Source organism: Columba livia, chromosome 5, assembly GCF_036013475.1.
Source record: "Columba livia isolate bColLiv1 breed racing homer chromosome 5, bColLiv1.pat.W.v2, whole genome shotgun sequence".
Lineage (NCBI taxonomy): Eukaryota > Metazoa > Chordata > Aves > Columbiformes > Columbidae > Columba > Columba livia.
The window spans coordinates 63,556,211-63,844,568 of NC_088606.1; the positions used below are offsets into that span (position 1 = coordinate 63,556,211).

Consider the following 288,358-nt stretch of genomic DNA (forward strand, 5'->3'; position numbering starts at 1 on the left):
ACCAACTGATGTGTCTCATTAGGTACATCTACATCAGCATTTTAGTTCACATCAGTACTATAACATTAACATGAATCTCTGAATCACCTGCCATCATGCTGCGTAGTTGACATAGCAGTGTCATCCTCAAACATAACAGCTGGATTCAATTTGGATGAAACTAAATAATGGTATTTCTCCAAAGGAGGCACGTGCTGTCCCCAACTGCTGATGAGAATTCACTTCATAAGATCAGGTAGAGATAAACCAAAATACAGTACCTGAAATGCATTTGGAGTGGATGAAGTCACGCCAACATTGGCATGATAATCTGCACTCCTGCTTTGATAGGTGCTTGTATCGAAGCTTCAGAGGTACATAAGGAACTTCATACTGGACTCCAGGAGTGATCCACCCAAAGCCTCTTATTGTAGATATGGACCTCCCCGTGCCTGTGACATCCCTTAATGATGACTTCTACACACAAGTGTAGTACATCCATTAATGGGCAAGCAGAGGAGAGGGTGCCAGTGCATATGCTTGTCCAGCATTAGTATACATCACAATTTTGAGGGAAATAGGTAAAAAAATTGCATGGAAAAAAGAGGAGGAATATTTGTTCCAAGTTTTACCAACTCTAATTCAAGAAAAGTGCCTGCAGGAGCTCTTGGTAACAGAAAGCAAGCAATGAATATGTTTCTTAGCTGAATGCACTGGAATCCATAATGCACAGAGTGTAAGATCAAGAGTTGGCTGTGGGAGGTATATTTAGACAAGTTTGAAGCAAAGAATTTACTTGATAATTTAGAACAAGATGATTAGAAAGTACAACTGAGCTTGGAAACTGAGAAAAATTTGTCAGTTAATGTAAACATTCATTATTTCCCTTGATGATTAACTTCTTGCAAAAGCTGACTATGAATACCAAGGTATCTACATAAATGTGGAAAATATATATTGTTTTGGGTTTTTTGTTTGTGTTTTGTTGTGGTTTTTGTTTGTTTGTTTGTTTGTTTCACAAGCACTGAGTAATTTGGTAATAAAACAGTAATACATAGGGGAAAATAAATTCATCTTTCTTTGTTCATTGATGACTATAAATCTACACAGACCAAAAAAAATGTTCCCTAGTAAAAAAAACCTCTAATAACATGGTAGCTGACAAGTAAATGTACATCCTCTGGGTTTAAAATGCAATTTAATAAAAAGAAAAAAAAAATGCTTGGAGAGACTTAATTGTCATTTGAACTACACTATTAACATTTACCATGTAATTGATTTGACAGTATAGTGACACGCCGTTCTCTGAAATCCTTTCCTTAGGACTCTCCCATGGTTATGAATTCTGATCTGCAGACCATACTTCAGCAAACTTTTTGATGTCCATGTTTACGTTGCCAATGAAAAGACTGTGTAAAAGGTGGTGGAAAGATTAGAGTCAAGATAGTAAGAATACCAGGGTGAGAGATGAGGGATTTGAGCTAAAACATCTAACTTTCCTGGCCACTAAAGTAAAAAAAAAAACCATGATGCAACTGATCCCCAGCTCTCACCCTCTTCACTCTTGCTAGAAATGTCAAATGGAAACAAACTGTTGCCTTCATATTTCCAACTTCATTTCACATGGACACGAGAAAACCAAAAGCTTTACTTCAGGTCAAAAGCAAACTGACATAAAGAAATAAACATCATATGACCATGTTGCCAGAATGTTCAATGGTGTTTAACTGCAGTGGTCGTATCCAAACAACAGATGAAGTTTTGAAATACTGCACAAATGTTTTCACCCTATCTAAGAAATCACCTTTTACCGCAAGCTGTAGAGTTTGTCCATTAGGTTTTGGATTATCAAAAGCAGGACATTTCTGGTTATGTGTATATTTTAGACTTCCACACGTCTTCTCTCCTCTTCTTTATTTGTTCCTTTCCCTTCCCATGCCAGAACTCAGCTCAAAAGAAAAAACAAATTATTCATTATAGCATCAAACCCAAGAAAGCCTGGTTGCCTTGGGATCTGAATTTGAAAACTATTTGACCTCTGAGTACAATACGGTGCAAGCTCCCATTTAACTTCTTCTTTTGGGACACTTAGAGAATTCTGAAGAGATTTTGGGGAGAGAGGCATCAAGGCCCTGTGAACATTTTTAGACTTTCCCTGCTGTATCAACTGATTATTTTCCTGACACTTACAGAAGCTTTGAATATCTGAGTCCTTGACTTCTCCAACAAATGCGTCTGAAATGGGGCAACAGGACTTCAGTATTCTTCAGCAGATACATACAGAGATGCAAAAGCGCACTCCACAAAAACAGCTCAATACCTGGCAATATACAATATTTTGTCTATTTTTTAATAAGAAAAATAAATACTTTCATGTCATAGAATCACAGAATGTCAGGGATTGGAAGGGACCTCGAAAGCTCATCCAGTGCAATCCCCCTGCTGGAGCAGGAACACCCAGATGAGGTTACACAGGAAGGTGTCCAGGTGGGTTGGAATGTCTGCAGAGAAGGAGACTCCACAACCTCCCTGGGCAGCCTGGTCCAGTGTCTGTCACCCTCACTGAGAAGAAGTTTCTTCTCAAATTTAAGTGGAACCTCTTTTGTTCCTGTAAACACTTTAGATGAAAATTAAGAAATTTGAAAAAGAAACCCTAATTTCTTCACTTTCCTTTTTCTTTTTTTATTCTTAAGAAATTACCAAGTAACAAAGGTAAGTTCAAAGAAAACAGTTCTGCACTACCTATCTTATAAAACAGGAGCACAAATATTTAATGAGATGGGAACATAGATGATTTAAAACTTGAACAAATGAATAAAGTATGTTTAAAGTTTATAGATTATCTGTGAGGTAAAAATGTTTAGTGGAATGGAACCAAGATTTACTCTGGTATTTACAAACAGATATTCTTTTGCATTCAATTAAACTACAAAGTAAAATCAGAATACTCATAGTTATAATAGAAAATTCTCTTTTTTCCCCAAGAATTTAGCTCAAATTAAAATTTCTGGTGATAAAAGGCAAGCAAGAGCTTTGGAAATAGTATTAAATCTTATTTCAAGGTTCAAACAAATCTTTGACAACTGATAGCAGAGGATTATCTAAAAATGTAGGAATTTCCACAGAGAAATACTATATAAAAATCCGTTGTCCTGTTCTTTGAAGTCTCTGATTATGACCTTTTGTTATTGACAGTAGTTTGTGACAATGAAGGATGCTGAAAATATAATCCATAGTAGCTCTCTGCTCCTTCAAATATCATTCCCTCCCCGCAGTGGGCCCATTAAATATAACCTTGAAAAAAATCAAAGGTATTGTTGCAAAATTCCTCATCCAGCCAGTGCTGCTGGCCCGGACCATCTGACCAAGACATTAATTTTTGTGAAACGCCTGATGTGTGCATTGGGAAATTGTATAGAATATCTCCACAGCTGTGCATGTTCTCTCTGATAACATGCTGTCAACCTTTTGCTAGCATTTGTACTACAAAAATACAGCTATTTTTATATCTAGAACTCAGAGGAAAACAGGGATAAATATAACAGATGTAATGCTTATTTCCCAATATATAATCAAGATGGGCTGTTATTATAATTGTCACAGTTTCTCTTCAAAAATATTTCACATTCAGTCCTGAGCACTATAGACTCTGAAGTGCTGACAGGATAAAACTTAATTATTAATGTTGCAAAATGCCACATAAACCAAGACAAGCTCAGCCCTCCTAACATGCCATTTGAGGTGTAGAAACAGCAAATTCCAGGTACTTTGACTGCCACAAAAAGTAAAAGTTGTTGTATCAGAAAGGGAAGAGTGCATGAATTACCGGTGAGCCTGTATACTCTTCAACTGCGTGGTTTCTTCCTCACTGGTATGTGCAACACATGGTAATTTCCTATTCTTTCCCCACTTCCTTTGCTTAATTAACATGAAAAAGATGTTTGTTTTCGTTACTGAGAATATTCTTTGCTTCTATAGATGAGACTGTAATTAACGAGACTGCAAGAAAGGAGAAAAACAAGATGAGTCCTAAATTAATGAGGTATTACAGATATTATGGATTAGAGCTGTTCAGCCTTACCATATAGAATAATAGCAGGGAGACAATGTCTGCAGTCTTCTACTCACATTTAAACCATTTTTAATTAAAAGAAACAGTTTGAGTGGAGAAAGCGGCTTTTCTTTTATTCTGTCTCCAGTAACCTATGATTTGGGGATCTTTTTTCCTTTTTCTGCTCAAGATGACACAAAGGATGTTTGCCTAGCAATGCAATTGGAGGTGACAGGAGAAAGCTGGCACTCAAAATTACTGGGTTTGACTTTTTCCTGCATTTCGTTGTAACATCAGTCACAAGCTACCTTCCAAACCTCTGCTTAACCCCCCAAAAAATGTATAGCTGGTTTCACAGGTGCTTTCACCTCTTCCCCAGCACAGAGGTGGTGGAAAGCAGAAGAAAGTCGGTTCCCCATACGTGCTGGGTGGCAGCATCCCACCAGCTGAGCCATCCTTTAATTTGGAGACATACATCCTAGGACAGCAACCAATTTAAAAAAGCTCTTCCTGACTACCACAGGTGGTGAAAGATAAATAGAGAAGCAGGGTGTGCGTAAAAGCGCCTTGAAAAATGTCAGGGGAGCTTGCTTCTGATGTACGGACGTCCTGGGAAACGACAGCGTGAATCACCTTGCGGTTCTTCTGCAGACTGAGAAACACGAAAAAAATATAAAACAGATTCTTCAAACATGCAGGATGAATATGAAGAAAGACACTGACACCTGGTTAAAATGTCTCATTGAATGGTAATGATAAGCATTGGACTACAAAACCAGGATATTCTTTTTACCATGTGGAGATATATTTTTTTTTTAAACTTATTTCTCATCTTCTCTATATTCTTCCCATGTGTATCATGCTCCCCAAGACTCTTTTACTGCGCAACTGACAACAAGCCTATTACTACAGCAGGTCAAATCTCTTGCTTCTTGACTAAGAAATCCCAAGCGTAACCTGAGGAAAGCATTTTGCAAGGTTGCCAACCCTCATAGTTGAAGACAGCGAAATTCCCTGGAAAGAAATATCCAAAGCACACAAGTTGATTCCTCTCTCAAACGTATCCTACTGTAGGGTTTTTGATGTGGGTTTTTTTGTTTGTTTCTTTGCTTTTTTTCTTTGTTTTGCTATCATTATTGTTGGTTGTTTGTTTTCCTCCCTCCCCTTTTTTAAATACTTAAGGATCGGGAAAAAAAAAACACAAATGTTCTCCTTTTTCCTTTATATTTGGACTTCCCAAGACTGCTGAAAGGTCTAATTTGGCCTACAAACTCAAAAGAAAACGTTCTTATTTTAAGAACTGCATATTCTGAAAAGGGTGTTGAAATGCTGAGGACACCATTGCCAACTGCTAGAAGAGCAACACACACGCTTTATCCTCATTGCCACGACGCAGTGTTCTCCTTACCTGGTTGCACGCTAGAAGGACTAGACCTGTATCAATTGACAAAACAAACACTTTTTTCTCAAAATCACCATTCCAATTATTTTCCTTGGTTTCCACTGTGAAAACAAAAGGCAAAACAACTCCATGAAATGAATCCAAACTCATTATATTTCATTTCTGTCATAACAAAACAACTGGATCACTGAGTCGTCGTCCAGATTTTCTCTCCTTCACTGTTCCTCATTCAGCAGTTAAAATTTGGGTTTGTGAAAGTTTTGCAGACCCAGGGATATAGAAATATTTTCTCAGCTATTTTTTTGGTTTTGCTCTGGCAGGTTTTACTGAGTTAGTGAATTATTTTTCTCTACATAATAATTCAAACCAGTCAGTTTCTGAGAGGATGTTAATTTCTTTTGTTTTTAAGCACATTTTTCTCCTAGTTAAAATGGTATTTAAAAGAGAGAAAAGGAAATGAGCAAAGGAATGAGACAGATGTATCAATCGCTGAACAGTATTAAAGAGTACCTACTCCATTATTTCCAACAATATATTATGTCCTGATTCAGGAATGATAAGAAAACAGATCTCACATATTATGCAGGAAATAAATCCAGCTTCAACCTCTGTTTTGACTGCCCAGGTCCATCAGGAGATGAGAAGGGTGCAAAGGAGTAAGAAAGTACCTTCAGGGTACAAATGCAAAACAACATACGAACTCAAAAATCAGGCTTATTTCAACAGACTTCATAATAGAGAGTTGTCATTTACGCACCAAGGACCGGCAATGAAAAATTCATTTCTTATACAGTACCATTTGCCCCAGGAAAGGCAGTCCTATGATATTAAGGTTATTATACCCCAAGAACAAGACCCAGCTGGCACCAGTAAATTAAGCTGAACATTAAGCCATGTGGGAATTTCTTACAGATGGCAGAATCTCATCTGTGCCGGAAAAGGTAAAAGCAACATAATTTCCTTGCTTGCAGTGAGCCTTTGTCTGCCACATCTGCAGGGCAATGACACCACAAGAAAAACTTTTGAAGTGTTAGATTTTGCTCAAATAACATATAATGGCTTCATTCTGCATGTGAATAACCTAAGAAATAGGTCAGTTTATCAGCAGCTAAAGCCCATACATTTGAGAGACTTAACTTTGTAGAAGTAATAGATGTTTTATTATTAGCAATCACAAACATTATCAGAGCTGTAAAGCCACTATTTAGCTTAGCACTGTTCATTAAGAAGGACTTTTAATTAAAATTACCAAAATCCTGGTCTCCTTCGTTAGCGACATAATGGAAATAAGATGAAAAAGGGGTCAATTTGGGGATTATTTTGTGAGTAATAATTAATCCTATACATATAATTAGATATATATTTATATAGATATATAAAGAAAAAATCTTGTTGCTATACACTATGTAAGACTATATTGTGTATCTATTACAACCGTATATATTGCCAATAAAATAATACAAATTATGGGTGGACATATGTATTATTGTAAATATGTAACTGTTATGTACAATATAAATTATGGATCTTATATAAATACTACGTATGATAGTATGATGTGTATATATATATTACATATAAATGTGATATGTATGTTAATGCTAATTTCAATGCTTGTACTTCCCTTCAGGTCATCACATAATGTTTGTTCCCAGAAACTTCACTGAAATTATATGGTTAAGATATAATCTGGCCCAGGAATCCTAAAATGATCTTGAATTTTAGCACCTACCTTATACAGGTTCCATTTCAATCAGTAATCAAGTCTTTTCTTGATATCAATAAATATAGATTTTGTTTGGGTTTTTTCTTGTTTTGTTTAGTTTTAGTCTGTTTTACAATTTTTATTCTTTTAGATGATATCTTCCACTGCATATCTCAAAAATTCACTAGCTTGACTGTCAGCCAAAGCTGTGATGAATTGCAGATCCATAAAACCAAGAGTAAGTCAATAATACTTTTTAAACAGCGTGTTTTCCCATATCACAGGAAAGATGTAAATAAGGTCTGCTAGTTTAATAGGCACTAAAGAAAGTGTGTTGAACACTTTTTGTTATATTTGCCAAGGTTTACAACTCTGAAACAGGCAGTTATGCTTGCTATAATTTTCAAGGCTTTCATGAAAATGATAACATGGTAACTACTGTTTACCATGTCCAATTCAGTTTACCGTCGTCTTTAATTACAGTTCAGTGACCTGAGGAATATGAATAAATGGAGAGGCAGAAAATACCCTTTCTCCATGGGATGTGACCAGTGTGTCGTGTTAGCATCTACGGTAGATGGATTTAACAGCAATAAAATCCTTGAAGCCAACACTTCAGCCAACAGGTTGATAGTATAAAAGACAGAAAGACGGGGACAAAGAAAGTGCTTGGTCAACTTTAAAAAGAAACACAAAAAGTAAAATAAACCAGCAACTACCAAGTAGGATTGTAAATACAGACTTTGTTATCTATTTTCATCACAAAATGGTTTTCTTTTCCATTTTTAAGTGGAGTCAAAATAGGAATTTTTCTTACAGACACTTTGTCGACATATAGAGAAAAAAAGAATGCTTAAAATACATAAAATAGAAGACAGACAAAAAAAATAGGTATTTCTAGCTATTATTAACTGTTTTGAGACTTTTCCAGAAATCCACCCATTTCTGAGGCTTACCTTCAAGTAACCAAATTTGAAGTTTTTTTCAATAAGCAAAGGAAATGTGCTAATATTTCATATGCTTGTATAACCTTTTTCAATCTGAGGATCTGAGTTTAAAAAATAAAAGCACATTATCCAATACCGAAAAATTCACATTATAGAAAGCAGTGCATTGCATAATTTGTACTGAAGTACTTACAGAAGCAAGAGTGAAACAGCTTTCCCAAAGCCACAAGGCCAGGCAGAGACATGGAACTCAACGCATCTTCAGTTTAATGTTCTAAGACTCCGTAAGAGCATCATCTGTTCATATTCTAAGAAATTCTCATTTAAATAGAAAAGTCAGCCCTCCTGTCCACTTTGTAACACATGCCTCTGCCATTGTAATTTTTGGCTTCTCATAGCCATTTTTTTCATTACTGAAAAAAAAATATGAACTTCACAGCTTATTGTGTAACTGAGTGAAAAATGCTGACTGAAAAGTTAACAATGGACTGGATTTCACTCTTAATTCTTAAGTGGTGAAGCACCAAGATATCCTAATGATTAAAACAGAAATCACATCTAATAAAATACATGTGTTCCACCATGTTCTACTGGAAAAAATTACCCATTTTAAACACAAATAGGCACAAACACCTCTGTAGCTTCTCAAAAAGAAAATCAAAGGAATTTAGTATTATATATTTATATAGAGTCATTGCCTTTCTCTTTGTCATTTTGGTTATGTGAACGTATCTTAGTTACAACTTTTATAATGTAAGGTAGTATCTGGCCACATATTAAATTTCATTACAGAATATTTAATTTACATACACACTCATATGCATATTTACAAGTAAATTTATGTATATACATATATATATAATATGCATGTATGCTTACAAATACATATGCACATAGACACAGATGAATAGAGAGAGTAATTCAGAGAAGTCTGTTATGTAAAAGGAAAATTGAAATGTAAGTTTAAAGTTTGAAACAATCTAAAATCCATCTCATACTCTTAAAAATGAGAATGTTTGGCCTGCTCTTAAACTGGAAATTGAATTACTTTTAACTCCTAAACTTCGGAATATGTAATAGAAAAGCACTTTATCTCCTTTGTGTAATAGGAGGAAGGATATGGTCCATGACCTGGTTGCCAGGCAACTCCACGAAATTACAAAACATTTTCTGAAGATGCGCTGCCCCAAGGTTCGATGAGTCCACGTGGGGAAACAGACCCTGTGACACGGTTCTCTCTGAACCTGATCATAAAAGCATTTGAGAGTATTCTAGTGAGACCAAATAAGTGCGAATGTGACTTAAATTGTATAAACTGGAGTTCCTTTATGACCATGTTCTTTATAATGTTGAGTAACTACAGATCAGAGGAAACAGGCAGGTCTGTTTAGCTTCATCCCAGTGCCAAAATGTGAAACTACTCAGACTTAAGGTTGGAAAGAAAGAATTGTTATTGATCCACTGAGGGAAAATATACACACCTTTGCTGGTCGCAAGGAATGTTAATACTTGGAAGCATTATTATGAAGGGTTTTTTTATTTCTTTTCAAAATCCTTGACTTTTATCATGCAACTCTTATGAATTCCAATGTCCTTTCTAAAACATTTATTTCTTTTTTCCACATATAAATTGAAGTTTCCTCTCAAACTGAAAAGATGTTAATATGCTTCTGAACTGTAGTTCTCTGAGATACAAACATCAAGGACAGATTTCACCAACCTCTTGGTATAAGACTAGAATCTTCAGAATAGCAATATTTGTTAAGCCATACCTACAATATACATCAGATATACCTAAACAGCTAAAAGATTAATTTGTACATAATTATTTTTCTTAATTCTTTATCATTATGTGGATTATTCAAAAAATAGTAGGTAGGAAGACAAACAGGGATTCCCTCAGTTACCGTCTTTAAGAAGTGAAACTGTTAATCACACTGAAAACAAACGGCAATCCATGTCCCACCTGAATGTAGTCATGTAATCCTCAGACTAGACATTGTTTTCTACATCTTTAATCTAAACAGAAGGATTAATTCTCCCCACCAACATGGCTTTACTCAGATCTATCTGATCTGGTCTGCACCACCACTTAGGAAAAGAGACATACATGAGAGCATAGGTACAAACATAGCCCAGATCATGCTCTCGTGGCTAGAGGAGAGCTTCTAACAACAAACCATTTGGAAAGAAAACAAAAAATAACCTCATAAACACACCACCTATTCAGATATTTTGTGGTGTTGTTCTGATAGCAAACAGATTTGTGACATTAATTACGTCGTGGTGAAATGCCAATTAAATGATGCACATCCCCGGAAAGCAGAGGGCTGCTCAACCATTCACTGATTTCACATATGTTATTAAAAACCCCCAACACTGTATTGTTACTGACTTATAAGGCATAGTTCTTTCACGTTGTGGACACCAACCCCAGGCCATCTCGACACAGCAGCAGTAAGCAGTTACAAGAGCAGTGGATGTATTGTCAGCACTGCTGAAGTCTTCAGAAAAGTGAAACAAATGCTGAGTAGGACAGCTCACCCCCTTCCTCTGGGGCACATACACAAAGATCCATGTCCTTTCTAGACAGATGACTGAAACAGTCTCAGTGACCTTTTCAGCCCATACCTTAGATATTTCAATTAAGGTCTGTCATTTGCAAAGAAATGTTGGTTTCGACATAACAAGAAATTAGAGCCAGCTGCAGATATAACAGGATCACTAGTATCTTGCACACTGAAAATGTGGCCTACATGTGCCTGAAACAAATTCATATTGTATTTGATAGGCATGATTTGATGGTGAATGATGGTGAATGATGGTGAATTAAGAAAAGCCACATCTCTTCTCATTATTTGTCTGGCCAGGATTTCACTTCTTTTAACACTTAACATGGATAATCTTTTGTCCAACAGTAGTGAATTTTGCCGAGCAGTATTTTGACATCATTTGGTCAGCTTATGAGTTTCTTTTCTTTCTAAAATTGTTGAAATTTTTCCTGGCAGAGAAACCTACCATTCCACAATAGTTACCTTCGAGTAGAGGAACATGTACAAAACATCAGTGTGAAATATTCACCCCAGCAAGAAACAGCTATAGGATGAGACTATCGAAGGACATGTAAAATCTTAAAAGCTAAAAGAGAAACAGAGAGCACCACTAAACAAAATAAGAATTTGTGTATTAGCTTTTCAAATTGGTTCAAAAGCAGGGCAAAGCAAATGAATATAAGTAAACTGCTTTCAATCTAGTAATAGTTGTAATGTGCTGCTGTGCCTAGTAAGAGAAAGGTGGGAGTTTACAAGTTACAACTGCTTAAAACACAATGCAAGATGAAAGTATAAAAGCATTGCATCAGGCAATTAACTGTTCCTCAGGCACTAGTTCTTGAAAGGTTTGCATCTCAACAAGACGAGACATATGAATTCCTAAATCAGACCAACAATAACATACACACAAAGAAGCAAAAGCATCCTCTTTCTTCTCCTCCCTTCTTTTCTGCTTTCTTGTCATAGAGTAGGTGACCCATAAGAAACTAGAACCACCCCAGGAGTCACCGAGGTTACCCCAATCAAAATGCTCCTCTCTGCTGTAGTGACCAAAGGCCATCTGTAGTGAGCAAACTGGGTTTTTACCATTTAAAGTGTATTTATCCTCTTGAGATGAGAGCAAATACAAGGGATGGCACTGACTTCCCATGACTGGTACCCAAGCTATACAATTTTAACTCATTTCCACCTGCAAAAAGTTTTGCTTGGATTCTTAAAGCTATGACTTTCTCTATCTCCAGCCCTTTAACTCTGCATTTCTGTCAATGCTTCAGTGCTTAAAAATGGACCAGTTGTGATAGCATTTAGAAAAAAAGAAACAACCAACCAAATATCTTTTATTGTTTGAGTAAGCAGATTTGAAATGTTATTACTGAAAGGTAAGTATACATGGATCCCTACTGCTCTGTTTTTACAGTTACTCTTACGAGTTGCGTTGTACTTAAACTATGTTTACACAAATATTTCCCCCCTCATTACCTGCCCCTTAATTCTTAATTTCATTTAGAACCTAACCTGTCATAAAGGTACATGAAATAGAACAGACTGAGAAAATACTTGATAATGGCTGTTGTTCATGAAGAAACTAATTCATAGTATGCAGTTACTAATCAGGTAGAGCCAGAGTTCAAAAACTGGACTGTATTACAATGCATTTCTCCAAACATCCATTTTGGATTATTGCTGAAAGGTACTAATTGGTCTATTCTAGACTAATTTACAAACATTCATAAAATATTGAAAAATGCATGCTTTAGAAACCTGATACAATTCATGCCCCTGAACTAAAAAAATATGACGATGGAAGCAAGAGACGGGCATTTTTAATGTAGATTAGTAGTGCTTATATTTTTTTTTCCTTTGTACTAAAAGACTCTTCAAATTTTTTCTCATTTCTTTCAGGTGATTTTTTGTCGTCAGATTTAGTCCACGGAGGGCTGTGCAACTTCTGTTGAAGGTGAAAATAGCATCAGTGTGAGCATTGCATACACAATATGCACATACATAAGCAAATAAAATACAATAATCCATGGCAATAATGTACACGGAGCTGTATTTCTGTTAAATCAATGTACTAGTCAAACTAGTATAACAGAATACAATATTCACCAACTGTACTAGAAAAGGATTCTGATCTCCACTAAAGGACGCATATTTAACAATCTCTGATAGTGCAAAACCATACAAGTCTGATGCTCCTTTATAATTATAGTGATTTTTATCTTTTTCTCTCAGTCTATCAAAGGAAAAGCTCAGGAGCACAACTTGCTGAAGACTTTTCTGTCAGTAACATGGCTGCAAACAGCTTTGCATAAATGCAAATATATAATGACTTTGGAAATCTCTCCCTTCTCTTCCAAATATTATAGATATCACGTTATCAAATTAAGTTATTTGGCTACTAGGACAATCCAGTTCTTCAAGTGTTAAATGCTTTTGTAAATTATCACCAAGCAAAAGTAATTTTGAGCAGATGAGCTGAAATCAGGTGCAGTGTAAATCCGAACTGAGGAAGCAGTTCTGTCTCAAAAGCATTAGTGTGGAATGCATAAACATGCTGCAAGTATTCACATGCTTCTTTACAAAAACTTTTAATAAAAACTCAAGAATATCTCAGAAACAGAATACCTGAAAACTTGTCTCTGTCTCTGCTGTCTTCAAACGCAATGTTGAATTATTGCGATTTCCCAAACACGTCTTGCCAACCTGTCAACACAAATGGCAGAGATAACTACTTTGTATTTTTTTCTAAAATATTCATAGTTCTCCTAAAAAAAACCCCAACACAGTGGCTTTTTAGCTTCATTGATGAAATAGAACAAAACAACCATATCATACTTAAGTGAATCCCATACTTCCATCATTCCTATATTAGTCACATGTGCCTACAAATTTAACAACCTAATGTTTGTTTTGGTTTTTTGTTTTGTGTTTGTTTTGTGGGTTTTTTTTGTTTGTTTGTTTATTCCTACAGTGATCTCAAGGAACAGATAAGTAATTATAATTGTCTGTTATGGGTGAGGAAATAGTAACAAAGAGCTGAAAACTAGAATTACAATTAGGACTTCTCTATTACAATTCACTTGTCTAAACTGCTAGATCTCTTACGTATAATAATCCCTGAGTGGGGATTTGTATAATAATTCCCTGAAGGAGATTTCAGATGACTCTCAAGGTACGGAAAAGCTTGTTAGATTCATTGCTGTCATTTTATTCCAGCAATAATGTCATTTTCTTTGCCAATATGCTTTTTAGTATGAGGGAAAACTGTGTTGAACAGCATAAATAAAATTAATTACACAGTAGATTTTTGAACCAAGGAGATCTCATGTTATGAGTCTTAAGCAGAGATTTACCCAGCAGTGAAATTTCTGCTGTAATTAAATTAAAGTCCCTTCAGGAGTGGGATTAATGATGCCACAGGTGAAGAAATTAAAAGGTGAAAAACAGTAAAATATTGATAATCTTTGGTCATTACTTTAAAATGTGTTCACACTGGAATTTCTCTACTTGTTTTGCTACGAAAACTGTTGCATTCAAATGGAGTGGAAATAAATGTAGGGTGTTTTTAAGTCATCAAGACTCTTTCCAACATAACAGTAATTTTGTTTATTTAAATTTTAACATAACTCTTCCTCTGAAATATTTCTTGTTTAGCATAAGACCTTGAAGATTTCCAAAGCTAAGCCAAGCCTACATAGAATATTCTTTACACATCAGACATAATCCAATATATGAGTGAAAAAATGTGGAAAAGTCATCAGTATACAGCTTTGCTTGTAGAAATATGAATATGAAAAAGCCTTCAACAAGAAACTCCTAATAATATCCACTACAAAGTTTGCTGACACTTCTGCATTTTAATTTTATATATATATCTATATAACGGTTAATAATATTGGTCCTGGATAGAATAAGCTATTTGTGTCTAGGAGAACAAAGAAATCATGAACAAAAAGAGGAAAAAAAAACACCTTTAAATGGTATGTTTTGAGGCATTTTTTGGAGCAGAGTTTCTTAAGAAAGTGGAAAGCAGATCTGAATTCATCCTATAGCAGCTTGAATCACAATACAATAAAAACCACCTCACTCAGCAAAGAACACTGAAAATAAACACCCTAACATCCAAATTAAATATCAGGAAAATTTATAAATATCCTTTCAGTAGAAATGACATTAGACTGGAGTTAATTAAAAATTAAGATATTGACAAGGGGGAAGAAAATTCATTAAGTTGTTGCACTTGAGAAATTCTGACAGTCCCTTGCCTGTAACAAAGTTGATCTATGAACAGGTGTGAATACAGAAATGAAACATGTTATTAAGAAAACCACTTGGAGAGGAGACAGCTGCCTCCCTCCCGAAAGGTTCTAGAGAACTGGCGGTGCTGCCAAGGATTTTATGGCACTTCAGGAGTTTTTAGCCATGTTGAAGCTACTGGAGTTTTTTAGCCATGTTGTAGCTACTGGAGTGAGCCTGAAATACAATTGAAGTGATTGATGGTGGGGACTGTCTTTCCAATTTTTCCTACTATACAAAAGAGCTAATAAAAGTTGGATTAATATTATGTAATAGGGAATAGGATTGATTAAAAAAAAATCTATTAATGAAGCATCTACATTCAAGTGTGTTTGGTAGCTGGTCGTGCCATTTCTCCATTTTCACTGTTAACTCTTTTCAAATTACACGGTTTCTTCTTAACGAGTCCTTAAAACTTAGCTTGGTCAACATTTACAGTTTTTATGACTAAGCACAAGAGAAGTCTCATTATAATTTTCTTGTATATGGTAGAGAAACAGACCAAATTTAGTGGTGTTGAATGCTTGTTATTTGTTCTACACAAACTTTAAGAAACACATCCATGATCTATTTGTGTTTGTAGAATAAAAAATTCATACAACAAGTGTATTCTGCCTTAAGCAATACATTTTGCATATAAAAGAGAAAAAATATCTAGCACACTAAATGAGAAATTTAACAAGAGAGGGAAACTGAGGTGGGGCATGTGTCTTGAAAGACTGTGCTGCCTTTATCAGCTTAGTGTGTGCTTTGATTAACAAAGTATCTTCCTGTGAATTCTGATTGTAAAATATGCAGCTTGATCAGTAAAGCATGCAGAATTTCAGGAGTTATGGTATTCAGTTCATCTCGTGAATTATACAGCAGAGCTGGAGAGGTTCATGGCTGGAAGTATAAATTATAAAGGTGGATCAGCCAAGTGTGCATCTTCATTTAAAAAGAATTTTCAAAAAGCCAGTTAAAATTCAGCATGTCCCTTGGCTATTAAACTATGCAATTTGATCTGTAAGCCATGGAACAATATAACTGGAAGGGTATTTCACTGCATCAATGCAGTAAATAAGAATTTGCTTTATTGCTCAAATAAGCATCCAACATATCACAAGTGGACAGGAAATAAAGACGTTTAAATAAGTTACATTACATTATATTCAACTTTTAAAGTTGGAAAATAATTCAGCTGGTGCATCATACAGATTTAGTATTAGTAGACCAAAAATTGCAGATTCAGCATTCCATCACATAGCTACAGCCCTTCTTTTTGCTTCAGTAGGCACTAAGCAGAAATGCAGGATGTTTGCAGAGTACAATGGAGGAGAAAGGACTGACCTAGTTCTGAAGAAACTAAACCAGGTACAGGACGAAAGGGTGGCACAGTTAGGTCAGCTGAAAAACTACACATCCTAGTGAAAGTGGTACCAGAGGTATTCATTCCTATTGTCACAAGTTGGTCTCCTCAGCTCCACAAAGCACTGGCTCTGCTATGGGCAAAAGAAGAACCTTGATTTGTTCACTTATGATGTCAATGATTAGCTTAAACCAGTGTAACTCTCTTTGTGTAGCAGAAAAAGAAGTTTAACACCATTGAATTTTGACTATATTCAAATGACCTGAAAAATTGGCTAGACAAACTTAGTTCAAGTTAGCTAGAACCTTCATATTGAAACTAAATAAAAGTGAAAGAACTTGAACAACTTGTATTTAAAATGGGGAAAGGCTATATTTCTTCATCAGACAAAAGCTACAAGTTCTATCAAAGTTTCGCAATGGATGTGATGTTTGAATTGTTATTAAACCCTACTCTGTCAATAACCACATGTGCCTGTTGCTGTACTATATATGCCACAGAACGCTCATGTTTTAAGAAGGCTAAGTTCTACTTGATCATATAAAAAAATTGTCACTACCTGTACCCCAGAATGACTGAAACTCTTAGTGAGATTTTAGCTCTTTACTACATGAAGCACGCACTTCTCTGATGTGTTTTTTTCCTACCCAGACTGAACAGATCTTTTGATTTTTTTATATTACTTCTTCCCCCCATCCCAACAATACAAATTCTTTATTTCTGAAGTTATCTATTACCAAGCTGAGACTTTGGAAATGACGATTTTGTACTACCATATAACAATATATAACTACCATATAACCATATAACAGTATCGATTAAATCAATGGTCTGTGTGCAGTTATATCCACCATTGAATATGACTTGATGTTTTATTCATTTTTTTTTTTACTCCTGTCAATTATTCCCATACTTCCAAGAAATATTTCCTTAATAGTTTACTTTTACATTTACCATTTACAAATATGCAGAATACATGATGTTTGACTAAAATACCATTCTGCAGCGAAAATAACATCACTATCTAAGTTAGGTCCTTAGTTTATTCAAGGACCTGTTGTACCAGATCTGCTCATTAATTTCTAAGAGATCTGTATTTCAATCTCCTTTGATCCTCATTGTTTAGATGAAAGATATGGAGAAAGGTATGTGAAGTGTACATATATGTTTATGTAAGACACCTGTACAGTTCTTCATATCCCTCTCTTATTTTAGAGCACAGCATATTGAGTGGATGGTTAAACTAAGTTGATGCAACGTCTTATGACCTTCATAGTCCTTGTTTAGGGAACAAAATGACCAAATTCACATTTCAAGAATTTCATCAGGTTGAAGTTAAAATTATTATTTCTTTTTCTTTTATATTCCTCAGTCCCTTCGGAGAGTAATAGGAGAGTACAATGTGATCAAAGCTCTGCAATTGAAACTGATAGAGAAAAATGAAGCAAAATGCTGTGGTTGCTTAGAAACATGCACAAGTTTTTCTCCAATACTCAGTGTCATTTGTCACTGAACGATTAATGAACATGCAGTGTTTGTTTACTGCAGGAAATTAAGGCAGTAAATAAAAGCACTATCACTTTCATTTATCAGAGAAGACTACAAGGACAAGGAGCAGGAAATCAAAGATGAGAACAGACAACAAAGAATCGCTTTATAAATTGTTTGATGTTTTAGCACTACCAAATAGGTGGCTTTAAATGACCGGTTACACACATAAGAATTATTAGATATGAAAAAAAGCTTTTTGGAAGAGTTAGAAGGGACATGATAAAGGGAAACAATCTCCATAGAACTCTAGTTCTACAATGAGACTTTCAGGAGCCAGCCATAGGGAAAACATCTCTGGACAAGGCTAAGAATAAAAACAGTATTAACAAGATTTCTCTAATATAATAATAATCTAAACAATGGAAACTTTAAAAAGAAAACTGAAGTTAAGATCTTTTTAATCTTGGACAAATTTCAGATGATTTGAAAGAATGAAGATCACATATTACAGGATATCCTACCTACTTCTGGCTCCTACAGGTCCCATGTCCAATTTCATGGCAGTTAAGGTATCAGCAGTATTGAATTTCAAAATTTGCCAATATAATTTGGCCTGTCTGCATCCCATTTCTAAATAAATCTTCATTTGTATTCATTCCAATGTAAACCACATTATTATGAACACGTGTAAAACCATAAAGAATTGCAGTATGATTTCAAATTTGAGAAGGAGGGATGCTTAGACATAGAGACTAAAAATTACCAGTTGAGACAAGTAACTAGATATTTCCATTTACGTTTTGCCTTTGCATCTGAAATATTGCATGTTCTTCTCTAGTCAGTCTTTACTTTACTGCAGTAATTCTTCCAAAATATAAATCATGTTTATCAGAGACACAATCAGAGGGTCTTTGTAAAGTTCTGATAAAGTGTTGCTGAAATATTAGGTTTCTTAGCAACAGTTTTAAGCATATTTTTGATCTTATGTTAGCAGACATATATATATTTTAGAGAGAGGGAAGAACATAAATTTCCACAATTAGCCCTCATATGATGCCTTTAGATGATACCACTTTAAATCCTGAAAGAACTAGAAGCAATTTATTTTCCTAAGGGTTCATTTCCTTTGGGAAAATATATATCTGCTAACATAGCATCAAAAATAACAATAAAAGTGGTGTAGAGGTTGCTAGCCCAGTATCATCATCTGCGCTATTATGTTCCATGCAGCCCACATTCCAGTGAAAGAGAAAGAAAACAAGTTTCAAATTAAACAACAACCAGGGAAATTACTTTACTCACCACTGAGAGCAACCCACAGGACAAAAAGTGATCAAGGTAAGTCCTTAGACTTGTAAAATAGGTGGAACAATTGTGAGAAATACATTTTAATGCTTTATCTCTCTTTGAAAAATTTACTACCTTTCCTTAATCAATTCTTGGGTTTACGAGAAAACATAAACATTTTCATAATTGAAATTTGTGTGGTAGTTAAAGTGAAATCAGGAGATTCTGATAAACCGGGATGTTCTGTTCTCCCATGATAGGCTACAAATGAGCCACTATTCAAAATTCAAGTGTAGTCCTGTGAGTGTGGACAGACTTGTCATAAAACTTCACAGCTCAGTGTGGGGATGATAGCATAGAAATGGAGAAAATTCTCTAAGGAAATAATTATTCTTGCCTTTGGCAAGAAAATCCAGTACTTTTAGTGCAGCCACAATTTGAAAAGAAGCATTTCTGTAAAATATTATGTATATTGTGTATTACCTGAGCTATATTTGTAGACCTATTCTTTCATTTTTAGGACAGGGCTGTTGCAGTTTGTCCGGTGTGGCAGAGGCCACGCTGCTGCACTATGCAGGCTGTTTTGCAGCTATTTCCTCAAAGAACTAACTCCTGAAATTGTATTTGAATCAAATCAATCAATCGTTTCTATTAAAAAAAAAAAAAAAAAAAGCTAGCTGAACAGCTTTTATTTCCAATGAACATGGTGATGTATAATAAACAGACATATTTTAAGAGCCCATTTAATGTAAACAGAACATGAGGAAAGGCTGAGGGAGCTTGGTCTCTTTAGCTTGGAGAAGAGGAGACTGGGGGGTGACCTCATTAACGTTTACAAATATATAAAGGGTGAGTGTCAGGAGGATGGAGCCAGGCTCTTCTCGGTGACAACCAATGATAGGACAGGGTTAATGGGTTCAAACTGGAACACAAGAGGTTCCACTTAAATTTGAGAAGAAACTTCTTCTCGGTGAGGGTGACAGACACTGGACCAGGCTGCCCAGGGGGCTGTGGAGTCTCCCACTCTGGAGACATTCAAACCCGCCTGGACACCTTCCTGTGTAACCTCATCTGGGTGTTCCTGCTCCATGGGGGGATTGCACTGGATGAGCTTTTCAGCTCCCTTCCAATCCCTGACATTCTGTGATTCTATGAAAAGCAAGATAAGACTGATAAAGCTATTGCCTGCTTAATTTTTCAATGAGGAATATTATCTAGCAAAGCACGGTGTATTTGAATATCCCTATGATATGCCTTCTTTAATTTTTTTTGTCAAATGCAGATTTAGCAAACCTTAATGATTTAAAATTTAAAGGAAATGTGAATCCCACAGAATACAGAATTGGTCTTAAAATGTGATAATTGGGAGATTAAATGATATAAAACTGAATCCTATTACTCAAATTTAGATATATAGCCTAATTTCTTTTAATTTGAATTATAATGCTGCTTAGAAGGCGGCAGGGAACAGGGTTAGATTTTAATTTAATTTAAATGATGAAAAATAGTTGGAGTCCTCAAGACTTCTTACTCCAGTTAGAGTTGTCTTCTGCTTTCTCAGACAAGTTTTTCATACTAAGAAGCACACAATGCTGACCAAATGGCTAAAAATACTAGTTGCCTGAAGCACAAAAAGACACCACCACTCCCTAATCAAAATAATTAAATGCTTGAGTTTATGGAAAAGTGCATCTTTTATGTGTCTTTCATTGCATTGCTTGATAGACAAATTAAATACACTCTTGATTTGTGAAAGGCGTTAACAACTTTTTTTTCCCTTGGCTCTAATGTATTTGCTGCTGTAAAAAGTTACTTGAACCTCTTTGCACAAATATTCAGCTTCATACAATTCAGCCTTTACCAAAATTAACCTCTAGTCCATCAAAGTTTCCATAACTTTCCTAGACGATAACCAATCTCTAGGCTTAATCTAAATGGAGTTCGCTCCAACTTCAGAATTTTACATCTTATTCTTTATTCTCCTCCTTCGAATTTTATTAATAAGGAATGAAGTTTCTTTCATCTTTAAGGTGCAACAGCAAACTGTGCACTCTCCTCCCAAATAGACAGTTTCTCCTTGGCTCTGCCCCCTGCTAGAATATGCAGCAGAAGGGAAGTAATTTATAATTAATAAAACTAGTAACATATTTGTAATAAATAGATAAGATATACAGCTTCTTACGTTTGTCAGATACAGAATTATCTAAGGTTTGGTTTCCAAACTTTTCTTCATATAGCTATACATTGCTATGATCACTACCAGCAAGCTACCCTGTTACCTCTACAGGAGTTATATTTGGAGGAAGACAGTATGTTCAGTAGTTCATTCAAGAGCCATTGTGACAGTCTTTTTCCTGCTGTCTTCTGTATTTCACCTGCAAATTAGTCAAGGTGGCACTGTATTTTTTGGAATACTGAGCAGAGAATAGATTCTCTCAACAAATCTTGTCTCTTTTTTTTTTTTCCCTGTTTTATTTGTACCATTATAATTACAACCTTAATACATGCATTTGGAATTTCTGTGAACAGCCACCACCATGATGTTTGAATGAGAGTTTTACCTCAGTAAAAGCAGCAGATTAAGCTTTCTGTCAAACGTGGCATAAGAAAAACACAGCTTGCAGCTTTCCTAGACTGGCAGTGGATGAGATTACAGGCTTTCAACTATTACGCTGTCACCTTGTACATCTCGCTTAGGTTCTGTTTTATGAAACGAAGCATCTGTGGCAGCTGTGCCTGACTATTAGTAGAAATATGTAAACAAGGTTCTGCGTCTTGTTGTAATGCAGCAGCTCTCCAACCAGGAACAAACCAATTCCTGAAATGATTAAACATCAAATGGCATTTTTTCCACTGCTCTTTTCCCCACAACAGCTCTACAAGTTCTATTAAGTAGTCTTTAAAAGAAACACAGAGAGAATACCTGCATAGACTGACAGCAACGAACATTTCCTCCTCAGTATTTATAATGCAGAATTATAGCTGGCTTGACTAGGAAAAGTAAGTCACATTGATAATTACCTAAGGCATCAGTATTTACATACAATCTAGATTAGACTCTGATTTCTAGGTAAACTAAGCTTACATCTTGAGAATCGCACTCCTGGATGCTCTGATTTTCTTCCTTTCTTGAGGCCACATGAAGATTCTCTTTCTCTGCTGAAGCATTTCTCTGGTCATAGGAAATAATTAAAAAAAAAGTAAAATAAAACAGTTAATATAAATAAAATTTCAGAAAGGCCACATTTGAAAAATCAGGATAAAGACAAGAAACCTAAAGGTCATATATTGCAGACTTATGTACTTTATACATTTTCAGCAAAATTTGTAAAGGGAATGTTTTAATATTCATCCTGAATAAAGTCCTCTCTCGTAAAGGATGACTTCTATATAAGTTAATCAAGACTTTCTGCCTGAAAACTGAACACACAAAAGTGACTTCTTGGTATATTTTTTGTATATTAAGCCAAACCAAATGAAGTACAAATTAAACCACATTTTCTTTTGTGCAAACTTTTCAATGGGGAGGTAAAGGAGGAAAAAATAAGGGCATTTTCTCCAACTCTTGTGGATTCTGGGAAAGATTTCAGCTGAAACTGTTCATGAACTGCTTTACTTACTTCAATTGTCTACAGTCTGTCCCTGCTGGGACCTCACATCACTGCAAGCTGGCAAAACGTGTTTCATTTCATGCCCTTCGCTCATCTCCTTACACTCCAAATGGACTATTATCTGGGGCAGGTACAGTGCATTTCCTTCCACTGAAATTTAGGGCAGTTTTAGGCATGTTTTTCCATATTTCTTGCAACTTTTAAGATTCATTTGGACATGAACAGAAAGAATGTGCACTGGGTTTCTATATAGAGCCTGCACTGTATTTAAACCTCAGTAATTCTTAATTTAGCTTGATAACTTCACAGTTTTGTGGCCTTAGATACTAGGTCATGGCATAACACAGCAAGGAATTATTTCAAAAAGAAATTATCCACAAAATCTGGAAAATGTGTTACTAAAGTAACTGGATATCCTCATCATTGCCTGTACAACTGCACATTCTGCTGAGACACAAAGTAGCTGAAACTTCTGGGTGCACCATAATTTTCTGATAGTCATGAGATGATTGTTATGACCATCTTGTTATTAGTTCTGCTAAAACATTTGTTTAAAAAGCATTCATCTTCCAGTGTCTAGTTCAAAATCCACTGAAATGCGTGGAAGGAACCTAAATTAAGGAAGATTTATAAGTATTTCTGAAATATAACTTAAAAACAAAAAGGGAGAAAAAAACCCATGAAAAACCCAACCCAAGACAAACAGAAAACCAACAAAAATGAAACCAAAAAACACCAACAACCAACCAAACAAAAAATACACAAACAAAAAAAACCCAAACAAGCCCAACTCAAAACGTAATGACATTCTTACTCTGATAAAATATATTCCCAGAAAATAATAACATATAACTGATGAGCACTGATGAGCCTCTCTTTTTGTTATAAGTTTCAGATCTCAAGGGATCTGGCTTCCATCAAATTGCCTGCAAGGCATCTTGAAACTCTTTGGGGGAACGGGAATGGGGAACAAATCAAACTAACTTCTCTGCAAAGAAAAGTTAGAATTTCAGACACCCATTTTGAAAGCTTGAACCACCCGTTCCTCATGTCTCTTATACTGCACTGAATTACTAATGGATACAAAGTTTTCAAAAATGACAGAGAGTAGGAGAAAACAAACCTGGCTGGTTATTATTTGCCATATAATCTCTGTTTAACAGCTCTTCAGTGAGGAATTGTTGGTTTTACAGAGCAATTGTCTACTAGAAAAAGTGACGAGGAGATGAACAGATTAAAAAAATCAATGTAAATAATTGTTTTGTTAAATAATGATTGACATTTCATATCCGTATTGAATGATTTGCCTGTTTGGACTGGAAGAATTATTACAGTTCTGCAAACTTAAATTTCTTCCTGTTGTATAAGAGAAGCATATGCACGGTGACTGATAGTACACACATCCACCTGATTTCTTGACTACTTGAAACTGTAAATCCGTGTGGGATGACAGGAAAATCAGGCAGCTTGAAGCCCTATTAAACCAGGAGAATAAATGTGCATAATACCTCTAGTTTCAGAATTGGATTCCTGTTCAAGATTGTTCCACAGCAAATTATAGATGCAGTATATATACCAAATTTCTCAGCACGTTGTACTCATTTCTACAGAAAAAGGGGAAGTTTGCGATATTTAGATGAGGCTGTAATCAAGAAAAGACTTTCCCAGCGTCATGTTTTCAAATGCTTATGTCATTTCCTACCTCTAGGAAAATGGAAAACAGCAAAACAGAAACCAGGAAAATTTCCAATATTCAAAGTAGTCAAGTGAAATATTGTATCCTAGAAGTCTTCCCCTTGCTACTCTCCCAAAACAAGATATAACATTTTTCAAAGTGTTTCAGTTTTCATACAATTGTCTTAACCAGCAGGACCAGATTTTGTAGCGGCCTTTAAAAATCCCTTGCCAGAGCTGCGCTGCTCAGATCCCGGCCAAGTTGGGAGCAGCTTCATTCCCCGTCTGGTTTCTAATTGATAAACATCGCATCACTTCAGCTATTGCAAAACTACCATCTCTGATTATTTTTCCACATTGTCACCCTAAGCTGACATGGATCTGCATATCCTGAGTTCTAGTTTAAAACCCAATCACGCTGCTTGGAGTGGCCCATGGAGGACAGCAGAACAGAGAGCAAGCCTGGCTGGGTCCTGCGGATTTGATTTCTGTCCTGGCCAGAATGCCACAGGCCTTTCTTCCACTTTATGGAGGTAATTTTAACCTGTATCATTTCGATACTGACTTCTTACATGGAAAAAAAATTCAAAGGCCTGTCTGTTTGCTCATGATGGGAGAGTCTTTGAGGCAGACTTTGCAAACAAGATGCTTTGTTATTGAAAATAATCCCTCCTAATAAAAAATGAATATGCTATTATTTGTCTGAATGAAGTCTATTTACTAGACTGACAGCTTACCTAATAAAAAAGCCATCAAGTGTTCCAGAGTGAAACAGTTTGGAAACAGTTTCTGAACTACTTCCCAGGTTGCTTAAAGCTTTTTGAACCCTCCTCAAATCTTTTCAATACAGAATTTTACATCCAAACATTTTTTTCAAGGATCATCAACCCTTTTATCTTTTTTCTTTGAAATAACTCAGAAATTACAGCATCTTCCTGGTGAGACCTTACAAGCTGAACTAAAACCCAAGCTTTGCATTGCAGATAGTTGAAATAAGCAAAATTGTTTACAATGCGTTTAACGTAAATTCTTGCAGACAAAACTAAACTTCACTTGTGTGCACTTTGCTTGCAGCAAAACTTGCAGAATACTTATGATAGAGAAGCAAGCCAAACTCATAATTTCTTTGAGTTCTCTTGCATAGTCTGCACTGGCATAAATGACAGAGCCCAATTCTGCCTCATACCTTTGAAATTTCAGTTATGCTTTATACAGTTTTCACTTCTAATATCAAACCCATTCTCTTCTCAACACGTGCATTGTTATTATAATATCCTCAATAGCTAAATAAAATTGCAAACTTAGGTCAACTGAATTCCATCTTTCAAAAGTGGTGGTTTTTTGTTTAAATTTTGATATGTAGCTCAATTCTTTCCTACATTAGAAATAGTCTTGTAGGATCTTTCTTCTTCCCACGTGTTTTTTTGGCATGACTGTCAAGTCAGCATTTGCTCATGCGAGATGCCAGAATGCTATTGACAGGACCACTTGTCAGTTGACCTGCCAACACAAATATTGGTTCCATTAATGTCTTTTTTTCCTTTTACTTAAGACTGTCACAGATCACTCTTTTCTGCACTAAGGGTTTCTAGTGATATTCAATTTCCACGTTAAAAAGTACATATTTAAGGATACTCATTCTGATCTAACAAGAAGATTGCACAGCACTTTGAATGTAAGCAAACAAACCAAGCAATTTTTGGCAGAGTGCAAGTTCATAATACGCAAGCACCGAAAAAAAAAAAAAAAAAACCACAACCAGTTCTACGATGATTTTCCTCTAATGATGGACAATGTCCTGATATGCATATTCATAGCCTGTGTTGATAAACTTTAAACGCAGAAAACATTGGAATTTGCCCAGAAACACCTATTTTGCTACTGGTCCAATCTACAAACATTCAAAAACCACCTTCAGCAAAGACTTGCCAGCCCATCTCTGGTGTGGCTGATGTCACTTTGTGACATTCATCTGGCACCTTGAGCGAGGGCAAACTCAGAGGTCCCCCGGGCTGGGGGCTACTTGGTCTGCAAAGGGGCTACAGATGGGAAATAACCCCGGCCTGAGCCATTCCCACTTCTCAGCGCACTCAGTTTGTATTTCTCTGGGAGATGTCTTATTCCTTTGGGATGGAAATGATGTGCTGTCATGTCTGGGAAACCCAAAATTGCTCAAGGATTTGTAGGACTTACTGTGAAAAACCAGAGCAGTTTTCTATGTAGCAGGTAGATGAAGTTGTCAGAGCTTTTCTGGGCAAAGTGCACAGTGCAGGAGCCAGAAATATCTCCTTTTCAAAGCCAGTTCTGTCTGACTGCTCCTGGAAACCAGGGACCTTGTCTGTATATCACACACACACACAGGCCAACTGCCACATAATGCCTCACATATTTATTTCAATCACCTTTTCCTGTCCCCCTCTTTTTTGAATAGCACTATTTGCAATTACAGAAGTTCACGGGGGCATTTTGGATTGTACGACAGACTTTTGACTCACCCTCCTAGCCCTACAAATTTCAGACATTTTAAATTAATTATCTATTATATCTTTCTACAATAGAAATCACAGATAAATATTTATCAATATGTATGCATAGTATAAAGGAAACCATGGTATCACATTTAAAATCTTGCACAGTGTAACTCACATGCAGAGATAAATGAGAAGTCCAATCCTAAAAAAATTAATCACCCTATATATTTTTATGAGAGAAGAGGTAACTATTTTTTCTCTTTAGGACAGTGAATATTATTCAACAATAAGTGGGAAAGACATAGTTCAGCTTTCACTTCTATTTAATGTACATCTACTGTTACATTTATATAGGGCAATTCTTCTCAAAGGACTGCAAATCCTACAATGTGCCAGATCTTTAAACTTCTACATCCAGTTTCTTAAGTAAACAGAATTGCCCTTGATTATTTATTTATGTATTTATTTGATTTGCACTGTACTCAAATATCTTTAAGGTGGAAAATAGCTGCTTACTGGTATACATTATGCTAACACTGAGCCTTGAGCACAACAATCAGAAGCTTTGCAAGTAATCCTGGAGAACCTCACCCCTACTAGAAGCAAAAATTGTTGGGAAATCTTTAATATCAATACCAAAAGACCAGAGCATATTTTCTTTTCTCCACATCTCACATACATTTGTGTTGGTTGTAGTGGAATTTCTCCAAGATGAACAATCACAATAACTTGAAATGGCTGAACATTTATCAGAGGGAAAGGATTTGTTCTTTCAAATAGATCGTTTGGTATGATAGATGACATATTTAGACATTAATTTCCTGAATCATCCTTTTCATAACGTTGCTACAAGTGCAGAATTTTCCCTCACGCATGCAACTGCCTCCCAGCAGTATATTATGTTGGACATAATATGTACATTATTGTTTTAAAATTTTTCTTTATTAAGTGTTCTGCAGTCCTTTCACTCTTGAAGAAACTACTCTAAAATTTAAAAAGAGCTAGGGAAGATAGGAAGTTTTCAAGCGCTGTTTGTAATATTACCTCCTACACAATTAGTCCAGTTAAAGTCAAGCTTCCTGGGAAAAAACTAGTTACCAACCACCTCAAACCAGTGCAACTCATCTCTGTTGGAACATCATTTCTACACAACAGCCAGTACGGTGCTGCCTGAACCCCAGAGACCAGAGCAAAGCACCCTCTCCAGAGCAGCCTGGCATGATGCGTAGCCAACTCACAAATATGCTTAAAGGTAAGAAAGAAATACAAAAACGGAAGATAAAAAGAATAAGAGGTCACCTTCCTCTGGTAATATGCAAAATGTATTTGCATTTACAGAATGGAGTGGAACTCCAGTGACTGTGCTCAGGCATCTAGTGTTTCAGTTGATATCCAACTGCCTCCAAGAGCTCTTCCAGGACATCCACATAGAAATAGATGCCAATTTAAAGCAATTCTCTAAATACCTAGCTAGGCACAAATAAAAAGAAGCCACATCTGTTTATCATTGTGCTCCAAATTCTGACTTTTTTTTTTTTTTCCAATACAGCTTAAAGTGTCACGTATTTCAGATAATTTAAATACATGTTTCCTAGTTGAATCCTAAACCAACACTTTCAGCTGCCTCATACCTTACCTTGTAACAATTGCAGTTTCTTATTTATACTTACATGCAATTGAAGGGGAAAAAACCCTCATGAAAATGTATGTAATCAGTTTTCTCAGGATCAATAAGAGCTCTGCGATGATTCATTGAATCTCAGTTTTCAGCAGAGTCAAAATTACATATTTACTTATATTTAACTGCAAACAAGATAGAGGATATGTAAGTCACATGCTTTGAGAAGATTAAGCAAAAGTAAACAAAACAAAATTCTGGTAAGATTACATGAGAGGGTGCTAAAATTCCCTAAATTAACTGAAAAACAGAACTTAGAAATACTTTTCCTTGTACTGACCTTGTGAAACCCATAAATAATAGTCTACATTAAGCTGAGGACAGAACATCACCATCTCCTTGTCACATAGCAGACATGTACATGTCTGGATGAAATATATGAGACAATGAAAAACTAAAATTATTGGTGTCAGCTGTTAGGTAGGCTGCTCAGGAAAATTAAACACTAGAGAACTCCATATATCACACAATTTTGGAACCTAGTGAGGCTAAACATTTGCAGTCCAAATTATAATTTAATCAATAATGACCATCATAAAACAATCTAAGTAGTTCTAATTAGTGCTTAGTGCACACATACCTCACATGTGTGCAGATACAATTTTATATAATTTATAATATCTAATATATAGCATGATATATAATCTTGATATAAATAACATATTAATTTAGATATAAATGTGTGTGCACAAGCATGACAGAAGGAAGAGATAGCACGAGACTGAGATCAAATATCACCAGCCTAATTACAAAATTAATTTTTTAATCAGGTCATGCTCATGTCCTGGTTCTTATTCTTCCTCACTAAAAAGATATTAAGAAAATTCAATAAACTATGATACTGAGAGGTATGTTTCCAATATTTAAGGAAAAAGCAATCTGATGATTTTATAAGTCCCACAAGGTGACAGTTTCATAAGGGTCAGAGAAAGTGATGGGTTTTTTTTCTTTTTTGTATGTGTTTTCCTACATTCTCTTCCAGAAGACACAGTTAACGTTGAGCAAACTGTTATTACACTTGCTGATACATTTTGATTTGAAGGTCATTGTAATTTCTCTAGAGTATGCATTACTCTTTTGTGGAGTTTGGGTTTATTTCTACAGTGCCCATTTTGTATTTTCCAATACGCTGGTTATCAGAGTAGACATTCACTTGCATAAAGGACAGTAAGTAAGCAACTTTCAGCCTTAAATGGCTCTTATGTCTGAAAATATTTCTTATTAACAATAATAGCAGCAAGAAAAATACTAATTCTAGGTGGTTCTTGATGGCTTACAGGAAAAAAAACAGAAAAATTCATCAAATAAACTATTCACTGTGAAGCACTTGTTCCCTTCTGAAGTCGTACATGTCTTGAATAGCCTCCGCAGTAGTGTCCAAAGTAGATATTTGAAATGCCCAGGCTATCAAGTGCTCTAAATATAAATAAAGCAGAGAAAAGAATGAATAACTATCCTACTCTCCTCTTTGTAGAGGTTGGAACAATAGGATTGATACAGATGCTTTTTGAGTTTATATAAACGTGCCACAATCTGAGAGCAGGGCTTTAAAAGCTACTTGATTACCTACAACTTTTTTAGCTTCTGTTGGTTCACTGGAGTCTTTTGTATGAAAAAAAGTGAGAAAGTTAAAACAATCAAGGTATTTTAACCTTGGATAAAATGGTGTCTTGGAGTTTACATCTGTTATTATCACTAAAACTGCAGATACCTCCATATACCACCTCTCCCCAAAACATTGTTTATGCTTGGACCAATTTTACTTCATTCTCACATCAATAGGGTGGAGAAAAATCACCACAGGATGAAGAACAGCCTGAAGTCTAGAACTAATCAGACAGCAATTCCTTAAGGCTCTCACAGCCAGGGAAATCTTTAGTAACTCCCATTAGATCTATATAAGACCTAACAAAAACCTAGAAAAATTTCAGTTTGGGTACATTGTGACAAGCTAATTTTACCCTCTAAAATCATTCTGGCTGCCAGATTTCTTTAGCTTGCATATTTTTGCAATGTATCTCCTTAAGACATAAAACTAAACTAAACAACAACAAAAATCATTTAAAGTGCAGCTTTATAGATAAGAGAACTAACCAGTGTAAGTCTAAAATTTATTAGTAGCTGACTATGGAGGATATTCAAGCATGTCTGGTGTACAGGGCAATGCTTCTATTACCACCCACTTTTGTATGATGAGAACTTGGAATGAGACAATTCTTAATAAAAAAGACATTTGTCATTTTCTGCAGGTAATATAACTGAAATCTGCAGCTATGTACGTACAGAAGTTTGATGTAAGAAAATAGTGAAATGTGAGGACAGATGGGAGTGTGACATTACTCGAAATGGCACTGCATCATAACAATACCACAAAAAACAGCTATTCAACTTTGAGGGTCACTGAACAATAACATTTTCCAAATGAATCCCAATTACAAAAGCACCTGTGCCCAGTAATTTTATGCTAATCCAATGAAAAATGCAACGTATTTAGTGTCATGAGCCTCCATAATTTCTAATTTATTACCTGTAGTAAGTTAGTCTATTGTTTACCTGCTCTATTTTAGTAAAGGACATAACTGCAAAGTGAATTTAAAGGACACTTGGCTTACATTCTGCCAAAACTAAACAAGTCTGTCTTTGCTAAAACTATCCAAACTTGTTATTTGTATAGCAAACTTAAAAGTATGCGAACACAAATAGCAGGCTAGAATTTGTATATATGTAAGAATCTGTAAAATGAGCCCATGGAAATGGAAATTACATCTTGTCAATAAAAAGCAATACAGGATTTCAGTATTATCAGTAAGTGACACTGCATTCTGCAAGAGAACACAGGAGAATGGGTAAAATATTTGCTTTACATGATTATCTGTAGGGATTTTGTTGTAACCAGGTAGGTGTTCCCATAGCTGTCTACAGCATCTGTCTCATTTTAATCATTTGGCTGATATGTAAAGAGCAGAGAAATATCTTTTGAAAAGCATCTCCTATTTTATGAGCATATATATGAAAGTTTCTGCCTTGAAGAACAAAAACTAAATTACACCTCATATAATCCAGTTAGGAAATTTAACAAGTCCTGGATCTCTTCTACTCCACCTGTAGGCGTAGCTTTTGTTCATCCTGACTTTTGCAAGTGAGAGAAATGCTCTATTGCTGTACAATTTGGTGTCTTTGAAGTCGACTGGGCTAATGATATGAACATTTTCTGAAGGCTGGTGCTGCCTCTAATGATGCAGTGGAGTGTGAGCTGCATAATATTGTGTATTTTGAGGACAGCTGAGTGCTGGGGGGGAGCTATTGATAACATCGCATCAGGGGGTTGGTCCTGCAAACTCCTGGGCACCACCAGAGCAATTTAAATGGAAGCTGAGCAGGCTCAGCATCTTACAAAAAAAGGGCAGAATTCCTGTAACACATCCCTTGCCTCTATTTTTTTTTTTTTGATGCCCAAACACAGCCTTTTTCTGTGACTTTTGTGGTCTGAGATTTACCTTAGATTAATTTCCTATTCTGTCACAGATTCTAAATAAAATGTTTGTGTAGTACTACAGGATTTCAGTCCTGAGTTCAGATCTCACGGTACTACACTTATATCACTGGTTTACCATAAAGTTACGCTGCAGACATTTTTATAATTCATCTGATAGTATGTTGTTAAGGTCCACAGACAGCCTTTGCATAAATATCTCAAGAGAAGTAGATCCTAAACCCTTTATTTATATCATATACGCATGTATATGTCGTTGGATATATTTAAGAGCATAAAAGTATCAACACTAAACTGCTTTCAAGGCAATTTATTGCACCCAATACGCCTAAACCTATACTACCTAGATAAAAGGAAAAGTAGAATGACCTCTAAAATGGCCAAGAATTACATTTATTACTGAAGGGTCTGTGTAGTTGGCCTAGAAATATGACTGGATTTCCCAGGTAGCACATCGAGATTTTCTTGAGTTACTGTGCTGTTAAAGGACTTAGTAATGTACTTCTGGTATCCATAACATCAATCAATGGATTTCAATTAAAAAGTTTTAATTTGTTTCTCTAAGTCAAGCAAAAGAATTGAGGACAACGTGAGAAATAACTAGGTTTGGACATAGTAAAAGCTTATCTACTTTTCATATGCCATAATTATTCAAAGGATCAGTTCTGTAGAATATAATTTTTGTTACAGAGCTGATGCAAAGCACATAGATATCAATAATTTTCTAATAATTTTTTAAAGGCAGGATTAGCTCTGCTATGTCTTGCTGCCTTACACTAACAAAAGCGTCCTTCAAATCTGATTTCTGAATACATTTTTGAAATATAAGAGAGAGCAAACTTCAGCATGACTTTCAGGGTCTTCTATGACTCCCTGGCAACATATTACATGAACTTTATTTCCAGGATACCTTTCTAAGTATAAACAACAGACTTTAAAATATTTTTCCCCAGTACACCTTGAAGACAATAGTCTGAGTGTGCGACTTGAGGATGCAGAATCCCTGATGCCTCCTCTCTGTATTGCCAGAACACTCTGCTTCTGGATGTTTTACTTTCTACCTACTTGTACTGTCACCTGTAAAGACCAACCCAGATTCATAAGCAATTTAGCAGTCGGAGTAGCTGAAGAGTAACAAAGGCAGAGATACACAGCACTATCTGACTAACCTACGCAAATCAGAGCCTCAGGGTAGCTGAACATTCGTCATCTAGATAATGTTGCTCATTAAAAACAAAAGAAAAAACACAACCAAGCCAAAACAAAAGACAAAAGCCCCCAAAATAGCAGTCAATTTAATTTAATAATATTGTGGTAAAATACAGAAATAATTCTATCTCTATACAAAGGCCAATATGTTTTTACGTTCTAAGCATTTGAAGTGACTGAATACGTTTTAGACTTCCCGAGACTCCACTTGTATTTAAAATACAAAGTTTGAAGCAGATATAAATCAGGAGGGCAAGCAAACTGCAGTTTACATTCTGCATAGGAATATAAAAAAATTAGAAATATGGTATATGAAAAAGTTAAAAAAATTGAATAATCCAACTGCAGAGCACAGAATGTACATCATTTGTACAAGTGCTATATAACTACTATACTGGGACTGTCATTTGTATTATGCACTAAGATATCTACCACATCAGCATTCTGCATTTCTATAGAACTCCTAGTCATCTACTAATCTGCACTTTTCAAAGTGGAAACAGTCAAAACTTCTTCAATAAATAATATATACATTTTAATCTCTAAATTATGTATTTGGAGAAAAGCTGGGCTTTTTTAATGTCTTTCTAATAGCGATTTAGGCTCGCCTGCTGTGATTGAAGATCTCAGATCAGCATGTGTGATACAATACACTGAGTATACTGCAAATATCCAAGCACAGTGTTATTGTTTGAGGATGAGGGGTCACCTTGACCAAGTTTAATTGCTTTTGGCACTTATGTAGCACTTTACTGCCTTTCAACAGAATTTTTATGCAAGTAACTTTGCTTTGTAGATTATTTCAAACAAAAGAGAGCTTATTTGCTCCTTCTGCTATTTTTGGTTATAAATTTATATTGAAACAATTTTATGCAACTCTGCTGAGGCTCATCTAATCTTAAAATCATGCATTTGAGACGTTGTGTTTTCACTTTTTTCTCCCACTTGATTTGCAGCAGGAGTTAGATGTTGTTTTCTATCTTTGCAGTTCTCTAGGTCACTGTTGTGTCACGTCATGACAGAAACATGAAGGAAGATGAACCATAGAATCACCAAATTGCATAAGTTTTTTTTCAAATGTCTCATAATTTGGAACTATAGTTGTGCAAAACGCCAAGATAGTCCAAACTATGATATTACATTCACAACTAGAAAAGGAGGGGAAAAGGGAAGGTGGTTAATTACTCCAAGCTTAACGTTTGCACAACTGAGCTCAAGTTCTTGCCCAAGTACTGAGCTAGAAGTACTCTGACATTTGTAATTTTTTGGATGGGAGAGGATGCCAACATGTAAATAATTAATTTGTAAGGTACTTTATAATCACTGTATCACCCTGCACGCCTTTGGTATTCACTCAATAGTACAGCAATTTAAAATGAATAAACAACAGAGAACCATTGGTTAACCTCTGCAAAAAAAAAGATGAGTGTGAGATGCTACTAAAGATTTCCTTTTGAATCTTTGAAGAGAAAACAACAGCTATAAAGCCATTTTAGAGTACAGACAAATGAAGAGTTGCTTCTTTTGCACCCACACTTTCAGTTGATCTGTGTCAGAAATGTAATAGTTGTTCCACTTTGTTCTGAGCAAGACCTGAACCTGCATAATTGCTTAAGAGTTGGAACAATCATAAGTTATTCTGACTTGGATCTTTAATAAAGAAATAACCAGTCACCTACACAAAGGAATATTTATATGAATTGGCTGACTCATATTACTCCACCATGGTATTAGAGACTGGGGACAGGCAGCAGAAATTTTTTCAGTGGCCCAGTTACTCATTAACACTTATGTCTAATGCCAGAATGCAATTAGTGCACTTGATATCAATTATTTCACTTCAAATTTCTTCTAATAACCATTCGTTCAGAGTAATTCTGGATATCTATTGTAAATATATCTGTAGCTAAAACAACAAGAAAAGGAAATAGAATTAATTAGGTTTGAAAGCCAGAAGTTTTTGTTGGATCATCATACATATAATAAGTATTATTACCAAAAATACACGTTAATATATATACACAAATCAATTACCTATATTACATTATATCTAAACCTGTAATTTCACATCTCCTTAATGACGGCTAAATTTTACCATCATTTTTACTTACAGAGTGGGCAAGTTTGAATACTTAACATTTTGTAGCATGTAAAGTCCAAAGATGGGTAACGAGATGGATATGTAATCAAGAGTACAACTACATGCATAAATACACCTTCTACTTATTTTCATTTTTCCACCATTTCTAGAGTTTTAAAACAGGCTATCCTTCACCGCAAAGGAGATGATATCAAAACTTTGTTTTATAAAACTGTTAAGATACATAAGCATCTTAAGGTGGGGTTGGTTTGTGGCGTTTTTTTGACTGAAACAACCAAACATATTGCTTCAGTAACAGTCTTTTCTATAGCCGTCATAAAGGAAAAAGCAATTAGCTGTGAGGTAATGAACATTGTAGAACACTTCATATACTTCAGAGCAGCAATAATACACACTGTCAGAACATGCTTTATAGGCAATTACAGGCTGCCCAGATGAACAAAGCAGCTACTGAAGTTACAGTCACAGATGTGAACATCTGTATTTTCAGGAAGACAAAACCAAAGATGCCCAGCCCTGGAAGAGTTACAGACCCCAGGAGGACCAACTCAGTAGAGCTGGAACTCCTGCTTTGAGCCACGAGTTGGGCTTCATACATGATGGAACTTAAACAAATGTTTTTCCTTCTGAGACTTTGACCTTCTTTCCCCAATCATGTCTTAAAAGAGGCTTTCTCATTGATTTAAGAAAAGGTAGGAATGCTGGTAGAGGAAGATTTTCCAAAATAAACTCTGCTTCTAATTATGTGTTTCTTTAAGTCCCTTCTTATAAAAACACTTGTTCTTACACAAAAAAAACCCTGACAATATGATTACCATCATGACCACAGTTCAACAAAGAGAAATGAGGCCTATTACTTTTCAAAACATATGAGAAAACATGAGTCTATAAATAATCTGTAAAGTACCTCAAAATATTTAATAATAAAAAAGATTCAATAGTAATTTATAATATGGCTCAATTTTTTATCACTTCAAACATTCAATTTAAGCACCATTCATTTAAATTTTAGGGATTTGAACAAACACGGGCTTGATACTAAAAGTGTGTTTGATTTAATTGAATGTCTGCTTCTCCATTATATGAGAAGCACTTTCCTTCAGACAATGTTACTTTCTCATTGGCAATAAAATAACATTTTATTTTTTAATTTACATTTTATTTATTATTATTTTAATGTAAAATAATAAATTTAGAATAAGGTGATGCTTAGCAATTCTGGAAGACAATGAGACGTCAAGTGTAGGTCAGTAAGTGATTTCTTAAAGTGCTCAAGAATAATTTGACGTTGAATGCCTTGGGTTTATCACCAGTCCATTCTGAATTTCTTATGTTTTACAATTCAATGCAACGTTTTCAATTGAATTGCTAAAAAATTCCTACTAATAACCAAAATGTCTAGAGCAAATTGACATTTTCTTTGGATTTTCCAAATCACATCTTTGCTCAAATCAAAGGAAAAGATTACTTAACTATATCTAACATTTTCCACTTGGTTCGGTACACCGGTATGAAGTGATACTTTGTAACAGCAGATTAGTTACATATATTGTACACAGGATACCTGCATTAATAATTTTCAAATAAATCTTTAATATATCCTTGGGTAGCAAAATTCCCTTGGGAGCACTTTCACAATTATATTCAAGTTTGTAAGCCAGCTAAAATTATTGATTAGATGCTCTGCAGATTTCTTGTCTTTTTTAACACATGCTAATATTAACAAATCTTAAAATAGGTTTACTAGTGTGCAACTGCAAAGGCACATAAATTCAGTTTTGTTTTCATTGTTCACATGCACATACTCTTTGACACGATAAGTAACGAACTCCTCAGCTGGGAAAGTCACAAGATAAAACAACATGTTGCTATTTTTCTGCTAAACACAACTCTAACTAAAACCAGAAATACGTTACATTTCCCCAGTCATTTGCACCATCACCAGGGAGAAAGGAAGAGAGAGAAAAACATTTTAAAAAAACCTGTACTTGATATGAGATATAAGCAGGTGAGGAAAGATCTCTTGAAAATAATAACATCTGAAAAGTAATTACATCTTCTCTTTCTCCATTCTGATAGAGAAAAAGACAAGTGAGCTTGTCCAGAAGCTGCTGAACATCCCAGCCTGAGGATGCTCTCGCATGGGGGGCTGGCTTAGACTGAAGCACAGTATCAGAAGATTGATGTAAACCATCTCTGCTAATCCTCAGGTCCACACAAGACCAGTAACCATACCCCAAAATAGTTATTTTATTTTATTTTAGTTAAAATATGCCTTAAGAAATTTGAATTTTCTGTACTGCGGTGACCCACAGTATTTTTCAGAGCTATTATATACTAGATTGTGGGAGACTTTATAGAAACGTCTGATAAGACATTAATTAAAAAAGATATTTGGAGTGAGACTTGAGAGTATTCTTCATACACAGGCAAACTGACCTTCAGTTAACAGCCACAAAAAGTGCAGTAATAAGTGGTTACCAGTTACCTCTTCAGCTCATTAGCCCGTTGCTAATTGCAGAGTTGAACCCAGGGGTAATGGGCCAGTCCAGCTACTTACACTCCGTAACAAAGAGGAGTGAGGTCAAACAGTTAATAAGTGAAGACAATAATAAAGATTATGTCACTAAAACTTAAAGGGATTATGATATTGTATTGGGGTTACGGACTAAATAAGAGATGCCAGGTGCTTTTTTTCCAATTTCCCTTGATTGCACTCAGTGGAAAAAAAAAATCTCCTAAACTAATTTACTATTGAGATAATGTGTTAATAATGAAGACTTCTTTAAAGTAAGTAATAAAAGCAAAGAGCTTCAGCTTTCAATTTAATGATCTCTGGTGTTAAACATTTTCCAGCATGTAATAAAATTTTATTAAAAATTAGTCACTGAAGAAATAGGGCTGTAGAAAAAGCTCCATGGAAGTTTTCTGAGGCAACAGCAAAAACGTACTCAATCTGAAGGAAATTCTGGAAATAAAAGATATGAGGAAGAGTTGCAATAGTCCTATAAATCATCATTAACAATAATACAAAACTATGGTTGGCATCTAGTTGATCATAATGAGAATAAAAGTCTATAAGCCCAAAGAGAGCTATAAACAGCAGAATAGGAGAAACTAGGTCATGCTAGTCATTCTTCTGCAATTAAATTACCTCTTATATTTTTAAAAACCAAGTTTCTTACCACTTTAGCCTTACAGATGCTCACAGTACCTGAGATTTCTATTGGTAAGTACCTAAAGAGACACGCATTCCTTACTCTCTTTGAAATTAAATTATAAAACAATGGATAGTGTCATTTTTCAATGCTATTTTATTCTCATAATGTTTATGTGTCAGGAAAGTGTTATATGATTGCACATCATTACTGTATGTTATAAAATGTGGCTGACTCTGCATTTAGTAATTGCCTTTTTCTCCTTTTTTTTTTTTTTTTAATTATGGTTTTCCAATCCCTGTGCTGAATGCAATGATCTACAGGTCACTGAAACTGCAGGTGTCAGTGATATCTCATTAACTCTGGCAGAAGCAGAGTTTGATACAACAGAAGTAGAAAATCACTGAGGTACCACAGAGGCCAAATTCCTACGGCTTTAATGGAGCACTAATCTATTCACTGCCCCCAGTGCTATTGCTGTTCGCTTATAACTGACCACAGATATTATATTTTGTACCCTGAGGTTCAACCTCTGCTTCCTCTGATAAAGTTATGAGGATGCACATTATTTTTTTCCCTCAACTGTGAGCATACAATTAATTTCCAAATAAATCCGAGCATGTTGTGCTATATCTATGTTGGCTTATAATATCCTGGAGCTCAATGAAATTAAAAGTTTTGCTCTATGTGTTTTTCACAATTACATAGAATTCTCATTTACCATAGCAGTCAACAAAACAGGGTTAATTTTAGTTTAAAACCTCTCATTGTTCCAGGTCTAACCTGATATTTTGCAGTTTTTTTGAAGCAGACCCTTTAAAAAAGCTGCCTCAGACAATACTGGATCCTCTGCTCTCTACATGGTCATTTTATAGGAAAAGGAATAGCATAATGAGCTTTCTTAAGCTTAAAGAAGGACTAGATTTCAGAAGGGAATACTATGCTAGACAGAATGAGAGAATAATGCTGAAAAGTGGTAAGTTAGGAGAAATGATGAGGAGTATTTAGCAACAAAGAACAGGAGAATGAAAGAAAGCAGGGAAAAAGAGAAAAAAAAACCCTGACTACTGGGGTCTCTGCCCTCATGGTCTGAAAATACCAGACAGATGCAGAGAATGATTCAGGCAACATCAAGGAACTATGCAGCAAAAAATGAATGGAAGATTGGAAAAGAACAATCACTAATATTTTACATTATAAAGCTTTGTTTTTCCAAATTTACAAAACAGAGAATATGTTACCAAGAAGCATATACATATTGTCAATTTCAGATGCCTGATTCATTTCATTAATATCTTTTAAAATTCAGACTAGCATATTTCATTTTTCAGAAGCCTATTGGCCCATCTTTCTGCCTCTTGGGTAGGGTTATTACACACAAGATTTGGAGTGCTTCCTGACATAATGCCATAACGTCAGTTTGAACTGTAATTCCTAAAGAAAAATAACTTCTAAGTTATGTTTCCAGCAGGTTATACAGAGGTCACCCTGAGTGAAAATAATCAGACACATGAGAAAAGCTTTCAGTGTCTTTATCTTAACTCTAAGGACAAAAACATGTCCATAATTATATTTGTGTTGTTTCACAGGTTCTTGAGCAAAAACTTCCTGATTGCTTTGTTCAAAGGGTCAGAACCTTCATTTACACTGGAATATTATGATAAATTATATACATGGTAATAGCTCTGATTTTAGAAAACTGAAATTATTTCCTTAAGTAATTTGTTCCGAGTTATGTATTTCTCTTGACCTACAAAAGGAGAGAGATGAGATGATACATGGCTACATTCAGCTGGTTAATTTTTCATGAATCTGAAGCTACGCTGTTAGTTTTCTGGGATCTACAAAAACACTCTTAGAAGACAATTAGAAAAAACTTTCTTCAGTCATCATAAACATGGACCCAGTCCAACCTACACATTCCAGACATTTCTTCACTCCTTCAAAATGTATTTGTGTATTTTGAAAAAATGTACACGATTTTTTTTGGTCAAATTTCTAGTCAATCATGTAATTATAATATCTTACAGTTTCATAATTAATATAAATTCATAACTAATATTTAGTACAAATAATTAACTACTGTATTATTTTATATAAACATTTATATTAATAATTTCTACTGTCGCAGAATGAAATGCATAAGGACTAAAGCTTAAGATAGATTCTGGCTTCCTAGATATATCATAGAACCTTTATAAATAGGTTTCCCCCCATCATTTATAATATTCTATCTTGCTACCGGAAATAGACTTTTCTTCTACTTCACTTCTGATTTTGGTTTACCATTAATTTTCCACAGCGTTACCAAAGCTTATTTTGTTGCTTTTGGAGCACAGGTGTATTTACACTGCGCAGTCAAATATATTTGAATGATAAGTGTTATATTTTTTTTTAAAGTATAAAGTTAACCTTTTTCAGAAAGAGGAATTTGAAAAATGGAGTAAGAATACATTCCATCTACTAACTCCATATAAATTCACAGTTGTTTATTATGCCAAGATACAGTAAGTGCAGAAAATTCCTCAATAGGAATTTAGTACCAGTGCTGTGATTGATGGATTATACCAGCCCACATTTCCCACAGCAGGTAGTAGCTTAGTAAATGTTACCATTTCCATCCATTAACAGTACTTTTTAAGAACCCAGGTCCTTAGGCACTCATCTGGAGATTAAAAAGGAAAGGGGAGTTTGTGTGTTCCTCTTCATTTTTCTCTTTCCTCATGACCTCTGTAACAGGATTGAGGCAAGGAAATTGCTACAGCAAAAGCCAGATCCGACAGCTAGAGTAGTTTGAAAGCATTTTCCACTGGCAGAATACAGAATGGTTATTACTGTGACACTATAGGACAAAATAGATTACGTAATAAAAATCATTGTCAACAATCTAGCAGGTTAAAGAACTCATAGTTCAGGATTAATGACCAGCCTTCTGGTTATTCTTGGTTTTATTGAGTTGTTAGTGTCATTGAACTCATATGCACCGAACCTTCAATCTATTTGTAAAAGCCAATGAAACCACCGTCATCAGTATTATGACGTTTACGTGACAGGTAAAATAGGTTTGGTCTGAGATATTAGTGACAATTCAAATGGTAGATTCTGTATTTTATATTCTTGTACATTGTAAATATTAACTCATTTAACACATTCCAAAACTGATCACTTTAAGGGAAACTTTTCTATGGCTTATTAATAAATGCCCCATTACTACTCACTCTTCCAAATTCCTGAACTATTCAGGATAACAGCTTTATTATTTTTTTTTTGCACTACTTTAGGCACTTCTATGCACCGATTTGCACTGATTTTTTAAAATCTGTTTTGTTTCTTTATGTCACAGACTATAGAAAGACTAAAATACCTCACTAGGAAATAAATTTTTAAAATGAAACTTCATCGGAAATTTGGCACTTTACTTTCATACTTACCCTTTCTACACTATGTTCTTAAGTTAAATATAATTTCTAAGAAGCACTCAGGTATTATGGTTACCAATTATGAATTCTAATATACAACCTACTTACTTGCAACTTTAACATAGAAAGGCAGGAAGCACCCCAATCAATAATTGTGCCAAAGTGATATAGATATCGTACAGTTTATGATGTACCCTTCAACGGGTTTAAAATAAGTTTGACATTTTTAGAAAGTAATCTTTAGGCTGGATGAGAATATGTTTAAAATAAGATTTTTGCCAGACAAATCATCATTTCTTTCCTGAACTGCTCTTTATCAGACACGACACGACGCGTAAGAGCTGCTCATCTGAAGTTCCCATTTGTACACATTTAAGTAATCACACACATTTATATTCACCAAAATATACTAGCCTGCTATTTTGAAATGTTTATGCAAACCTAATTTTTTATAAAAAAAGAAAGACATACATCTATATGTTAGAGTTAGTTGGTTTGAAAGAGGAAGAAAAAGCCATGGAAAGATATGTAAGAATTGATATTATTTGTTTTTTTTTTTTAAAAAGGGCCTTCTATAATACAGCTGAAGTGTAGAGCGTATTTATTCTGGACTGACTATGATTCTTTGACAACCTGTTTCACAGTATCAGATTTTGGTGGTTTTATAATCAGAGATAATGCACAGATTTATAATAATGAGGTGTCAATGTGTGGAAGAACAGGATTGCAGACCATTATTTTCTCAGACATTTTCATGGCATATGCCAAGCGCAGAGAAATGTGAGCAACGTCTATGAAAGAGGCGGTTTAAGTTATTCAAGCACTTTGGGATACAGAGGACTAAATGCCGGTTCTCAAAAGGCTGGAGCACAGAAATACTGCTACATTTTACAAACAGGAACATTAAACACAAAATCTATATGATGATGGGAAAAAAAAAGGAAGAGTATTCTGTGTTTTAATCAAATGCAGAACACAGAACCAAGTGATCTTAATCTAAATGAGCATTAATATCCCCATGTGCCACTACAATTAATACACTGCTTTGTCTCCAGAGGTAATAATCATTAGGAATGAAGGTTTCTTCCTATAAAACAGTTATTAAGGAACAGACAATCATTATTTTCTCACTAGCAATGTGAGATCCAGTTTTATAATGATATTCTGCTTTCTGGGATTGTATTTCAATTCTAATTATATACAGAATGATTTCTAATTTTTGGCTTCAGCCTCTGTACTAATAGTGAATATCAACTGCTGACGTAAAAATTACAAAGTGGCTACGACTTAGCAATTCCTGTTTATACTTCAGCAAAGAGTTTTGGAATTTAGGGAAGACATTAAAATGTCCTTCTGTCATTCTTCTGTAGAACTTCCTTTTTAATTGAAATCACAGATTTCTTTTATATCTATTGAATCAGTGGAATACGTGAGCAAAATGCAACTCCAGAAATTAAAATTACCAGAACAGCTGTTAATCTCTGAAAGTCTTGACTGTATTAAAATGCTTGAATCCATTGTATCAAAACACTTTTCAGCAATATTTCTTTTTAATGTTTCCTCCTAAACTGCCCTTCCCATCTCTGGGGCAACTTGCATGATTGCAATATTCCCTGTGGCATATTATCAGTTCCATAGATCCCTTTTGGGCAATTTGATTTGGGTGGCCCATACTATTTTATGGTATCATTAAAGTCTTTTTAACTGAAAAAAAGACATGGTAAGCAAAAACTGCCCTACTGTTTAGTGCTATATTACTACAAATGCACTATCAGTGCCTGGCAGGTAAATAATCCTATGAATTGGCATCCTGATTTATTTTAGATGCAAACCCATCTTCCTTGTAGATTTGTTATGCAGACATGGTCCATTTAACAAGCAATGGACAGAATTTTGTTCCTCGGCAAAAGAAGCTGCTTTAAACTTTAAAAAAAAAAGTTTATTGACATCAGAAACAGGCTTAGAATTATGCTCAAAATTCATCCTAATCTTTCAATGAATTTAAAATCCTCCTTAGTTCCAGTTGGATGCTCTTACAGGACAAACTTTCAAAGATGTTTGGGGAAAAAAAAATAAAAAGAGAGAGATAGAAACCATACCTTGGCGCCTGTCACTTGAAATGGAACTTTAGAGCCCTTTGTAAGCGGGGATGTCAGCTTCTCCGCTGGTTTTGAAGGGATTAGGTTCGTAGCGGGCGGCTGACTGTGCAGAACGGCAGAGAGGCAAAGCTGCACGGTCTCCTTCAGAGCTTTCAGCTGTGACTCCTGGGGAACATAAGAAATCATCAGTTCTTTTAGATGTGTTATTATGAACAGAATTGCTTGCTTTCTCTCCCTGCATTAAACCAAACATTTACGAGCAGCTGCTGCTTTTTCTTATTAACGGAAGAAATTAAGGCTATTTAGAGTAGTTTTTTTCAATATGATTAGGTTACTGTGCATTACGCACCAAACTGCCTAGAAAGTCATTGCACTTTTCCCTTTCCTCCATGCAGTTTTATCTACCTTGATTATTGCAAATAATTATTAGATGTTATTTTATCTGAGAAGAAATAAAAATACAATCTACCAAATACCATACAGTGACCAGACTTTTACATATAATAGTTACAGAGAAGTAAATATTCAGAAGTACTGCAAAAACACAGACTTTGGATGGACATTTATTTGTAATGCTCAGAAGAATCGGTATTTTTCCACAAGTTACAAACATTGATTTTAATCCAATAAAGATGATTTCTCTTATGAGCATATTGTGCTGTGGCACTGCACAGTGTTGAAGTGCTTGCAACTCATCTTACAACACTCTCTTTACTCACTGGAATACAGATGGACGGATTAATGAAAAGTCTGTCACTAAAATAAGCTGAGACAGTAAGAACAGTGAGATAACTATGGCACCGAGGAAATCTCATTTTAAGTCTTTGCTTTGACATGTGAAGTCAAATATTAGATATTGAGGTAACTTCCTGATACTAATTTCAGGCAGAGTTAGGCAGCATTTGGCCTTTCATAATAATAATAATAATAATAATAATAATAATAATAATAATAATAATAATAATAATAATAACAATCATCATCATCTTGCTCTTATTCTTTCTATTAAGAATGTGCCTATAAATACAGGCTACACCAGCACACTTCAACTTTCAAAGATGTTGTTTTGAAGATGCATAAGTCAAGGTATACCGTGGCAAAAGTTGATGGAAAATATCCACATAAGTAACATTACACACTATTTCTATGTATGTGCAATATTACATATACAATACAAAAGTATTTCACAGTTACACACATCCAAAGTAATGGCATTGGGCATCTATCACTTTGTTTTAGTTCATATGCTAAACAAGTATTTTTCAGAACACGACAAATATTCCCTGGTTTACACCAATAAATTTCCCCTGAACTGGAACCAGGGAATTTATCTTGTAACGGTGTATCTCATAAAGTGTTTCTTTAAAAATAAACAAATAAAAATAGTTAGTAGGATATATTTCAATGGCAGGATTAAAAACAACTATAAAAAGACTATTAATAAACAGCACAATAAGGAAAAGTAAGAAATAGGAGGTGGAAGAGAGTTTGGTTTGTTTGCAAATAGACAAAATTGAATGTGTTTCCCCTGAGATGTGTGCAGTGAGGAGGAATACTACATTATCAAAGAGGACAGCATTTTATATGAATTACTTATTAAAATGTATGAACCTTGAGCCAGACTGATATGTCTCTGACCTAATGGCAGTGTAAAAGGGAAAGGATTACTTTATCCATCTGACTCAGGGACTTCTAATTTCTAATTGACAACAGAAGATCTAAGCACACTTCTATTCATGTAATATGTCTTTTCCTCTACCTTTACAAGAATTGACTGCACAGAGAACATAAATCACCATTTGACACAGTCAAAACAAACTCAGACACCAAACTGGCAGAGGGAGCAGACTGTCTAATTTTGCTTGAAGATACGGACCCCGCCATTATAGCCCTACATCAGCCTTGTGCTCCCTGCAAATCACACGGATCTAACACCACACTCCTCCCATCTGGAAATCCCTCTGGATAATTTCTCATCCTCTCCTTTCCCACCCCTGCCATCCAGGGCTTGTCCTGCCTTGGCTAGAGCCAGCCATGTTGCCATTCCAAAGGGAAAAGCAGAATAGAGTTTCAATTTTGACTTTGATGATGGGAGATGTATAAATGGGCAGCAGCAGAGCACAACTTAAGGAACACTATTGGAACCAGGGATGCCATTCGACACAGTTCTCAATAACCTTACATAGATGTGATTGTGGTCAAAATAGGCTGCTTGCTGGTCAAAATACTGTCAACATTTGATGCATGTCTTCAGACTTCCCAGATCTGTTTATACTCTTTTCACGTGGTTGGAATTCAATATAGAATTATTTGGGCTGTGGTAATGCAAAATTTGTCAGTCTTCCAAGGGTCCATCACAGGACCTAGAAAAGTGCTGTAGTGTAAATAGACTTACGAGAGACACTAAGTCCACTGCCAGCACAAACTAATATTTAATAGAAAAGTCTGATACCCTCCCAAAGGCAAAATACAAATTAATGCCTATTTATAGGTACAGTTTGAGATCTGATCACTCAATTATTCATTTCAAATACAGCTCATTTTCCAAAAATGCACTTTGCTTTATGCATTACTTCCATTCCTCCAGCTGAGAGTATGTGTGCTAACATTATCAGAAGAGTTAAGGCCAAGTCTTCACTGAAGACACAGATGGACCATTGTCTGTCTCTAACTCTTTTCAGTTCATAGTTCATACAGAAAAGCTCTTAAGCAGGGGAATAAGGTATCTACAACTTAAATGGCCTTATGCTCTCCAGTTAGAACTTGTCCATCACGGGTATTTTCAGTCTTACAAAACTGTCTTACAATTTCACTGGCATGAACTTCATCTTTTTCCTTCATTTGCACTGCTTTTTTCACTCCTGCTTACCATTTCCACTCTACCTTTGCCTCGCGTAAGCAATGACACCATCCAAAGATTCTCTCAATGACAGTTTTCAAGAAGATGGCACTGGTCTTCTGGTAAGCCTACAGAACCACAACTGAGCCCTAAATTAAAATTCTATAGTATTTAACAGGAAAGAAATGGAGGGTCAGAGAAGTCAGTTCGGTGTGCTGCAAATCCCCTTCTAATTTGCAAACAGAATCCTGTACTAGCATTCTCATTAAAAGTTCCTGAAGTCAAATGTTCTTTGCTTTCTCCTTCACAACTGTCTGCATTATAATGAATAACTGCATTTCAAAGATATTTACAGCAAGTATTGCTGCTCTCTTGCCAATGCCACAGACAGTATATTGGCACTAGTGAGAGACCATGTCTGTCAGTGTTATACGAGCAAGGAAAGAACATGCATCATTTTTAAATTAATATGTGGAGCAGTTGAGTTCAGCGCACTAACAAAAAAAACCATGATGTATCACCAGATGCACACATATGTTTGAATAATGCTACTGTGAGCACTGCTTGCAAGGATGACATTTTGCAATGCTGGATGCAAATCCTGGCTCAAGAGGATGATTTCAGAGATTGCAATATTGAAGATTAATGAAAACTGGTTTTAGTGCAAGAGGCATACTTCTAAAAAAATGTCTCACAGAATATGAAAATACTAGAAAACCAAACCAAAACAGTAGGTTTTGATAGTGTATCAAAGTATTTTCCTTCCTGATGAACTGCTTCCCTACTGCATGATATTTTTTTTCCCAGCTACCTTAAATCTAGAAGAAATTTCTGCTGTTGCACAGGTGACAGGAATGAAGGTGTCCTGCTTTGTCTCCTTCCTGGGATTCCCCACAGCCTCCCTGACATGGAGAATTAGCTTTGTCACATCAGTCCCACACTAACAAGGAACTGACCCACTTCTACATCACATTCTACTTGGAACTATGACTAAACAAGAGATAAGAACTGTATCTTTTACAGGCACATTCTTGTTAGTGTACATTTGCACATAAAGAATTGTAGCATTTGGCTTTCCATGGGTTTTTGAGATGTTTCTTTCTAATTTGATTGCCCTCCTCTTAAGTAACTTTGCAGCTGTACTTAACTTCATGCATCATAATTAGTTTCACTGATTTCAGTAGCATTATTCCCAGGTACATGCAATTAAATATGCATCTAAATCATTGCAAGACTTTATTTCTGTCAAATTACATTGAAACACTCACAAATGATAGAGATAAACATGCTTACATCACATTAATTTCTTACTTTGTCAAGAGCTGCCTTTTCCAATTCATCTTTTGCAACAGCTAGTTTTTGCTCCAGATCTGTTAACTGTTGTGCCTGTGGGAATAAAGAAGAAAAAGGTAATGAAATCTACAATGCACTTTTTCCTGTAATTTTTCATGCAGTGCCTGTGAGGGAGAAAAGGATATAAATTTTACAAGTAATACATATGAATTGGGTCAGAACCGCTTGCAAAAAGACCAAGCCTCAAGCCTCAAGGGATGGATTTTTTGTTTCATTGGTTTTGGTTTGTTTTATTTGTTTTTTTTTTTCCCTGAGAAAAAAAAAATATATTCTTATGTCAACACTGGGCTCAAATCTGCTTCATTTATGTGAATGTAAGTTTACTCTAATTTCAATGTCAACCACAATTAGTTCTGTACTATAAAGTATTCACAATTATGCCATAATATCCTTGTGGTATATTCAAAATATTCAAGCACCTTTTGTTAGTTTGTTTGTTTATCTGACTTCTGTTTGCAATTTGAAATACTATTTTGTAGTTTCAAACACTGAGATGCTAAGATTAGTGTTAACTTGGCGTAAACAGCAATATTAGAAAACACTCAAATGTTCGTGCATGTAGGCACCTTACAAAATGCTACTATCTGCTGGCATAGAATGGGTTAACTCCAGATTTGTTTCTCAGTCTCCTTCCCTGCACATCCGAAAGGAAAAGTCACAAGAATAGCTAGTTATGCAGCTACATAGTAAGTAAGAATTTGGGGAGATTTGTGTTTGAAGCCAGCAAGCAGCCCACACCCTCCGCAGATGGACTGTTGGCTTTTTATATGACATAACATTATTTTCCTGCATTGTCCTTCAGGAGGAGGTCTGTCTTTTTACAATTTATATGCGATATATTGAGCGCACATGTTCAGAAGATGCTTTTAAATACTTGGTAAATAAAGACAATTATTTTCTCTTCCTTTCCCTAGGAATAAGGTACCGGTTTCTTTTACTGCTGTATTTGCAAAAAGAACCCACTAGTTGCTTCCTCTGTTTAGGAACGGAACCATAAGGAAAGACACTAGACTAACCAGTTATCTTTCCGTTCTGAAATTCTAATTAGGTAATGCATGAGTTTTGCATACAGAATAACTGGAAAAAGTTCTTGTTTCTCAGGTAAAGAGCAACACATTTTAATTTTGGCCAAATGTTTGCAAGCACCTTTTCCCTCAGCACCACCCTGTGCTCACCAGGTTTCTGATGTTCAACCCCAGCCAGATACTATTTTCTTGCCAGACTTTTCAAGATCACATGCACTTTGCTGAATGCAGCACAATTTGATTTAGAGCCACACAACACAGATGCTTTTTAGCATAAACCCTACAAAATGTGGTTGACTTTGTGTTGGGGCAATGACTGCACTTCCAGCACATATCATAGAATGGTCTGTGTTGGAAGAGATCTTAATGGTCACCTCGTTTCAACCCTACTGCCATGGGTAGGGACACCTTCCAGTAGACCAGGCTGCTCAAAGCCCTGTCCAACCTGACCATGAACAGTTCCAGGGATGGGACATCCACAGCTTCTCTGGGCAGCCTGTTCCAGTGCCTCACCATCCTTATGGTGAACAATTTTTCCCTTATATCTAATCTAAATCTACTTTCTTTCAGTTTAAAGCCATTAGCCCTTGTCCTATCACTACATGCCCTTGTAAAAAGTCCCTCTCCAGCTCTCATGTAGGTCACCTTCACATCCTGGAAGGCTGCTATAAGGTCTTCCATGGAGCCTTCTTTTTTCCAGGCCAAACAACCCCAGCTCTCTCAGCCTGTCCTCACAGGAGAGATGCTCCAGTCCTCTGATCATCTTCATGGCTCTTCTCTGAACTCACTCCAACAGGCTCATGTCCTTCTAATGTTGGGGCCACAGAGCTGAACTCAGCAGATGTGTATTAGTTTAGGCCAACCTGTAGTCCTCAGCATTGACCTCAAGTGATGTTTATTAGCATTAAGCACGGGCCACAGGAGCTGATAAAATGGCAGAAGCCTGGAATTTTCAGTTCCCTGCTCATGTTAAGAACTGCCTAGTCCCATTTTAAATCAGGATTAGTCATTTATCTGTGGATTTATCAGAGCAGCCACAGTTTCATTGGTCAAAACCATGTAGGATTAGGCAATCTTGCTTCAAAGCAGAAGTCAACTGCTTGCTCAGATGCGGGGCAGTCTCTTGTGAATGCAATCCCTAATTTCTACTGCATCATGTTTCTTACACATGATACCAGTGACTGTCATACACAAAACACAGACCAGACCACTGGTTTAGTTGCTCAGGCTGGCAACAGAGCATCAAATAGAAAAAGAATCCTTCAGTCTCATTAGAATTTGCAAAATTTAGCTGTATTTATCACTGGCTTATTACAGAAAAAAGTAACATAAGATTTTTGCTGGAATTCAGTAACATTTGCATTTTTTTACTAAATATAGTGCATAATATCACTCACAATAAATGTGGTCCTAGTCAACGTCTGAAACATTCAGTTTGGCTCTATCTGATGCAGAGACAATTCTCATTAGATACTAGAATTAGACCAAGTTATTTCTCACATCATTAGCATTCTAATTACTGCTACTCATGAAACTATTTTTACAGTACAGTTATACAAATTGAAACATTTTCAATTAATGAGAACCAAGATTTGAGAAACAATATATGTAATTAAATATGTGTTGCCATTAAAAAGGAAATTACACAAAATAATGTTTAGATGATAAATGAGAGGCCGAGATGGCACCTCCGATGGTGTGCATTGCTAAATGACTAAAATCCAATGGAAGATGATGGAATGTGTACGGTGTGAGCCAGACAACGAGACAACTTCTCCATTCAGCACCATCTGTGTTATAGTTTCAATCAGTGGAATACCAGAGCTAAAATTATGAATTTCATTATGTCTGGTTTTCTTCAACACATGCATTATGTTGGCATCCAAAAATCCACGTAGTTGATAGGAAGAAGGTAACAGTGGTTACAGGTGACTGCTGATTCTTTCCTGGCAGGGGAATATCTGGCACCATATAATACATTGTACTCAATGAAACTGCAGCCATATAAAAAAAAAATCAAGTAGCTTGAAAAGCCTATACTTTCTTAAATTGCTGCCCACCATTAGAAATAATTAGTTAATCTAATGCATTGTAATAACAATGCTCACATCAAGTAAAGCATTTATAGCTCATGGTGAAGCAGTATTCTTCCAAAAGACAGGCTTATATGTATTAAGAAATTCATTTGGCATGCACCATTTATCAAGCCTTATTCTCATTCTCGTAATATTGACACATTTTGATGGACTAACTTTTTCTGTCACTTTCATTTATATTTATTTTATTTCACAGATTACTGAGCCAATAGGCCAGAGATATCAATCCAACTGACATTAAGTGAGAATAAAATCCTAGCATTAAAAACGCATTTTTGATGAAGCACTCACTTGAAAGCAGTGATATTTATTTACATCCTGGTCCCAAAACTGCAGAATTATCATTTTTTTCCCAAAACATTTTGTCTATTAAGACTAAATTCCTATTGCGATAGTTTCACCGCTGTTTTAATTTAGAAGTTTTTTAGGCGGCCAAATTAAATTAAAGTGGCTTGGATACTGAATAAAGAGAAATACCAGGAGGACTACACAAGGCAAATTCAGATAAGGAGTAAATGCCTTTAAAAAGCATAGCCTGGAAAAACTTACAAATTTTCAGTATGTCTTAAGCATTCTTGGTCTTACAGAGGAAACAGTGAGATAAATCATTTTTTCATGCTCTGAAAGAGTGTACTGAGCAATTACTGTCAGTGAAGTCCACTTTTCTAACTCATTTAAATGAATGTTCTTACCTTTACTCATTGTGATTTACATTATACAAAATGCCTACATTTAAATTCTTCCAGGCATAAATATAAAAAGCAAAACACTAATCTGATTTCAAGTAGACAAACCCAATTTGTTATAGAATTTTATATAATAAGTAATTGATACTAGAGAGAATTTCTGCCTATACATAAAAAAAAAAAAAGTGAAGGCAACGCCTACATGTCTTGGGGATATTGACTTTGAATGTCCAAGAATTTATAACTGTCATATCAGTATAATGCAAGTAGTGGAGAAGTTTGTATTCTTTAAAGTCACACAAAAGCAACAAGGGGTGAGAGAGAAGGTTTGTAATCTGGAAAAGCAGTGGCTAGGAGCTTTACACTTCTTGCTTCCTTAGTCACACTAGAAGGAATAAACCACATTCTCTTTTCACTGATCTTTCTTGAGACAAACATCTCCATGTGAATACAATTAATAAGTTACTGCGGGATTATTTATTTTTGATAACAATGTGGTACTTTACAAATAAGCTCCAAATACAGTTCCTTTATGTGTTCATGTTGGTATTTTACCCTGAAGCGGTAGATCTGAATTTGCTTCCCAAAGCTGGCAAGTCCATAGGCTTTTTAGCATTTGTATCCCAGAAACCTTTTACAGAACATCAATGTGGAATATAAAGTATGTAGTAATGGTGGTTGTTGTTGTTTTAAACTTGTAACTGCTTAAAATATTCAGGAAAAAAAATACTTCATTCTCTTTATTTTGCCTACACATAATTTCAAATATTATTTTATCAGAAAAGGCTAGGTTTTGTCTTCACATTATAAGGATTACTCACATATGCAGAAATAAACATGACATGACTCTGTTTTCTTCGCTTCCAGACATGATAAATTGGGATTTTATTTGGTCATTACAAAACTTTTTAAGGATGTATAGTATTTCATACCAAGAATTGTTGTTTATTGAGGACAACATTATCACACATTCTACTTAATTAGAAAACATGACTGACTAAGTGATGTTTAATCACACGTTAAATAGATTGGATATTCTAAATTCCATTTTTTCCCATATAGTCCTTAAATATGGGCCTTAAGAAAAAAGATTAAATTTTTACTGTACAACTTCTTATTTTATAATTGATTATAGTTTCTAACTAGGACAACTTTTTAATTGGAAACCACTTAACCGTAAATTTGAATACATTATCTCGTAAACACAATTCTGCTGTGCTTATTCTGTAAGCATTATTTGTATCTCAGAAAAGGAGGCTTGTGCTTCTAAATTGTACTGTTTATTGCAGCACAAGGTGTTAAATGTAACTGAGAATAACACTTTTTGGCAGCTATTCCATTTAGTCAGACATGCAGCAAAACCCAGACATTCAGCAACATCTGCATTATATTTCAAAGCACTTGCAACAAGAAGTCAGTTTAAAGCATAATTTCTGCAAAGACTCGCAGCTTGTACATTTTCTTAATGCTCATTATTGCCACAATGCTTTTATCTCTCATTTGTGACTATTCTGGATGTACATTAAATAATTTTTTTTTTTTTTAATTTAAAAAAGGAAATAAGACCTTTGTGCTTTTTATTAGGTGAAATTTCACTTTTCCTTCACCAACCCTCATGCTTTTCCTTCACACAAAACTCATTACAATGAAAGCAAACCAGCAGTTTGCTGGGGATTTAGTAAAGAACTCATCCTCTAACTAAAGGAAAAAACCGTTTTTCTGCAGAAACAGGCCCAGATGATGCATACGAAGAGAAGAGCCACATCAGTCACCTTTGGGCTTGGTTTGCCTTTAGATCTCCCGCAGGGGATTCTCCTCCCTTCAAAGCAGGCCAGAGCACCTAAGGTTTTAGCACCAATTGTTATTTCTGATGGATAACTGATCCACATAATTACAACAACCTGCTGCTCTTTCTTTTCTAAGCCAGACTTCTTTAAACAATTGTCTTGCTTATTTTAGCAATAAGAGAACAAACACTGAGGGGCTTTAGTTTGCATCTTGCCCCAAGCTTCAGCTTTTTGGTTTGGAGGCTTCTTTCTAAGATTTGACCATTCCAGTCAAGAGTATAATTCAGCCAGGAAAATACAATCAAAGAAAACAAAACCAGTATTTCTCAAAATATCACTTAACTCAAAACTGTTTTTCAAGAGATAACTATCTTAAATTTTCCATTTTGAAAACATTACCTCATATTCAGCTGATGATTAAAGTAAAACCTAAAACATCCAACACCTACAGTACTCATTACTGTGAAGTGCTTCCAAATCAGCCAACAATGAGTAATACAGAAATTTCAAAAACCCTCCCATAATGTAGATTAAATTTATTGTATTTATTTTGAGAACTTCATACTGCAGAACATCACGTAGATGGCTCTGAATTGGCTGTCAACAATATCCCAGAAAACAGGATCAAACCAGGAGGAGACAGGATGAAGCCAGAAGGTGACCCTCAATTTTTATTTGTCTGATTTGAAACAAATGTTGGGGCATTCAGAATTGCCTCTACTAGGAAGCACACCCAAATTGGGACATGCATGTCGCTGTGCCCCAAAATGGTGGAGCTGGGTGATCTCCCAAGCAATTACCCTACAGCACAGTTCTTCAAGGAGCCCCAGGGCCAGGTCAGAGACTGGTTCTGGATTTCAACTGTGCCAGGTGCCACCAAGGACGTGCTGCCCAAGGTACCACCTTGGCTGCTCCTCCAGGTTCTCCAGTTCCAGGGAAAGCCAATGAGTGTGGGCACCATGGCTGGCACCTGCTCTTCATTTGCACAATTTGTCGTGTTTTTATCTGACCATTGCCTGGAGGATAACAGCACACCGTGTCCTAATATCCTCAGCATAAAATGTCTCCAGTTCTCATGTTTCAGAAAAATACATTTTTCTTAGCAATTTCTACAACACCTGCCACCACAGAAGCTTAAATGTTGAAATAAAATGATTGTGCCAAAACAGTTGATCTCAAAGTGTGCTTCTGGAACCGGCATTACTCATACATCATCTTGCCCCTTTTGACATATAGCACACATGGATCCAGGCCATAGTTTTCATGGAAAACCTTCTCTCTTTTTCCATCTACACAAGATGAAGCTAGGACTCATCTGTCAGCTTCTTATATGTCTTTCGCTCAGCTCATTTTTTTCTCTCATCTTTAAGCAGTTCAGAATTTTTCAATACTTTACGTGACAAAGTTTTTAAATATTTCGACCCTACTGGTCACACTCAAAATCATTATTATAATTAAACTATGTGGAAAACGTCACTCAAAGTCCCAATCAATTCCAATTTTATATCAATACCAAACCTCTCCTCATTTTAGCAGGAGCTGGATCAGGTCTGTAAGTTGATTGAATAGCTGTACGCTGCCAGTTAAATGTGGAACAGCTGCTGCTAGATTTAAATAACCTTGTCTCACACTGGCTATTGACTGGTCTTGTCTCACCCAGTTACTCAGACTAGGTATTTAAGACTGTATTATCATCTACTGCAAGTCCATATCCTGAAGGCTACATCCTCAGTGACATATACAAACTTTTAATATTGGATTTTTCAGTTCATTAAAAAAAGTTAGAGCAATTTTTCATGCTCAAAACTGTGCTGTAAAAAAATGTAACTGACAATAAGCTAATACACTGAATTACTAAACGACAGTCACATTTCACAAATCTGTAATTGCCAAAACTGCAGGAATCCATTAAAAAAAAAATAGCAGAAAGAGTTTTGTTTCAATAAGGATATCAATGAATTATGTTAATACATAATCCAATGTCTTTACTGGGAAACATAGAAGATGACATCCTTTCACCTGTTTGTGTATCCCTTATCTCTTACTATTAAAAAAATCCCCACGTCTCCAAATAACTTGCGGGTGTTTTTCAGCAAAATTCAACTAATTCTGTCTGGATCTTCAGGCCCCTCCCTGTGTTGCGAACATAATATGCTAACCTTAACACATTACTAATTACTATAACATCACAGCAACAATACACAAAATGTTAAAATATGGCATTTGAAATGGAAACTATATGCCAGGTAAAAGATGGCAAGGTAAACAGTGACATCTACTTCCTAAGCAAAACAGATGTAATCTAGATCAGACCTTCTATTATACACACATTTTTGTCAATGTTAAGAAAATACACTGTATCACCACTCTGGAAAACCAAAACACAACCAATCAACCAACCAACACCTACTGCTTTTTTACCATACAGTGATAAAAGGCCATGTAATAGAAAATGACAAAATGGTCCCTATGTCAACTATATTATCTCAACAAGACAGCTATCTGAAAAATAACCATGCCATCTCTTACCACCCAAACACCAAGCACAGATATTTATGCAGCAGCTCTAACATCTTTTACAAAAATCAAATAAGCAAATTTTAATTTCCTGTCTCTCCCAGAAGCCTCAGCTTCGACTGAGAAAAGCAACTCAATATCCTGTTTTAAAGCATTTTTCTACATGCAGTAAGTAGACAGATCCAATCACAAACAACTGATAACCTGAAAACCAATATTATACATCCAACAGTAGGGAGCATCCAAATACATATAAGCTTTCTCACCTGGCAAGAAAAAGCAAAATCTAGGAGTTTCTATAACCGAACTACCACATGCATCCTAAACAACGAAGACTAAGTCCAACACTCACTATCTCAGTATACTACAAAGCAGAAATACCTCAAGGAAGATCCCACAGTCTCTTAGGACTCAAAGAAAACACCAGTTCTCACTCACAACATATTAACTCATAAAACCCCGCAGAGCTGAGCCCATTAGTCATCCACCTCAGGATGCCACCTGCCAGATTTGTCAGCAGAAGAAAGATAGCACAAAGTTCATATTCAACAGTATTATTCTCAAAACAGCAAAAACTGAAGTCTGTAAAATTATCACTTTCTAGAAATCCACAGATCAACAGAATAATCTTCTAGCATCTTCTCTAACAAAGTGCTCCTGGCTATTATACATCACCAGATACAGCAACTGCTGCAAAAGAGCTTTAATTACTGATTAAGCTATTAAACATATAACTTTACTGATTTTGTAATTATCTTGTATTGAAAATACTTTGAAGGAAAATATCATCAATCTTTGCATAAACCAATGAATATAAACAGAACCAGAGCATGAAATGCAAACCAGCCCAAACATTCTGGGCTGATCTACAGGTATAATATAACCATCAAATCAGTGCATCTATTACTCACAAATGTGCAGTAATACTAGCACAAAGCTGGTAATTCCTGAGCTAAAGATGAAGAAAAGCATTTTGCAAACTTGTAGCCATGATGCTGTCTCCTGCACTCAAAGACCTTTGTTACAAGAGAACAAATTGTGATTTGAAAAAATCACTCAAAATAATAGTACTCAGGTCATCTCTCAAGGTCTGGGGCAAATTCCATGTGTTATCTTTGACACAAAGTACTATTTAGTCTTTCTTCTCTGGGCCCCGCAGTTCCAGAAGGACAGGGAACTGCTGGAGAGAGTCCAGAGCAGGGCAACTAAGATGATGAAGGGAGTGGAGCATCTCCTGTGTGAGGAAAGGCTGAGGGAGCTGGGGCTCTGGAGCTTGGAGGAGACTGAGGGGTGACCTCATTAATGTTTACAAATATACAAAGGGTGAGTGTCAGGAGGATGGAGCCAGGCTCTTCTCGGTGACAACCAATGATAGGACAAGGGGTAATGGGTTCAAACAAGAGGTTCCACTTATATTTGAGAAGAAACTTCTTCTCAGTGAGGGTGCCAGAGCCTGGCCCAGGCTGCCCAGGGAGGTTGTGGAGTCTCCTTCTCTGCAGATGTTCAAACCCGCCTGGACACCTTCCTGTGCAACCTCGTCTGGGTGTTCCTGCTCTGGCAAGGGGATTGGACTGGGTGGTCTTTTGAGGGCCCTTCCAATCCCTGACATTCTGTGATTCTGTGATTCTCTGAATTACTTAATTGTTATTGTGTGGGTTGATGTATAAAAGTATAAAATATGTATAAAAGAGGTCATGTCTTTTAGATCTATTAGTACAACATTCATTTTTGGAAAAGTACTGAAAGGAATCATCAGACTACCTCTCTAGGGGACAGATTTTTGTTTGCTATATGTATCTTTCAAGAACTGAAGAGTGAACCAAACATATACTCATTAAATATTCTGATGACATCAAGCCAGAACTCTGTGTGTCATAGAAGAAGGGTTTTATCTAAATTTATCCTGACAAACTGGAAAAAATAGGATGACATTCACTAAAGATAAGTATAAGATGCTAAATACAGACAGGAATAATAATCAAAACAAATAGAGAATATAGAACAGTACGGATGAATGACTCAAGATGATATCACCACTGAGTATGCCATCTTTTTGTAGAAAAGGCAAAGAACACTGTGGATACAGACTCCAAAAATACTTTTGCTTTGCTCATCATGAGTAAAATGTCCAGCTGGTCTTCAGTGTCCATTTTAGGGCACTGCAAATAGAGAACACTGCGAGAAATGCTCCAAGTCTATAGGAGATAGCATTATAACAAATTGGCTTCAATTTCAGTAAGGTTCAAGACATACAAGGAAACATTTTCTATTACTAAGGCTAATAGACTAGAATACATCAAAGTAGCAGAAATACAGAGTTTGAACTGCTGCAGGTCTTAAAAAAAAATTCGATGAGCATTGTGAAAGAATAACATGCATATAAATGAACCATCTGTGGAGTCAGAGAATATGGAGCATCCTTTCTATTTTCTACAGTCTCCTAAGAAAACAGCTTTTGCCAAAACAGAACCAGTGCTGATGGGATTGCCACAAATGTATAAGATTTTTTGATCTCAGTAAATATGATGTAGCTTTTCTTATTTATGTATTTAAAAAGAAAAGTCCGTAAGAATATTGTCAGACTTTTCCTTTCATCATTTACCAGACTCATCTCTATTGTGAGCACTTTTCCTTTCATCTTCATCCTTTGTATGAAAAGTAAAGGCTTACAGAAAAAATAAACTCAATCCAAAGAAAAACAACCTCTTTTTGCTAATAAAATCATCAAAGAATAACATACAAGACACAACAGACCAATAAGATTAAATTTATCAAATAGGAAACATCATTAAATAAATAAAAATATGGCTAAAAGGAGGTTCACTTTGCTACTTTCATTCATAGTATCATTTCTGGCAGAGTCCAGGGAAACCTTTTAGAGAACATTTTCTTCTTTGAAGACTTTGATAGTTATTCTCTCAAAATAAGATGCTTAAAAATGCTATACATTAAATGAGCAATAACCACAAAGTCTCCTCCTTCAGACTCTTCTCAGTTGTTATGCAATGTGCTGAAGTGAGCCTGTAGCTTATAGAACTTACCCCTTATCAAGCCACTGGCTTAAAATCTCTAAAAAAAACCCCAAGCAAACAAATTGCACAAAATAATAATAATAAAAAAAAAACCTCTAAAATTTTGCTTTAAATTTATGTATATAACTGATATTTTATAATAGTTTTGTTGTTGTTGTTGTTTTGTTTTTCCTAAGCAGCATTGCTAAATTTCCCAAGGGAGGTCGCAGAAGATCCAGATGTGGAGGAAACACATTGGATGAATAAACACACTACAGGCTACAGATCCGTCTGAAAGAGAGATGAGCTGCAGTGTTCGCTCAGGGAAGCTGATATGACAGGCCCATAGGAAACTGTCCTCAGTTTTCACTTATCATCTCCTCTTAACACTGAGCTACATAAGTTACATTTAGCATTACAGGCCAATGTAAAAGCAACAGCAAAGATAAGAGCATCCTTTCTGTGCTAGAAAAAAAAATGGTTTTTTGGAAAGCTTTCTTCAAGGAAGGGAGTTGTTTTATGGTACTTTGGACGTAATGAAGAATCCTTTAAAATGTGTAAAAATAGATTTATTTTTCAAACATGCAAGGTCAGATGAATTCTGCAGTTGATAGCAATTTTAATACAAGCAGGTGAATGTACATTTATGAAATGACTGGATTTGTGTCAAGCCTGATTTCCTACTGCATACAAATATCAAAATAGTATTGGAAAACCTGAAACTTTCGCATCTTCTTACATGTGCAAATACACAAAACACTTCTGTGAAAGGTTATCAAAGAATTAAAATTCTGTAATCAATTATTTCAAAGCCCAGACAACAAGGTCATTTATAATTCAATGTTTAACACAAATTCTCTGCTAAGTCAGTCTTCAGTGGTTTTGTGGCGGTTGTTTGTTTGTTTTTCTTTAATCATTTCACCTCTTTCTCTGTAGGGAATGTGGAATCTCATAGTCTGCATCACAGAAATAAATACTTTGCAAGTCTGGGAAAAAGGTTTACTGTGGCATGTAATTAACTACTGCTAATAAGGAGGAAGACACATATGGTGGCATCAACCTTACTTCAGAGGGAGGAATGGCATAAATATTTACCACAACCAGTCAGGATGATGTGAAAGCAATTTCACATAATTTTGATATTCTTTGACCCTATTTACCATAGCAAATGCATAGTTTAAAATTAGTTTCTAAATAATGAACTCATTGGTGTAGCAGTATGTTTTTCAAATAATTTGGAAAATGGTTTGACTACAAATGTCAGACTTTTAAACACATGTCCTTTGCCCTTTTACATATAAGGCAATTCAGGTGTTTCCCAGACAGAAATACTTAATTGAAACAAGTCCTTGAAACACAAAATCCACTGTTTTTAAAGCTGCCTTCTCTTTCTTCAAGTCTGTGTAAGCAGTTCTAACACAAGCCTAAATTTGAGAAGCTGATATGGTATTGCCTAGTTCTTTAGGGGCATTAGAGTGCTCAGTACCTGAAATACTATTTAGGAGCATAACAGAGAACTAGAATGTCAATCTTACTCTTAATTTGTGCTACTGCACTTGACAGAGATGTGTGGGGTTCAACATTACCACCATGGAAACAAGCTGGACCACTGTGAGGAGCAGCAGAGGTTATCAAGTACTAGGATTAAGACTGTCTTCTTCCTTGCCTCCCTCATCCTCTCTCCCAGTCTCTCCCAATAACGTCCCCCTCGTCGCCTTCTTCTCCTTTCTTTCCCTCTCTGTTTGAGCACCTCTGTCTTTGCTTCCTGATGTCACTCAGCTCCCAGCCCCATATTTATCTTCTCAGATATTGCAGAAACATAGAATCATTTCAGTTGGAAGAGATCCTTAAGCTCATCAAATCCAACCATTGACACTTGCACTAAACCATGTCCCTAAGAACCTCATCTACATGTCTCTAAAACACCTCCAGGGATGGTGATTTAAACACATCCCTGGGCATCCTGTTCGTATGCCTGACAACCTTTTCCACTAATATATGTTTCCTAATATCCAATCTGAACCTTTCCTTGTGCAACTTGAGGCCATTTCCTCTCGTCCTATCGCTTGTTACCTGGGAGAAGAGACCAACACCCTACATGCTCCAACCTCCTTTCAGGTAGTTGTAGAGAGTGAGCAGGTCACCCCTCAGCCTCCTTTTTTCTTCAAGCATAAACAGCCCCAGTTCCTTCGGCTGCTCCTCAAAGGATGAACTGATAGTGAAAGTTATAGCTGAATTCGTTTTCAGACATACACATTTGTTTTTCATGAACAACAAAAAAAACAAATTACTTTTAATTCTTTCCTAAATATAGTAAAATGTGTGACTTCTATGATAGCATAGCCAAATGATGGGAAGACAGTTAATGAAGGAGTAATTTGAAAACAAGTAGTTATGAATGCCTGAAACAAACGTGGACCTCATGTTTAAATGCTTTGCTAAATCAAGAGTACTTCACTGAATCAGAGTTTTAGGACCATAAATGAATTATTGTAATTAAGAGCAGACTCATTCAGAACTATTAAGTACCTACTCACAAAGGCAACTATGAAATTAAGAAACTTGAGTTAAAATTTCGATTAATCATGCCTTATTTTTCTCATTATAACACACAGCAAATGCCAATGTTTATCAACTTTTTAAAGATAGTGTGCTGAGGTTTAAGGGACTGAAGTCTGATAATGAGGACATCAAATTCTAATCTCAGTAGAGATACTGACAACCTCTGTAGCCTTGAGTGCATCACTTAATTTCTGTGACTCTCACTGCTTCTCTCTCATATGGGATTATATCACATATCTAGAGAGACGGCAAAATATAAATATGCATACACACAAGCCACATAATTAATCAGCTAGATTAAAAACCACTGTGAAGACATAAGAGTAAATACATGCCAAATACGATGAACTCTTATTTACTACCACTTGTTGAGTTACTGTCACACAATGTTAAAGTAGATATAATTTACCAATTCACTAGAGTATTAAAGGAAAACCTGTATTTTTGCCCACCCACCACCCTTCTTCCTCTCCCACTTAATCCCCAGAGCTCTAGTCAGTACAGAGTTGTTGATAACAATGGTTATCAGAATTTGAAAACTTGTTTCTCAATGTTGATCACGCAAAACAAAAAGCAAACACCCCCACACACACCTTACTTCACATGTATCTTCATTATTAATTCCACCACAAAAAGCAACAGTTTAATGGGCACAGATTGAAGCATTCCCTCGTACCCTTTAGAAATCTAATAAGAAGTTTACATCCTTCTGGTGAACTGCCAGGAGAAGCTCGCAACCTTCAGAGCTACACAGAGAACAGAATTCCCTGAAGTCCTTGGCAAGGCACGCAGAAAAACAAGGTTTAGTGGGGTGGGAATGGGGAAAAGGGCAGAAGTCCTGCAAGATGACAGTAACTAGCAGGAGATGATCACACACACCACTCAAGCTCTGTGCTGCCAGGAGACTGTCCACCCACTGTTTGGATCTTTTATCAGAAAGAATCAGAACTTTACAAAACATGAAACATCAGACCTGTCTGGTTTCTAGTATCAAAGCAACTAGAAATGAAATACCACCTGTTCTTGTCCAAACCTAGTGGGGTGTCTCTCTCATCAGACATTTAAAAAGCTGTTTGCCCTGTACCAACACCAAATTACTTCTGCTCTATTCAGTATGTCTGTGTTCAGACTTGAAATACACTCAAAACAGCACACTGAACCCCATCTCACATGAGTATTTAGGACGATAGCATAAGTTTGCTGTTCCCTTTTCTCCATAAACCAAACTTCCTTTACTCAGGAAAGGACCAACAAATAAACCTGAGAAGAATATTTCTGACTACACATAAAAGATACATCAAATTAGCAAATCAGGCAGTCAATCACATACAGATATGCACACAGTCAAGTTTCACGTATTTGCACATGTAGGTCCCAGTATGTGGGACTTTGTAATCCATTTCACAATTCATTAACATCATCCATCTGAAGCTCTCGAAGTGTTTTAAATTATATAAGTTCATAATTTCCCTAAAAGGCAAATAGCGTTTGTTGTAACACAAGTAAACTCCCTCCCCTCCACCACAAAACTCTGATCTTTACATCTACACCTTAACCACTAAATTGTCATTGTTGAGGAAAAATTCTCTAAATAGTTTACTGAACTAGGACGAAGGGAAAGTGGATTTAATTTTTTGCATGCCAGACAGACTTCTAATTTTGTTCACTTTCTAATGCTTGTGTTTTCCTTCTCTGCTTCTGTAAACTGTTTTCAGGTGGGCAGCTTAGGGTATGAATGTGTTCCCTTGCCGAGCATTACTACATAACCTAATAACTCAGATTCATTTTGGGGATCACTGTGTATTAGCATAATGAAAACAACAAGTAGACAGCACTGAAAATCCTCCTGTCTCAGCCAAAGAAAACAAGCTTTTGCACCCACTCAACTTTAGAAGCTATAATAATTTTCTCTTTTCAAACTCTCAATTATAGGTAAACCAAATCTGAATTTCTGTTCATTCTCGCTGGTGTTAAAATTCTACTGCCTTGACTTACAATATGTTTTGGTTTTATCTCTAAATCTGTTCCCCTTGATTTAAGTCTTATAATGACCAGAAACAATTGTTCCTGAAAAGCTTTGGAATCAACTTGTGCATGAGAAGCTTAAAAAAAATAAAATAAAATAAATAAATCACACAAATCACACTGCATATTTTAAATGGTCTACATTATTTCATCTTTACAATACTACGCATACAATAGATATACAGTAGAGAGAGTTAAATACTTGCAGAAGGCAATTTAGACCTCATATTGAGATGAATGACTTTGTAAGTAATTCTAGCTCTAGTCTCTTTGAAGACAACTACTTATCTTCATCCTTTATGCCGGCAATAAAAGCACTAAATCAGCAGCCTCTAGTCAGGTGACTTGAATCTTTCTCCTCCTTTAATAGGGATTAACTTCTCCCTGTGTTAACAAAGACTCCATGTCCTTCAGCAAAATGTCTCTATGTGTTGTCCTTACCCTCTCAGTGTTCATGGGGTTTTTGCTTTGTGTTTGTTTGTTTTTCAAATATACTAGCTAAATAGCCTATTCATTTGGATTGTATAAGCCACAAATGTTTCATTTTATTTTATCCTGGAAGCTTCAGTTTTCGTAAAGATGTTTCAGCCTATAACAAGACTTTGAATGCAGGGATCTAAGGAACATTTTACTGCTCAAGCTTATCACAAAGATTTGCTTTAAGCGTTAGCAATAATTGACATTGCCATGAAGGACTGCTAATCAAAGAAAAACCAAAAACTATCTCAAAAGTATTCTATCATTCAGTTAAAAAGAAGAAAAATGTTTTACAGAATCTATGGAATAGAGCAACAGGTTTTGGTCACCAGTAGGAAACAAGAACATTACTTCAAGTGAGTGTGTAAATGCAGATATTCATAAACTAAATACTTTCCACTGCTTTTGTTTATTGAAGAACAAAGACACCAGGCAACTTTTTAGGCTTTGAATCTTTCCTTCTTTAGCCCTGAAAGCAATTTAATAAAAAGCACTGCTACTGTCAGAGTGCTTTGCAGAAAAAAGCAGTGGAAATAGGTATTTCTGAGATTGCGTTATTGTATTACGTCTGTCTGTGGTGTTTTGAGATCTTTTCAGTATGATGAGAAGGAAATAATTCCTTAGAACTACAGTAATAAAGGCAGTTACTCTTACATTACTTCAATATTATATTAACTAATATTTTAGCTAACTATAGTGAAATAAAACTTACCTTAAAAATCAAATCCTTTTTTCCATAACGAAGCTCTTTCAGCTGCGCTTGGATCTTTTTTGACTGAAAGTAAGGATAAGATCAATGGAGTTTTTATTTTAAATATTTGCTTTTAGGATTAGAAAAGGAAAAAAAACTAGCAAGTACAGACAACAGCAGAAACTAGATCAGCTTTAAAATGCAGAAAAATAACCAAAATAAATTGTTTTTACAGGGTAGCATGTCTATATCAGGCAAAAGTATCAAGGAAAACATAAAATGGCACTCACCTGAAGAATACAAATGAGTTAGTACTATTGCGAATAATTAGTTTACACATTTTACACATGAGATGTTACTAATACTTTCCACAAAGCATAACTGAAGGCATCACATTCAAAGCAAAGAATCTTCTTTTTCTTAGAGGGAAAGGTTTCCATAGCATTGTATAGGTTCTTCTTTGTAATGACCAGGGAGTTCCAGATAGCATCTAAATGAACTAGGTTCTCACTTTATGACCTTGTCACATAAACTAGGCATAGTTGTGTTAATTTATATCAGCTGAGGCTGATATTTATTTTAAATATTGTTAAATTTACCCTTAAAATATTTTTAAGTAACGGTCTATACACTTTTTAATTTAAGCATGTAATAGCATTTTTTATATATACTACACCCAACTATCCAAAGAGCGTTATTTCACTCTTTATTTAAGAATCTTGTCAAAATAATACTTTCTTTTTAACAAAAGCCACAGTCTCAACTGATATTTGGTACGTTTTCTCACATTAATTAATGCCAACTGTTTAGAACTTCTTGGAATGGATTATAAGTCAATTCCACATTTACTGAAACTGCACATCCATAAACATAACGTATTACAGATGGTAGCATATCTTTCATAAATTGAAGCTTTCAGAAAGATCTGATGTTTTTCCAATTGGTGCAGTCAAATTCAGTGACAGACTTTTGGGAAGGATGAATGAATCTAAAGATAAAATTTTAGAACTTTCTTTAAATATTTGAGAACTACGGCCAAATTGGTTATTGTATTCCACAAAATCTGAAACAAATAGCCAAGATCAATTCAGTTCACTTCTTTCTTCTGTAACTCTGTTCTTATGTCATCTACACAGCAGAACATGCAAATAGCACTGTCCTCTGATCTGGAAAATGCAACTGGAAGAGCTGTGGAACATATTCCACATCAACTAAATTCCAGTGAGAAAACCTTAACCAGCTTTAATTATTCTGTCCATTGTGCCTAAGAAAGTATTACAGTCTCTGTGACACACAGGGTACCCAAAATGGCTATAGAGGAATCTAAGAGTTACGATTCATAGAATCATAGAGTAGTTCGGGTTGGAAGGGACCTTCAAAGCTACTCTAGTCCAGCTCCTGCCATGAGCAGGGACATCTTCACCCAGCTCAGGTTGCTCAGAGCCCAGTCCAGCCTGGCCTGGGATGGGGACACTCATTTGCTAAATCACAATGATAAAATAAAGAGTTAGGAAGCTAAATGCATTCAGTGCATAATAGAAGTGAGTTAAAAGCACATTTATGACCTGCAATTTGTTTGGTGTGTGGTTTTCCTGTGACTCTAAGGATAGGACATACAAAACCGGTCAGTAGATAAGATCCATCATTAGACACAGGGTGATAATGATCTCTACACCACAGCACCTGGGAATATTTCCCTGCCACATGTGCCTATTTCCTGGGCAGCCACCCTGACTTCCCCCGTCCAGGGCTCTGAATTCCTGGAGAAGAAAAGCCAACCATATAAACTGTATAGCATGACCTGTCTGTGTAACTGGACAACAAAGAATCACAGGGCACACTGAAACTGTCTGCATGCAGTCAGAAAGCAGAATAGAGCAGAAGCTTCCTGGTAGGCAATTCTATTCATGGAGGGTATTTGATCTGATAACTAAAAGGAAAGTGATTTCACACCGTTGTTATGTTTGGTGAGAATAGTATTTAATTAAAGAGCAGAAAATACACTGTGTTTCTCTGGCTGACACCAACAAAAAAAAAAAGGGATGCTCCTGTAGCATCTTTGCTTACTCCAATGGCACTAACCCACTTAAAAACCACAAATTTGCCAGGATGATTCATAAAGTCTGAGATTCTTACGGTTTAAAATACACTCCCAATCTGCTGCCTTGAGAGTTAGCTAGCTTACATTTAGTTTTCTGAAATTCTCTGACAGAAAGGCTTGTCACACTACACTAAATTTAATTTAATCTTAGGCTTTGCGTTTAGATCTAGAGACATTTATGTTGCAAATATTAAAGGAGAGATAATCAGGGAAAAGATCTTCAAGTTAATTACCAAACATTCAAGATGTTATGCAGCCAGGAAAAACAAACTTGAAAAAGAGGGGAAAACAGAAAGCTCTATTCCACACACTGCCAATTTTTTTAAAGTGGTAAACAAGGAAAAAAAAATATGTTTGTACTCATATACTGTGGGCATGTTTGAAAGCAAAAATGGTGATATAGGAAGATAACATACATTTTGACAAGCTAGCAAATAAAAACAAACCCAAAACTATATTATTTCATACTATTGAGGATTTCTCATAAACAGTGGTTGCAGAACTTCGGTTAGGCTAAATAGCTAATATGACTAGAAAATGCTACTTTGACCTCCTGAGTTTTGACCTCTAAGTTTAGAAGTAGAGTCTTTAATGAAGAAAACATGTTCAACCATAATTATGAAAATCATAGTCAGGAAGAAAAGTGTTACACTTCTGTTTCATTTTGGTGAGATGCAATAACTGTCACAGAAATTATATATGCAAAAAATCATGACTGGAATAATGTAAATGAGTAAAGCAGATTCATACGTAGTAATAACCTCCTCCGCAAAAAGTTAAAAAGCTAAAGGGACTGCTTGCATGAATGTAGTCACTTGTACTTTTATGTGTTTGGAAAAAAACAGGGCTTCTGTATCATTGACTATCTTTGCTAGCTCCCTCTTCAGTAGGGGGCAGATATCTTTACCTGTATTTTATAAAAGGACCCTTTTTTCCTTGAAGTAATGAAACATTCTTGCAGTCAAAAATAATAAATCTTTCCTTTCCCTATAAACTATTTTTAAAAGGCATTTAGCTGTTCCTCTCTTATTCTAGGCATGGATATTATGGAAATAAAATCATAACATACATCTACAGAGCCATATACACTTTCCATAAGCATTCTCAAACTTCATTTTAGTTGTCTAAAACTTGAGTTTGCAGCTCACCTTCTAATACAGTTGAGTTGCTTCTAGTGAAGTCACAGAATTGAGATGAGAGAGCTTTAGGAACACTCACCATACATGCATAATACATAATCTATACCAGAATCTTAGTACAAAAGACTTTTGATGGAAGCTTCTTTTGGGCACGTTATATCGAATAGAGAGGAACCTTACTTACCTCTTCTGCATGAATACCACAAAGCTTATTTCCTGACAAGAGCTTGTTTTTGAGGCTTTTGTTCTGAGAGGGGAAGAAAAAAAAACACACAACAGTTTTATTACTGAGGGTTACTGAAATATTAAGGGACCCTTTAAATATTTGATCATACTGGTTTTATTTTATAGATGAATAACACCTTTAAGTCACCAGAAAAGACACAAATAAGAAGACAAGGTAGATGCATCAGGACACAATATCCTTTCTTATAGAATTCTAAAAGGCTATGACTTTGCATTAAAACCTGCTTTCACAGGAACAGGACTGCACACAGAAACCTTCCAAAACACTCTTGCAACTGAAACCAATTTAGATTGGATATGCTGAGGTAAAAAAGGAAAACAAAAAAAACCAAAACAAAACCACAAAAACAAACAAAACAAAACCAAGAAGAACAAAGAAAACCCCACCAGCCTCTAATCCTTATCATGTGTCAACTGCATAGCTCAATATAATTTTCAGTAAATCATTATAACTGAGTAACAGGGCCAAGATCTCATCCCTAGACCTTGATGGTCACATTCATGGGGTCTTTTTGCTACATTTCATAATTTAAAACTTCAGGTAATCAAATACGTTAGAAGGTTAGCTACCTGATAGCATTTTGCCCACTCAGTATGCTTTTTGATGTAGGAGTTTTAATCATATTTCTCCTCATTTTCAGGGAAAATAATAAACCTTGCTAAAATTAATTTTCAATAGTCTGGTAATTATTTCTGCACTCCTCACTCATATTTTCCTATAATTGACAGTCAAGGGTAAAGATTTCTCTGCAGTGCAGACATCTTTCAGAACTGTTCAGAAACATAAGTATTCAGTGAGCAGAACTTCAAGCCTGGACATGTAATAACATGGTTACACTAAAAAGAAATGAAAATAACACCAAAACCAACTTCTCCTGTGCTAGCAAATGGTAAACATACACAAAGAAACCCAGCCCACCATATCTTAGACATGTGTATCTATTACTGAATAGCAATATTTTTTTTGAATATTATGCATAAAACCAAGCTGACATTAGAGAAAAAAGGGTAATTCCATCCAGGACACCACTTCAAATTTAGGTCCACATCCCATTGAGACACTGGAAGCTTTATTCCCACAATAAGAAGCTCAGAGCTTTCCTTTAAATAAAACCTTTCTTACTAAAGTGAATGCAAATGAACTAAAATTCTATTTGCAACCTCCTTTGCACAATTCCAAAATAAGGAGAAGACACATCATTTCACAAGTTTCATTCTTGCTATTTACTGTGCACCAATACACACTACTGCAGAAACAATAAATCATGTCCAGCTGATTGACACAGGCACCCACAGCTCTGTAATGGAATAAAAAGGAGTTGGGATGTTACTTTGGATGAGACCACCAGATTCTGCCTCACAAAATCTGATTAGCAAAGGGCTGAGTGTGTAGGGAGGGAAAACAAATGAAGTTCTCACATGTCTCACAGTTGATTACTTTTTGTTCTTTATTTGGAAATGATATTGTAGCTCAACACAGAGCAGCACCTTATCGTACTAACCACTGTGGAAATACAGAAGACATGTGGCTCTGCAAAATGGGAATGGGGTAGAAAATACAAGCTGAATAAAGATAAACCAAATAGAAACCAAAGAGGTGCAGCACACCCAGCACATCTATTGCTCCCCAGGGTTACATCTAAAGAGCAATGTTGTACTGTGATCACACAGTTGGTGAGGCTGGTTTCACATAAAAGACCAGCACAACCTCTTGGGGTGATAGCCAGCTGTGCCAAAGGCACCGCTTCATTAGGGAATTGCACTTAATTAACTTGGCAAGTCAATCACTTTGTTTTGAATAACTAGTATCATTATCCTCCAGTCCACCTTCAGCCTGACGATAGTTTAGGTATCAGACTCTGCACCTATTTCAGAACCAACGAATGAGTTGTAATCCTTACATTTCTACTCATTTCCTTTTGCCAAGTATAAACTACTATAAAAAATACTTCTATTAATACACGAACAGTTTGTAAGTAACTTCCACATGTGCTGGTTTGAGGGGGCTCTGCTGGAACCCAGAATGTGAAGAGCTGAATTCCTAACACCTCAAAAGGACAGACATTATGTTAGATGGTTGCCACAACTTCCACATTTTGTGCAAAAATAAAATAGTGCAAAACCAAAACTTGCTGAAAATAATTTGAGTGGGACTCCGTTTTTGAGATTTAGCTAGGTTTAACAGGAGTTACCAATCCTGTCTCATTATCCAGCCTACTAGCAATGAAATAACCCCAGGGTTACTGGAATGCAGGCAAAACAGTCATAATTTAATCTGCACTTAATAATGTTTTCAGAAAGGAGAGCAAGCATTAAAAGGTTACAAGTATCAAGAGCAAAATAAGTAGGAGCTTGTCAGAGGTAGGTGACACTTCTTGCTTAAAATTTGAGTCATTTTATGTTACTTAGGAAATCACATGTCACTGTCAAATATAGGGATTAATAGTGTTAATTTTCTCTAGTAGAATGTGAAGTATATCATGGAAAGTATAACAGAGCCTGATTTGATCACGATTTCAAAGCAAATATTTTGAAATGAAGAGTCTGATCAGGTACATATTCTGTAAACTCACTAGAAAGGAGCTATTTAAAATAAGATAAATTAAGCAGGGAGATTTTTAGATTACAAATGCTAAGTGAATCAGGACAGAATTTCTGACTTTTAAGTCTTAAATGTGGATTCAAGTCTTATTTTCCTATTAAGCATCCTTCAAAGAACAAAAACAAATAAGATATAACTAGAATTTTATACAGTTTTTGTTTCAAACTTTTTTGTTGTTGTTGGAAAAGGACTTGGACATTTCAAGTTTAAAAACCAATATCAGTTTAAGGAATGAATTTAGTATCTGTAAACATGTATTTAATAGGCTTTTAAAATTATATAGAATAATGACTTTAATTAGACATGGCCTTTTAGCTTTGGAGAAAGGATACCATTATATTACAATTAAATAGATATTTTAATGTATTTTAACATCTTGGAAAGCTTATGGCACAGACTGTTAGCTGGAGCATTTGCATGTAATCATATCATTAAGCCAAGTTACTGTAGCATCTAACTCAATTTACTAAATCTTTTAACTCATTTCCACCAGTAGTTTCAGTGAATCCCTGAACTCAGGTGCAGAAAATTGTTGTCAGTAGTTGTCACATGCACAAGAACATCATTATCTCTTCCAATGCAGCCAATACGTGCTGTCCTGGCACCTATACTCAAGAAGTAGCACCACACGTGAGTACAGTGTCTATTGGTGTCCTCCAAAAAAGTGAGAACACTCATTGACAACTTGTCAGATTTGTTAACATATTCTGCACAGAGCTTCCATATTGAATATAAAAAGCTTTCTGCCTCATTCCTAAATAGATCTGTCAGTCAGTCTCTGGGCATTTTTTTTTTCCTCTTATACCAATATAACGTTTGCATATTTTGTTTGATTTTATTTTTGATATGTGAGACCAGGCTCAAAGGAAGCTGAATTCACTCTATGGATATTGACAGTAACCCTATATTTAGGTTGCCTTTCTCACTGACTAGGTGGATATATATTCCTTTCCATTCCTAAAGTTTGAAAATAATTCCTTCACTTCAGTCACTGATTCTCCTGAATCAAAGGCCAGTAGTGGGCCAAAATGATCACTAAACATCTAGAGAGATGCACCCATGTTAATACAAAAGCTGCAATTCATATCGTGACTGACTGAGCACAACAGCTCTCCAGAGGAGGAAGAGAAAGAGAAGAAAAATACAGAGATATAAGAATACCTTAGTATTCTTAGAAACAATAACCATGATGCCAATGGCCCTGTCTTTTCATAATGTTAAAAAATTTTTACTAACTTTTATCTCAATAAAATTCAGGTCTTTTTCCCTCTGCTATATCCTCCCTGCAATATCAATGCATAACAATGGAAAGATGTGACAGGGATATTTTAGTGTTTGTTTTTTTGTTTGTTGTTGGTTGTTCTGTTTGTTTGTTAATTCTCATCTCCCTGTTAGAAAGCTTCAACAACGACTTACAAAAGAAAAGCAAAAATAAACACTAAAAAAAAAAAAAAAAAAAAAGGCACTTTTACAGTTGCAGGTTTAGTTCCTTTTCCACAAATTTGCTTTATTAAAATAATTAATTATATAGCTGTGTATTGTATTTTTCATAACATCCCCTCCTCATCTAGCATGTACAATAAATACCTCATGAGGTAAAAGTCATGGTTTCATGGTTTATAAGCACTGATAAATCTGACAAACTATCGCTGGGTCCAGTTTAAAGGGGTTTATTATTATCATAAATCTGAAGTTATGGGGATTAACTATTATCTGATGAATCATATATTCTACATACAGAAAGGTAAAGTGATGCCACCGATGTAAAAGGCACAAATTTTCAGATGCCATTTCTTAAATTAAGTTACCTTGAATACTGGCCACACAGACTAGTGCTTCAATACTCTCGTATTTGTGTTTCATAATTCGAAACACACATATTATCTCTTTGAAACAGCATCAGGATCTCAACCCAGGATGAGCAATACAATGTAGACATCATCAGTACAAAACAAGTTTAGTTTGCCTACCAGCCTTTGAAAGCATGAGCACACAAACTGTGTTCAAGGAAAGAAAATCACTTCCTCTCTCAGAAAATTATTCCCAGTAATCAGCTTCGATTCAGACATTTTATCTGAGCTCTGACAGCAGTTGTTTGTTGTATACAAGATAAACTTGGCTCTGCCTCCCCTTGGTGAATAGCACAAATCAGACCATGCTGAGCCCCTGCTCATCATTGGAACATTTCTCTCTTATGGGCATCCTACTGAAAAAAAATAAATAAATAAGCAACCAGACACAAAAAAGAACAATAACAATCCCTGGACTCTGCTCAGCAGGACTGTCAGGGCCAGTTGCCAAGATGAACTGCTCTCCACCTCCTGTTCAACCAAAGCGGTTCCCTGTGCCCTTAGGAGGGAAATCAGAAGACAGCAACAGACCAAAATCAAATATCTGGATTTATCTGATATCACAATGTGTTGGTACCCGTTTTGCTCTGGATATTAGCTTTATGTTTCACAATGATGAAAAATGTTTTATATAGCATGAAACAGCATGACTGCTTTAATCCCAGTAGGGTTGGCTCAGCCCTTCATCTTTCTGAGACAGATAAATTGAGTTTCCTGCACTCCACTATGTGAAGTTTTTCAGATAAGACCTTAAAAACTGCAGTGCTACTTTTCCTTCATGGGCAATGAAGACATTGTGATCTTTTGTAGGAGGAGGAGTTCGCCTTGAAATTCTTGAGGCTGTTTGAGCCTCTTTTCCCTTCAGTTTTCAGGGGTCAAGTGTGTCAAACAGCTGAAGGACTTTGCCCCATCAGTGTATTTTAGTACTGATGATACATACATGACCTGTACATTTTTCAGATCTGTCTGGATCTAAACTTAGAAAGCACTGTTGTCCTTCCAGCTCTGAATTCCTGGGAGAAGCCCATTTTATTTGGACTTTTAAAGTCATGTTTTGTTGGTTTTTGTGTAACATGTCCCCCTGTCTTACACTCTTACATTACAGATAAAGGCACATAAGAGCAAGCTTCCCCAAACAAGTGGGATATGGTGTTCGGGGTTTTTTTGTTTTATTTTATTTTTTCCTCCGAATATCTGTCCCTTTCAGATAAAATCTGCTGATTTTTCTCCTGAATTTCAGGTAGTCCATCTGAGCTGAAGGAGTTGATAAGCAACACACAAGTATCTTCTATTTGAGCTTTGAGCTGGGTGCCACAGGTGCAACTATTTAGAAGCACACCGATTCCAGGAATGCCCAGGCATTCAATGAAAGTGACACCACACACTTCTAGTGAACTGAGCGTAGACTTTTCACATATAGTTGAGAAGTGCTGTGTCCAAAATTTCTTCCAAATATTAATCTGGAATAACTCGTGCTCCAAGGGAGCACACAGATAAAAGGAGGGGCAGAGTCAGAAAGTACAGCCAGACACATAGAGCTCCCTCTTGAAAACACAGGTTTGTATACCTTCATCTTTGATACCTTCATCAACTACGCATAGCAGTAGCCTAATTTTATATGAAAGCCTCTACCAAACAAGCAATTGGACTAGATGATCTTTCGAGGTCCCTTCCAATCCCTAACATTCTGTGATTCTGTGATTCCTTATGTCCAAGGCAGAGTATGTCCTGCAGTTGTGCCCCATACATTAAATGAACTAGAGTAAGGAGATAGAGAATAGCAATAACAGTAATAAAAAGTATACTTTTTGAATGTGTGGGTTGTGGTTTTTTTTCTCCTCAATCTCATGATCTCTTTCTCTAAATATAAACATGCGAAGACAAATATACATATATATACTTAAAGCCATAACAAGCTAACACATTGCAGCATGTTGGATTGGATCCATCACAGACAGTAAATTTTCAGTCACATTCCCACCTGTTCATGCAAAAAAAAAAAACCTTGGAAGTCTAATAAAGGAAAAAAAACCTGTAGCACACATTGAGATTTGACTGCATCCTAACTGTGGAACAAATTGGGGTGTAAATGTGAGCCTGTCTAGCACTCAAAAGGCAAGAGCAGCTTAGAAGCAGTGAAAAGTTACTATAGCTAAAAAATGCATTTAAACTGTTGCAAAACAATATTGTTAACACAGAGTAACTCACATTTGATCTAGCCTTCCTCACACACACGCTCATCTCAGAATTTTTTCATATATTTTAACTTTTTGATGTTTCAACACAGAAAGTCTAAACACAAGCTTCTCCATTAAAGCTCAACCCCACAAAAATTCATGGTTTGAGTGGAACTTGTATCTCTAAAGCACAAAACATTTCATTGAGATTGTTTAATGTTAACATTAAATTAGTTAAGAGGAAGGTTTAATTCACAGTGTAGTTGCAACAAGTATTTGTATTTGCATCACTCAACCGTCTAGATAACTTGTTGCAGACCAAACACCAGTCATCCATAGATACATGGGGGCTTGTTGTGTCTGAGACTTCATTCAGAACACAAATGAGCCCTGGAATATCACACTGTGTGAGACTATTCTCCTCTGCCCAAAATGAAGTGTTTAAGTGCTCTTCAAAGGCAGTTGGACTGTGAGTCTCTGACAAACCATTGGCATTCTGAGCAAGACTAGAGAGCTGCTGCTGTGTTTTAAAACTTTAACGCTTATACAGAATGAGTTAAGATGCTGATTTTCCATAGCAGTCTTTTGTATTACAAATGTGCGATGGGATCTAAGGAATAAAGTCACTTTAGGGCTCAATCATTCACGATTGTTAGTAGAAATACTTGTGCTTTGAATTCAAGAGATATTCATAATGCAGTTGCTCAGTCATCAGCTGTCTGGCAGTCTCTGGGACTGCTCTTCTTCAGGTAAAAACTGGCTGAAAAGCTCTTTAAAATTTTTGATCCAATTAGAGACAATTTTAGTAATGACTTCTACATTTAAAATACATCTAAATTATTTGTGCTACATGTAAAGATGTGGGGTTTGTTTTCCATCCCTTTTAGCCTGTATTTTTGAATTCCATGTCTTCATTTCACAATAGTATTTTAGAAAAATAAAGCAAGTTCCTGAATGACTATTGTTGTTTATACAGTTATGATACAATATCAAATGTTGGTACATGTAATCTTTTCGATGTGAGTTTAAATAGCTCAGTGGGGAAAAAAAGATCTCTCAATCTCTCATCACTCTGAGGATTTTTATGTTACAGCAATGAATTGGTGTAGTGGATTTTTTTTCCATTTTTGGATGGCAAGAGGTCAGGGACATTTATTTTCCTTATCTCTGAGTAAAGATAGCTCATGGTGGGAAGATGATACAAAACAATATTTATTGGAGTGCTTTAATTTTCTGTTACACCTTTCTGTCATTTCAACAGGACTTTGTTATGGGAAAGCAAATGTTATTTCTAATTCTTCCCATGCCAGATATTTTAATTAAAAACATAGCAGCATATTAAACACAGGATCCCATTTTTCAGAATTTCTATCTGAAACGAAGGGTAACGGCCTGTGCCATGCAGGATTAACTAGAGAAGAAACCTGACGATTCTTTGATCTTTCCCTTTGGTAGAGGTGGCTGAGTGCCCTGGGGATGGTTTGTGGGATCAGTAAAGCAGAACACCTGGTGAGGTAGATGTTAGCCTGAAGCTCCTTCTTTTCATTTGTTTGACATTTGTGAACAGAATGGCGAAAAGCAGCTGGTGCTGCTGCAAGCTGCAGGTTAGGCTTAAAAAACAGAAAAGCTGAGTGAGAACTCTATTAATAAAGGCAATGTGGCAGAAATGAAAAGAGCATGCTGAATGTGACCCAGTATGTAAATATCTAAAAATAAAATGCATTTCTGACTTTCAAAAAAACAAGCTCTTCTATCACTATAAGAGCAAAGGGTCACACTGGTTATATTCTGCTTTACAACTTCACTTTTTCTGCTGTACCAGCAGCAGGGAACGAAATGCTGCATTAAGGCATATTTTAGATCCTGGCACATTTGCATCCCAGAATTGTCAACATCTGTCTTAAAACATAAACGGCATAGTTATGAAAGGAGAAGAGTGGGAGATGACTAAGGAATACATTTTTGCTGCTCTCTGTGGAGTCATATAGCTGAGGTTTGCTTTAATATTAATAGGCTCAGTCTCCTGAATTCTCTTAGTAGCAGTGCACTGAGTATTTGTCATTACAGAACTTTTTGCCCTATATATTTAATTTTTAAAAGTAGTTTTGCAAGTACCATCTACAGACATCTAAAATATACACCAGCCATTTTAAAGAAGCTACTTCAATATCTTTCAATCAGGAAATAGATATCCCTGAGGCAGTTTTACTGGATTGATTCACATATTAAACATATTTCCACCACGCTGAGCTTATTCAATATACTGAGAGACTTTCACGTTAGGATATTTCAGCACTTACTAAAACACTATTTTTAATTCACAAATTCTATGCAGGCACTATCACCAGGGCTATGAGGTTTGAAACTCAGGACATCAGTAAAGGTAGAGTTCACACCAGGAGGCGATACAATGCTGGCTCCATTGTTGAAACAGATGAAGAAGAAAAGAGTTCACATGATCTTACATCTTGATAAGCAAACCACGGTAGCGATAGTCACAGCCAGCATATGTGTAGCAAAACCATAAGCCACATCCATCTATCTCCAAAACATCAGGAGTGTAACCCAAACACCGTCCACTGTCCTGCTATATCAGGCACAGGCAGCAATAGAAGCTCTACCCATGTTTGAAGCTGTCAGGACATGAGGTTTCTTCAGCCTTGAAGTGCCCTGGTCACATTAGCAGAGGGACCGTGCCATCTATAAGCACCATGGAATAAATCAGTAAATAGCCCACTTAACATAAACGTAAGCCCAGGACATTTTGAAATAGACAATCAATGTAACAATTTAATAAAACAATGTAACAATTTAACAAAAAAATAAACATTTTCTTAGGACAACACAAAGATAACAGCCATTTTTAGCAGTGTTCCATATGGTATTGAAAAGTTCTTTGAAATCATTCCCATAAAACATATTTATTTGTAGATAAACTATCACATTTTTTCATGCTGATGACTCAATTCACTATTGATGTTCAGCAAAGGTCAAAGGGAATTTGTTGATCATCTACCTCAGACAATATTTAAATGATAAAGGTTGTACTGTGTAATTACACTGACCACAATTCTGAACTATAATCAAAAGGACAAAGCCCCAAATATTTAAAGTATCAAAGCATATGTGTTGTTTTCCACTCTGAATCTATGCCCAATAGGCTATAACATTTGGCAAAGATATCTCCAAAATTTGGCAAACGGTGAACTGTGCCTACAAAAGAAAAGCAAGTGCTTCCTTTTTCAGAAAAATCCATTATTAGTACTTTGCTATGTCTCTCAATATACACTGAAAAGTAAGGCAGTATTTAAAAGAATTATTTTCCTCTGTAGCCAGACTGTTATTCTTTACTGTTATCTCCTGGCATCCTGATTTTGTGCACTTTCGAAATGTCATCTATTATTGATAATATTCTCTGAACAGCTGCATTGATGCACAAGCTGCGAAAAGTAATTTGACTCAACGTGCTGGAGACATTTACTGTATTTAAATGTCAAAAAAGTACTCTATAATTCTTGATTAACTTCATATTTTGTTCCACATTGTTACTGCAACAAAACAAGCTTCAGAATGCTTCATACCAAAACTTCCACTAAATGTATTTTCATAAGTTAAGTCACAATTTATTCAGTTCAAGTTACTATTAGCATTATATGTCAGAACCTCAGCCATGAGTCCAGCTATTTTGCAGTGCTTAACATGCCAACATCCCTAAGCCAGCATCTTGCCTTTACTTGCCATACTTTCATGTTCCCACAGCACTGAATAAATGACAGAACATATTTCATTCTGACCTATATTAACTCTGCTTTGATAAGATTGACTGGTCTCAATTAGACAAAAAACACTACATTTTTAGGGAAATTTTCAAAAGAAAAATATAGTGTTTCAGACAGTCTACTATAGTAGCTTTACGTTGCTGATAGGTCAAGTGTAAACACATACGTTGCATTTTGTAAATAGTAATGTATGTAGTTACACTACAAAAGGCATCATAAAGGAAAACGATGAATTAGAAAGAACAAGCTCATGGTATCAGTGATAAACTGTATCTGTTCAACTCCATACACACACAAAGGAGACACTAGATGGGAAAAGCTCAGCCTATCTTAACCTCACAGACCATGTACTAATCGTCTGACAGATGTAAAGATCTGTACAGCCTAAATGCATCAAGACAAAAATGTGTTTTTAAATAGAAAGCAAACATAGCCATGAATAAACTGAAGTTGGATCTGCAATCTTGCAATTACACGGTTATGCTGTACAGATCACATAAATCACACCTTGTTGCCAAGCTATAATTTCAACAAGGGAAGACTCAGACATTTCTGATGAGAGCCACCACTTAGTCAAACAGACTGCTGAGCATTCCCAGATACTTTATCTGCCCACGATATATTCATGGCCACCATGAGCACCTGTAAAGGAGATTTTCCCTTGATGCTACTGTTTTTTTCCCCTCCCTTCCTTCAGAAATCCAAGTAAAAGCCATTTGGAGAGCGTGGCAACGCCTAATAACAGAGGACAGAACATGCACGTCAGTGGAAGTTCTAGGATTTACTGAGTGTTCACCTCCCGACAACAGCCAGTATATGTGATGTAGATCTAAGGAATTATTCCTTTTATGTCAGTTAGTAATGAAAAGATCTTGCTTTTTCAAGGCCTGACTTTGAAAGATGTGTTAGCAAAGTATTTAAAATCTCTGAATAAAGTGGAAATGAACTGCATGATTTTACATCTGTTCTTGAATGGCATCACAGTTTAAAATATTTAGCACACAAAGCATACTTGGGTAAATAATACAGCCAGAAAAAGGATGTTATGCTCTTACCTTCTGGACTAGAGACTGCTCTGGCTTTTAAGCACATGAGAGTGTTTTGCAGATGGAAACTTTCTCTAAGTCTATTTTTCCTTACTTTAATCATTGCAGAAAAGGCAGTATCAGCTGTCAATACTTTATCATTCAAAAGTCTTTTTAACTCTATAGTTTGATAAACGATATTTACAAAATATATTTGGCTGTGTTCTTTATAGCTTAAGTGTGCTCTATGTATATTGGCAAGACATTTTTAGGACCGGAAACAGAGACTTGCCATTTTCTAGATTTATGATCTTTATTATTTTGCTGGGTAGAATATGGGCATATTAATCATAACAGCAATTAATATTGAGTCAACTAAATGTTCTCAGGATCTTTCATGCTAAAAATAGAACAAAAAAAATTGTCGAGTAAGAAAGAGATAGCCTTTCACTTCCCCTATCTCAACATCAAAGCCACTAAAATATTCAGTGCATTATGAATGTGCATAAGGAATGTTTATATTCCTGCTTGAGATGATCATGATGCAAAATATTTTGCTGGATGTGGTAACTGATGCATAAAATTGTATCAGAATTAATGCTTAGTTGCACTTATTCCTTCTGGATTCAGAACTAAGATGGGAAAACTACATGCTAATGGATTGGAAAAACTGAAGAAAGCTCATGCATCTGGAGAGCTATCACGAATGCTATAAAAACCTCATCTGGTTGGGACTAAAATGTTGCACATCCCAAAATAAAAAGAAGACAACAAATCTATCCCAAGAATACCCAGGAAAAGCAGAAGAGTCTCAGCCAGATATTCTGTCCTTTGTGGACTGACTGCATCAGTCTGTGCAATGTCCTTCATGAGTTGAATGTCCCCATACCCCCAGACACCAGTCAGCAGCACTGAGTAACCACACTGAGTATCACACTGACACTTAAGTGATGACAAAGCCACTTATAAAACAAAATAAAACTATAAGAGGAAAAGGAGGGGAGGGGAAGTAATTTGTATCTGGTCTTTTAAGATGACTATGCACAAAGTCCATAAATCCTGTGTAGAGCCTTGAATTAAAAAAAACACTGAAATTTTCATGCAGCGGCATGAAATTTATGACTCAGCCTGAGATTTCCATGCTGGGAGACCTGGCAAATGCAGCTATAACCATGGAGAACATTGTCGTAGATTCTCCCAGCACCAAAGGTTTCACAATCCTGAAGGGGCCTGCTATCTGAATAAGGTACCAGGAAATGCAGAAAAGCAAAATAAATGACAAATACACTTTACTTATCTCTACAATACATTAAAAAGGCCTATGTCCAGACACAGAAGTAAAAGATATAAATGATACCTCCTCTACAAAGGCAGGGAGGGGTAAATGGTGTAGAACAGCCCAGTACTATCTACTGCTCCCATAAGAATAAAAAGCTTACACAGAAAGCAAAAGGCCAAGCGTGTCAACTATGTGCTCATTAGATGCAGAACCTGGAGTGACATGAAAACTGTGACATAAGCTAATAAGAGTAGAGAAAAAATAACAAGCACAAAAACAATGCAAGAGATCCATATTTTCTTCAATATGGATCCAAATAGCTGCTGGAAAGTCACGTAGACTCACTGAAATTACTGAACTGAATTATACTGATTTAATGCTAAGCAGCTGCCAGACAACAGGTCTTATTGGTGTTTGTGGTTTTCAACAGTGTATAAAATCCAAGTTGCAAACACATCACACACAAAGACCTGCAACCACACAGGTAAATCCTTAAAATACATAAATGAGAGACTCTGCTCTCTAGTCCTTCAGTCCACAGTATTAAAACCTCAGGTGACTAACACGGTGCTTCTGGGCAGGTTTCAGCATCTCACCTTTACCTCCATAGACTCACAAACCCAGAGCCGACCTGTTGCATCTCACTGAAGTTGGGGAAGATCTAAGGCTGGCTTCTTTCTTAATGAGGGCAGATCCAATGCTCAACTACCTGTCCTTTCCTAGGGGTGCTCTAATCCCAGAATTGTTGGCATTGTAAAGTCATGGAAGGAAAAATATAAGAATTTTAATCCCCTCTATAAAAATGTTTCCACTTTGCAGTAAACATATAAACATTCAGGACACTTATTCTTAAGATTGTACCCACAAAAATCTGTGCAGGATTAATTTATTTTTTTTTCAAATTCAACCTATAATTGATATTTCAATACCTGTTACATTTTTCCTTTGTATTTTAGTTGAAACTAAGTGTTAATAGGTTTGGACAAGAAAGAAAATTTGACAGTCAGCAGATCTCACATTAATACTTGTCTTGGAAAAGAAAGGATGTAAAAATGTAATTTACCCAATCCCATGATATTAAATAGAATATTGGTCTGTCAGTCACAGGCAGGCAATCTAAGTAATGCATCTGCCCACAAAATTTAATAACTTCTATGCTCATATACTTTTCAGAAATATCCGCGAGATCTAGCTCTAGGTCACAGAAGGTGCACTGCTCAGAAATTCTTAAAGTTACAACCGACTACACATACTATTTAAAAGTAGTATGTTTTTATCTGTAAAATATATTTCAATATTTCCGAATGCAGCTGGATTTTCAGAGGAACACTTTTAATGAACTTACACTCAACAGCTGCATGTCTTGAATCCATAATTATTTCTCAAAATCCAAATCCCACATTGGTGATAAAGCTGTGTCATTCCAAATTCCCAGAAGTTCGGGATTTAAATTCATACATTTGTAGACTCATATTTCTGGCAAGTATGAGTAAATATGCTTTGAAATACTAACAGTGCCAAGGTATGACATAAACATGACGTAGACTTATAATCTACCAAGCCAAACAGGTATGTGATCCTATTCCCAATTATTATATTTAACACAATTGATATTATCTTGTTTTACTTTGTTTAAGAAGTAGTCCAAATGATTGTTCCTTGGACTAATTGATTAACCCAAGAAATAATGTTATTTGGCAAGTAAAGAAAGAGGAAAATAAGGCACAGAACAAACAGAATCCTGATTAGGGGCTAGTGAAGAACAGTCGACCGAGCCATCGCCACCCGTGCTGCAGCAAAGGCATCCAGCTTCGGGGTGATGCTGATACTGATACCAGGGCTTAACCAGATGGGAGAATCAAAACACACTCATGTGCTTTAGGGATCCTGATGCAAAGCTCAACAGATGAAACTGAATCGCTCTAATTGTCCAAATGCTTCACAAACTTCTGTTGGGACTTTGAGATGGCTGAATCACCGAATTACCTCTGCTGAGGCTTGAAAGCAGAAGAGTTATACAGCTGTTTATTTGATCAGTGGTTTGTTAAGATTATCAGTACAAAGCCCAGTTCCAGAGATTGGAAAACAAACAAAAAAAAAAAAAAAAGAGAGAGGAAGTTAAACTTTTACTTTAGGAATCACAAAATAAATGCACTAATGTGGTTAAAAAAATTTCCTTAAGATTTCTCCAAGTCTCTATAAAAGACACATTTCTCACTCTAAATCACCTACCAAACAGCAATATTCTCTTTCTTTTAAACAAAAGGTCTTGAATTCTCTCTACGAACATATAGTTCTGCTAAGAAGCTTACAAAGACAAACAATATTCTCGTTACAGTGTTGAGTGTCCTGTCTGGCTCCTCCACTCACCTTTGCAAGTAAGAGAGTTACAGTGTGAAAAAAATGCAGAACACTATTTTAAGGTCAACCTTAATAAAATTAATATGTAAAGAATGTTTTTAATTTAAATGTACATGCAAATATATAAAAATACACAGACGCACACACACAAGACCAGGACATGTTTAAGGATTAAATTTATAGTTAGAAATATTTCTGAATACCTACTTTACATTTGAAAGCAAGTCATCACAATATGTTAATCACAATACATTAAAGGACAGCACAGCTTGTGGATGAACCACAATATTCTCACATTTTTACTGGTTTTTTCATTCATGCAGATCTTTCCTGAGTTCATGTAGTTATTTGATACAATACTACTCAAAAATCCTTGTTCAAGAAAGAAAATCAAGATAAGACAACACCTTCCAGAATACTTCAAGCAGCACCTGCTTGATTAAACCCTTATAATTTCACTTAAGAAACATTTCCATACCTGTTAAACTCTGTGTGTATTAAATTATTTACAAGACAGAGAACATTTTTTAAAGGGAGCAATTCAAGTATAATTGTAGTTGTCATTTCATTTTTAAACATTTTTGGTTATAAAAATTGTGAAATCAAGTTCTGAAGAAGATTCGTTCCATGGAAAGTCTTCTATAGGTAAACTTGACAAATGGGTAGATCGGCAAAGCAACTTTGAGGCAGTCTAATGAAAACCATGTTTTTAAATTATAGCATAGCTACAAAACCTGCTTTCTTTAGTTAAATGACAACTAAACAAAATCAATACAACTCCAGTTATTATGCCTAACGTTAGCAACAAGTTGACTGATCTGTTTAATATTTCCTTCTCCAATAACATCTGCAGCCCCAAATATGGTTGAACAGTGTTCAAAAGGGAATGTGAGAGAGAAGATTCCACAGCTAAGCCTTTTAAAACGTTTCTGGATAACAGAATTTTTGTCCTAGAATAGCACCATTTCTACATTTAAGACTTGGTATGAGGTTGACTGGACACTGAGGGTGAACTATTTCCTATCACTAGAGTAATATAAAGTGAATTGCTGCAGTGATTTTCTAGGAAGAGGACAGTCACATTTGAGAGTGTTTTGTTCCCACTGCACAATGTTTTCACGTTTTTAAGTCAAACAATTCACTAGCAAGGCTGAGATATTCATTAGAAAATGTGATACAAAAGCTGAACAAATATGAATATCCCTCCTAAGCCTGCTGAATTTTTTTGCAGGGACAAACATTTCTGCATTTGAAAATATTCCAGGGTTTCAGGCTGAAATAGATTTAAAGAAGGTGAGAAACAATTCTTTTTGCTGGCAAGAAAAAAAAACCTTCACGTGCTTCTACTTCTTTTAGAAGAACATGGTGGGGTCACACTATGGCTGAAGAGCTTATACAGACACCTTAGCTCAGGTAGTAACATGACTGACAATTTAGGAATTTTACATGAGGTTTTTTTCCTGAATAATTTTAACTTGAATTCCAATTAAGTATTTTATTTCTGTTACTTTTTAAAAAATCTTTGAATATACAGACATTATTGAAATTATAATTGATCAAATTATGACTAGAGGATAATGAGTCGTGGGAAAGGACGATAATCTTCATAAAGTCAAAGGCTATTAACCCTCAGTTGAAAAATACTTTACTGTATGAAGGTGACATTTTCCAGCTACACCTCATCTTGATTAAAAACTAGAAAACAACAGCAGTCAAGTTGAATTAAACCTCTACATAGCAAAAAGTAGTTTTAAAAATCACACTCTGCTCCTGATGAAGTGAGCAAATAAACTTCTCTGTATTCAACAGTATGATCCTGAATAAAATGCAAACACTCCAAGCCTTCTCCCTTGAAATCAATGGAAGTTTCGTATGGTGCACCATAATACGATCAATTCGGGGTTCACCAGTCTTTTTTCTCTAAATTCTCATTGACTTCCATGGAAATCTAGTTAGAACTATGAGAGCCATGTCCCTGCCAACTAATCTAGTAGTTTGAGCTTCATAGCCTCTGGAGAGCTCTCAGCCCAGAACAGGAGCATTCCAGGTGCAAAATAACTTTATTAAGCAACTTTTTAAATTAATAAGCCAAGTGCATTTTCATGTCGCAAATACCTTTATAAATTCTTATGCCATTAAGTCCTGTGTGATGTTCTCAGAGGCAAAGAATACTCTAATCCTAAATCTGGATGACTCAGAGCTCATCAGGGATGATCTCTCTTTTTTGATCCTAAGTGACAAATATAAGTAACTGACAGCATTATTTGTAATGTAGAAATCAGCAGCTCACCTTCTCTTTCCTTATGAACCATGGAAATTTGATTATTAAATGCTCTTTTATTATTTCATCTAAGGATAAAAATCAATAGTGTCTACTCAAGATTTTGAAGTATCAATTCACATTATTTTTTTTAACCACAGATACCATTGTTACTTCCTCTCAATTGTTCTGTCCACTGGGTAATTACAGAATCACAAAATGTCAGGGACTGGAAGGGACCTCAAAAGCTCAACCAGTCCAATCCCCCTGCCAGAGCAGGAACACCCAGATGAGGTTACACAGGAAGGTGTCCAGGCGGGTTTGAATGTCTCCAGAGTAGGAGACTCCACAACCTCCCTGGGCAGCCTGGGCCAGGCTCTGGCACCCTCACTGAGAAATTTCTTCTCAAATTTAAGAGGAACCTCTTGTGTTCCAGTTTGAACCCATTACCCCTTGTCCTATCATTGGTTGTCACTGAGAAGAGCCTGGCTCCATCCTCCTGACGCTCACCCTTTACATATCTGTAAATATTAATGAGGTCACCCCTCAGTCTCTTCTTCTCCAAGCTCCAGAGCCCCAGCTCCCTCAGCCTTTCCTCATAAGGGAGCTCCACTCCCTTCATCATCTTTGTTGCCCTAATTTTAACACTTTGGTACTAAACACAAACTTCTCCACTTGTCTGCATAACATGAATAAATAAGATCAGTGCTTTTCTTCTCCTGTTTGGCAAAACTTACACTAGCTTCAGAGAAAGTTTTACATTAATTGTAAAATGTCATCTGTGCTTAAAGTTCTTTGGAGCTTGGCTCTGAGCCACCTCGCCCTTGAGATCTGTAATGCTGAAAACACTGATTGGGATAACATGAAGATTCACAAAACTGTCTGCACAAGTTCAGAGATGAAAGATTTTAATTAGGTTTTACGCTGCCCCTGTTGCCTGGCAGAGCTGCAACAGATGTTATTAGGAGCCAGCTCTGCAAAGGACAGAATACAGCTCTTTTAAACTTTGCTATTCAAGGTAACCTCTTATAATTCATGTTTTGCTGCCTTTTTGAAATAAGATGTAGTGAAGGATCTACTAGGACTTCCTATTCTTAACCCTCAGTTTCAAACGTACTGGCTATACTTGCATAAAAATAAGACAAAATGAATCAAAGAATACTTGCACCTCTCTTATCCTAACAGCCTAATCAATCTGATCTTTGAAATGCTTATAGAAGTTTACCTTATACACTACTGCATTACGAAGCATCAGTATCTAGGAGTACTAATTACCAGTAGCAATTTCCTATGAAAGGAAATGAAGGCACAGATTGGAAATTGCTCCTTCTTTTCTCCACAGATGATATTTTGCTACAAATGACAACTGAAAATGCTAAGCTTCAAGGATAAAAAGCCTGTTACACAGGTTTGAGACTAGATGAGTAAGAAAAATGTAGAATTCAGACCCGTTTTAGAACTTTGGATTAATGAGGGAGGATGTCAGAAATAAGAATTTAACACAGTGTCCTGGGCAGTATGGAAAAATTAAGTAAAGACATCAGAATAACTTCAGCAGGATTACAAAAGTAAACTGCTATGATCTCGTATACTGTCCCCTAAGAGCCATTTTCTACTGATTAAACCTCTTTTTCCACCTTTTCCTTAGCATTTACAGTAAAAAATCCTCATAGAACAAGTTTGAGAATATATATACATGTATTTTTTTTCAAATAGAATTTTATTTTTACTTCAAAAGAAGCTATAAAGAAGCTATAATCAATTGAGAAACACTGAGTTCAAAGTCCTTTAGCAGAATGATATCTGCCCCTGTGCTCTTTCTGCTCATTCACCTTTCCCTGGGCAGTGCCCCTACTTCTGACACTTGTGAATGTTTTCTTCTGAATTGTAGAACCAATGCAGTGCCCAAAGATTCCTCTTTACTTTACCCAATTTTCTTCTCAGGAGGACAGACAAAAAGTTTTACCTGCAGAACACAGAGAGTAAAGAACTACAATATCCCTCTTTATAGAACAGTATCAGCATACAGTCTCAAAGCCTAAAAATTTAATTTCTGCTTCACTAAGGGAGGTTTCTAGGTTTGTTGGTTTCGTTTTTTTCCCCACCATAATTCAACACAATTTGATTGAATTCACCCTACAGGGCATGAAATTCTCAATAGATCAGGTGAGACTCTAAACTGCTGTGACTTTACCTTTTATTAGTGCAGCTAAGCACAAAGAGATTGGAGAAAATTCTGCTTTAGGATGATTTACTCGACACTAAAGCTATAACCACAATTTTTACACGAAAAGAGCAAAAGTATTGTTTACAAGGTAGTTATTTAAAACTGTGCTTCTTAGCAAAAAGAACACATATTATTGAGAGCTACAGTAAAATTCATTTTCCACTCCTGTTTTATTTTGTATTGCCTGCACTACTATATATATTTTATGTAATTCATGTTTAACAAAGTTCTGCCACAGCCTAAACAGCAAAGAAATATATTGACCGATATAAACCACTGGATCAGCTTCATAAAAATATGGGATGGTTGTAAATCTGTAAAAATATTAACATATAATACCTTCATGTAGATATACACAGAGTTATTGTAAAACACTTTGGCCAAATATGTGATAAGGTAAACAGTTATCTCTTATCTAATCAAATGTAACTAAATGGCTTAAATAGGAGTAAACTTTATACACACGCGTAAGTCTAATGTGAGGTAACTATAGCATCCATGTGACAATGCTGAATAACATTTCACTACCTTTCAGTAGAGAATATACACCTTTTATTAACTTTTAGGAAAAATTCCTGACTCATTTATCTGAAGAAAATTGCATATAAGCATACATCAGCTAGGGCACTATAACTGAAGATGGCTTTTGTACCAGTAGGATATGAATGGTAAACTAGCAAAATGCACAACACACAATATAGAAAAGATATTCATTTAAGAAATTAATCCATCATGTACGTGCATATTCAGAGCTATGCCAAAAACAGGCGGTTTTGAATGCCAAATAGCAATTGTTAAGGTCCATGATTTTTCTTATATAAACACGGGTTAACACAGCATCCTGCTTTAGCTTCATTTTTAGAGCAGTTTTGGCATAATTCTTCAGAAGTGATGTATGACGGCCATGGCAGAAGGGAGCTGCACGCTCTGTAATAGGCCATTTCCAAAAGTGAAAATTTTCAAAGTATTTTATGCATATTCTATTTTAGTCTGCATTTTTGCCAAGTTTCTTAGCTCCACCAGCACTTCTGAATTTCTAAGCCCCTTGGTTTCTTTGTCAATAGTAGATACACTTCTCAAAATAAGACCCTATCTGTTTACATGTCAATCCTTTATTAGACTACATTAGCTCAATCCACACAATGTTACAGCTGGAAGTCTGACAGATTTTTTTCTGGTATTGCAGGAAGCACTCAGAAACCTCTGAAAAAGAGACTTTTTAGACACATAATCCCTATGCGCTGGATCTGGCACATTTTTTCCTCTACCCCACGGACTATTTTTGTTGTCAACTGGTGGGTTTTTTTTTTCAAAGCCATGAATAGCCTGAAAATTGCCTTTCTGTACAATGTCCTCTTCTCACATACTACATCACAGCTGCTGCATTCAGTTGGAAGGGTGTCATTGTCTATTCCTATCCCTGAATTGCAGAGCTGAATGGCAGCAGGGCATGTGCTGAAAGAACAAAACTAAACGTGGAATTATTTTTACAGTCACGGAAGAGCCATTTCAAAATTCACAATTTGACAATATAAACTGAGGGTGAAAGGACAAAAGTAGCTATGAAAGGAAGTCCATTTTCATTATCTGTCTCTATCTATCTGTATGCAGACAACACTTGTAAAAATATATATATAAAATGCTGTCAATTATTTAAACATATAGCATATCCAATCTTACAAACAGGATTTTTTTAAAGCATACTGTACATTCAGTGAGTGGAGGCAGAACCTAGGTAACACAATGTTCTCTCAAAATCATACCATTTAATTTCAATCAAATCTTTGTCAAAATAAGACGACCTTATTTAGGCCCACAAAAACAATTACTGAAATTCCAGAAAAACTTTTATTAATGGACTTACTTTTAGGAAATTGGCAAACATAGTGCAGAAGTTGAACAAAAAGCCATTAGGTAGGTATAGCTATCAGTTCCCTGTCCACACAGTAGCTGATGCACAGAAGGACTGAGCAATTCTCTCAAACCAAATTTTTCTCAAGACAAGTCTAGTTGACTGAGCCAAGAACAGTATGTTGGAGCTTCTCAAGTCCAGGGCATGCTAGGACACTATTATTTCGTTAACCACAAGTACCATCCTGTGTTTCCACCTGAAATATGTGCCAAATAAAGAGTGCCCACAGTCTTTTCCCACAGCTCTTGCAGCATCTTGCAAGATGTCAACATAAAATTTGAAATGTTTCAGGTAATTTTATTAAATGAGAAACAAGAGAAGTTTCCAGTATTTATCTAAGTGAATGTGTTTGGATAGGGTGGCAACAAAAGAATGGCAGATCCATCATTTGAATGGAAACCCTGGGGGGGAAGCCCTACAGGGTGGTTTGTGAGGAGAGGCAGTCAATTCTCATCTAATTTTGAAAACCCAGAAGATCAAATCTTTATTGCATTTTTTTTCTACATCTCATTTACTCTTTGCTTCATATGAGATTAAGTCTCTTTCCCTTAGTCATGTCTTTGTTATTATATTCATTCTGCAAGATTTAATCCTTTTATTCCCACACCAAATTTGAAACATTTGTATTAAGTACTGGAAGGTTCCGTAGTTCCATTTAGAGCATCTAGACATTAATTCTCTATTTCCCTAGAGATTAATGTAGCTTTTTTCTTCTCTTCAGTAAAACTTTTTTCCTCTTTTTAATTTTACGATCTAAAAGAGATGAATAATACAAATCAGACGGATCTTCTTGAATAATTTCAGTTGAATGGTAATGAAATCCTATGTAATTTGGACACGTGGAGAAGGAGGAGGTAAACCAGAGTAGAAGATGCATCACTGAAGGTTTCAGGAAACCGAAAAGTTATTTTATTCACCTGGTATTTTTTCCTTCTCACCTAGACCATTATCTCTAATCACTGCTCTCCCTCAAAGGTTAGCTACCATTTTTCAATATGCTATTTCTTTTTGCTTTCTGAGAAATCCCAATTATAGATGCCCCAAATAACACTTATACAGAATAGAAACTGTTCACTCAGTGACTCATAAAATCCCTATCCACCTTCTCTGCTGCTTTCTAGTCAAAATACTGCCCTAACAACTCAAAGACACAACCAGGTGTGACAGGATAGTAGAGATATGAAAAATACTTCTTAAATATTTATGATCCTATAAATGTCAACCACTCAGTTTACACATATATATTTTCCCGTGTGTTTATCTATTGTCCAATAATTTGCCAAGATACTAAAGAGAAATCATTTTTTTTTCATTCTTCATGCAGTTTAGAGACCCCAACCAGACTGAAACTTCATTTAGCCCCAGACATATGCAATGTGACTGAAAAAAGCTACACAGTAAACAACCCAGTAAATGACTGAATCCAGCCCTGCAGCCTCCAAGAAAAGACATTATTCTGGTTTGTTTTCAAGGGCTTCCTTGGGGTCAGTCGAAGAGGAACTAATAGCAGACTGTTTGCAACTGCTAACAAAGGGCAATAAAGGGCATTAGTGTAGCAGGACAGCAAAACACACGTAGATCCAGTGTGTAGACACAGACATTGAATCTCATGAAAGATTGACACATAACTGGAATAATAAAATTGTAGGTATTCATATTAGATATTTCTCTGATGGGCCCCGTGATAGGCCTAAACTGCTTGCAACTTCGGTACATCAAATTTACCTGGTCAGCTCTTGCAATTTCAGACAGGAGGTTATCAGGAAATAAAGTGTTGCTGAATCATTCCATCTTTAAACTAAGACACACTTTCAGTGCCAAAAACAGAGATTGCTTTCATAGCAGACTTCCAAAATGTGCTATAAATACACTAAATATCACAGATATCTACTGACCTACCTAAGAAAATCATTAAGAGTCAGATGGTTTGAATGTTGACTAATGAAGTATGCCTGAAGTGTGCAATAAGAGACAGGATTTTTTTATGGTTGGTCAATAGGATTGTGCTGATACGATTTATTAGAATTAACAGGCTCAATTGAAAAGCATCCAGTGATCACAGGTGGGAAAAGAAAGCACAGCGGTTGACACCGTAGATGAAGATAACTGAGAACGTGGCTTAAATAACGTGAGCAACTGAAAGAGATAATATTTCCTTTGTGAGCTAAAAAGTAACATGCATTTTTTTTCAGACTGACCAAAGACAGATCACTGTTTAAATAAGTGCTTTAAAGAGATTAAGTTTTCATAAACATCAAACTCAGAATAGTTTAAAAAAGAAGAACGTAAGAAGTGAACAGAAGAGATACAGGCAGGAAGCCTAATTAGTAAGAGAACAAGAGATCATCTGAATAAAATGTTTTCCAGTGCAAAGCCCTTTGCAAAATGAAGCAATGGGAAGGAAAACTATAACCTGATTTAAACCAATTGTTTGGGAAAAAAAGATAAGGAAGAAAAAATGTGATACTACTCAAATGTTTTTAAGTTTTGATTCCAAGACCAAATTTCAAAATGAATTCAGTTTAATACTAAAACAAAACAAACAAAAACCCCAACAAACAAATAAACAACAATCAAAAACCACACAACAACCAACCAAACAAAACAAAACAAAAATCACCCCAAAACATGTTTTATTTGGGATTTTGGGATCAGTTTGGGATTACTATTCATGACAGACAAAGCATAAGAAAACATTTTAGGAGTGTGGGTTTTTTTTAAGTTTTATTAAGAATCTCAGTTCTGAGACTGCATTTCCTTTCTCCCCCTCTTGCTGTTTATTTGTAAAGCAGGTAATAACACTGGAGAAAGTTTCACTGTGTATCAAAATAATCTACAGAACTGAATTAAGTATTCCTTTCTGAAAAAGCACAACTCATAAGTACAGTAAAAGTTACAGAGCTGTACTACGGACCTATGCACCAGTAACAAAGAATTGACAGCTGTGTTCAATAAAATACTATTTCTAAATGCACAGCATCATTCTTGTTTGTTTTTGTTTTTAGAGTATTTCACTTGAGTTTTATCTTTCCACCACAACAATATCTGTTTCAAGTAAGAAGCAAAACCATAATCTCTCTCAGTGTAAACTCTGAAAGGTGATGACAATCAAATGTTCCTCTTACCTCATTTTGGAGGTCACGGATCATTTTGCTCTTCCTTTCCATTTCGGTCTTCAAGAAGTTAATCTAGAGGTTTGAAGAAACATTGAGTGAGAGTTGTTAAAATGTACGTAACATCAGTTCCACCATTAACTGTTGTTTTACTCCACTAACAGCTTTGAAAAATCAAAACAAAACAAAAACAACAGACACACAAAAGAGCACACCACCACCCTGCATGTGTTTCTAGTAACAAGTTATCTTAAAAGATTTCTGCTTACATACCAAATTGGTATAGGCCACAGCTGGGTATTTTCTAGATATACAAACATTTAGCATGGTACTTACTAGGAAAATTATAAACAATAGAAGAAAAATCACTGTACATAAGTAGGTTTACTTTACTTTTGCACCAGTAGATACGGCTTTTATGCATTGCAATGAAGTCCCACATGGTCTTCAGAGAACTAAGGATTTTTGCAGCAATAGTAACTAATTTTATGATCTAAAAACTTTTTAACTCTCTTAGAACATAACACCTACCACAGTAGGTTTCTTACACAGTTATTTGATTTGATTTCCACAGCACTGGTCCTAATGAGATAAACCCCTTGATTCTGATCAGACCCATCCATGGAATAAACTGTATTATATGTGAAAGCATTCAAATTCAGTCTTTAGTTCCTATTTAATTCAATGACTTGCTTTGGAAAGTAGAAATTCCAATTTTAGTTTTAAGATTGATTTAAATCAAACACAATTTAAAGGATTATTTTTGCAACTCAGTCTGAGTTTCTTTCAGTAATTGAGCTTTCCTCCTGGCTTATGGAACATAATAGGAGAAAGAAGGATTTAATTAAAACTACTAGGATTAAAAGAACACATTCTTTTCACTTTGAAGGAGGATGATCTTGGATACCTTAATTAGCAAAATACTCATCCCTATATACCTAATGCCCCATGCCGCGTTCTCTCCCCCATTGACACATAATTCGACCCACGTTCCATGGGAAACTACATTTGTTGTGACATTGCAGCAGACTTGCTAAGGAAAACAAAACCTCTGTAAGAAAAGAGATTTAGATTATAGAGACGTTGACCTAAAGATTAATGGTTTGGTTGTCATGCAAATAAAAAATGACAGTGAATCTGCCTGATGTGACAGCTGTTCTTAGAATCATGTCCACACTCAAGGAGACAGATGTCAGTAATCTAAAAACCATTACCGGACTTGACATCACTTTTATCTGTATCAAAGGAGAAGCCATGGAACGCTACCTTCACTTAAGAGAGAAAAGTAGGTAGAGGTTCTATGAAACCAGTGCCACCTGACACGTTGTCCTGGTTTTGTTAAAAACAAGTTTCTCTTTTAGTGAATTTGCCTGTCAGCTAAAGCTTCATATTAGCTGCATTTTCCTGGAGAACCAGACACATGTTTTGGTAAACCTAGCAATGGAATGCAAACTTATGGACATCTCACAAGAGGGGCAACAAGAAACAAGTGACCAAGAAACTGACCAACTGTGTATAACATTCCATTCACGTGAATACTTCATATAAAAGTGCGAGATCACGAGGATCTCGTCCCTTCTGCTTATGGCCGAAATTAGGAGAGGACCTTGCTAGTCATCCCTGCAAACTGAGGCCTAGTGACAGACTGAATCCAGCTCCGGTTGGCTGCAGAGTCCAATCCAGGACTTCGGGTGCCGGCTCTGCAGTTGCTGAGACTTTCAAGATTGGTTTTGTATATTTTGTATTATTTTCTGTATTCTTACTAGTAGCATTAGTAAAACACCTTCAATTTTTTCCAACTCTCTTCTCTCTGTCCTTCTTTTCCTCCCGATCACCTGTTCTGAGTGGGAAGGGGAGAGAGGGAGGGGCAAAAGGGGGAAGTGGGGGGGAGAGGAGGTTAACAATTTATCTGCCAGGGTTTTATTGTCACCCCGCAATCTAAACCCTCAACACACGTATAAATGGAACATCTTTTGGAAACTCTTCCAAAATTTAGTCTAAGTGGCTTAGTTGTGGAAATACTAACTGTGTATTCAGTTATCACTGAGGGTGTTGTTTTAGTGGAAGATGAATATATTAAACACTTGCTAACAATCATGTCAACAAATACTGAAATGTCACCCACATACAGTGTACAATACATATGAAGATTTTGCACAACAAAAAAATAAAGGTCACAATCAAAACATTATATGGGGGGGGAAAGTAAAATAACTATTTACATGGTGAATTCTGGTTGTTCAGCTGCTCAAAAGATTTACCAGCTACCGTTAAATACTGAGAAACATAATACAATGATCTCTGTTAAAGAGCATTCCCTTTTTTGGTCCTAACTCTCAAGAGAATATTTATACTCCTTCAAAGCACTTCACGTCCAAATCCAAAGCTATATGAAATAATTAAGAGATATGATATCAAAATTATTATCTGTGTGCTCTCTATACATTGCTTGTAAATATCAGCTGGGATCTTCTAGGGGAGAGATATTTAAGACACCACAGTTCTGTTATTTTAACCTGCAGCCTGTGTTAGCTAAACCAGTAAGTTTTGTTAATTACCTTTTACATATACATGCATCTGATATCACTGATATGGACATATTAAATAGTGCAGACTTACTGCTTTAACTTATCTAAATAATTAAAATATTTTTTCATCTCTTTCTTTTTTTAAAGCAATATCAATATTAATGAAGTCATTCATTTTTTTGCTTTCATATTGTAACAGCATTTTTAAAGCTCTTCCACTAAATCTCTAACAACTGAAGAACCACTTAGTCATAAAGTACGTCCATAGAGAGCTACACAGGAGGAATTTATATGGCTTGTCTACTGGAGCTAATGTAGAGATAACCCCATCTATCCATTTATGTGCATCTATGTCTGTAATTTCATGCTTTAAGGCAGATCAGTGTGTATCAGACCCTTTGCATGATGCTTTTAGTCAGTCTCAAGGACAAGGCATAATATAATTTTCCAGGAGATGTAAAAATTATACTTTCAGTCACCAAATCCTGCTAGCATAATAAACAAGAATGGATATGTATGCCCAGCTCTAAATTAAAAGGCAGAGAAATTGAAAAATTGAAACAACGAAACTTTCTACTTCTCTTCCTCCTTTCTCCTCGCTCTTTGTTCTTGTTTGACATTCATGTCTTTCCACACGTTGGCCGCCTTTAATTACTATCTAGCTGTAATTATGAAAATACATAATGAAAATATATTGTTCTAAGGCTGAACTTTACAATATTAAGCAAGGACACTGCTTCTGTCTCAGGGAGACAGACATCCAAGGTACTCAGAGCTCTGTGTGTTTCAGAGCTCATTACGTTTATTAAAGGCAACAGCTTCCATCCAGTGGCCTCTACTCACAGCAGTTTGTGACCTTGAAATGTTCAAATTAAATTTTCCCCCATTGAAACACAGAATGCCTTAGCAGATGGCAGTGATCTAATTTTAAGAGTCAGACAATAGTTAGTTATTCACTACAGATGAAGGACAGAAGAATCCCAATCTAACATCATTACCACACAGTCAAAGCTCAGCTGTACGTGTATTTGCTTACCTCCAGACTTCTTGTGTCTTGCTTGGACCAAGCCATGAGCAATTAAGATGGGATTGGAATATACTCATTAACACCTAACTATTTGGGCAATATCTGGAAACCATAACATTGTCAGTAGTAATTTTCATGGTCTCATTTTCAAGTTATGGCATAGGAATTGACCCCAAAAGCCAGGGAAAACTGGTTAGGTTATTACCTAAAACATAGGAAATATTCTGTTCTTTGGGAAAAAGTGTTCTACAAAGTGTTAAATACTCTTAAAAGCAAAGCTAAATATATTTCTACCTACTAGGACTTCTTAGATGAATACAACTTCTAAGTTGTAAGTTATATTTTAATTCATAAAACCAATCTTTGTCAAAGACACATTCAGGACTTTGGTAACAGACCTTATGGCAGGTCCTAAACAAAATAAACATTTCTGAAGTGAAATGAACATTAAAAAAAAAAAAAAAAACAAACTATTGCAGGCATCAGTTTGTGATGTTTTTTGAGATTCTTATTTGGTGGTGGATATCTCTGAATAGACTCTCCATATCTATTAGTCTTTTATTACTAAGAAAAACTCTACTGATTTCAAAATAACCATATTGTTTATTTTTACAAGTCATACATAATGTGTTTCTTAATTCTCAGTTTTCATAATGAACACTGAGCAACTGGGAAAAAGGTATTTACAGAGACATATTTCCTCCTTTATTTTGACAGACTACTATAATTGTCTTGTCAAACAATTCTATCACCATGTCTTTTTAAAAATCATCAGCACAATATAAAACACAAACAAGAACAGAAAGTAAAAGGCAGACTAAGCTTACTGAGTAAAACTACTTTGAGCATTTCTCTGTTTAATTCTTTATTGTCTCTCTCATCCAGAGCTATCCAGCTCTTTCTATAAACTTTTACTGCAGTTACTGGGAGACAACTTTTAAACCTCAAGGTTACTTCCTCAAAAAATAACTATTTCTTAAGATACAAGCAGTTAGCATCAAGTACAGTCAAGTGAAAAGCCCTTCTCCAAAAAGCTATAAGAGCCTGTTAACCTAATGCAGAGATAGAGAATCACTATTTACGCTATTTATTCAAATTCACTAGAAAAAAAAAAACACTTCCAAGATATGTGTGACATTTGCACTCTGCCTTTTTGCTAATGAAAGTGAAAATTAGTCCACAGTCGCTAATTCTGTTTCTGGAAGAAGTGGTTCCACTTCACATTTAGAGACCTAGCTTGACATTATTATACATTTTTTTTCACCACATAACAACCTACTATAAATTGCTTAGGTATTTGATATTAAATGCAGAACAAAAAGCTCTGTCAACCTATATCAACTGTTAAAGAGCACAACAGGTTATTTGGAATTATACCTTACACATTTTATATACGTGTAGTGTAATTAAACCCAGTGTGGCGCTCCTACCTAGCAAGCTTCATCTACTAAGAAATGCTTTCTGATACACAAAGAATCCACAGTTCTAGTGTGAGATGGTTTGTAGAGAAGCTCCCTCATAACCTAAGGCTTTCTGGAAGCCTATATCTGACCTTGAACTTTGCAACATAGAGCTAGTCTAAAATTTAATCCTTCCTTACAATAACTAGTATTCCTCTGCAGATTTTAGTAACCCAGATAGAGCAACTGAAACAAGAGGCATAAATTTATCCAAGGTCTGCCATATATTTTCAAGACAAGACCTGTCCCAAGGCGGACTGCTGCTGTTCTTCATATGTTGGTGGACTCTATGATCTTGAGGGTCTCTTCCAACCAAAATGATTTTATGTCAGTGCTACAGATGCAGAAGACAAAGAGCCCAGAAAGGGAGTGCTCACTCCTGCTAAGGGCCCCCAGGTCAGTCCTCAGTGTGATTAGTACTGTAAAGCACAGGAATGTCTTCACATCTTTTTTGTGTTTGTTTCCTCAAGCCTGAGTTGCTGTTTCTACTCTCAGAAATCTGTTATTACCTGCAGCAGCTCCCCTGGCTGCTCTCGGAGAGACTGTACCCACCAACACTTGAGCAGATCCTCAGATCAACAAGTTTTAACTGCCTACCATTCTTGGCTTCTCTCCTCAAGGGTCAAAAAATGGATAAGCATACACAATAAGGTTCATAACATTGTTTCTGATGAATCATTTGTGCAGCTGATGGTGAAGAGTCTTGCCGTACATTGCCCAAGACGTGCATGCAAAGTGTAATGAATTGCTGTGGTGTTTCCTTTGTTCTTTTGGTTTGGTCAGAGTCCTTGAATACAACCCATTTTATTTTTCATGTAATTTGACTTAATTCTTATAAATTCTTACTCATACTTTTGCATTACCTAATAAAAAACACCTTCAGGCAGGTGTTCCCTGTTGAATATATCCAGCCAATTAACATACAGTAAGCATTGCACTGTGCCTCCTTTGCAAGTGCAGCAAAGACATATGTATTTCCAACCCCGCTCCAGTGTTATATTCGTTTGGCTTTCAGAAATGTAATTCTATTCTTATTTACTCTGATGAAAATCAAGATTTACTTCACCAAATCTTGCAGAATAAAATGTGCTTAAATTGGATTAGAAACAAGACTCACAATTCATTAAATTAGAATTAAATTTAAGCTCCCATCACCTCGCTAGGCTTGCCTCAAAGTACCTAGACTTTCTTTCATAGCATTCATATTGTTTTCAGAAAAACATGAAACACATGGAGAAACCAAGTGTTAAGTAACCCTGTGTGACAGTAATAATATTTATTTCCATTTCTATTGCAGCTTTTACCTGAGGATCCCGAAGGATTTTTTGAATATTCGTTCAGTCTCACCGTACTTGTGAGCTTCATTATGTACATTGTACCCTCAGGTATAAAGAAATAAATGCCACAAGCCAAGGACATAGTTCTGCTTTCCTTAAAAATCAGTGGCAAACTTAATATCCTATTATTAGTAAGTTTTAGGATGCAGCTCAAGAATTCAGTTTCTCTAAGCAGCTGACACCACTCCAAGCCAAGTTCTGTTATAAACTCCAAAGGGTTTTTCTTGGTTTCTGCACAAGGTAATATTTTTGCTTATAGTTAACTGTAGACTTTGTTTGACTTGTGTAGAACAAATATTGTGCTCTTCCCCAGTGCTAGGCTCTGGACTGAGTTTAAATAAAGCAGTGCTGTGCAAGTTAAAATAGCATCATAACTCAAGGAACAACAAGGAGCAAATAATCCAATCACTACATCTGCGATGTATTTAGTCCACAGCTGAATTACTCTTGAATATAAAAATCTAATACAGAGATTAAATAAGAAATATGTTTTCCACCTTTAATTTGTAGGACTAGAATTTGTTGTGCCAATAAAGCTGGTGGGAATGTCTCCGTGCACCTGAAAAATTGCCACCTTTGGCCAGCGTGTTCTGAGTACTTGGCAGAGATAACTACGTTCTCATTTTTTCTTTTATCAAGACTATATATCTCACCTCAGTGCAAAACCATCTTAAAACAACTGTAGATCTTTTTCTGGATATATATGCTGCCTTGGCTATTGAGAAAGACTTCAAAAACATGTTATTCATTTCAAGTTCAACACAGCATTCAGCTTGTTTCTTTCCTCCCCTCAAGAACAAAAGAGGTTTTTTGTTCTCTAGACAAAATCACAAGTAACAAAAATCCAGTAAGTATATGTAGTGAGAGACACAAGAATAGGTAAAACAGCCTCTTTACCCTTCGGACAACTGAGCAACTGCCTGAAATACAGTAAAACATTACTCAATAAACCAGTAGTTATTCAGTATTAAAGTAAAAATAGATTTATAAGCCCTTCTAGCAGCTTGTTTTCAAGTCAAGCATTAGAATCACAGAATACTTGAAGTTTGAAGGGACCTCTTAGAGACTAGTCATTTTATGATCAGTGATGTTCGTGTTATGGGAATACTACTAATCAACATAGGAAAATTTTCCTTTTTGCACCTTAGAATTAAAAAGAAAATATGATTCTACATCTTTTTTTTTCTGCAATAGCAAAACATGGCTATTTATGCCTCAGAGCATCACAGTGCTACACAAAAATCCAACCCATTGCACAGTTTATCCAGAAACAGAATTTCATTAAAGCATGAAATCTTAATGGGACTTAATGCCTTCCTATAGTGATAATTAGATCTACTACGGTCAAAATCAGACACTCCGCTATGCTTCTATGATTCTATTTTGTTGCTGAAAATCAGCAGTGGCTCCAAAAAACTCAGTGGATGTACGACCATGCACGTTGGTATAGATGAGACGTGAGGGCCCATAAAGATGATTTAATCAGGGAAAGGACTTAGGTCCAAGTCTCCAGGCCCAAATCTCCAAAAGTGGACACGCACATCTAAATCCCACAGAAATTGGTAAAGACGGGGATCTTAGCATTTTTGAACATGTACAATTTTTTCAGGTCCTTTCTTCCGAAGCTTATAGAGTACACAGACTTGAAATCCAAGCTTTTTACATGCAAAGTTAGTTGAGATAATGACAAATTCTCAAGGCAGAAAGATTAAAAAGAAGAAACAAACAAAAATAATGAAAGAGGGACAGGGAATCACTCACAGTCGCCTGCTGTTTTTCTGCTTTCTCAGCTGCCTCATTAAGCTGCTTTTGAAAGGCCTCCTGGAGAGATTTCATTTCTTCCCTAGTTTGTTAAAAACACAGAACACAAACTTCATCACAAGTGTCCGTTAAGAAATAGTTCTTCAGAGTCAAGAAAAGGCACATTTAATTATTCAGATTAACAGACAGATGTACTGTGTCTATGTGTCTCGCCAGTAAAATTATAATGCCCATGTGAACTATAGTGCCAACGCAAGACAAAAATAATCTACGATGGAAACTGGCCACCTTTTACATCAACTGAGTAGCCTGCTGTGCAAAACATCTGCCAGTGTATAATTTCTAGCAAAAAGGATTGGCACCAAAAAAGCAAGTAAAGTGGGCTACTGAAAATGCACCGAAATGGAGTCACACTATTAGCAATAAGAACCAGTTTATACCTATTTTAAAATAAATAGGTAGGTAAGTAAATAAATAAATAAATGATGCTCCGATAAAATTTAACCTTCTCCTGGCTCTTTCTGGAGATGAGCAACACAAAAATCAGTAGAAGATTCTGGCATGCAACTGGGTAAGAAAAAACAAACAAAACAAGAGCATGATTGTTTGGATTGGGCTTTATTTGAATCAAATAAGCTTTCACACTACTGATGCTCTCAGAGAATTTCTCCAGTTGAGAGAATTGCAGGGGGCTGAGATCCTCCATGGGCCACCTCTTTCTACCCACGGCATGAGACACACTTTGGAGCTGTGGCAAAGCAGAACAGTGACATATTTCGGAACAGCTGCAGAGCTTTTTCAAGCCTGTTGCTTGCACAGATAAACCTTCTCAGAAGACCAACTTAGAACTGGGTTTACACACAGATAATAATTTAGCTCATTGAAAATTCAACTGGAATGGAAACCATCTAGTTTATACGGGAACAGAACTTGTGAGCTGCTACATCATCTAGCTCGTTAGCCTATAACTCTACTATTTTTATCAGTTTTGGCAACACTAGTAGAGAATAGATTTAATTGAAATAGCGATTGAGCAGCATGAAACCAAGGCACCATCAGCACAATACAGCTTCCCTTATCGGATAAACAGATGTGATCATTTCAAAGCGCTGATGGTGCATGGAACAAAACTTGAGGCATCATAGTAAGTGACCACGTTTTACTTGCAACTTGGGGAGTACTGAAGAATTCACACAAGAGAGATTAAAAAAAAAAAAACAACTAATTTAAAGTCAATAGAACTACACCTACTTACACAAGCCAAGATTCCAGCACTCTAAACTTTACTGTGCCATGCATCATGGCAGAGAATAATCAAAGTCGTGCTCACAGACAGGTCACGTTTGTCAAAAGAAAGTAGATCATAAGATTAATATCAGGATCTATTTAGAATTTGGGTTCAAACACAACAAATTTAAGCATAACAGTATGTTTCCTGTTCTTTGCTTGCTCCAGATGAAGTACAGCCTGAGGCTTCAAGCAAATAAGCTGCGACCCTTACTTAGGGAAATTCTTTGAGGGGGATTCCCTGGCACTTTTTCAACACCTGCATCCTGCACTCAGCTTATACACCTCTCTGGAAGTAAAATCCAGTCAGCCTGTAAACCGCTGCCAAGTACCTGCAGCAGCTCCAGGGCATTTTCTCAGAGTGTATTGTAAAAGCCTTTTCTCTTCTGAAGGAGGGTGAGGGCTGCTCAGCAGCACAGTGCATACTGCACCCAGCCAGGGTCCACCTCTGGGAAGTGCTGTGGTGTGGTACACTCCATAGCTGAAACTCTCAGAAGATCTATATACTACAGTCCATTAATACCTTTAATCAATCTTTTTATTTCCTACAAGCTGCTCAACAATCAAACCACTATAAAAACACATTCACGCAGCTATGACGCTGAGATGCACACCTTGAGTTCCACCCAAGCCATATAAAATATAAGTATTTAAATCGGATATCAGCTGAAGTCTTGCTTGCATCATCTAATAGATTTGTCTGGAATACCGGAAAGACTCTCGAGTATCTGGTTCTTCCCTATCAAAGTAAAACTTAGAACTTCTATAGGTATTCTATTATGTATCTTATTTGCTGTGTATTGAAGAACTGAAGGGGTTTTTTCAGTCTGGAAATGGAAAGAGAAGGAAGTGAGGTCTTACCTTTGCTTTTGTCCCATTTCCAGAAGTTTCTGCACATCACTTTTGGCTGATGCTTCATCATTTTTCAAAGACTGATAGCAAAGGAAGAAATCTATTATCAAAGAGATCTTTAATGTTATTCATCTGTGAAATGATTAATTTGGTCCTCGTTCATAAAATACTTCTGGTGAATTACAAATATTACCACTTGAGAGAAACAGAGGAATACCCTGACTTTTCTTTTACCGTAACTAACTGTACATAGCTGTTTTTCAAGTATTAAATGAGAGGTGATCAAATAAAACAAGTAGATTTACAAATTAGTAAAAACATTAGGATTGTATGACAAAGATAAATGTGTATATACAGAAGACAATACTACAGCTCTTTGCCTATATCTGGATGTCTGCAGTGTTGAGTCTAATACGTCTGATAGTATATTTTCGTTCAGTACTGCTTTCAACTGTGCTGCATAAGAAACGTCATTCTCAAATAACTTGGTTGCAAGGAGAAGCACATTTCCCTAAAAAGAAAACACCTACAGTAATAAAGAATGCTAAAAAAGTAGCGGAGAAAGGTTCAATAGGCCACAGTTCATATTAATTAGAACTAGAGAAGTCTGAAATATAAGACAATATAATAATGAAATATATCGCACACTCTTGAGACACAATACCAGAATTCTCCTTTGAATAGACATAGGAATGCTACATCTTATATTTTTCTCATCTAGCTTACATCAACATGACAATAAATACGCAAAGTCAGGAAAATGTCATCTGTTAAAATAACATGACATACAGAGACAAATCTCAAGCGATAATGAGTCTGTATGTTTTTACCAGACCAACAGACCATCTGCGAAAGACAGACGTGCTCTTAAGTGATTTCAGGTTCTCCAACCCAGAGCACTGGATTTTTAATCTGCTTTTTGCTCTGAGGAGCTAATTTGATTCCAGAGTTAATTGACTATTGCCCTTTCAGCTTACCCATAATACCTAAAAGTTAAATGCAGGTGTCTCAGCTCCAGCTGTAGGCACATCTAGCACAATTTGTCAGCTAAACTTGTAAAGTAGTGCCCTGTAGTAAATCCAGTCAGTCCGTGTAGATGGCATGTCAGGCAGGTCAAGTGAGCAGCTAAACTAAGCTCAGTTATCTGTAACTCATCAGCAAAGATGCAACCTGCAGCAGCAAAGGAAATCCATTTACAGTAGCTGCCATGACAAATGTGTGGTAACTCCACTAAGACAGCTTATTTTTTTTTCCTTTCCTTCCTTGTTTTTTCCACTACGTTCTATTTTCAGATTTTCGTTATGAGCAAAAGGCCTAACTCATGAGGATTACATTTTCCATTAAAACATCAGGTTTATGCTAACTACATGATCAACAAAATATTAACCACATATTGAAAAAAAAATCACATTTTTGTAATAAATATATATGAATATATATATTAAAAAAAAAAAAATTCAAAGTAATTAATTGTACAGATATCAAGACATAGCCTAACCTGGAGGTTTACTTTAATTCCCTCAAGTTCTTTAGAAGTCTTCGACAGTTGACGAAGAATATTACTCCTCTCCTTAAAGACTTCTTTCAGCTGCCTTTCCAGTTCTTCGTAGCCCTGTCTAACACAGAAAATAAGAGAATGAGATCCTCTCAAAACTCAATGCATTAGAAAACAGTCTTACTTAATCCAAATTTAATTAATTCCAACACTATTTATGGATTGCAAATTGGAGTGTGGGAAGGTCCCCTGTTCACCTATATAATAACTTTGTTCTCCTAATGTAGATAAATAGATGTTTTATATGTCAAAAGGATGTTCTGCATCTGAGTATACAAATTATGAGACTAAACCACAGCAAATGGTGTATTGTCTGTGATGAAAAGGAAACTTGATTTATTTAACATGAGTGATGGTACATAGTGTGAGATTTTCCTTATTTCAAAGATATTCCATGCAAGATACCAAGCAAAACTTTAGAAGTATGGAGTTTTGTGGCACCCAGTAATTTGAGGGATGATTCAGGTCTATTTTAACTTCATAAAATTTATTTCATTCCACATTTCCCCCTCACTTAAACCTCCTTACAATATAAACTAGAGCTAATAAATATGCTGGCAGAAATCAAACCTAATTATGAATTAGTGGATAAGTCAAAATATTCCATCCCTTTCAAAATGTTAATTTGTACTTGGAAAGTAACTATACGTTTCAAAGTTTCCGTAAAATCCACAATGAAATAAATCCAACACAGATTGTTTTAGGTTGAATGAAATACGGTCCAACTCTCACAGTTCAAGCAAAAAGCAAACTGTTCAGTTAATTCTAAAACAGCATACTTTTTAATTTAATGTTGTCATTTTGAGTATGACTCATCAGTGAATTGAAACACCCATTCCTTCTACAATTTAAGTTTATTTTAATTTTTTTTCCATCTTGCTATACCTCTGGTTCTAAGAAGGAGAATAAAGAACCCCAACACTGCAACACATCAGTTCTACTGATCCATGACCCTGAAGTTAAACAGGAATCTTAATGCTCCTTTAAAGCATTTTGAATACGCATTTTAGCAAAGAAACTCAGTAAAGCAAATTAAATATGCTATCTAATATCAGACAGCTCACAAAATATGATGGATTTATGAAAGAAAATCGTTCTATATAAAATGATACTTTGGATATGTAGAAGAAATGAAAGTGAATAAAATGCCTCTTTCATCAACAGAAGACTTTAGGCAAAGGATCTTAACATTATATTGAAGTTTCAGCAATAATCATATACAGAATGTTGCAAAATAAAAATCGTAGAGGTGTTTCAGTTTGCATCTCTAGTGAAACACGAAAACTTCTCCAACTTCTGCTTGCAAAAAATCTTAAGTTTTCCCAGCACGGCAAAATAAAAAGTATAATCTTTCTAATAAATTCCATAGCTGGTAGACAAAAAGCTTCAGCTGTCAGTAAAATATTTTATTGTCTTTGTAACTTTTGCTTTTTCATTCAATTTGTAAGTGAACTTTATTTCAAGAAACTGTGGTTTCAGACCATTTTGATTATGTCCATCCACCAAGGGAAAGGAAAAACTGCAGATCTAGTGGAGAAACAAGAAGTACCACTGAGAATGACAGTAGGAGACATAGGGCAAAGTCAATGTAAAGAGATAATGCCAGGACTCAGCTATTGTACCTACTCGTAACTGCACAGCACTCACACATAATCTGGTTAGCCTTGATGCAGATAACTAGTGCTACCAAAATATAGCTCAAATAGAGGTTATAGAGGCAAACTCATCATGGGTTTCCAGGAAAATCCATATGCTAAGATTAAAAACCTTCAAGAATTTGGCATTATTTTGACTGAGGTTTTGGTTCAAATTTTTCTATCAAATTAAATGAAGGAACTTGCATGAATTAAATCTGGCCAGTGCTAGAATACTTCATGAATATTAGCATTTTGCTTGTTACATGCAATGTAAAGAAAATCTCATACATCAAGTATAATACAGAAACACCTATAGTTTTTTATGCGGCTATGCGTGATTTTAATCAAGGTATATATACATCACTGTAAAAGAGCTGGCTCACCTCGGCGGTACTGACAGCATTATGTGTAATCAGCCTGACAAGCTTCAGAGAATAGTCCCATTTTAATTTGCTGGTGAACAGAGGTCAAGGAGGAATTTCCTCCCGCTAAAGTAATCAGGTAGTTTCAGAAAGGTCATCGCTTCCATTTCTCTTTTAGCATCACAAAGAGAGTGTTAGACTTGATGGTCTCTTTTGCCATTGAAATGTCGTGGTTTTGTTTAAAGTTAAACTGCATTTAAAAACGATTACCTGCTAGCGGTAACACTGTCTTAACGATCACTTTACCACCACCGCCCCTAATTCCAGTTTAGCTGGAGCATTTAAAGGCCACTTGTCCTAATCAGTCAGTTACTCTGCCCCATGGGCATTCACTTGGCACTGGCTTCACTCTGCCTTATAAATGTTGATATCTATCAGTTTGCATAAACCAGGGCATTTACCGAATTTTTAAACTTAATTCAATACAAACTGTGCATGCAATTATATTTTCTTTTGTATTATATTTTGTAACACACTGGGCAGGGAGGAGACCAAAAGCCAACAACAAATTTACCACAGAGAGTCACTAAACAAACTAAACCCTCAGAACTGTTGGAAGAGTATTTTAAAAAATGAAAGAAGACTGAAGATATAAGATATAGCTATCAGATTTATTAGCTATTAGGTCCTCAAAGGTTTTTAATTCTGGACAATATTATCTCTGGTATCAAGCTTTGACTCTTAGCATTGTGTCCAAGAACGGTGCCCATGTTTTGAAGACAGTAAAATCCAACTCTGCACCTGTGTGATAGCCAACAAATCCTTGGATCAGCCCATCTGTCTTTGAGATCTCAATTTCTACATTGCAAACTTGTGTCTTTTAGACCAACAAAGTGCAATTCAAGAGGAAAAAAAAAAAAAAAAAGGTAAATCGGTAAATACAGTGGTCTAATCATTAATCAGATTACTTAATAATTCCTATATTCTTCCACAAAACTGAATATACCTTCACTTTTATACTTAATATCAACAAAATTCTCTGGATTGGGCTTAAGCAAAGATCCATCGTCAATTGGTTTTCTTATTCTTCCCCTATTGAATTCTAAATAACCACGTATTTGATAAGCACACACATACACACATATATGCAATAGAATTGTAGGTATGGATAGGCAGGCCATCCTAGAAGAAGTCACTTTTCCACATCAGCACACCCATACTCCGCAGCTGCGCTATTATATGAAAAGCATAGTGTTTTGTTTTTTTAATATAAATATATTTCCACCATGGCATAGTAACATTTCGTTCATATTTGAAAACACATAAATTACAAAATATATAATCATAAATACAGAATTTTGTCCTGATGAATATCAGCAAACTCCTCTGAATTTGATTAACTAACAAGATTATTTGTCTAATTAAGAAAAAAATGCAAGAGGTACAGTAATTGGACCTGATATCAATAAGACTTAATCAGCATAATTCCTCTGAATTCTGAGATTTCAATTGAAAGAACACCTAATCTATATCTAAGAACCTGAATGAAACACTGTTCTTTAGGAAGGACGGCATCATCCATTACTGTGTGTGAGAAAGTAAAAGAAGAAACTTCAGTAGGAAAACAGTGAAATTATAAACTCAATGACAAATTATGTGGGTGTGGAGAGAGAGCAGATTCTTGCAGACAGGACAATTTGCTTCTGCTGAACTTGGACACCAGTCTGATCCCCAAAAAGTGTCAGGGTTCTCTATTCATGTTGCAGTATAATTATATGTGGCCACAATAAGTTAAACACACTCCTAGAAAACTCCACTATGTAATGATACACAGATTAAATCTGTTCTCTGAATATTACATTATGTCAGTTACACCATCCTGCAAAGTAAAGTGTCATTATCATCATTTCCACCTAGGATTAAAATTAGTATTTACCATTTTAGTACATGCATGTGCTTTTACAAATGTTCACTATCAAACAGAACAATTTAGCAATATACTGCCTGTTAAGGTCATCTGTAGTACTTTAATTGCAAGTTGTTCTGCTTTTACCATCAGCCTATTGATGTAGTGTCAGTATAAATTCTGTATCATTTGTTTTCAGGGAATGATGTTCACTTATAGTTTTAAGCTTAGTCAGCTGTTTTGACTCTTCTATTATTCTTACTGACATGATTTAATAGATTATAGTAAACATTTCAGCAGATTCTAATTTTCAGTATGCGATAGAGACAAATGCCTAGTAACCCGAAAGACTTAACACCCCAGAGATCACTCTGCCTCTTGACTGTTGTTTTCTGAAATATTAAAGTTAAGCTTTTAGGCTTCAAAATAAGGCCTGAGATTATTTCTCACTAAATAAAAAGTACTATGTCAGGACAAAGCAAAATTTATTTTGTTTTAACAGTAGGTTTGCAAAGTGTGTCTTTGAAATAAAACTTTTATAAAGATTTCGATTATTGACAGTACATAAATGTCCCTGACTGAAAGAAAAAGAAAAAAAATAAATAAAAAACCACTTAAAACAAAGGAGAAAATTGAAACACGGTCGGTAGTTTAAGACAAACTTAGACAGATGTGTCTTTCAGCAAATCTGTTGTCAGTTATTGCTCTTTAAGCCACTCTTTTTAACAAACTTTTCTGCTCTAATAGTTTAGGTCCTTCTGCCATAAATTCTAAGAAAATTAGGTGAGATTATAAGAAGGTCACAGCCTCAAGGTTTGGCAATTTTTTTTAAAGCAGCCATAGTTAAGAGTATCCTGTATCCCTTTTCATGCATCATAAACAGTAAATGGTGCTTACAGAGTACACTTGCGAAGTGTGTGATCGCAGATGTGTAAACATGTATGTGGTTGATACTCAAGTGACAAAAAGATTCATCACAATTCTAAACCAACTTTACTGGAAGTTGAAGATAAGGATCTTTATATTACAAAATAGGTAAATTAATGTTTACAGATATATAAAGGGTGGGTGTCAGGAGGATGGAGCCAGGCTTTTCTCGGTGACAACCAATGACAGGACAAAGGGTAATGGGTTCAAACTGGAGCACAAGAGGTTTCACTTAAATTTGAGAAGAAACTTCTCAGTGAGGGTGCCAGAGCCTGGCCCAGGCTGCCCAGGGGGGTTGTGGAGTCTCCTTCTCTGGACACATTCAAACCTGCCTGGACACCTTCCTGTGTAACCTCATCTGGGTGTTCCTGCTCCAGCAGGGGGATTGGACTGGATGAGCTTTCGAGGTCCCTTCCAATCCCTGATATTCTGAGATTCTGTGATGACTGCTTAACTAGACCTACATTGCTAAACTATTTTAAACTAATGGCCCACAAAATGATAGCAGTGCTGATGCATTTTATCTGGTTTCTACACAGCTAGAGAATCAGGCCTCTTGCATCTATTTCCTTGTATTTTTTAATGCACTCATTGTAAATAAGCCAAAACCATCTGGCATCTTTTTGGCAAACTCTTGGTTGTGTAGAATCACTGACTCATCAGAGAAAAGATGCAACTGTCAGTTCCCATCAATGAGTAAAGGAGCAAAAGGAGATTTCTGAAAACTCGCAGCTGGCTTCGATACCTGGCCCCAGGAAATGAAACAGCAAGTTCAATCACCATGTGCAACGTGATACTGAAAATAATGAGCCAAAGAAAAATAAAACTTGTATTCATCCACTGAAAAGTGCACAGGCCACAATCGTAAAGAATTAACATCACAAGGAAGGATTGTACAGAACCCCCTGACTGACCCTACAGAAAAATCACTGCTTCTCCCAAACATTCAGTAGTCGCTCTACCTAGAGCAATGAATCCTTACTGGATTTACACAGTTGCATAGGGAACAGACATCTTCCAAAAAGGAAGTTATTAAACACTTTACAACTATTCAAATATAGGCTGCATAAATATGGACTCCTCTATATATAGAGTTGACTTTTCACATCAGTTCTATCAAAACCATTCTTTTTCGGATAGCTAACAATACCCTTTTCAGTTCTGATATTCTTCATCACTTATGTCCATAATACTGCCTTTGGTCTGATTTTCTACTGCACACCTAAAACTTCTCACTATGACTTCAGTGTTATTACCCTCAAAATACAGCACTGCTACACTAGTCTCCTCAGATAACCGGCAATGCTTTTTTCCAGCATCTCCTACAATACAGCCAGGGTAACATTTCTGTCTCAGCTACCTGTGTAATTTAAACTTGTAGTTGTTTTGGAATTTTACATTTAATTCTGCTGTTTAATAAAATAAATTTTTTAAAAAAGAAATGCAAAATAAAGGGACATAAAAGCAGAACTGCTTCTCTAACACTTACTAAAATATTGCAAATTTGTATAACGGAGATACAGCCTTGTCAAATTTAACCATAAAGTTATCCAGAAATAGCTGTATACAGAAAACATTGCAATATATTGTAGTATCTATCCGCTTCGTGGCTCTTTCAACAGATGATATACAGAGCTAAGTATATTATTTCAATACTTCTTTATCCTGTGAAATGCTTCTGTTTGCCTCAAAAATGTACTGAAACTCCAGTTCAAAAACAAAAAAAAAAGTAATACATACAAAGTTAACAGCTGCTATTCCCATTGGACCAATACCTAAAGCCATACTGATTTTTCTCTTTATAAAGCCTGTATGAAGTTAGTCTTTGTACAATTAGGCTTGATAACAATGTAATTGTCTAATCAAAAGTGACTGTGATAATTATAGCTTGACCATTCATCAGTAATATATCTGAAAAAACAGAATAATGCGTGAACAGTTAGACTCTAATGGACAACGTGATAGAACAGGACAGCAAATGATACTGTGGACATAGTTTTCAGCAGTTTCAGGCATTATTTTGCTGCTATTTCTTGATCTACAGACAATACTAAGGCACATCACCCTTGGTGCCTATTTGCATTGTCCTGTTTGCCAGGGCTCACTACTCAACTCTCGATCAAGAGAAGGTCATGATGCTCCTGTGACAAGGAGAAAAGGAAAACTAAAGATAAACTACAGGGGAATGCCAATGCTTTCAAGTGGACACTGATTCCATAGCCACTTCATCTTTAAATGACTTGAACAGTGAGAAAATATCACTAACTTCAAACTTTTCCCTTTACTTCTTAGAGACTCTGTGGGAACTAGAGATATCTGAGAAGTTTTTCAAGTGTCACAGCAGAGTTTATAATAGAAAGCATTATTGAGTGCAAATATAAATGTTTCTATTCTTTCCCAGTATAATCTTTTTAATTCATTGAAAAAACTTTTTTTTTTTCTGAATACACCATAATAAGAATTACATGGGGAGGGAAGAAACAGCTAAATTTACCACATACAGAATACAAATCAAGCACTGAAGAACAATATTCTTATCAAGTTTCATGCAAATTTGTGTTTGCTGTTAAGAAAATCCTTCTGGATAGCTGAAATTAAGCTATGTTAATAAGCAGATATAAAAAGTAAATGCTGAAAACAAATGCCTGTGTCACTTAGTATCCAAGAGAAGGAAAAGTCTGTGCAAAGTCTTCCCTCGGCATATGCCTCTGTTAGCACCCAGCACCTGCTATGTCTTCCTGATGGAACAAGAAGTACCTCTTAACTTCAGTCCAAAGATTTTATTTTTAGCAGTTTCCCAGTGACATTAACACTTCTTCAGCTGCATCAAGAACTATGTGAACCAAACCTGCTCAGAGAATATTGAATTGGCATAGAACAGCTGTGACTGTACATGTGTTTTTTCCTCTCATTTCGTATCTACTTTGAGTGACATTTCCATTTTAAATTCAGTGCTATATAGCGAACTTTGTCAATACACTCCGTAAGATCAAAAGTTTCTTTCCAAGAACAGTACATGAACCTGCCTGAAATCTGCAATATATGCAAATCAAGGAGGTTGGTTCAATTTATTTGGTATAAATTCTCAAACCCAAATAAACCTCTGTATTCAGCCCATTTTTACTAGATCAGAAGTGAGCCAGACGTCACTTCATTAAATTGTCTATACTTGTAATTTTTCTTTGCATGACTATTTTTCTAGATTTTGCATTGTCTTTTGTGATCCTCAGTCAAGTCATCTCCAAAACAACCATATCAAAATTGGAAAGAATGGGCTGTAGCACTACTATAACTCACTGTGATTATGTAAATTCATACCTCTCCTGCTGCAGAGATTTCCCAAGTTATCAGCATTCTAATCTATACGTGCTGTCCAACTTCCAGTCTACAAATATTACCTCAGAATCTAAATTTTTCTACATGCCCACAGTATCCAAACAGATTCCACCATTTCATTCAGATGATTACTCATTTTCGAATATAAAATTAATATAATGAAAAGTAAAGAGTTAAATTCCAAAACTGTTCAGAAATTAAAATCTAAAAACTCTAGGCACAACGTAAAAATAATCCCAAGGAAGATAAAGCTAATGGAAATATCTAAGACAGCTAGTTTGCACATACCCTCATCTCTCTGAACACTGCGCTCCTGTGCAGTTGCTGTACAAGGATTTATCTACATAATGAAAAGAAGTGAAAGTCAAACTGCACTTGGGTATCTCTTGTCAGTTAAGTAACTTAAACAACGTCAGTTAGTTTAAACACATACTCAACTTCTCTCTGAGAATGGCTGACTATTGAGGGAGTTCAAAATGTTAATTGTTTCCCTGGAAACATCGATAACTTGAAGCAACTGAGCTTTTTTTTTGCTGGTCCTGGACCTCAGATAATGCAGACAAAGTCTTGGGGAAGATCCTACCCCCCAGTATAAGTACTTGATTTGAAAAAAACCTTCCTATTGCACTTGGAAGTATGGCTGAAGAGTAGTTTGACTGTGAGAAACAATCCAAACTTTAGCAGAGATTAGTTACGAATTCCCAGAATCCAAGTGAACAGTAGTCAGTCTTTCAGAAGGCCGTAAAGGTGACACTTCTATTTACCACTACACATTCCAAGAAGGTTAGAAAATGAGTATGACCTATATAACCCAACAGCAATTTAAAGGGTTTATTGATTTAGCTTGTACCTGAACTGTAGAATGGTTTTCTCAAGGGGAATTACAATATGAGATCACTTACCAAGGACAAGTCGGCTCTTTTTCAGAGTGATGTATTTTGCCTTGTAGTATTTAGACCCAGATGTTTAACTAAAGCAAATATGCATGAAGGGTTTTAATTATACTGAATTATGGTGTTACTAGATATGAGAAAGGATTAGTTGCTTACAGGGTAAGAGTTGTATTTAACAGATCCATTTAAAGATTTATGCTGACTACAAAATCTGTGGTATTGACTTGCTGATAATTCTATCATCATTCGCTCCCACCCTCAGTGAAGGGTTTACTATTCTGAAAAATAATACAAAAAAAATCAGAAAGTGACAGCTACATTTTCAGAGCAATTTCTCCTTCTGCCTGGTGTACTTTCTTACATGAAACCAGGAAAGCAATTGTACACAGGAGAAAAAGCCTTTTGCACATACAAGTGTACCTATTTATATCTAAATATGTATTGAGCCAAAATACAAGCTATTTTCCTCTATAGTTTTTTTTTCTTGAAGACCAAAGTAAAAACTCTTGTGATTTTACAAAAAACATGCTTTTCTAGTTATATGTACTATTCACAATCATGAGAAGACTGCCGAACTTATTTTGGTAACTTCAGAAAAGCAAAGGTGATGTAGAGCCTTGATGATGTATTTACGCATTCCCAGTTGGGAGAATTTAGAAAAAATGCCTGCATGTACAAATTTTCACATTCCTATGTGGCTCTGAAATCAAAACTGATATTTGTGATAAAGGACTTCAGATAGTCACACTACAAACTCCCAAGCTTCACACATCCATTTCTGTTACAAGCAACACCCAACACAACTATGCCCTCACATATGTGCAGAAATACCAGAGTTAGGAGGCATCACCTCCAAAGCATCATTAAGATCAAAACCTGAAGAATTCAATTCTTACAGGCTTGCTCAGAACCCAACAGACCTTTCACCTGTATTTTTTATTCCCTGTTCTTTTTGCAAGACTTGGCCTATACCCACAACATGTTTCAGGAAGAAATCATCAGGCTTGTCTGTAAGAGCTTATTTATGGCATGCAGTGCAATTACCAATAGTAGTATTAAGATCAAATAACTAAAGCAAAACAGTAGCAAAAAGAGGTGACAGACCATCCCAGGGCACCAGGACTAATTATACTTATTTGCATACAGTGCATCCTTACCCATATGACACGTTCTCAAAGACTATGCAAACGTTAGAATAGGAAAAGATGATGCAGCCCATTAATTGTAGTGACGAGGCCAACTTAACCATAAGGTCAACAGAGTGGTTGACACTGACCTCAGTAGAAGCTACATTAGGAGCTATATAATGATCTATGTCTTTCTGTTTGGATGAATACTTACGTGTCAATAATTTGTGTTCACTTAGTATTAAAAGTGGTTATTAATTAATACCAAAAGTCAGGCTGTAATGTCAAAGTTGCCTGGGCATTACACCCTCATAACAAATATTCTGGGCCAATCATTGCAATGGAAACTCTTTGGTATGAGTCAAGAGCTTCTACTCTAAGAGGAAAAATCCCAGATAATGCAACGTATTACAAGAAACAGGATTCTAAATATCTTAATGGAGCTCTACAGAAATTATGCTATGTATAAAACCTCACATTTTTCCAGTAACAAAATTAGACAAACTGAATTTTAGGTACACATCTTGTAGACATGAAAGGACAGCAGTCCCTTTTGAAATCTACTTCAGTGAAACAGATGTTTGGTAGCATAAGATTTAGTGTTTACAGTATAAACCTAGTAGCAAACTCACCAAAATTTACATGGTCATTACACAACCCTGTGATTGCTGTTTATCTTACTATCTTTTGTGTATACTATAAACAAAAATTTGCAATTCTTATGTTTAAGCTTCTTTTGTGAAGTATTTTATGAAGGAGAGAAAACAGTAACAATTTTAAGATTCAATCATGAGATGAAATGGTGGTTAGAAGTGCACCTTCCTCTATCAGCTACACAGGTTTAACTTCATGAACCCAAAATATCGTGGCAATGCACTTGCTTTCCTCACACATCCCATTAAATTAAAGCATGTAAGACTAAATGGCGGTCTTGTCTTAAACAGGAAACTACTAATTTCTAATTATTTATATCTGAAGTAGCCTTATTGTTACTAAAGCCATTCTCACTATTATTAAGCTGCATGTGCATACACAAATCAGGGACTGACATTCTGTCGTGTTGCATCACTAGAATTTTTCCAAAGAGAAGAACATGCTGCCCTCATCTTCTGAAGTTATCTGGATTTTTACTTCAAACAGGGAAAAAATATGAGAGGAGTGAGAGCTCAATACTGAATGATGCCATTTTAATAATTTCAAAAATATTTTCATTTAATCTGATTTACAAAGTGGCTCTTGCTGGAAGGAAAAAGTAGCAATGAATCTACAGAAGCGAAGAGAGAAGAAGTACAAGCCCCAATTTCAACAGTCCAAATATTAGTAAGTAGGAGAGTTTGCTTCATATTTTCAACTACTTTAGCTCTTATCTCTGCCACTATGTAAAGCAAGTAGGTTTTAAAGCACTTGGAGGTGATGCAGCAGCTCTTGCTTGCCTTGCTCATGTTGTTCACACATCACAGAGAATTCAGCATTCATCATGGTAGAAGTACAACAATCCCATCCCTCACGTTAATGATTCTTTCAAGAAGAAAAAAAAAAGAACCATTGTCAATGTATCAGCCTATTTTGTACAAAGTCTAAAAGCTATAAATAAATGGGATTGATAGGTACATCACCTTCTCACCTTTCCAAGTAACTGATTAGCTTCATATTTCATATATTAAACTTGAAAGGTAGTACAAACTCACAGCTTGTATAACACAGAGAACATTTCAGGGATTTTGTAACGCTGGAGAGGGGGAGGTTAGAAAAAAAAGAAACATAATTTATGTGAATGTTGTTGTTTGACTCATGAATCAAAAATAATTATTCTGCCTCACTACTTTTAACCCATATTGAAAAGTTTATGTTTAAAAATATGAGATGTTTAATATAGTTTACTAGTTGTAAAAAAACCTAACCCTAGAAAGGAGTCCTTTCTGGCTCTGAAGACTGTTTGTTTTGACACATATGTTTCATTGCAAGTGGTAACAACCAAGAATCCAATGTACCTTCAGGGCAAGAACAACAAATGTCACTATTTGGCTGATAAATAATTGGGCTCAATCACCTTCCTCTCTTTAGGCAAGTAAGACTGGAAAAAACTTTTAAGAAGCCAACTCAGTAGATCCTGCACAACATTTCTGAGGAAATGAGAAAGAATCTTGGCTCCCTAAAACCACATTTGTTATAAAGGCAGTCGGTAACAATACGTGGGACACTGCTAATGTCTCTCTGAGAAACAAGTGTAGCAGTAATGCTAATTCCTCCTCAGGATACTCACTAGACAAACTGCTGGAAAATGATCATGTTGGCATTTTGTGCCAGTGTTTTACATCAGCCCTAAGGCAAGACCACCCACTAACATAAGACAGCACAGCTCTATTGAAGGCAACGCTTTTGACCAAAAGTTTTTCATATAAGATAAGTCATTTTTAATGTTCTTTTCAAATTAGTTCACCCTTGCTGCTTAGCTATAGAAGACTAAGGAGGAGAAAGGACAGGTGGACTGGGAGCAGTCAATTATTTTGTGTTTGCAGCCTGATGTCTATTTATGCTTGCAAGCCTGCAGCAAGAATTCTTCTTCAACTGCAGCTCATTTCTTAGTACACACTGCTTTTACAGGGTCACTTGCAACTATCATCACTATGACAAGCATTTGAAAAACAATCACATATTGATAACAAATGCAAAAGAAAATTTAATTTTATAAAGTTATTTTTCTGTTCCTCTTCAACATTTTTATGATTGTTATTTTATTCCCAAATTTTGGAGGTATTGAAGATGTTCCAGGCAAGCATCTACCCCAAACAGACAAGGGGATTCTGAGAAGAAACCAAGTGCAAACCAGCACTCTTTATGTCTGGTTTTCAATTGTAGGACAATCTGATAAGCTTCCTAGTGAAATACAATTCTCTTCTACCTCAGCAAATTAAGTGTTTAAGTTCAGAAAACACTATTCTATACCTAGATCTACAAACTAGAAAGAAAATTGCTCATTTTTCATTAATTAACAGCTACAGGAGAGCAATATTTGAAGCTGATGTCTGTCATAAAATCAGCAAACTGGATCTTGGTATAGTTCAGAATTGGCCATAAAATTGTAACCTTCACCTTCTGTAAAAGACACTGAATGAGTCCCTCACATGTGTTTTCTTAGATAGCTCCTCCAATGTAATTTATACAGCATATAGATTTCTTTGGGGAATGAAAGCCTGACATTGATTGTAATAAGCACTCTGTTCCCAGCAATATACCAGCATTTTTAAATTCTGTACAAAAGGGATTCACTATTATCAAATTTTCGTAACACTTTCAGGATATCTTTGGCTAATATCACACATACATAAATTAGAGAAGGGGTGCAGAAGAGTGTTTTGTTTTTAAGAGGAGGACAGATGTAAGGAGTTAATCTCTATTTTAACTTCCCATGTACTTTATCCAAGTCTTACAACCTTTTCTATAGTGCTGCATTCAGAAAGCTTATATACTTCCCTGAGAGATCTTTGAATAGTTCCCTACTGCCAGTTTCCAAGGATATATTAAATCCTCATCCATTATCATTCATATTAGATTGAGTTTTTAAAGTCCAGTATTAAGTTCATATAGCCTAGTTAATGTAGCCAGACTGAAGAAATTATGATCACTGGACCCTAGGTGTTCAAAAACTGATGCCTAATTCATTATTCATGGTTCATTTTCTACTGCATAGGTTGAAATAACTTGTGAAGCTCAGGCTCTTCAGCAAACATGGTTCAGAGAAAAGAAAGGAAAGGAAAAAACAGTACTAGTACAGCTCTTTTTTCTCTGGTGGGGAAGGCAGGGAGATGTCTTTTCTTTCTAACGAAAACCATTCCAATAGTCTAGTTAACTGAAACTCTCCCTGATAATTGCTATGTTCTCCTTTACACATTTAAGCTTTGCCCTGTAAAACCTGTTTACAATTTACGCTTAAGCTATCTTTGGCAAAGCTGTCTATTTACCTTATGGAGTAGTAGGTTTTTAATTAGAACAGCACGAAAAATATTTACATTAAATAGACAAAACTGAGTGAAAAAATAAAAAAGGAAGCATCTGAATCTAATGGCTTTAATGGTGGAATTTTAACATAGAATATATTAACACAGAAATTGCTTTTGTTCAATTAAACAAAGAACAAGCTTCCTTTGCTCTGTCATAGATAAATATCGAATGCAAGACAGAACCTATCCTTGATTCTATAAATTTTTGTTAAGCTTACTATACATATATATACCTATATAGATCTAGATCTAGATATAGGTATTTTTTTTCCTACATTTGACCTACAGAACCTTCACAGTCATCCAAATCCAGTGAATCAGCCTGTGTCAAGTCAGTCCACCCATCGTGCTTTCCTATCATCTTTTCAAATGCTTTCTCTGAAAGTTGAAAACTGACAAAGGGTAGGAAAAGCATCATATTTACTGTACATGGAAGGATGATACCTCCAGAAAACAGAACCATAATGCCTGGGGGCCTTTTTTGCAGCTACTCTCTTTACACACCAGTGGAGCAGAACAGTGACTACCAAGGCAAATCCCCAAAGTCAACACCATGGAAGACACAGAAAAATGAACCCTCGTTCAAACAACAATGTGATGTCTGGCTCTTTTTAGCAAACATGGTCCATTTTACTTTCATAATCCCCAGGGTGCAATGCTGTTGTCAATCCCAAAAATACATTTAGAGACTGATAGATGATCTAGTATTATGCGAAGCTGGTTTTCTCCACTTTCTTTTTGATGTACTCAGTTCACACATGTGCTCTGCTGTCCACAGCCCACTCAGGAAGGTACATAACACCACCAATATATGGAAATCAGCTGAACTCAGGGTTTTGGCAGCCAAACAAAAAATAAAAATGCACTCTACCCAGGAGCTAGGAACTTATTATCAGTAGCTTTTGATGCCGTAAACTGTAATTTAATGATCCAGACCCTGTTTGTCGAATAGTTTTTACATAAACCTAATCCAGACGTTCTCAGCCTGCAGGTTTCTGGTAGTCAAGCAGCTTGTCTCCTAAGGTACAAGCAGACCGTTTTTATTGCCATTATAATTAGTATTCCAAGTACACTGGGCAAACATAGATCGACATCTGATATGAATTGTATGAGTAATTTAAACCTCAAGGAACTTATTTTTATGTTCTGTACAGCAATTAGCCTGAAAACAGACTATGTTGTCATTTCCATGGTAATGAATCATACTTTCAGAGAACTACCGAGCATAATCAAGGAGACTAACATGATACTACGCAAATTATGGATCTATAAGCCTACTTTAAGATGAAGCGATTATGGTGAGGACAAAGGTATGAAATATAAATACGTATCATTTTCAATATCTTTTTTTTTTACTTTGAAAACTGTAGATTGACAGCAGGAAGAAAGGTAGGAAGTATTATTTCAGTCTCTAAAAATGGTATAACCACTTGTTTCCAAATAAAAGTGAAGGAAGATCCAACAGAGAATAGCAAGCACTACTAAAATGACAGTCAAACTCAGTACTTTGATCAAGGAGTACACAAATTTTACTGAACTATAGCAGATTTCTGAGGTGCACATAAACTCTGAACTAAGGAGAGTGTAAATTTGTCAGTTATGCTGTTACAGATCTGTAACCTGTAACAAAAACCCTCTCTATCCCAATATTGACCTATAAGCATTTATTTAAATTACCATCTATCTTCCAATTTAATCTTTATTTTCTACTCCATACTGAATACACATAGTACTTATTAACTGGAAAGAGGAGCATCATCTGTCAGGTAATCAATTAAAAGAAAGCAAACTAAAAGAAGGCAGAAGCAGGAGCAGAATAACACTTAGTTAACACTTTTAACACTTAGTTAAAAGGAAAAGTGTTTCATCTCCCCTCAAAAACGTTCTAATTTATTGCAGTGTCTCCTAAGTGAAGAAAAAATTTGAGTACAAATATCCCTCTTATTTATAGTACTCTCATCCTTGTCTTTGAGCAAGAGACAGAGGAAACCATCATTTATGGAAATACCTAAGGAGACCATAGGTAGTGTTTCAGTTCAAGGGCACCCACCAACCAGTAATGAGACACTAAAATTCACATGCAGAAGGAAGGAAGGAAAATCTAAAATAGAGAAACACTAGACTAAACAAAAAAAACCCCAACACCTAAACCCACAATGTAGAGTACACTGAGGTTTGATTACTTAGCTCAAGAAGTTCATTAGAATTAGATGAAGCAACCCAGCTTGTCAGACTTTTTCAAAGCCTTGCCAGGTGCCGCAGTAAGGAGCTGCCTTTACAAACACAAGATTTTATCAATTTCTTTCAAATACTACCTACCTGTCCTATCCCTAATGAGTAAATCTGATTATCAATGATATGATAAACCTCAAAGAGAATCAGATGAAGTGTATGAAGTTTGACATCCAGAACTATCCTCTCTCCCAAGCCTCCCAACCCTCAGGGACTGGGACAGAACCATAAGAACAAACGAACAGATTTTTATCAGCTTCTTAATTCAATTGGTCCAGAAATTATATAGGACATATATAAAGCTTCATTTAATGAATTCTAGCTGAAATCCTATTAATTTCCCCCTCCCACTGTCATATTTTCCCCCTTTCACCTATTGTTTTTGTTCAAAAAGTCTCCCCAAAACACTAATCATAACATTTACCACACTAAAATAAATTGGATGCTTATAATATCCATGTGATGCCACATATTCCTGATTTCTCTCAATTAAACAGTGAAGGGAAACAGCTGCCTTTGAGAAAACTGAGAACCAAGTTGCAAGGTAAATAAGTATTTGTTTCTTTTACCCATTTTTGGCCAGGTAATTTATTTTTCTTTTAAGTACAGAAGAACTGACATGCACTGGAAATGACAACATATTGGTACCACATTCCTATAGCATGCTGTAAAGGAAAAAATCTGTCCCGATTCTACTCTGCTCTATGCTAGAATAGAATGACTACTAAGTCAAGGAATGTGCACCAGAATTAAACTGATATATAAGATAATCAGGACTAAACCATATATAAGACTGATAGTTGAATACTTTTTGTAAGTACGATCATCAAGCCCACCAAGTCACCACAGGGAAGTTTAATCTACAAAGCTACGTAAACCAGCACATATTTTCTCTGACAGGTAAAATAGTTAGTTCCTTTAAAAATAAAAATAAAGTCATCATGCTAAGACTCAGTATATAAGAACCAGTCTTTTAACACTTTTCAATGCCTTTGTATATAAATTTAAGAATGAAAGATACACCAGTAATGTTTCATCATCATTAAATTATCATATCCTATTCCTCTATTCCCCTGGCATGAGTAATATCAATGTTAGATGTATATGAACAGTAACTCCTATATAACCGTCCTTGCAGATTTCTGCAACTGTAAGATGAGGTTAAGGGGCTAAATTGAAGTTCAACAGCAATATCTTTTCTGAAAATCACTGTAAAGTTAAGAGCTATCAAACTGACCTCGATCTATTGTACAGATTAAAGAATCTGATGGGGTTTCTTTCCACACAGCACTTGGCCCCTGAAAATTGAAGCATCTTTGGATGATTCAAGAACACACTGAAGCAGAGACACTCTCAAATTCAATAATGAAAACATCGGCAGAAGTACTTAAGTTCACCTATGTTGATTCTCACTTACAAATAAAACATTTGGATATGCATAAAAAGTTTACAGTTTTTTCTGTTAGTCCAGTCAACAGGATACTAATGTATATTCTGGGTTTCCACAGAGAATCTTGTTTGTTTTGAAGTATTTTTGAAGTGTCATCCTTGCTATCACATACTTCCCATCCAACTGTCTTAAATGTTTTTATTGTTTCTGCACTGATTTTTAGAAGATCAGATATTGCTAATGTTTTGGGTTTTTTTTTCTATAACCATACTATTCCTGTCTGTCTATTTCCAGTTTAAAAAACTATAGAGACAAACTACCATATAGGCAGTTTCAGACAAGCAACCATTAAGCATTTGCTTACATTAACCAGTCGTTTCTATACACATATTAGTCTTTTCATACCTCCTCATGCACAAGAAAATGCTCTCACAGTATCACAGTATGTTTGGAATTGGAAGGGACCTCAAAAGATCATCTAGTCCAATCCCCCTGCTGGAGCAGGAACACCTAAGTGAGGTCGCACAGGAACATGTCCAGGCAGGTTTCAATGTCTCCAGAGAAGGAGACTCCACAACCTCCCTGGGCAGCCTGTTCCAGTGTTCTGTCACCCTTACTGAGAAGTTTTTTCTCAAAGCCCTGATGTCTCACTCCTTCCTTGAAATCACAATCTGTAAAATAATGCTTATTTATAAAATTTCTAGGAAGGGTGGACACCAACGGTGGACCAGATTTTCAACTCACATTACCCATTTAAGTGAAATCTGTTTCTTAACATTTGCCTTAAAAGCTGTGGTAAACACCAAACAAGTATTTCAAAATAATATAGACAATATGATTTTACTTACAAAAATAAGTATTTTGAGAGATTTGAATCTGACTGACTTTCCTATTAGCTACAATATGTCTTTCAGCTGTTGTCTTTACAATTATGAAATAAGTCCTACAAACAACCTGTCTTTCAGTAGAATAACATTTGAAAAGAAAAACCCACAACAGTGTTTGTATTGATCCACCATTATTGAAAGGTCACATTATAATACAAAAATAAAAATGCACACACAATAGAAAAATATTACATATAATGAATGGAAAAAATAGAATGACACAATTTTTTTTGGTACTTTTCAGCATCAGTTCACACATTTGTGTTTCATCATGGAAATTAAGAACTTCCAGAAAGGTGACTTGACTCAAAAAACCATGGATTTCAAGGGCATTAGTCATTTATCATTTAGCTTGACTGGGATCTTGGATTTCAACTCAGAATTTTCCTTTTAAACCAGGTTTCATTATATAACAGTATTTTGACAGCTGCCCTTTATATAGAATGCTTTTGTACAAGTATGAATGTATCACCTCTTTCAAGAATCGCATTAGAAGTCAAATGTTTTACATCTCATGAGTTTTCTTCAGGTTAAGTAAATAAATTGAAACAGAAATTGAACTGAAAGCTTGACCTTGAAGTTGGCTTTTCATTTCCACAGCTCTCCACAGCTCTCTCAAAGGTACCAGAGTATCAATAATTTTCTTGCTTAGATGTAAGTCAGGAATAGCTGCATGTTCATTCAGTAAAGAATCTGGGAACTCCACTTCTGAAGTAACTGAATCAAAGAGTTGCTGCTTCTTTTACCAGGGGTTTTCATGAACAAAACTCTCTCAGCCTGGGAAATTTTTACATAATTTATTGATAGTCAACACCAACTTCTGATCACTGATTTGGATATTGGGAAAAGAAGGGAACAACCACTTGAATAAATATTCTTCTTTCCTTTCCCCCGCATCTCATCTCAACTTTCCCTATGTGTATGACAGGTTACTTTTGAGCCATCCCAGGAGACTGGGGCAGCATGGAGCAGTTTTCCTCTGCTGCTCTTTACGTCTTGGTGCTTTTCCTCTGCTCCCGCATCAGTCCTCCATGGGTTTCAGTCAATCAGAGGTGTCCCTGCCCTGGCACATGTGGCCCACACCGGCTGCCATCCCTTGAGGGTGTCCCTGCCCTGGTGTGGGTGACACACTGCTCCAGCCCCTTCAGAAGTGCCCTCCTTTGACACTGAAAACCCCCTTCCAAAGAGCACATTTCCAGCCATCTTCACAACAGCATATCTTCCATGATGAACTTCCAAGACCATCTCCTCCACATCTTCAACAGCATCTTCCTGACCCTCTTTCTGAAATACCCCTGCACCAGGACACCTGATAGGCTACAGTGTTGGCATCCGATGGGGTTTTTACATCCATCTTGGAAATAACTGGAACCAGCAAAAGCAGCACACAGGAGCTCGTGGCCTCCTCCCATGCAGGGGACTCCCACAGAGCCCTTTTACCAGAACCCTGCCAAATACACCCAGAGAACCTGGGAAGAGTTTAATAAATGTTCACTAAAAATCGGTTTGCAATTTGTTTAAACATATGCACACACAACGTCCCTCTGAAGCATACTTATAATATAATACAACAGATAACATGCATTTTGCTAGTTTGCTTTACGGAGGTGCAATAGAAGTTACAGACAGTGGCTGTAAACTGAAGCTGCGTCCCCTGCAACCAGTTAAATCAGTAAGAGGCCCTGGGTAGAGTTTGCTCAAGTCCTTCATGTTGCCTAGTAGGCAAGGCAACATGCCAGCTTCAATTAAGCAATTAACGGTTAAGCCTAGAATACATTATTTTGAACTTTCAGTATCCCACATCTCTTTTTTTTTTTTTTCCTCCCTGAAAGTCAAAACCCTTCTAGATTTTGAAGAAAATTAAGATTCCTCTTGATTCCCCACACACACCCATTTATTCCACCAGCATATATCAGCAAGACCATCTCTGACACATTCATTTACAATAGTTACAGTATGTAAATGACTGATTATTTTACATATTTCACCTGCCTTCAAAATCAAACTAGAGAAAAATATAGCATTTTTTAGACTGGTTCAGCATGTTTTAAGAAAAAAATGGTGTAAGGTTTTACAGAGTGGAAAAGTATTGTTCTACTCAGAATTGTACAAGCCTCTATTTTCATCATATTCTTGCTCTCACATTTTATGCTGTTCCCAAAAGTTCAGTGATTGGTAAAAATACAGAAAAAACTAAATGGATTAGAATATCTGAATTCAAAGTAAAGCAATGATTACAATTATTTTATTCTGCATATCTGCACAGATACTCCTTCCTCTGAAATAGCCACCACCAAGACCACAGGACTAAATGCATCTCAGCATCTTTACAAAATGGCAATTTCTACCTTCTCATATTAACTTCTCATATCCGGGACTTCAGGCCAGAATTTTAGAAGACACTGCAAGGTGACACTTGAGCAGATGCTCAGATCCTTAACTGTTCTGTATCTCCTATATGTAAATACACTTAATGATGATCAGCTCTAGATTGAGGGTATAATTATTCCACTGATTAAAAATTAAAACAACAATTAAAAATTAGCAGTTAACATTTCTCAGTATGTCAAGACATAAGACGCATTATCGGTGTCACTGCAGTCATAACCCAGCAATACCTGCAGCAAGCGCAGAAGAGGTCAAGAACTTATAAAACACGCTTAGCAGTTTATTCCAAGAACAACTGATTTACTGCCATCTGATTTAATTGCTTGTTTATATTCAGTTAAGAACTGGAGTGCACTTCTTCATACTTGCATTCCCTAAAGAAAGTGCTATAAGTTATCAAAGTATGCAAATGTAAATGAGATACCTGGATGATATATATATTTTTTTTAATATGTAATCTTAAATACCAATATACTGTTGATATTCAGAAAAAGAGGTGGTTAGAAATGCCAGAACAAACTTTGGATGGGATTATCTTTGATTCTCTAAAAAAAGAGCTGAAAATAGGAGACAATATCACAAGGCCCAGTAGAGAACATGTGCTGGGGCCAGGCCTTAAAGTGAGAAGGTGAATATTGCAGGATTCACAGCCACCAGTTCAGTGCCTCACAGGACCCTCTTGAATAGGTCATCATAAGTGACAGTCACCAGATGCTGTATTAAAAGGTGCACCCCTGACGAGTGCAGCATACCAGCCATGTTTATTAATGCTGACTAAAATGAGATGTAGTATTATTTCAGCCCTTTGAAGCAATCGTTTTTTACTTAGTAAGAAGAATACAGGCCAGCAACTAAATGGCAACTACAGGAAGAAAATGGATAAAAAAAATAATTCTTTTGAAGAAAGATTTTAGAAAACATTTGAAATTTTTCTAGACATTTCATATAAAACAAGAATCAACCAGATTTATAATAAGTAAAAATTATCGAGAAATTCAGCCATCATGCTTGACATTGGAAACAACATAAGAAAATTTCAACTGCTTTTCACGATTCCTAACTCCTTGTAAGACCTGTTGATAAATTTAATGTTTGCACTGTCCCTCATCATAAGAAGGACATTGAAATAATAGAGAGAGTGCAAAGGAGGCATTGAAGCTGGTGAGGGGCTGATGAGGAGCAGCTGAGGGAACTGGGGCTGTTCAGCCTGGAGAACAGGAGGCTGAGGGGAGACCTTATTGCTGTCTACAAGTACCTGAAAGGAGGTTGGAGCATGGAGGTTGTTGGTCTCTTCTCCCAAGTAGCAAATGATAGGACAAGAGGAAGTGGCCTCGGATTGTGCCAGGGGAGGCTTAGATTGGATATTAGGAAAAAATTCTTCACTAAAGGGGTTGTCACGCATTGGAACAGGCTGCCCAGGGCAGTGGTGGAGTCACCATCCCTGGAGGGGTTTAAACGGTGTTTAGATGAGGTTCTTGGGAACACGGTTTAGTGCCAGAGTTAGGTTATGGTTGGACTCGATGATCCTGAAAGTCTCTTCCAACTGAAATGATTCTATGATTCTACGTTTTCCTGAGTAGGTTGATTTCCAGAATTGTTACTTAAGGTAAACTCAAAGCAAATGTCATCAGTTCCCTCTGTGTGAAGAGGGAACATCAAAATTCAGGATTTCTTGTCTTTTGTGAAGAAGGTTGAAAAGTAGCCAGCTGGAAAGCAGCTTTGCAGAACAAGACCTGGGAGTCCTGATGGACACCAAATGTTGATCACAAGCCAGCAACGTGTCCTTAAGGCAAAGACAGCCAACAACATCCTGGGCTGCATTTGGAAGAGTGCCACCAGCAGGATGATGCTACTCAGTACTGGTGAGATGCAGCTGGCATGCTGGGCTTCCAAGTACAGGAGTGACATGGACATACTTTGTAATCGCAAGATCAGGTTGCCAGAGAGTCTGTGGAATCTCCATCCTTGGAGATATTCAAAACAGCCATGAGCAACCTACTCCAGCTGACCTTGCTTTGACCAAGACATTGGACAAAGGCCATGACCAGACGTCCCTTCCAACCTCAGCCACTGTGATTCTGTAAATACTCTCAAGGAGATAAAGAATCTACTCATTTTCATAAGATTTTACAGAATTCATCACAACAACTCAGCAAACAAATTCGAGAAAGGATTTCCTACTGCCATATATCCTGTTAATTTTCACACACATGCAGAGTTTGAAGAAGTGCTCACAGAACAGATTCCCTCCTCCATAAATTACAATACCCTAGAGCCTTACTTTGAGGATTTCTATATTCACTTCATTTTTATGCATTGTTTCAACTAAGCAGATATGCTTTCACATAAGTGAAAGACTTAAGACACTATTAAAATTGTATTTCTACTACAGTAGGAAATCAGTGTCTTACACAATTTACTTTGATGGAATTTATTGATGTGAAAAGATCTACACTTGATTTCCACTTGAATAACAACAATAACAACAAAACCAAAAACAAACAAACAAAACCACACACACACACACAAAAAACAATTACCAAAGCAAACAAACAAAACACAAAAAACAACAAAAACACCACCCAGAGCCAAGATATGAAACACAAAATACAGACAGAAAACACAAGTAGATAGTCGAGGAAGTGAGGAAAGAAAAAAAAAAAATAAGGTAAAGTTTTTGCTTGCTAATTTATTTTTATCTGTACAGAAACAGACACTTTCCCCGACCTAAAGATTAAGAAGTAATTTTGCAGAGAATGTTGAAAAAATCCTTGGCAGTTTTCCTCATTTAGAGAGGAAAAAAAATTAACACTTCCTCGAACATTACAATTTAGTTAATAAAGGATACATTAATCTTCCTGAAACACTTGGCAAAAGGAAAAATATACAGAAATGTCAGTCCTTGGTCATTTGAATGTGATTTTCCATCAGTGACTGACTTACTGCAAATACAAGCCAACCATGTTCATACAATTGCCTGCAGTCATAACCTATAATACATACACTGTGTTTTAAACTGATATACTGATTTATTCCATATTATTCAAACACTAATGACAATATCTTTTCTTCCTTCATGATACAGCCACAATAAGCACCGCATTTACATAATTCTTCTGCCATCTGATTTAATTGCTTGTTTATATTCAGTTAAGAACTGGAGTGCACTTCTTCATACTTGCATTCCCTAAAGAAAGTGCTATAAGTTATCAAAGTATGCAAATGTAAATGAGATACCTGGATGATATATATATTTTTTTTAATATGTAATCTTAAATACCAATATACTGTTGATATTCAGAAAAAGAGGTGGTTAGAAATGCCAGAACAAACTTTGGATGGGATTATCTTTGATTCTCTAAAAAAAGAGCTGAAAATAGGAGACAATATCACAAGGCCCAGTAGAGAACATGTGCTGGGGCCAGGCCTTAAAGTGAGAAGGTGAATATTGCAGGATTCACAGCCACCAGTTCAGTGCCTCACAGGACCCCCTTGAATAGGTCATCATAAGTGACAGTCACCAGATGCTGTATTAAAAGGTGCACCCCTGACGAGTGCAGCATACCAGCCATGTTTATTAATGCTGACTAAAATGAGATGTAGTATTATTTCAGCCCTTTGAAGCAATCGTTTTTTACTTAGTAAGAAGAATACAGGCCAGCAACTAAATGGCAACTACAGGAAGAAAATGGATAAAAAAAATAATTCTTTTGAAGAAAGATTTTAGAAAACATTTGAAATTTTTCTAGACATTTCATATAAAACAAGAATCAACCAGATTTATAATAAGTAAAAATTATCGAGAAATTCAGCCATCATGCTTGATAAATTGCTTCAGATAAATTGTCCTAGTGCACTACATTTTCACCTATTTAAATGGATCATTGACTTTTAAGAAGTCAGGAGTTTCATGTATGTTTTAATTGACTTTGCTTGCTCCCCAGATAAAAGAACCACCAAATACTTTAAGGCAACTTCGATAGATGTCTGCTTTGGCTCAGTGTGATGCTTTGAAAAAAGTTGTAAGAAAATCATGCTGTTCTTTGCAAATATCCTCACTATTCAAACCCTTCAAGAAAGCTAAGCAAATATGTAACTATTTTCAAATCAAAGGTTTTCTGATGGACCCAGTCTTTTTCCAGACACATGCTACTTCTGACTCTCTTTAACAGCAATCAAAAAATGTTATGACTATGAGGGAGAAACACTTTGTCACACTTATTTATAATAATCTCATAAATCCTCAAAAAATTATAGCGTGTATGGAAAAACAAATTGTGGACACACATACCTAGAGTTACTGATTTCATTTTCTTCAAGTTTCTCTCCCTTTTTAGTTTGTTAGAAGTCTGATTTATGAAGTTTCAGTTGACATTTCAGATTTGATCAGAGGCAAATTCATATTTCTCAAGTTTTAGAGGACTTGCTAAAGGCAAGTGAAAGAGAAAAGCCTATGAAGAGCTTTCAACATTACTATGGTTCAGACAAGCTCTATATTATGAAAACCCAAGTAATAAAACCATTTGTCCAAAAGCATTAACAATATAAAAGTAAAGCGAATAAAAGGATTAAGCCAAAACCATGAACAATACTAAGAACCCCAAAAAGGAGGTGGTGGTGTTTGGTTTTTTTTGTTTCGTGTTTTTTTTTTTTTGTTGGTGGTGGTGGTGTTTTTTGGGTTTGTTTGTTTAAGCAAGATTGTACATAGATATCTCTAAATATTTTCTCCTAGAGATAACAGTCTACATCCTCACCCATGTACCAGTACAGCCATCCAACCTAACACTCCCCACAAATTTCAAAAGATAGGATAGATAGGACAACTTTTACAGGATTCTAATATTTTTTCTTTGACACTTTGGGCAGTGACAACCTTAACAGACCAAGCCTTACACCACACAACCAATGACACTACTTCATGCTGATGCCTCCTTCTCCTCTTAGGGAAGCAAAGATGTGCTAATTATATCTGGAGCTATTTATAACTCATGATCCTTTCCTAGGAAGCTCATCAAGCACATGACTGAGCTGTAGCACCCTCTCAAGCTCTGTGCCAAGGTTATATTCAAGCTGGTTGGTGCCCCCTGCTCAAGAAACAACCAAAGTCAACCAGAACATCCTGACACCCTAGAAATCAATGATCCATTTTAGGCAAATAAAAATCTACTGTGGTTTGACAAATTAAGGAGTTGTATGAATTCTGACTAACACACTACAACTGTATTATAAATGAAGAAAGGATACTTTTATTATTTTAAAAACAAACAGAAAAATCTAACTGGTTAGGAGGTAAAGTGCATTGAGGATCTCACTCCTAAGTCATCTGATTATCTTAGAGCTCATACATACCAGAACACACACATTCCCACATATAGATCCTACAGCCTGGGAGCTTGTTTCTTGTTTCCTAGTCTTGCCCACTTGCTCTGAAAAATAGACTCTTTCTAAAAATACAATGCAGATGATTCCTCAAGAATTCTCTGCTATTTTTTGTTAAATGGCAGATGGCTCTCACAACTGATAAGTCCTCTGCAGAGTTAAACTTCTTCTACTTTTATACTAAAATACAACAGATACATAGCAGGATATCTTCAGAACGGAAGTTTCAACAAGTTCCTTTTTTTTTTTTTTGTCTCCTGTTAAGAACTTAGGGTTTTTTCCTGGTTTAAGAAAAACATTTCTAAATATCAGCACAATACCCATAAAGGCTGTAAACTTCAGAGCTTCTCAAGTCCCTCTAGTTTTCACAATTATGACAACTTCTAATATGCACTTAAGCCCTTGCTAATCCTCTATTTTTAATATTTTATATTTCCCCAGATAAACAAATCTAAGAGATAATGTACACCTTTTCATCAATTAAAAACCCAAGTACTATGTATTAGGCACAAGTCCATATTCTTCCACTAATTTGAATATCAACAGTAGACATATTTCCTGCTGTATTTAACATTTTACTTGCAATCCAGCTACTTCATCCATTAGCTAGCATTTCATTCCATTACACAAATGCAGTCAATATAAAGCCACGTCTGCTTTGAGAGTTAATCATTTTGGCTCATATCTCACTCCTATAGTATCAACGGCTACAGCACAAAACCAGTTGCATCATTTACTATTCAGCATTACTCATTTCTTAATGCCTCTTCTGAAATAAGCAATACATTTTTGAACACATGCTGGATAAAGCAAACAAAAAAAACTGTTGCCTGAAGTAACAATGCTTTGACAGTTTTCCTATTAACACTCAAGAAGCGTTTAAGCTATATTAACCTTGCTAAGCTAATGACAATCTCAACACATGCCACCCTGTGTACAACAGACTACATGGCTTGTAACACTGTGGGTTAAAGATGGGTCAGAATGCTTGAGAACATCATGCAAACTGCTCCTCATAACAAAATTACTATGTAATGAGGCCAGAGGATGCTACAATCCAGACATTTATTTAAATTCCCTATAAATTGAAGTAATTATACTACCATTCCGGCTGGTTATTTCCAATCTGTGACATCGTTTTGGTTAGAGGCATTAACCGTGATAAGTTCATGAAAATGAACAACCTTTGAAAAATTAATACTTTTCCATTTAAAAAAAAAAAAAAAAAAGTGAAATAATCTTTTAAGTCTTCTGAGAGCAAATTCCTATAGAGTTACAAATAGTGACTCCTATTTTGTCTTAAATAACTGTTCTATCAGCAGTGACAGTGACACAACACCATTAGAGGGCACGGGCAGTGCTATGTAAGAACGACCAGGCCCCAAATCTGTTTCCTTCAATTTTCAAGACAGAATTGACCTATTACTTGTCCAATACAAAAGCAGTGAAAATATTTGACACCCACAAGACATAAGGTCACGCTCTGAGGAATTTCCATCCAAAGCTGTTATAGCCATAAGTGAACAGGGACTCTGTACGCTATGTAGACTGAAATAATGTTCTTCCCATTTTAATAAAAGTAAGTTCAATGGGTCAATAGAAGAGTAAAGATGGAAGCAATGGCATAGGTAAAACTTCAAGAATAGAATGGAGTTCAATATTGTATTTCATAATGACATTCACAAAAAGCCATAGAACCCTAGATTTTGCTGCTGTGCGCTTGCACCTATTAAAAAGTACATAAACCACCCCATACACACTACTGAAGTACCAGCATTAGACCGTATTTGCCAACATTTTAAATATAAACCACAGCTAAGAAAATACGTATAAACACACATGTAATCAAGCTATATTTAGTGTTAAAAATATTTATATAATTTACAACAAAAAGAAAATGCAAATGTTACAAGTTTGTGACTTTAGTAATGATTAAATGATTCTGGCTTTCACACAGTATTTTGTTTCAAAAATAGATTTCTGTAAGAAAAAGTGGTGTATGTAACACTTGAACAAAATTAAATGACAGTACATTAACGATTTTTTCCTGCTACTAGTTTAACGCACTTGACAGCCTAAGGCAGTAGATCCCTTTTGGAGATACTTTAACCATGTAAATGGACAATGCTATCACAACAGTGTTCCCCTCAGAAGCGTAGCTTTTAAGCAAATATCACTAAATATCATAAGCATTGTTTTTTTTAAAAAAAGTCCTTGGTTTTAAACTGAGCATCCATTTAAAAGCAAGTGTTAAACTGTAAAGCTCTGATTAGTGTGAAATCCCGTGAACTGAGTGTGTTCGTTATCTCTAGACACACAAGACATCTCTGTGTGGAATTACTCTCGTCACTTCAGTAAAGACATGCTCAGTGATCATATAATAAAAATAACAAGGTTAATATCTTCATCTCTGAATTTTTGTAACTTATGGTCTAACTCTGCATCTAGTCACGCCAGATTTATGACAGGCTGTACATGACGTGATTTCAGAAGTACTAATGTAATCAATTACTGTTCTGACACATCTTAGTCTTCTTGTGTTGGTGTCAACAGAACTTCAATAACAGTAGGGTAAAATACCATCTTACAGAAGGCAGTCTGGTTTCACTTATAGTGACTTTGCCTATACTGAATATTAATTGGAAATTACTCTTAAATAAGTCTATTGGCCAAAATAGGGATTTGCCCAAGTGTTGCTTGCACAGCGATGAGCACCTGAGAGTCAGAATAATGAAAAACCTGCCATGTGAAGAGCTCTTGTTAAGGCTTTTTATATTAAAAGCTGGATATTGAGTACACACGTATGCAAGCATCCTTCAGCCAATCATGATGGTTGCATATTTTCATATTATTTTTAAAAGTAACTAAAAATACAACCATCTAGGTGTACATGCAATAGAAAATAGTATAGTAGAATTCAAACACTTTAATATGTTTCACTAACAACTAAAGTCAGAAAAGCTCACTGAATTATCCTTAAAAAGTTTCCCAGGTTTCTTTGGTTTTAATTGGTTATTTCGCTTTGTAAACATAATCTGAGAACTTTGTATCAATATTTATGAAATTCCTGTTGACATTAATATACATGCAGGACAATAAAAACCTTGTCAAATTATCACCTGGAGAAACAGAAGAGATCTTTGACATTCTTTATGTGTCAGCTAAAGATCTTCTACACCTAAGTTAATGAAAAACAACAATATACAGGAAATGTCATTCTTTCCAGCGCAAGAACATGACATAATTAACAATATCTTGCAACTGTTTTTAGATCATGTATATCCAGGAGCTGCCTAGTTGCAGCAACAATCCATGACCCAGTATCAACAATTTAGGTCAGAGTTGTAAAGTACCAGATATTTGACACACAAATAAGTAGCTGTTGAATACTCTGTTACACTTGACCACCCTATAACTAAAAGGTAAAGTGTAATGGACTGTGAGTCTGTAAATAAGTACAAAAATCATCCCCATAAAAACAGACATCTTTTCTTCTGGGAAGCTATAAATTTTCAACCTCATGTTTGATTAGGATTACCATTTAAAAGACAGACAGTGAGTTAATACAGATATGGTAACATAGATTGAGCAGTACAGCAATGCCAAAAAGCACCAAAGGAGAGTAAAAGGGGAGACATTCTACAGGACAAACTTGAGGGGTCCTTGTGGTTTCGAGGGGTTCGAAAACTATTTTCCTCTGCAAGCACGTACCTCTTATCAATGCAGAAATTTGAAGATAATGCCTTAGGAAACAAGTGTTTCAATTGCCATCCTATTGGTCTCGTTGATCAGTATTTCCATGAATTTACAGGAGAAACAAGAAACAACGATAGAACAACTAGAGCAGAAAAGAACTGCAAGTCCCTTTAACAGATTTTAGCCATTAAGTATCTTGGAATTTTAAAAGTGTTGGGTTTATGACTACAAAACAGAGTTTGGCTCAAAAATATCTGTCTTCAATATTTAATCATTCAAGAAAATAAGCAGGGCAGAAAACTAGGATACAAAAATAAATCAAGAAAGCAATGTTCCTGATCCAAATGGAAGTTTTAAAAATATTCCATAACACCATATTTTTATTTCTGCTCTCAGTGATCACTCACATCTCACAGCTTGTTTCTGAGAAACTTTTCCTCAGAACAGGATAAAAAAAGGAAAATATTGGAAGTACAGAGACTCATACTGAATTTGTTTTCATGCATCACTAAAAAATTGGTAGACATTTTAATTTTGCCTAAAAGTTGGTTTGTATAATAATTTTATCCCACTCTGAGGGTATATAGCCTACATGTGAACTTTAACCAAAGGTGTATTTGCTCATATTTCTCAAAGCTGAGTGATAGGAATGCACAGCACTCTGCATTTTATCTTTGGAAGAAACTCAGGAAAAGTTCCTTGGGTACAGGTCTGAAAAAGTTGACATTTCTTTTGCAGATAGACATCTCTTCTGCAGAATGGGGATGGCATAGTGGAAACAGAAAAGGTTACTAAAAAGGTCTCAGTAAATCACTGGGAAATAAATGAGGAGGAAGACAATTTCCACTGTTCTCTACCTTGTGCAATCAGTTATACACCTGTACAAGGAGAATTTCTGTAGTTTTTAATCAGTCTAGATTTATACATACTTAGAGCTGACACAAAACCCAAGGGCTGGGGCTAATATTGTCATACATAAATCACATTAGTAACAGAAGCAACTAAGTCTTTCCCTCTTCCACACACTCACTTTGTCTTGAATTCTTCATTCATTTTAATAAAGGGATTACAACAAAAATAAACCCACTGAAAAATGCATTCTGCATAAATCAAAAGATCCAAGTTTTCTAAGTAAATCAGGATACAGACATTTTCTTTCCGTGGTATTCTCACTTCATTGCAGTGCATGAGTGCAAAACCTCTTTCCTGAAGTACAAATTTATTTTTCTAAAGAACTTTGTTTATCATTACTTCCCCCAACAAACACCACCATAAAAAGTGGTTAAAAATATATGTTATTACAATAACCTATCATCTAGATAAGATCTTCACTTAAAATTTCTCATCTGAGGAGCTCATACCTACCACTTTGTCTCACACTAAAAAACATAGAATAAGTTTGCCCAAGCATAGCAGCATTGCCTTTCTTCCAACATATGAGCTATCAACATTATATATAGTCTATGGAGTAGACTGTATTGTTTGGGTTTTTTTTTTTAAACGTTTTCATATAAATTCAAGCATGGCCTCGGAGTAACATACAGCAGCAGAGTAACTATAGATGGACATTTTTCTATTATTCATTTAAAACTAAAACAATAACTCCAGTCTTTCCAGAAAATAACAGCTAAAGTGTAATACCAGCATCAACAGATAAAATGAGTTCTCTCGTTCACTTTGGTGCTCTCAACTACCCCAGAACTGATAGTTCTGAGTGAGTAGCTAAATGAGCTAATGGAAAAATAGCACTTACAAGGAAAGAATCATTTCCCAAAGGTATCAAAGCAAGGAAGCCACATATATTAAATGTTAAACTTACCTGAATGAAGCTTTTCATTTTGGTTAAAAGACTGAAGTAAAATTTTTAGCATTTCTGATTCAGCAGTTCCTGACATTTTGTTGTTCAATTAGTCTAGTTTGATTTATTTTTGCTCTAGAAACAGCAACAAAGCAATAGCAGAAATACTGAGCCAACCAGTGAATGCAAATCCCTGGTTTTAAACACACTTTTTGAACTACATGAATGATAAATGTTCATATGATTTAGAGCCAAATGAACAAAATGAGGGAGGTTTGATGATTTCTTTTTTCTGCTCTCGCACTTAATAATTCCTCATGTGCAGTTTCCGGCAAATTTTCAGATTCAAATTATTTGTGTTTGATTGACATGAATAAAAATACTGCAAGTGGGAAGCACCTCAATGTTCTTCTCAAACTCGGGTATCCTCTTCAATGAAAACGGCTCCCACAAGCATCAGTATGCAAATATATACATACCTGTTACCATCTACTGCATAAAAAACCTCAGTAATTTGACTATATTGCTCTGGAATGTGATTGTCTGAGCCTTTTGACATGTGGGCTGGGTGCCAGTTCAGATACCTGTCTGTAAACCACTAATGATGTTCCCATGAGTCCCTGGACACAGAGAATATGATACCCAGGTATGCCAAAAAAAAATAGAGCCCTCATGTCAAGAATACAGAGCACAGTATTAGGTGGTAATGTGACCTACATGTCCTGGAAAAGCAAGGCAACTTTTACTGGAGAAAAGATTCAGATGTACTAAAATAATAGGAAGACTACGGAGAGAATGAAAGAAGCCAAAACAAAGGCGAAGTTATTCATATTTCTACTCAGGTAATTACAGTGGAAATAGGCATGCACAGTAAATGTTTTCAGTTGGTCAAGTTCTGCCATATATACTAAGCTATACAGAAAACAAACAAAACAAAACAACCCCACCACTATAAAGGAGGAGAAACATAAACGAAAAGCAGCTGCAAAAATGTCCTGAGCACCCTGAAAATACTGAAGATTATTCTTTCTTCCAGGCAGGAATGTGCAACACTGTTCTCTCTTACTAATCACAACCCTTTTCTTTTGGTTGGCTAGCACAACAGATAATGATACAAATATAACTGACCCCAAACAAAACAGGGAAAAAAATCATAGGAATAGAGGAATGATTAAAAAAGGTCTAGCCTTCAGGAAAAACATGTTAAAAAAATCAAGACAGAAATGGGAAAAAAGTCTAAAAAATTGTCTCTATTGGTATACTACTTTGGCAAATTGCTGTTTTATGGCAACTTTTTTATCAGTGATGGCAACTTGTACCAAGCCTTCACCCTAACATAACCTGCACATTGACATATTGTCATACATATTCTCCACAACAGTGGAGAAGGGAATACATGCTCAGAAGTGTTGGTTCATTTGAGGTACTTGGTCTCTAGGTGCTACTAGAAAACTCCCCCAAAACACACCAAACTCCAGGAGATCCAGAGTCTTTTCATCTGCAGAAGCCACTTGGATGGAACGGGTCTAATTCCCTCTGCACAAAGGTGTCCCCAAAACACCATGAAAGTTGCAACAACTTTAGGCATCTCCTTTAATGTTTCCCCAGTACCATTTACCGCAAGTGAAAGAAATTTGATATTGTGTCAGAGTATTGTAAACTGAACTTAACACTCTAACCTACATTTCATTGCAATGTTTAAGGAAGTGTTTTTTTTTTTTCCCTGAAGAGTGTGGAAAAGTTGTATAATCATCCGAGTATAACCTTCTTCAAAGAGATGAAAAAATAACATAATTACACCATACCTAGGTCATTTTGAAAATTATAAGTGAATTTAAAACAGTAATAACGAATAATTAAAATACATTAAGTGTATAAAGTACAAAAGAAGATAGGTTTTAAAGCCTTTTGAGAAAATGAATGCCCTTTCTTCTGTTACATTAATATAATTTAGAGGAGCAAAGGGTTGTGCTTTTCATGGCTCGATTCATTTACATGAGAAGTTACAGTCCAGGGAAACTGCAAATCAAATTTTACCAACAGAGCTCAATCTCACCTCTGTTACCAGCCTTATAAATGAGAGCAGCATTTCGTTTTTCTGGGAAGAAGGGGAAACCTGGTATCAGTGACTAAATTGTATCATTTTCTCATCCAAGTAACACATAGTGTAGGTGAAAAAAAAATTTAAACAGCAAACTGTGATGACTTGAAGCAAATCCACAGGCTTCTCCTGTATAGTTACTATCCAAAGAGCATTAGAAATAAGAGATGCCTCAGCGTGTGCTCTGAATTCTGCAAAGAACAAAGACAGGACTGGAAGTTCCCTGTGTCCTCTGCACACTCAATGCAAATTCTGTACAGTCAGGCCCCCAACATGCTCGAAATGGAAAAGGATTCGTTTTCATTTTGTAAGAAGTAGTTCTAGTTCCAGTATAAGTTGGGGAATGACCTTCTAGAGAGCAGTACAGGGGAAAGGGACCTGGGGGTCCTGGTGGACAGCAGGATGACCATGAACCAGCACTGTGCCCTTGTGGCCTGGAAGGCACATGGCATCCTGGGGTGTATTAGAAGGGGGGTGGTCAGTAGGTCAGAGAGGTTCTCCTGCCCCTCTGCTCTGCCCTGGGAAGATCCCATCTGGAATATTGTGTCCAGTTCTGGGCCCCTCAGTTCCAGAAGGACAGGGAACTGCTGGAGAGAGTCCAGCGCAGGGCAACAAAGATGATGAAGGGAGTGGAGCATCTCCCGTGTGAGGAAAGGCTGAGGGAGCTGGGGCTCTTTAGCTTGGAGAGGAGGAGACATTAATGTTTACAGATATATAAAGAGTGAGTGTCACAAGGATGGAGCCAGGCTCTTCTCTGTGACAACCAATGATAGAACAAGGGGTAATGGGTACAAACTGGAACACAAGAGGTTCCACTTAAATTTGAGAAGAAATTTCTTCTTAGTAAGGGTGACAGACACTGGACCAGGCTGCCCAGGGAGGTTGTGGAGTCTCCTACTCTGGACACATTCAAACCCACCTGGACACCTTCCTGTGTAACCTCATCTGGGTGTTCCTGCTGCGGCAGGGGGATTGGACTGCATGATCTTTTGAGGTCCCTTCCAGTCCTTAACATTCTGTGATTCTGTATGTTCTGATTCCCAGGCACTTATTTTTTGTGTTTTCTTTTTCCATGTCTGTGAACTGCAGAAGAGCAAGTTTACTCAGAAGTTCATGGTTTTAATCTCAGGAAAACACTATTTTTCTGGGAGTCTTGGCTTCAGAAGGTTGCTTTCATTTTTTGTCTGATGGTGTGCAAGTGAATCAAACATGGGAAAGAGAGTAAATTCAAAGAGGAAATGGAAATAACAGTGCCTTCTGAACGGGACAATGGATCTGCATTTCAAAGAAATGGCTGCAATGCCTGGGCTGTTCCCACTCAATGCTTTGACCCTGTGTATTTATCTCAAAAGTTCCAGAACACCCAGTAGAACTTCAAGTTTTGCCAAAGTAAGTACTGCTTTATATTCAGCTCTGATTTCATCCTTTCCAAATGCTTAACTCCAGGGTGAAAGTGTTTCTTCTCCTAAATATTACCTTCTATGTATTTTTGTGAAGTTGATTGCCTGTAATTTTCAAGAAGACACGAGAGCAGTTCCTCTGCAGCACACTCGAGCATCAGTCTCCTTTTTGAAGGACAGCACTGAGGTGTAGTGAGATGTGTTGGCTTCGTGCAGGAGCACCTCACTCATCTGTTAGCTTAAAATAGTGCTGAGCTTTGAAACCAGGCTCTGGTTGTCTAAAAACTTTCATATCAAACCACTGGAAAGTGACCTTGAAGAATACTCCTATTCTATGAAAAACAACTCGTATTTACAAGATAGATTCTCAAAGAACTTGAAGCATATTTTAAAGGAAGGAAAAGTAGTGTAGCCAAAAGTAGCCAAAGAAAGCTGGACGTGTTTTGATTATTTAGTTACACCACGATTTGGGGTATTTCATTCATTTCCTGCTTTAAGATTATATATATAATCTCTTGCTAAAGTTTATATAAGTTTCTTTTCTAAACACCTGTGTACCTGGAGGTTACAGGTACAAATATTTTTGAAGAATGAAGTTTTCTGAAAAGAATCACTGTTTTGAAACAGATCACCACTTATCTCAAAATTTATATAGAAAATTCTGTAATTTCTTAGTCATAGTTAATTATTTTAATCTTTACCCCAAAGATGCCACGAAATCTAGGAACTAAACCCATGTGGTTTAAACAAACGATCACACAAGTAGCAAAAGCTGGACAATAGAAAAATAAAACAGAAAGTCTTAACTTTCCAGGCTCTTTATAATTGGCATGTAGATGCATTTCTTGGAAAGACAAGTGTTCAGAATAATGAAACATTACAGTTTAAGAACTGTAAAGGTAGCACTGGGACTGTTGATGTGCATTTCACACAGCAAAAAAGTTGGCAAGTAATTCTGTGAATACGTAACATGTCTTCACAGACAGGAATCAGGACTGTTTTGGGAATATTTCAGAAGTGGCTGTAATTCTAATGAGCAAAACTCTTATTGAACTTCGGGTGCAGTACTGCAGATAGAATGAAGCAAGCTACATTCATGAGAATACTGCAGGAGATCTTTGGATCTTTTAATATACATACTAAAAACAAACAAATCCCACGCTATGCAGGAAATCATTGGTTTGTACAACGAAGCTTGAATTTAGATGTTCAGTGATGAAGACATCTAATCTCAATGCCATACAAATGAGATCAAGAATTTTAACAGCCTTGGTGCCTTTAAAATATTTATAATAAGGAACAATAATTTCAGCTAATGATTACAGTCAATAGATGAAGAATACAAGACTGATATTTAAGAGCTTGTACCTACAGTGCTTTGATTAATTAAATCCTTGCTTAACCTACTATTCCCCTTTCCCATCCACCCAATGAAAATGATTAAGTTCCAGAAAAAGGAAGAATCTTAAGTATTTTGAAAACTATTAAAAGTCTCATATCTAATTAGCAAAACTAAAGGTAAGTGATAGAAAGAAGGGGTGGTGGGGAAAGATATTCCAGAAATACCCACTTGGCTGTAAAAAGAGAGAAAAAAGTTTCTAAACATGACCTTATTACTCTTCAGAAAAATGTTGAGCTCCTATTCTTTTCCCCTGAATTCGTATGAATAAGCTATTTTGAAGGCATTGTTTAATAATACAGAACAGTCATGTGTCTAAGAACTTCTCCTTCCACTCCACTGACAAAATGGAAAAAGAAAACAGAACCAGGAGAAAAACACCTATGGAAGGGACAAAGATTATGGAATCCCCCAAGGAAACATTGCTCACAACACAGGGAGCCCTGGATTCAGAACAACCACAAACCAGAGAAACAAACTCTAAATGAGAAAATCTTCTGTTTATGTGAGTGATGCTGTGCAATGCGCAATGACAGCAAATCTTAGCAGTAGTATTTAATTTGATTTTGATTCTCACTACTGATTCACAAGCAAGCTCTTAGTTTGATTTGCATACATCCAATGAAAGTAAATCTGAGCAAATACAGCTGTATGAGCTACACAAATTATCTTGTTTTTTCACACCTGTACGCACTTCTTCACATTTCAGATAAATATAGACAGTCATCCTTTATGGAAATGAAAAATCTCTTCTGTTACATGTGTACATGCAATTTTCAATTTAGACTGGATTTATTTTCACTGTAATCTAAGTTATATTCAAATCCCCAGTTAAACCATTCACACTAAATCTCAGGTCAGCAAAATAATAAGCATATGGTTAATCTGTCAGAACATCCCAGTTAGCACATGCTTAGTTGTGCTCTTACCAAATATCAGGGCATGTTACAAGCGACAAATTTGCCTTAATTCACATTCCCTATGTAGCACATCCTAGTAATTATGAGTGCCCTAATGGTAGAGAAACATATGCTAAAAAAAAATAGAGGCCATACCAAATAGAGGATGTGGAACTGTCAGAGGAAATGGGGTTCTGCTCCCATCTCTAAATTATGTTTTAGGAGTTATTTTATTGTGCTTATTTCCTTCCTCACCATTTACAAACACATGGAGTGTTTACAAACCCTAACTAACTTACTGAGACAAATTTATGCAATAACATACGGGCTGTACTATTTCAGACATTCACTAAAACTGGAACACCAGTGTGGAACTTTGAAAAGCTACACTGTGTTATTAAAATACTTTTGATACTTCATCTTTCCATGAACAAGTATAATTACATGGAACACAAGGTCTTTGCTGTTTATGTTCTCTTAGAGGTAGTAGTGGGAGCAAGTTTGTCAAATTAGACCTGTTGGAACTGATAGAAGATTAAAAGTACAGATTTACTTTAAGATTACATTAACAGTAACCTTTCCAACATTACAAATAACTTGGATTTTAAAATGGCCATTTTCTAATATGGCCTATATGTGAACGTGTATGACTTATATGCCCGAAGAGCAAAAGAAAATAACATCTATAAAACCAATATAATGAGTTTCCTTTACACACTTCAGACAAGAGAGATTCAAGTCGCTCCATAAGGTGGCAAAAAAGAAGACAAAAAATACCATTTCTAGTCCCTTGATACTACAATAAGGGCCCAGAGAATCCCACTGAGAAAGTCAAGGCATGTTCTGAGAAAATGGGGTTTCTGCTACACTGGGGAAGTAGCATCCTAAGAAAGGACTTCTGTCCCTTCAGAAATTTGTCATTCAATGCAGCAATATGAAGAACTTGGTATCTTCAAGCTGGAAGGAAAAGGAAGAACCTACAACTGGTTCCAATAGTCCTGAACACTAAATACATCTGGAGGAGAACTTGGAAAATGGGAGTCAAAATAATCCCATTTATCCTCCTCACAAATTAGCAAACTAGTTAAATAATTTTAGTCCATAGGAAAAAAAAGTTTATTTCTGTATCACTGAAGTAATAAATCAATGAATAGAGAAGAAATAGTGCCATTATTAGTTAGAGATAATATACTGAGGAATATATTTTGCTAATGAAGCCTTTTCAATTAATAAGTATGCAAGAAATAGTACAATTTAGTATGGGAAGTCAAATTAGAAAAGCTCATTAAAACCTGTAAATCTGTTACAGACATGTAGTGTTGAATAATTCATTGACTGTTTAACACATTTACTAAAAAAACATGTAAATTACTTTTATGACTGGCCTAATTCTAATTTTTTGTTTTGTGAAGGGATTCTTTTTTCTAGCACAAGTCTGAAAGTTTAATTGCAAATTGATTAACATGGAGCTTTGCTAATTAAATCAGCTGAAGGAGATTTAGGCTGACACTATGCTAGGTGCTCAAATTAAGGGACTGTCCCATTGCATTAAATATAGTGCATTTATCATAGATAAACTAACATGCTGTTAATTTGAGCTGACAGATAATGGAGAAGGAAAATGAATCTTTACAGTATTGTGTGTAATAGAAACACAGCTCTTTTACTACTAATTGTAGCTTTACAGGTTTCTGAACAATTAGAAAGGGTTTTAATTTTTATTCTTTTCATTTCAAACTGAAAAAAGTCCTTCACTAACACTTTGCTTATGTGACAGTATCAGTCCAAAGATCTTCACATACAACAGCGTTTATAGGCTGTTAGGAAGAAACCTTAGAAAAATCCATTTAAGTTTAAAAACCTTTGACTGGAGGGTGTTAATAAAACTAAAGAAATTGGCTGTATAGTACCTAAATGAAAGCTTATCTCTAAATAAATCCATGTTACCTGGGCATTATCATCTAGATGGTGGTATTCAGTTAAAGTGTACAAGTTTTATTAATTCAGTTGCAAGGTTCTCTAGTTTTCAAAGTTCCTTGGCACTGCCAAATCTCATATCATTCTGTTTTCAAAGTTCTCTATACGAAATATTATCAAGTCAATTAATAACAGATGTCTAGGAATTCTACTTCAGTTTCTCCCCTGGAGCTCCAAATCCCACCTAAAGAGATAGCCAGGAAAGTAAAAATACTTCATTGGTGCACATTGCAAACACTCGTTGCTGCAATCGAGCAGAGCCACCAGAGAAGCTCATGACCCAGAGACAATTCACAGAGACCCCACACCTGAACACACAGCAGATACAGAAAGGACTAAAACACGCTAAACACATCTTGAAGGTTTTTGCCTCTCTCAGTTCAGCTAACATACATCACAACATGCAGCACTGGAAATATATTTGGAATATTTTTGTCGGCTCCATACACAGAAATGAATGCTTAACTGATAAGCTTAGCTAATTAAAGACAACAGCAAGGAATACCTTTTCCTCTCCTTTTACCCTGTTTAAGGCAGTCACCACACAACCCTCTCTCCTTGTACATGCCAGCATCCCTGATTCTGTAGTCAGTCACATAGAAAGAGCATCAGGGTTTGGATAAAGCTCCAGCAAGATCAGTTCCTCGATACGTCTCATAAGCAAGGACACTAATGCATATGTAAGGAAATTCACATCCGAAAATAGGAGAAGCACAACATTGTTTTGATACCTGATTAAGTGCTGGCTGCTCACAAAAATCACTGACTCAAAATAACAGCACCACTACTACCCAAGTAATTTTAATCAAAATAGCTGTCCGTTCACTTGAAAAACAAATCAGATAAAACAAGAGCAGTCAGTGTAGAGTATATGACAAATCATCACATTTGTATGGAATAAAAATCTCTTGTTCTCCTCACTTTCTTTCTCAATGACTGGAAGAAAACAGAGAACAAAATCCCAACCGTGCTCTTAGACTGAGAGTAGATATTAGTAAGGATATTAATATAATTAAGACTAAAAAATAAGAATCTGTATCTGAAATGAATAATACTTAATCATTACATTTTACCTATATTTTATGATACTGATGCAAGGCGTAATCTCATACACATTGACTCAGCCAGCTGCATTACATAGTCATTACAGAACGCTTCTGAATTATTAAAGCTCCATAGTTAATTCCGCATGAGTTGCTGTCAATACACTTCAAAAGGGTTATCAGCAGAAGGTAAAATAATTGCATGCTTGCTTATGAGCAAGAAAAGAAAAAATTATTTGGCTAAGAATGCACTATAAATTTTCAAGAAAGGTCAGAGACCTTTTCAAGACCACACTTACCATTAAAACCCAAATACATTATTGTGCTAAACTTGACAACTCACGCTCCATGGAACTCTTAATACCCAGGATAAACTGCTACCTGCCTAGTTTTCAGGTTTATAAGCACTTACTTGTTGTAGTTAATTGATTAAGCTTGCAATAATTATTCATTATTATTGTTATCAGCTGGACAAAACTTCAAAGCCATCCTCAGTAAAGAATATATCTTTCAATCAAAACAGCTCTTCACTCCTTTAAAAATAAACTAAATAAATACCAGCTAAATGTTAACTGCACTTGTAAACATCTACTGCCCTTCTATGCATCACTGCGACATGCAACTACAAAATTATTAAGTTTTTCTGGGCTTTATGCAAACTTGTTACAAGATGACAGTGATTCCAGCTTTCAAATGGTATAGAGACAAACCACCAGATATTGGGAAAATGGTATGCGCCTGGAAATTCTCCTAAAGCTTCCACTCCCTTTTCCACTGGCCACAGAAAAATGTTATCATGCGTCATAGATGGTCACACTGAGTTTTCTTAGAAGAGCTTTTAGCGGACGATAAGGCATTCCGGTAAGAAAAGATCTGCAAACTTACCGTGAAATTAAACAAATTGGACCTTTGGGAGAGATCCAGCATTTACAGAAATAGTTCACAAGTTCTGACTTGCTTACTCTCCATAAGCTGTGTTTTGCAGTATGCACGTACAGAAATAAAACAAGCCATTATAATTTGCAGAAGTGAGTAAAATGTTATTGATGGATTTCACCCAATAAGTGATGTTTTTTTTCAAAAAATAATAAACATCCATGTGAAAATGAAGAGTTGATGCTTTTTCAAAGTTATTATTTTGCTGGAAATGCAGAGAAAATCTCTTCCTTGAAGAAATCTTCAAGGTTTATCATGCCATAAACTAGCACTAAGTTTCCAAAATTCATGCATACACAAAATCTGAGATGTGACAAAATACCCGTAGGGGACCCTAACACATGAAGGCAAAAGAGCAAGCAAACAAAAACAAACAAACAAACCCAAACACACACTAATCTTCAGACTGAAAGGACGACTTGGTAGTTTGGTATAAATTTGCTGGCAGTATTTATACTTTTCATAGTTATTCAGCCCTATACATTTATGCTTCCACAATATCAATTCTCCTGATACTTATTTACACAAGTGTGTGATTATTAGTAGGACAGACTTCTCCTTTCACTGTTTTTTTCCCTCTCCTCATGCTATTAACTTTTAATATTCTTAAACAAAGATAAATTAAGACATTAATATTGTTAATGAACTACTAACATTTGGTCAAATGTTAAAAACAGGCACCTTGTGCTTTTAAATCCAGACTGTCTGACTTTGACTTTTTAATTCCTTTACAGTAATAAACTGATGCCTTCTCTCTTCCCTATTTTAAGAATTTTAATATTTCTTTAGACACCTTTTTCAGATGGCTCATGTAGTTTATCTCCTGCATGTGTCAATTTCGGCAATGTCTGGTTCTGGATGCACTGTTCCGTTATGCTCATTAATTGCTTACTGATCACAAAGCAGCACATTCTGAGCTCTTACCTTTATCTGTTTTCCCCATTCTTCACCTGTGCTACTCAGAGCATTGCTCTTCACTTCCAATCTTTACTGAACTTTTCAGTGTTTCAGGCCTGTGACTCAGGATGCAACTGCACAACTTTTATTTTCGTTAGCAAACAACCTCCGTTTCAGATAATCTCACAGACACAGCATCACTAACAATCCAGCAATGTGAGCTGCATGTTTTTTGTAGCTATTTTTCTTGCTATACTAAACTTCTGCTGTTTTTCTCCCTTTTAAAACCAGGCTGGATAAAAACCACACAGCAGTCTCAGCCACCTACTATTACAATCATCTTGCTCACAAACAATCTTTTGTGCTGCCTTAGTTTTGTGCTGCAACTGGATTCACCTGAAGTTTTCTGTCACCTAAGTGACAGGTAGCACAGACTTAGGCTCTTCACTACCATGTTGTATTAAGTTTGTGTATGTTATTTCCCCCTGCTCTCACTCAAGAATATTGAGAACAAAGTGACCAAAGACTTGGCAGCCTTGGTGTGCTCATGCAGAAGGTGTCTAATGATATCCTGAGAGAGAAAATACACATCAGAGAAGACCTCAGAGTAAACAAGAACTTTCTGCTACTTACTGATTGCTTTGTCTAAGGAATTTTTGTATTAATAATTTGATGTAGGCAGTATAGAGTATGCAGCAGAATAACCAGGAAATAGGACAGACCTTCAATTTAAGGAGAGTTTAAAATAAAAATTATGTATTATTATACACCTGTAGAGGGAAATCTGCTTCTATAATTGTGACTAAATGAGAATAATTTTACTAAGAGGGAAACAGCACTACCTGTAGTAACACTCAAACATTTAGATCCCAAAAAAATGGTTGGAACTTCATCAGGACAAATCCATAAAGAAGTTGTACTAATCTCTAAACTATAAAAACGTCCATTAAAATTTGTTACTAAGGAAGTACCACAGTTAACTACTTCCCACTACTATTATTACATTAGTTTTACCAATCAACCAGCTTGTATTTAAAACAATCACTTGCTAGAAGTCAAATAGTTTTCAAGATATTCTGTTGAAGAAATACAGTAATATAACAAGAAAACATTCAGTGTACGCTGAAAACATATTCTGAGTTTTCACAGAATCACAGTAGTACAGTTTTCAACCCTTTTAATGAGTTTGTGTTTCATAAAGCTGAGAACAAAGTGCAGTTATAACTACAGCTGAGCTTGTCTAGTCTATGATTTAAGATAAGCAAAGTTTAAACTGTTTCCAAAGATAAGCAAAATCTAATTGGACAAACACAGCCCAATCATCAACAAAATAACGTGCCTCATTGATAAATGTTTCATTATTTCCAAGCCTTAGAGATTAAAGCCATTAATTTCTGATTTTGTTTTTTTCTATAATCAAGGTTTTCAGATAATCAGGTGGAAGAGAACTATTTCTAATACTCACAGTAAAAGCAAGATAAAGGCTCTATTATCACTCCTTGCTAAAAACTAACAGCTCAGGTATTCTTTCTGCTTTACAATCTAAAATTCAATTATTATTGTCTATTATTTATTTGTGCAACAGTAGTGCCCAGAGGACTGAAGTACTGACATTGATATTGAGGCCATCATGTGAAAGGCACAACTCCAATTACTATGGAAAAGTAACTATTTCTGCCCTGTGTTGCTTAACAGACAAATCAAAAATTACAAGCGGGGCAAGAAAGTCATGGACAAGTGCAGCAACTTGCCCAAGGTCAGATGGGAGGCCCATAGTAGAGCTAAGAATAGGAATGAGGTCTCTTGATATCAACTAGAGTACCCTATTTACTAAAACAAGCAATCAAGTGTGATAAAAAGGATATGTCCTTTTCACAATGAAATTCTTGGTAAGTAGATAAACATTTCAACAGTATGTTTATGATTAGTAATCATTCCACAGCATTTAAAAGCTGAGAGCTCCACTACATAAATGTCTTCTCTATCATAAAGCAGGTACAAAAAATACAGTTCCCTTACACAGGAAAGGTCATTGACTTCTGAAAATAATTTCATTGCAGAAGACTACTAATTAGTAACTTTGCCACCAAAACCCATACATTATCCTTACTGAATGGTACACCTAGAATCTCAGGTTTTATATCTTCCTGTATACTAGTATTATACAGGACATTACTTTAATGAACTAACATTTCTAGTACTTTGGAGCAGAAGATATTACCTGACTGCAACAGCATTTTAATTAGGTGTCAGTTACATCCCCAGGTACTGTACTAATACTTCAGAGCATTGCTTCTCCACTGAGATCACAAGCTAAACAGAAAAAGAAACTACCTCAGTTGTACTACCTACCTGAAAACTAACATCCATATTAGCAGTTACTAAGGTTTTATCTGAGACACTGAAGTTGAGATAAAGAGGGGGAAAGCAAACAAAGATAATATGGGTGAGCTTTCTGGAAGCCCAGATTACTTAGATTGCTTTTCTATTAGAAGATACTCAGCTGGAATTAGGTCTTGTGTCTCAGCCAGCACAGCAGCTTGCTCAGTATAGTTTTATTGGGAGTCAGGTACTTAAAGCATAAAACCTTTAATTTATGTATGACACAGCCAACTTCTTATTTAAGGGGACACATTCCTATATAGCAGTAAGCTTTAACTCCACAACTCTCAGTATCTACCCAAAAAGAGCCTCTCTAGTCCAACTATACCGATACCTAAATGCCTTTTTACACAGAATGTGGTTTGAGTTTTTATTGGTAGTGTCTACATAATATAGGAGAAATGGATGTCCCGACAACTGCTTTAAAGCCATCTCAAAACAGATTCTGAAATTTTGAGCATTGCTAAGAATGTTCTCTCCTAACCCGTGTTTGATTTATAGCATGACCTGCCTCTATAGCTCTGTGAATCTGTTCTCTCCACAAAGGTTAAAACATAAAACGAAAAATGGATGTGCAAACATTATGTATAGTTTTTTACATTACATTCTCTTAGCTGTGATTTGTACTTGTTAAAGCTTTCTTATCTCTGCTTCACTGAGCCTGAAAAAAAAAAATGTTAGAAGTCTATTCTAATGTTTCATCACACGGTACTTCATTTTTATAACGCGGGTACTAGATAAAGAGATATAAGACCCCTGTGGATGAGGACAATTCCACTGACATCAGTAAGAGCAAACTTGAGCAAAGGAGAGTCGTAACATTTTTTAATTCCTGTTTTATTCTACCATTTTATCTAATAATTAATTACAGGTTCGTGTTTGTTACTCACGCTACAGATTTCTCTCTACAACTGATGAAAAAAAATATTATATTTTCCTTTGAGAATGCCCTCCAGGGAATAATAAGTTTTCAAAAACTTAAGTGCATACAAAGCCAGTGTAAACTGTAAACATATGAGAAGTTAAAAAAAAAAAAAAAACAAAAAAAAAACAAAAAACAAACAACCAAAAAAACCAACCAAAAACCAAAAAAACAAACCTTGGTGTCAACTCACACAATTAGTGTTCTTGTTTACATTCCTATTTTTGTTCTACAGTTCTCATTTTGTCTGCCTTCCTAAACAGCACATGATTTAGGAACCTACTTAATTATGCCAAATACCAGCATTATTCATTCCTTCCTACAGAACAGCCCTGAACAGCCAGACTGCTTGTGTGGATTTTGCCACCATTTGCTTGCCTGTTCCAGCGATACCTCCCTGTGTGCTAGAGAGTCATCTGAATGCAAAGCGCTTTCCCTTCTCTATGTAACACTGTAAGAATCAGGACTCCTTTTTTTTACTAAAACACAGAGTACAATTGCTGTAACCCCTAGCAGCCTCTGTCAGCATGAAGACCAAAAAAAAACCCCAAATGACTAAAACAACGGCAGCAAAACACCCATAAAAAACATCATTTCAGATGTGCTAGTGGAAAGGCAGGTGTGCAGGTTGGGGGGGTGTGTGTGTGTTTACAACACGCATTTGCTTACAATGTGCTCTAAAGTTACAAAACATTACAAGTCACAAGATATTTTTTACAAGGAGATAAGCAAGGATGGTAAAACATTGTCCCAGGTTGCCCAGAGAGGTGTTGGATGCCCCATCCCTGGAGACATCTCAGGCCAGGCTGGACAGGGCTCTGAGCAACCTAAGGTGGGTGAAGATGTCCCTGCTCATGGAAGGGTTTGGACTGGATGAGCTTTGAAGGTCCCATCCAATGCAAACTATTCTATGATCCTATGACTTCTACTCCTCCATCTCTCTGTTCCATCTACTCCCCCCGGCATAGGGCTTTTTGTGTTTAAACATGTGGCAGCCCATCCATATCAAGTTCTTTCCTGACAAGCTGTGCTTAACTTAGTTTAAGGGTCCACTCACATTGGTAGATAAAACCTGTGCAGATACTGCACAGATACCAAACAATGCTACTAAAAATTCTGCCATACTTGCATTTTTTGTGTGTGTCTATATGTAGCTCTACAGGGTCACACAATCTGAACGTCCTGGTCCCCAAAACAGGTAGGGTGGCTCACTAGGCAAGTATTTGCACATCATTTACTTTGAAATCTTGACTATTTCTAACTTCTTCCACCTTCATACAGGGAGCAAAACCATGAGCACAAGAAACTCCACAAGTAGACAGGGACTCATGTCATTTTTCTAGTTATTTCTCCCATCAGTACATTTGTGACTTTCTGTTGACAGAAAACTTGGTAGCACATTAAGGACCCTCCTTAATAGCTAACCAATATAATACACTACTAAAATGAACCATAGAAGCCACCAAGAGCTGGAAACCAATACATGTAATCAAAACTGTATCTAGTAAATATATATGTATCATCCTAATTAACCTGCTCAATATGCTAATAGCAATTCCTAAAGTACAGTCATGACATCTGACACCTTCTGTGTGAGGGGAAAAAATATAACACTTAGTAAGGCATATAAAAGATGCCTTTTCAAAAGATGAGATGTTTGAAATCAGCAGTCAAGCCACAATATTTTTAATACTGCACTTGAAAAACAAGGTTAGAACTAAAATGAACAGGCAAATTTAGCTGGCATCTGAAAACACTCCATGAGATAAAAATCTATTTTTTATTAATTTATCTGCGTGTTGTTTTTGGTTTGGGTTGGTTGGTTGTTGTTTGTTTTTGGGGGGTACGGGGGAGATTGGTGGTGGGGTTTGGGGTTTGGTTTTATGAGTTTTTTGGTTGGTTGGGTTTTGTTTGTTTTTATTTTGGTGGTGGTTGTTTGTTTGGGTTGGTTTGTTTGTTTGTTGGGGGGATGTTTTTTGTGTGGTTTGGTTTTTATTGCTGTTGTCTTTCCCTCCCCCTTAACAGTTTATGAACAAGAATGGCTCAAGGCTCAAACAGGCCCCGACTGTAGACCTCTAGATCAGAAAGTTACTTGTACTTATCAGAAGTTCTTACTGAAAGCTGTGCTAGAGAAAATAAATGAAGTTAGTGTTTTACCTCAGATTAAACCACAAAAATCCTTGCTATCTTCCAGATTCCGGACTGGCTGCATCTCCTAGATAAGCCACCTGAATGGTGAGAATAAATGCTTTTTGTAGAGTACAGACCTGTGAGCCACAGCACATTGCTCTGATGTATTCATCCATCTAACCTATAAACATACTTTTTTAATTATTCATTGAGAAGAAAGGGGGGAAAAGGAGCTGGAAGGTGTTTTTACATCAAGTAAGTATGTTAAGATTCAAGAGATACCAGAAAATGTGGTATTCAACTATATATATGTGGTATTGTAGTGCTAAATTCATCATAGATGGATATTGCAGCAAATAACTGAGTGATTTCTGCCTTTCAGGAAATTATTTAGAACATAATCCTTTCTCACATTCAAGCCTAAACCACCTTAAAAGTACATTACTAGAATACATGGCATGCCTTAATTATCACTTTTTTTCCTAAGAGCCAAGTAGTCCACTTAAAAAAGCTTTGGGTCCAGTGACCATATGCACTTAAATCAGAGGAAATCCAGTCAATTCTATGTAGAGAATTGAATTGTTACCAAATCTCTGTATTTCCAACAAAATTCTTCTTTCAGTTCCTTACAAATACACAGTGATTCATCTGTCAAAATGAGCCTTCAAACTTATTTTCAGTAATTCACATCTAATTACAGAAAGTTGTCTCTTAACATCTACCTAGACTAAAAGTTTACAGGATTTATAGGTAGACAATTTCTGCTTGAAGAGCAAGGATCAGGATAAAGAGGGGATTTTGCATACTTACATGAATCAGATTTCTAATTATATTTCTGCATTAGCTGAGGTTTCATAAAGTGAAGATTTCAGAATGCAATATGACACTAAGGAAGAATTCAACAACTGAAACAAATTAACGGGTTTGGAGGTTTGGGGGGACCAGAGTTTTGTTTTTACTTTGTATTTAATCACTTTTCTAAGTATAGTCATTGAACAAATTACTATGTACTACAGTACACATTCTCAACATTTTTAATCTTACTAAGTACTTTTAGCTTTATTTGCTGATTTTCTTTGTCAAAAACCTCCAGTCCACACTGAATTTTAAACATCACTGGTTTTCCACTTTTTGAAATTATAATAAAAAAAAATTCAAGGTGAATGCCTTAAATTTAGCATGTCTCTGACCAATACATTTACATTTGTAGTCATTACTCATGCCATCTGCCTGATGTGCTCATTAATAAATGAAAAAAATTCCATTGCATTATTGATTTTAGATGGTTGATGACTTTCTTCTCCCTAAAACTATCAATGTCATACCTTTCCACTTCATATTTGAGAGTCATTGCCAGCTATTGACACATAAATCTTATTTTTTGTGTGTTCCAGCTTACTTGTTTGACTCTAATACAGAATTCACACTGTTTAAGAAGAGTTTAGAAAGCAGTCTGCTCTATTTCATCACAAGTTCCTGCTGTCAAAAGCAACAAATGTGCAGAGTTACTTCTACTTTGCTGCACTGTCACTTATCATTAACGTGTTTTCCTATGCTTAGAGCATTTCTTCTAGCTAGCACGGGGGTATACATTATTCATATAACGTATAAACTACCTAAATATCCTTCAGCTGGTAGAACTGTGGAAGAAAGCTTGCAATGTGCTTATTTCATGGGATGGTTTGGTGATATCCTTTGGTTTTGACAGCAGTACCGTTCCATATTTTAAATATTTCTAACTGTTTCACAATGTGGTTTCAACAAATTAACACCAGGAAACTGAAGTGGCTTCAGTACTTCAACTTGACAATGAGTTTTCTCCTAAGAAAATCGTAAAACATAAGAGGTTGCCTTTTTTTTATTCTTTTCTTAGACTCACCACACTTCACTGGCTTCCACAATCAAATTGTACTCAATATGTTAATTTTCAAACAAAAAAATACAAGCTCTTTCTCATTTCAGGTTTTATATTTGGATTTATTATGTATTTCTATTAATGGAAAAAGCATTGCACCGGCTGTTATGAATAGAGTGAAGTAAGTTTCTGGAGGCTTGATGTTTTTGTTTATCCCTTCTATATAATATACACACATACAAAGTAAACCAACTGTTACATGGCTTTGAGTACTTCCTTAAGAAAGCATAAATAATTTGATTTCCTACCTACATTCATTAAAAAAAAAAGGAAACCTTCACTTTTTATGGTTCCAAAATTGAATTTCTGAACAGTTTGTTACATTTCAAGTCTCAAAATATTGTTGAGCAACAATTCCACCTACTCAGCAAACTCTTTATATGAAGGTCTTTAAAACACATTTGTATGGAGAATATTACAGGTCTCATTTTTAAAGCAAACTGCTTGCATAATTGTGAGCTTTATGCCAGGTGGGTAATTGTGCTTTCATACTTCTCTCTGTATGAAGAGAACAACTGACCATTCTGCTCAGATGCACTAATGTTCTCACTATTATTTCAATCCAAATATATTCTAAAAGTGCTGGGAATGGATTCTGGACTAGAAACAACCATTTTTCTGTGGTAGAATATAGGGATTTCAAATTAACCCTGAACTGAAGAGCAACTTGATTCTAGTGCTGCAATCAGCCTACTGTCTCTCATGTAGTTTTATAGCTCAATTTTCAACTGGCCCGCTAAGCTCATGTTTTACCTTTATAACACAAAACAACTTGATATTTTTTCCTGTACTATATTATTCTCTCATGCGATTAAAACACCCGCAGTCCCTTATGCAGTTAATTTTATCCAGGGTGGTTTTCTGAAAAGATGTACAAAAGAGCAGCACAGGATGAAACAAGTGAAAACAAAACTGGCTGCCTGGCCTTTTATAATTTCTCATATATGAATTTGAAAGCCTAAGCACATTTTACATTAATAGCATGTTCTTATAGTAAAATTAAAGCTAATGTGGAAGACATATAAAAGATGAAATGACACACAAAAAGCTAAAGGAACTGCAAGGTGCCACCAGAGAATCACAACACATGAACACTTCCAGTACTTCAAATGTACAAAAACAACACAAGTACCTAAACAGTTTCAATTCTATTTTCTAGCATCATTTCACCAATTCAAGTCAAGTTGCTAAAGCTTTCAATAAGGGCCTTATATATACTTGGCCTTATACTAACTCTCAAACAACACATCTTCGGTTTAGAAGTAAGTATCCTAATAGTAACTAGGAAATAGTTCTTCAAAAAGAAGCAAGAATTATTCAACCAAATGATTAGGCACCAAGTAGAGAGGAAGAAGGTGTCTTGGAAAAACCTGTTTATCTACATCATGCCTGTCTTGTAACATGTCAGAATTGCCATTTAAACTTTCAGTACGCTCATAGCATATATCTAGAAACAGTTAATTTTATATAATCCAGCACTTTTTCTCGTCCTGTCTCCTCCAAAACTGGTTGATTAAGAAACATAGGAACAGAAGAATATGATGCATGTTATTTGCAAGAGTCAATCTGTTCTACAACTTTGACGGGAAAAGGATTAGAGCTGACCCAGTTTGTAATGAAGAAAAGCAGCACTCGTACATTTCTATACCATGGCAACCATAATCTGCGTTACCTACTTATAAAAAATAAATAGCAAGTACCCATTGGAAGTTAATACCCTTATTAATATGCTATTAATAAAAATGCTTGCTAATGCATAAAAAACTTCTGCACATTTATCCTTGCTTTCAGGTCAATCTCTGCTCCCATTAGAGATAAGAGCATTAACAAAACCTGACAAGGAGAGCTACTCAATGCAGTTATGAATTGTTCCAGTAGTTTGAACACTTATTTAATTCTCAACATGTTTCAATATGGACACTTTCATAGACAAAATTAAAGACAAATTTTTATTCCAAAGCAGAAGAAAAAGTTAATACCTGCCCCTCAAAAGTGATAATTAAAAGCAGCAGCCAAATCCACTGTGCAGCAGAAAGAGCAACATTTTGCTTCAAGACAAGCGATGTACTGACCAAAATAACCAAGCATCCAACAGTAACAAGCAGAACTTCTCATCTTTATGTAGTCTTCATGTTTTCTTTCTTCAACTTTTAAGTACTCTCCATAATTTCTCTTCAAGAATTTGCATATATTTAATACTTTCTCCTCTAGATAATAAATACATTTAGACAGGAATCCACTATGAAAACAGCATGGAGGAAAGGAAATAAGTCTTCTTCAGTAATTTGCTTTCATAAATAAGGGGTCTAAACCAAATCACATTTCAAAGTAAGGCATTCTCTCATAGCATCCTCCAAAGACTGCAATCTTGATAACTACTTAATAATAAAAAGTTATTAAACAAAAATTGACTGAGCACACTTTTAAGTCTAGCAAGTTGCTTCTGCTTGATGCTGAAGAGGCAGGCAATGTAACTGCTCAGTCAATACCAAATCCAGTATGGCAATGATGGGACTTTAAACCTGACAACTACTTTATCCTTGCGCACATAAGCCAAAATCTTTATGTTCTGTATTAAATGGCACAATGACAACTACCTGTTAAGATACCAAAGATTTGTTCTCCCTGGCTCTTGGGTGGTTAACAGTTTTAGTAGGAAATCAACACTAAATATTGTAATATGTTTAGTCATGTTCATTTGCAACCCTCATATAACATATATGTGATTTACCAGCACTCTCAGTACATAGCACCACTAGGCAAGAGGTAGAACAGGGTTGAAGATGCCGCCACAGCTACTGAGACAGGCAAATGCTTGTGGTAAATATATAGTACAAATTCCAACGCATATTTATATGAGAATGGATCTGTAGAAAGGTTTTCTAGATAGAAGTTAATAAAATCTAGCTCTTAAAATCTTAACTAAATCTTCATAAAATGCATGCTACTAACTCTTCATAATTTTGATCCTCAGATAATATTGAAACTACTTCTAAAGGATCTCTGATGCAAAGGAGACTTATGAAGCATAAGGAATGTATTTTTCAACTTTGCTTTTTTTAATACTTTTAATTAGTTAATTATATTAGTTATTATTATTAGTTATATTAGTTATATTTACTTTTAGCAGTCTAGAGGAACTACATGTGCATATCACACAGGATTCCTATACAATAGAATGAATGGAACTAGAGTCAAACAAAATTGAAAGCCTATGTTGAAATAGTTTTTAAAAATGTTCTAATTAATTTGATCTCACCTACAGCTTATCAAGTTATTTGTCACCTAAGACTGTACAAATAACTTGTAACACAGTTTATGATTCTGAAATTATGGTTTACAATACATTTTTGACATTAAAAAACCAGAAGGATGTTAATTCGTGTTACGGTTTCTACAAAAGCAAACTTCTTACTTTCTGGAAAATTCTAGATTAACTATGCAAGGCCAAGCCCAGGAAACGAAATAAAACATCTAATTGATGTTTTATGATTAATCATTTGGTTTAATGTTTCCATGAATTGTCTTTATCAAAACCACCCAATCTGACAGTTATTTTTATCTGAGGTTTCTATGTGCTTGTCTACATATAACTCTGCTCCTGCCTGGACTTCTGTGATGTGTGTTGTGAGCCCTTCAATGGAGTTGACTAAGACTGTAAAAACAGGCATTCCGTATTATGCTTAACTAGCGAATAACTTAACAGAGGCATTGCAAGTGAAGCACAAAAGCGGCAGAAGAGGAAAGCAGTCAGGTTTTAGGACAAATAAATATGAGTGAAAATAACAAGAGCGTAAACAAATCTTTATATGATATGAAAAGAAGCAGCTGGAGAAGACCAACATCAGACATCAGCTGCGCACAAGTGCCGGTACCTCTCTGAGGTGTTACAGAATCCCATCAATACTCACATCATGAAAATATCTGTCACAGTCTGGAATGCAGGAAATGGACTTACATCTACGCATATAATATTTTTTAACTATCATTCTGTGCTTATATGCAAAAAAGCAATTTAATCATTATTCCTGTTGTCAATAGAAGTTAATTTGCTTTGTTTCATGCTTGTATATACTCTGTAGTGTGCAATATACAATTTGAACCTGTCCTAAATGATTTGAAAAAGTCCTACCTTGATTAATTAGTCCTGTCCCATGACCTAGGGTAGTCTACAGCCTGATTTGGGATCTCCAGTAATGTACAATTTCACAATAACAACCCACAATCCTGTCCAGAGCCTCCACAGTACTGTACACTCCAACCATCTCATGTTTACCTTCACAGTCTCAAGTACGTGAGAGGACCCTCAGGGAGAGCTGAAAGCTCATTTCCACTATGTCCATTTATTTCTCAGAGGTAGTGAGTCCCATTTATTTCACACACCACTATCACTCCATTTCTCTCCATGCAGTAGATGCACAAGTACATTTACAGTTCAGACAAGAAAAAAAAAAAAAAACATTCGTGTTAAGGCTCTTCTCCTTCTGACTACATTAGAATAATTCTTACTCTAGTTCTCCATTGCAAATGTTCACAGAGAATGTATTTTATATTTATATCCTCTGTAAATTTTGTTTTACATAAGCAGTAGTACTAGTAAAAATAGTTCTAAAAATAATAATAAAAAGAGATCATTCATAATTGTGATGAAGGAAAATTCAATCAACAATTCACAGAATTATGTGGGTGACTTAGGGTCTGTGTTCCTCCATAAATAAAACCACAGGGAGCAAAATCCTATTGCAAATATCTGTGGTTATCATGTCTTACTGATGTGAAGGAGGACTATTCTCATTTGACATATCTCTGGTGCCAGTCAAGTTCTGTGATCGGGAGCTGAAATCAAGTTATATCTTCCTCCCACTGTTCCCCAAAGTCTGTTATGAATCTTGTGCAGAAATGTGTGAAGCCAAATCAGTCTCAGCGACATGATTTGAACACCTTTGGTCACAATATATGTGACTTTGCAATCCTGCTTTGGAAAAAGTCCTTTCAAATGTTTCAACTGTAAGTGGAAGAGGCCACAGAGAATAATGCACTGAAAGAAATAGAACACAATCCTCTCTCCTTTAACTGTAGGAGCTGCTAAAGCTATTCCGTGTGACTAAATTCCTCAAGAGCAGACACAGAAGACTGTGGTTAGGTCCCAAACAGAAAATTTATTTTTAAGCCCATTTATCGTTCACTAAAATTAGTCTTCCTTGAAGTTAAGTGGTTTTTAGTAGATAAAACCAAGCAAACTGCCACTGGTCTGGGATGTTACAATCACTTTCTAGCGGTTTTCTACAGCTGCAATAATAGGGTTTCATAGAAGTAAGGCAATAAAATTGGGTTTACTATTTATTTTACTTGCTAGTGTTCCTGGCAATCAATAAAGAGCAATCCTTTTAGAGTTCTCATCTGCTATACTTGTATCCAACAGATTATTTATAAAAATAACTGTGCACATTTTAACAATATAGAAACAATCTATGCTGGCTTTAATTGTTTTATATTTCCTAACTCACTAGACATTCATATTAGTCTATTCATGCTACTTCAAAAGTTTGCTCAGTACAGAAAAGCCACCTACACTATTTGGTAAGAGAGAACTATTAATTTCAATTAGATAATTTTTTTTTTCCTAAAATCAGAATGCAGTTTCTGAAAAGTAGAAAACAAATCAATTTCTTTTGCGTTGATAGTATAGGTGGATACAATAGATTTAGGCACACACCTTTAAGATATCAAGTAAAAACAGCAAAATAGTCTTCTGCTACTCTGTCTATTCTACTGATAAAAAAAAGTTGAAACAAGTACTTTTTCTTGCCATGAATTCTTAACCTCAAGTTTTACCTCCATTTGACTTCAAATTTATAGCCAGATCCCTGCCCAATATTAGCTGAATAACTTTGTGATCAAATAATTTGCCTGTAACAAGTATGATATTTTCCAATATAATTTAAGTCCATGTTGAAATGGAAAGCAGTAAGAAAGTCCAGCTCATACAGTCCTTTAAATAGTAACTATATATTTCTACTGAACAAATACAACTCATCGATCTAATCGCATATTACTCAAGAAAATACAAATATATTTTCCTTGATTTTTTTTTTCAAGCTAAATGTAACTACAGCTCTGACTTACATCTAGAAAGAAAGAGATGAAAAATAGCTTTGATGTGACATTAGAAAGTAAAAAAGAGGGAACAAGTGACTCATATTTAGTCATTGTTTTATTTCCACTGGATGGACACCTATGTCATGATTTTAAATCCTTAAGAAAAGGAATTATTCTACTCATTAGAAAAAAAAAAAAATCCAATTACTTGCACTGCACATAGTAAATCTAAAGCTAATTTGCTAACATCAAAGATTATTAACCATATGCCAAGTCCAAAACCAAAGGGCTCCTAATTAATGCCAAAAACCTGAGAAAGCCGGTCTGAGCTACTCTTCCATATGACAGCAGCCTGAAAATTCACAGTGCATAATTCTGCTTTTGTCACTCAGTTTTCCATTTACTTGTCGTAGGAGAAGCTGTTTAATGCGCACTGTTACATATGCAGTATTAATAGCAATTGAACTTGAAAATGTATCCTTTCTGACTGCTGGCTATTTTGCTGGGATGTGTCTGTATTTAAATCAAGCAGGAGAGCAAGTGATTTAAAAATTCCTGCATTCCTGGGTTTAAAAGGCAGACTTATCCACGGCAAACTCACTTCAAAGGCTTAGCCCAGCCTCATTACTGCATGAATTCTGTGCAGGTTAAATGCACAGCACAAGCATTAGTTCAAATGATCTGCTATATTTTTTCCTCAACTTGACCTCTGTAGCAATTTCACAGGTCTAAATCTATACTGTTAATTAAAAATTATACAGGCTATACACCTAAGTTTGACAACTGCATCTGCAGACCGTTAGTATGTTGTCAATTATTTTTCCTCTTTCAAACAGTAAGGTCTCTCATTTAACAGCGATGCCTCAAATATATTTACAGTTATTTTCTTTAAAGAAACAATTTTGTAAAAGACTTGTAGCCAGACTACAACATTATGAAGATTATATGTATAAAAGATTGAAGTGAATTATGTACTCCCATCAGAAGGAGATATGTATTAAGTCCTAAAGGCTACATTATGGGACCATCAACCATTTGGCTTGTTTGTTTGGGGATTTTTTTTAGTAGTTGTTTGTTGTGGGGTTTTTTGGGGGGTGGGTTGTTTGTTAGTTTTTCTGGTTTGTTGCTGGTTTTTGATTGGTTTTGTTTTGTTTTAATTTCGGGAAATACTGTGCCCCCTATTACCAAGTCAATGAATCACGCCACAGAAAAGCAGCAAGTGATGGAATCTTAAAAGTTGTACCGATGCGATCATTCAACACTTCACAATCTTGTGTTCCTGTAGTAACAATGTAAATGTTTCACCAGAGAGCCTACAAAGAGAAAATTAGAAGATGTACTACAACTGCAACACCTTACTTTAAAAGTACAAACAGATCATATTTAATAAACTAAGATGAACAAAGCCATGTTCAATACAGGATCAGGTCCCACCTTTTCCTATGCATTCATAACCACATTTATTTTATATTTCTAATTTACCATTACACTATTATTTGAAACTATCTCTTGTTTAGTGAAATATTGAATTGAGTGCAGCAGCTCGACAAGAATGGTGACTTTTTGTTTTTTATTTTTAATAGGTGGTTCATAACAGCTTAAAAGCAGCAAGATTTTGAACTACAAAACTCCAGGGGTAATTCTGATCTTATGTAAGCAGCAGCTAATACATTACCAATTTCTACAACTACACCAGCTAAGTAAAAATAATTATGTAATTTTCATTCACAACATGATTCTTTCTAACACAACATTTTGTCCTGAAAATTTTATGTTTAATCTAAATTGTCTCTAAATCTCAACTGACAAGTTGCAGAAAACTTACAGGATAACACCACATGGTAATGGCTGCAAAATTGCTTCCTGTGTGAGAAATGTTTACCGAGTTTTTTTAAGAAAGAATTCAACAGTAACTTACTATCTCCAGATTTCATCAGAAGCTACGCTTCACTAACACATGTTGTGCATTAGTGTTTTTTAAAAGCACACATTATTAAACTATTTGAATCCACTGATTTAAACTGGAGGCTGCAGGAATGAGTGCGTGAACAATCAAACGTTTGTGATTGATTAGGAGAAGTGGGTTGTGGTTCTTTCTGGATTTTACACCAGGCTGCAGGTCACTCTCTGTCATTGTGCCTCAGCTTCCTATTGAATCTTCAAAAAGAAATACCTCAAGAGAAAAAATCCTTAGGGCTGAAGGAAAAAGCCATTTGTTTTGAAATGTAAATTAGCTGCTATCTCATTATCACCTACTTCAGTGGAATCAGATTATCAAAACTTGGAAAAGCTAACTATTGATTTTTCAATTTTTTAAAACCTCCGGTTACTCAGTTAAGCATCATAACACTGTAATGTAAATTATGATCCACAGCTACAAACACTACACTCCCTTGTGTATATATAAAATGACATAAAGAGACACAGATGAGGTAAGTAGTATATCTTTCAGAAAGATACACATAATTTCAATCTAAAGTCACCTAGTGTTCTTCAGGAAGAACAAGGGCAATTCAAAACATATCTCAGATATCTAATTCTTCTTTGTAACTCAAAGGAAACACCCCTTGAGGAATGCTGGTTTTAAGGAATAACCAATGACTGAATTCATACTACATTTTATACTCCCAAAATAAGAGATTCTTAATACTGCTAACAATTCTAAATTAGAAATATTTATTATTTTTCCCCCTAGAAGAAGCTTTCACTAATCAGTATTTAAAATTGTATTGGTTGGAGACCACAGTCTGTTTTCAGTGTCTGCTATTTTTTACTTTATACAGTGGAAGTATTAACTTCAACATGCTCAGCCCTTCAAGAGGATGGTCCATGAAAAGCACCAGGTACTGGCTGTATTTCCAGCAGTGTCAACAGCAACACATCCCGTTATTTTAGCTGAACACAGGGAATTATAAAGACGGATGAACAGATTTTCTTGGAAATATTCCCTACAAAGACACATCAGTACCTGAAAGGCACCACTTCAGCTATACCATTGCCCCAACAACACTCTCCAAAAAATGCAGACTCAACTGGTGCAAAGACTTTCTGAAAAGTGTAAAACTACATCCTTCAATTATTGCACAGGCTTTCATGATGAAGTAGTTGAAGAGTAACAGCTGCTTTTGTTTTGTCACAGGAGGATTGCAACTGTGTTGGATCTTTGGGGGGTGACAGGGTGCAAGGATAGAAGGGGTCTGCACCTGGAGTGGGTTTTGACTTTAGCATAATGCTGAGAAACGTAATCAGCAGGCAAATACTCACTGGCCACTTCTTCCTGGTTTCACCCAGGCAGGCATTGCTCAGGCAGTACTGCCAACTGTTGAAAATGCCATGGAGTAACAGCCTCCTCAACATGATATTATGTGTACGTTTGATTCCAGGTCCATTTAAAATGCAGCATCTATCTGTTCTTCAGTTACTTTCTGTAGATCATGCCCCTAATCTTTTAATCTCCAATTACAAGGCCATAATTTTCTTTTTTTCTGCTTCTAAAGAGCATAACTTTTGATGCCTTGCTCTCCACAAATTTTGGTCGTTATCCTTCAAAGCACAGCTTTAATGAAACTTCTCAGATTGTTCTGTCAGCATTTACTATAAATCGTTTAGAAAGGTTATTTCCTAAAGCCAGTAGAATAATCCAAAAAGCAAACAAGGATTTCATCAGCATGTCCCTCTCAGTATTTTTATGATAGGGTCCATCATTTCCATCACACATTCTGCTCATCCAGAACCTTTATCCCTCATCCTCTTTCCATATATTCCTTTAGAGGGAAAAACAGCAGCATGACATTAAATGTCATAAGTATAATAGGGATTCCAGTGCAGACAGACAAACTTAAGACCATCTGACAAGTTGGAGCACAGCAAAATAAATATATGGGGTACAAGATCCAGTTCCCTTGGATCAGTTGCATTTGCATGACTCTGATTGGGTTGAAATCCATTCAGACAACGCTCTATAGCTCAGACAAGTAAATTTCTGACCTGATACTTCAATAGTAGTAAAGTATAGAAAGTAGTAAACTGACTGTTATGCCATTTTTATTGGAAAACTTAAGGCATTCCTTCATTATTTGAATTAGAAAAACACCTGCATATGACTCATGTTTCAGTTCTTCCTCTTATTTCTATGGCTCTTCCTATAAATGTTATGGTCAGTCTCAAAGTAAACTCTAATATAATAATCCTTATACAAAAAATCACTTGTTTCCAGATCTCTGTTTTTCTGTCAAGCAATGTGCCTCTTCATCCTTCACAACTTATCAGTTCCTCCAGAAGTGCTACTGCACTTTGTCTCTGTTACCTGTTGGAAACAATTCCACTCCATGACAACAGCTGTATTCTATAAGTCACATTTTCAGCACCACTTTCTTTCCCAGGCAGCATCTGAACAGATCTTTCACAGCCACTGTTGAGCATCTCCAAATACACAGGTCCTCGACATGCTGCTTCTCTTCCGAGCTGCATAAACCATCAAGTTTAAACCACGGGAGAGCAACAATCAGCACATACATTCCTTTGCATCCCCGTTGCTTCAGCTGTGCTTCATTTATCATGTTCTTCAACAATACATGCTTCAGTTCATACAGGAATTAAAAGCCAAAGTTACAGTCTTTCCTTCAGAGAAAAACATTTGTTCCATTCTTAATGCAGTGTGTCCAACATACGTTAGTCATCTAGTGCAATCATGTGAATCTTTTCTGACACTAGTATTTAATACAAATGACATCACTGAGTATCATAGCACTGTTAGAGAAATAAATGGAATTTCAATCTCGGTGTTTCTCACTCCATTACCTACCTTCTCTCCTCATCTTTCACAAAGCTGAACTAATCTTCTATCCATATTCCTTTCATCCTATAATGAAAGCTAAAGCAGAATTATTTTCATCTCAGTTCCCTGAATGCAAGACGATTGAATGATGCAGTTCTTTCCCATACATTTTCCAGGACCCACAGATTTGAAGCGTTCAATACTGCCTACTACACTGGGGGGGTGAGGGGCAGGGCACACACACAAAAAGTTCCTTCTCCCCAAAGCTAGGTCTGAAGGCAGAGGCGCCCATGCTGAATCTAATATAGAACAGAGCTGAGCAAGGACTGCAAGGCGGCACAAAGGTAGTTCTGCAGTACTGTTGCACTGTAACGTTTTTACTATATACTACATCCCAACTACCTCCCATCCTACCTTATATTTCCTCTCAAGCACTGCATGTTATATCTACATTTCACTATCCCTGATATATCTGTATCTGACACTGCTAGGTGAGAATTGTTCTTTTCACATGGCATCACAAAGCTATGTTTTTAATTACAAGAGTACACTCTCTTTCCCAATGCTCAAAGGGCAGGCATGGCAACAATCGCAAGGACATCTGACTGAAAACTAACACCGAATCAGTCATAATATTTTCACAAAGAAAGGCAGAAGCCATCTGACCGCAATACCTATAAGCTTAAGTATGCACAAATCACTCAGAGAAATGCAGTCTATTAGCTCCTTTAGGCAGGAACTAAGTGATTACAAAATAAAAAAGATACCAAGCCTAAAAGAGATGAGCCTTAAGAGAGATCTTACTGGCCATTAGAGAACGGGGGTGAAACAGTATGTGGTAAAACAAAGCCTCACTTCTATCTTTAAACCACGTTCAATACAGAGTGCTACAACCCTGTTTGTTTAGTCACTGCTTCATTAGCAGCAAACATTAAGCATTCAATACAACATGTAAAGTAAGTTCAGAAAACATTGAAGACTGTTTTAGAGCTCAATATATTATAAACAGTAAGAGCAATAACCGATTATAAAGCAAATTACTCTTTATTTTGGAGTCTTTACACCATTTGCTGGAATAAACAGAAATGGATTTCCACCTAAATCACCTTAAAGTTGTCAAGATAAATGCTTGCTCCTAGTGCTTTCCAACTTCTTCACCACTGATTCAGCACCAGGGAATAATCCTGAGAGCCTAACCATGTTTCCAGATTCTGCAAATACTTAAGCAGGTAAAGGGAAAATAAAGCATCACCCACAAAAGTAGTCTCAGGTACTACAGGTAACTTTAACAACCTAGTCTTAGCACAAATTCGCTTTATTAGTTAAAGATCATGAGCAAATAGAAAGAGATGTATTAGATATCATTATATCTCACAAAAAACACCTGATTTGCTCTTCTCTATCTCCATGTCTTCCGCCTACTGCAGGAGAAATATGGAACCTTTTGGAAGTGGCTGTGCAGGTGAGTAAGAAAGAAGGTAGGTTGGCACTAGACTGAACTATATCACACAAAATTAATCCAGTCTGGAAGAGTGGAAACCTGCACGCAGGCTAGAACATACTCCTGCATGAGGAGTCCAGAGGAAGCTCCATTTTATATGCTGCAGTTATCTCAAAGGGGCTAGTATAGTTTTGGAAACAAGAGGTCATCTAATACTATTATTTTTATCTCAAATGGGCTAGTTTAGCTTTGGAAACAAGAGGTCATCTAATACTATTATTTTTCATGTTTGACGTTAAACACTGGCTGTTCTGACCCAGCTCAGCCTAAGAATCAAGTCTTAAATACCAATTTGGATCAAAATGTTGAAAGTGCTAATTGAACTGGCAAAGACACAATGCTCACAATTAAAAGATGTCTTAATTTGATTAGTGGCCAGATCCATAGCTGGAATAAAGTTGCAGATGCCAGCTGATGATCTGAGCCAGTTCCACTCTCAAACACAGTACTGCATTTCTTTCTTATGCATTGGAAGGAACTAAAGTAGCCACTGACCTCAGATAGTGGCTCTTCAATGGGGAGTACTGTTTTATTCTTTTCTCAGTGGCACAGATCCAGTCACAATTTAAACATTAAAATATCTAGATTCAGTTTTCAACAGAGCCATCCTTCAGCTCTGATGTACAACTCTTCCTGTTGACGTGCAATATCCAATTACTTAGAGATACACACTTTATTCTTTTGAGTTGCCTATTGAATTCCAAGGTAAATTGAAGTACAGCCTTGCCATGCCTGTATTCTTCAGTTTTGCACATTAGAAAGTACATTATTAAGGTGATCGGTTCTAATTTGATAAGTGCCGGAACGTTCTGTGTCGTCGTTTTCACTACTCATGCAGAGGACTAGTAATATCCTACAAATCATTCTCAATAGCAAACGTCAAGAAAAATAAAAGGAAAACAACTTTTAAAGCATGAAAGTCTTAAAATATTCAAGAGACAAACTAGAGCTCTTAAAGATGTATCTAGAACACTCTAGATTTCATAGGTGTCTCACAACTACTATAATACCCATTCAATAACCATTAAGAGCAGACATTTCAGATAGTAATAAATGTCATTCGGAAAATAAAAAGAAACCCGCCCCAAACTTGAAAGCACAAAGTTTTTGATTTCCCATCTTTCTCAGAGAAAGATGAAAGGAAGTTGAGTCAGGTTGCTCAGTATCCCTGAGTGACTTTGTGTTTGGCAGGAGAATGGGACTGTGAGAACATACAGTTAATTTCTGTACCTTTTTATGCAAATAGAAAGTTATAAAGCTGCTGAAGAACGGTATCCTTCAGGACACCAAAATTAAAGGGGAAGTGGGCAAAGCCTGAAAGATTACTCACAGGATTAGGACAAGGGACAGTCTCTCTGATTTGAATCAAGAGTTTGACTTCTCATAACCCCAGAATCATGCAGACAAGATCCATGAACTTCTTCCATAGATCCTGAATCAAGAACAGCAAAGTAAATATGCTAGCAGGCTGTAAACCAAGAAACTTGAACAAAAAAGAGGAGACAGATCTGTATATTATGCATTCCACCTTTACTGAGGTTCCATAGACTCTAAAATGAGTAGTAAATCAGGTGTGCATTAGGGAAAAAAGGCTTTAAAGAAAGAAATAAAAAGTAGGATTCACTGTATGTCAGTATTCGAAGTATCTAAATCATGAAGTAAATTTAAGTAAAACCTCATACTTATGTTCTTCTCGTGGGGGATAACTGAAAACAAGAAGAATTAAAAAAACAACCATCTTTCACACAAGAAGCCTTAACCCAGTGACATTTTCTATTTTAGAGGCATTAGAGCTAAGCATCAAAGACCAAACTGAAAAATAATCTGTAGCCATCTTGTCTATAAATAAAATCAGAATTCTCCATCCAAAAAAAATCTTTGAGTGTTGCCTTCGCTAAACTGAGTACCAATTTCTTACTCTCTTCCTTATTCTCTTTCCATACGTGCTAGGAGGGTGTCCTTGGGAACTTTATATTATTCCAAGAGTCCTGGTGATTCAGTGAAGTCAGTGGATGGTACAAGGACTCCAACGGCGTCAAATGGGTTGTTTCATTAGTAATTACTGAAGGTGATCAAATGATCGATTTAAAGCTACAGTCTGTTACGAGTTTTACTCCAGTGAAATCCTGCCAAGTCAGTTAATATTCCCAGAGCTACGTGTCTGCTGAACAAGGCAAAATTTTACGACCTTGACCCACAGAGACTGCGAAACAATAAAACTGATGATGGTTTTGGGTTTTTTTTAAGCTAAAAAACTCAGTCCATGGTCCTCCCTCAATGGTAAGATAGAGCTACAAATCTGTTGCTTTTAATTGAGAAAGTTCTATGCTGTTTGTTCAACTAGTATTTTGAAACCAGGTATCAAACTCAGCCTTACATACACTATAATACAGGCACTTGAGCTGCTCCAAATGGTTTCTGTATATAAAAGGAGGTCCTTTACTCAGTAGCACAAAAATAGTAATTCAAACCAGAAGTGGGCAAAGGGCTGGTGTGGTGTCAGGGTCTATAAATGGATTCACTTAAGGTTCAAAGTTTATTTACTCTGAAATCGATTTAATTGAAGTATCCCATGGTCACATAGGAAGAGGTCTATAGTTGTGAACGCAGTGGTTTTGTGAACACAGCCTGAAGTTTTTAAATGTTTAAGCTATTGTTAAGCAAACAATTGGGTGAAACAGAACACACTTCCAACACTGTAATATCCATATAACTAATCACTGCATTTTTAAGGTGTCTGAGTTTCTGGGCAGTTTTTTTTATGCTGTTTTCTTGTTGTTTTTTATTTTCTTAAGATCTAACTTTAAAAGACTGTATCTTGATGTTCACTATGAATACATATACACTATATTTTCATATACTGCTGAAAGAGGTATTTTCTTCTGTTATTCCTGTTTCAACATCTGGAAGACAACTGAACCTCCAAAACCAATCTCTGCTCCTTATACGTATCCTAGGTTGTAGCAACAAACATTGATTGTACAGGTTTAACCAAGGAGAATTTCAGTCTAGTTTGCTCAGAAATGTACCAAAACTGCCAGTTCATTTGTTTTTTAAGCATTCATTTTTTCCCAATACTCCAAATGAAACTGTAATGGGAATCCAGATATTCTCAGTATTTTAAGAAACAGGTACTTACACGAGCACATTAAGAATGATCCTTGGACTAGTACCAAGCTGAAAACCTAAATCAAAGGAAGCAGTAGTGACCCTGAGCATATCCAAAACACCCATGGGTGTCCTTTACGAAGGCAGGATTTCATCCCTTTTTCCACTTAAATCAAGTTTCACATCTTAATTCGCACACAAGCTTTTGAAGGAAGAAAATAAAGAAAAGCAAACAGAAAAAGAAATCTTCCCACTTTTCTCCTCCACACAAATAAGCATTTGAAGCCTAACACAGAGCACTTCATCAATTCCAAATTGACTCAATTGAAAACGATGCTGCAAGGCATAGTAATGATGGTAAAAGAAGGAACACTGTTCTTTGCTCCAGTCACCTGCCTTGCAGAAGTGACTACTACTGTTGTTGGATACAATTTTATAGATCGATATCTTCTAATCCCAGTGGTTTCTGCAAGTATATATCCTAATTGTTGACTGAAAGCTCCCATTACTTTACTGTCTCTCTTTGAGGAACAGCGTGCTGTTACATGGGTCGAAAGGCTAAAGTACTGCAAGCAGAAAATAATCATTAAAACACCCATTCAAAGAGCATTAAATCCTCAGCCATCGTAGATCAGCATAAATGCAAACATATTAATCATAACAGGTTACTATTTCTACTGTTTCTGTAATTATAGTATGACTACAGTATGGCAAGAGCAGCAACTCTCAAGAAAGTAAATAGTGAAATACATGTTGTTTAAACGTGAGAGTTACCAATTGATGTCTGTCTGAAGGAGAATAGATTGCCTAACTTTTTTTTCCGTAATACCATTGTCATGTCATTTATGTAGTTCTGTATCCATGATCACAGTTCACTTTTTTTAATGCCTTGTTGACTCTGTAAAAATTGTACACAGACTGACATTTTCATTCATTACTAAAGGGAATACAGAGATACATTGAAGCCCAGCTACTCCAAGTAGTGGAAGCATGGAGGGTTTTTTTAATATTTTGGCTCAGTTTCTTTCTAATTATTATTACTCAACAGCGGATGTAGGATTCTGCTTATCCCACCTATTGGCCCAATCATGCTTGAAATCCAATTTTACAAGTCCAGTAATTTTCAAAAGAACAACTAACATTTTTAGCATGGATTTAGAGATTGTACAAAACGCTGCCAGTTCGCAAAAGGATTCGAGGTCTGGAAAGATTCAGATCTTTCTCTGAAGTAGATTTGGATGGGTACCTGCCATGCAAACTTTGCAAAAGCCTCAGAGCCAGCTGAGATATGCAAAAGCATCCACTGTTCCATGTACATAAGGGAGCTGCTTGGAACTGCCCTCGGGATGTGTCAGATGCTGCTGCAACAGGAGATGACACTGATAACCCAGCCGAGCTGGGACAAACCCACCAAGATAACAGATTGCTGAGTAAGCACTGAACACAAAACCAATTCCCTCAAGCTACTTTTTCAGCAGCGTTAGAGTTATGCCATAATGTCAGCAAATAATGAGCATTATCAACGTAAAGAAAATATTCTGTTGAAATACTAGGAATCTACAGAAAGTTTTCATTTTTACACCGAAGTGCAAGACTGTCCAATTGAAAGACTGAAAAAATGAAAGCAAATAATTACAGATTAACATATTTGCCAGAAAAAAAATGCTTGTCTCCAGTATAATTTCTTGCACTTGGAGGAAGTGGCAGGATACAAAAAATTAGAGCCCAATGTTATTTGTAAAAAACAAAAACCACCCACCACAGCTGTTTTAAAGCATTTCACTCTATACAAGCAGAAGCATACAGATCTATTCAAGTCACTGAGAAAAGATAGCCAAAAATCAATTTTTCATACTTCATTATGTGCCTACAACTAGAAATCCTTTACACAGAGGCACAAATACTATACATATTTATGTATTTTACCTTTGAGCAAAAGAGATCTTTTTACATTAAAAAAAATACACTAGTGGTATAGGATGCAATTTTGCAGCCTTTAGTTTCTTTTTATCAGCACCCACAATGATGTTTTGCACCTCTCCAGATGAGGATAATTTCCCTCTGCCACTCTTTTGCATTAAATTAACATGAAACAGGTAAGAATTCTCATTAGTACGTGGTAAGTAATAAGCACTAAGGAGATTTATGCACACACACGGGCAATCTACAAAACAGTGTTCTCTATACAACACTGAAAGATTTACCCTTAAATTAGAATTAGGTGTACATCACTTATGAGGTTTAAAGTCCATGGAGTGTAGGTACCTGTAGCACAAGAGGAACCTGTTATATTGCCCTAGGATTCAGGTGGAAGTGCTAGCCTTTTACCATTTGCTTATTGGGAGACTTTTAAGCCATATTTTAAAATAATTTTTAAGCTTTTATTTTACAGAATTAAACCTAATCCAATACCCTAATTTCTAAACCACAAGCAGTTACAAGCAGAGCAGAATAAGTCCCCTTCCCTCCATGTTTGCTCACATTCTACATACATAGCTCTGCATACAGTGAGTAGCACTGGTAAGCCCCTGGTAAGATATAGGTAAGTAGAGTATCTCCAGAATAGTATCAATATTCCATCTATTCATTCACCATTTAATGTCCCTTTTCATCTGCCTCCTTCTAACAGACATAAAAATCAGTCTGCATTCACATCATCTCCCCCTGACACTGTATCTCATTCTATTAGGTTGCAGAATGGCTGTGGCAGTTTCTCAGTTCTGGCTTTGTATTAGCAAAGCTTGCCCACAGTTTCCCTGAAATCAGGCAGTTGGAGGATTGCTTGGATATGTACATTTGTCTCCAGTTTGGTCAACAACTGAACTGTTGAATACACATCTACTTAATTCTCCAGATGGGTCCTTGCAAGCATTCACAAGAACAAAGATTCTATTACCTGTCTGAACAGTCTTTCTACAGGAGTGGCTCATGCTACCTTAAGGACATTTCATTCCCTAGAACATGCAAAGATTTAAAGCAGATTAAATTATTCCATTCCACTTCTTCCAAGGTTTTTCCACCATCCACTGGCAGTCAACACCATATTGTTCTACAAGTTTAATCCAATGCAAAAAAAACTTCATTTTCCTGTAATGACTAAAGGTTATTGGGAAAGGTTTTCCATTGCACATAAAAGTACCATTTTACCATGTGATATAATCATCAAGCTTAAGCAACAAAGAAACATATGATTTCCTTACAGTAAAGCAGAGAGTATGCTGTAATATTTAACCCTGACTGCAGTATCACCTATTTGATGGAAATGGGTTAAGCCTTTCAGATTATGTTTTATAAGGCAGCGATGGGGGATTCACCTCATACAAGGGAACATATAATATTCGTGAAACATTTAGTTCTGCTATACATATCCTTTATTGTTTCCTATTTCAGAAGCTACTTAATTTTTGTTAGTCTAGGTATGTATGAAAAAGACAATACCATGTACTATCACATTAAAACGGACAGAAATGCAAGTTTTTCAGAGTCCATTTGAAGAACGGATTATTATTTCTTTAAAACAGGTTTTATTAATTAGTTTTTACAGCAATTTCATTCTTTCTGCTTCCAGGAACAGATAACGATCTTCCCTTGAGCCAAAAGAGCTCCAACTGACTAAAAATTAGGGAAGAAACTCGGATGTTTGAAACAGGGACAAAGAGAGGGGTGTGAGTTAAAGAAAAATATTAAATTAAATGCCTGCTTTCATAAGCTTTCCTGTGCCAAATAACAGCACATCTGTGTATACCGAACAGCAGATAGTTGTTTTACAAGTAAATAAAAAAGCAACTGCAGAGAAGTCTCTATTCACTCTCTGTGCACCTGAGGAGTGTATTTTTCTTTTCATACATCATTCATGTATGAATGCAGAGATTTCATGGAAAACAGTATTTGAGACTGATTTTTCACCAAATTAAAGAGCACAGGCTGCCCTGATTGCAAAGTTAGATATGCTTAATGAAGGAATCAGAAGGGAAGCAGCAATGCTGCCGTGGGTTCTGACCCCCCCCTCACCCCATTGTCATCGAGGCACCATGACTACAGGTTCATTCCCCAAGCCTTATCATTTGCATTAGGCCAAATAAATAACCTTATTCCTCAACTGAGAGTGAAACAAAGCAAGCTAAAAGGACTTTCTAAAAGAGGTTCAGGATGTATTTCTAATAATCATGACTATTCAGTATACCCCATACACACCAGAAACTAAATAACGGTCTAATTTTCAAAGCATATCACTCTCGTTTATGTTCAGATTTTCACAAGGTTAGTGCAGCCAACACGCTGCCTGCTTTTAACATTCAAAAGCCATCATATTAAACTCGTTCATCTCACTTAAATGAAATCCACTGCAGAGTATAGGCACTAAGCCTTTCTGAAATGTGTGGTCCCTTGGAAAATCCTGGCTCCCTTCATGGGAGGAAGAAGAAAACAGAACAAAACCAAGAAAACAGCCACAGTGCCTATTTTCAGAGGAGCACATGCCAGAAACTTGTGTACCCTTCGTAGAACAGAGGGGTGTATCTGCAGTGGAGTTGATGGACTCTGCCAGTCATGAATAAGTGGTAAGAATACAATGGCTATATTGCATCTTTTGGCGTAGAAAATACAAATTAATCAGCAACTGATCGGTTTCAGCAAAGCAGCTCCAAGGTTCAGCTACTTATTATACTAAACACAGTTGTTTGATTTCCACCCTGCCTGAGGTTCACCCCCATCCTGAAAAATATTTCTTTACAAAAACGCTGTAAGTGAAGCAGTAGTAAAATTGATTTTATTTCTCCATTTGCAAGAGGGACATTCTCTCTTTGCACATTGAGCACACATTTCATTACGCTGCGTCAGGAGGAAGAAACCCCCTCAACAGATAATCTAATGCCACCCAGAGCACGTCTGCTTTTCAGTCTTGTCAGTTCAATTCTTCCACACATTATTTTTTACTCTTCTCTTCCATGTTTCAGTAAAACCACACTTCTTTCTTTTCCTTGTTTGCTGCCAAAGGCTACTCTGAAACAAACACATGACTGAAAAAATCATTTGGACATGATGAGGATGGCATACACCAGATGGACAAAGTGTATTGCTGTGCTTATCATCACTCTCGGTCCCCCGGTTTGCCAAGCAATTTGGAGGTACAATGTCACAATTCCTACTTCTGTAGTCATCCCATCAACTAATGACAGAAAGTGATTGAGAATCCAACAACTATATGGTACTGGTAAACAACCATGATTTCTTTACCACTTACAGCACAAAGTAATGTGTCTTCCCTTTTTCCACAACCAAATAAAGTTTTATAACAACCCCTAACATCTACTGAAAATATGTTAAAAGGTTACATTATAGTCAAATTAGAGAGACTGTATCCTACCACGAATCTCTGCCTGTCCCATCACAGAAGGTGTTTTGAAGGTCTCTACGTGAGAAGACAGTAGCAAAGCCATTGAGAACACAAACATGCAAAGTTTGTGTGAAGTTAGAAGGATGTTCTGCTGCGGCTCCATCTTCAGCTAAAAGGGAAAGGTCTTAGTTCTGCAATTACATAGTATTCAGCAAATATGTGCTTGGTTTTCTAAGTGCTGCAATTTGTATGACAGTGGGTAAAATCTGTTTTTTTAACCAGCTTCCACTTTCTTTCTCAGCAAATGAGAAGCAAACCTATTTCACACAAGAAAATTGTGACCATAAATTAACAAAATACGAGCATTCATAAATGACAACAATAAGAATATGTAAGCGGCTGGAAAAATTTACAGTATGGGTAAAATACACCAGCTAACAGCATACTAGTCTTATCTATATAGTAGATATAGACAAAACACACCAGAATTTCTGACATTTCTCTACTCCTTTGCACAGAAGATATCAATCAATATCGACAAGTAAGACATTGAGAAATTCCATACACACCTATTTTTTCAGCTTGTGAGAGTCATACACATTGATTTCTCTCCTGATTCATTGAAGTATTGTTTGCTTCAAATACAGCAGAGGTTTCAGAGTGAACACTACAAAAAGCATTGCTAAGATAATGTGCAGTAAAAGTAAGGATTAATAAACATAGGAGTGATATGAAGTAAGGGGTAAGATGAGTAAGTAATAGCACAGGAAGACAGGGAGAAAAATCTGTAGTGTCACACAAAAACTGCTATTTGATACAATGCCATATTTATTCTTCAGTATTTCTAAAAGGTATTTGCCACTCTGATGTGTTTGAAATAGCAAATATAACAATGCACATCTTAAACCTTCCCACAATATTAAGATGGAAGGATGGTATGCAATGTCTTTATCCTTTCTGACAAACACATTACTTGTCTTCAATACCAAGAATACTTACAGATCTGACCCCTACAAGGCAGCTGGCGCACCCATTGTGCAAAACTAGATAATGAGAAGAAACACTGTTTTTGACAAGTGGCATAAATGAGATTTATTTGTCTGCAGAGCGGTACATCAGAGGAATTACTATCTGTGAACAGGCTACTGTTAAATATAGAAAATAATATCGAACACACAATCTCACAGAAAGAGGTATTACAAGTTTAGGTTAAGATATCGTTATATTCTACCCTAGCTATAAATTAATAAATGAGAAAGAAACAGGAAAGTGTTGGCATTTTAACTTCTGTAAACACAAAGAATACATTAAAATGTCAAAAGTAACTCCGCGGCAAGTCTCCTGGGCAGAAGTGGATTATACATAGCATAACAAGCATAATTCCAGCTGTTCCATTACATTAATACCTGATTCTACAGATTCTCGAGATTTACCTGAGATCACAAGGAACTTCAAGAATATTTTAACTGTAAATCAGATCAAATCTAAAATAAGTCTTTCCTGAAGGTTACAACAGATTTTAGCAGCATCCTTTCTTTCCCTCATTTTTTTTTTCCTTCTTCCTTTCAGACTCCAGAAATCAGAAACAACAATGACAAAACATCACAAAATAATCTATTTTAGTATTTCTGGCCAAACTGAGACAGACTTATTTTCGGGGTTTCTAATTTAGGTTGCTGAGCTTAAATTTGTGGAGCACTTTTAAACTTTTTAGCCCAGATAATACAATAACATAGCAGGTGTACCACTTCCAAGGGCATCAATCTTAACCAAAAATTAGCCCCATCATAACAGCAGAAAATCCCATAAAATTTAAAACTTTTGACCAAAAAAGAGGTCTCCTCCCCCCTGCAAGTGCAAGACAAACAAGCAGAATAAACGTGTGGCTGCCCTATTACAGAAGGGCTGCAAACACCAAGAAGCAAAACCTATTACATGAGCCTAGCATTAAGAATATATGTGTATATTCACACACGTATTCCTATATGCATATATAGTGCAGTTCAAGTACAGGGATTCCCAAATTAGCTTTAAGCAAAGTCATTCTGATGCCAAAGGAGTCCACTCACAGCAGGTTTTGGTTTACTTTTCTGCTTCGTGCAGAGGGGAGAAGTAGAAGTAGCTCCTCCTGCCCACACATCTGGTGCTTTGGTTTAGTTGGTTTGTTTGTTGTCTTTTTGTATTTGTTTGGTTTGGTGAGGATTTTTGTTTGTTTGGGGAAGTGGTGGTTGTTTTTTGTTTTTTTAAAATACATCAGTGGAGCTCAGAACTTTTCTCCCCGAAGAAGGAAAAGCTTTTGTTTCACCTAGTAGCTTCTAGTTTGCTTTATTAGGCACTTGCTTATAAGTCATCAAAATAAAGCCATCAAGCTAAATACATTCCTTGAAATAATGGAGCTGTGACACTAGTAAATTTGTCCCATTATGTTTAAACACAGTTTACAATAAAGCTTATAGCTTCTTCAGGTATAGTAAGGTTGCAAGCCATATGCTAAATGCCACTTCTGTACCTCAAACATAAGTCCTTACAAGCCATTAACCAAACATGCATCATCATCCACATTGATAGAAATCAGAAAGCTTTCACGGCCCAGAAAACTCAGACAGCAAAAGTAAGTGTGAAAGGAATTCTAAGCAGGAGACAAATAGTTGAGTTAACGTCCCTGCATTTCTGGAAGAATTCAGAAAGCACAGTATTAAGACAGTCTCCATTATCCACCAAACCAACAGCAAAAATGCATCATCTTTTTTGGCTAATGAAGTCTGCTACCACTCTGCAGTGTTCCCCCTCAGACACGGGGAAAAGGAGGGATGCTGCTTGAGGTCTCAGAACTGAGAACAGCTTTTGGCTGCCTGCTGGAGCACCCAATGGCACTGGGGCTCCACCACAGCGCAGCGCCGCACACGGAGCCTTGTTCTTCCACCTCCAAGTCTCAGAAGGACCAGGGTTCCCTCTACTCTCAAATTAGTCTAAATGATAAACAGTTACTTTGATTATAGACCAAAAAGTGTTTCTAAGGTGGGAAAAGACTTAAGAACCAGAAACAAGGATTTTCAACATTATCCTCCCTCACCCCAGTGTAATAATAGAATCATTTCAGTTGGAAAAGACCCTCAGGATCATCAAGTCCAATCATAACCTAACTTGGGCACTAAAACATATCCCTAAGAACCTTGTCTAAATGCCTTTTAAACATCTCCAGGGATGGTGACTCCACCACTGCCCTGGGCAGCCTGTTCCAATGCCTGACAACCCTTTTCAGGAACAACTTTTTTTTTCTAATAACCGATCTAAACCTCCCCTGGCACAACTTGAGGCCATTTCCTCTTGTCCTATCACAAAGATGTTCCTCTTTATCTTTCCTTATGTCTCAGACCGAGTCCTTCACACACCGTTATCCAAGAGGTGGAAAAGATATTAGTATTTTTCATATTCCTTAAAAAATAATTACCTAAACCAACAAACAAAGAAAATCAGTCGACCTTGAAAATGCATCCACGGGAAAAAAAGCAAGCATTAAAATTAGGATCCTGTGTTTAATAAATTAAGCAAATTCTTTATATTTCTTTCACTTCCAACAACAGACATACACTAGATCAACAACCATACCTTTGTTAAGCAACATCCACCTCCCAAAAATGAGCACACTATTTTTATCCTGCCATAAAACACAGAGGTAGCATTCTTCACAAGCCAAGGACTTACAGATTGCTTTGTAACCTCAGTGTAGTAAGATAGCCAGAGAACTGCACTTTTTAGAGAAGAATGACAGCCAGTCATTTCTCTGCCATTAAAATAAGTTCTGCCTTTTACAGCCCTGTTTGCGCATCCATTTAATGAGTTGCTGTAGTAGCAATATTATTGTTGTCTTTAAAGTGTACCTTGTTTGGTTTATCACCCTGTTCTCTGCTATAAAGCATTCTATTTCAACCAAATTATTCAACGTCTTGCACCTTTGACACATTTCATACATATACAAAAAAGAATTTGCCGTCACAGAAGGAAAGGAAAGCTTTGTTTCACATCAAACTGCTACTAAAGAGTCAAATTTTTGCCATTTGGAGAAGAAAATATTTTGGTGAGTGGAGATTAAAGTACCCCGCCATTGAGTAGCAATGTTGAATTAACATTCAGAAGACTCTCCTTTTGGATAAAAGCAAGCGTCATTAGACAAGGTAATCAGGACTGCAGATCTTAGTTACTGGTGCCAATGACTGACTTCATACGAGTATTGCCTTCTACAAATAGTTTTCTAGTTGGAATAATCAGGTGTCTGGGGACACAAAAGCACCCCAAGTAGCTGCAGAATCAGACCCTGAGTCTATTGTACATTATGTGCACTCGCTGAGCGCTCAGTGCAGCGGGACTCATTTCTGAATTAGGTCTCTCCAGCTTAGGATGAGACAATAACATGTACACAACCATCTCATTAGATCTGCCTATACCAAGCAGTCCAAGGAAATATAAAAGTAGACAGGAAAACACCAGCGTCAGAATAGTTTTACCAAGTTAACTTCACCTTCAAAAACTTGTTTCCCTTTTAATGGGACTGACTTTAGAGCAGTAATTTTTACTTATTCCATCAAAACATACATAGTTAACTGGACAGGTAAATACACCTCAATCTTGTTATCTCCTTGACAACACAACCAACTGGTAATAGGCTTAAGAGTTATCATTGTGTCTCAAAAATGCACCAAAACCAAGTTCAGGTAAAACAGAAAAGACCGTTCATTTCAAAAACATCACTTTTCTGTAAATTGATAGGCATTTGGTTCATGCATATGATTTTAGATCATGCTGAGAAGTTACCTGCATACAATTCTGCAAATCAAAAGCTAATATTGAATGCAATCTTAAAAATAGTAGCTGTATTTTTTAAATGATGCTATAAAACAAGAAAAGACAACATGCTGTGTTAACAGAGTTGAACCGATCAATTCCTATTTGTTTATAATTAGCCTTAAAGGCATGCTGGGGTCTTCCAAAATTGTCCCCATGACATGGCGCACAGAAGGTAGCATCACCACAAGACAAGGTGCAAAAAAGCAGCAGCTGTCCACCTCTGCAGCATGTCCTGTGCTCAGCGATTTCAGCACCACTTTATGAAGTGGAGATACCATGCTTCTGTACAAACTTAAAAATAAATCCTCAAGATTGAAAACTTTCTGCTCCACACAGTTTATGCTTTGCCTTAGCTAAGCAATTTCCCACAGCAAGATATTAGACCCTGCTTTTTGCAAACACAACTAGTTCTGCAAGTCTACTCTGTTTGGGTCCAACCAATGAATTAACCATATGTTTTCAAGAAATACTAGCTGCCACAGACAGAATTGCCTTCTGCTGAGGGAGATTAAAGCATAATTTCTTTCCAGTAGATGGCATATTGATAGCACTGTATCATTTTTTAAACTTCCATCATGTGCTCTTGAAAAATTACTCTATGTTCCACACAACCAGTTAAAAATAAAGTGACTGAAAGCAACTGCTGAAAAGAGTAGTCCAGGACTTCTATAAATCTCCAACTCTACAGCATAGTTTCAGTCTCCTTTTTAACAGGAGGACCAACCTGCTATCAAAAGTAAAACTCCACTTTGCAACACGTATGGCACTTGGGTGGAATTTTAACTTGAATTTCTCTCACATGGATCATTTTCATCCCTCAATTACATAAGAACATAAATCATCATGTGCCACAAGATTATATGCTTATAAGAATATATCCACTCCTCAGAGTCATACTGTTCATAATTAGTATTCACATGACAACTCCATCATCTTCATATTTAGTATTCACATGCCAACTTCAACTTTTTCATATTCTGTCCAATCATTTTTTGAAAGGTGGGAAGGAACTTAAATTTCTTCACAATCATCAAGAATGAGCTACAGTTCATTTTTCTTACAGGTAATATCTTCTCAAGAAGATAAGGCACGTACTTTTAGGGCTTTACACTAGATACTTTGTTCCAGTTTAGTCCCCTGAATGTTCAAGTAGGTTTTAAGACACTTTATAAAAACAATCAAATAAAAAATTTAGAATAGTTTTCCACATCACTCTTTACTACAGTTTAACCTGCACAAGCACATGCAAGTTTCAAACCCGCATCTACAAAAACTGTCTGGGTGCTTCCTCCCCTTTTTTAAATCTGGCATAATTTAGCAATGATTGTATCACTCTATGCATAAAATTACTAATCAGAATTGATAATAACTTTCACACTCGACTACTAGTGCATGTTTCCTCAGACCACTTCTTAAATCAGAGGAATAATTATTGAATCACAACACACCACAATTTCCCTCTAAGCGTTGTATTTCAAAGAGCATTGGAGTGATTCGTATGGACTGGCACGGCAGAGTCCCTAAATCAGAAGTGCTACAAAAAGTACCCACTTCCCTCGACAATAACAACCCCGTCCAAAGGACTAAAGTAACTGAATAACGGAAACATTTGATATTCCCGATCTCTCCCTGCCTTCGGGCCTTTTCCTATTCAGGGATTTTCACAGTGATCACTTGTCTGTGTTCCAGTAGTACAGACATGTGCTCCTGCTGGACCTGACTTTGAGTACTTAGCAGGTATACCTTTATTTATTTATTTTAATTCCCAGTGAGCATTTAAGGCTTAAAACATGCAGTGTTTTCTGCAGAAAGCTGCTTCAATGCTCATTTTGCATGAGGAGACCAAGAATAAAGGGAAAGGCACATTTCCCTGACAAATATATCCTCTGATAACACGCTTTACAGACTTATTATAAGTACCCTATAAACTTCTAACGCAGCAGAGAAATACCACAGTCAAATTTGAGCTTGATTTTCTGACAAGAAACTGAAAGTTAAGAAGCCTGCACTGAAAGCAATGTCATTACAACAGATCTGCTCTGTACCCAGCATTAACTTTCCATCTGTGTACATCAAGACAACGGGATAGAGCATCTCAGCCTTATCTTTTCTTTGCTGAACATGCTGTGTCTACAGCATGGAGAATACACTATCTCCGAGCAACGGAGCAATATACATTATCTTATTACAACACTACATGGTCAGAACAGGTTTCATTTTTGAGCTGCAAGAGATTTTTTTTTTTAATCACATTTTCTCAGTGATTATACTTGTACAGAAAGGAGTGTTTCTAGATTGCAGCAACTTTTTAACACGTTTCCTGGCATTGCGATAACACTGCAACATCTCACCTGCATTTCACAGCAAAAAAGCCCCAGGTCTGTGCTCAGATATAAAAACCTAAACCGAGATGAGATTGTTTCAGTGTTTATACTTTTACACTTTATAAGGGAAAATCTCAGCACGTTCTCAGTTTCAGCTGTTTGGCTTCCTTATTTCCAATGAAGCTGAGTCTATCTGCTATTACTACTATATGTATAAAGCTTTATTTGTTACTGTCTTGCTACATCACATGAGCAACTTGCACCGGAGCAGCTGTTCTACATCATTACAAAAAAAAGCCTAGAAATACCGAGGCAATAATCAGTATCTTTTAGAGGACTGGAAGGGGGAGAGATAAGAATCGGAGAAGCTATCTGCTCTAAACTTACCAGCCCAGTAAAAGCTGAAATCTGGATTATTTCTACTGGAAGTACTGAATCTAAAAGAGCAAACGAGGGAACTCCGAGCAAAATAGCTCTCGGTACTCACCTAGCGCTGAAGACCAGTGCAGGAAAGAGAGGCAGCAAGTAGTAAGCAGAGAGGAATCTCATCCTGGAGCTGCTCTGGTGTGTTCCGTTCCTCACTATCCCCCTCGCACCGACCCTTCCCTCCTCCCTCCGAATCTTCCTCCAGCAGCTCCCGAGCTCGCCTCGCCCGGGGAGGCTCCGAGCTCCTCCGGAGCAGACAGACCGCTGGAACGAGTGAGGAAAGGAGCTCCGAGTGGGATGGGAGCTCCAGGAGTGATGTCACGAAGCACAACGAGCTGCTGCTGCTGCCGCCGCTGCCAACACAGAGAACCCGCCCGGCCCCGACCCGCCTCCTCCTGCCGGCCCCGGCCGGGCGGGTGCGCAGGTCCCCCCGCCCCGGGGGCGGGATGGGCAGGGGGCGCCTGGAGCTGCGCTCCGAGGTTACGGCACAACATCGCTGAGAAATCCTGCCTGGAGGAAAAATAATAATAATAACACTACAATGAAACCACCACCAACATTCTGTAATTAGCATCTTTCTTTGAACTGCATCTAGACAAGATCGATGATACAAGATGCGAGTCGGGGGCAAGTTGCGGGTCAGCCTGCCACCGCCTCTGGAAAACTGTCATTTCTGCCAGCTCATAAGTTATTATTTCAATTAGGTGTTCGTTCAGCCCTGCCCCACATCCAGCTGAAGGTAAGTGCAGACAATAGCTTCCAGAACAGTGTTTTGAAACATTGATGTAATCCCCAAAAGCTCTTCATCACCTGAAGCAACTGGGAAGACCTTCAGAGCAATTAAGACTGTTTACCCACCTTCCGTGTTTGTGTTTCACCTGATCTTAATATTGATTTAAATAAGTGAGTGTTGGTTAAAGATGTTTACAGAAAAGAGGTATTCCCTACCTTGCAACAAGTGAAGCTCATCTCACGACAAATCACATGAAAGTACACCATTTAGCCAAGAATCACATTTTACCCAATACAAAAAGAGTAAAAAGTTATCTACAAGTGAATGAAGTGTGATCATTGCAAGAAGTAGTTTTGGTTATCTTTGTGCTTGTCTGGTTATATGAAAGGCATCCAGAAACTACATTATACATCACACGCGTAAAATGAAAGTTTCCATAGTTTAAGCTGGTGCGTCACAGGATTCAATTATTTAGTAAGGAGTAATTTTGGAGTCTATCAAAGCAAATAGAAACTCACTGCTTGAAATGAATTGAAACCTTTTTGTAATTAATATCAAACCTTAATAAGACATTCACATGGCATACAAATACAATTAATAAATTAAATTCTTGGTTACATTCTTCAGTAAGAAAGTGAGAGGGAGAGGAGAGAAAATAAGAGGGAAAAAAAAAAGCAATGTACATAGCCAAAAAGGAATAAAATAATGTAATTCTGACTCTTCTTCCTTGTGTCCCAACTCTGGTATCTTTTTTCAGCACACCTGGCAGCAAGTCCTATTCAACCACATTAATTTAAATCAGCATTTATCGTTATTTTGATGCTACATACCAGCATGAAAGAAACAGTCATGTTACCATGGATACTTATGATAGAGTAGTAAAAAGGTCATAAAAAGTACAGTCAGCTTGTCATTTTCTCTTCCAGAAAAAGCCAACCTTCCCAGTCACATACCCACAGATAATAGTACTTCTATCTGTAATGTGCACACAAATGGGGTGGAATTTGGGGGAAGGCATTGGTGTATCATGGCAGAAAATGATCCCTGATGATGCTGTGTGAGCTTAAGAAAACTGAGGAAATTCTGCAACTTGAGGAATTATTTTTTAATTGTGATACTACTATTTGTCAGCGATGGAATAGAGAAGCCTACTACTAATTCTGGGGTTTATCTTCTGAAGGATTTTACCATGAGAGAACATCTGCACAAGCGGTTTGGTGTCTCCAGTACCGCTACTCCGCAGCTATAATAGTGCTGTATCACTCCTATATCACATTTGCAACCCGAAATGTTGTGATACACACAGGTAAAATTGTGTTATTGTGAAGAAAAATGATCAGGGGTGAATGCAAGTAGGACAAAAGGAAAACCTGCATTTTTAGAGGCAAATTTCTGCAGCTAAGGACTGGGCACTTAATCTTAAATGCTACTCGTCAGACTTGATTGTGCTCAAATTGTTTCCCTGAAGACATAAAAAAGCATCCTTTTTCCTCCTGACTCTTAACTGACCTTCATCTGGAGCTTTCTATTGTTTTGAAGGGTTTAGGGGTTTGGTTTGGTTTTGGTTGTTTGGGGTTTTTGTTTGTTTGTTTTGATTAGATGTATTTTACCAGTGTAATGTGCATCTTAAGAATAATATTTATACGAAAATATAGGAGAGAACTGTTTGTATATTTTCTTAGACTTAGGCTGTATGCTCAATTTGTTTAGTGCTGCATACACTTAAAGGTAGATCAAATATTAATGTATAACAACTTCAAAGACCTTGGATAGAAATATTCCATGTAAATACATTAGACATGCAGAACTTTTAAGAAATGTCTTTTCCCTTCTATAATTAAAAGCTTTCCCTTTCTTGGCTCAAATTTATTGACAGTCTTATTAAATAAATAATTACTCCTAGCTTAGGAAGCAGAAGAAAGGTGATTACATATGCTCTTTTATAAATAGCCATACACAGAAAATATAAATAAGAATAAAACAATGGAAAACTGCATAATTCTAAGGCATTTCAAACACTAGTTGTCACACAGGGTCTTGTAAGTTTCACACTGATAGTTCAAGAATATCATTGCCTATTTTAGAGAGGAAAATGGATCAACTGCCTTCCTTTGCAAAATACAGCACGAGCAGAAAGACATCCACTCATGCCTGTATTTATGTAGTAACTACTGTAGCAGGAGTCCTAATTTTACTTCCATTCTTTGGAAATAATGGTAGTAAAAAAAAAAAGAATCATGGACTGATGTCATATATTGTATTCAGTTTTTTTGAATGCATATGTGTTAATAGAGAGATATTTCTATAAATACACTTATCAAAACAGACCATTCATGTGTCTTGCCGTTGAATATTAAAATTCTAAGTGTTCAAGCCTTCGCAACACTTCGCACAAAAGACTTTCAGAAGAATAAAGGCACAACCATTGGAAAAATGTAATGCATTTTATTTAAGGGTGCTTTATAAATGCAATTTGTAAATTTTCATGGGTGAAAATTTCATGTTTATCTCTGTGAAGCAGACTACACTATGATGTAGGTATTGTATCACCACTGCAGTGCAGAGAATGCCGGCCTTTTTACATGTTTTTGTATATATATGTGTGTGTGTGAATACACGTGTACATACACATGTATGTATATTTTTGTTGAACTGAATCACCGTTTAAGATAACTAGAACAGTAACTTGATACATTTTTACACTCTACACAACATACTGCATTTCTATGTCTTAAAAAGACTAGCTAGACACACTGAGCTCCCGAGTAATAATATATAATCTCTGAAATAGTGTATGATAAATAGCATCTTAAATAAAGGAGGAAGTGCAAAAACATAGACATCAGTACTCTTTTCTTAAGGGAAAGTGTTGTGAGCTATTGAATACATATGTTGCATTCCTCAGTGGTGCAAAATGTGTGTGAGTGCAGCTCCGAGACTACAGCCCTGGTTGAGCAGGAGCAGAAGGGACAAGTGACTTACAGGAGACACTTCTTTAGCTCTAAATCCTATTCCTCTCTCCCATCAAAGAAAGATTTCATTTTAACTTCAAAAATAGATGTAATATTCTTTTTCCTAATTTTTCTCCTGCTTTTGCCACTCCATCTTCTCATTCCACCTCCCCCGGCAGAGTTTCTTTGCCTTTAGAAATGTACCTTGTTTTAAATAAACTCTTAACAAATCCATTCATCTACCTAAGTGCAAAACATTCTTACCAAAATAGGCAAAGCTTATGTCTCAGGGTGAAGTATTTCAATATACTGGGACTAATCTTTCATATCCACATGTACAAACACAAACAGTGCAAACACACACATAGAATTAATGCATGCGGCTTATTACTTCTCTTGATTGAAACCTGACATATTTAACACCACCACTTGGTGAGATAATAGTTTTGGGGTGACTGATTCCCAACTCAATCTTCAACACGGGGGCTTTTATAAGCCCTGTGGGAATCCGCTTGCTGTGAACGGTGAAGCCCTGGAGACTTGGCTGCACAGCAAAGGAAGGGTCACGAGTGACAAAAGTGTGCAAAAAGCGTGGAAGAGTTTCTAGCAGTGTCTTCTTCAGGAGTCTGTATTTCATTTTCATTTAAAAGTATGTATTTTGTGTGAGACAGGGTATTTTTGTAAGTATTCCAATTACCACAGCGCTGGAATTATGGCTTAAACATCAGAGTTGAGTAAAAGCTGCTACAGAGGTCCCTTTGAAGGTCATTTTGAACTTTGTAAGAGATTTGCAAGGTAGCCCTTTTTAAATCTAAGTACCAGCCAATTCAGAAGCAAGTTCATTAAAATAAAAAAGAAGTAAATTTGACCTTATTGTTAATCCTACTTTTAACAGGTTAGGAGTCTAATTCAAATTCTCGTTTGAACTGTAGCAAATATGTAGCCCACATAGGTTTGCTGTTAAAGTACAGAGAAATTAGCAATTTCATGAGCTTGTGATTACAGAAAAGAGTTTCATTTAATTCTACAAAACACCTCTTTTTTTCCACTGTCCACACCAGGAATGATTATGTATTTAATATTTAACATATCTGGACTGCCCACCTTCATTCCACACTGGAGGCCTACATTTTATATAATATTACAACTCCAGTAACTCTGGTAGTGACGACAAGACTTGATCCAACCACTACATACATGATAAGAAGCAACTTTGGGATCTCAGAAAATGGAACAAAACCATCTCACGAATTTCTGGACTTAACTATGTTGGCCACAGAGTCAGCAGTGCTGAACCTCTTCATCCATCAATTTACATTTCAACTTGTATGTTGCAGAGGAAAGGGAGGAGGAGAAGAAAACAACATAAGGGGGATCCAATCCTCTGCTTCTCACTGCACAAGTTGTGCAAGAACAAGAACGAGGATCAGGCCTCAACAACATATTAATTGGTAGTAGGAAACTTGAAACAATTTTCTTTGTAGAAGCGTCTGTTTCAGAAGCTGTTACAAATGTCCCTCCTTATACACCTAAAACAAGTCATCCCTGATAACTTGTAGATGCTGTCATATGTGGTGGTGCTTATTTAGACTCCACTGTACCAAGGACTACGAGTCCAAGGTTTCAGAGAAACCACTTTTATTTTGTAGCTGACACATACATCAAATATGCCACCAGGTTCACCAAGGTCACACACAAAAGAAGAGCAGTTAAGGCATCTTGAGAAAGTGTTTCAGTCAGCAGTCATTAACATGAAAACGCCTTTTTTAGCATCTTGGAGCTGAGGTTTGCTTATATCCAGCAGTTGCCTCAGGGCAAATCTGCCTTCTCATACCAAAATCTTCTCTGCAAAAGTCAGCGTTCATTCAGAACTGAAGGCAGGGGAAAAACAATGTGCCTACTAAGGTGGTTCGACAATCTATATACTGGTCCATTAAAGAACTGTTTATTGTTCCACTCTGAAATAATCTCTTGTTTAATTTAATAAATATTGTATGATTTCAGATAAGTTTGACTTCTATAAAACAAAAGCTACTTGATAATGCCTCCAGACAAAATAAAAATCAAGTGTCAGAAAAGACTTTTTTTGTCTCAGTTTTTGTGAGACCAATTGGTTTAAAAACTGAAAGGGCTACGCAACAGTGTTTTAATAACATTTGTAGCAAAACAATTAAAGAATAATAAATTTCAGTCACGTCTGAGTAGCCCTGGAGAGGTCAGGAATCATTGCTATTGGTTGCACAGTGGATGGATTTATTCTGGGTCTGAGGTTCAGCAGACTTCAGAGTATGCTAAAAACTCTTTAAGGACTTGTTTCCATTTTAAATTTCTCTCTGGTTTTGTTTGTTTATTTTAAATCAGTTTGGAGTTCAAAAGGACTTTTCTAGTGCTTTTTTGGTACCTCAAATAAACTTGAAGTTGTTTGATAATAAATGATTATTTTTACTATGGAATTAAGTAATTTGAATAATTGTTTCCTTTTCGTCAACATATAGAATATTTAGCACCAATTGTCTACTTTTAGTCATTTTAGTCATTTAAAAACTCTGCTCCCTGCTTTCCTTCTCTCCTCCTTAATTTAAAACAGTGAAGGTAGCCAGTACCTGTGCTTAGATGTAGGGGAGATGATTCCTCCCTGTATATTTGGATCTTAACTGTCCACCACTTTTAAAAACAAAGCAGAAACAGAGGCATGTTTAGAAATAAATTAAAGCCAATTAAATCAGTTATAAAGCATTTGGTCTTCTACAGCTATAATGAGATTGAATGTGATCCAAGAGAGAATTATTACAACGAATTCATTAGAATATTTCAGTCTTGAATTTTACAAACATCCCGATCCAGATGATCCAAATATCGGAGCTGGTACCTGCACTACTCAAATTCCTACACCCAAAGTACTTAAGCATTTTTGATAAATCCACATATAATTTGATCACCATTTGCCTGGTGGGAAGCTATAGTATAAAATAATTTGAGACACTTCGGGAGGAAATTACAGAGAGAAGCTACTGTTGATAAGCTGCTCATAAGGAATCCTTGCACTAATAACAAGTATTTCTGCCTGCATCTTAAATAACATCAGGAGTAGTCTCTCAAAATTATAAATAGGCAGATAACATGCAATATAATGACTAGTAGCATGGAAGATACACGCAGAAACCATATCTGTACTGTGTCATTCTGAAACTGCTATAGCTATTTATGATGGTCATAAGTATATTTTCCACTTAATTATATATATGGTTTGCTTTACTCTGTTGTTTCATAGCATACAGTTATAGTGTTTTTATGGCCAAATAGACATGACCATAAGAGACTGTGAGCAAATGTTCCACGGTTTCTTTACACAGCTAAAACTAGATGATATTGCATGCTCTTGTTCACACCAGTGATATACATGTGCCTTGTCCTCTGCATAAAGAAGTGTGCTAAACTTTTATTAAGAAAGTAGGAATGTAACACTTAACTGATAGCTATATTTCCCTGATGAAATAATGAGAATTTCCTAATATTTGGACCTGTTTTCTGCTGTAACCTATTAAAAACCTGATTTTCGAAAAGCTAGCAGAAGTATGGCTCTATTTCAGAATTTATTAGATATGACATGCATTAAGATTATCCTATCAAGATCATATCAAAATGTCATTAATACAGAATTAATTGGAACTCAGTGAAAACTGCTACATTACATCAACAGTGCGATTGTCACAATATTATAATGGCATAGTTAGAAAATCTCACAGATCTCTCTGCATTATAATGAAACAATTGCACTTCTTTAAAAAAATAGAGTTTGAAGTAATCATGTCAGACTACCATGTCATTATATATAATTACATATTAACTGTATACACGTTTAGCACAGGTCTCATTAATGGTCTACAACATACAGTCCACATAAATCCATGGTAATGAACAGAGTGAAGTATCAGTCAAGCAAACGAGTATGACCAGGACACTTTCATTGTGTTTACCTGAAAAACTTCAGCTGTCTTTTTTCTCCTCACACAGTGCTGGGAATCACAGCAGGAAAACAGCATCTGAACTTCTCCCCAGCCATCTGTGATCCCTTCTCCAGTGAAAACTGAACCACGCCATGAAAAGTCAGCTCAGAGCTGAGATAGTGAGCTCATGAGAACCCCACTAACTTCAGAAAAACCACTATTTTATATTTTCTCAAAACATGGCCTAAAAAGCTTTCATGACACTTAAGAATTATCTCGTGTTCTCTTTACTGATCTTCACTTTCAAATTAAAGCCAGTGTGTATATCAAATTAGGCACCCAAGTGGCAAACCTAAGTCACATTTTAAAAGTACTACTACAAAAAAATTGAGCAATCTTTTTAAAATTCAAACATTAAGATGGTTTAGGAATCTTCCACTATTGCAGTTTTTCAACACCGCCAAAAAAACAAACAAGCAAACAAAACTGTTACGAAGTGGGGGGGAAATGACCTTGAATAACCACAAGATTTTCCTCACTACTGAAAGCAGCAAAATAAAAAAAGGTTATAGTAGTCCTTATTGGATATTTGCCTTACAAAAATTATTTCTCCATCTTAAAAAGAAAAAAAGAAGTCAAACAGGATTTCCACACAGTGGCATAGTGTAAGATCTCTTGTTCTGTTCACCTTTTGAAGCCATTGCTAGATTTCATAGAATGCACCATTTTATCATCATTCTTAGAAATGTCATCAAGTATAGGGTGTGCCATATGTCACCTATGAGGTGAGCTGAATTCAACGAGTGGATTTCAGCAGAGCCCAGAGGCTAAAACCTTAAACTCCCTGTTTTTCCAGCTCACTTTGCCACCAAAGTGATATGGGAGTTTTGAACATGCTTCCAAACTATATTCCCCAATTTCTTTTCTTTAGATGGAGTAGAATGTAAAATTGTGTTCACATAAATACAAAACCTGTTATAAAGGAAAAAGAAAGAAAAAAAAAGTCTAATAAGCTTGCTTTTAGGGTAGCTGAAAAACCTGAAAGACTAATGTGGACAAACGTAATGAAAAAATCAAAGGGAAGAGCCCTTTCCTGCCATGTGGAGATTGCTGCAGGACAGGAAGACATTCAGAAGTTTGAAAACACCCTCCCATGCACACTCATTTTGTGAAAACTTAAACAGGCAAAATAGGCAAGATATCAGAGTTCAGACTTATTTTCCAAAACCCAGCTGGAATTCCTGTGCTTAAACAGATACTGAATCACTGCAACATAAATCCTATGGTAACCAACCACACAGATATACAGGGATTTGATTGTTTTGTTTGGTTGTTTTTTTGTTTGTTGTTTTCCCTAGATAGATACATTTTCTTTCTACAGGAAGAATTTGCTTTATTACTTTTGTTCATAAGTATGAGTTTTCCCTCATTCATAAGCTGTCCTTTCAGATTTTAGGAGAACTATCTATCCAAATAGTCACGTGTGAATCACTGAACAGAAACAACACTTATCTCTACAGATCTTTTGTCCACTTCCATCTCTTCTGGCTAATCTAGTTTTTTTACCAGCAGATGCAAATGGAAAACGAACCAGTACTAATGGCTGAAAAGCTCAACTGGAGAAACAAAGAACACAAGGACCTGTCAGACAAGGCACAGAGCTACAAGTCAACCTCTGTTCAGTCACCATATGGTTGGATCCATTGCTGCTTTTCTTTCAGGAGTTGTGGATCATTGCAATGGAGAATCCATCTAACAGCTATTCTTGTTGAATACCCACTGGCTAGAAGGTTGGAAGAAGGGATATGATTTTTTGTCATAGCGATGAGCTGGGTCACAAAAAGCTCATGCAATGAAGATTGGCATTAAAGCACAGCATGCAACGTGGCATCTACACACATAACTATGAAGGTTTCAAATCCCATTCTTTAACCACAATAGGTTCTGTGGAAAAGTTGTTTATTTGAACTCTGCATGAGGTAGGACGATTTGGCCCTAAGTACACTGACATTTCAATAAAACCCTCTATAAAAAGCACTTTACAATGTAACTCACTAGAAAAACTGAGTCCTCATTCTGGCCTAAGCTGAGAAAAACCAGCAAGTATCTCTCATGATATAGAGCGCTATATGTTAAGGGCACCTGAGACATTTAAGCCATCTCTATCTAAAAAGAGAGACCAAAGGCATTCAGACAGAACTTCAAAGGTGACAATACTTTGCTAAACTCACTGATACTGAGCTTTCTAAAGGTCTGCTTAGAAACATGTCAGCTTCTGCAAGTGTTAAATACATCATATGCAATTATGAAATCATGTGTTCAGAACTATCTGCTCCTATCTTTTCACCTGAATTTGTGGTTATATTCACTTTTTAACATCCTTAAAAAGACACCAAAAGAGATCAACCTTTTCTCTGACATATCTAGCTTTGTATTTTCAAAGTTGTATTCTGTGTCTTTCACATTGTCTGCAAACCTATTGTGACATATTTCTGATCATCTTCTAGTCTTGTATACTGTCTATGCTGGAAGGTGGGGTTTTGTTTGTTTGTTTGTTTTTAAAATAAAGCAGCCATTAGGGAAGGAGGTAGCTGAGATTCTTGGAGATTAAGGTTGAAGTATGATGTTATTGTAGCCTTAAAGTTAAACAGCACAGTCTCTGTATCCCTTCTCAAATATTAGATTCATAGCTATAGTGTCAGCAAAACTAATTTTTCATTTGTGACTCTCCAAAGGGTAGGTCTATTATCAAGATTATGCAAATCAATGTATACAGCAATATATTAGTGTCCAATAAAGGGATAGGAAGTGATAAAAGGATTTGTTTACCATTTCTGAAATATAAAAGAATTATCAGCATGTAATTTGTACCGCACAGAGATTTTCTTGGCTCGTGATTTTTTACCCATAACAGAACAGACGTGACTGAAAGATTAACCCACTCAATACGTGATTTGAGCGTTTCCACTGAGATGTGTCATTAATCTAGGACAAATCATGACATTTTAAATCTTCACTCTGGCTACACTGTACAACCTAAGAAATTACATCTTAGCTTATGAATTTTTTTTATAATCCTTCAGCTAATTACTTTTCATTAGCTAGTGAAGGCCAATGTATAAAAGTGCTTATTTTTTAAATCAAAATGGGAACTGCCATAAATGCTAGGAATAACTTTAAAAATTGGTATGTATCAACAAAATGCAAATTAATACCTTGGGTTGTTCTTTGATTTACTCATTCCCTAAAGAAATACCATAACTTACTCCACATTAAGTAGTTAAATCCTCTCCAACCAACTTTCCTATATTTTCTTTGATCTTTAATGCTGTGGTAATAAGTGACCTTTAATATTTGATGGTTCAAGACTTTCCTATTGTAGTCCTTTAATTTGGGCTTGGTTGTGTCACAGATTTTAACAGAAAGAAGAGGTTTTGCAGGTCACAAACAAGGCATATAATTATCTGCTTTGCCCTGCCATCTCCAGCTGTCTGGCAACTGACTTTTAAACCATCGTGGCCTTCTCCCCATCTGCATCTTCCACACATTGAACTGCTCAGCCTGCTTCAGAATCCTTAATAGTACTGAGCACGAAAGTCTTCAAAACATATTTTTATGGTTACAGATTGTCTTCAATACACAATACTATATCATTGTTTCTCCTCAACCTTGGGCAAACTTTTAGAAGCATAATTTCAGTAGGCTTGACTGAACCTGACTGCAGAAATTATCTGAGGCAAGTAAATATTAGATAGCTTGGGCAACCACAGTGGCATTTATATAACAGGAGACAGAACTAGTGTACTCATTCCATTCTTCCATTCTATCTATTTAAATATATGCTTACACTGAGTATAATTACTGTGTCTTAAAAACCAACCAGCTCAACCTTGCTATTATGCTATTCTACTTTTAAGGAACACTTAATTCCACTCCAATAAAAAGTGAGATTTTGTGAATTAAACTATTTTTCTTATGAAGCAAGTGAGAAAAATAAACTAATATAAAAATGCAATAAACTAAGCTACATGCGGTGGCGCTTTGATCTCTTGAGTAGTTTGTAACACTGAAGCCAATCGACGGTGACAAGTGATCCAGCCCTTCACAAAGAAGGTCATACACAGTACGAACATTGCTTATAATACAAGTGTCTGTAATTTAGGTTTGACATTCCTTCACACTTTTATTTCATTTTGAAAGTCCTTTCTGAAACCACCCATCCACTTAGCTCAAATTTCTACATATTTTCCCATCACCTGCAGGATAGTACCCTGGTTGGACTTCAGGCTTTTAAGTCCACAGTTCTTGCTAGAAGAGAAGAGGGCTGAGAAATATCCTAAGTCTAATATCTACTTTAGACGTTGTGTACCTATGTGTTCTTCACTTAGAAAAACAGGAGGCAGGCAGGCAGCATCCATTGAAACAGCAGTCACAGCCCCAAATGAAGCAGTTGGCAGGGTTACATCGCATATCAAACTCGTGAACAATTTTAACACCATCTCTCTTGTAACAATAAGAGCATATCAACATTTCCATAGTTCAGAAGCTATCTAATTAAGGCGGTGGGCAGGCAAAGAAGACAACTTCAAGAAAGGGATAGATTTTGAAGTAACACCTTAAAAAGGACAAAATCTGTGGAGAAGCCCAGTGATCCCCATATGTAGCCATTGTTAAATTATGTATTAAAAACCTGGCACTTTATGCCTTAATTAAACTCTTTATAGGAATGCATATTGCAGAAGTTAATTTTGAATAAGGCGATCCTGCTTATATTTTCCATACAGCCTTGCGACACACCTTCCAAACCCAGCTAACATATTACTGATTACAGAAGGTAAGTCTGTGTATGTGATCTATGCCTTTTTTTCCCCCCTTCCTTAGCCATTCTCTTTTTTGGACATTTACTCTCCTCAGCCACGTACCCACTATATGTCTTTCTGCTCACAAAGCAGCAGGTGGTGATGAATAAACACTGCTGCGTAACTTCCTCGGAAGAGGCATAGCTCTGTACTAGACATCTGCACAAAAATCTCATTGTAAATAGCATCTAAGTCAGCAACAGATGTTTTAGTGTAACTAGACTATCAGGGCAGCATACAGCTTTTCTTCCCCCACCCACATGCCAATTTAGCTTTTTGAGGCTGTACTACCACAAATACAGCTTCATCAAATGTCAGCATAATTGCCTGTCAATTCTTCCCTCCTCCTCCTCTTCCATTTATTCTGCCCATGTGTGTCCTGTTCCACACTCCCATCCCTTCCCCAGCAGATAAATAATTCCTAGGAAGATTTTGTCAAAGAACTAATTTCCTTTATAAGCTTAGAAAATGTACAGAAAGCATTTGGTACTTTGCGAAAACATAGAAAGTAACAATTAGTGAGACTATCACATATATATAAAAAGATATTCTGTGTATCAATCTAAAAGATCTAATGCTGTATATCCTCTCTGCTGCAGCACCTTACAATGGCCAAACATTAACACACGCAAGATGAAAATCAAATTGAACCCATTATCCAGGATTTTGCAAGCTTGAAATTGCAGTAGAGTGTAATCTGTTGTCACAGAATTTAAAAACATATGTATCGATGCAGCATATATTTAGAAACACTCTTGATCGCAAATATGGACTAGTCCCAGAGGTGATGCTCTTCACTTCAGCTTCATTTTTCAAACTTATTCTCAGAGTCAGAAACTATAAGACAACAGTTCCTAATACAGGAACATAAAAACGTTGTTTAGGTAAGATTGGTATAGACTAATCTTTGGACAGTTGCTTCTCTGGATTATTTCAAAGGAATATTCAGGAATCCCCATGCAGGATTCCTTGGCAGGTTAATTTCAATTAACAGTTAATTGCCTTTCTGGGCTTTACTGTTTATGTTCAAGTAAAACAAACTTGAAAACCTGTACTTATTTTTCTTAAACTATTCCAATAACAGCTACATTCATTCATGCCGAAACCTTTTTTTTTTTTTTTTCCCTAATCAATTCCTTAAAATCTGACATTGTGCAGAAATCAGTTCTATTTTAAAAAGGTTGTATAAAGAAAAAAAAAACTCATTAAATGAGTATTTAAACTCAAACTCACTTATTTTTCATCTATTTGATTTACTATTCTTACGATGTGTCAAGGAGTAGCATAGGTGTACTCCCCCTATAATTCTTATAAAGTAATTTTCATTATTTAAATGATTTTTTTTTTCATTTACATCCATTCCTTGTTTTCTGGGGGACTGCTGAGCAGTTGAGATGATTACTGCTCCCTTACAGTACCTCTCTTCCTTGTACTTAGTTTCAGACCTACCAGCTTAAGAGTTTATAAAATTTTACCATGCAGATTTTGATCTCTCTTTGTCAACCCTAAACCCGCCAGTTATCTGCTCCTGTTGAGTTCTTCTGGAATAGTTTCCTGTGCTTTCCAAATGGACTCTCACCTACTGTGACAGTTTTTCCATCATCCATTAATACACTTCCTTAAGTCGGTAATAAATTTATCTTTGCATTCTAAGTCTTATCCCAAAATATTTTTTCCCATGCTGTAACCAGCTGTTTGTATTTTTTTTTAAATCTTTTTCCTCTTAGCTTGCTTTTGATCCATGAAATTTACCTACCATTCACATAAGAGCAATTTATTTCCCCCCTTGCTCCCCTTTAAAGCCACTTGGAGGGATTTTGCTAAATACTTTTTGAAAATTGAGAGTTCATTTATCTCCTGCTCTTTTTAATAGCCCAGGAAAGGAATGCCGATGTGACTTCTCCACTTACTGATCCTGAGGCTGAACCAATGTAATTTAAAGGCACTCAAGAACTAGAGCTGAGACAGAGACTCATGGCCACATTCTCTGCAAGAGAGGTTGGGAGAAAGACAGAAATCTGTCTCTATACCTTCAAAGTGCATTTTATGGGGATGTTCACGCTTTATGTTGAACCCTCAACAATCCAGGTCTTTCAATCACATAAGAAATAGCCACCAAAAACTAACATAACTTAAAATTCCTAGACTGACTACCATACAATATTTCACCCTTGAATTCCAACATGAATTATCGTACCAGGATTTGCAAATGCCTTCCTATCAATGCAAGACAAAAACCACTAATTATAGAACATCCCTAGGTTTCTAATAGTGAAAAATCCTGAAAATACATTCAATATCCAGATTTTAAGGGCATTCTTCTTTGTAGAAGCGTACATTGAGATTTCATGAAACTACAGTAACCAGCAGCAATGCTGGATATTTAGCTTCACAAGGTAACAGATTCCAGTAGCACAAGTCACGTCTGTATTCATGGGCCACAGCTACACAGTGAAAGAAGAGTAGGATGAGTTCATCCCTGACATTTCTGTAACCTTGTTTCTCAGTCCACCTTAAATCATCAAGAGATGGAAAAATGTATTTTCCTGATTATTCTGGCAATTCTCAAACCCAATAATAAAACTGTTTTCCCATTCTTAGATGTGGAAAAAAGATCAGTAATTCACAGCATGTGAATCACAAGGTTAACATGCCTTATGTTTACAGAGAAAGATATCCCGCATTTTTGAACTAAGCAACCTTCTTTTATTAATATAATTTTATTATTAGTTCAAGCCGCTTCATCTACAAGATGTTATGAGGAATTTAATTGGTTATTATTTCTGGCAGGTTCACGCATTCACAGGCTAGTTTGATCCTTGTCACACAACACAAACATAAGCATTACGCTTTTTATTAGATATAATCATCAGGTGTGTGTTTTTCGAGCACAGACTGGCACACTGCAGAGAAGGTTGCGTGTTTAAGGTATTCAAAGGGTAGCTTTGATTACCATTTTGTGGGTCTTATTTGTAACTTATTACCATCATGCTGCAAAGAACAGTGTTGGGGAATCTTTCTCATGGATTTGTCAGAAATTAGGGAGAGAGAAAGGAAAAAAAAACAAAACCACCAAACCAAACCACCAAGCTCAAGAAACAAAACACACTTGTCTTCTGCTGGCAAGAAACCTAGGTAGACAGCCTCAGCCGCATATTATATGCATGTGAAAACATAATAACAGGAAGCAGAAACCAGCCATTTATGCCTGAAAGAAAATTTCATCTCAGATTTCAAAGGGGGAAGGTGAAGGGTGCTGCCCCTGAAATGCTCTACAACACTTTAGACCAAAATCATGGTGAGTTCGCTTATTTTTTGGGGGGATGCCTGCAGCTGAGTGGTAGCCAGACTGCGACACGCAGTCAGTGAACGCTGTTAAAGGACGTTTACAATAACTGTAATTTAAGTAGTTTGGATCAACGCAGCGCTTGGCCTTAAAAGAAACAATTTCAGGAAAATAGGTTTAGTGCTTTTTTGTTCCCACCCTGTTGCACTCCATGCTACTAATTCTACAAAGCAGCTGGCTTCATGCTGTCCCTAAAAATCTATAGTTCTAGTCCAGACAAGGCATGCTGACGGCTTAACCCTCTCATAATTTATATTCATGCTACGACGTTGCTGGCACTTCAGAGGAGTTCATTGCTCCAATCATACTAGAATTTAGATTATGGGAAGTACCTTAAAGCTCACTTGAAAACCTCAACCTTTATTACTTTCGAAGGTAAATTACCTGGCAAAGAAGAAAACTCTTCATAGTAATATTTCAGTAGCTTTAGTCTTAAATTAAAATGTTTTGTATATATTATTTTAGGTAAAGACTCTTTTAGGAAAGTGATTAATGCCAGTATCTCAACTGTGAATTTTGTGAACACAATTGTAGTGAACGAGTCTTGTATTTCTTAGTCAGGAAGCTACTGAAAAGAAGGCAGAAAGCAGCCGTAAGAACCTAAGCCTACTGAAATTAATGGAGAACCTTTGCTTGAAACGCAAAGGGAACTTTTGTGAGGGGGAAAGAGTCTCTATAGAAAATTGATCTTTAACCTCTAGTTTTCAATATTTTGGCTTTGCTGTCAAAAATACTTCCAATACTTATTCATAAGGTTAAGCATAGAGAACATCAGACTAAGTTTGTCAATATTATTCCATCAATTTACTTCATGCTTTATTTGGATTTTCTTGCAGGATTGAAAGGCCCTGTGGGTGCAATGCCTTGGCTTCTCTGATGCCCAATGGAGAAAAGCTACTGTTAGCCAGAATCACAATAGATGTAAATATTATCATTGACTTAGTCTATATTACACACCTACAAAGCCAAAAAGAACACAATAAGCCAACATCCATTTCATAGAGGAAACAACAAAAGCATAAAATAAAGACAGAACCTCTGAAAATTAGCTTTCTGAGATATTTTTCCTTCTAAATTTCTATATGGAAATCAAGTGGACTTTGTAAAGGTAGGTTGGAAAGGAATTGCAAACATATATGAAACCACGTTTTTTACTGGAAAGAGTTCTCTGTTTTCCAACTCTAAGTAGACAATTTATCCAGCAGTGGACTAGAACAGAGCCACAGCATCACAAAACCCCTCACAGAATTTTATTCACAGAAGGAAGTTGCATACACGTCAGATAACTTATCTCGAAGCAATACTCATTGGCTAAAACATTCAACCATGTAGCCTCTGCAATTACTAGAATATTCACTGTGACAAATTTATGTTGTTACTCATCTCCTCATGGAGAGAGTGGAAAACTAACTACACCCCGTCTGCAAATGAAAGATTCTCAGCGATTTATTGTCGAGGAGTGGATAGACAAGGCTCTTTTGTTTCAGACCACAGTAAAGGAACCCACTCCCAAAACTAAGTTTTTTCAAATAGCTGCGGGAAGTTTGACTTTTAGAACATACAGAAACATATCAATTCACATGTTCCACAGTGTCCAAAGACTTCACCCTTACCCAGGTTCAATGTCGAATCTATTCAGATCCACCTGCAGAACATTCTGCATGAGCAAGATACAGTTCCACAGTCTGAAGTATTCCTCTGCCACACTGAGACACAGCCACCAACCCCAGGTGACCTGAACCTCCACACAGCACACAACCCCTACCCAGGTCATATAGTCTGAAATCAAGTTCTCTGCAAGACTTGGAAAGCAAATCGACTTACAGGTTCATTTATGTGATATAATTGTATATCTGTAAAATAGAAATGTTTAGTAGATTAATGTGTAAACTCTACACCTGCATTCCAATACAGGTGGTTGTTTTATGCATGCATGTTTTGAAGGCTTTAAAGGGAAATATGTTCGTACATTTCTGTTCCTTCTAAATAATAATGATCCAGTTAAGAAAAAACCCCCTCCGGTTGCCACCGAAATACTCATAGGATTTTTTTTGTAAAACGATATTTTAATGGGTTCTAATTGGCTTTATTTAACAGTGTATTTCACTATTGATTACTCTTAGTGCTGTTGTGTTGTTGTACAATGAGACATGATAAGCAGCTTCTCTTCCAAAAGTAGTTTGTTCAATTTAGTGATGGATTTCTCATGTATAGTTCAGAGCAATTAAGGAACAGGCTCTCAACTGCTCCAGCAGTTGGCAATCTCTTGCAAACAGCTAACACAAAAGCTGAGTAAGTCACCATAAAAAACCTGCAAACTTTGGATTGTTCCCCAGTGTTCAGGATGGATAGTTGGAAGATAAATTACAACTGAATTATTATCCTGAAAATAAATACACATTGCTGGTTCAATTATCACCTATTCTAAAACACTGCAGAGAAATTTATTTGCCCTAAGCAAGCTTACTCTTTCTCCATCTACATATCCTTTGTCTGGTGAAGTAATCCCAGTCATCAGGAGAAAATAAATAAATAAATAAATAATCACTGAACTGTAATCAGCGCAAGGCAATTACAAGCAGTAAGAGACTTGCAGAAACAGTTGTTACTCAAGATATTCATGTTCCAAAAGGTAGAAGATAAAGTTAAAGAGGATTTGGATGTTTTGAAATTTATCATTATCTTCTTAAACAGGTGGGGGGCATGGGGAATTATTCAAAAGTGCCTCCTTGCTTAAGGGAGCATTCACTTCAAGCTGATTCTTCCTTAGGCTTTGTTTCAGTATCTTATTGTCTGTTAAAGTTCTCATTCAGAATCAGATTGAAGCAGTGACAACAAAAATGTTTTGAAGCTCTGCTCATGCACTTTACCTGCCTTGGGAACCGGATCAAATCACTAATGACTACAAAGCAGAACTCTAATTTACAAACAGTGTGAACCATATGTGACAACGCTAATGTCCTGTGAAAATCTCATAAAATTTCTACAGCTTGAATCTCTGCAAATGGCAGTGTAAAGGTACAAAAGTCAGCTTTTTCACACACACAAAAAAAAGAGAAATAAATGTTGGTTTCCATATGTTCTCTTTATCTCATAGCCTTAATCCCTTTACTATTTCCACTGAGAAGGGAAAAGTTGAACATATTTTCTTCAGTTATGGCACTTCATATCTTTTATTTCACGTAACTAGGTGGCAGATCTGCTGACTAATCCACAAATAATACGGATGATCTTGCCTTGAGATAACTGAGGTAGATACAAAAAGTCTAAAACTTTCCCTACATATACGACAAGCTTTCAGGAAAGGGACTGTTCTTTATGTTCGAACACTTTACATAATATAAGGTGTTGCAATGTTATTCTTCCTCCCCCACCAAGTGATACATATATTAGTCAGCTACACACTAGAAATGAAGTTATGTAAGAGGGTACAAACATGAACTGCATGAATCATCATCAGGATGCTTGGAGAATTTGCGACTCCTACAGCTGGAGGCATTCACATCAAAACATGGCTGCACAGTGGAGACGCTCGATGTGACTAAGTCATCGGGTGCATTCATCATGAAATCCATCACTCCATGGTGTGTAGGTGAGTCATCAGATGTGTAAGTGGCAAATTTGCATATAATACACATCAGGCTTAATTCAAATTACTGGGCAGCATCTTGGTGTTACAGTCTGTGTGCAGAACCAAGTCCTTTAGAGAATTAATTCAATGGTGACTGTAGATGTGATTTCTTGAGAGTGAGAACAGCAATTTCATTCCTGTACCTCTTTGAGCAAGTCCTGCTTTACATCCCTTTTTTCAAGGCATATTTCTTTATAGAACATTGAGATCCATGCATTAAAAATGCTATAATTTTGCCACTTCAGTCATCCTCTTTTACCCAATATTTCTGAGAATTATTATTATTATAGCGTACTTCAGTACAGCAGGCTTGGAAACAAATTTCCCATTCCCAATACAAGAATAAGAATTTAAATGTCTTTCCTTCACTATTTCAGTCCATGACAAAAATTTTTCACTAGACCAGAAACAAGTTATACATTTCCAGTGACAATTTTTGTAAAAGTGTGAATATTTTAGTTGTATCTTTTATTTAAAGCTAATTAAATTCTATTTAGTTAATGTCCCAACAAAATACAAAGGAAAAATATAAATATTCAATAATATGAAAAGAAAGAAAAAGTTTAACCCCCCACTTGCCCCAAACAAACGAAACCAAACCAGAATAACCGGCCTTGGTCCTGTTCATCAACTCAGTATGTATAATGGTTCAAATCTGTGCTTTTAGCTGATTCGATAGTGCACAGATACAACATGAATGACTTTTTCCCACAAATTCAGAGGAAGTACCCTTTTCTGCCATTAAAAAAAAAACAAACAATACAACAACTTCACTATTCACTATAGGGAAATATTTGTTTTACTAATGATGTCATTTAAGGTTAGAACTTGGTAAGTTGTGTTGATTGAAGAAATGTATAGAGGACTTGAGTTTCTTGAAACTGAACATAAAGCAAAGAAATTTCTGTAACAATAGGTTGCATGACTAATGTAACCTGTTTGAACAGAATGTTTAAAGTGCAAATTGGTTTAAATGTAGATAGTTAATGTGTAGTTAAATATACACTATCTAGATTTATTAATTTCCCCCCCAAAAAAACCTTAGTATATACAACAGATAACAGCTATTAACTCTAGCAGAATTGCTACAAATAACTTCATTACACTGATTAAAAAACCCAAAACAAAACCCATAGAAATTAGTTTCCCTTTCATTAAACCCAAAGGTAGTTTCACTCTCACTTCAGTACTGTGTTAGACTATTTGCCTTTTCATGGATTTAAATCACTTCTACATTTCCATGAGTTACTCTCTTCAGTATTAGAGTGCCTGTGTTTTGCTTTCATTTTTTGTTAAACACAGTAATGCAGCAAAATAAGTCTTGAGAACATAAGAATCATTCCACAGACACGTAGCCCATCCCTGCTTCTGACACTGATTTGAAACAGTCCCCCATGTGAAGTGCAAGCCCCTGGCAGATGGGAAGAACAGGCTTCCTATGTCTTTACACAACCCTCTCTGGATTTCTCTTTCAACAGCTTTTCCAGGGCTTCCTTGAACCCACAGACTTCCTTTGTGGATGGATCCATTTTCCAACAAGACACTCACACTTTCGTTTACTCTTGTTCTGCTGCAGTCACTTATTGCAAGACTGATCCATGACTATTCATCAAAAAGAAAAGCACAGTGGTTAGGCACGAGACCCAGCTTAACACCACTTCCACTTCAAGCCAGGACCCTTCCTTAATGTTACTTGGGCCCACATTTGTCCCTAAGAAGTATCACATTTTTGAGAGCAAACTTACACAGCACTGTATAGTACATTTCTTTCTGTTTGTTTCAAGTACCTCGCACTGCACGCAGTAGCAAATAAGCACTTTGCACTGGCAAAACCACTCAGATTCCCAGTTTTAGTGATTCCTCCCTCACTACACAGCACAGTAAGAAGATGATGTTTATTTCTCTTACAGATAATTTGAGAAAGTATTTCAGTCAGAAAAAGGGAATTTTTAGATTTCCAGATTGTTACGCTTGAATTTTAATATGCTCTTTTATATTTAGTTATACAGTTAATAAATTTAGTGTTGATTTTTTTTAAAGGGTCAATTACAAATATTAAGCACAGTATGACACCAAATCTGTGCAGTAAAGCATAAAAATAAGAGGATCTAAAGCTCCTACACTATGCCAGATTCCAACATCAACAGCTAGCAATAAAGAAAAGCTAATATAGATAATAAGTCACTGTGAGGAAACGTTATAGGGTATAATCCTGCTACAACTATTTAGAAAAGACTGGAAGACCATATCACTTTTAAAACAAAAAAAAACATGCAAAGAACCAACCCACACTCCATGGTGGGAACACATAGTTCTGCAGTACAGCATGTTTAGCAACACAAATATAACAGCCCAGAATCTGCCTGGGTACCAGCTTGTCCTGGGTTCTCCAGTACATCACTTACTCTTTAGTGCTCTGCCTACCCATCTGTGAAGGGATACATCACTTAGTTCTGCTGTTCTCCTTCAGCTTTATTGGTTCATAGCTATTTATGTGTTGGAGAAACAATGAAATTGTTTTTGAAGAACTCAAGAGACACTTGGTGTTGCTTGGAACATCACTTTACCTTATGCTCTAAGCAGCTTTCTGTCATTTGCTGTTAGTGACCACATCAGTAACGTGGTTCATAACGTTCATGCATTAAAGATGCATCATGAAATAGTGGTTCCCACAAATTCCTTTTAGCTGCTTAGACTGCCCATTTTTTTGTCCCTTATTTTACTAATAAAACCATTTCAACCTCCAAAAAAATAAAAAGGGAAGTGCTATACATCAACTCTATGTTATTTTAAATTAACCAATTAAGTTGAATTTCCTATTTCTGCATCAATTTTCATCAATTCTGAAGCAGTTTGTGTTTTTGTGGGTTCTTTGTTGTTTGTTTTTTGGTTGGCTGGTTGTTTTTTCCAAGAAGCATCAGGATACTTGCTGGTATATTACATAGACTCAAGCGATAAAGTAGGGTGTGGTGCTGCTTTCCTTGTGAAATATTATGTAACTATGAATACCTAGAAAATAGACCTTTATAACATTCAATTTGCAATATAATAATTTCACTCAGACCCTGTAAAGATCATTTTATAAAAGCCATTCTCTTCTACAAGCAAAAATTGACATATCCAGGTTTCATGTTGGTTTACGTTTGATTAGCCATAGACTTCTCGCAATGTCAGTGTGAGTCATTTGCCTTTTTCAGATACAGAGTCTTTCTAGATGGAAGCAACAGTTTTAATACAGAATAGTTCCATCAATATTTGATTCTGATATCATCCTGTATATTTGCCTTCCTTACAGAAATTGGATTATAACAGCCCATTAACATAGCGCAGACTAATGTTGGCATATATTTTCAGTTTATCTGAATTTTGAAATAAATTAAGATTTTCAGCTTCTGCAACTTTGAGAATATAGAAATATAACCAAAGGCAAGAAGCAGCTGTCATAGCCCATGATGCACCTTTTAAATTGGTGGTGGTAATAATGTTATCCTCGTACATTTACAATAATGGTCACATTAAGTCAGAATAGTGTTAAAAAGAGACAGTGATCTGCTTACCAGTTCAGGTGATGAATATCAGGTCTATATTATTTACTACGTGTTCTGACCTGTCAGGTGTCTGTGTGAATATCATTGGCACGTCATCTACTTATCTTCCTCTTGCAGTTACTTCTTTAAATGCATTGGCAAGCAAAAAGCAGATAGATAACCCCGGTCACTTAACTCCCTTACAGCCCAGATAACAGTTGCTGTTCTCCTCAGAAATCATATGTATGATACCAGAAGTTTTTTGGTCTGTCTATGGCTAACATTCCTTTTCTTCATTTTTTTTTTTTTTTTTTTTTTCCCAAGTTATCACACAAATCTATCTAGTCTTGCACACAAAAACTTGACTTTAGCAATACATTTTACTAGTAGCAATATTTCAAAAGCATTATCATCATCCTGCTGTGCAGGGGTCAACAATCCAGCTATGAATTCAGTGCCCCCTGACAACTTAAGCCACAAGCCACTGTCACTACTTATTATATAGAGACAAACATGTCATTGTAATCCTGTCTTTCCTCTATAACACCTAAATAAAGTTTATTTTGGCATGCATACCTCTTGTATTTCAAGAAATATTATATTTAATCTTAATGTTGAAGAACTTAAGAAGAAAATTCTAATTTTGTTTTCATGGCTGACTGCACATGAATCCAGATCGTCCATGGACCAGTATCCACCTGCATGTAGCTAGATCAGTGACTAATTTATTTATTCAGAATTGCATCAGCTTTGGGCTAGCTTATGTTGTTGACAACCTGTAAACCAAGCAGCTTTTCAGTAATGTACCACCAGAAGGACCTAGCACAGAACAGTTGTGTAAGAGAACTCCTTATGGACTCTACTCTCAGCTCTTCCACTGACAAACACATGCAAGGAGGCAAGATGATTATTTTTTATTCTTACACTAAAAGCCCTGCTATGACACATTTAAAAGATTCACATTCAGCCTTTAGTCCTCCAAAACAAATGCAATCTTTACTCTTTTTGTAAAAAACGTTGGTCTGTTACTCGTGATGTGCTGAGGATCAACTCCAGATGGGGAAAATAAGCTTCCCTTTCGTAAACTTTTCTTGTGCTTTGTACAAGAACCTCAATTCATGCAAAATCAATATAGATGTAGTAAGAGTAATTCATTTAAAGAAAGCTGCCATCATGAAATTTTACTTAAAGAACTGCTGAATTAGCAATGGAATTCTGAAATGCTTTCTCAGGTCTGTTTTAACTACTTCAGTAAAAACCTTCAAAATTAAACCAGAAGCTTGATGGTCAGTCATCTCCATTGCTAGTGTTAGTTGAGTGTACTAGAATTGCTCAAAGAGAACCAGCTTCAAATGAGCAAGTGAAAAGATTTATTTCTGGCCTAAAGAGATAAAGCTGTTGGTCCATAAATCCAACTAATGATCTGACTTTCATTAAGAATGTACTGCATCAAAGGAAAACAAAAATAAGATGTAGCCAGGTTTCTGAATGCAAATTAATATGTGAGGGTAACAGACCCAGTACAACGTAAAATGAATGAGGACTGGTGAGCAACTGTCATAGTTACCCAGCATAGTGTTAGGAACACTAAGTTAAAAACTATTAACTGAGATGGGAAACACAGCATGGATCTGAGAAATGGAAGATTTTCTTCTGCTTCTCAAACAGCCAGAATAATATAAAGTATTTGAGGTCAAGAGTTCCATAGGAAATTAATTAAATACCCCATCCAAAACATTTATTTCCTTATTAGGTCATAAGAATGACATTAAAAATGTAAAAGGTTTTGCACGTTTTCTCTTCCAAGACCACACTTAAAAAAATAGCTTTAGACAGCTGTACTGGTGTTCACCTGAAGTATTCCTGGATTTCCAAGTTAACATGACACAGACTCCTTACTCTCCTAACTGCAGCACATCAAAACCCATGCTATGAAATAAGAGAGGAAAGGTGCAGTTCAGTTCAATATTCATGTCATCTTTCCTCACACAGGGGAGACCTGGAAAACAGAAAGCGGCTTACGCAGAGTGCCCGACAGTTATTGTGGTCACCAAGGGCAGCTATCAGCACCACATAATTAACATTATCATAGTGATAAGGATCAAATATTTCTGCAAAAGAGTTCTGAGGTTATGGTTGGGTTTTGACTCTCTCTCTCTCTCTCTTTTTTATTTTTTGTCTTTTTTTCCCAGTATAGCAAGGCAAAGTGATGCCCGCTAAGAATTTTTTCATGTAGATAACCCCCAAATCCAGTACAAGGCAAGACTTCAAGCCTGGGCTATATTTATTGCATGGTGTTTTACCTGCAGGTAAGCACATAGTGCCTACTGTTCTGTATTTTCTACAGTCCTAAAGAGGTAGCCATACCTAACAGAAAAAGCAATAAATAATAAAAAAGGATATATTCCTCAAAGTTGTACCCTAGGAAACTCCCGAAATAAAAAATTTACAGTCTTTGCAAGCAACTTAAATACCAGAAAGGTATAAATAGTTTCCTAGTTCTTCATCCTGAGAAGATGCACTACTATTCACTCAAGAAAGACTGCAAATTGGCTGTGGAAATGGGCTTTTAAAAGCAGCCAAACAGGTTTAAATTTCTCTTATACGATAGCAAACAATATAGTGGTGTTGATGCTTCCCCTCCACCACAAGGCAAGTTAAAGGTCCAAGTCCTCGACCAGGCAGTGAATTATTCCCGTTTAAATCCCTCCTCACCTCAGAAGCCTATTTTCCACAGCTCAGCGGTCTCCAGCTTATAGGAAGCTGAACATGATTGGAGTGGTCCTGTGCAATAGGAGATGAGGCAGACAAACTGTCTCTGAAGGCTTGGCATGAGTTTCTTCTTTCTTTTTGAGTTTAGACATCAGCACATCAGCAACATATTGAGATGCGTGGGGGATACACTGGGACAGGGCTCTCACCACCTAACCTAAAAATCTTGAAACAAGCAAGCATTTTCCAAGTCAGAAGCAACTGAGAAAGACAGGTTTGTGCATACTTTGAATAGAGACATTAATCAGGCTGAACATCTTAATAACCTATAAAAATCGAAATATTGAATCAGAAACCTCTCCAATTAAAAGCAATGTTATTCTTTTAACTAGGAATACACTGGAGCCAAAACAAACAGTATTGAAGACGCAAGACTTCAGTGCATGCTTACAACTATTAACATGTTTCTGCCAGTTGTAATATTTTATTAGTCCAGATTAAAGTTGGTTTCACTAGGTTTTTTTATTATTCATCATGGAGAACTGAAGGTTTAATTTGAATGCCTCACAGCTCCGTCTTCACTTCCCTGCCCCTCAACTGTTCTAGAGACTGTTCCCATATTTCTAGAATACATATAGATATATTCAACACTTCCATACAGGTAGTTTTTAAAAAGCTGAAATGGAAGTTCCCTGCTTTTCTTCTAACTATTTTAAGTGCAGCCAAGAACTGTACTATTTTTGCAACATTACTGGTAGAAGGGTGGTGGATAATACCCTGAAAATCTAACAGCTTAGCTTTCTTACAGCTTCAAATAGAGATCAAACCAAGGAGAAAAGTCATTAAAAGGAGATTAGCTTCTTTAGCCTAATGAAGAGCAAAGCAGCAAATGCTTCACTCTCTATTCTGATGATAATGATTTCAATGCCTTTGATTTCAGAAAAGTGATCAACTGCAGTTATAAATTGTGAGCTTACCAGAAGCATTATTCAAGTTTCTGGCATACTTACTGACATTCATGACAGAAAACTAATTTGAGTAAAGAGGAATATTCATGCTTTGTACCAGTTTTAGCAACTACTAAAATACTGGACGTGTTTGAAATTTCCATGCCACTTTGATTGAAGGAGCTTAAAGCTGATATATTAGAAAATAAAATATGACAGAGGGAATAGTAAGCACTGTTTGAGCTGCAGTGAATTAAAGATTCTTCAATACAAAGACTATTCACAGTATGTGTAGGTATAATGAAAAAAGTCAAGGTGAATAGTTATTCTAGCAGATACAACTTCACATGAAGATGCACATATTCTTACAAACTCGTGGAGATCAGTCTGGCATGAATTGCTGCTTAAATACTCCTGGTTTTCCACCAGATTTGTGTAGGATAATTCTAGAGATGCTGGGACATGTCAAAATTCCTGCAGATTTTCACTTGTGCATTAGGTAAGCATATTCTGTCCTCAACATGAAAAACGCACAGTGCAGTAAACAAAGAATAAAAGTCAGGTTATCCTGTCTTATTTCAAAGGACTAGAGAGTAGATTAATAATCAAACTAAGTTAGCAAATGAAAATAAGTGTGAGAAAGATCAAGGCTTCTTTGGCATCAAAGTTGTTACCAGCCAGAATGAATTTTGATTTCCTTCACCCTACTGACAATATTGAAAAACATGGTGGTACTAAGCACTCACTGTTAGATTGACCTGTCTGTCATTAGGCTAGGATTTAAGGTTTGGTCCCACCTTTTTGAAATTCCCATGCATTTCAAGTACACCTCATTTTTTCCACAATCTCTCTAGGACATGCTTCAAATACATCAAACACTATACCACATCTAGCCCCTCTTATACATAAACTATGCAAAAAAACAGAGACATGAGAAAGAAAAAGTCCCCAGAGAATAACACCCTGAACAATCTACCATCCTTTCACTAGTTATTTGAACATGATTAACATCCTTTTTATCATATTTTTGTTTTTTAACATATCACAATCTGTCTGTGTACTGATAGGAGAGCCTTTGCATTTAGCTAATTAAGACAGTCTCAAAGGCAGGAAGCCTAATGCATAACTCAGCATAGGTGTTCATTAATCAAACAATGCCTCCTCAGCACACTGATACTCCTAGTCCTAGCCCACTTGGGATAAGCCTGCTGAGAAAAGATTGTAAATCACAAAGATGCTGGAAGGCAGCACATAAAAAACTCTTAGATATCATTATTTTATTGTGTGAGACGAACAACAATGCGGTGCTTCTCTATTGTACAGTTCTTAGAATTTACTGACAGAGGAAGAGCTTGAGACATACAACTAGCAAGGCACTCAACCAGCCAGCTGCATGTTGATGTAGTTTCAGCGTAAACAATATGATTAGTACAAATCACAGTTGAGGAAAGCTCTCTAATTTAACTGATGTTCACACAGTTCCTTGGGGTAGTTCAAAACTTATTTAAAAAAAAAAAATCAATAGGCCTAATTGAAATTATTAGATATAGCTCTCCAATAGATGAAGGGCAGATCTAGTTAGACAAAAAATGCCACCAGCAGGATTCATATTAAAAGTAGACCACCTAAATCTAGGACTATTTCTCAAGATTTCAGCTAGTTTGCACTTTACTCAATCATCAGAACATCATATTTATATTAATATTTACAATTTTATGTTCTGTAAACACTGAAGACTTTTTGCAACATCAGTGCACAGAATATGAGTGCACCCTAAGCTCAAATGAATTCCCAGGACACATTCTTCCTTTAAGTCCTTTAAGTGACAAAAACCCACTGTCATAATGACATTGAAATGCCCGAGTTTTAGCCAACAAGTTCTTCCCTGACTCTGCTCACAGTAAATTCACCAGAACGCCATATTACCCTTGGAAACTTTTTTGTTTAAACCAAGTCATGTCCTTCCAGACAAAACCTGGCAGCATAAGTGCCATTTTTAGACCTATTTTATACAAGATGTCAAAGAAAATAGAGATGCCATATTTCAAGTCCTTTGGAAGACGTATGTAACCAATTCATACTAGACAGCTTTGCCTCATATATTTTGAAATTTGTAGCTTATTTTTCTACTATAATGACTTCAATAAGTTGCGGAAAACAAAAAAATAACCCAGTCTTTGCCACTGAAAGTAATTTCGAAAAAAAGAGTCCCCCTATGGACTATCCAGAAACTATTGACAATTTTTATGTACAGTTTCTGCAAAGTTCCATACTCACTCAACACTATCAGCTCACAATGTGCCAATCAAAGGAGAACTAAGACCGGCAACTGCTAAAGAAAAAGGGGGCAGAGGACAAGGACCATTTATTAAATTAATCAAGAAAAACAATTGTTCATTAATCAAGGCTTGTTCTTTAACCAGTTCCAAAAGGAGCTGGCATGTATATAAAGTACCAGCACAGTGCATTACTCACTAGAACCTTGCCAAATTGTTAATCAGTATCTCAATTTTCTTGTTTGGCATCATCAAATAAAATGAGGAGCTATCATCAGCTTTAAAAGAATTTTTTATTGGATATGTTGTCCCAAGCTGGGATTTTTCCTTAATATTTCTTCCCTGCCCTTCTGCTTACTGTCATTAAAATGCAAATTTTAGAGATAAATGGACTTGAAGTCCCCTTTTTGCATAGAAAAAAAAATATCATTACTGATGACTTCAAATATAGGATTAACTTTTAAGAATGTTTCTAGTATTTTTAACACTTCTGTGATATTTTTACTGAGAAGAATATTGAGATAGTCTTTACAAAGGCTAAGGAAGTTATCCGATAATATACTCAACACCTGACTCAGCAAAATACTAATTATTGCAAGGGATGAGGCCTTAAAATAATTAAACCTTACAAAAATGCATTAAAGATTAAAGGGGTAGAGAGATTATTCTATTCACCAGTGAATGTAACAACTGCTGGAAAATTTTGGCAATGCAGAAACACATTACATTAACATTACCCTATCCCATGATGGTTTAAAATACATTAAACATTAGGAACCTCTGGGTGGATTGCTTCTTTTTCCAGCAATGAAGAGTTTACATCACAATATCACAGATTTTGGCTGCTGTTGAGGACACCTCTACTTATTGCTCAGCCCCCTCAAGCGTATACCCTGGTCGCATATCGGACAATATCTTGTATAACACTGCAAAGTCACAGCCATCCTCCCAGTGCTTCTATTTCAGTCGATATATACTTCACTTCATTCCAAGTAAGTTCAGTAGAACCCATCTTCATTAGTGAATAAAGCAACACATTTTGCATTTGAATGATACAGTTTATTCATTACCCCAGCAGGGCTTTACTGTTCAATTCACTTATGCTTTCCTTACTTAAAACTTTTTGGTGAGTGTTTCCCTACCCTGCTTTATCTCAGGGATGTCTCCGGCACTAAGGACCAGGTGCTGCCCACTGGGAGCTCTCGCTGTGGTGAGGATCGCACGAGACGCGGCTGGATGTGCGAGAGCCGCGGGTGATGTACGGCGTGACAGCTCCTTGGAACGGGCGTCCGCAGCTCTCGGGTAGTGCTGGCAGGCTGCGGAGCCCCAGCTTTCTCATGCCGCAGAATGAATCAAGTGTTTGACAGACATTAGTATGTGGTAGGGGCAGCAGCTTCCCAATCAATGCTGTGAAAAGAAAATTGAAGCTACAAGCTGGGATGCAAGAACTAGAAAAAAAAAAAAGTATCACAAAGCAGAGATGGAATAAATCTTTCCACATAGAAAATAACGTCCAAAATAGCATAGCACCAATATAAGAGCTTTTAAGCATCTGTGCTGGAAAAATTGAAGTATTAAATACTGTGATCTTCAGCTGTTCTGGGGGGAGGAAATGCTACACAATGATCTCCCCTTCTCTTGATGCGCAGAAGGAAACCCAAGTGTGTGTTAGCTGCACGCATAGCTGCATTTATTAAACATCAACTGAAACAGCATCCACAGTCTTCCCAGCATTCTCCTGCCTGGCACATGCACACATACCCTTAATTTTGCAGAGGAAAGCCTGTGTTTTACTTATCAGTTCTGCACTGATTAAAACACCGATTTGGATGTTCCAGCTGGCAGAACCAAAAAAGGAGGTGGGGAAAGGGAAGAGTAGCGAGAGAACAGCAAGGTAGGAAACCCATGACAGATTAAAAAAAATCTGAGAAAGAAAAAAAAAAGAAAACAAGAACAGTGAATGAAGAAAAAATTTATTCATAATGAGAGAGGGGAAAAAATTGAGTGCTATTGATCTTAAATAAAAAAGCTGCTTACTGATCCTCAGCTGATGTAGTCTTCCATACCTATTTAGCAATCATTAAACACTACCAGTGTGAAGCGAGGTAGCCATCAGAAAAGTCTCAGTCATAACTGCACCTCTGTTCCTCTTATTCCAAAGCTATTTTTGTGAGATTCATCTTAGCTGGAGACATCTATAATATAAACTACTAAAGGTGAGTCTAAACCCTCCCAGTCAATAAGAATAAGCATCTATAGAGGAAAACTTTGCACATACTACATTGACTCAGGACAAGTATTTCACTTTCTAGAGTGCCCCTAACCCTGTACCAGATCTAATCAGCTCTAGATGACCGGCACAAACACAGTTCTCCACATTGCAGAGGTCAAAAGCATAAACTTCAGCAACTTAAAAAGGAGTTCAGCATCAGCAGGACAGAATAATGAGTTCCCATCATATTCACATCAAGTCCAGCTTTCCAACACTGAGCAGCTTCTGTGTTACCTACCAAAAAAATAGGTAATAAGAACCAACATTGCCCAGGGTGTTTAACCTAAGATTGGTGCTGTTTCTGCTCTTAAAAACAAGAGTTTTGACACATAGAGGTAAACGCATTATATTTATATATATATATAAAATATCCACACCTTGCGATCCTAACAAGGGTAAAGATGCACAACTTGTTCTATTTGCTGATACCGCTGATGTGTGTGCTGATGATGTCAACTACACAAGACTTTCAAGTGATACAGTTTGATCTATACCATGAGACCGCTTTGTCTGTCTCTACTATAAAAAACAAAACAAAAACTGATAATGAAGGTCAAGCCATCTTAATATGTCTTAATATTCTGTGGAGTAAGGTTTTGCAGCTTACATTTCTGGTTTTGCAATGAATTCAGAGGTCTCTTGCTACAAGACACTCCCTTTCCCCAGCTATACCCCACCCTCAAAAAGCCAAATATGATTCCTTTCCAAGTCCATTAACTGAACAGAGCTATCAGACCATCAGGATCCATCCAATAATTTCAGGCGGTCTGAAACATGTACAGAGATTTTTTTAAACGAATTGTAACTTGAAATTTTAGAAGAGAAGTTTTAGAAGTTCCTGAGTGCAGGCAAATGCCAAATAATTTAGATAAATTTCCCCGCTAAATGTTTTATCATGGCATAGATAAACTTACTTAGATAAAGCTGTGTCTGCTCCAGACACAAAAATTATGCGTGGTTTTTCAAAGCTAATCACATTTGATCACAAATTTTATTGATAAATTTGTCTATTGTCACCCATGTGGGAAACAATTTAAAATTTAATTATTTTACATTGTGTTTGCACAGATAACTTCGAAAAATCTGCTTTACAGAAGAGAATATGAGGTGAATTAGGATGGCTTCATTCATAAACCTAGTGCTGGTGAGTGTATTCAGTCCTTCGGTAAATCCTTTCCGCCACAGCTGGTAGTGCACTGCTTTTGAAGCCAATGCTAGAAGCTTCGCTGCACTTCTCCAAAGCCAGTCATGGAAAGCAGAAGACTTGGAAGGCTCCTGATGAACAACTTCAGATCAGCAGAATCTCTCCTAAGCCTGAGCAGTTCTGCTCTTCAAGAACAAGAAGTGTGAAAGCTGACAGTAGTGAAGAGCCTGTCTCTGAAGTTGCAGCAGGCAGCCTGTGACATGATCCTAAGAGTTCCAAATGCTTCATCTGTTCTTACCATTTCCTCCCTCTTAAGGAAGTAATTTGTCCTGGAAAACTCTTTTACCATCCCCTAAGTTGTCAACACATATTTCTACTTCTCCAAAGCACTACTTCATTTTTACTCCAGCTCTCTTGTTCTGTATTCAGCGCACACACATTCCCCAACTCAGTTATTCATCTTCTACTACCCTGTTTCTCTCTCAGGCACAAAGAGTCACATTTTTTTCAGTTCCCTGGAGAGATCCCTCTGTTCTCTGACTGCCATGAAGACCATAAAATCCAAAGCACCCACCAAGTATAGCACACCTACAGCAACAACACATTTGTCACAATTATTGTAGTAGAAAATACCTGTGCTAATCTTAATATAAAATACTATCATGTTGGAGCCTTTACATTCAGTAGTGTTGAGATTATAAATTCAGATTTTCTGTCTGAAAAGAAATGATGACATGGACTAAAAGCATCCTTCTCTCAGCTCTGAAGCTCTCCAAATCCAGTATGTAAAGTCACTAATTAGTGTAATTGCTTAAAAGAATGACATTCTGTCATTGAATCCAGGACACTACTCACCATTGGCTTCTTTTTTCTGCAACATGGACTTCCAGTGCCCATTTGGTCTTCTCCTACCACAGCTATGCCCAGCCAAGACACAAAGGATACAGATGGTGTCCATTCTTGTCCTTCAACATCCTCACTCCAGAAGGTTCTAGCACATCCCCCAAATTTTGTACAGTTTTCTCCCTAAAAAAGCCTTTCCCTAATGCTGATCCTCCCTCAGTTCTCTGTTTGCAAAGATTTTCTCATATTTTCACTTTTCCATCAGTGTCCCTACAATGACCTTCAGTCTTTATGACAGTACTTGGCTTATTCTGTCTTGCAGTCACTAATAACTCTAACACTAATAATTCAGGGAAGACAAAAATACAACAACAACAAAAGCAAAAACACCACAAAAATCAAAACCAATCAACAAAAAAAATACACAAATGAACAAAAAAGCAACTTAGCTTTTGGCCAAAAACATGGGAAGATAAAAACATTCCTTCCTCCTACTCTACTCAAAGAGACAAAGAGGACCTTGCAGAACTTCCTCTCCATTACCGGAGTGATGCTGCCTCCAGGGGAGAAAAACATAAATAAAAAATAATCAAGAAGCAGACAAAGGTTCTCTTAGCCGTGCTAAGCACAGCTCTGAGGTAGATTCACAAGCTTTAGCTGCGCAATTTGGTTAGCTCCCAGGTTCAGATGCTCTAATTTCTAGAACACTTATTTTGGCACAACCCCTATTTTATTCACTGCTACTCTTCGCTCCGGGGGAATTTATGACTGGTTCTGGCATCTCACTCTGATTCTCCTTTGCAAGCTCTGAAACTGAATTCATCTAATTTCTTAGGACTATACTTTCTTTTGTCAATAAATTACAACCGCTATTGAACAGAAGCCTGGCTGCCTCCCCACCACTGACCTTTTGTTGCTTATAAATTTCTTATTATTCACCATAACCTTTTGTGCAACCTTCCTTTCATCTTTCACCTTTGCTTTCTGTATATTCCCTTTCCCTTTGAGTCTTCTGAGTCTGCAATATTTTTAAGTCCTCTTTAGTTGCTCTTTTATATGATCCATTTGATTATTTTGCTTTTTTTTTCTTATACATGCACACATATATATATAATTTATTACTTTCTCAGCTCAGCTTGAAACCACAGACCATGGCAACACACTGACCAAGAGTAAAGGGTGAAATATGTTTAAATCATAACTGAAATTTGTTTCTGGTCAAGAGTGCTTTTACATTCAATAATTCTGTTGTATCCAAACACAGCACACTCCAGACTACTTCACTGCCTTCAACTGTGGTCAAAAAGAACAAACATTCCAGTTTTATATAAATGTCAAATTTCTATGACAGACAGATAGATAGTTCTATGGTATTATTCAAAATATGTCCCAATGCAGAAACAGTATGAGAGCAGAACTAACCTTCCACATAAATATCAACTCTGGTGTTGATAGTTAAGCCTATTATTAATTTTTCTTGGCAGCTATCAGCACTGTTGGTGAGTTGGTAGTCACCTATACAAGAACAGAAGCACGAAACTAGAATGGTCTGAGTTTAAACTGCAATGAATCCCCCACAGATCCTGTCCACTGTATACTTGTTGGGATGTCCAAGAAGATCCATAAAACCATCTAGTCATCTGAAATATCTTCCAAACACAAGCAACAAAGTGCATATAATGAAATCAAAGCCTTTCACTGCCAGCACAATTTAACATATTTCATTTTCAGTTGTTTTGTTTAACTTTTCACAGATAAACACAAATCATTTTCCTTGCCACATGGGTTGCCATAAGATGATTCTTGGCTCAAAAATGCTAAAAAATAGGGAGAAAAATAGATAGCTACCATGGCCAGACTCATCCTGAGATGCATAGAGCTACAGCAACAATCTGTCACCTACCTTTACAATACACAGCTCTTCTCTCATTCATTGGTGAATGTTTGGTTTATGTTATTTGGATGCATTTCAGTCAGAAAAATGTGTCTCTGCAAGACGATTTTCTTCTATAGTTATTTCTTCTTTCCATACCAATGTACCTTTATGTCCTATTTAATTTCCTACACAAAGCAATTCATAGATAAATCTGCTCTTATAGTCCCATTTTACTGACACATACTTCTCTCAGTGAAGATTGCACAAGCCTGGTTCCACCGTTAATTTTTTTTAATTATTTTTTAAATTTAGGCCCTGTTATATCCAGGACTTGTCTTGCATACAAATAACTGATTATCTATACACTGAATGGATTCTAAGCATCAGAATTTTTCCAGTATCAACTGTCAGAAAACAGAAAAGTTCTTAACATTGTTACAGAACCTCAAATTTCAACTTCAGTTCAGGAGAACTGAGGGTCCACAAAGGATATGTAGGATCAGGCTTCCTGCCTTCCCTCCCACCCTTTTTTCTAAACGGATTGTTACCACCACCACTATTGTCTGTGTTTTGAAAGCCAAACCAAAACACCATACACAGATGGTGCAACTTGCAAGTGGTGGCCAACTCCACAGCTTCCATAGCAGTGGACATACATAGAATAGTACTGATTAGCCAAAAAAAAAGGAACATTTGGCCAAGCCACAGGGGCAAGAACATCAGTTTTATGCTTATTTAGAAGCTTATCGTGCTTTGTGTTTTCACAGGAAAGATAAAAGCCCCCAGTGACCATGCAGCCAGGCAGTAACAACTACATAAAGCTTCATGATTCATGCAGCTATACCTTGATACAAATAAGAGTTACCCACTGTGGGAAGAGGTTTCTAGAACAGATCCAAAAGCTTTCTACTAGAATCTCCACTTTCTGATCTGTTGCACATGCGCTTTGAGCTCAGTTCTGTATGAAAGGCAGCACTTGACCTGAATACAATCTCAGATAAGTAGCACAAGTGGGATGAGCCATTTTTATGTCTCATACAATTAGGCATAAAAATCTCCGTCAAGACCTTAAGAATCAGCACTGGTATTTTATGCAACTTTGTCTATGTCTATTAATCAATGACACCAACAGTGTTTCAGAGAAACTGAATAAAGCTGTAATTTAGCATTGCCCTGAATATTAGCCTAATGACAGCAAGACTAGTTTTAAGTTGAAATTAAATAGCTACCCTTCTGTCCCTCCAAAAGATAAAACTGCATTTCTTTTCCTTTGTTTCTCACACAGGTGCCCTGACAAGAATCAACTATTCCAGCAACATATGTTCAGTTACTACAGAGACAATGACTGTTTGAATAACTGCAAAAATATTTAACGGGAAATTTTTCAGTCCTTACTATCTCAAAATATACACTTAATTATAAAAAGTATGTACTATTTCTTTATATTAAGTGATTTTTGCAAATAAGACGTTAGTGGGGAATGCATAATGTGACAAAATGCGTAGCTCTAAATATTTATTGTGCTTACCAAGAGCACAATAAACATCATTTCTACACAAAATATGAAGCTGTGATAAAGACAGCTGATACAAAAGGAGCTGATCAAACTTCAAAAGCTCCTGGTTTTTGTTTTGTTTTTCCAACCACCTTTCAGTTTACTGGATTCTTCTCATCAGCTTCAAGGTCATAAGCTAAGGAAAATAACTGTTAATAGGAATTACCAGAGCTTGAAAAACCAAGAAAACAATAGCAAATATGGTGTTGGTTCACAAAAACCTGCAGGGCAATTAAGGATCAGGTTTAACTCATCTGCTAAAAGTTCATGCCCTGATTCGTATTGAACAGGGCTTGACAGCAGTAAAAGCAGAGGATTCAGAGTCAGGAGATTCATGCTCATATTTCTCTATATCCTCAACTTCACAAAAACCTCTGAGATGCCGCTGAACTTGTGTGGCTTGACATTGTGCATTTCTTTAACTGAACAGTGTTACTTTTTGTGAGGAATCTATTTTGAGCACCTCTTGTGAAATAGTTACATGTATACTGTATCTGGTAAATCGTATCTCCATCTGACATGTTGCAGAATTAATCCTTGTATGTTAATCATGTCAATCACCACCTTGCTAAATTTATTCAGATAGCTGAAATATATTAATCAGATATATAAGATCAAAATGCACTCTTTGGTTGGATACAGAACACTGCTGAGACTGAGAACCATAGTAAAGTAACACAGTATTTTTCCGAAATGTACAAAGTAACAGTACAATTTGCTTAGAAATGTCATAAAACAGAATGTAATTAAAAGCAAAACAAAACGCACACAACAAAACCAAACAGAACACATAACTGACCAGAGAAAGTGATGCTCATTTCCACTTTCTCTCTAATATCTTCTGTTTACTGTTCAGTCTTATTTATAATTCCCCAAATGGATCCTCTGTTTCTTAGGAGGACTCTAACCTAAAAAATAAATGGGTTTCTTCCAGTTAGAAATCATTCCTTTGATCCCCATTATTTCCTGTAACACAGCATGTACTAATCCAAGCACCCTCTTCCCTGTTGCTATCCACTCTCGGCATTCCATTAAGTTCTATCCAATTGGAAAACCTTCAATATGGTTACGCAGGAAGGATGTGAAGGAGTCCAAGAACCCTTCACAACAGCGCAGAATGAACCTGCTGAATAAAAATAAATAAATAAAAGAATCTAAGCAGTTCTCCTTGTACACAGTAGAAGAGTTACTACAAAAGGAAATACAACTGTGCTGGGGGTGTCTTGGTTCATAAACCTCCCCCTTAATTATAACTTCTTAGAGGAACCTGCAACTTGCTCCCCGGCCATTTCTCCGTCACAGAACTCCAGATAGCTTTGAAAGCCTAAAAAAACCCCTCACACAGTGAAGGTGAAGGTGAGGGTCAAAGCTGAAATACAGCTCACTGTCTCCAGATCTGTGTGAATTTGACAGCACGGTGGCTGGCTACGCTAAAGAAAAGATTCCCTTATCTAAAGGATTTCAACTGTAAATCTCCCTCTACCTTTAATGCACTCAAAATTCAAGGATTAAAATGAAATCAGCTTAATATATCCTGCCACAGCTAACTTTTGTTTCCTTGTTTTGCTTTCGGAGAGTTTATGCTCTCCATCAAACTGCTACAAATCTCAGACATCTTGATTTATTTACCTGACAACAAGTTTCATAATCAGAAATTTACCTTAAAAACTTCTTGTCAAACTTGCAAACTGGAAAATGGGAACTAAGTGTGTAACTGGGAGGATGGCTAGGCACTAATCATGCCATTTGCTTATTACAGCCTTATATTGCCCCAGAGAAAATATATATATAAAATAGAATATGGAAAAAGACGTGCGGTGTTCAGAGGTCGGAGCTCACACAATGCAGCCTGTTCCTCTCTCATTGCAGCTCTAATTCTAATCTCCAGTGGATGATGCCAATGAGATGGTGTTGAAATATATAAGCATGGTCAGAGCAGCCCTTTTTTTGATGGAGAGGCTTGGTCACTGCAATAACTCTTACCAATTTTATTGATTTCCGCACTGTCATTCTCTCTTCGTATTTGAAAGGAGATTCAATATGGAAGTAGCCAACTTAATCAGGTCATTGACTATCAAAGAAATCTGTATTGCTGTTCAGCCACAACAGCAAATTCCTACTGAACTGGCAACATACAGAAAATCCAGCAGCCAAGAGCTAAACATTTTACCAGGTCACCATGAAGTATTTAACGAACTCAGCAAGGAAAGTGCAAGAGTATTTCAATGTGCATTTACATATCCTTCCATGTCAGCTAAACTCCTACAAGCTGAATAAATACACAACCACCTGTACTCATGCCAGGTTCTCAAGCAGCAGCTTCCAAATAGTGCTTGGTAGTAGTTTTTCATCAAAGGGCAGAACTGTCACGATACACAACACCCCATGTCACAGGCCCAAATCTGGCTTAGAATGGTCTTCATTGCAAACTGAATTTCCACAGTAAGCACAAAAGTTTCACCCGTTAGTTTCGATGTAAACTCACTATTCATTTGTCAGATATACTGCAAACACTGCTTAACAAGGGTGGGGGAAGAATACACCACACACCTCAAAAAACCCTAAACAAAAACACACATACACACACACCCCCCCCATTTTAAATTAACCTTTAACACTTTCAAGACCAGTCATTAGTTCAGACTTTTCCCCAGACTATGTATCCACCTGCAAGCAAAGTTAGTTGATTGCTGAAAATACCCAGGTATGGTTTTATCGATCTTCAGGTATTTAAAGTAAATTTCGAAAGATTAATAGACCATAAAGCAATCTAGTCCACAGTAATTTAGAAATGAGTAAATTAGCCAAGCAATTATGCAAACTTCATATTATGCAAACTTCATATTGTGCAATACATGGGCAGTGCCACATTGCAAGAGTTTCTTCCAAAGAAAAATACAGACACTTGTAAATCATCTAAATATCAACGAAAAAGTTACTAACTGCCAGAATTATCCAGGTTTTTCAAGTAATACTTTCAATAGCTGCCAAAAGAGTCTCAAAGAATACTTGAGCTTGCAACACATCTGTGGATGTTATCTATTCCAAACTCTCAACCCTGTAGAAGTCACTAAAACTGGGACTGTACATGCCATGGACATTTAAATACAGCCTGTTCAAGTTCTCAGGGGTCATTGCCACACTTAATTGAACAGTAATTAAATTTTGCCTTCAATGTTTCTTGAAGGCTTTTCAAAGCAACAAATAGTGAATATTTTCAAGGAAATCCATGAAATAATTCAAGAAAATAACTACCTGGGATTGAGAGAGCAGGTGCTCTGATAGTAGAACAATAAACTCAAATTAAGGTTCGATTCCTGTCCTGACTGAAGACTTTGACCTTCAGGAAATTGATTTCATTCTCTTAGCCTCAGATACCCGTTCCTTCCTCTCCTTCCCCTATAAGGGAACAGCTGGATTTAGTTCGTCAATTCTTTTGGAAAGAAATTCTCTCTTTTATATATAGATATATTGTGCTTCTCAACAGATACCTCAATTGCAAGTAGCAACCAGATGAATTATACTCTGCAATATCCCAGGGTCATAAACACTACACGCACTGATGTCTGGAAACCAGGAATTTTTTCCCCATCTGTGCCTCAATCAAGAATTACTCATTCAAAATTCACTCTAATTATAGGCCTTTGAGGTGGGGAGGGGATGGTGAATTAGGCATTTTTGCAGTTTATACAAGAAGCACAAAGAAATGTTCTTTCAGACATGCCTAGATCTTTGTATTATAAATAAATGTTGCAGAACTACAGGCACGCTAACGGCCACTAGAACTATTCAGCTTAATTACTAGTGAAAAAAAAAAAAGATACCATGTAAAGCACCTTGGAGTCTACTGCATGTTCATATACCAGATTTCTTCCCCTTGACTGTACCATAGCATACTGAAACAATTATATACCCTCAGGTATGTTGTTTTAAACTTTCTTGTTGAAACTGGGGACAGACGTTGGCTGAGAACTTCTGTCAGTTCTTCACTTTTGCTGATCAGATTTTCCACAAGTTGCCTGTGTTTATCTTGTAACTCCGGTTCAAAGTATGTATACCAGAGTCTTACTGTCTTTTGCTAGTGCTTCATCTAATCAGTAGTGGAAGTAAAATATTTTTTCTAAACAAGTGTTAAAAAAAGCTTGTTATGTTTAAAGATTAAGCTAATAGTTCAAACTTTATCAAACTAAACAGCATTCTAATCCATCATTTCTCAAGACTATTCAACATAGATACTAATACTACCCCTAAAATAATGAGCACCTATAAAAAAAGCTGATTAACTTTGTGTGAATCTGCTCACTGCATGAATAGCTTGGGCAGGTAATTACCTCTGGCACTTAATTTTACCTTACCCATACCCCTAACGAAGACTCAAAAGTTCTTATAGGTGGATCCTGTGCCTTAGTGTTTGTTCAGCTGGAGTCCACAGCTTTGTCAGAAAAGTGTGTGTGTCACATGTTTTGTCCTTTTTGTGTGTTTGACAGAGCCATAATATTAGCGTACATTAACAGTAGGATTCCAGAAGTCTTCCATGGATGTGATTTTATCCTGTTCCATCACTTGTTATGATAGGTGTTATATAATGGTTCTGTAGCCATTTAGCAGCTTTCTATCTTAAGGCCAGAATGTGGACTTCTCATCCTTCAGAACTCAAGAAGAAAAAACAAACACCAAACACCTTTATGCTGCAGCTGAAACTTTCAGCTTGGATTTAACCAGGTCTTAAAATAATCAAGCTTGCCCGCACCTAGGCAAGAATGGTGAAGGCATTAGTTTTGCCATACATGTTGAAATCCAAGTCTCAACGCTTTAAAGGAATGCTTACCCTAGAACAATTCCAGCTTCATTTGTAAAAAGAACGATAACAAAAAGCTACAAATTTTTTTAGTAAATATAAAGCGACTTAAGCAGGTGTGTAGAACTGAGCTTCTAACTGTATATTTATCTTTCTAGATATAGGAGGACGAAATTTGATATTCAGTGAAAGCAGCTTTTGGCACAGTACTATAATTGACTACCAAAAAAGAAGAGAAACTGTTTATAAAAACATACAATAGAGTGCAGTGCTTCTATAATTGCTTGCCAATTACTCTTGGTAATAAATTGCAGACAGTACACATCTCTCCTTGCTGTGTTGAAATTTTACATGATATATTTTGGTATGACATGGCTAGGCATTCAAAGCAATCAAGCAGATATTAACTATTAGCTTGACAAGTCATAGTACAAATAGACTCTAGAAGTTAATATGTACAACACTTGTGTCTTTCACTGTTCAGTGAACTTTCAGTTTTAAATGTTTAAATAGTACTTTACATTCAACTAATTGTCAATGAAATCAGCTGTAATGAAATCACAAAAGGGCAAGTCACATTTACTATATAGTTTGTACAGTCTCCATAACACTATTCAATGTACTAGTGACTATGGAGTAGGTTCTTCATTCTTCCAGTCCTTTGAGAAGTAAGAGCCATTAATGCTCAGTTATCTGTAAAGTACAGATGTAAAACTAACCCAACTGAAATGCTAATATTTCTTGGCCATTTGGGGAACACTCTTGACTAGATCCTTGACCACAGATTTGGACGATCCCTGCAATGAAAACCTAAATGCTGGAAAATCCACAGATTGGAACCTCTTTTCAGGAAGTCCAAGTTCCCTGGCAGTTTCTCGATGTTCAGCTGCTTTTTAGCATTTCACATCAGTCCCTAATATACGTACAAACTGCGCAAGAGCTTAGGAAAAGAAAAGCTCCTAGTCATCTCTGGTATCGGGGACTCTGAACCTGCAGCTCTACTTACGCAATCTCAGCCACGCATCAGCAGCTGCAGCTCAAGATTTTACTCTCTGTACCTGAGAAACTGAGATTTAAGACAGAAATCATCATGATGTCTCGGAGTGCTTAACTGTGGAAATAGGATGTCTATAACTCTTTTCGTATCAATGAAAGGTGTATGGTTTGCTTTTTAACTGAAAACAGAACCCGAGGATAAAAAAAAAAGAAGAATCCAGTGAAATCTTTTCTGCTACCCTGCTTCTCTATAAACTCTTCCATCAAAACTTCTAAAGCAAAAGCAAAGCAGAGATACAGATGCTGTGCTTCTGTGCTTTCTGTTTTTAGTAGAAGGGAAGAACACTAAAATATTAACATCATGGCCGAGACACAACGACCTATATCTTTAAACTGAAAAACAACTCTTATACCACTTGTAATTCAAGTGTTTATTTTTACCCTAGCAACAATGTCATGGAGCTATAAAAATTCCTTCAAATACAGAAAGGGGAAGGCTCATAAGAAATGTTATCCTTACAACTGTGAGATAATCCAGATATCAAATGTGCATTTGATGAGAGTCAGAAGGGAAGCTGAAGGGAGCTTCTGTCAGCACTTCAAAGGGCAAAAGGAGGAAGATGTGTTTTGCAACTTATTTTCGAACTTAAAATACAGGCTCTGGCAAACTGGAAAAAGAAAAAGGACCAAGTTCCACAACTCAAATAGCCCTGTTTTCCCATTCCTCTTCCTAAGCCCCTCAGCCTCTCACCTTTCTGCAAAACTGCTTGTTTATTACTGAAAAACTGTCTAATAGATAAACCAACTAGAACCTGTTCAGATTTACAATGCAGGCTAATCCTGAGATTGAGGTAAAGCCATTTAGGCTATTGTTTAAAAAATATTTTTTAGGACAACTAGTGACATTTCCTGTCAATATAAAGCATGCTCAAAAAAGGAGACTACCATACTCTGGAATTGATTGTGAATTGACTTTAAAAGAACATATTGAAGGCCTGTAGCTTCAAAATAAACAGGGGTTGAGCCTCATACCTTCCTTAGACAGATGGAGCGAACTAGGCCTTCTAGTAGGAGCCTTAGCTTAGCTTAAGCATTTAAAACAAAACATGCATGGTGCAAATATTGATTTAACCAAATGTTCACCCAGCTTCCTATAGCTTTACAAAATTCTTGAGTGAGTTTACAACAGCTGGCTGCTTTCATACTACTTAATTCTCTATGTATAAAGAAACATCGGTTCTGCTTTAAAAGAATGGCCTGTAGTAACCATAACAATTTGGGCGTCATTCACACATCACACACTCATTTCTATTGTTTCACAGTAATTCTCAGCCAAGCTGGTTAGTATTACTTGGGTTTTGTGGGAGGAAAAGCAAGCATACTTTAATAACATAAACCTAGTTTTAATCTCAAATAAGCTAGAACTTTTTCTGGTGGATTTGTGGTACAATGAAATACTGTAAATCTAAGTATTCTAAATATTAAGAAATATCTAGCACACCTTATTGAGTGTGCTATACCCCCATCCATTCCAGCAATGTATAGCATAATAGCTGATGTCGTCTCCAACCCAAATATAAGTTCAGTGGAAATGGTCATTAATGGCTTTCCCAGCAGATGATGAGAAAACAACCAAGCAACCCAAAAAAACAACCAAACAAAACAACAACAAGAAAAAAACCCTCACAACACTCACACAAAAGTCCCCCCCCAAACAACCCAACAAGCAAACAAATACACACACACAAACAAACAAAAACATTCAAAAAATATACCAGTTTTTGAGACTGGAGGGGTGAAAATGGGTAACCTCTGAAAGGAATCACAGACTATGTCAGATAATAGTTACATCAAATCCACCTGATGCCTCACATTCCAGTCTATTTCTGGAATGTCATGGCTCCATTCCACCCTGGCAGCCCTCACCCCACAGCTGTTCCTTATCCCTTTGAAAGGGTTGCTCTGCACCTCCAGCATCTCTCGCAACAGTTTGACACTTCCAACTCTGCCTTCTTACCTCTATATTATTTTTTTTCCTTGTGATTTTTTAAATTTCTCATCATTTAGTTATAAAACAGTAAATTCTTATTCTGATTTGTGAAGAGTTACAGAAAGTCAGCTTTCCTCTGATTTCCCTCCTTTCCCTATAGATACAGCAGCAATTTATATACACAAGTGCAATCTAAATTATCTCATTAGTGGCAGCAAATGACATTTAAATTGCATTTGTTAACCCAGTTGTCAGCTGGGGACAAAAACTTTTCCCTTTGTGCAGCAACCAAAGAGACTCTATTTGTACAAAATTAATGTAATCCCTTGACAATGAGAAAAAGTTGAATTTATCCAATTTGTTTTGGAACTGGGCATGGATACAGATTCACTCCCAAGTCTAGCAATGATGTGGAAATAGTTTGTAAATTACTAAGTGGTACATACTCCAGCAGATCTATGAGATTACAGCAAAGCTGGAGAAATCCCTCTTTCTTGCCCTGATCTGCAGGTTACACCTATAGAGCAATTGAAGAAATTACATCAGCACAGCAAAACTACTTCAGAGAAATCATGGAGAATCAAGTTCATTTTGGTGAATATGCCTGAGCCCACAAACAGTTCCACTACAACAGCTGAGAGGACAAAACACAGTCTAGAAGAGGGGGAATTCAAAACAACTTCGCTATGACAAGACAACCTAGAATTACGGCCTTTAAAATTAAAAAAATAAATTTGTTAAGTTTCCATTCAGCTTTTATAACCAGCTTGGTGTTCCACTGTTGAATAAAATTACTAAGCCTTAATGTTTATCCTGTTAGGATTTGGGGGGTGAGTTGTCTTTTAACTAGAGCAAAAAGGAGTTAAAACAAAGAATGATAATTTGTTAGACTAGCACTCAAACCAGCAAAGTAAATTTCTTTGATACAATGGTGCGGTTTGTCAATTCACTGAGACACAGTGGGCTGGATTCCTCAGACAGTCATACCTGATGAAAACACAGACCAAATATCTCAGGCTGCAAAAATTATTCAATGATTTGCAGCTACAAGGAGATGATATTACATATGCTGATATTTTTTTTATATTATTATTTGAGAATTCAGCAACTTAAAAGCACCATAAAAAATTTACATCTGTTTTTATGATCCACAGTGGTATATTGCATACAAAGGATGGCAATGTTGCAGCAAGATGTCCAGCTTCAACGGTCAGGAATACTTATTGAAAGCTCACTATAAAGATACTTTAAAATATAGACCTATGCAAGCTTGCCTGGATACCATTCAAATCACAAAGGTGAACATATTTCATAGACTGGTGAATTCTTCAACATAGAAGATGAGTATTTCTGTTACAAAATAAAAGGTTTTTATTTGCTTAAAGGCCTTTGAAACAGATCTAGCAATTCAAGCTAATAAGTGCACATGCCAATATGCCTTAAGCATATTAACTATGACTAACAAATAATGTGCAAACTATGCAAAACTGACCATTTCAGCACATTCCCAATTTTGGAAGCACTTATTACATAAGGGTTGATAATATTTGAAGAAGTCTTCTGAGGTTTAAACATGCCCTTTAAACTGAAGTTTGATATTTAAATACCTGCACACACATTATGACATTATTCCTTGTTCTATAGTGAAATATTTCTGGTCAATTATGTTATTTGACATGGAATTTCCATTATAAATCTCTGTAGCTCTCTGGAGATTATTTCATGCCTTTTCCCAAAATTCTTTGCTGAAGAAAGAACAATATTTGATCTTAGCTGAAAGGACAGTTGGAAAAAGTTTGAGACAGATATACTTAAACTTTGGACTAGATGAAAAGTGAAGGAAAAATAAAACAAAACTTCAAACTTTGTCCAGTTCTGCATATTGAGCTGTGTGAATCTATAAGTCTAGAGAGAAAGATCATAATGCAGGGCTAAAATTCAAAATTCTCATTGGCTATTTTCAGAAGCAGCCAGTCTTCAAAGGATATAAATAAGGTAACATCATGCTTTAGGTGCAAAACAATCAGAACCTTGGACCACAGTACTTTTAAAGGGGAGGGGAGTGATATTTGGGTAGTAAAACAACACTATACTTTTCTGCCGCATGCAATTAGATCTGTGCAGACTTCCAAACATGACGATCAAAGTTTGACCTACTGGCATGAATGCCCACATAGAGAACTAGCCGGCTGAAAACTCAGCACAAGTTACAATATTATTCCCTAACAGCGTAGATGTTCACATTGAAAGATCTCTCTGTGTTCTTACAGAGAGGTTTCTCTTCCCTTTAACTTCTTTCTAATTTAGATACTATCTCCACTACTCTATTGCTAATTCAGTTTACATATAATTAATTCCAATACTAAATAGTCATATGTCAGAAAATCAGAGGAAATGAAAAGGGTTCTCCCTAAAGGCCTACAATAAGTAATCTTGCTAAAGACAAGAGGATAAACTTGAACCTCCAGACAGATGCTCTAAGAAAGCTCAGCTGAATCCCTAAGTATTCCAGTAACAAAGGGCTATTTAGCTAACAGCTGAAGAACAGGTCACAGTGTTTTTCTTTTATTCTATAAACAAACGTTAGCAGTCTATACAGCTGGATTACTTTGTCAATGCCTTATCTTAGTCTTTCCTTCCCCTCCCACAAATAAGTTTTCAGAGCAGATGCAAATTATGATTCATGCTGTGCCATCACTTTCCCTTGCCTTTTTCCTCTCCCCTGTTTGTATCTCTCACTTCCATCTCTGTGAGCCCAATACCTGCTGGAAATCAAGTAGAAATTAGAAAAAATACCTTCTTCAGCCTAGCAAGTTTTCAGCGTGCTACAAACATAAGAGCCAATTAGTACCTCAGTGCACGCTGAGCCTCAGAAATAATTACCTCCACTCTCTACACTTCACAGCATTTCCATATTATCTCATGACAGAATTGTGGCAAAATTACGTCATCTTGGGCAAAACCAATGCATAACAGGTAGAAAACTTCATTCTAATATGCTAGAAAGTAAAAAAATAAGAAACAAACAAATCAGTAAGATTCATATTAATCTTTTCATCTGAAAAAGTTAATTTGCCTTCATTTAATTTTGAAATGTTAAAATACCAGCTTTATATTCCCTCCAATTATTCTTTATCATCTACGGAAACATAAGCTGTATCTCATGCATAATAGGTTTAAGTATTGCTAAAAGCGAAGGAGAATTGAGTCACTTGGTGTTTCTTTTTTAGACATCATTATGAAAATTAAAACTACTATTAAAATGTAGAAAGACTTATTGAATAGATAATTCAAAATTATGAACTACCATTTGACTCTAAATAAATTAGTACAGCTATTATGCCCGCTGAACAAGGTAATAGATAACATAAGCCTCAAAAGGCCTCAAACCCAACAAGATTTGCCTATGTGATAGTTTCCAGGCAGAAAAAGTACTTACCTAACATGAAATACAACTTAAAGACAAGAAAGAAAAAACAGACTGGAAATTGAAGAATAAATACTGATGAAGAAGGATCAGAAAGATGCATTCATGGCTTAGGAAACTAGAGACCACACTCTTGTGAGAGGGTAGGCAGTAAAACCCAGGTACATCTAAAGAAACAGAAAGAAAGAACATGAAAAGTGCAAGAAAGGGAATGCTGAAGTTTGAAAAGGATCCAAATTAACAATGAACCTGGATAAAAATTACTTGGAATTGGTATTCTGAGATAAAAAGACCACATTCTGACAATATAACTACACAAATACTAAGAGGTGTGAGAGGATTTTAAGAGGTCTGGATGTGTTACTATCAGAAGCGTTGAAACATTTTTGTTTAGTGAAGAGATCCAGCTCTCAATCTGAAGAGCAAACTCTCTCAGTTATCTTCAAGTTTGACCCTGGCATACTTCAGTTCTTCTGTTGTCCATGCCTAAGCCACCTGTAGCACACAAGAATTGCTAACAGGTTGGTAGTATTCCAAGGTTTTAATGGAAAAGGTAATTTGCAATAGATTAAATGATTCTATACTGAAAGTATATTGGATTATACTGTAGAGCATGGCTTACAACCTGCTGTTCCTTATGACCAGTGAAGTGTTATGCCTGATTGGTACAATTTTTTCAGTCACTCCTGACCAAGCTACAAGCCAAGTGATTCAGCCAAAGGGCTGTCAGGTCCAAAACCTGAACTGGAAGAATTCAGATAACACTTATATCGCACGTGAGAGTGAGGCCTCTCAGTCTTCAAACCATTTCAAGACTTGCCAGCTGATTTGCCTTGGCTGTTCTTAAACATATGAAAAAAAGTTCAAATTACCAAAATTTAGAGTGGAAAGGGAAAGATCTGTGGATCACAAATATGGGATCCTGCTCATAAGCTAGTTTTAGAATTTGCTTAACAAATGCCTCAGAAACAGACTTAGCTCTGCAGAAGTATTTATTTCAAAGAATACTCAGTAGTAATACCAGTTCTATATTAATGTGCATTCCTTGATTGATGTCCACTTAACATAGGTAATCTGAGAAAAGCACTAAGATATTTTAAAACAAATGAAACTGCATATGATTTACACAATCAGGCTCTGAAATCAGCCTAGGTTGATCACCAAGCTCCTGATAATGGAATGTCATTAATAAATAATAGAAAAACAGAAGAGTGGAAGTCTGAACACTGAAGCAGGCAGAAGACAGACAGCCACTGTGCCACAAATAATGTTTTAGCTTAATCTGAACCAGAGGAGCTCCAGGTATGATCTTCTGTTTCATTTGTTTTCAACAGGCACCATTACATGAACATTCCAGAACACAGTTTGGACATCTCTTTGTGATTAAATGCATATTAGTAGATTTACGTTTTGCCCTAATTCACAATTGCTATCCACAAAGCGAAGTTACAGGAATCATCTGGCTTGTTATGAAACAGTTTAAAACCAACAGCACATCTCTCAGTTTTTCCTCTCAACATTTAAGCAAAAATCCCCAAATACGATTCATCAGATTCGTGACCATCACTAACTTCATTTTGATCTATACAGAAGGGAAATAATGGCATGAATAAACACCATTTAATAAACCCAAAATATTTGTATTATTCAAACTCCTATTATATTTCTTGCAAGCATGCCAAGTGGTGGTGAAAATTATACACATGGAAATGCACTTAGACTGTTAAAACTCAGGATCGGGGGACTTGATCAGAAGGAAAATCAATATTTTATCTATATCAAAGGAGACCACAACTAACTACATCAAAGCATCTAGCATACAACCAAAACCCACAAGTAAATTATGGTCTATGACCTTTCCCTTGTTTTTCTTCAGGAAAACATTTGCTTTATTGCAAAAAGAAAAAGATCAAAAGCTATACGTATTTTTAACAAAGATGTATAAAAGCCACTTGAATAAAGCAACAGATCTTTGAGAAGTTAAGAGCACAAGAGCCTCTTAAGACTACATTGTGCTTTTGTTTGCTACAGTGTTCTGCAAATGCCAGTTCTGCCATAATTTAAGAAAGAAATCTTGTGAAAAAGAAAAAGTCTTCAACTCAGTAGGTTCTTTTGTACTAGCCCTTGTATACAGCCATGTAAGTGAATAATGAGAAAAAAGCACATTGGTTTGCATTGCTTCTGCAGGTCTAAAACCAAAAGCAGTTTATAAGCAGGTTGATCAATAATATAGTATTTATAGATGCAGCTATTGCAAAGGCTTAACAAAAGAAATTTTTTTCAGAACTATTGTTAGAATAAAAATACCAGTTACTATTCTACCCAGTGAGAAAGCTTTTTTTGACTATTTAAGACACAAGTAGATTTCATCTGTGTTAGAGTTCTGCACTCTGGCACTTCCAACTACTTTTTTTAACAGAAAGATATTTCTCTCCTCTCCTGTGTTGATCAGATTCAGGACACCTGGTGTTCAAATTGCTAATTTGCCTTCAATTATCACCCCATGCATTTTCAAATGATCCACTTGCAAATCCCAGGAATTTCCAGCTTGTCCAATTAGCATGTTACAATTGTGATTCAGCTCCCTGCTGTTCAAGCCTAAATAACCATTTTTGCCACTCAGGAGCTCCCATATTGTATATGTGAAATACAGGTTTTGTAGTTCACATATTCGTACATCCTTCAGACAAGGTAAGACAAGTGTGGAAAAAGTTCCTGTCTGTGATTAAGTATAATCATTTGCTTTTTCCAGTATCAGAGTACTCCCTAGTCCCATATTGAAGATTTCATATAAAAAAAGGAAGATGAAGGAGCACCATCTAGAAAAATACTAATTTAATTTCTCAAAAAGCCAGCCTTATGTATTTCTTCTTCACCCCCATGCCTAATAAAGGAAAACAACACTTAGATATGTGTTTTGTTTAAAAACACTAATAGGACCAAAGCTCAAGCGATATGTCTTCAACATACAACACTTCCAGGCTCAAGTTTTCTCCTTTCTGTAGTAACCTAGGCTGCCTCCCAGACTAGAGGTACACCAAAACAACCCTATTTAAAATTAAAGCTGCGTAGCTCATTTCCAGCTACCCCAAAAATGTATTTTTGCCAATATTATTGCATTATTTCTACTGAATGAAAACTTATCCTGAAATTTTGTTTAGGGCAAAGAACCATTAAAATTTGAGACGTCAAAAACACAAGCAAAGATTTCTATTCTGCTACTTAAATCACATCACGGGCTATGACCTTTAGCATTCTCATTATATCACTTTATTCTACTGACCACCACAAACCGTCCACTCAAGCCAGGGAGAAGCTACGGATCAAACAACCCTGCAACAAGTGCAACAAAGGAGATACCTGGTAAGCATGTAATCTTCATGGCAAACATCCTGTTAACTCCTTCCCTTCCTATGATCACAAATTAATTTTTCAATAAGGAAAACCAGGATATATGCAGAGTTCCACTTAGCACCAACTTGAGTCTCATGTAATAAATTTTCTGTGAAGTTCTGCTTTATAAAAAAACAAATCTCAGATCTTGCAAAGCACAGTCAATACTAAAATAGCACAAAAAACACATTAATCTTGTTTCTATGGAAAGTGTATCAATGAGACCCAGCAGAGCATCCTTTAAGCAGGCACTAGTAGTGTTGTCATGTATTGCTAAATCAGGAAGGGAAGCAAGGAAGAATTCTACACCCAGTTGCAACTTGAGGGGAATGTAGGAGCATCACCGCTTGCAAAACAAGCCACAAGCAAGTACAGCTTTCAGAGATAAAAACCTGAAAATATGTGCAGAAGCTATAAACCACAGAGTGCACTTACCTTTAAAAGCACTCTATACCTAGCAAACTTCGTTTAGGTGCCAAAATGGAATGCAAGGGTATTTTAAAGGTATCTTGAACTGGTTTCTTCACTGGCATGAAACAGCGTGAATTCCTGACTTCAAAACCATCTTACTGATTTATATGTGATAAGAAACTGGCTGCTGATAGGGCTTGTTGTTGTTTTTGTGTTTTCTTCTCATAAGAGTTTTCAAGGAAACGTGTTCTGAATGTGCTGTTCTTAAAAACATACTTTTCTTACTGAAGCAGCACGTTATCTCAGGAACTGTCTATTTTGATATTTGACCATAAGGTTCCACAGACAGTAATTTCCTAATTTCCTAACCTGATTATAACAAGTACAAAGATTTTAATCCCTATTTTGGTTCTGTATGCTCATATTTTGTTGTTTAAGAGTATGCCTTTGGAGTCAGCAGAAAAACAAAACAAATACACACAAACACCACACCAACATTGATTTATAGCAGAATCCATAGCAGTAAAAGGATATCTGATAAATTCTAGCCAAAACTAGGATGGACAAGTGCTGCATTATGTGCAATAATTTCACCTTGCCATTAAGCACTGAGGAAGCATTTAGCTCCATATTTACTTCCTTTTAGAACAAGAGGTACTTTCTTCGCTTGAATAAATGAAGAAGGCATGTTTAATATCTTTTAGTGAACTATAGGGTTTTACTTACAAGTTCTAAACAAGCTAAGTACCACATATATGGCAGAACTGTAACTGGTTTTACCAAACCAGTATGCATTTAGGAAATAACTCAGATTTAAGCATACCAAGGAAGACACAACCACTCAATTCAAACATTGCAGTGTTTTTTCTGCATTTGAGGAAGTAGGAACTAACACTGAACCTGCTTGCAAAACAACACTGTTACCTGGAGTAACACTAACGGTGTATCTCATGAGTCTTCAAGAAAATTGACACAACCGCCTACTCTAATAGTAATATATACAAAAGTAGTACATGCAAAGTCCTCCTGTTAAAGGATTTTTTTTCCTGTCTCCAGGTACTGACATCCTGTGCCTTGTTTTTAACACTAAACAGAACACTGTTAGTCTGTTGATCTTGGGAAATAAGGATTTTGGAAGGATGAAGCTTAGTATCTCTTCAGTTTGACTATGATCTGCTTTAGATATGCTCTCACACAGAAAAGCAGAGGAAGAGCTCACCTATGTTCCTTTGGAGTCCCAGCACTATCAGTGGGTTTTGTCCCAGGTGCAATCTGCTCAGTCTGAGGAGCTGAGAAATAGGGGTCTCACTATTACGACAGCCTCAGCTTTGGCAAACGGGCTTTATTCCTTCAGGAATGCCACTGATTTCAAAAGATGTTGCAAAACACAGTTGAGCAGCAGCCCAAGTCTTCTGATCTCCCCACAGAGCTGGGAGAAGAGCACACTTTTCTCAAGCCTTTGATCAAATTTTAACAGTTAAATAACACTGGCTGAGCTTTTGTCCCTTTACAGTTTGAACAGTACATGAACATAAGTCATTCTGACAGAAGAGAAAAAGGTAAGGACTATATGCTTTCATATTCCTACTAAAACTGGCCGGCATGATATAAGAAGGATTTATACAGCGGAACCAAGGCCAAATAAAAGATGTGGTCAAGGAGACTCACACATTATTGGGTCAATGTACTCAAGTGGCTGAGGAGAGACCTTATCGCTGTCTACAGCTACCTGAAAGGAGTTTGTAGCATGGAGGGTGTTGGTCTCTTCTCCCAAGTAGCAAGTGATAGGACAAGAAAAAATAGCATCAAGCTGCACCAGGGGAGGTTTAGATTAGATATTAGGAAAAAATTCTTCACGGAGAGGGTTGTCAGGCATTGGAACAGGCTGCCCAGGGCAGTGATGGAGTCACCATCCCTGGTGGGGATTAAAAGGCACTTAGACGAGGTTTTTAGGGACATGTTTTAGTGCCAGTGTTAGGTTATGGTTGGACTCGATGATCCTGAGGGTCTCTTCCAACTGAAATGATTCTTTTCTATTATGTCCTAACCATCTTGGCGTAAGCAGAAGACAAAGAAAATACATCTTACAGTTACCTTCCCATCACTACTGAAGTAAGGATCAAGATCTTTAGCCGGCACAAATGGATTTAGCCATAGGGTTTGACCACATAGCTCAGAGTATTTTTTTTTTATGGTTCAGCAACAGAGTTCCTAAAATTTGTTCACTTTGTTACTTGCTACTGTTAAACTAAACCTAATCTGAGATGCACATCAAGCACAACAATAGCAAGTGGCAGTTTAAACACTCATAACAGGTCATTTGACAAAACACAACATCTGAAACTAAATTTTGAGCACAGAGCAGAGGATATGAACAGCAACTAACACATGGCTAAAAACACATGACTTTCTTCCTTTGAAGAAAAGCCACAAGGCAATTAAGTAAGAAAATAGTTTATTTTTGGATATTTTGAGTAGCTATGTGTAGCAAGTAATTTAATGACTTAATTATCCACTCAGATCTACTGCTCAGTGACACCATCTTGTAAAAACTACACCACCTATTGAAATAGACTGAGGATTTAAATACTAAGCCAGTAACTATTCAAGCTTTCCTCAAAGATTGATTGATTTTTATATATCTATAAACCAGATATAGTATACATGTAACATTTTCCATGTTTGTTTAAGAAAAAAAAATCATTATTCCACAGTTTTCATAGAGCTGCTCAGAAGTCACTTTTTTATTCTGATTTCTTATTAACTTATATGTCAAAAGACAAGAGCCAGAGTCTCAGCTGCAATCTCAATTGTAAATCAGAGTAGGTTAATTATTTTGAAGAAGTCTGACTACAAGAAACATGTTCATATAGCATTTAGATTGAAGGTTGAAGCTATATACTCAGCCAGTGAAAAATTACATTATCACAGCTGAGAGGTTGGCTTGCACAAAGGCCAGCTCCACTTTAGACACTTCTGTTGTAAAGTGAAAGAGACACTTGTAAAAACAGAATTTTTAGCAATGTTTCTGCACCAGTGACATAATATCATTTAACAGCTTTTAAATTATATTTCCATTAGAAAACTCTATTTTTTCTGTAAGAAATGTGTAGGTCAAATAAAAGTATGTCTTCCTTTGTACCATGATACACTTGTTATTCATGGTTATTAGATTAACTAATTGCGTTCTTTATTGTGGTGTAAGACTTACTATCATCCTGTTGTGTTTGAGCTTGCTTAAAAAACACATTAATTCTGGTACCTTCAGAACAAAGCATCAGTGGTCTACAGACCTTGTCGCTGAATAGGAAATATCTATTGTAATGCTGTTCTATATCAAATGTTCTACGTAACACAGAAGTTCATTCTTTCGTGAAACCATGCGCTTACTCTTGTTCATTGTTCTTCAAAATGAAAGTTGACTCTGCAAAAATTGTAGCTTTTCACAGAGGAGCTGAAGTAATACTGTTTTTCATCTTCTGAAAGCTAAGTTCAAAAAATATACAGCAAGTATGACCTTATTTTATTTGTCTCGTATGTTCTGATAATAACTATTCTTGAGGGCTGGGGAACAGATTTTTCATGTATTAGGAAAACTTCTCAGACACTCTAGAGAGAAAATAAAAAAGCATCAGAATCAGCTGTAGCTACACAGCAACAGCGTGATCCTGACACATCTCTCGAACTAAGAATCATCTTGGAAACTTCAAAGTTTAGATTGCATTTTGTGTTTCAGTGAAGTCTCACTCTGCTTCCCCTTGAGACTCATTAGCCAATGATCTGAAGGACATAAAAAAAAAAGATATTGGCCATTTTCATTAGTGATTCGATGACTTTATCTGAAGAGTGCTAATCTCAGGGCACTGCTAACATTTCAAAGTTACGATTGCACCTGAAATTACTAGTTTTATTAAGTTGTTTTAGTGGAACCTGCCAAAAATCTTATATTCTTGTTTCACACTAAGATTTGAATGATAGATAATTTAAAGTAATGGCAAAGCAGTGTACTTTACCAAAACTGAATTACATTGGAGAAAGCTTCCTCCCAAATTTGGTCTTGATGTCAGCATGTACACTCCATTATGATGCTATTTCAACCCCCTGCAAGACTGGACTATAGAGAAGAACATTCAACATATCATTATCTTCCCAGACCGTTTTTGTAAAATCAGAGATATTTTATGAATACGTTTTATTTACTACACAGCTAGAAATATATATGTTTTAAAATAACAAAGGGAAACTCTGAGGATTTAAAATATTTGCATCACAGCATTCACTTAATTAAATATATATGGCTAACACTGCATGGTCGTCCTTCTAGATCCTTCTCTGTCACAGCACTAGTTCCTTTTGCTTGTTTTTATGCCAGTTGTTAACCTATGTTGATAGCAACAATTTTCAACAGTGCTGATGGATTTGAATATATTTTATTTTGGATAAATGACAGCAATTATTTCATGATATGTAATTAGTTACCAAAGCTCTACCTTCTTGTTAATCATGCACACACCGGTGTAATAGTGTAATAGAGCTGTTCCTGGCAAATCCAGAACATTTTACATTTAAGAACATTTTAAGACCTCACACTCAGCTACTCTCAGGAGGGGTTTTCCTTCGCAGCAGAATGAGTGACCCAATATACAATGCAGTTGCAGCCATGACTGTGCTTGATATACAAATTACCACATAAACTAATGACAGTTGTACTGAAGCAATGGCTCAAAAAAAAATAAGCCTTTTTTTTTTTTTTTTTAAGATTCAACATAACGTAATATAAGTATCAACTAGCTGGCCATGGAGTGAGTGGAATCATCACACATGAACAGTTCACACCCCCAAAAATTATTATGTATATGTATATACAAACATGGCCCACACACACTGATACCTTTTCTACCTACAGCAATTTGCTAAAATCTTATTTGTTTACAGCGAGTTCATCATCTGCAATAGCAGATGCAGTGGAGTTGATTAGATTTTATAAATTTGCTCACTTGCTAATTAGGATAATGTATCTGCTAGCTCCAGATCCTCAGCCAGCAGCCGCCTTATTTAATGGAGACTCCAAGGCTGTGCCCTTAAACAGTGGCAGTTTAAATTAGCTGAGCGGAGCTAAAAGCCAGTCAAGGAATGATTAGGTGAAAGATATGCTGGGGTTACTAAACTAAAGAGGCTGTGTGAAAATTCACATCTGCTCTATAAAGACCTTGAAAGCCGCAAGAAACTCTTTGATGTTCTCTCTCATAGATGCAGAAGTGCTTAGCTGAATGGCTACAGCCCATCTACCATGGTATTAACACACACAGTTCCTTTCAGAGGTCACAGTTATGGACAAGCACTAGAGAATTTAAGCCTCCAGGACTGCCTTTCTGAACATATTGTGTGACACGGCTTCACTGCGGAACTGCCTTGCTTGCGACCTCTAGGTTATGTCTCTGCAACATCCTCTGTTAAATAATATTCACATGTTCACACTTGAGTTACCTTTAAAACCAGCTGAAAGGACTAGCAGGGCTGTTTCATGCTTGTCACATTCTGCAACCTGTGCTCTTTAAAAATTAACCATACTGAAACACAGAGGACTAAAAAAATCCATGTAACCCACTGAATCCTGCCTTCCTCACATTGCTTTAGGTCACCACAGTTACAGATACTAACCCTCTTATGCCATAACTTTAAAAGAAAAGTACATTTAAAGTATTTTTGTCTCCATCAGGAGGCAAAAATAACAACAGACTTTCCGTTGTCCTTTTGTAGAGAACTTAAACAGCAATTCTTTCAATCTCTCCTGCCCCAGCTCCTGCTCTTTGTTGGCTCGAGTCTTCCAGTGGTGCTGACAAATTTAAAAAGACTGGGGCAAAAATCTAATTTGAGATACAGAGAAAGACACAAGAAGCCTGTAGTGACTCTTTTATACACAGATTTTCTGTTAACAGCATACATTAAAAGCAGAGAAGCAACTAACGGGCACAGAACAGGTGACCCAGCTTAGCAGAAGAAGGGAGGCAAAACCACCTTTCCCAGACATCCATCCAACTAATAAGCAATCTACACTAGGAATACACACATCAGGTGTTTTCTATCCAAAACAGGACTGAACTGTAACTGAAGCAATTAAGCTTTACTTAGGGCATGCTGTAAAAGCAGCTTTCCCTGTAGGATATCTTCGAGAGAAGCAGTAGAGGCCCATTCAGCCAGGACTGCTTTACACAGTTGCTTGATTCCAAAGCCTTTATTTATTGTGTGTAGGAGTAGTTGATAAAAGGATTTCTTCGTTGGGGTTATTTCTTTAGTTGTTAGACTGCACTAAATCTTTTTCTTCTCTATTATTCAGAACTTGGAAATTTAGGTGCAAGCACCACATAAGCGCAAAGCAATTATTTTAATACAAGGAAGTCCCAGAACATATGTCGTTTGTGTAGCTCACTTAGCAAAAAAAAAACCACACACAACCCTTTAATATTATTTTTTCTTTTACTGCAGCAAACCCTAAGTGTTCTGCACTGCAGTTTGCTTGTGGACAGAACCAATAGGATTCTATGGAGAGTGACAGAGGCAGCTGGAACCCTGGATAGAAGCTACAACACCTCTTACGATGTGTCCTGCAAATGTTAAAGGCAGGACCACACTAATAATTCTAGGAGTGCAAGAAAAAGACACCATGATTTACTTGAGTACAAGAATTCTGCAATTACAAGTTAATAAAAACAATCTAACTTACATAAGCAAAATGGTAACAGTTTAAAATGCGCTTTTCTGTTCAAAACTAAAATTTTATTTCTGTATTCATTCATATAAATTAAGTATGGCATTTTATGTACCTTTTGTTTCTTTATGTTAGGCATTATAACATCAGAATATTGGAGCACTGGGCACTAACAAGAAAATGCAAGAGTTTGTGACAATTTAGCTCTGTATTCTCCACTACAATTAGACAGGGTTATTTTGGGGGAGTGGGACAGAAGAACTGTTTTGTCTTCTAAAAAAAAAGATTTTTCATCTTGAACCATTTGCTTCATTTACTCCCTCCAAAGTCAAGATAGCCTGTAGTATATTGTACTTATACATGCTGCAAAGCACAAGAAAAACCTGGGGAAAAACTTCAGCAAGCATTTCAGTAAAACTTCAAGAGTTTGCTATTGCAGGTGATATAAACAAAGTGAGTTCCTCAATCTTAGGTGGAATTACAGCAATGTATTACAAATTGACCCAGATTTTTATATTTGCTAAGTCCTTTCACCTGACAGCTAGCTATAGGAGTGGGCTACTCTTAATCTACTTCCTAAACATTTGTTCTTTCAAAACATCAAAACATTTTTGTAGCTTGGTTTCTGTACACTGGCAATAGTGACTATGCTGGCAGATTTTTGTCCACATTTACCTCTGCATTAGCTAAATTTCCTAGTTTTCTTCCTGCTTAACATAAAACCTGACTGAATATCTGAGTGTAACAAGCTGAATTCAGCTTCCTTTCACTACGAGTACACTGCATGAGTCCTTCAGTTCTTACCCAAGTACTAAAGATGTCCAGAAGTAAAAAATTAATTAAATACCAGTTATTTTGTCACAATTCAAAATTCATCATTATTGGTTTTGACTCCTAAAGACAGCTGCTGATGGGAAACGTACACTATTTATAAATGATGTTTCAACACATAGCTCACACACTCATTGCTTTTCCTATAAATGTATGAAACTCTCTTCAAATTTAAACAGCAGCTTAATTCCACCCACTTAATCTGGAATGGTGCCCAAGCAAGTAGGGAGTCAGGATAAATGTGCATGTATTATTCTAGTCACAAGCGTTTTTCTTCCATTCAGTACTGTTCCTTATCTACACCCAACCGCATTAAAGTTTTTATGTTCTTACATAGGTGAGTGTGGATGGTTTTGAAGTATGTTCACATAAAAATTTCCAACATTCTGAAGAGCTGAACCAGTGCTTCTCTCTCCACTTGTAGGAGCTGTACAAGGTTTTTGTTTCTTGAAGAAAAACACAAAATAAACACATAACCACCAAGAAGGAAGCACTAATACAACACAGTTGTAGCTCTGAGAGAACAGCAGCAAACAGGTACTTTCATGAAAAATCCTTTGGTTTCTAAGCCAACGACACTTAGCTTTTGAGAAGAGTACAACTCATGCCTTGTGACTAACCCTTGCTACTTTCTTCAAGGATTTTAACAAGCATTTGAATACATCTCTTCTTACTAACTCCACTTTCCTGCTCAACAAAAACACTTCTGAGCCACACACACAAATTTTACACACGTTTTAAGAAACTCTGTGAGGTAGGCTGTTTTCCCAGACTATGAAGGCAAAACCACAGGAAAAGACTTTCTGTCCGTGAGGGAAGGCAGAACCACCATGGTTCTTCATGCTGCTTGGTCTCAGAAAGAGCTTTATAGACCTTGCTGTTTGCTCTTAAGAAGGTGGCCACAGTATCTGACTTACACATCTTTGTTAATTATAAAACAACTTCTCTATTGCTTATTCCTACCTTTCCCCCCTATATTTCAGAAACACAGCAAAATTTCTTATACATCTCCAAATTGCTTACCACTTACACCCTTCCTGGTCGACAGTGGGACGGGAGGTGGAAAAAACAGAGAGGTTCCCCAGGGGATTACAGCCATGTCACACATGCTCTCTCAGCAAAAGTTCCTAGGTTTGGTTAACAAACAACAAGAGACCTCCTGTCTGCCATTAAAAGCTCACAGGGAAATGTGCTGCAGGTGTGGTGTTGGCGGCAGCCCTGACTTAAGGAGGTCTCACCTGCAGCCTAGGGCCTTGCCCTACTATAGGGCTCAAAACCAGCTGTCCAGCAGCCCCCACCTCAATAAATGCCCCTCTTGCCCATCCCTCAACCCTAATGAGGCAAATCACTGATTGCAGCCCAGGAGCCATGGCTCCCTCCTCATCATGGTGGGCAGCCCAGCAGCCCTGGGAGGAGGAGGAAGCTGGAATTGTATTGTCGTATTTTAGTATATAAGAATATGCTTTAAAATAACATCAGAGATTATGCAGTTATGATGGTATCAGTTAGTGTCCACCACCTGTTAAATATTACTATTATAGTAGCATATTGAGGGTTTTTCTTTCCTGTCAGCCAGGCTGCTATGCATTGGGCTGCTGAGGCATCCTTGCCACATGCTTAGTGCTGATTTTCTGGAACCTGTCTCAGAGGTGACATGTCCCATCACCAAGGACAGGAACTGCTGCTTCCAGGGCAGCAGATGTAGCAGAGACGGGTAGGATCAGCAAACCAGCAACAGGAATGGCCACCTGAGAAGCAGTTCAGAGGGCAACCCAGCACAGAGGATACTCACACCCTTCCTTACCTTTCTGTAACAAGAGCATTACCTGCCTCAAGGCACATCCCCAGTTCCTCAGGGGATAATTTGATTTTTTATTTTACTGAAATTAGGAACAACATCTCAGTGAATGCAGGGAGAGAAAAATCTGCTGAATGACTTTGATATATCATTTAAATCTACAGGTCTGGGTGTGCCCTTTCAAGCACACATCGTTTCCAGTGCTGGGATAAGCAGAAGGATTAGGGGTTCAATTAGCACTTTAGTCCTGAAGCTGCTAAGTGCTTAACACATATTTAACTTTAAACACCTGAAGAGTCACAGTAACTTACTCAGATCTACTGAAGTGAAATCAGCTAATGACATACTTAAGCATCCTGTGTCACTCAGAGGTGAATTCTTCTGCTCCCAGTGAGACATCCTTGTCTCTATGAGGATTTCAGAGCTCTGGAAAACCGGAGAGGTGCAGTTTGCACCACTGCTGTGCTGCCTGTAGCCAAGTACTGCTTATCATAAGGGTGACAAATCTCATGGTTTCTTTACAAATTAAGAAACAACACAGCCTACAGTAATGTTCACCCAGCACATAGGTATAGAGTAACTCAGGATAAGAACACTGCTAAAATATATTCTGTATAATTATAAACTATAACATGCATCCAGCCAAAAGACCCAGCTTAACCCACTGGAACTATTAAAATTATGTTTTCACCTAAAAGAAAACAAGCAAGATCTTAGCTATTTAATAGAGAATCACTAACATTTCCTCAATGAACATTTACTGCCAGGTCAAAATCTTTACTATTTTGGGACCAAATTCACTGCTGCTGCAGCAACAGTGGGTCTCTTGTGTGTCTGTGTAAGAACATGGGTGAAAAATGTCAGGAGCAAACATTTCTTTTGGACACAAAAGATTTGTTAAAATAAGCCAATTTCAAGATTTTAGTTCTCTCATGCAGCAAACATGTTTTGGAGTAAATGCACTTCCCGTTGAAATTAAGAGCAAAAAATGCCTTTCATGTCTGAATTACTGGGGTTTGATCTTACAGAACTCAGATACTTGCTGATCAAAATGCAGTTGTGTTAATGTAATTAGATATACTTGATTATATGATAACTAAAATGAATGCTGCTCTGTTTTCTTGTGTTTTTTTTCCAACCATAAATACAAGGATATTACCCTGAGTTGAAATGCTACCTCTGCAGAGTTTCTGTAACATGATTTCTGATCTGGCACTGCTACCACTGCTGCAATAACTAAACCAGAGAGAATCAATGCAGTATAAGGTCAGCTCCCAGTCCCATGGCTTTCTTAAAAGCCAGAGGCTAAGATTTTAAGAACGTGAGGACCTAAGAAGAATTTAAGGTCCCAAATTGAAGAATTTATGGTCCTAATTTTAAGAATTTTGGAATCTAAAGTGAGACACAGGGAATTCCCAAGGGCCAAAGTAATCCAGGTAGGCTGATTTCCTTAACCTGAGAGTAAATAGAGAAATGTTAATGGGGCAAAAGAACCCACTCAAGACCACTTAGCATACTATTATAAATTAATGCCAAATCTGTGGGAATTTCAGCATAGATGATGTGATATCTTGAGCCTGTTGTCTTTATACTGACAATAAGAAACTAGTGACCTCTGGCATGGTGCAATGGACTATAAGATCAAAGGGATTAAAAAGCTTTAGTTCTCAACAGAAGCATGAGCTTCTTTCCTGAAAAACATATAGCATGTCATGCTGGCATGTGCTCATTTACATATTTTGATTTAAGATAGACAGAAGTATGAGTATTTTACCAGCAAGTAGTGAATATCTGGATCTTAATGTCACAGAAGGATGCAGTGACAGTGTCAGGGGGCCAAAAAGGGATTAAACAAATTCTTGAGCAACAAGCTCCAAAATGGATACTACAAAAACTGGGTAGGGATGTTTGAAGTAGAATTATGAATGCTGTGAAAGCATGAGAGGAATGGACCACGTAAAATGACCTTTCTTGCATGCTAAATATCCTCTGTGTAGAGAGAATCTGCTGTTTCCATTGCTGGAGATGTACTACTGGACTAGATGAACCATGTGTTCATCCATTTGGGCATTTTATTTTTGTCTGATGAACAGTGAGGTGAAGAATAAACATCACCTCAAATATCAGTTTAATAACATAACAACAGATTTCTGTGGGTGGGGATTTTGTTAGTCATTCAGAAATAAGCAGTTTACAGAAATTGTATGTATTTAAAAAAACTATGATTGCCAAAACCAAATCATTAATTATTGTGAAAATTCCAGGATAGATAACTAGGCAAAAGAATAACTATATTAATATAAGCAGAAAATTGAGCATGTATGATCTTTTCTTATTGAGCATGGAAGTAGGAAATAGACCTGGACATTAAATTTAGAGTAATATCTTCAATATGCCTGCTCCTCGTGATATTGCACTTCGTATTTTCTACTCACAATAACTATTTATATTCATCTTCCTTCTATTTTCCAGTCCTTCTTTCCTTGAAATACATAACACATTAAAATAACAAAAGAAATGCAGAGTTTATAATTACTCTCACTCCTAGGTTGTGCAGTGATTTCGCAGAGAAACTGACACCAAAATTCATATGCTCTGCAGCACGACAGAGCACAGAGAGATTTTGTATTCAGACAAAGCTTATGCATTTCTCATTCAGGAAAAGGTTCTCTTACACTCAATTACCTTGAACTGCAGCTTTTTTTTTTTAAGAACATGCTGTAGTTTTCATAAGCAAGTAGTGATTCTCATTAATAAAACAACCAGGCACACAATCCAACTCTTTCTGAGGTCCAGTGATACAAACTGTATGGACTTCTATCAGAATTATGTTTCTATTACTTCATTAAGAATGAAGTAAACAGAGAATCTACATTATTTTTTATCACGGCTGACTGGCTTTTGAAATGGCAAACCCAGGTGCCCAAATTATAAAAAAGGGAAGAAGTGTTATAACAGCTGCTGTCCAATTTTGTGTTAAGCAAAGGGTAGATTGTTTTATGTGCCTACTTCGCACCGCTCAAAGGACATAAAATGAATTAATTCTGACCATAGACCATCTCTCTTTCTCTGGGGACTGTGCCAAAAACTGGACTGATGCTGGAGACATCATGTCTACAGATTTCCTTAATGGGAATATTTGTCAGAGAAAGGGGCCAGGTATGCTTCAGTGTATGGAATGTATGTTTTTACCTGTTGGTAGGTATTTGTATTCTTTTGATGAGCTCCTATGGCAAATGGCTTTATCACAGAGAAGTGCTTGTTCTCATTAGATATCAGATCCAGCTATACACAAAATACTTATATTTTTAATTATAACATTTACATTTTATTTTACTTAACCTCATAAATAAAATGTCTCCTTAATAAGACCGTATTTTCGTCTCTAAGCCTAATGTATCAGTTTTGGAAGTCAGAGGCAAATGGCCGGAGGTATTAATTTACAGCAATTAAGCAATTGTCTACACACTCAGAGTGATAAGTAGACTGATCAGTGCCTTGCAGTTTTGCATTCTATCAAGACTGATTTTTTAGCCTAAGTCTGTCAGAAATCTTCTGCATTTATCACAAGAATTATTTGTCCTCTCTGGAACTGGATGTATATCATAACAATTAAATCATCAAATCATTAGAAAATTGCCCATGACTACCTGATTAAATGACACAGCATAGATTAAGAAAACAGATTTTTTCACAGTAGTTACTAACAGGTAGGGTAACACAGGGGGCCACCGAGCTCTTTATTTAGAAACAAAACAGTTTTACTAAATGAAAATTATAGTTTTACTGATTTTGACATGAATTGAGTCCTGAAATTGAGCAGAGTGAGGGAAAAGAAATCAAAACACTGTAGGGATGCAGATAAGATCTCTACTCCTGTAAAGATATTACAAAAGCACAAGCCTCTACTCTGTGTCCTAATACTATTGACTTTGTGCTAAGCTTTGCAGTCCAAAGAAAGAAGTGGTCTTGTGAAACCAGTGGGAGCTTTACTATAGACTTCAGGAACAGTATTTTAACTAATTTATAGAGAGCAATCAAAATATGCTCTTGATAACGTGGCATTTCTTAAAGTAACAGTCTATGCGTGATACATTGTAGAATGTCTATATGCAAACTATGACATAGATGAATATTACTGATGAAAATCCACCGTGCTGTGGTGCTAAGGCTCTTTGAAATATGCTCGTGTCTCCAGATCCACTGATCAGATCCACCAAACCCTGCTTTCATCTTGAACTTATAAAGTGGCAACACTTGGGGAAATCTTAAAAATGCACATAATGTTTCCCATATGTCCACATTTTCCTTGTTTAAAGTTCCCTGCCCTGTCAACTCGGTTTCTAGCAAAGTCTTCAGGTATTTGTAACTAAATATTCAGAACACCCTTTCTAAAATAATACAAATACTTTACAAGTACAATTGCAATATTGCACAGGAAAACCTCAGAAATGAAAACCTGTTAACAGCTGCAGTAGAAAACTGAAACTACTAATGCTGTGAAAAACATTTGAACTAGAAGAAAGCTAAAATTAAGGTGCTATTTAGTGAAACAAAAATAATTCATTTACAAGACAGTTAAGTTATTCTTCTTCCTTTATAAGGAAAAGAGAGAAATCCTGAGGATCCTTTATTAAGCACATGCTGATAAATACCGGTGATAAAAGATTGAAAGAAAAAGAAACACAGAATTACAAAATTATAAATATGATTTTCAAGGGCCCTGGTACTCAGCAAGTGTCTGATAGAAGAGGAAATCAGATAATAGGTGAAATATTCCTCTAAAACTGCATTCTTAAAAGTTTCCAAAAAACTCACAGAATAAAAGTCAATGTCACATAAGGAGGAAGACATTTGTCTTTTTAACTCTGCTTTAATAGTTTTTGATATAATGAAACTAGTGCAAAACTATTATGATGGTATCCACATAAGGCTCACGGTTCAGTATAAAAAATAGACTTAATATACTTGGTCATACACACTTAGAGCAGCGAGGTACCTTCCATCTGCCATTAGTTTCTGAAGGAACATGTTTACATAAGAGAAGTGGCAATCTCAGTTTTTCACAAATGTTTACAGTTAACTACTTGGAGTAGACACTTCTGAAAATATCGCTTTAAATAAACAGAAAGATGTAGTATGATCCAACCTTTAATGTGAATACTAAACTAATTAAGTTAAAACATTTTGGTACAATCTTTTTTCAATGAGTGATATTCAGTTCTGAAACAATTTTCCTAATTTTCTTATAACTACATTTTAAAATCAGGCTTCAGAATTAAGATGGGAAGTAACCTGATTTTACCAGAGTTATAGAAAAATGGCAAGGCAAAAGGAAAGCAGATATCTTTATTAAATGGCATCTTAAGACTAGAAACATTTTTTTTTTCTGGGAATTTGTATGAGAATCAGTTTTCTTCAGCAAAACTGGAAGAAGTAAACCTATCCTAATTATTTATGTCATGATTTGAATAAAATTTTAGCATGTTTCTTATCATAATTATGAGCCAAATCCAATCATGAGTCACCCCATTGCCTCAGAAAACCAACATCTCAGTAAGAGAACTTCAGTTTTCTCTAATGGTAGGTAGAGAGAGGTAAAAAATAAGTTCTTAGTGTATTTTTTAGCTGGTTAAATAAATATAAAAATATATAGAGATTTGTCCACTTGGACAACTCCTGTTGCTTGAGAAGATAATATATTTATACATTTTCCTGGTGAAACACCTGGTAATAATTCTTTACAACTTGTTTTAATAGTAAAATATTTTTCAGTGTCCTGATTATCTCAGGACATGTTTTTCTACATGGAACTAACAATCAAAAAATAATAGATGACAATTTTTCTACTTGGTGTGTGCTGTAATATAACCACTCAGATGACAGGACTATCTGTTATTGCTGTGGGCCTGTTTTCCTGTTTTCAGTTTATCTTGTTGTATGTTTTCCTGCTTTAAGGACTAAAATTCAGCCTAAATTTGGCGTTTTATCTAAAAGAGTTCACAACACGGCAACAGCTGTTATTCTGTTACATGACAAACAGAACTGAGTAGGTTTTTGATTTCATGCTGTCACTCCACCCATGACAGGCTTAAGGTAAGAGTAGGAGGAAGACTCTCCAAATATGTAGGTAGAACACACTTTAATTGAAGCCTGTATAATGTACAAACATTGACTTTGAGATGAACACCACAAAAACAGGTTGGTTTCCAAAGTTTGGCATTGATTCTGCAAAATGCCCTCTCACCTCTTCCACCTGCCGTTTTCCTTAGTAATTTAGGTTTTAAGTAACTGAGGTCAGAGAATGTTATATACATATATACATATATATATACACACACACAGCATATGACTCATCCACACTTGCTGTTGGGTTTGTTCATACTTACCAAATACAATCAATAAATAATGATTTATGTCAATTGAAAGTCATCACACCTACACCAAACATGAAGTCCAAAATCCATGAATGCATTCACACAAGCATTTCAATTCAGGTCCAGAGTGCACTCTAGTGAAATCTTCTGTTTATTCCCACTTACTGGGTGTTTATCCGTTTTAGGGACATCTTGAACCTCACTGAAACTCAAGCGAAGGATGCACCACAGAACTTATCAATGCACTCTAGCTGCCCAAAGCTCTGATGTGCATAGAACCAAGCTGGAGCTACTCTACTTCAGAGAAGACCCCCCCCAAAAAATATAGTCAGTTGATTTTGAGGCATCATCACCAACTGTTTTGCTCTGTAGATCTCCTCCTACTGTGATTGTTGACTTGCTAACATAGACGTGGCCTGAATGGACAATACTGTCCCTTTGAATTCAAAGCAATTCTGTCTAAGTGTTGAAGAGAGATCAAGCTTTGAGTAGTGACTCCAAGATGTGGTCACAAGTACAGCTTTCTTTGTTAATTACAGATGAACCTCAAAGGATGCATTTAAATCTTGACCCGCTTTTAGCTTTAATAAAAATAGAGTGAACCTGGAAACAATTAAATTTTACTTCTATAGGGATAAATTAATATGTTAAAAATTAATATCTTCCTCAGGCTACTGTACTTGTTTAGCTCACTGCAATTCAATTTCATAAACATTTCTTTGCTCCAGCCAAAAAAAACCATAAACGAACCAAACCCAACTTGCTAGAAGAGTTATTAACAGTGAATAAGAAAAAAAGAGTAGGAATTTTATTCACTTGCACTACTTCCTGAACTCACTGAATACAATGATGGAAAATCAATAGGAGTGTTTCAAGAGAAAATTTTGTTAAGACTTTTCCATACTTACATTGGAAGGACGCCAGTTCAATATTAATACTCTACCTCTGTCTTGAAGTTCATACAATAATCTCAAGTGTTAATGAGTGTGCAGAACCTGCCATAGCCTTTTTCTGACCATCATCTATGACTTAAACCTAAGAGAATATTTACTGGCTTCCTAGAATTTACATTGGGGTCCACAGTTCAGCCATCAGCTTCACACTGGAAACAATCAGTACTTAAAGCCATGGACACATTTAAATGCTGTGTTTGGTCAGGATTATGTTGGTGATTAGAAATTCCTTTAAATTATTGTAGTTAAAACAAACAAACAAAAAGACATTGTGAAAAGGATAGGGGAAGAGACACAGATTTTGTGACACTACCACTGTTTGCCTCTCAGAAATTATGGGAATGGAGAGAATGATTAATTGATTTTTAAGTATTTTAATATCAAAAGGAATAAAATTTTTGCCTCAAAATAAGACTTTCTGACTAGATAAGCCAGCAAAGCAAAAATACCACCATTCACAAAGTTCTGTTGAGGTTCCTTTTCCTGTGCCATCTAGTGGATTCTCCTTAAAACTACATAGTTGAAATTGCCCCAACTTAAAATGACATGAATTTCTATCCAGAAAAATGGACAATTTTTAAACTTATTTCTTAAGAGAAGAGGAACCATACTTCTCCAGAAGTAGGTATAACTAATAAACTGAAAATGGTAGTACATTAATAACATGTTTCTCTTCCTTCCATACTCTTTTGAGGAATCAGCTGTCAAATTATGTTACTTACCTTGTCCAGTTTTATTCACCATTTAAATAAATATTTAAAGGTGAATAAGATAACAAACTAAATGTCAGTCTAACAAAATAATAATATGTTATGCAGTCTACAGTCACAGACTAATTTAATTCCTAGACTTGCTATATAGGTTGCATTTATAAGAAGAAAATGTTATAAATTTTTGGAAGAATGGAACATCAGTGCTTGAAAGAGATAATTTATATAAAATGCTCTGATGACACAATATGAAAGTAAATATGGAAATTTACTTGGTACAAACTTACAAAAGTTTCTTTGTATTCCATTAATGAACTGATGTTTTTTCCATTACGTAAAACTCTACAAGTATGTTTTATAGGTCTTTGCAATGTTTTCTGTGTTGTCCTGGCATCAAAATGCAGTTTATGTTGTAGAATCAATAAGGTTTTGCTTTTCTACAGGACTGAGCCCTGACTTCTACACCTCAGGGAAAAAAAGGTACAAAATCTAAATGGCTGAACCTAATCCTTGCTCCCAGGATTAGCTCTGCTGGCTAAGTTAGAAAAATTTAGGAGAACTGTGTGATTGTTCCCAAGGGACACGACTGAGGTCTTTCAAAATGAGTCATGCCCTTGACATTCAAAAACAAATAAACCAACTCTGTATTTGTGATGGGAAGTTATGAGAGGTTGTTGTTCAATATGTGAAAGACGTATAGGAAAACATTTTAATTACAGACAGAAAGCAGCTTTGAAAATAGTGCCCATAAAGCATCTCATTCCCTGGTGCGGGCTCGGAGCAGACAGAGCATTTTCCAGATGTTTCATCATGTCATCAAGCACATCATGACTGTGACATTATCTGTGGTAGCCACAGCTGATAAAACTAACTAGAATATGCAACTAAATTCTGACCATATACAATGGAGTTCACTAAGAACTTGTAGAAATACAACTGTAATCTCGTTACCTATATACATCATATTAGAAATGTACTAAACAATAATAGTATCGGCATAGGCAGGAAGTTCATGTTTCTCGTGATGTTTCTAACTCAACATCTTCTGATCATCACCAGCACAGGGCACATAACACAGATACAATCACTGTGACTGAACAACTGTAAACAGCATTTGTTTTCAACTGGGATTTTAAATCTCATCTTTGCACACTGAAAAATAAAAAAGCATATGAATGAATAAGTTCCTATTCTTATTTATTCTTGATGCTATCAACTATGCCTCCCTTCATCCAAGAAAGTGCAGAGTTGAGTCATGGTCCCATTGATTCAGTGAGGCTGTGATCCTGTTGAAATTGCCCCACTGTAAGTATTGATGAATGTCAATGACAACTGAAAGTTAAAGACACAGGTAGTCAATTGCTACAAATGGAATAGCTTGTAAATGGAAATACTGTATATTTAGGCTGGATGTTCTGAACACCTAATTCTACATTTAAAGTAAGCTTTTGAGTGCCATAGGGCCTAGATTTTAAATACCAGTTCAATTATAATTAATCATAGGTTGCATGATGAGGATCCTGATTTCTACAGTCTTCAATACAGTAATTTCAAACACAGAAAGAGAAAGAAGTTCAGATCTTGCTGAATATAATGTAGTAAAAAATGCTATATTTTAATAGCTTAGGCTTTCCTGCTAAGTGAAAGGAAAGGAAAACATTTTTGTTAACTCCTTTCTCTTTATGATCACATCATGCCAGAGGAAAGCAAACTGAAAACAATTAGGTGAATGAGATTATGGAGAATGTGGTTTGCTTAGTAAAATGGGGATTATATGATTAATAAAAGTGAAAATCCATTACTACCCAAGTACTCCCTTTGCTTTCATATTACATACTCATAAATGGAAAAAGAGGCCATGAAACTTCAGATTTTACCAAAGAAATGTTAGTACCTGAAATAAAAATTCTTGCTTGTCTCTCCAACTGAAGAAAAAGTTATTTTTATAAATACATATTTTTAATATAGAATAGTAATAGATAAAATCTTATGAATTATATTAATTTTTTAAAAAAGTTTCATAATAGAATGAACCAGAACAACTTCTATAAAATAATGATAATGATGATGATGATGATGATGATGATGATGATGATGATGATAATAATAATAATAATAATAATAATAATATCTAAAGTATTTATACTTATCCCTTTTGCCAACTCTAAGGAGAAAAATATTAATCAATAAATATTATCACTTGAGATTGTAGTCAGATATAAAGCCAATATTCCTTCCTGTTTGATGAGAAGAAAGCAATACCCAAAAATTATCAGACAAGGCAACTGACCTTTTACATTTTCCAGGTTGGCAAACCTTCTAATAGTGTAGAAAAGCACTTCTTTTGAGCAGTCCAGCTATGAGATTTTGTTTGAGGTTCACCCTTATTTTAAACGCTCTATAGTATGAATTCCTGCTGAGATAACATGTGTGACAAAGAGGCTGTCCCCACCTTTTTTCCTAAAAGTCCTTTAGGGAGATGCTCTCAACCTGTAAGAACCCTTTCCTAGAGTCTGTTCTTTGAAGCTTTTTTTTTCCTGGGCTTCCCATTTGAGACTGGTATCTCTAATTCACATTAATATTTGTCCATCTATACCCAGGCACAGAGCAGAAACATGTCTCTGAATGTAAAAGATGAAAATGTTGCTGCTGCCAGAAGAAGCGATCATGTCTAGAAGCCTTCTGTGACTACACATCATCGCCTGGCATGGGCCATAATGACTTGTTCTGACAAAAGCACCTCACATGGTAGTTTCAGCCCATTTTCAGGTTGTTTGCTTTCCCCAGGGCAAAACAGGAGATGACAGCCACGTCGTCTCTTCATGTGACATCTTGTGCAATAGAGTCTCTGTGTGCACAATATACCTGACACTCTCCAAAAGCTGTGGACATTTGAAGACTGACTGTAGTGAGCACGCACATCACATCTGGTCACATTACAGGAGATAGACTGGGCAGATAAAACTCTTCTGCTGTTCAAATAAGCTCTAGATCTGGCCAAACAACATCATTCACTTTGAATAAGTGAAATGATCGGGGGAAAAAAAAAAAATTATATGACAACTCTTTGGCAATGGCGTTTAGCTCATTATGAGTTGCTAATACTTATTATCATGTAGGAAACACTGCCATTACTGGCACATCTGCTCCTGATAGGGAGCTAAGATGAAAAGAATGTGGAAATTGGGATGTGTTTTCTTTCTTTAACACCGTTTTCTTTCAATTTTGGTATCTGAATGCTGAACAGTTGGAAATATTGACAAGCAAGATTATAGTCCTGCTACTAAAGGCATACCTATTCAGGGATGGCAAATTTTCCAGTTAAACTGGAAATTTTTTCAAGTGCCAACCTTTTCTGGAAAAGTTTTGCCATAAAGCCCCATAGTCTCTAATTTTGAAGATTTTGGAGACATAGTGGGGGGTGAAGTTTGCAACAGAATTACATCTGAATTCCTCTATTTTGCATCAGTGAATTTATTCCAATCATTAACTTCAAGTTACTTCTCAGTAACCTATAGCTATTGTCTGTGTATCTTTTACTAACAATTAAATGGGCTTTTCTTGAGCTGTATGAAAAAATAGGATGGTATATATTATAGTGCTTAGTCTTCCTGGAGTTGTTTACAATCAGAAAGTAATCTAATGAAAATTTTAAAGAAGCAAGACTGTCTTGCTTTCTAGTACATAATCCAACTGATTACAGACAATTGCTCAATACATATAACTGTTTGTAAGTAAAATTATAAGGACATGGGGAAAAAAACCAAACAAACAAAATGTCTCCTAAAAACTGTAGTCGAAGTTAGAACATTAGCACTTAACTACACTTGCAAATTTGTGAAACATTTTATGCTAATGGGAAGGGACAAAAGTGGAATTATTCATGAGCATGTTGATGGGATCGCATCCTAAGAAGAGCAGATTATCAAAAGAGGGTTATGTAACGTACATGAAAACTTTGGTGGTTAATATGAAATAATCATAGGAGGTATAGCCATTGCCTCACATACCAGGTCAGATTAAAGTCTCTTCTGAGGTTTCCTCAGCTGAGTGTGTTAGGTGAACGTGCCAAAAAACTGAGCAGTTCTCGACATTAGAAAACTTTCCCACTAGGAGAAGCTCTTTACTAAGTCCTGTCACTTAGTGGTTGATTTATATTCCTCCTGAAGTTATACATATTTCTTGATGTTAATGTAAGTACAGAAGCAGAGATGTATTTCACTCTCATTTTCTAAATGTAGCAGTTTAATACTGAAAAGGTCAGTGATTTTCACCAGTGTCCACCAGAGACTGAATGTTGAAACCCTTTACAAATCTACATGATTTCAGAGCCTTCAGGTCCCTATAAAATCCAAACCACACAGAGAACACTGTTGGACATATAAAGCATTATTACATACTCAATACAAAACATGACAGAAGTAATAACCCTATTATAAAATACTGTTCTGTATGAGCAGAGAGAAAGAGTTCTCAGGGGCGGAAGGGGATTACAACAAGTAAGATCAAAAGGCCCCTCTGTGTGTGTCTCTATATTCATTACAGAAGAGTCCTGAAAGTAAAGTTAGTCTAAATAGTTATTTTTTTTTATTCCACAATTGAAGCTAGGTAAGATGAATGCTAACCTGTGCTTTACTTTCAAAAGTGACTTCGGCAAAATCCTAAGTAGAAATGAATCCTAGACTTGCAAGCATCTAAGTTATTTCTGGAAACATAAAGGAAGCTCTTAAGTGGTTTAGCCATTGCAACTTGGTGTAAAGCAATACCTAAAACCAACTACACTCCCTAAAAAAACCCAGCGCATTGCAGAAGTGGTGATGCTGTGTTTCAGACAGCCACTATAGAATCTGCTTTATGAACTTAAGAAATACTTTTCAGTGATTATAGCAGCAACAGTACACAATGGTTGGTAGTCTCTGTTTCTCTCTGTGACAGTTTATTTGAACAGAGTAAAAATACATTTCTTTATCAGAAGTATATTCATGTTTCCTGCCATCATCTTTCCCATCTTTGTGATGGAATAGGTTAAAACATCCTCTCAAAGTTTCAGGAGGGTGGACCATATTACTCTTTCTCTCTTCCTCTGAACTTCTCCATCATTGAACCCAAACAAAAACTGCCCCTTTTCAGACCATAGGGGTCATCATGGTTTCACTTACTGACTTCTTATTAATCAGCTCTATTGACTGTTCATTCTGATTCTTTACAGTTCTCATATTTTTTAAGCCTTCCATATCAATATTTGTAGATGGGAGGGGATACAATTAATCCTGACCTGCTTTCTGAGTGCATTTCCTGTGAAATATGTCAGTTTAAATAACAGTTCTAAACCTTTCTATTCTGTTCAGCATTTAATTGACTCCTTCTATATATGGATTATCTTTATGAAAGCCACTATAGGAAAATCAATAGTGTTCATTTGTCATACAAAAACGTAGTTGTAATGTGTTTTTGTAGAGTACACTGTATTTTCTACTCACCTGTTCTCTAAACAGAATCTCCACAGAAAAAAAAGGTTCCATTTAATGGAATTCTTTTATATCTTAATAAGAAGAGGTGAAAGAAGAGAGATTTTTGATCTCTAGCTGAAAAAATATTATACAAAATAGGAATTTCACCATCCAACACGGCTACACAGACCTCTTCAGGGGCAGTAATTGTTGGCTTTACAAGAGAATAGGGAGCTTTTTGATGCATACGTGGATGCATATGTTTTATTCATTTTCAGAAGGATGGTTTGATGAATTATATATATCTTCTGTCTTCTCAGATGCTACATGGTAAAAGCCATTTAGTGACTTCTAACAGAATGCAGGAGCAGAAGTGAACCAGTGGGGAACCACCATGCGCTACAGGAGATGGAGAGTGGCTCAAGCCAGACTTGCGCTCCTTGGCTACAGGGAGTTAGTCATCATCTGCAAGGAACTCCCATGACATTTTTTCCTGCTGTTACTCGACATACCCAGTATTTCAATACTGAAAGTCAAGTTTCTGTCTGATCCTTACAAAGCTGAAAACATAGAAGAGAAATGCAGTTTTCTATCTAGTCCATCAGAGAAAGCCTTGGTGTAGCCCAAACGTAGCATTATTTAGGAAGCTGAATATTGCTGTGATTTCAGATTTTAGCATTGCATTTTGTAATCAATAACATTTTCATTTTTATGTACAAAATGCAGACACTACCTCATATGATATTATTACTGTGTATGTCATAGAGCACACCGTTACCGCTATTAACAGCACACACACACACAAAATTCTGTATTACAAACATCACTTCAACAAATGAGGTAAATAAAAATATTAGTACTTAATTCAGCCTAATGGCTCTATAAGTTAGTTTACTACACAATTATATCAATGAATAAAAGCATCCTGCATAACCAACGAGGTAGGAAATGTTATACAATAGATTTTTAAGTGAAGTATTTCCAACAATAAAAGAAAAACCCAACCTACAAATGCAGTAATGGAAAACCTGTGCTTCAACATGCAACATCAGAGCACGGTCAAAGGTCCAATGTAAGAAAGACAGACCTACTTCAGACATCCTTTTACACTTAGGACAAGTCATTACAGACAAAAACGTGATTATTACATAATCATGTTTAATGAGTTGCAGTGGTTTAACTCAGTGGACAGCTAAACATCACACAGCCATTTGCTCACTCACTACCCTCCAGTAGGATGGGGGAGAAAGTGAGAAAAAAGGTAAAATTCCTGGGTTGAGATAAAGACAGTTTAATAAGCTAGAAAAGGAAGGGGAAATAATATATAATAATAATAACAGAATATACAAACCAAGTGATGCGTAAAGCAATCCTCTGCCACCTGCTGATAGATGCCCAGCCAGTCCCCAAGCAGCGACTCCCTGGCTGACTTTACCCCTAGTTTGTATGCTGAGCATGATGCCATATGGCATGGAATATCCCTTTGGTCAGTTGGGGTCTGTTGTCCCAGCCGTGACCCCTCCCAGTTCCCTGTGCACCCCCAGCCTCCTCGCTAACAGGGCAGCATCAGAAGCTGAAAAGTCCTTGACTTAGTGTAAGTGCTGCTCAGCAACAACTAAACCATCTGTCGGTTATCAACGTTATTCTCATCTTAAATCCCAAACATGACACTATACCAGCTACTAGAAAGAAAATTAACTCACAGCCAAAACCTGGACATAGACATATTACACATCTGTGATACTCGATCCACAGACATAACAGATTTTTTCATAAATATAGATGCGTCATAACATAATAAGCAGTCATAATTGTCAGAAAACAAACAAGCAGACAGCAAAAATAGAGAACTCCTGGATTGACCAACAGGCTTTGGAGGAAAAAAAATAATCTCTATCTAGCATTAAATTATGGGATAGACTCAAAAACTGTTATAAACAGTGAAAAGAGTCTGAAATTAAATGTCACATTACGTTTATGTTTGTCCCTGTAGGTATGTATGTGTGTATATATATATTTACAAATACATGTCTTTATGTGTATGTACACAAAAGAAATGTAGATATTGCCTATACACTGGGCAAAGAAAAAAAAGATAATATCTGGTTGAAGTCTTTCTCTTTCTAGAAGACAGAGACTTCCCTATAACTGCAGAAAACACTTCTCAGCCAACTTTATAATTCTATGGGTTGACAACTGACTTATTGCTGCCCATCAGTCCTTCATGGAAATGTAAATGAGGGAAATTTAAGAGAGATGATGGGTTTCCTGGAATCATACTACAATGTACAGCTTGTGAAGAGAGAGAGGTGTTCTATGAAAGAGCCTTTTATCACCTACTATCAAATACCGAAAAGGTGTTTCAGTATGAGTCAGTAACTTTGAAACGAGAAGTAATTTCACACTTCTGAGACATATGCCCAAAAGTAATACAGTCTCGTACAAACTTTAAAGTCATTTTGGACAAACATGATCCAACCAGATGACCAGAGACTGAAATACCCAATTCTAAATATTATTAAAGATTGTGGTTATGGATCTGAATTATACAAAGGCATCTGTGTTCATACTGGGTTAAACTGAAAACCAAAAGTGCAGCAATGTTTGAAATTTTATTGCCATCAAGAATATCACCTGAAATTCTTGGTGAAATTGATTCTTAAAACCCGTAGTCAATGAACAATTTGAACCACTGAGGAGGACTGGTTTGGGTCTTGCTAGAGACTGAGTCCATCCCTGGAGGATAAAAAGGCTGCAAGTACTTCACAGGAGAGAGTGGTCAGCAAAAGCTATAAAATTTACCAAAAACCCTAAGATGTTATTGTGGGGGAAGTGACCACACCAGTTTGTAAAGGAAATTTTCACTAACAGAAAGTTAAGTTAAATTCCACGAAAAGTAGAGACGGGTCTGCAGGGAAATTAAAAAGTTATTTTACACACCATCTATTTTTATATCAGTAGTTTAGCATGATTAATTATTGCTTATGAAAGCAAGAATCTAAGAATGGAGATTGATTTCCTTCATGGACTACTCAATAAGAAGGAGCTTTTACAGAAATACTCAGTCTCAAAGGTCCTGAAATAAATAAAAAGAATTATCAATGAATCAGACAAATGACCCAAAACGACTTCAGACTTGTACTTATGTAACGTGTATCTGAGCACACACATCCAAAATGACAGAGTTATAGATTGACTAAAGTCCTAACTGTGAAACAGTAATTATTTCATGAGATCTTGTGGCCTTTGCTGTTGATTTTTGTGCAAACTTCTCACTAAATTAGGGACTAGACATTTCCAGGGGGAAATTTCACAGGTTCAAATGACAACTGTGAAGGTAACCTGTGTCACCACATACGTTAATTATAGACATGGCAATATAAAACTGCATCTTTTCCCTCACAATCTCATTGCCCCTGGGCTTGCCTAGTATATCAGCTTGTTGCATAAGCTGTAGGAATATGTCATCTGGAAATAACTCAAGATAGGGAAAAGCAAAACCAATTTCTTGACAATAGGAAATTGTAGGAGGTCTTCTTTAATGCCATCATACATTCTTTCAGTTCCTATTAGAAAACTTGTTTTGGTTCCCTCATGGAAAGGGTAAGCAGCCAATCCTGTCTTCAAGCGGTAACATCACTGATCTTAACCAGAGTGGGAGTCACATCCAAATATCCCAGTGTGAAGGGTGGAAAAGGAGAGAAAATAGATAAAGTCATATGTACGAGTTCTTCAGACACGTAAAAAGAATTATACATGTGTGTTAATGTATAAAATATAGATCAGTATTGCAATCAAATCATCCCCTTCTCCACCAAAATAACATCATTGTTTGATGATACATTGTGTGTAAGAATGAACTTCCAGAGCACACTCTGATCATTCCACTTGTGCACAACTGATGACATTAAATTGGTATTTTTCTACCACTCCAGCCTACAGCTGGGAGTTGCTCTGCTTTCAGAAATGCCTACTTGCAAAAGTCACGCATATCCACAATTATTGCAACTTCCTGTAATTAACAGTTCGCTATTAATCACACCAAATTCACAACACCCACTGTTGCTCAATACCTCCTAAGGAGTACCCATGGCTATGAGTAGCCCATGCTACAGGCAGGCAGCTAAACACTGTGCTACTGATGTCTGATGAAAACTGAGCGTTTGGCTAGAATAACATCAGAACCAAATTATTATTGCATTTGTTGCTCTAAATTTCACTATATAAGAAATTAAAAAAAAAAAATCCTGAGCGTCAAACGGTATTAGCACAAGCAGCAATTAAAACCTACTCAGATGGAATTCTCGTATTTGTTTTTTTCTTCTTTGATATTTTGATAGCTTGTTTTGTACTGGCTGCTACACAGGATGGGGAGGAAAGGTTAAGTGTGCAACATTTTACTAAAACTTAGTTAATACCGTGTTTTCAAGCATCTTTAGCCCCGCTCTTGAATAGTTCCAGCTACCTTCTGTATCAGTTTCAGGGAATCTGTGCAGCTGGCATGGATATGTTGTGGCTTTCACAGAAGGTTCTTGAGAAATTCTTCCCATTTCCAGTGTGTGAATTTTGTACTCTGCTGCGGAAGTATCAGGTTTTTGTCAGTTCATTGAAAGTTCAACAAGTTCTCTTGGGAAATTAGAGGTCGGTTTTGGTCATGCTATATTTCCAATAAAAACATTTTGAAATGGAAAAATTGAAGTGTTCGAGCGATGTGTTTTATTAATATTATCACTGAAAAAAAAAGTTGACATTATTTCTATCCAGGACAGGATTTGAAAAAGCAACATTTCAAAGAAAGGCACAAATCCAGGAAACTGGATACAAAACTATAAATGTGAAAAAGTGTTATGTAAAGTGATAATGTTAATGGGGATTGCTCTATATGGGAACAGGAATAAAGGCAGAAAAGAGCTGATGATCACTTCCCTGTTGCCAGCATACACAGCTCTGAACTAAGCAGTTCACAGATTTGCATAAGAAGACACGTATGGTGAATTTAATACTTTATAAAGGAAAGATTTTTTTTCCCCCTTACTTATGTCTCTGGATTAGTGTCGCTGCTTTGATTTATTAAACATACTGCTGGTTATAGTCATACCTCACTTAATTTATTATTTCTTTCATGATGGGATTAACTCACAAGAGATATAACTGGAACTGGGTCCAATTTAGTCTCTGTTAAAGAAAGTTCAGATCTAATAGTGTGGTTTTATGCTAATAAACAAGGACTACAGCTGTAAGAATACTGAAAACTTTCATGATGGTCTAATTCTGCTGCTTATTTGGGCAAAAGCAGAGTTACTACCATGTTAAGTACATTTGAACGCCCTCACCTCCGATATGAATATTTGATATTTGATTTCATCAGTGCAGATCATTCTGGCAGAGAATAAGTAATGTGGAGAAAATGTTTTATGTCTTCTCATACACCTTTGGGTACAAATTTCATATGACCATTTATTTGTCAAAAGGAGAAGTTTATAAGCTAAATAAGCAACACGTGGTAAGGTAAGAAAACAGGGAGTTACTACTTGCAACCGGCTGCTTCAAACACGTTTTGCTGCTCTCTAGGCAGAATTCAAGCTGTCTTTCCTATTCCCTGTGCCCCCTACCTGTGCTCCGCTCTGTGATCTTCCTCTAAGATATCCAAGGATACAAATTCGAGTTCGGAAATTAACAGAGATAAGGCTGGGTAATGCACAGCCCTTGTGCTTCAGCACACAGATCAAAGGAAAACTACACTCTGGATGGCCATAAGCAACACACCAAGCCCAGAAGAGACCACATCAAGAATACACAAAAACCCAGGAAGGATTTCAGGTGAAAACTACTGAAAGTAACAGAAACTGAGCATAATGCACTTCCCTGACAGCACTGATGCTACAGCTGTGCCTGATCTCTTAATTTATTTATTTATTTTTAAGTAGCAATGGGACTGAAGTACATGCTTAGAGCCATGAATGTTCCTAAATACTCTCCAAAACCAAGACTATTCTGTTATAATCAGCAATTCTGGGTTGTGGATTTGTTTGTTTGTTTGTTTGGTGGTTGTTGTTGTTTTGTTCTGTTTTTATTTTACCAATTCATATGAAAAACTTACTTGAGATTTCCTCTTCCCAAGGATAACAAAACAAAATACACATAATTGCTTAGAAATGTGAAGCGTACTCTCCCTTCCAGTTGTGTTTTTCTCTGCTGTGTGAGAAGGGAGATCAAGGAAAGTCAGTGTCAATAACAAAGAGCCAAATAAACAAACAGAGCTCTGATGCAGGTGAAAGTAACTCTCACTGAAATAAATGAGATTTCTCACTGCTTGTATTCAGATTGCATTATGTTCTCAGTTTCTAAACCTCTTTTTAGCAGTAAAACAATAAAAACAATATTTCAGTGCTGCAATTTCAGTTCACTCCCAGTTACCAAATCCTTGCTAAATCTTTCTTTGCCTCCTTCCTATGTTCTTTATAGAGGACATGGTGTACAACCAGTCTCCATAGGTCTGTGTGAGACTGAGTTTCCCACACCAAATCCTTGGCTGAACTAAATGCTAGATCATTAAAAAAGCCTACACAGTTTTAAGTGGTATATGGGTCTGCTCTTTGGAGAAATATCTTTATAATTGAGTTTACTCAGTCTTCATTTATTCATTCATTTTATGTGTGTTTTAGAGAGATAAGAGATTCTGCAGTACTGAAGTTACCTCGTACAACAGGGCAGAAGAGGCCAGAATTCAATAATCCAGAATGCCTTTTCCAGACCTATATTATTTTTGTTTGAAGACAGACAAAATCCGCCTTTTAGAGTTCTTCATTTTTATTGCTTAGTTCCCAAGATTTTTTACTGAAAGCAGTTGGAAATTTAGAAGTTAATTTTTATTTGCAAAAGGATCATTAAGATCATTCTTTCAATGCTGTTACTCAGGACACAGAACTTCCACAGCCACAGAGATTTCACAAATTGTTCACACTTTTGACTGCTGAAGATTTGCATGCATCTGAATAAAAGGATTAAAAACAGAAAAGAGAGCAGCTCTTCTCAGCACCTACCAGTGATCTGAATTTACTCTCTGAAACCTTTTCTTCCCCACAAATATAGTCCACCCTTCCTGCTTCTTTCTTTACTCTCAAATAGCATAAGCTGACAGCTTATTAAAGCAATAAGGCTGACTTGAAGGGTTTGAACACTTAAATGAAGTGTTTTATTTTTGTATGCTCACTTAATCACCATTACTTCGACATGTATAAAGTAATACAAGGAATGCGAAGTCAAGTTTGTCCCTGATGTAACGTTCATGACTTCACTGAATTTGCTTCAATTGAATTTAGAAAAAATTGGAGAGGAAAAAAACAAAACAAAGAAAAAGGTCATTTTAGAAAACAAGAAAAAAAAAAGTCTTTGAAGTAAAGTTCACCTTGGCTATGAGACTGATGAAAACAAACCTGTGACAAATCAATGACAGAAGGAGGATTTAAGAAAGAGGATTACTTTGTCAGCATTCTGCAGCATGTTAGGTACAGTTTTTAAATTAGGTTGGGGGTTCATTTCTTGAATTGATGATATTCTGCTCATTATTTAATTTGGAGAAAAAAATCAACCTAATTTTTTGCATAGAGATAATTACACTGATCAAAGGTTTATGCTAATGAATGTCTGCCAGACTGAGTCTTTCATTTTAATGGAAAGAGAAAGCAATACAACATTAGTAGTCGAGCTGAAGCCTCTCAGAGAAAATTCCTAAGTGGGCACAGTTTATTATGGCAACAGAATAATTTCCTAGGGTCAGTTCCCAGTTCTCTCAGAAGCTACGAAGACCATCATTCCTTCGGGAAAGTAATGCAGCATCTATGCACTCCCATTAGGAAAAAAACCCAACAAAATGAAATCTATTTACAAAATAGATCACTATTTTGAACAGGAATGTTTCCTTCAATCAGGGTCTCCACTGAGCAAAACAAGATGCCCTCCTGAAAAGCTGATGGTCCTGTGAAAGATGTTGAAAACTGTGTAACTAGATCCATTTATAGAAAGTTGATCTGAGCACCAGAAAGATGCTGATTTAATGGAGTTTTGAGCTCTCTAGAGGAGCACTGCAAGAGGCAGTAACAGCAAATACAGTCATCTTACACCCATGCAGCTAATAATTCAACTGTGAACATCTTCCTCATACAAGTCACCCATGTAGTTCTGCTTAGAGGAATTACTTGTGCAAGGACCGTTTCTCCAAAACCAGTAAAGTGGTCATGATCTGCATCAGTGCCAAGCAAGTGTATTGTCAGTTCTCAGAGCTCATCCATAGAAATAAGTGGACATTTGGTTTGGACAATAGTGGCTCGGACTAACATCTACAGTTGCAATACAGATCCCAGGAATTGTTCAACCTGCTGCAGCGCTACTGTAAAAGTCCTGTTAAGACATGGCAGAATGCAATGTGATGCTACATAATCTAGTTTTCACATAGTTTCTGCAAAAACAAATGTGAGGAAAAAAAAAAAAACCAACAACCCACATACACCAAAAAACTCCTTATTCTAGATGTAAAAGGTTTTCCATTCATGTACAGCTGCTCTCAATCATATTTTTGATGAAGCTGGCTTCCTCTTGAAATTCAGCCTACTAGAAAACTCAAAACAAAGACTTTTTTGTTGCTTACTGTTAATACTTAGCAGCAACATCACTGAGCTGATACACAGAAGCTTTAAAAGAAATGCACTTCAAGTCCTAAGTGTCACTCTATGTTGGCCACTGTTATTATGCATCCTATTAGGAGACTATGTTAGTTTTAAAGAAGAAGAATAAAGAAAAGTGCAACTAACTCATACCACCCCCTGGAACAAAACTGAATAAACCCTGTTCCTGCATAAGTCTAATAGACAGAGGTAACCATAATTAAAATCTATATTTTAAAACATAAATACTTAATCACTTGATTTTCTTGCCTATCAGAGATGAAAGTATGTGAAAATTCACCTAGCCTTTTGCTTTTGACTTTTCCCTGTCTCACAAGAGTGTCACTTGTTTCTATAGGTTTTTACATTTGTTAAAAGTGCATCTCAGGCCATAGGGCTTCAAGAAGTTTCAGACTTATTATAGCCTGGGTTTAAGTTCTGTATTCTCAGAGATAATTTAAGGAGAATCTATGTAGATAAGCTGGTTGCATCACAGGGAGAACAAAGGAGAAAAACTAAAAACAGAGCAGCTTCCCCCACTCAGAGCTGGATGAGTTCTATACTGAAATATAAATTCTTATGTGCAGGTTTTCACAAATCTCAGGAAGAAATTCAGTGACTGGATAGCCAAAGGGAAAGAATTAGTTAGAAACACATGTATTTTTCATCTCTAGTGCTGAGTACATTTCTCTTTTGTAAGTAAGTTTGATCATGTTATGCTAGTACATGAAAAAAAGTAAATTCATGACTTACAGCTTAAATAAATGTTCATAACACCCACTGCTTCCTACAAACGCCTTTTAGCATGAAGTGATTAACACATTTTCCTGCAGCATCCCATACCTGTTTTTTTTTTCCTTGCCTTTCTCTGAAACTCCAATGTCAGTGTACACTGTAGCAGAGATAGAACCTGTTCACATTATTGATGTGGTTTGTCCAATTACAAACCTGTCCAGTGCCCTCTTCAATGCTTTAGTAGGACGGGATAACTAAATTAAATAAGTTTAATAAAGTGGAAATGCTTCCCAGCACTGAACCTTCATCTCAGACCTCAACACTGAAAGTCTCTCATCTATTTGAGTGGATTTACATCAGACGTCCATAGTAACAGCTTTATGGAATTAGGCTTTTGACAGGAAAGTTCATTACACTTCAATCTTGAGCTACAGAACTGAAATGTCTCGTTCAGGTGGTTCATGTAGAGCAGGTCTCCCAGCAACCCTTACAAAGCTTTAATGGTCCAGTGCAACAGGTCATTGGACTCACATGCCGTCCATTGGCAGGAAGTTTTTGCACGGTCTGCAAGGTTCTCTGGATCATGCCGTATTACACATGGGAGCCTACCTTTGGGTAATTCCCATCTGGATTCTATAAATAGCTGTAAAGCTGTTTTTATCAGTCTCTATCAGAACCTAATTCATCACCAAGAATTACAGCAACTTCTTTCAGCTAGGAGAGCTCTATATCATCTGCTGCATTTAATAAAAAAACCCAACCTGAATAGCCTTCTGTGGCTGGTATCTCACATCTGAAAGGTCAAGCTGGGCCTTGGAGTCAGGACTGTTCTGTGTAGCCTGTTATCCATCTGCACTGACAGCACTTTGTCCTGCTGATTACCTTCTTAATAATTTTGATATGCAAAGTATCTGAAATCTTAAAGATCAGCTACTATTATTCTTTCCAGACTAATAGTTCCAAGTTTCAAACAGCTTTGTCCATCAGTTATAACAAATGATGTGACTTTTGTTTCTAAAAAAATTATACTAGTTTATAAATGTATTCATTTAATTTTAAGGTCTATCAGCTTGACTAGCAATTTAAAGAAATAATAAACTATGCACAAAATTTTCTTTAGAGAAAACACAATATTAACTTGCTACTAAAAAAGTTCCAATATTTATTTTCTAGTCTTTTCTAAAGTAAGAGAGTAATGAAGCAAAAATGGAAAGGTATATAGACATGAGATTTTGTTATCAAATTCTAATTATTTCCATAGAGATATATGTGGTAAAGTGCATTTGGTGATGTTTACTTTGCAAAAGGGAAATTGTTTTCTTTATTAGTTTTTATTAGTTTACTAATGTATTATAATTGTGACTTCAGTTAACACTGTATCCCATCCCAGCTGGAAACACAGATTGCCTTCAAGGTGCAAATATGATGTGGGTTTTTAATGTTACAATGTGCTAAGGAGTATTTGATATATTTTTCTCATGTCATTGGCTTGTGAGTTAGGAATTGTGGGGAAACAATAACAAGCCAAACAAGTGCAAAAGAACTTTAGCTCTAGTTTACTATTTTGAAAGGCTATATTAATGATTTTATCTTTGGAACTCTGGAGTGATTATCAGCAACAATTAAAGGTAATATGGCATTTTAGTAACTTCCTGTAATACCAGTACTGCATCCGGTGAGATATATATATCAAAAAGTGAAAGCTTAAATTACGTTCTGAAAAAGTTTCCTAATCTATTTTAAAACAATATGATCTTGCAGAAATTAAGGATACAACCATTCCAGATGTGGTTGATTTTTCTGGCAGTCCCACAAATATCGAAGTTTTGGATCATACGGTATGCCTTCTCTCTTGGGACAGTATCACTATCAAACAACATTTTGGGAAAAGAGACAAAGGAACAGAAAAATACATATGTCTGCACTGAAGATAGATTATTCTATCTTGCTGAAAACAAGCTGCCATGTGTTAAGGAAAAAAAAATAATATAAGATCATGATGGCCCAAAGTTTAATTTGCTTGAGCACCTATGCAATTTAAAGCTCTTGACTATTTACTCTGAAAACCCAAGTGGAACATCAGAACTTTCCACGAGCTTGTATGTGCAGATATGTTGACACAAATAACATCAGCAGAATGTTAATAAAGCCCATGTGTAGACAAATGGCTTCAATTAGGGTTCTTGCTACTTTCTACCAGGATGTTTCCTTAGCCATGACTAATTTATCTCATTTTATGGCCTGTTTTGTTTGTTTGTTTGTTTTCTTCTCCTCTCCCCTCTCTCCTCTTCCTATTTACTAAGGCTTCAGGGAGCTGTTTGCCAGGCATATGTATTCTCATGAATTAGTATGTATTTAGAAATCCACCTTTTTCTTTACTTTTTAGGCTTTTCTTCATCTCTTCTCTTTAAGAAGAGCTATCAGCACTGTACTAGGAAATAATCAAATATATATATATATATATATATATATATATATATATATGAAAGAGTAACAGAGCCATAGGACTGCAGGAATATTTCATGCTATTGCAAGGAGGTTGTGATTAATCCTCCAGTGTTTCTGCCTGGGTTTCCCAGCTGTTGCATTCTTGCTTAAATTGGAGAGAAAAGAAAGTATCTCCGACTGAGCTAAAGCTCTTCCAAGACAACTAGAAATAAGCTGAAAAAAGGAGATAACAAAGAGTTTAAAGCTCTATGGCTTCTGTAGCTGAAAGGAGACACAGCAGCTGGTTTTATAGATTACACAGAGCAAGGTAAGGATTTAAGGGAAACGATTTTGAATTTGTAGAACAAAAGCTGATGATATGACTCCACTTTGTCTGGGCACTGAGTCACACTCCTATCACAGCTCTCTGGATCAAGCATAGGTGCTGCAAAACACCCATTTCACACACCACTTGGAAGTGCACTCTGCAATGATGTAGAAAGCCAATTCTTGAAAACTCTTCCATTTTTAAGAGTGCTCTGTGACTATTTAATCCGTCTCATTTTTAAAAGATGATTAGCAAGCCTGGTAGCATTTTAAAGTGGAGACAGAAGGGAAGCAGAAGCAGGTTGGTACTATCACGGCATCACCTGGTGTCATGCCAGGTCTAGAGCCTCACCTAGTGTAAGGTTTGGACAGATAGTAGGAATATAGAACTCCCAACCTCAATCTCAATCATTTAAATTCAAGTCCTTGCGGACATAAGCTCTGACCAGAGCAAGGACTCAATCACCTATACTGTGCTTATGATGGGGGAAGCAGAAGCTGTGCAGACACCCTTCAATCCAGAAACAGTAGTACCCATTTTTTGAAGCACCCTCCAAAGTTCATCCAAAATCCACTGAAGTAATCAGGTTTTCTTTCATTTTAAAAGGGCTTTGGCCCAAATCTTTTAAAGTGATTGAATGTAAGAGGGTATATAGATTCAAGGAAAGCTAAATGACTCCACAAGATCCCTAACCGGGAAAGGAAAAGAAGGAAGCAGAAGGGAAAAGGGGAAAGGGAAAATGAGAGTTTCAGGATGACAGCCTGAAACCGATAGCATTGGAAAGCAGAAGACAGCATGAAAAAGGCAGTAGGAGGAATGTACTAACCATGTGCTGTCACCACCCAGCTTGGAACATGAATCATTTAAGATGAAAACAAAACCAATCTGTCCAACATGCTGTTAGTATGGCAGGATATCAGGTCACCATTCTGCACCACTGAGATCAGTGAGTGTTGTGGTTCGAACTAAGAGGAACTAAAGCTTTGATTTTCCTGTGTTTCAGTGGTAAATGAGCAGTGTGTAAATGAATTAAGAAATTACTAACTTATTGTTTATGTGACTTAACGCATGCAATAGTTCTGAGGAAGTTATTAGGACTACTCCAGTGCTTAAACCAAGGCATATTTAGTCCTTCCCTGAACTAGGATTTTATAAATCAAGTTTTCACCTCAAGTATTAGAGAAATAAATTGACTTTGTAAACAAACTAGGCAATCAGACCCCTAGAAATGAGCTGTTCTCCTTTTTTAAAGTTGGGCAGATAAAAAAAGTTACATTTCACTGCTAATCATAAAACTTGGAATCAACACTTATTCTACATTGAATATTTGGAATATCTGTACTGAAATTTATAGACTCTGCAGAGTTGCTTTAATGTCCAGATGTACATTAAAATAACAAAGAGATCTCTCCCAGCTCCCTCAGTTGCTGATATTTCCATTTTTTTTTTTAGTAAATAGCAAGTTAGCCACTTCCCCTGCCCCCAGGAAAAGTTTTACCATGTTTCTTCACTTCTGTTTGTCAGTCTTCCAAACACATTTATTCCCCAGGAGCCCATTCGTCTTTTCTTTATTGTAGAAGCTGAACTCTATTAAAATGATGTACAAGCTACGGAGCTGAGGAGCAAACTTTAAGGTTTTTGGATAACACCTTATGAAATTAAGTTGACCTTCTACTAAATCTTTTTGCACAAACACTGCATTCAAATTAAGAGTTTGTAGGAACTATTATTGGTTTGTAACAGCCATATTGTTACAACGAAAGCCTTTTGAAGGTTTCTAGGTTCTAGCTGTAATTTGAGGGGTCTTATATTTGGGTTCAGATCTTGCTCAAACAGCAGCAATACTGGGACATCATTACTTTTACAGAACCGCAAATTGAAGTATGAAGCGTTCACTAGCTGGTTAAAAACAAATGTTTTACCTCCTATAATAACACTGAGAGATAATAAGATTTGAAAGTGGTTTAACATCTTTTCATCCAATTTATAGAGATTCTAGGGCTAGATTCAGCAACGCTGGTACCAGTGGGATTTGTGAATAGTGAAAGGATCACAACCTTGCAGTGCAGTAATTTTTGAGTTTTAGAATTGTTATTTCCATTCGAGATCCCAGTCCAACACAGCATACTTAACAAGGATAGAACTTGAACAAGTAGAACATGCAGATCATAGGTTTATCTTGAATTTGGTCATATGGGGACCTTAAAATGGCAAAGTCACAGAAATGAGAGGGGAGCCCTGATTAAGATGTCAGTTTGAGTCATGAGGAAATCTTTAATAGGGATTTTCTGCTGTAGATGACAGCATGAATGTTTAATAAGAGCTACACATGATAGGTAAAAGAACAAACTGCCCTTTGCCTACAGCTCCACTTAATATGTGGCCCATTTACCTATCACATAACCATTTTCAAAAGATAGTTGTAATCAGATATGATCACATGTTCAACCTGCGGCATTTTCCATTTGAGCTCTTAGCTTGAACTATTACTTCCCTGTAGTCCTCCATTACTTTCCCATAGTTAGTTTACCAAGCAATGAACAGAACACTTTACAAACACATACCATTCAACCCCATAACTTACACAGTAAACCAGGCTTTTAAATTGTGTAATAACTCATTCTTATAGTAGAGATTTAAAAAGAGTATCAGAAGGGACAATTTCATTTATTTTTTTATCAGAGGCTTAGGTGAAGAATGATTTCAGGAGAGAATAATATTTCTGGGACTCAAAGATATTCAGGGAAAAAAATACTATTGAACTAAATTGCCTAGGGATATCCAAAGAGAACTAAATCAAAAGTTCACAAGTGCCTCAGTACTGCAAGATGTCCAAGTCCACTTCATGCTTCTAATTCTCATTAATCCAGCTGAAATTGGGTACCTAAATATCTTACAGATCGAAGCTCAGTTTTATGACTGAAGTCAAGCCTCACACTAGCACCTATTTTATGAGTAGTCTCGCTGATTTTTAATCTTTTGACACTCTCATCTGTCAATATTTTTAGTATTTGTCAATATTCCTCAAGAATGGGATTTATCACAGTTGTTTTCTGTCACTCGCAAAGGGATTAAGGTTTCTTTGCCTGTTAAAATCAGTAAATGACGCCATGGATTGTTCTAAAACATTAAGCACATTGTAGAGCACACCACAGAGCTGCTTGTTGCAACCGGGTGAAACCCAATACATGGAAGTTCTGTTCATAAGGAATTGCCTGAGATTGTTTCACTTCATTGCAACCAGGCAATTGAAAGGTTTTCCTGCAGGGCTCCATCATGCAAAACTCTGACTATCCAAGTTCTAATCCACAGAAACAGGCACAAAGTTCAGCACATTTGTAGACACAAACCTAAAGTAAAGAACCTACTGAAGTGCCTGGCCATTCCTCAGGCTGTGCAGAGGTGAACCCCCAGCACATTCTCCTACGGCCCAGTCCCAGGAGGGACAGGACAGAGCCAGGTAGGAGATACCCTCTCCTCAGGACCCACCAGAGTTTGTCTGCTAAAGACATGGCTCTAGTTCCACAAAGATGAGTTTTCACAGTGGTGTGAATTGTGATTCCTGTTGAGAGTGATACAGCTCACTGCAGGCTCTGTAGACACTGATACTTCATTTTAACGTGACTTTACCGCTAACCAAAGTGATAGATTTACACTACCGGGTAGGAGAGATCAAGCTGCAGGCAGTGCCACTCCTCTTTATCTCATGTAACCTTTCTAAGGTACCTCATTCCGTTCCTACAGGAAATTTCCTTCTGCTTATTTATTTATTTATTTATTTTCCCAAGAAGAAAAGTATCAATTACAAATGACCTTTAACAGATTCATGGTGAAACTTACAGTTCCTACTGGCACAAAAATGTAGTCCATTCTTTCTGAAGTTGTTCATAGGAATTTAAGGCTTCATATTTAATTATTTCTCTGTATGGAATGTAATTATGCATTTTCTATGATAACTATCCCTTTGTATACAAACTATGTGTTTGCATACAATTACTTTTGAAAGAAAGGCATGGTTATATTTGCTGCTGCTAATTAGCAGAGTTCTTTGTTCCAGCTCCCACAATGTATTTTCCCTTTTTATTTTAACATGCAAAGTTAAAACACTAAAACCTGGCAAATTCTCTGCGATATTTCTAGGTTGTGCTTGTTTTTAATAAACACACAGATTTCAGATTTTTTATTCCCATGTTTTCCTCAGCCTCTCCTTACTGAAGGATAAATTCAAACAAGCTCAATAACAGTATGCGTTGCCCTCACTAAAGGAGCCCACAGAAACATACTTTCAATTGTCTACACAATGAATGCTCAACTTGATTGGGTTTTTTTTGCCTGGGAAACCTTATTCCCATGCAGTTATGATTAGAGGACACAGCAGCCTGCTTGCAAATATTCCACAGAGTGATAAACATCCAAATTAGTAAACTGAATTATTCATTGCAAATTATTTGCTCATTTTTAAGGAGCACATTGCACACCACGTATAATTGCCATTACATTCTTTTCAGTATGTTGATTTTGTGGCTAGATTTTATTTTTCGTTGAGTTTTCCATCCTCCCTGATCTCCTTCCTGTATTACAATGCTATTTCACTAAAATATCTTTTCACAACCAAATTCCAAATTGGTTCTGTGAGAGACATAATAGCCACTTTCATCCACTGTCCAAAACAGCTCTTCAGATTAAAAAGCGACAGTCACCTTGATCTAACAGAGCAAGACGTGACAAAGGTAATAATGTTGGGCAGTATTCATTGTGGAGGCAAAGAATAAAGACAAAAACTAGGCAAATAGTCCAAAAACGGAGACTGCAATGAACTGATATAACACAATAGCATCACTCTACATATTTGGAAATGCTAATGAAACCGTGAAGACAAAGCTATACGAGGGAGAACTTTACAATGTATACTGACAAGGCTGTGGTAGCTCTATTGGAACTGGAAGAGACAAACCCACCAAATCTTTTTCTGCTTAGGTTGTCAACAACTTCTGTAAGTGATTTTCCACTTTCATTCAAATTGCCATTTCACTATAATTGTCTCTGTGTCTGCACACACAGTGGTTAATTTAAAAAGCCATAGGAAAGTGGCCAAATAACTGCTGCCCTCACACTTCCCACCTCCTGGAGGCTGAACATGCTACAACCGCTTGCAAATGATGAGTTGGTCACTGGCGGCGACCAAGAGCCGAGGAGAAACCACAGACAAGGAGACGGTGTCAGCATCTACACCTTTTAGGTCCATCTCTACAGCAAGATGACATAGTATATTTGGACCAGTAGGAACTACTGGCATATAAATGAGGATCAGAACATTTGGGTTTAAAGCAAATGCCCCAAAAACTTAGATATAACTCAGAATTAACAGCTGCTAATACAGCTGGTGTGGATTCTCCACTCATACTTTTGCTCCCAGGTTTATCTATTCACTGCTGTGGAACAAGGAATTATAATTTTAAACAAAGAATGGGGTGGGGGAAGTATCAGGATGGTATGTGGAAGAACTTCCAAATAGAAAATGCTTCTGTAATGGAAAAGATCGTATCAGTACTTATATTTCCTAGTTTCCCCAGATTTCCTCATGTTAAATTTCTTTCTTGATTTTTTTTTTTCCCCAAGAAAAATACCTGCTGTTTTTTAAATAAAAGAAAATGATTCTTCAGTGACTGAAATATCATTATTCTGTGCTATGCTATTAACAGAAGTCAGGTCTATAGTGCAGAAATATATTTATCAACATTTAGATTAATTAGAAGATCAGATTTATCACATTGTTATGTCTTTTCCCTCCCTTTGCGTTATATTAGTGCTTAGATAAATGATGTTCTATTCATACAGAAGCATACAGAATATTATGTTTGAACTCTAATTACATCCCTCTATTTTTTCAACTAGCGATTTTTTTTTTTTTATGAGGCTCTATACAAAAGGAAAAATAGTAACGTGTAGTCTCTCAACCTTGCTGTGATAAATACATTCCACTCCCGTAATTCCACTCCCATAAATTCTTGTTTTCCTTTCTTTAGGGGAATTGAAATTCCACTGGTTAATACTTGTCACTCCATATTTTCTTACAATTCTAATAATTTAAACTGGAGAAGAAAAACAATATGCCATTCAGGTGGCTACTCATAAAGAGATAATTATGAATAATGAGCATAAACCCCAGCACGAAACTTGCTTCAGCAATCACTGTGATATTTTTATACAGTTTATAGCTTTCTCACATTCGGAATGGGTCAAAAAAGCACCAATAAGGTACAGAGTTGAGGACAAAATCCTAATATAAGTTACTTTAAGGTCTTTGCTTACAGTTCTTGTACACTATATGATAAGAATTGTACCTCACTTAAGTCAGAAGTGAGCAATATGAAATTGCGAAAGACCATTTTGGAGATCCTGCAACTGAACTGTGACAGATGCAATGCTCTGCAATCATGGACTATCCAAATCTTTTGCACTGAGATACACAGATGCAATATCAAAACACTTCTGCAATAAATAGATTCTGTAGGCTTATTTCTGGACCGTTTTCCTATCTGAATTGCTCATTCGATAGAAGGTGAAGAGTACCCAACCCCAGTGTTCATGGTATACCTAAGGAAGAAAATCTACACAAAGTCCTAAAATCAAAAAGGCCTCAGTAACTCATTACTTGACCTTTTATTTCTCTGGAAGAATGAAACAGGTAATGCTAACGTGGGCAGAAGAAACTGTATGAACTATTCCAAGAAACTTTATTAATATTTAACTGAAGAACCCAAAGTTGTGCATTTATTGCTGAAAGCCAATCATGAGAACATGTCTGAACTGCATTAGATGGACCGGGGCATTAACTGGGAATGAGGTGACCATTAACCTGCCAGAGTCTAAAATGGTTACGGAGCTGTGAAGAGGCATTTTTCAAAACACTTCTCTACTAGTAATGCTGCCTTTCTTTATAAGCAACACAGTTGCTGTGTCCTTTGCATCTCTCTTCTCAAAATTCCTTTCTTCCTCATTTTAGGTTTGAAGTGATGGAACTGATCTAAGCAGAAATCCCAGAGGGTGTTTATTTGTCTGGATTTAATCTTCCTGGGAGACATGCTATAGGTCTCTATACTGAGCTGGACACTGTAGTTCATCTAAATAGATTCAGTTGCTGGATGATTTTGTGCAGAGTATAGAGACCCAACATCATCCATCTTTTTTAGTCCCCTAAATTAAGTTATTGGATAGCCTAAGAAAATAGAAATACAGCACTTGCTAACCCTCATGAGAGAAAAAAAAAAAGAAAAGGTGCAATATTTTTTCTACTTGATGTTATAGCTCTTTATATTGCTTTATCTTTTCAAGAGTAATGTTCATTGCATTGGAATATGTCTAGCAGTAAACAGTTTTGCAGTTATCAGATATCTCAGCTTTACTCCAGCATTTAAGTAATATCTAAAGCCTTAATGTTTTGTATATTCAGGACCATACGCGCCATTCCCTTCCAATGCAGAGAGTGCTAATAAATATCTATTCTTTCTAACATTTCCAGACAATCGTTAGCATAAGTTACTATGGACAGATAATTTTTGATTTCTCAGTGCCTCTGTCTTATCACGCACCTGACAGGAAATAAAGAGACATTTATTTTCAGTTTCACATATGAATATTTGAAGGGCAAGGGTTACAAGCACATATATCCAATGCATCAATAGAAGAATACACTGACAAGAGGATACAGAGATTTTATTGTTATGTCCAATATAAGCACTCAGTGTGCACCATCACAAATAAGTTACTCTTTATGCTCCTGTTAATGCAAAACTGGAAAACCCTTACATTTTTCCTAATTTAAGTACAATTATAACACCATTGATCAAACAACACAGTGCTGTTTGATGGGACTCATTAGCAGAACAAGGTTCAAACAGGTTCTTCTCTCATACCCCAAGTAAGCTCATGGCACTGTTTTCATTTTAGCTTTACCTTACAAAGCTCAGACTGAATGTGAGAGCAGAACCTTGCAGATTTGTGAATGCACTCTGTCTGAGACCCACATGTAAAAATGTATCTCAGCTTGTGGAGTCTTGGAAGCTTAGCTTTTTTAGTTCAACTACTGTTTATTAATACCTTCTCTAAAAACTCAAATCAGCAACCACTTTATTACTTGGCAAAACGCGGCAGGATGCAGATGCATCTTCCAATATACAATTTACAAAGTCAATTATAGTCTCCTCCTTATCAAGGGAGATGGGAAGCTGTTGGTTACTACATCTGCAGAAATACTAGTATAGCTTCACAAGGATTATTAAGAATACCTCTAGTGAGTTCTTTCTGGTTTTGATGATCTCCACACTAATTCATACAGGTCTGCTTCTGCACTTCAGAATCCAATTTCCAGATCCAAAGCCAGATAAATCTCAAAATCTGTTAAGTCATTTCCATTTTCATTACTTTTGCCATTTTTCGCTTGTAATAAGGAAAAGTTACTTGTTCTCATTACACTAGTTTCTTTCCCAGCATGTCAAGCAAATGATATGTTTTATTATCATTTCATTGTCCCCTTAGGATAGTAAATAATCAGTCACAGCAGGGATATAGATGTTTTTTGGAAGTAATGAATTCAGCACTTCTTCTAGCTGCCCAGGAAGTTAATTTTATAGGTTTTACTGGAAGTGTTAGGGTGCTGATGAAAAGAAACACAGGAGCAGTAGCAAATAAAGGTCAGAGCCAGTAAGTGAGTAACGCTGATCATTTAGCTGTCCTAAGGCAAGCAGCCCAAGTGAATGGCTTCAAGTTCACTTGACTGAAGTTCAGCTCTGCAGGTAGAATCATAGAATCATTTTGATTGGAAGAGACCCTTAAGATTAGACCATGTCCCTAAGAACCTCATCTACACGTCTTTTAAACACCTCCAGTGATGGGGACTCCACCACTTCCCTGGGCAGCCTGTTCCAATGCGTCACAAACCCCTCCATGAAGACGTTTTTCCCGATATCCAATCTGAACCTTCCCTGGAGCTACTTGAGGCCATTTTGTCTCGTCCTAATAATAAACTCATGATTAAACTTAATGTAAAAAAGGAACCCACAAAAAAAACAGGATACAAGCATTCTTCTACTGTGGGAATCGGTATGTCAGAGAACTCAACAAATGAACCAAATTGAGTTATCTATGACCCAGTGACAGTGGTCGTTGTGTTCTGAAACTCAGGAGTGCTGGGCAGTGATGAGCCTGCCTAATTTACCCTGATCTTGTGAGACCTTTAGCTGTCCTCTGCCTGACAGAAAGGGAGCATCTGCCATCTACCTCTAAGACATGTTTTATGAGGAGATTTTGGGTAAATCCGAATATTGGCTGCACTGCAGAAAGCAGCATAAAGTGCTGCTAAAGCAATGGTCTGTAGAGACCTACAGTCCTGCAGTTAACCTCCATGAATATAATGACCCGTCTTCCACTTCAAATCTTGGAAAGGAGTAAGGCAAGAGCATGGTCATTTTGTTTAAAAACACAGCAAGAAGAATAGGAGGGAAGAGTTTTGCTCAACTCTTTAGAAGAAGGTTCATGGACACCTAACCTCCCATTAATTATCCCAGGCTGAAATACAACTTTCAAGAGGTAGAAATCCTACAAGTACAGATTCTAGGCCCCTTGGAAAAGTACTTGGGAAACAGCAGGAGTCTCATAACACCATTTAAAAAAAATATTCTCTAGTTTTTCCCCCTTTTTTTCCCTGTAAGGCACCTCAGTTATAGCTCTAGAGTCTACTCTACAGCCGAGTATCTAAAATGCAAATATCACAGCAGATAATGCTTACGTAAGTTTGATTGACAATATTTTTTGATCCCTTCCCAACCAATCTGAACCACAGCTTTTATTTACTTTAATTTAAGCATATGTAAATTTTATGCATCATCTGCCCTACCTAATTCACAGGTATAATAAATAATAAAACGCTTAAGTGTTCGCAGAGTACTCTGAGCTCCATCACTGAACAGCTTCACATAGGAGAAAAAAAATATCATATCCAGGGCTTTAAACAGCTTCACTAAAATAAAGATTTAGTAGATCTCAGATGCAAAGAGTATCATGTGGATATGGAGAGTGTTACAGGAAAGGATAAAGTGTCTTCACTGGAACTGGTATTTGTACGTGTATTTAGAAAGACTTCTCATGGTGTGACAAGAATGGGTGAGAAAGTCTTCAGGAATCTACCCACTAACTGTATAGAAGTGTCAGCAATCCTTTTTACTGGCATATAATTTATTCCCAGCCTATCCACACATGTCACCAGCAAAAAATCTGCAAGCCAGACCCAAGGGAAACTGAAGAAAGAGTAATTAATTCTCAAGAACTTCCTCAAGCTGCCTTCAGTAGATCCATCAGAGCTCCCTGCTCCAGCTGTCTCAGCTTGAGGCAGAGGTGGCAGAAAAGTCTCTGGCTGCACAACAACCTTTCTCTTAATAATCTGCACTCCAAAGGTTTCCCTCTCGGCTGGCTAGGAAAGCATTTCCCTGGCTCTCCCCATCGCTGTTGCTCACAACCACACACCACATGGGAAACTCTAAAGAGAAATTGAAAATTAATTCAGCTTTCTTGATGGAGCAACACAAAGAAAATGTTCCTGAAGGACCCAGCCTTTTCCTCAGGCTCCCTCTGCAAGGAAATCTACATTTTCCACGTAGATATTAGAGTGCAAAAAGTGATACAGCATGTCCCACACACCATGTTTTACCCTTCGGGAGCTCATGGCTGCTGAAACATTTTAACTTGCTTCTGCCTACTGACTTGTGCTAGGGCAAATGACTTGGCATTTTAAACACAAGAAAGACTTTTCTGGAGTAGGAATCTATGCAGAGGTGAGAATTTAATGTGGGTCTCACGCACCAGCCTGTTATGTGTTGTTATTAAAATTAAAAAAAAAAAAAAAAAAATAGTTCTAATGCACCAGTGAGTTTTCTCTTGTGTTTTTGGCCACTCTATTGCCCTTTCGTTCATGACTTTCCAAGCATGCTCACTGCAAAAGTCTACAGAATGAAACAAGGAAAACCAAGAATCTGTCCTTGAGACATCTGGTATCCTCTTTTCTCACCCATTTTCACATCACAAGTCTCCGTAACTGTAAATCCCCCTTTGTGTTACTGAATCAATGAATTAATGAATAAATAAGCAGATATATTTTAAGTGTTGTGAGGACAGAGATCTGCATAGGAGAAGTCACAAAGCAGCAGCATGGGAAAGGATGAAGGATATGAAGATCATTAGAATAAGCAGAATTCTGATGACAGGAAAAACTGAGTTTGAGTTTGGATTTAAAGACAACTGTTCTATTTGAAGCAAAAGACAACTTCAGGATAAGAGCATCACATTTAGCAATGGACACCATGCAGTCTGGTGGATTGCATAATGAATGTGTAATTAACAAGATGAATTTTTGGCTGACGTTTATGACCCTGGACAATTGACTTCGATACTCAGTACTATAATTTCCATGTGTTGATCACTGTCCATACACAGCATTAGCACAGTAGGACAGACAGGCTATGTTGGCTTTTTCAGCGTGACACCAGAATATAAATAACAAGTGGTAATAATATTAAATTAGAGGAGAAAGAGCATTCAAACTCCACAAAAGTGTTGATAGAAAGAATAAAGATGCATGACAATAATATTCAGCTCAGTTGCACCTTTCTTTACAGCTATGCTCTATACTTAATAAATCGAGAGAAAAATTACTTTGTAAAACAAAGGACAAGAGTAGACCTTGAAAAGCAAAGAACATTTTTGTCATCATGCAGAGCTCTCATTACAAGGCTAAAATTTCTCACTTACTCTAAATCTGTATTTTGTTATCTTTTTAATTTTATAAATAATTCAAGAGGAAATACATGCTGCATAAGAATAAAATGATTGGGAGAAAAAATCTGGAATAAGTTTTGTTTCTTTCCAACTTTACTTAACCATCCTATATGTTTACTTTCAGAGAAGACACTGAAGGAAGAATAAACCAGAAACATAGCACAGGGAATAAGCACGTATTCCTAATTATGAAATTGTATTTTATTCCCAAGACAGCTGACTTTTCAGTATATTTAATAAAGGGAAATCAAGCAAATGGTTTCAACCGTTAATGAGAGCTCCTGGGAAATTAAAATTTATAAAAGAAACAAATTCCCATGTAGGGACAACACAGAGAAGCTGTAATTATGGCTAAACAGTTGACAGGTTATAAAGTAACACTTTGGCACAAAGTTGCAACAGATTTTCTAGCATTAAGACATCCTTTGGAGACTCAGCCCTGTTTATCTCTGCTCATATTCTGACTTCTACTTTAAATTGGCTGTGTTGAAATAAGGCATTTTTCAGTGGTAAAAAAAAAAAAAAAAAAAAGTATCAGACCAAGATGAAAGCATTAGAACTTGATTTCTTGAAGGATTTCTATCTATCATAAAGCTTATTTTTTAGTTTCTTGCTCACAAAGAGCTGTTTCTTAGTCCACAGGTGTTCCCACTGAAGGTAAAGGGGAGAGAGCATCAGAATCTGTTCTATTGTGCCAGCTGAAGGTCAGTTTCTGTGGTAACAAAGGAGTGTAAAGTTATACAAAAGAGCACTCTTGACTTGAAATTGTATTCTTCTGGTGTTTGGTTTTGGGGTGTTTGTTTTTTGTTTGTTTGTTTGTTTTAACCAGACAGCCAAATGTATGATCACTTGGAGACTATTAAAGTGGACCATTCCTTTTTGTATTCCCTCACCAAAAGGAAAATAAACCCAGATTTTAACATAAAGCTACAAGGTGTTTTTCTTTACTTTCTAGGACTGATTTAGGTACTTAGTACGCAGCTTCAGGAGTCCAACATAAAACCTGAGCACATTTAACACTTTGCAAATTAAACTTAGAATCTGATTAAAGATTTCTGGTGCACTTTGAAATTTAACTATATTTCTTTTCCCTAGCATATTTCTTCTACTGACATTCTGCCAGCAATCCTCCCGAAAGCACTAAGAAACACAATTAGTTCACAGTGCCAGGAAATGTTTGTCTCTACCATAACTAGATTATCCTCACTGTCTTTCAGAAACTTGACTACTCTTATTTACATATGTGTTTATACATATATACAAACACATACACACTTCAGAATGCCTTTTTAATTGCCTGTATTTCCATGCAACTTCTAATTCCATTTCAATTTCATGGCAATTTTTCCCAAATGCTTTCACAGAACAAAGCGTTACACATTTTCTCTTAACTTTGATTGTTTCTTGCGCTTCTGTATCTGACTTCCTTGCCCTTTCTCTAATAATGCTAAATTTTTTTTTTTTTTTTTTTTTTTTTTTTTTTTTTTTTTTTTTTTTTGTTGCACAATATTACTCACACACAGCCTTTGGTTACACAACAATTTCTCCTGAACATTTTCATTTCTTTTTGCACTCTCTGCAGGTCCTCATCTCTCTCTTCCTATCTGCATGGCCTGAAACTCAAAGTTCTGCCTTATTATTTTCCAATATTACTCACTCAGCCTTACCCTGACTGCAGACCTAATTAGATTAGTCACTCTTCCCGACTCTTCACCTACCATCACTCTCAAATCTTGTTTAGATGTTGCTCAGAACCAACCGTGAATCATGACTTATTTAGCTTCCTGCTTTATTTACTGTGCAATAAAAGCAACTCCTTGTAGTATGGTTAGAACAGTGAACATGCCTTTGACACGCCTGCTTGCTTTTGGCCTCTTAGATTGAGGCAGAAGTTAAATTTCCAATCACTGGCTGTCTGTACTTGCTATAACTCTTTGCATGGAGTGATGAAGAAAACACAGAATTTGGTTCAGATGAACAGCAAATCTAGAGAGACAGATCTGCACTTCAGCCAAACTTAACACACTTTTCCTTCAGAGACTGTTAAAATCTCAGCACTGAAGTGGACCATTATGAATCTGATGCACTGCTTATTTGCAACCCTAAGAATAAAATCCACAAGGGTATTAGTGTAATCTGCTATGGAACAGCTAGAACTTCCTCTAAAAAAGCACATAAAGAGAAAGAATATAAGTGTTCTCCAAAAATTAACAATTAAAACAGGTCTCCTTGAGTTTGGGTCCAAGTAAGAAATTAATAAAACTTCTTTTTCCTTTCAATCAGAATGTCATTTAATTCATTAATTTTGCACAGGACAGAGTAAATGTTTTGTTGTGTGTCTGGTTTAAGTACTGATTGATCCTACACTTAAACCTGACTCACTTAAAGTCAGCATTAAATTGATAGAAGGACAGATTATAGAAAAGCCACAGATCAGTAAATTTCTGTTTCCTTACTGGCTGCCTACTGGATTAATTAGTGTCTGGGAACATCTGAAATGGGATAGATTCTGCTTTTTTCCCCCCACTTTGCTTCCACTTGTCTCCCATCTTCCTCCATTCCTCTCTTCCCCCAAAATGCCTGCAGCAGGAAAAACTTCACTGCGTCAGGATACTGGTTTTACTAGGAGAAGGTTACATTCTTACCTCACCCTACTCAGTAAGTGAAACCAAACACGAAATAAAACCCTTTAGGCAGCTCTCATTACAGAATGCCTTGCCTTCCTTTCACCTTCAATTCATTAACAGCAGTAAGTGATAAGAAGGGGCACTTCTTTTTTTTTTTTCTCTGAAAAGAAGGCAATGTCTTCTTGAAGCAGCTGCTGTTACATTTCTGCTGTTTCTTTTTTCCTCCCTATGACCTTGTGCTTCTGCAGCTATGCATCAGTCATCATTATCCGCTGCGGCTTTTTGCAATGTTCTTGAACAAAGTCTTTCTTGTTCCCTTTACTGTTTCATCCCATAGTGATGATGATTGCATGGGGTCTGGCAGGGATGTCACAGCATCACATGAGATATTGTTTCAAATGTCCTAGAACTTGCCTTTTTCAGGCCAGGTCTTCAAACCTTTCCTTGAAGCAAGAATGTATTTATAATTATGTGATATTGGTATGTCTTTGAAAAATGGGTATTTCTCATTCTGTAGTAATATCTGTATGACATATCTGTAAAGGCTCAAAAAACAAATTATTATCACATTTTGTACTCATCATAGCAAAGACCTGTGGTTTCCTAGCCAAAATAACTCTCTCATATGCATTTTAAATCAAAAGACTGGCTTTTGCAGCTGGGAAACTATCATTATTCAAGATGAAATAGAGAGATAAGTAAATATCAGCATGAATTTAATGGGAAAAGCCTGCAGATTTGCCTCCTGTTGTTCACAAAACCGTTGTAAAATCCCAAAGAATTAGGAATAAGCTTCCTTCTATTCGAAATACAGCAGAATGGAAATGTTCCTCTTAAGTCATTTTACATGGAGAAATAGGTTAGCAACCCAAAGCTGTTATGATTCTGGAAGCAGCAATAAGATACGGCTTGTTCTTCTTACCTGATCATCTGCCCATGCTCCGCTTCCCCAGGCTGCTTATATTTCAGTCCTATGTCTGCTCTGACAGATCTTTTACAAAGCAACTGTAGACCTGCCAGCAATTCAGGAACTAAACCAACAGCCATTTCTGATCAAAAGGAAAAAAACATTATCTGGAAAGCATGATATAGAGATTTATTTATTTATTTATTTTAATCCATGTCTCTATTATTACATTGCTACTCCTGTGCCTGGATTTCACATGATTTCACTATAAGGTCAGTACAAAATATCTCAGACACACCTTGTATAGACCAGCTGCAGAGGAAGAAAGAATGGAGAAACAGCTGCAAAAATACTTAAAACTGGCTATATATGAACCTGCTCGTGTCCAGCTTTTTTGTAAACACATCTAGGCTGTTCTAGGCATGTATTCATAATCCCTGATTGAATCATGTTGCCATATTCCACCTGCTCCTATGCAAATCTCCACACTGATAGTTATGGAAATATATTCCAGATTGAATCCAAATTTCCTCAGCCAATGAGGCTTTGATTCTGTTGTGCAAATGATTAGGTTACTGGGTTTACAGCAGAGAGAAAAAACACATGAACGGAGCAATAAAAAGGACAAAAAAAGAGCGTCTGCTGGACTTCTATAACTAGCAAAGCACCTACGTTCTGTTTTCTGCAGAACTGGATGTAATTGGAGTGCGTAGATGCTCTCAGGCGATAGAAGTGGAATACTTTATGCATCATGAGACAGATTTTGCACTTCTCAAAACTGTCAAAAAGCATCCAAGCAACCTGGGAAGCTTTGGACTTCTAAAGTAACAAGAAGACCCAAATGCATCTTGTGCTCGGGAAATGAAAAAGAAAGTTTACAAGGGCTTTTATAGTAAATTAAGTACTCCTTAAATCTTTCGGATCATCTAATTTCAAATCTGTTTCTCAAAAAACTTTTGCCTATTTCTAGTTGGTAGAGCAAAGAAAAATGCAAGGACACTTCCTCTAAAAGAGACCAAAATTACTTTGCAAATCTCAAGGCGGGAGAGAGAACCAGATTTAGAACTGCTGCTAGAAACCTGCAGGAAGGTTATAAAATATTTCTGCAAAAACAATATTTAGAAATAGATACAGTTTATAAGGATAAAGAGACTTAGAAATTTCCCTTCCATAAGTATAGACTCCTTTTGTAAAACATAATTATAGTACTGGCAAGTCTATACAAAACCTCAGAATACCATTTTATCTTCCCTTAGTTTTTGCTGTCATCACTTTCAATTTGACTGTCTAATGCCTCTTCATAAACAAATATGAGTGAGTATGGAACTGCTGCAGGAGGAAAAATAGAAAGAAATAGAATTTATTGCTCCTGTACTGATGATTTGGTAAGGCAGTCATGTACCAGGGTGATAAGAATGGCTGGATACAAGCAGTTTGATTTTTATTGTGCTTTGTTGCTTCCATTTTCTTATGAAACTGGAATTTCAAACTCATGCAAATGTTGAATAGAATGGTTAAAAAAATACTACTACCCACCAGAAACCAAGACAAAAAAAAAGCCAAATATATTTTAAAATCTAAGAATGAAAGTTGTGGTTTAAGCATGTGGCAACACCCTGGAATTTTAAGAGTTCATTTTGGAAGGACCCCCTGCATTGGATTCTTTGGACATCAACACACTAATAGAAAGCTGGACTGAAGTTAATGAGTATAAGAATTAACACACCAGTTGTCAGATTGTAAACCAGGCTAAGCACATATAAAACGTCAACTGTGTACACATGATAATGGAAATAATCACAGCATCAAGTATAATTACCTCTAAATCCAACACAAAAACACCCCAATCTGCTAATGATAGTGTAATAATTTTCAATCTGAATCCCAAACACTCGTAAAAAAACCCATACAGCTGGTGAGAAATGCTTTTAAATGATGAGAATTTAAGGAAAAAGCATGACTGAGTGGAAATCACTTATGAACTTCATGGTGACATCATCTAGACTGCACTCAATAACATATTTTCTAATATGTTCAAGTCAAATTAACATTAAAAGTTCCATCCTCTTAATTTCTGCTTTCTTCATCTCTTGTGATTTCTATAGCAAGTGATATAAAAAGTGATTCAGCTCCTTGACCCAGGTTAAAAGGAGATAAGCGACAAACATGGTACGATAAAAAGCCAAGAGCTGACATAAGCTGAACTGCCTAAAGGGTTCAGGAAACACAGAGCATTGGGTCCAATGATCAGTTACTGTTTATTCAGTGATAACACTGAAGGGCTGAAGTTGGCACCAGAGATATCTTGTCCTATGTGCTATACAAATACTGAAGGATACACTCAACCACAAATGAGTAAGAGTTTGGTTTTGCATTTTCCTGGAAGTTGCCATTGTCCCAGGTAAGAAGTAGAACAAATGAAACAGACTTTTGCACTTTCTTGAAGTAAACCCATGTCTATTCATGTATGATTATTGGTGATCTTACAGGAGCATTTTTTCAGATAAGTACTCTGAACATCATTGGCTTTGAACACTCAGCAGCCAGCTTCCCAGTAGCTGGTCACACATTACTTCTCTCCTTCCTGGTTTTGCTCAACACTGATGACTGTTCTCCATTCCCTTTTTAATCATTTTTGCAAATCTCTCACCCTCTACCAGACTTTCATCACGTTAGATGACATCTCTTTACCTGAGAAACTCCAAAGTACAAATAAAGGCAATAAAATATTTATTGTTAATATGCCACCCTACGACTTTTGTCAATTATTTACAAATAACATAGTAGTCATTGCAAGTTCATGATGGATTATTATTTGGTTTTGGTCTGAGTATAGGAGTCATTTTATAGGCACAGGTCTTGGAGACCTTGAAACATTACATTTACATTAATTATGAAAATATAACCCTAGTGTGGTCTGCAAAGGGTCTGTAAAATTAATATCAGTGTGCATAACTAACACATATGTAAACTAACAGCAGATCAACTGATTTTTTTTTTTTTCTTTGGTAAGTATATACAATTCAGAGAAAAAGAGTCAAAACAAGAAAAAACAAAAAGCTTAAGCAGGTGATAGCTTGAGTT

The 288,358-nt window shown here is 36.3% G+C and overlaps 1 protein-coding gene across 1 annotated transcript; it reads right to left on the reverse strand.

Annotated features, from left to right (window-relative positions):
• Positions 1-11,939: 11,939 nt before the first annotated feature.
• On the reverse strand, positions 11,940-183,722 carry LUZP2 (leucine zipper protein 2). The gene is made up of 12 exons (XM_021280041.2): positions 183,358-183,722; positions 104,865-104,982; positions 103,376-103,446; positions 101,228-101,309; positions 93,127-93,189; positions 68,468-68,530; positions 65,065-65,127; positions 48,125-48,199; positions 43,975-44,139; positions 22,147-22,233; positions 13,265-13,342; positions 11,940-12,584 (listed from the first exon to the last, which is right to left on the reverse strand). The coding sequence occupies exons 1-12, from the start codon at positions 183,417-183,419 to the stop codon at positions 12,480-12,482; spliced, it is 1,032 nt and encodes a 343-aa protein (XP_021135716.2). The 5' UTR covers positions 183,420-183,722; the 3' UTR covers positions 11,940-12,479.
• Positions 183,723-288,358: the final 104,636 nt, after the last annotated feature.

What these genes read in the sequence shown, in the direction of transcription:
- LUZP2 (XM_021280041.2), bottom strand. Translation starts at nt 183,419, where the DNA reads ATGAGATTCCTCTCTGCTTACTACTTGCTGCCTCTCTTTCCTGCACTG. An exon ending in GAAATGGGACAAAAGCAAAG is followed by an intron (nt 101,310 to 103,375) that starts GTAAGACCTCAC and finishes TTAACAAACTAG; the next exon opens with GGAAGAAATGAAATCTCTCC. An exon ending in GTGGTATTCATGCAGAAGAG is followed by an intron (nt 65,128 to 68,467) that starts GTAAGTAAGGTT and finishes CCTTACTTTCAG; the next exon opens with TCAAAAAAGATCCAAGCGCA.